This window comes from Pteronotus mesoamericanus, unplaced genomic scaffold (assembly GCF_021234165.1).
Source record: "Pteronotus mesoamericanus isolate MK-2021 breed Mesoamerican mustached bat unplaced genomic scaffold, CSHL_Meso_final contig_20, whole genome shotgun sequence".
Classification (NCBI taxonomy): Eukaryota; Metazoa; Chordata; class Mammalia; order Chiroptera; family Mormoopidae; genus Pteronotus; species Pteronotus mesoamericanus.
Window position 1 is genome coordinate 11,634,894 of NW_026555085.1, and position 254,991 is coordinate 11,889,884.

The 254,991-nt window shown below is 46.7% G+C and overlaps 8 protein-coding genes across 13 annotated transcripts; 4 read left to right on the top strand and 4 right to left on the bottom strand.

The window, feature by feature from the left end:
• Positions 1–1,460: 1,460 nt before the first annotated feature.
• MED20 (mediator complex subunit 20) lies at positions 1,461–44,594 on the bottom strand. Of its 2 annotated transcripts, none has more exons than XM_054569358.1 (4): positions 44,489–44,594; positions 41,406–41,560; positions 36,737–36,990; positions 1,461–1,509 (listed from the first exon to the last, which is right to left on the bottom strand). In XM_054569358.1, the coding sequence occupies exons 1-4, from the start codon at positions 44,500–44,502 to the stop codon at positions 1,480–1,482; spliced, it is 453 nt and encodes a 150-aa protein (XP_054425333.1). In that variant the 5' UTR covers positions 44,503–44,594; the 3' UTR covers positions 1,461–1,479. The 2 variants fall into 2 exon arrangements, with proteins under 2 accessions (XP_054425333.1, XP_054425332.1); XM_054569357.1 differs by lacking the exon at positions 1,461–1,509 and adding an exon at positions 33,122–35,069.
• An 8-nt stretch (positions 44,595–44,602) lies between these two features.
• BYSL (bystin like) lies at positions 44,603–54,086 on the top strand. The gene is made up of 7 exons (XM_054569351.1): positions 44,603–45,226; positions 48,296–48,458; positions 50,633–50,771; positions 51,098–51,231; positions 51,818–51,978; positions 52,148–52,250; positions 52,675–54,086. Exons 1-7 carry the CDS (start codon positions 44,962–44,964, stop codon positions 53,018–53,020), a joined length of 1,311 nt encoding a protein of 436 aa, XP_054425326.1. The 5' UTR covers positions 44,603–44,961; the 3' UTR covers positions 53,021–54,086.
• Positions 54,087–54,220: 134 nt separating this feature from the next.
• On the bottom strand, positions 54,221–139,184 carry CCND3 (cyclin D3). Of its 4 annotated transcripts, XM_054569354.1 has the most exons (6): positions 139,002–139,184; positions 95,884–95,984; positions 60,074–60,289; positions 57,081–57,240; positions 56,427–56,563; positions 54,221–55,928 (listed from the first exon to the last, which is right to left on the bottom strand). In XM_054569354.1, the coding sequence occupies exons 3-6, from the start codon at positions 60,242–60,244 to the stop codon at positions 55,761–55,763; spliced, it is 636 nt and encodes a 211-aa protein (XP_054425329.1). In that variant the 5' UTR covers positions 60,245–60,289; positions 95,884–95,984; positions 139,002–139,184; the 3' UTR covers positions 54,221–55,760. The 4 variants fall into 4 exon arrangements, with proteins under 4 accessions (XP_054425329.1, XP_054425330.1, XP_054425327.1 ...); XM_054569355.1 differs by lacking the exon at positions 60,074–60,289; XM_054569352.1 differs by lacking the exons at positions 95,884–95,984; positions 139,002–139,184 and adding an exon at positions 61,187–61,592.
• Positions 139,185–140,265: 1,081 nt separating this feature from the next.
• On the top strand, positions 140,266–160,462 carry TAF8 (TATA-box binding protein associated factor 8). Of its 2 annotated transcripts, none has more exons than XM_054569360.1 (9): positions 140,266–140,322; positions 141,095–141,251; positions 144,766–144,864; positions 145,190–145,252; positions 146,306–146,430; positions 149,491–149,638; positions 151,024–151,166; positions 158,000–158,136; positions 158,436–160,462. In XM_054569360.1, the coding sequence occupies exons 1-9, from the start codon at positions 140,278–140,280 to the stop codon at positions 158,446–158,448; spliced, it is 930 nt and encodes a 309-aa protein (XP_054425335.1). In that variant the 5' UTR covers positions 140,266–140,277; the 3' UTR covers positions 158,449–160,462. The 2 variants fall into 2 exon arrangements, with proteins under 2 accessions (XP_054425335.1, XP_054425334.1); XM_054569359.1 differs by having other exon boundaries at positions 158,732–160,462.
• Positions 160,463–178,036: 17,574 nt separating this feature from the next.
• On the bottom strand, positions 178,037–207,408 carry CUNH6orf132 (chromosome unknown C6orf132 homolog). Its single transcript, XM_054568756.1, has 5 exons — positions 207,235–207,408; positions 196,535–196,641; positions 184,124–184,199; positions 178,865–182,033; positions 178,037–178,393 (listed from the first exon to the last, which is right to left on the bottom strand). Exons 1-5 carry the CDS (start codon positions 207,377–207,379, stop codon positions 178,276–178,278), a joined length of 3,615 nt encoding a protein of 1,204 aa, XP_054424731.1. The 5' UTR covers positions 207,380–207,408; the 3' UTR covers positions 178,037–178,275.
• Positions 207,409–215,722: 8,314 nt separating this feature from the next.
• Positions 215,723–223,001, top strand: CIMIP3 (ciliary microtubule inner protein 3). The gene is made up of 3 exons (XM_054570214.1): positions 215,723–215,780; positions 216,749–216,850; positions 222,628–223,001. The coding sequence occupies exons 1-3, from the start codon at positions 215,723–215,725 to the stop codon at positions 222,999–223,001; spliced, it is 534 nt and encodes a 177-aa protein (XP_054426189.1).
• Positions 223,002–232,688: 9,687 nt separating this feature from the next.
• On the top strand, positions 232,689–238,488 carry GUCA1A (guanylate cyclase activator 1A). Its single transcript, XM_054568757.1, has 4 exons — positions 232,689–232,889; positions 237,438–237,587; positions 237,982–238,075; positions 238,325–238,488. The coding sequence occupies exons 1-4, from the start codon at positions 232,689–232,691 to the stop codon at positions 238,486–238,488; spliced, it is 609 nt and encodes a 202-aa protein (XP_054424732.1).
• Positions 238,489–241,550: 3,062 nt separating this feature from the next.
• Positions 241,551–250,704, bottom strand: GUCA1B (guanylate cyclase activator 1B). The gene is given in 4 exon segments (XM_054568758.1): positions 241,551–241,678; positions 242,304–242,400; positions 243,820–243,966; positions 250,498–250,704. Coding segments are annotated over 4 exon segments (579 nt in total).
• Positions 250,705–254,991: the final 4,287 nt, after the last annotated feature.

The window sequence follows — 254,991 nt, forward strand, 5'->3', positions numbered from 1 at the left end:
AAAGGTTTAACTCTTGGGGTACATCAGAAAAAGACTAATCTTTGGTACAGAAACTGGAGTACATATGAAAATTATAGCTAACATTTACCAAGCACTTAATATTTTCCAGGCATTATTCAAATTTTTTTATATGGATTAATTAATCTTCAACATGGCATGAGATAAGCATTTTATTGTTCCTGCCTTATACTCAAGGAATTGAGGCACAGAGAAATTAACCCGTGCAACTGTCAAGTTAACAGTGGCTAGTCAAAAACAGTTTGACTCCTAAGCCCAAATTCTTAAATAGAAGGCAAAGAAGAAGGTTGCACAAATATGTATAATACATTTTTATGAGGTCTGTCCAGAAAAAGTCCAGCCATTGTTAATATAACAAGAATGGTTTGGGTGACATCGATGTAACCTGGCAGCCAAGGAGTGAACTGGAATTCACATGTGTGAACAATGATGACTTCACTGTACTAGTTAGTGGAGGCAGTAGACACCATTGAGTGAGCACGTGTACTGTGTGGCAATTGCTTTTAAAATGACAGAGCGAGTAGAGCAATAAATATGCATCAAATTTTGCATTAAGCTTGAACATTCCTATGTGGAAACTATTCAGATGATTCAGAAGGCCAGAGCTATGGGCTACTGGTGACTAGCGGCTTCATTATGACAATGTGTCCGCTCATGCATCATATCTCATGCAGAGTTTTTTTTGGGAAAACATCAAATAACCCAGGTGACCCAGCCCCTATACAGCCCAGATTAGGCACCCTGAGACTTCCGGCTTTTCCCAAAACTAAAACCACCTTTGAAAGGGAAGAGATTTCAGATCATCAATGAGATTCAGGAAAATACAACAGGGCAGCTGATGGCAACTGGGAGAATTGTGTGAGGTCCCAAAGTGCCTACTTTGAAGGGAACTGAGGCATCATAGTCTTATGTACAATGTTTCTTGTATCTTGTATCTTCTTCAATAAACGTCTCAATTTTTCATAGTACGTGGCCAGACACCTTCTGGACAGACCTTGTATACTCTCTGTGAGGGGGCTAAGATGCAGGTAGAGAGAGGGCTTTGGTTATGCATGTTTAAACTATTGACAAGGAGAGTGTATGGACTTGTGTAATTAAACAACTTTTATAATATCATAAATTTAGTCACATCTTTTGTGGGCTTTCTGTGGAATTCCATTTGTTTCTACCTAACACACAAATAGGGCTATGACCCCTCTTAAATGAATTCTCACTTAACTCTCACAATACTGAAAAATTCTCAACAATGAGAAGGAAGAAAGTGGTAAAAGTTCAGAATGGAGATAAGATAAAAATAGAGACTGATCACTCACACTAATAGTATCCCAACCTTGGACACCTATTACAGATTGACCATACATATGCTATTATAAATAGTTTTCATTAATATATTTTTATTATAATTTTATTCCTTACCCATTAAACAAGTTTTTTTCCATCTTCATCCATATTATTCCACAGTCATGGATTAGGTTTCCTCTTCTCTATTACCTATGGAGAAAAACAATCTGTAAGGTTGGAAAGAGAAAAGCAATTTCATGAATTTTATTTATAAATTCAAAAAAAGGATCAGTATATTACAATAGAATTTGATGAACTCCATCCAAGTACTCAAAATTAATGCAGAAGAGTGAGAAAAGGCTGTGATCTTTTTTCAGCTAAGGGCAATCAAAGATTCAATCACTTATGAATAGGCGAATCCATAAATGGAAGTAACGGTTTATGTCCTGAAAACCACACTTCTGCATTTGCTTTAGGTTTTAAAAATTATACGCTGTCTTTACATATAACCCCAAACTATCAGAAAAACAAAAACCAATTCATATTAACATTCTTGTGTATCAAAAGCTAAAATTATTTGTGCATAAGTGAAATATATAATAATGAAAGATGCCATGAGGTGACCCCTTTGTGTTAGGTGGGTTAGTGCCTTTTAGGGAAGCAGCTTGCTTTTTTAAAAGCAGCATACATTCTATACACAAGGACATTAGTTTAGTCAAAGATATCTAGAGCATATGATTTGGAAAGATTACATATATAATCATTTTTTTGGTTCCTGACACTTTGTTGAGAAAGCAGGACTCAAAAAGCTTCAAATTAGTACACTGTCAGCCTATTTTGTCATCCTGTAACAAATACAAGAATTCCTCTTAGAAGGAACTTTCTTTGTCAAAATAGATTCCCTCAATATGGGTCACCCGACCTCTCACATCCAGTCCCTTGAGGTGAATGAATCCCTGCAAGAATGGCTGTCAAGACCCAAGAATGGGTGTCAAAAGAGAGAAATTGCTCTGCCTTAGACAAGGGAAAGAAATTGTTATTTTATCACTGAAAGGAACAGAGAAAAGAATGATGAGGAGAGTGAAAGGAAGAAATGAGTCAGTATAATGGAGCAAAGCTGGGATTAGATGGGGTGAAGTTTTCAGGCCAAGAGAGGCCCAAAAACATTTTGACAATGGGGATGCTTTACTAGGGAAGTTGCATTAATGCACTGTAAGGCTCACCCCACCTTTATTTTGTCTCCTTCCTTCAGTTAAGTGCACCAAACCCACAAACGTCCTGTATGAATTAGGGTCTTTTTAAAAATCAGAGGAAGAACCCAGTTTCACACTTGAGTGCACCACAGTGCACATCAGAGGTGCAAGGTAAGAAAATGGGGGTCTAGGAGGCAGAAGCAACTGCTAGAAGATAAAACTCTGGAAATACACAAATATTTTTAGAAAGAGCTTACCATTTCCACACCTTCCAGGGTGCAGATCTGAGGTAACCATATCCAGGAGGCTAAGCCAACATTATGTGGATGGGGTTTTTATATCCACAAAATTTCCCTCTTTCCTATCCAAATAATCCTACTTGCAATATATGAATGCCAAAAAATTAGAAGTTAACTTAATCACATGTAAATCCAAGTTATTTTATGTTATTTCTTAATCCTCACTTGAGGATATATTCATTGATTTCAGAGAGTGAGGGAGAGAAAGAGGAAAACATTGATGTGCAAGATAAACATCATTGGTTGCCTCCCATAGGTGCCCTGACCAGGTATCACCTGCAACCTTCTGGAGTGTGGGACAACACTCCAACCAAGTGAGCCACCCGGCCAGGGCTAAATCCAAATTACTTTAATTTAATGCTTGGATCTCTCCAAAAAGCGGACCACAATAATCGTTCTATTCTAAACAGCTCCTAGGATATTTAATCACATGGAGTTCAGGCAGGCTTAAAAGCCCTATGAAATGGCTATTAATTTAAAGAATAAAGACTTCAATAATTATGATGGTGGTCTTCAAAAATGGGAAACTATAATAAATCAGCTTACTATTAATAAGACTCCACACATTCAAATATTTTCCAGCTAGACCCCACTTTATCATTTAAACTACTGCAATATACTTTTGAATGGGAGAAGGGAAATTACAGAATACATAGAAACAAACAAAATGTAGATAATATCCTTGGGGTGTCCAATCTTTTGGCATCTCTGGCCCGCACTGGAAGAAGAGTTCTCTTGGGCCACTCATTAAATACATCGTGACACATAATCACAAAAGAATCTCATAATGTTTTAAGTAAATTTACGATTTTGTTTTGGGATGCATTCACAACCATCCTGGTCTGCACGTAGCCCACGGCCGCAGGTTGGACACCCCTGCAATAGTCTTTGAAATAAGACCCCCAACAAGCATATTCAAGTTAATATATTAATGAAACTTGCGGATCTCTCTGGCTTTCTGGTATCACGCAAGGCAAGATGGAGATACTAACAGAGACCAATTATCATCATGGTATTCACTTTCTTGCACAGACCTTATGCAAGTTACTTAACTTCCTTAAGTCTGTTTTCTCATCTACAACATACCACTGGTGTAAGGATTAAATGAGAATGCTGGTAAAATGCTGGTATACTGCCTGGCACATAGCTGATGATCCTTTATCTTTTTAACTTTAGTAACACTTGAAGTAATTAATAATGCAAAAGAAACATAACATTTTACATTTCAGTGCAGGCATTGAGAGCATAAACAAGACTCAAGATCTGCTGACTTTACTGTTCTAAGATTCTAAATTATTAGTTTGCCATGAATTTTACCCATTAACAGCTCTGAATAATAATTTCAAATTCAGGACCTCTGCACAGACATATTTATGGTTCTCTGTGAAACACTAAGGGTGCTAAGCTTGCATTTACACCCTCTGACCATGGTTAACAATAATCTAGTGGTAAAATCTAAGTTCACTTGCCAAATAAATTATTTCCTCCCTTCCTTTTCTTCCTCTCTCTCTTCTCTCCCTCCCTCTCTCTTTCTTTTAAACCTCATCTGAGGATATGCTTATTTATTTCTAGAGAGAATAGAAGGGAGGGAGAGGGAGAGAAGAAACATTGATGTGAAAGAGAAACACCAATCGGTTGTCTCTCGTATGCACCCCAACCAGAGATGAAACCCACAACCTACTTATGTGCCCTGACCAGGGATTGAACCCACAGCCTTTGGATGCATGTGACGACACTCAACCAAGTGAGCCACCTTGGATTGATTTCTTATAAACTGTTACTTTTGTTTTTTGCCCCACCATTAAGCATGGGTTTATGAAGCTGTTACATAGTATACATGAAATGACAACCTGGATTGTGGGCTTCCTGAGGACAAAGATTGTTTCTCATTCCTTTTTGTGTCCCATTGTTTTTATATTGTTGTTTGATGAACCACTGATAGAGGACCCCTTCTTTTAAGTTTAAATTTATCATGACTAGGCAGGAATTTTGTACCAAGGGAGAAATCTGGTCTGTAAGACAGACACGACCCACTTTTTCTTTCTGTAAGAGAAAACTGAGGCCCAGCAAAGTTAAGGGATTTGTTGGAGGTCCCCGTACTGTTTCAGGTAGAAGCCAACCTAAACTCAGTGTTTCCTCAATCCTGATCCATTTCACAAAGAAATTCAATTTGTTCATGTGTGTTTCTAGGGACAAACTCTTTTGATGCTCAAAGAAAAACCAATAGTATTAGAGGGCCTTTGCAGTTTTTTTCCTCAAAACATATACCAGGATGGGTGGGTAGGAGTGGGCAAAGCAGAATACTTCAGACCAGTTCCTGAATGGAGTGCTTCTGCTGACCGTGGAAGTCACCAGCACCTGTCAGCTGGTCAGCTTTCCTGGACATCGGAAATGGGACCCAGGCATTCACATTTAATAGGTGTCCTAGGAGATCCTTATAATGAAGAAAATTGGGTAAATAAAAATCTAACCTGTGAGTAAGCATAAGGCCTATAGAAAGTAAATCAACTCTGAAAAGAACTAAAATAGTTATTTTATTGGGTTATATTCTCACTGTATACAGACAGGTTTTTTTCTTTCAATGAAAAGGCTTTTTAATGAGTACAACTGTTGTTGTTTTTAAAAAATACCCTAAACTACTCTGTTTATTTCTGGTGAAACAATGCCAGTCAGTAGAAATGGTCTGTGCTTTTATTTTTCCAGACTGGAATGGAATGGCTTTCCTGAAAAATCCCCACATGCGCACGTGCTGGTACACACCCTGCCCCCCCCCACCCCCGCCACATTTCTCTTAAGGCAAAGAGTTTGCTTTCCTAGCTGCGGTGCGCATCGCTTCTTTGTTTTGCTTTAATCATCTGGCATTCATATATGGTTGTTAATATGTTCTCGTTTTTTTATTAAAACAAGCAGCTTTAAAAACAAATAAATACATAAATTTAAGTTCATTGCAAAGTTTACTTCTTAGGTCATATGCTTTTCTAACATTTATAATGTCTTTTAAATTGAAAACTTCACAGGGCATTACCACTGTAGATTGTAATTTTTACCATCTTTTCACAGATACATTTTTGTATCAGAACAAAGCTCTCCCACTGTCTTGGCCTTCTTAAATAACAATTGGGATCAATACACTGATGTGTAAGAGATCCAGAGTCCCGAGTGAAAGAGAGCCAAGGCCCACATTAGAAACTTTCTTCCCACCCTGGCTGGTGTGGCTCAGTGGATTGAGAGCTGGCCTGCAAACCAAAGAGTCACCAGTTCAATTTCCAGTCAGGGCACATGCCTGGGTTGCAGGCCAGGTCCCCAGTAAGGAGCGTGCAAAAGGCAACCACACATTGATGTTTCTCTCCCTCTCTTTCCCCCTCCCTTCCTCTCTCTGTAAAAATAAATAAATATTTACAAAGGAAAAAAAATTTCTTCCCTAAATGTTTATGCAGTGGTTAGGTCAAAAAGGCTTTAGGAATCCACCTGCCTTGTTGATTGACTTTCATGTCTAATAAGAGATTAAATGGGACTGTTAATTTATAAGGAGCATAAGAACATGGGAGAGTAAAAAAGCCTTAGATTAATCAGAAGTCTTGGGTTTAAGCAGTGTGACCTTGAGCAACTCACTAATGTCTGGATCTCTACATCTTTACCTATAAATGGATAAAACATCAACTCTTACTCCCTTTCAAGGGTGCTGTGAAAATGAAGTAAGAAAATGTGTGCATAAGTGCATTGTAAACTGACAAGAGCTGCACATGGGTTAGCTATTCTTTTCTTGCTATCAAAGAGAGAAAAGACTTGAGATCATTATTCTGGTGAGAAGAGGCATGGATATTTGAACATTCCAGGAGGTTGAGGGGCATGCTGGGATAAAAGAGCCTGATCATTCAGGTACAGCTTGGGAATCCTAAAATGTTTTTTGTATCTGGGTCCTTATTTTAGCTAAATAACATCCTGGCCTTAACTAACCACTTAATAAGGATTAAAAGGCATAAGATCTTAGCCAGATTGGGAATTCTTCTCACAAAAAAAATAAAATGACCTAAAAGCAATAGCATAATATACTTTCATTCTCCCCAATCATCCAAGATAAATATATGCAAACAAAAGCAATACCAAATCGCATTTAGTTTGTAGAGCCACAGTGTTAGCCACAAAATGACTTTCCATACAGCGTACACCAGAGTTGCTATTTCATCACTGTGCTTAAATCTAATCCTGCTTTTTTATACTCCCCACATATAATTTTATTAATTGGTAGAGTTCAGTCTGCCAGCATATTTTCAAACCATTTTTAAAACATTAATTCTATCATTACCAAGCACAATTCTAAATACTGTACAACGATTTTGTCAGCAGTGTGGCAATTTTTCTTGGAAGAGGGCATTTATAAACATTTATTTTACTCCTACTAGATACCATGCTGTGTCAGTTAATTCTCACAATGAAGTGTCAGTGGCACTTTACGAATGAAGAATGGATACTCAAGTTGGTTATTAAATGAATAGCACAGGATCACACAGCAAGAAAACAGCAGAGTCTAGACCCAAAATAATTGCTTTGAGTTAGCACAATTCCAGTAATCAGTGACAAAAAACATGATGTTTAGTTAAGTTTTGCGCCATGGTAAAACTTGGCAGTTAGCAATATCCTGAGACACTTTACCTGCCTTATTTGAAAAGTTACTGAGCTGTAAATTTAGAGTCCCCCTAAAGAAATAGTTTCTAACTTTAAAATTTAAACATAAAGACATACTACATCTGGTTGTTTTCAGAGAAAACACTGCAAAGGAAACATTAACTCACTAGAGTTAATAACTGTTTTATAAATAACTCCTAAAGATCATATTTAAAGAAATGTCAAAATTACTTGCCTTACAAACCTGAAAATATTTTAAATAAGAATTTTAAAATATATTAGCAAACTGCCTCCTATAACCACAGCTCTTTTAAAAATTAAAGTTAACTCTAACCTACATATCACTATTCACTATACTACAAGTGATATTATTGGTTTTCCCTGAAAATTCCATTAAAAAACTAGTATTTAGAAGGGCTCTGAAATGGATCAAAGCTATAATAAGAACTCAATAAATTGATGGACTATATTATCTGTGCGAAGCAATGAGATCTAAAAGCCTGGAGAACTTTCCAACAAAATGGTCCCAGCAGAAACAATATAGAACTTGATGGCTACACTGTTATCTGGTTAGAGTATTCAAATATGCAAAATAAATGCAGATCTTAACAATATCCTAGTTAGGTATAGTAATTAAAAGAGCAGGTTTAGAAGCCAGATTGGCTGAATTAGAATCCCAGTGGGACCAAATTCCTAGCTCCATGCCTCAATTTCCTCAACTAACTCATACAGTTGTTAGGGAGTTAGTACGTATAACTTGCTCAGAAGAATAAATGGCAAACAACCAGTGCTGGCAAGGACGCGGAGAAAGGGGTACCCTTTTGCACTGTTGGTGGGGATGCAGACTGCTACAGTCCCTACGGAAAGCAAGTATGGCGATACCTCAAAAAAGTAAAACTGGATCTACCTTTTGACCGAGTGATCCCACTTCTGGGACTATATCCGAAGGAACCCAAAACACTACTTCCAAAGAACATAAGCACCCCTATGTTTGTTGCAGCATTATTTACAATTGCCTAGATATGCAAGTAGCCCAAGTGTTCACCAACAGATGAGTGGATAAAACAACTTACAGGATATTTACACGGTGGAATTCTACTCAGCCATAAAAAAAAAATTTTACCCTTTGCAACAGTTTGGATGGCCCTGGAGAACGTTATGCTCAGTGAAATAAGCCAGTCAGAGAAAGGCAAATACCACGATTCCACTCATATGTGGAATCTAATGAACAAATTGAACTAACAAGCGAAACAAAGACAGACTCATAGATGGAGAACAGATGACGGCTAGTGGGTGGAGGGAGGTTAGGAGGTGGTGGGACTGAGCAAAAAGGAAAAAGAACTCATGGACATGGACCACAGTGTGGTGACTGCTGGGAGAAGGGGAGTATAAGAGGACTAAATGGTAATGGAAAAGAAAGTAAAGAAAAAAAAAGGAGAAATGGCATGAATTAAATGCTCAATAAATGTTACTTACTATTTTCCTAGTACTACCCTCCGTAAAAAATAACATACATGTTGCCCAGGATGTGGAGAAAAGGGAGCCCTTAAACCACTGTTGACGGGAATGTAAGTTGGTACAGCCACTATGGAAAATGGTATGGAGGCTCCTCAAAAAATTAAAAATAGAACTACAATACAATCCAGCAATTCCATTTCTGAAAATATATCCAAAGGAAACAAAAACACTAGCTCAAAAGACATATGAACCCCCATGTTCACTGCAGCATTATTTAAAATATCCCAGATATGGAAACAACCTATGTGTCCCCTTCCTAAATGAATTAATGAAGAAAATGTGAGATAAACACACGTGCGCGCGCACACACAAACACACACACACAAACACACACACACACACACTCTCTCTCTCTCTCTCCCTCTCTCTCTCCTCAGCCATGAAAAAAATAAAATCAAATCTTGCCATTTGTGACAGTAAGAATGAACTTAAGGGCATTATGTTAGGTGAAACAGGTAAGAGAAAGACAAATACTGGGTGATTTCACGTGTATATGGAATCTAAAAAAAATAAAACAAACCCAAACCAAAACAAAAGAAAAACATACACAAGCTCACAGATACAGAGAACAGCAGATTGGTGGTGGCCAGAGGTGGGGGTGAGGGTGAAAGGTGAAATGGGTGAAGAGGGTCAAAAGGTACAAATTTTTGGTTATAAAATAAATAAGTCCTGGGGATCTAATGTACAGCATGGTAACTTTTGTAAACAATAATGTACTGCATATTTGAAAGTTGCTAGGAGAGGAACTCTTAGAAGGTCTCATCATAATAAAAAAGGTTTTTTTACATATGTATGGTGGCAGACATTAACTAGGTTTATTGTGGTGATCATTTCATAATATATACAAACACTGAATCATTATGTTGTATACCTGAAACAAATATTATGTTATATGGCAATTATGCCTCAATAAATAAATAAAATATACATGTAAAAAGACTGAAGGCATTTAATCATTGAGCTATTTTGCTTTCAAGTTTAGAATTTACAACATAAGTTAGGATGCAAAACCCTAACTTTCTTGGTAACAGCCAGGACAGTGGTTAACCTGAGACGGGGCATGAGAGCGGATCACGCGGAGAGCTTTCACACTTGTAGACTTGTTTCCCTAGCTTTTATTTTAATACTAGTCTTTAAAATGTATGTTTGTTTTTAAATGTATTTCACACATATCATACTTCACAATAAAAAATAAAAATTAGAAAAAATTAAAAATACATTTGCAAAGTATAATGAGAAATCATGTGCCGTTTAAGCTTAGATGAGAGAGAGAGGAAAAAACATAAAGCTCTATCATTCTAAGTGTTCTAAGGTTATTTCAGATTATGTCTGCAACAGCTCAGCTTAGTCATAAAAAAATTTCCATTGGATTCCATTCAACCCCAATACACATTACTTTTCTTTGTTGGTCAGTTGTTATAAGGGGTGTCATTGGTTCACTGGGAGGCTCTCTTTATGGTCATGAAATCTGAAGGTTATAAGGACTCTCAGAGGGCTTCTCTTCCAATATGTTTGCTTGCAGATAAGGGAACAGTAGACCCCTTAGTTTCCAAGCAGCAGGTTTTCCCTGCTCTGCTCCCAGCTGTTATTACCAGCCACCCATGGGACACACAGAAAGGGGCCAAGCCTATTCTTTTAATTGCCTCGTAACAGTGACTAAAGAGAAGGTGGATTTATACCAACCTCAGGAATGTGTCAAAGAGCTAATATTACCCGAAAAGATGTTAGCACCTACAGAGGAACCCAGTGCCTCAGTCAAAGATGGTACTCCACAAATCTAAGTGGTTTTATTTACCAGTATCAAATAGGGTTTCTACACCATCGATTTTACATATAAATGAAAAACACCAAAGAATTCTCGGTCAGCGTAGAATTTAGTGGTGTTCTGGGGCAAACTGTACGAAGTACAAACTATAGGAGGGAAGGAGAAATAAGACAAAAGGTTTATGTAGCATAGGGTAAAATTCAGGAAGGCGTCTTAGAAGGGAAAAATTGAGAATTTAAAAATCGGTAAAGCAAGCAGTCCATGATTTCTCCAAAGAAACCTGTTGACATTTTTACAACACCTGCCTCCTTTTTCCACAGTATTTAAAAATTTTAACAGCCATACTAATTTGTTTTACCTGTTATAATTATATTCAGGAGAGAGTTTCTGCCCTCCCCCACAGAGAACTTTTGGAACCTACTGAGAAGGGAGCAGTAGGAGGAAAAAAGAAACCTTTTAAATGCTGGATACAAATTCTTCAAGAAAGAAACATCTTTAAATAGTAAGACACTTTTTGTCAAGTTTTAAAGTTCACCAAGGTAAAGCGACATCTCCAAATAGTAACAGGAAGGAAAACATTTAAAAATTCCATGACCGAAACCTAAAACCTACACTAAATTAACAGGATATTTGGGTGACACGAGCAATGGATAAAGGGTTCCTATTTCCAGTTACTTTAATGGGAACTAGAACCATACTGGACAAGGAAAAGAACAGTGGAGAAGAGACTCGGTTCAGTTCTAAATACATGAGTGAGCCCAGGTAAGCCACTTCTCAGCTGAAACATCCACATCTGCAAAAGGAGCATTAAGTGACTAATAACCTAAGTTTCTGTTATCTTATCTATAAACTTCCCAAAGTCATTCAGATCTCATTCTCTTATGGCAAGCTATAGGTTAGGCATTAATCTATGAGGAAAGCAAAATCCAAATGAATTTATGTCTTGTACAATTCTGCCACCGTAGCAAAATTTTGCAATTGCTATAAGCCAGCAATTTTTAACTTTTTTCATCACATGGCACACATAAACTAATTTCTAAAATTCTGTGGCACACCAAAAATATATTCTTTGCCAACCTGACAAAAAATAGGTATAATTTTGATTCATTCACACCAGACAACTATTGTTATATTGGCTGTCGTCATTTTTTTAATTTAACAATCTATGGGAAACGAGGTCCATGTCCCTGACTAAACAGTCAGCTATTTCATATTTTAAAAATTCTTGTGGCACACCAGTGTGCTACGGCAGATCGGGTGAAAATTCCTGCTATAAGCAATCCATCTATTAAGTCTTGTGTTGAAACAAAGAATTAAAGAAATAAGCTTGAATTTTCCATGAAACACTGAGCACCTGCTTTTACCTTTGCTCTCCATAACGCCACTAAATGGCATTAAAAACATAAAATACACACGGACAAGGAACAGGAAACAACTATGACAAAGTTTTTGGAAGCTGAAAAGCAGATGGGTAAGCTATTTGACTTAGCAGAGCAAAGAAAGCAAAACTTGAGCATGTTAAGGGCCCAAAGCAAACTGAGTTGTGCTGAGATAAACCGGAAAAGTTCAGAGTGCCTCAGAAAGTGGAGACTGCAGGCTGGCCTGAAAAAAAGAGAACAGGGTGAAAGTTCCACCCCAAGATTCCCACCTTAACTCCAAGTATCCACTGGTCAGCAGAAAGGAAGTTTGCTCTCTGGAAACTAAAGAGGCTCTGGACTTGGGCATAACTAGGGGCAGCCCTACCAGTATAAAAAGATGAGGATTAATGGAAACCTCAAACATAAATATCCCCAGCTCTTTCTCCACTCAGCTTCCCAAATGCTGCAGCCAGGTGTGTAAGCCAATTACTGGGGCATTCTCTGGGGAAGAACCTGGCCAAGAGCAAAACACCTACAAATACTGACTGCCAGAGGTACTTTCCACCCCAACCCCCAAAAGTTGGGTCCATGGCTAGTTACCTTATAATGAAGACCACCAGTTTACTTTCAGAAGCCCCCATTGTGGCAAATTCAGCTTTCAGTTTTTCCATGGTTCACTGTGGAATATGAGTAAGATAGCCAAGGCTATACATTTAAGGAAATTCCCTAAATGAAAGACCAAAGCAAATGATTAAGTAAAGGTATTTCAAGGAAACGGAGATGGTGCAGGAGGCTGAAGAAATTTTTTAAAATTATAACGCACATACTCAGAGGAAAGCTATTTCATCCACAAAACAAAAATAGGAAACGAAACAGGAAAGAAGATATATAAAATTTATTAGAAGAGTCTGAAGATGAAAGTTCAAGACACCTCCTAAAAAGGAGAACAAAACAAAAAGGTGAGAACTAGAAAAGTCAGGAAAATTAAAAGACCCATCAGTTCATAAGTTCCAAATACAAATAATAAGAGTTCCAGAGAGAAAGAATAGGAAAACTGGGGAAGAAGAGGGAATTTGGTTTGAATTTAAGAATTCAAGAAAATCCCAGAAATAAAAAAATCTGTTTCCAAACTGAAGCCCTTAGTGTGCCTGGCACCAGAGATAAAACAAGGCCCACAGTGAGTCTGATCATCATCAGGGACAAAGATAAGGTCCTAAAAGTAACTAAGAAGGGGGAAAAAAAATCAAGACTCAGAATACCATCAGACTCTCGTTAGCAATAACAGAAGCAAGAAGGCAATAGAGCAATGCTTGCAATCTCAGAAAAAATATTGTCCAATCTAAAATTCTATACGCAAGAAAACTATAAATCAAGCATAAGAGAAAATGAAGACATATTCATACATGCAGATTCACAAACAAATTTCTATCCCATGCACCTTTTTCTTTGGAACTTTATGGAGGACTTGCTTAATTAAAGTGTAAACAATAAAGGAGGAAGCTATGAGGTCCAAGAAACATGGGATCCCAACATAGAGAGGTGAAGGTATGTACCTAGAATATACAGGAAGGTAGATAGATCCCTGGACAATATCTGTGCAGGTCCAGAAAACAACCTGTACAGATTTTTTAAAATAGCAATCTAAGCCCACTGTTTAGCAAAATGTCATTAACTATCAAAAGAAACAGCTCAAAGGGTAGAAAATGGAGGTACCTGGGAAGGCAGAATGCTGGGGAGGGGAAGAGCAGGCAGTATACTTTTTATGCTATACATAGCTAGGCTTAGCATTGATAAATACTAAATTTTAAAGACCCGTGAAAGGCTTAAAACGAAGTTTAAAATCACATCTAAAAATAAGATTTGTCAAGCAAGATTTCTGAGGAAATAAGAGCATAATGAGAGAAAAATAAATTTTCAAGGCAGAGCAACATCAAGGCATTTAGAAAACTGTATCTTAGGATAAAGTGTAACTTTAAAAAAATTAAGAGCAGGAAAAAATGTTTTGCTGATAGATACTCTATCATAACCACAAAAAATAACAACCACAACACCAACAAAAAGAGAAAAATGAAAAAAAATTTTACATATATTATTGGGAAAAGTTCATGGTTTATGATTATGTTGGTCATGTCACCAATTAAATTTTCTTCTTCACTCAGTCAAGCAGATACTAATCGAAAGTCAACAGAACAAACTGATTGCATCACATTTTAGTCAGAAATGAAAACACTTCAAAAACTGTATTGCTTCCTCAGGAAAGGAAAGCACAAGTACTATGAATCTATTGAAACAAGGAAAAAAGCCTTTTCAGTCAGTTACTCATCCTTTCCTGAAGACTGAGCAAATAGTAGTGGGATTCATGTACAAATCTGGAACAACTGCTGCCCTGCTTTCTCTTAGACCCCAAGAAGTGGTATCTCAATTAGGAAATACGATTTTCTCTATCCTCAAATACTTCACATCTCTGTTTTCTATGGCCCTTTCACAGAAAAACTGGGAGTATAATATGGTACTTGTTTATCATATTTAATACTATCTCTTAAGAGTCAATGAGTGTTAAGTCTGTAGTTTTGAGTGATGGGTTCTCCATGATCTAGGCAAGCAGAGGTGTTTCCTGCAATTTACTCAGTTTTCTGACATCTAGAACACTATAAACAGGGGGAAACAACTGGATCATTATAATCTACTATTGATTTTTGTCCAGGGGTGATTTTTAAAAATTTAATGTGCTAAGCACCTTCTGACCAAATCTATTCTGATAAACATTTGCTCTCAATTTTCAACATAAATAAAGACTATCAGACTAGATTAGCCAGGTGGTTTAACTGTAGCATACTTTATAGCTTTCAAGTTGAATGCTTAAAAATTATGTTTTTTCATTGTTTTTTGGAATCAGGAAGAAAATACTTTAAGCTTCTACATAATGTATGATCTTCCCTTTTGAAGTTTGAGAAAATACATTAATATCTTACAAAATATAATGCATTACCAAAAGTTCCTCCAGCTTTAAAAAAACAGCTATGTTTATTGTTTCATTCTTACTTCACAGAAAGGAAACAGCTAACTAGAATATGGAGAAATGCTCAAACTCACTAGTCAGAAAATATACATTAAGATGAGACATCATTAAATGGCAAAAGTTAGAAATGTGCACAATACCAGGTGTTGGGATGGTGGGGAATACAATGCGAATGGGATGGAAACTTACTCAACAGTCTGACAATACTTATTATGGCACAATGCCACCCTTGAGTCTGTATCACAAAGAAATTCTCAAACATGTCCATAACAGACACATACAAGACTGTTTATTGGAAGCACTGTTTATGGTAGCCTAGGCATCCGTCACTATGGGAATGGATGCACACCATGGAATACTATTCTGTAGTTAGGACCAATTAGCTAAATGTACATCCAGAAACATGCATAGCTCTTAAATCAGTAATGAGTGAAAAAAAGTAAAAACTGAGCTAGATCTATAGCATTTTTACAGAGAGAATTCTACAACCAAATTCTATAATAGTGTGATATAATGAGGGATTTGGGGATTAAAGGTACATATACAAAATAAACCACTAAGTATTTTATAAAGGTACATATAGAATCAAGGACATATATAGCAAACATATTAGAGAGGGTACTTGTGGGGTGGGAGAGGAAACTGGGCACAGGAAGGAGGCTGAACAGAGGGCCTTTATACACTGATGCCAGACTGTGCCCAAATCACAGAGTATGAAGTCCAAATTCAGAATATTTTCATTCATGCATATATTAATTTATTCAATAAAAGTTTATTGAACACTTCAAGTGCCAAGTACTGTGCTTAAATATAAATTTTCCTGTTATTTCTGCTGAAGGTTTTTTTTAAAGAACCCTCAAAAATGTTTTATGTTTTAAGATACGTTTTAATTGGAAGTAGAAGGGGAAGGTAATTTAGATGAGAATATAGTAAATACTATAGTTTAAGAAATTCATCATTCTTAAAACAGAGGAATTTAATTTTTATAGCATAAAAATTTATACTTTTTCACCAAACATAAATATACCTTGAAGTTCTTTAAATGACAGACTTAAATGAAAAGTCAAAATACAAAAAGAACTCTAAAGCCCTACAAAATTACACTGTCATATCTCAGTTCACAGGTAAAACATCTTTTCTTGTGGCTCTCAAGGGTATAATCATTTCTTTTTGGAGAAATTTTTTCTACTGTATTTGTTCCACGTAATTTTCCCACAAAAGCAATTTCAACTGCTCAGGAACGATTCTTGCCAGATTTCTGTTTTCTAAAAGATTTCACAAGCCAACTGCTGGCTGCCAATGTAGGTGTTGTAGCTAATATGCTCATTACACAACACTGCTAACAAAAACTGACTAACACATTTGGTGAGAAGTGATATATCTATCCCACATCCCGCGGGCACAGAAAATGATGCTTTCCCCCCAAATTACCTGTTCCCCTCTTTTTTACAAACCCCAAATGTTAATATACTTACATGATAATACTGGTAAACAAAACGACTAGCAACTTTCAGAACATCATGTGTCTAGAGCTCTAATATTATAACTCTTCAGTATTTTCACACTTTTTTTAATCCTCACCCAAGGATATGTTTACTGATTTGAGAACGAGAGGAGAGAGAGAGAGAGAGAGAGACAGAGACAGAGACATCAATGTGACAGAAACACCAATCAGTTGCTTCTTGCACTCCCCCAAAAGAAGACCCGGCCAGCAACCCAGGCATGTGCTTTGATTGGCAATCGAACCTGCAACCCTTTGGTTCGTGGGACAATGCTCAACCCACTGAGCCACACAGTCAGGGCAGACTAGGTACTATTATCATCTCCACTTTATAGATCATTTTAAAGTCAAATGCAGGCTCTTTTTATTACTTTTAAAACCTCCACCAAATGGCTTCAGCCTCCACTCTTACTCTCTCTTTCTGCCATTCCAGACATTTCTGACTCAAAAATATGACTGATGTTTCTCATATGAATGGATCAGTTCTTTTCTCTGGCCAACCTTTTCCCTCTTCTCCCTTACTATCACAGAAGTTTCCATCATGAAATTGTTTTCAGTTAACTGCTTCCTCACACACTTATGAAAAGTAAACAATACAGAAGTATATAGAGTATAAAAAGGGGCTACCTCCTCCCCCAAAAGGGAACACTTCAATAATAGTCCTTAGTATTTTTCAAAATTAGGAATATCCTACAAATATCATTCTGTAACGTGACTTTTTAACTAACTTTACAATGGACATCCTTCAGCATCAGCATATAGAGACCCACTGCATTTTCAACAGCTTAGTGGCATTCTACTGTGTGGACCCATCATACATTACTTAACCAGCCCCTAACCGAGGAACTTCATTTTTTGCTATAACAAACAATGCTACAAAGAAAAACTTTGTAATATAGTTTTTATGTAATTGTATGACTATATCTACAGGACAATTTCCAGAAGTGGAATTGCTGGGTCACAGGGAATGCACGTTTTAAATTCCAATAGACATTGCTAAATTTACCTCCAAGGAAACTTACATGCCTACCAATGGTGTGGGGACGTTCCAACTTCCCCACATCCTCATTACTACTAGCTATCAACTTGTTTAATCTTTCAATCTCAGAGGCAAAAAGTAGTAATTATATGTTTTATTTTATATTATTTAAACTATTAGGATTACTGAGTTTATAGCTTAAATAGATTTTGAATTTATTATTGGTTATAGGCTAAGCTGAACTGCCTTTGGAGATAAAAAATTTCAAGCAGCACATTAACAATATAACTGGAGACTGGTAATATGTAACCAATTTGGGATTTTAGCATGGAGTAGACAATGAGGCCAAGCACAAGTAAGTTTAATCTCTTCATTAAAGTACACATACCTTTCAAGTGAAATGCACTGTTAATCAGTTTTTCAAGCAAGCCATACATTTTAGAAATGTTTCTTTTAAAAGAGTATATTCAGGCCCTGGCTGGTGTGGCTCAATGGACTGAGTGTTGGCCTACAAACCGAGAGGTTGCTGGTTCGATTCCTGCTCAGGGCACAGGCCTGAGTTGCGGGCCAGGTCCCCAGTGGAGGGTGCGTGAAAGGCAGCCAATCAATGTGTCTCTCTCACATCAATGTTTCTCTCCCTGTCTTTTTCCCTTCCTTCCCTTCTCTCTAAAATAAATAAATAAAATATTTTAAAAAATAAAAATAAAATAGTATATTCACTTCCACAGTCATGTATTCACTTTCTCACCTTTATTTACTCATAATACCTCTTTGTGTGATCAGTCCACTTCAATGACATTTTACTTTTATATATGCTGCTTAAAAATCTGACCTTTAGCCTCTTTTAGATGATATAGCACAGGAGTGTAATTAATTAGTATCCAGACATGACCTTCCAAAATAATTAGGACAATTGATAGAGGTTGTTGCATTAAAACACAGAAAAAAGGAGAATAAAAGAAGTAAATGCGAGCAAAACATACAGCCCCACATACTCTATGAATGCTTACATGAATGAAATGTCCTCTGTTCATGAATGCCATCAAAGGCTAGATGTCTATGATTATAATGCTACTAGCAACGATAGCTGAACAGAGCTATTCACGTATTTTCTCACCTGATTTTCTTTGTGGCTATATCCAGGCAACAATTTTTGTCAGGGGGACTCTAACTCTAACGGGGACTTTGACCTTATTATTCTGATAAATTAGTGTCCATAACTGCAAAACTAAGTACCACAAATTATCTAGCATACTAGAAAGGTTTTGGCTAAAAACTAATAAATCAGCAAACCCCTCTCTATCATTCCTTTAGTTCTCAATTAAACTTATATTGCTCACTGAACAAACTGATCCTTAGGACTTTATTTCAAAGTCAAAAGCTCTTGCTACTTTAATATACCCACACAGTCTATCCAAGTGAGCACATAATAGATACTACACATCACCTTTCCCATGTCAGAGAATGAAAGAGATAGACCAGGGGACAGGAAAGAGCAAAAGACCAATGTGACAAAGTGCTAAAGCCAAGCTATAAATTATCTTTCAGTTACTCACAGCAGCATTTTGAAAAAGCTGACGCAAAGTAGTGCCTATCCTTCCTTTGGAGGGATACGAGTGTCTACAAAAGCATCTTCCTAACTTGCTAGCAATAGTGCTGCCCTCCCACCCCTCACATAACTTGCCCAGCAAGAGATGGACTGCTGGGTTCTAAAGACAATGACAAGAAGCTCTGTATTCTGACAATGGGAGGCAGCAGTGAAAACCAGCTTTCTGGGCTCTGAACTATGCCAGACGGCCCAGCTAATCCTTCCCAAATCCCACAGTGATGGGGTGGGGGTGGGGACAGAACAGAAAACAGCCCAAAGTTGAATCAAGGACAGTTGCTCTGGATTACAGGAGGTCATAACATTCCTATTTAAATAGAGGGGGGAGGGGTGAAGGGGCAGGGGCAGGGCATATACAAAAGCTTGCATCTTTATAAAAACACAAAAATAAATTTTAGCCTTGATCCTTCTGATGTGCTAACCAACACCTGCCCCCAATCATTTGCCAGCCCAAGCTGCATGGAAGGCACAGAGTAGCAGGCATTTTCACACAGTGAGTCTGGAAGAGATGCTACTACAGCGTAAATTACTAATTAGCTCAATAGAAGACAAAGAGAGAAAATACCTGTCACAGAATGCTGTTTACAACATGACATATAATAAAAACAACCCGGAACATTTCGGAAGAGCGCCTCACTTTTCAGACTTCTATTAGCATGCAAATGGCAAAGGAATAGTATTATAGTCTTTAAAAAAACTGCCCATGCCTCACAGACAATAATGCATGACTGGGAAGAATGCTTTCCAAATAATTTGTAATTTTCTCATCCTTATGAAAGCAGAGTGTTTTTAATTATTACAATCAGGTTTAATAAGAAGCTACATTTCATCGGTTTCATGATCACTTAAAATGGGGGAAAGGAAAAGAAGCTTACAAGTGCTGTATTTTACATTTGTCAGAATACAAATAATAGTGCTTTCACTGAAATCAGACAGGCCTCATTCTGCAGGTCATGCCTTTATCAAAAGGACAGGCTACCCTTTTAATAATAAAGATTGAGGATGAACTGGAAGGTAGCAGTGGCAATGGGGGTCAGTTAAATCTCCTTAAATGACAAAAACTGAAAAGACTCATAAAATTTAGGTTTTTGGGGGGAGGTAATAGAATGTTAACAATATTTCTATTCATTCCCTTACTATAAAGCAAAACTATTTGTATGAATTGCAACCAACATTCTTATACATTTTGCACTTCGATCTTTTCCAACTCCTTGAAGCTACAAAAGGATCTTCAAATTATGTCTTACAGCCCTTGTGGCTCCTGTTTTCACATAATAATCACCCAAACGTCAATACCTAGCATATCCTAACGACCCACTCATGTGTAACCACACCAAGTGCTAAGGAGGTCCCAGTAGGGGGATACACCATGACACAGTTTTTGTTGATGTGGTAGGGGCCTACAATCTCATCGTTCACAGGTAAAATAATGTTTTTCAGAATGGACTGAAGGAAACAAACACCAACACCACAAAATCTGCTGATTCCTTTGCTTCACATGCTTGACTAAAGTCAAATACATACCAACTTGCTATACACTCAAGACATTTTTGCCTTCTCTTTTAAGACTTAAGGTCTTCAGATCCTTTTTTTTTTCCCCCTTCAAATGTATTTGTTTAAAAATACTCAAGTGAGGGATGGGTGGAGGAGGGCAAAGGGGGGAAAACTGGGACAACTAGAATAGAATAACAATGAAAAAAGTGATTAATAAAAAACCTCAAGTGAGATAAAATGATAAAGCAAATAGGGCAAAATGAAAACAACTGGTGAATTTAAATAAGGGTATATAGAAGTTCCTTGTACCATTTTTGCAACTTTTCTATAAGTTTGAAACATTGTAAAAAAAAATCAAAAGTCACTCCCAAAATATCAAATATTAACAACAGATATTCTCTCATAGGGTTGTTGAATTTCAATCAATTGACATACTTATTTTGGACACTTAGTAAACACTAGTTATTAGTTATCCTTCTAAAAGAATGGATCAACTGTACCAAATGAACCACTTTGGTGGGGGACGTTGATCATGCAGGACGCGATGCATGTGTGGGAGCAGAGGGTAAATGGCAGATCTCTATACATTCCCCTCAATTTTGCTGTGAACCTAAAACTGCTCTAAAAAAATAACGTCTTGCCCTGACTGGTGTGGTTCAGTGGGCTGGGCATCACACTGAATGGTAGCAGGTTCCTTGGTCAGAGCACATGCCTGGGTTGTAGGCCAGGTGCCTGGTTGGGGGCATGAGAGAGGCAACCAACGGGTTGTTTCTCTCCCCCTCTTTCTCCCTTCCTTCCCTTCTCTGTAAAATTAAATAAATTTTTTAAAAAGTCCTAATTTTTACAAAATGAGTACATCAATTTACTTAACCAAATTAAAGCATGCATAAATGTACTTAGTATATTATTTACATAGGCAAACAAAGAGAAGATAATAAGTATTGAGCAAGAGTCTGAAAAGAGACTGCTTACGGACAGTGCACTAAGAGTTCCATTTTTCCTCAATGGCAACAATTTTTCAACTACAAACCTGTAGGGTATAAAAGAAGTCCAGGGCCTTTTCTAGCTAAAAAGGTGGACAGGTAACCATTAATCTGCATTTATTAAACATTTTTTTTATTATTTTGGGGTTGTTTTCTTTTATAAATACAATTTTATAATTAAAAAAATAGGAGCATGTAAGAACCTTGACGTAATCTTTGCATTAGACATAACGCTTAAGGTGTTTGTCCCAGGTTCTCTATCCAGAAAGGACCTGAGAACAGTTAATAACAGAACCACAGGGATAATTGAAGTATTGACAAATAAGACCCATTACAGGATTAAAATAAACCAGTGCTGTTTAATCTGGAGAAGAGCATAATAAAGGATGACTTCACAAGTCAAGCAGCTATAATATCAGACAGAGCACAATGAATCAGAGCACAGGCTTTGCCGCCAAGGTTCGAATCCTATCTCCCATCACTTGATAGATGTTTCCCTTATTTAAAAATAAATAAATCAATAAATAACTTAGTTACTACTTGACCAAAAAACCCAAGTATTATTTGTCATAAAAGATTATCATCTATCTTTTAGTACAAATAAAATGTCTGAGTATAACCTTGGGCAAATCACTTAATCTCAAGGAGCCTCTATTTCTTCACATGTAAAATGGGAAGAGGAATAGTGCCGACCTCAGGATTCAAGTGAGGAGTAAATGAATTATAATCTGCAAACAGTTTACAACTTTGTCTGGCACAAATGCACCATACATGATAGCTACCCTTATTAAGTTTATAAAGAACTAGCATCTTCTTAATATTATATAGTAAGCAAATATTTTTACTCAAAAATTGAGAATGGAGTAAAGCAATAAATACAAATATAGCATTAAGTTTGTTCTGGTTAGACAGAAGGCAGGCTCTCCTTATAGAGAAAATAATTAAATGCTAGAAAAGATTATCTACAAAGGTTGCTACATTACCTCTGAAGATTTACGAAAACAGGATAAATTTTTATCTACCCAGGATGATTTAAGTGGGATATTGACTGAAGCTGCAGGATAAACTAGAGAGGTCCTTTCAAGGTTTCGTCCCATCCAAAAAATCTACAATTAACCAGAAAAACATTTAATTATGCACAGCGTACTTAATCAAATCTGAAAACATAAACTTGAAAGTTTTTTGCTTAGCAAATAATATAAACAAAAGAAAGTTAAATTGAGTAGAATTCTACCTGGTGAACAAAGGAAAATAACACTTAAATTTATCACTGGAGTCATTACTGATAAATAGTATTAGTTGAACCAAAAGATTATCCGTTTTCAGTTTTAGGAATATGACCTGAGTCATAACTATTCACAGAGAATTGATCACGTAGCACACTATGGCAGCATATAGAAACAAAAGACAAGACTGAAACAGACTCTTTCCCTTGGTTAATCTTACAGCTTGTATTTTCTTCTTTATCAGTATCAGCAAGTCTAAAATAACTTATGTAAGAACATCAGCTGTAAAACAATTACATTATTAAAATGGCAATACCATACACAGAATACAACCTAGTAGTATTCTAGTAGTAAATCCAGCCCAAACACATCTGTAAAGAATATGCACACACATCTCACAGAAACACATAACTCATACCAAAGTTACTCTTCAACTTGAAAGCTAATATCTCAGCCTAACCCTCTTACAGCTCAGAAGCAATAGTCATTTTTTTAAATCCTGTTAAACTGCTAAATCAATCTAATAACCTTGAACACCTACTTAACAGAATCTAGAATCCATGAATACAGTTTGCAGCTGCATTCAGAATTAAGATTCCAAATTATTTATATGTATTAATAACCAATGTTTCTGATATCCACAAATCAAAATTCAATCTTTGCTAACTGTTACAAATACCTTCAACCTAATCTTTGCTTTTATACAAACACCCACAAAACGGGTGGCAATCCAAAATTTACACCACTTTGAAAAGAAGTACCTTTGTGTATCTGAGTGTACACTAATGAAATAACCTCAAATAAGAGTATCAAGAACAGTTTGCATTTTTCTCCCTAAGTAAATTATATGCTATTCTTTGGCACCATCAAATGCAAAGTACAATCGTTCATATTCTTAACTAAATGTAAAAGCTTCAGAATAAAAAAATCATCAAAACAAATAGGAAGAATAACTTAAATTTAGTGCCAAATTTCTAATCTTCCCTTTAATTTCCAAAAGTGTCTTACAAATCAAAAGCTTCTAGAAAATTAATATTAATATGGCCTTCTTTATTCACACCTACAAAACAGGAGAGAAAGTGGAGCTGTCCAAGGCTGTGGCTTGCATTACCTTATAGGCGCTTTTCCCATGATCAAAATTATTCATAAATTCATTATTTAACCTAAATGAGAAATTCTACTCCAAAAACCTCCACTATTCTACAAATCTCCCTTTCTTTATTCCATTTTGCTAAGTGGGCGAGTTACCTACTCCAGTAAGAAATGTCCCGCACAAAGATAAAGGCAGCTTAGGAACTCAAAGCCCTCACAGCCTTGATTTAAATCTAAATCTCTTCCCCAGCAAACTTCCCTGGTTGGTTATTTGCTTTTCTCTGAAATGATTTCCCAGTGTTCTCCAGCCACCAAACACCACTAGGCAGAAATCTGGTTGATTATCAAAACAAAAAGATCTTCAGATTTATCTCAGTAACAGCAGGCTCCTCCTTGAAAATGAAATGCTGTGGATAAAGCACTCTGCCTGCCCAGTACTTGTCAGGTACAAAATGCTACAACACAGCACTCTCACACTACACAGGCACAGCCACCCTGTAAAAAAAAAATACACCCCATTTTCCTAGGATCACAACCCTAGTGAAATGAACAGGTTTTCAGCACTGAGTTGATGCTTTATCATTCAGACAAGAACAAAGTCAAATCAAAATGGGCCTCACATTTTCAAAGTGGACATAAAAGTCAAATTAAAAGCATGAAAGGTAGAAGCACAGTCAAGATTCATTGAAGAGAGAAGGAGGTTTCTGGAATTTCCTACTTTCAGGGACAAAAGGACTCACAGTTTCAACACAGTTCTCAACAAAGAATTCCTTTCCTGCACCCTCCCACCTTACTTCTTAGTTTTTACCCCTATCTCTAGGTCTCTTTTCACTCACCATGGTTCCTCCTCTTCTGCACCAAAGGCTCCCTACACTTGATCCTTCACCACAGCATCTGTGCCCTGACCCATACAGACCTTCTGGAGGATCTCCCCACAGCATGCACATCTGATCCCCACTCCCGTACAGTTTGCCCCAGCTCTGCATCCGTCAGGACTCCCCTGACTTCCCTTAACCCTGCCCTCTTCCCTTACTCCCCATCTCATCCTTTAAATCCTGGGGCCCATCTCTGCCTTGCTCCTTTCATTCTCCGCTGTTAGTCCTGTCTCTTCACCTCCCTGTTTTTACATTGGATCTTGCTGAACCTCGTCAATTAACACAATTCCCCAGTTGCCCTGTCCCACCTTGCCATCACTTCTTACACCCTTACTCTCTTTTCTTTTCAGCTTTTCTGGTTCCCAAATTGTCCTATAAATGCCCTATCTCATCTCCATGTCCTTCCACTCTTCCTTCCACCATACTCTTATTCCTAACTCCACCTGGTACTAGTCCAGTGTTTCATTCACCCTCTCACTTTCAAAAATTTACACCCATTGCCCACCTCTAACCCATACCTTTCTCAGAACCTCGCAGTTCCCACCCCACCGCCGGTCCTAGTTCTTCAGCTCATCTCGCTCTGCACTAGTTCACACCCTTGTCACGTCTAGCTCTTAATCACTCTCTCCCCTCTGCTCCTAACTATTACCCCAGCTCTGCCCCTCCTAGCCGCCCACTTCAACTCTTACCTCAGTACCCCTCACCCTACCACCATCCCCTGCAAAGCTTCCCCCTTCAAACCCTTGCTCTTACACCTAACCCCAGGATCCCTCTTTCAAGCCTTGGTCTTCCTAACCTCATTCCTTGCCCGGCTTCCTTAACACCCACCCTGGTTTTTGCCTCCTTCCTACCTCCTCGGCTGGTTTCTTCTCCTGCCTTCTAACCCTTTCTCCCCTTAATCCTCATCTCGTTCTTCGCCCGTTCCCCGCAACAGCCCCCCAAGCCCTCCTTCTCCTCTTCTCCTCAAGGCTTCTACCCTAAACCCTGCGGTCGCCCACCCCGCCAAAATCAAGCGCCGGCGCGCCTGGACTGCCGGCTCTCGCCTCCCGCCGGCCCCCACCCCGGGCACCCCCAGCCCGCCGGCGCCTCGGTCCCGCCCCCTGCCGCTGCTCCTCCCGCCCGCGAGGCGCGCGCCGCCTTTGTCGCCCCTCACCCGGTGTGTAAGGATTTTGCTTCTTTAAGGGGGAGGGCCGGGGTGCCGGAGGTCCCTGTCCCCGCCTCCGAGGCTTAGAATGGGCTCCCTTGCCGCCGTGTCCTCCCTGATCCCCGTCCCCCCACCCCCTGGAGCTGCCCCCGTCGCTGCTCCCCCTCCTCCTCCGCCCCCTCCACCAACCCCCCCTCTATTTACCGCCATCATCAGCACGCGCGAGCTGTCACCAGGGCGCGAGACAACCGAGCTCGGCCCCGCCCCCTACCCGACCATTGGCCCGCGTGTCGGGGCCCCGCCCCGGGCCCCGCCCCCGGGCCCCGCATTGCGCCAACGGCGCAGCGCTGGGCCCCGACCCCGGCAACGTTATCCGCTCCCAGGGTTCGCGCCGCGGGCGCAAAGTTTAGGGTCAGCCAGAAACACTAGGCCAACTTGAGCCTGGCGTAAGGAGCGGCGGCGTAGAAGGGCGTTGTGAATCACGGGTCGAAGTTTGGTTGAAGAACAGGAGGGTAAATAAGGAGGTTTCCAGACAAAGAGATTCTTAAGGTACCGAGTCTTCTGTCTGTCCCTCCTTCTTAAAGGGCCAGAGACTCTCCCGAGCCCATCTCCGTTCCCTCCTCCCCCGCCCCTTTAGCTGCAGAACAGAAAAGGAATTTTCCCCGCACTCTTTTTGGAGCTCAACAGCTCTAACCACGGCCAAGGGGTAAAAGCCTTTCTCATTATCCCGTCTATGTTTTTATTTTGTTCTGGTAAAAGACTTAGTTTTAACTGTGTCGTTCTTTCCAAAGCAGCAGCCTCCCAGCAGTGGGGTTTCCTGAGGCAGCGTTTGCAAAAGTTACTATTGGCTCCCAGACGAGTGAGCACGTGCCCGACTTTTGCCACTGAAGACCCAGGAGAGATTCAGCTGTTTTATGGAAACCCTCCCCCTACCCCCGGCCCCGCTGCAAGGAAGAGGTTTGACCGTAAACTGAAGACGTTCTGCAGATCGTGGGGATGGAGAGACATCACAGGGAAACAGAACGGCGACTATTTCTACAAGTCTTCTCTGTCTCAGAAGAGATCTCATTCCTGAGCAGCCTCTTGGGTGCACTGTCCTGAGAGAACTTGTGGGGCGGGGGTGTGAGGTGGGGTTACGTTACCCAAAAAAAGATAAACACTGTTACATCACCCAACACATGGCTAAAGCAGGTAAAGGCTTAGAATTAAATATAAGGACAAGTTAAAAATAAACATATGCGTTATCAGTTACATTGGCTCAAGGCTACACACTTGTAAATATGAAATAGAGAAGCACAAAAGCCAAAGAACAATAAAACAAGGGGGGAACAGCATGTGCAAGTATAAACTACAATGCCTGGAGTCAAGGGCAATTAGGCATGAAAACATTTCCAAAGGTAATTAACAAGAGATTTGATGGAAGAAGAGGACCTGGTGATTGATTTGGTGAGGACCTGTCATGTGATTGGAGTTCAGAGTTAGAGCTAAAATTCTGCATCCCCTTTGATGTCTATCACCTTTAACATTGTTCTCTTTGTCTTACATTGTAACTCCTTAATTACCTATTTTCTCCCCTTAGTCCCCAAACTGCCCGAGAAAATTCTTGCAGAATAAAGGTTGTACAATATCTTATTCTATGTTAATTCCCTGACAAAGATTCGGACACATAATTAGGTTCAGTGAAGAAATTTTGGAGACACTTAAAACTTTTGAAGGAAGGGGTGCTCTCAGAACAGCAATCCACGGGGGGGAAAGAGTCTCAGTGCTGTGAGCATGTATTAGATCAGTGGTTCTCCAAGTGTGGCCTGTGGAGCTTTTGGGTTCCCTGAGAACCTTTCAGGAGGGTCCGAGATCAAAACTACTTTCATAGTAAGATTTTATTAGCCCTTGTCTCTGTGATGACATTTGCACTGATGATACAAAAGTAATTACAGCTAAAATTGTTCCTGCTTTAGCACAAAGCAAGGCAATGGCAGTAGCAGTCAGTTATTTATTCTTCACTGCCACCCATCACAGGAAAAAATACCTGTTCTACTTAAGGAAGCCCTTGAGGAAGCACTAAAAATTATTTGTTTTATTTAAGTACACATGTTTTCAGAATACTATTCTTCAGATGTATGCATAAAGCACTTTTGTTCCTTAAGTACAAAGTGTTCTTAACGAAAAGAACTTGTGCAAGTCCTCTGAATTTTGAGCTGAATTAGCAACTTTCGTCGTGGAATACCACTTTTACTTGAAAGAACAGATAAATAAACAAGTGATTCAGGTCTCTGACAGATATTTTCTCAAAAATAAAGAGAGCCTTAAGCGTTTGTTAGCAATGATCAAAATCAAGCTCTTAAGAAAAACTTCATTTTTGAAAACTTGTATCCACCACTGTAAGCTTAACAGCTTCCCAAGACTTTCCTTGGGAATAAGGTTGGTGGTGATATCAACAAATACAATTTTTTGATACTGTATGATAAAATGTATGTCAACATTCAAAAGATCTGTAGTATTTTCCAAATGACCAATACATGATGCTACAAAAATCATGCCTTGGTAAAAGATCCCTTCAAAGTGCAAAGTAAAACGCTGAATGTTAATAATAATAGAATATAAAGTTCACTGAGTTTGAGATTCCACATTGCAACTAACCTTTAGTGGAATTGTGATATAGTATCACAGACTATCCACAATTATCAGAAAAGATTATTAATACACTCCTCCCCTTTTCCAATTACACATCTATGTGAGGTTGGACTTTCCTCACATTCTTTAGCCAAAACAACAGATTGAATGCAGCAACAGATATGAGAATTCACTCTCTTCTATTACGCCAGACACTCAAGGGATTTGCAAAAAATATAAAACGAGATCACTCTTCTCACTAAATTTTTTAAAGTAGTTACTTTTCATTAGACATTTTATTTATGTTAACATGTAATAGGTTTATTTTTACCTTTAAATGAATGAAATACTTTCGCTTTTTCACTATAAATTTTTATGAAGGTAAATGTCAATAGATAAAACCTGCATAAATAAAAGCTCTTTGGGGTACTTAATAATTTTTAAGAGCACCAAGGAGTCTTGAGACCAAAACATCTGAGAATTGAGTATTAGGTGAAAGCAGAAAGATTAAAAAGAAGGCTATTTTCAATAATTCAAATATGATACTATGCAGGATAGCTAACAAAAGGTTTTACTGTAGCTTCAGAGTTAAGAACTTAGATGGTTCATCAATGAGGAATGGAAGATAGAATCAGGAACACTGAACTTTCTTTAAAGACACAACTGGTTACAACTGCAATCATAATACACATGGGATTAACAACAAAAACAGTTCAGAGACAGCCATTAACAAAGGCTTGAGAGCTGAGGGGAAACAGGAATGGATGTGCTCCACATAAAAGATATAGTCACTTTCTACCCCGCTTCTTTTTGTTTAAAGCCCATACCCTTTAGGTTATAGGAGAACAAGTAAAATTTCATCCCTACGAATAAGAGACAGTCCATACAACTGTGTTCACTAATCTGGTTACAAAAAAAACCCCTGTACCACAGCTATGTTCTCTGGACCCTCTCTACATTGCTTGTTCTCTGTTAAAACAACATTTTTTGCACTGGAGAATTTTAACCTGCTAACAGTAATGACCCCATAACCTCCCATCTTAAACATCCTAACCAAACACCAATATCATTAGTACCACTTAAAAGATGCAAAAACAGCCCTGGCTGGGGTGGTTTAGTGGACTGAGTGCAGGCCTACTACGGGAAAGGTCACTGGTTCCACTCCCAGTCAGGGTACCTGCCTGGGTTGTGAGCCAGGTCACCGGTTGGCGGCATGTGAGAGGCAACTGATCGATGTATCTCTCATACATTGATGTTTCTCTCCTTCTCTTTCTCCCTCTCATCCCCTCTCTCTAAAAATAAATAAATAAAATCTTTTTTTTTTTAAAGATACAGGAGCAGAACAGAGACAGCATCTCCTTACCTACAAAGCACTCTTCACATCTATCCTCCCTTGGGCCCCTACAGAAGCCAATGAAATAACCATCATTATTCCCACTTTACAGATGAGACCCAGAAAGGCCAACTTGAATGAAGTTGAAGGACAAGTTAGAGACGGTACTATGGCTAGCACCTGCCATCTGTCTCTTCACACGTGTTCTCTTCCCCTTTAGGCTGCCTCAGAACAACTGTCACCTCTAATCCCCGGCTTTGCCTTTCCTACACGACAAAAGATTTCTAACCTTAAAACAGGTCTATGCCGTCCAATGGGGCATGAATGTGTTGGGAAACAAATCAGGAGGATAAAAGAGAATTAGGAGTCTTTGCCTAATAGTTTCAAGAATTTTTTTAGCTTGCTAATTTAATCACAGAGAGTAGGAAATATTTCCTATCTCATCAATCACCTCCTTATGAAAATATACTCATCATGCCAAATTCTGCCACACCAGGATAATTTTCAGATCTCATGGAGTATGTCATCATAGAAGAGTAACTTCTGGGGCCACCAGAAAGCCATGAAGATTGCTTTGTATATATTTACTCTGACTCATTTCTAAAGGATTCTGTGTATGTGTATGAAGAGACAAGAGAAGGGGGAACCTACAGGAAAAACAAGAGCAAGAATGCAGTCCAGCTTCCCAGAAACTGAATGAAAGGTCTGAAGGACTAAAAAATGAAGGGGGGAATTACCTGGAGAGAACCCCAGATAAGGTGTCCAAAAAGGATGGCAAGGTCTTGTTCATGACAAGCCAGCTGGACATATTTCATGCCTGCTTTATTTTTGTCTACCTGCCATTTCCCTTCAGAGACTCATTGTTTGGATCACAAATCTTTTGCTACAACTCCAGTGGACCCTATAAATCCTATTCCCAAGAAGCTGGGCATATACACAAAACTGTGTCCAGCTGCAGGGTATTTTAAGCCTCTTGAGTCTCCCCTCGGGGGTTGATAACCTGTGGTAATGTTAGAACCCCTACATTAGAGTCATAGTTCCTGCATACTCCAGCACCAACAACAAATCCCCTCATTAAGCACAAGACTCTCATCACAATCTGGGAGGGGAAGGGCAGGTATGCTTTGTTTTGATTTTTGTCTCAAGAGTTAATGAGAAAAGGCATGAAATACACAGGGAAGAGATTGCCCTGGATGAGGTCAAGTTCAGGCTGCAAGACCTCCAGAAGGGATCATACAAAGATATGAGTACTGATGGTCAAACTAAAGAGTCCCCTCTAATTCAAGAGACTGAATTTGGGATGCTCTACACAATGACAGAAACTCACCTTGGGAAAAGTCAACCTCCCCAAGAAACAACTGCTCAAAAGTCAAAGACGCCAACCCCTACGAGAGGACCCAACTTGTAATACAATCGATTTCAGCCATTCCACATGGCAACTGTAACCGGTGTCTGCAGCCCAAGTTGCCCAGACAGCAGCAGAAATGGAGAGGGGGGCTGTGGCAAGGGAAAGGCAGTACTGGGAGTTAGAGGTGTGGGCTTGGTGACAGAAAGGCCACACAAACCAGTCCTGCGTGGCTCTAGACCTTCTGTGAATGTCCTCAAAACATTTCACCTATGTTGTACTTCCCATGTTGTACTTTAAAAGCCTCAACTTTCAAAATCTGGAAGATAAGTTTAAATTTCTAACTACTCCTCTTACCTGCCAGGGTTTAAAGATAAAAATTTCACTACCTCATCCTAAAGCCTCAGGAATGAATACTGGGCACACTGGGTTGAGGCAGACCCACTGGTGGGGAGGAATGGTAAGTTTCTAGGTGGATCAGTGACATCAATAGACGGTCAGGGAAGTGTGACTGCTTCGTCCTCAAGATCTGAGGAAAGCAAGCAGGAGGCAGCACAGGAACAGGGGCACAGTCAATCAGAACAGCACAGGAGGGGCAGAGCAGGAACCATCGATGGATACAAGAAATGGACTAGACACAGAGTAGAACACAGTGTTTTCCCAAGTCCCAGTATTTACCTTCTGCCTCCACAGATTTTGCCATTTCCAGGTATTACCTGTACTACAACTTCACAGTGCTCTTTAAATGGACTCTTTTTCAAAAACCCTCATCCTAAGGAATAAAGAGCTAATTATATTTTTCTTTGCTATGTATTAGAATAAGACATAAGTGCCGATGTAACAATGTTTTTTTCACATTCCATTTTAAATCACCTGGCGGCACACAGAGGTCCAGGTGCCAGACTTGAATGTATGCTGGTAGCTAGGAGGCCTGGGTATGAAGTCTGGTTCTGATTCCAGCCTCGTTTCTAGGCATGACCTCTCTGAAAGCCACTGCTTCCCCATCTCACAGTGACAGGCAACTAGGTGAGCCCTACAGCTGCCCTGTGTAGCTCTGACAGTCAAGGTAGGCAGATTTCTATGTGGCTCTCGCAACGGTACCCACACCAAGATGGCTTGTTAGCAGGGTCCTAGAAATTTCCCAGTGTCTGCTCTTTTGGGGGTAGCTACAGATAGGGAAAGGGATAACACATTTGGAAGCAAAGGAAGCTGGGTAGAAGATAGCCTACGGAAGAAGGAAGAACATGACATTTGAACCCCGAAAATACGGCACCTCCATTTAGCAACCAAGTTTAAGTTTTTTTCTTTTATAAAATGAGCATAATCATGTCCTTTTACCTTAAATTTATACATTTGCTCAACTTTCATTCAACCTGAACTTACAAAAATGTATACACTGACAATCCTGAGACTACTCTTGAAAGCCTCACTTAGACTTGCACACAGAAGCTGGATGACATTTGAGCCCTTCTCGCTAGTAACCAGTTCCGTTTTGGCAATTTTGCAAGTGGAGGCTTATTTGTTAAAATGCATTGCACTACCTGCCTTTTTTTAGTGATAAACTTTCTTTAACTGACACAATGCACATAGACAAAAGTACCTAAAGTGGCAGTTCTTAAATCGTCATCTGGTGTTCACTGGACTTAAAGTTGGTCAAATGTATGCTCAAAAAAGGGAAAAGGCAAAGTACAGTTAGGGGACAAAGTACAGTATATTATCTCTTAGGTTTTAGGAACAGAATCACTCCTTATAATGCACAAGTCTAGAATCAAATTTACCACATTCAATTTCCATATATCATCAGGAACACGTTATGTTCAAAATGCTGTTTCATCTCATAAGACTGAAGGCGGCATACAGAAAAATACAAATAGATAAATCTGGGTAAGAGCAAATATAAATCAGAAGGCCAAAAACGTAGGTCTGTGCATTTTATTGTGTGTTAATGATATCTAAAACATATTTCATTTCCAATATAGCATAAACAAGAAAACAAGGGGAAAGTGAGAACAAAAACAATGCAGATGACAGGTCCTGCAGTTATAAAGTTGAATTGAGCTCCTTGCCAGCCAAAGCTAAACAGGAAACAAGACCACTATCTGACTCTTGTTGTAGGGCCTTCATGTCTGAAAACAATTTCTCTTTAGGTGCCTTCGGTGAGGGACAGCATCCTTGAGGACAGCACAGCAGTAAGTACACTAACACGTTTCCTAAGGCCGTCCCCAACTGTGTATCTCAATATTAGCCTGACTAAACATTTCTGTAACAGGAGTGGGGTGGGCAGGCAGTATCAGTCAAATGAGAAGCTTGGCGGCTCAAATGAGACGAGAAGAAAGAGCTCAGAAAACCGTGAAGTGCAATGCAAGTATCAGGTTAATTATTCTAACACTAAGCTCTGGGTTCATGAGAACTGGAAAGGGCTGGATGCTGAGACTTAGGCAAGGGGTTTGGAACTAACTTCCTGATAGGACTAATCCAAATCAAAAGGGACTCTGGCATCAGCCCTGTCTCAATCCAATTCATAAAGAAAGAGCTTAGTTACAGGGGGTACTAACTGCAAAATAACAGCCAAGAGCATTCCTGGGCACACCCACCGAGCTCCATGTAACAGAGGCCACTAACTAGATCCTTTATCATTTATCCTTTAGTCACAGAGCCCCCTGAGTTTTGACTGGGCACATGACTACCCAAAACAGCGGCTCTATGTCCCAGTGTCCCTTTCAACAAAGTGTGGCCATAGTGGTTGGAGCAACTCCAGGTCGTACCCTTTAAAAAAGAAACTACTTTGTTCTCTCTTTCCCCAGTGGAATGTGGACATGCAGCTGATGAGTCTGCTTTGACCTTGCAGGCAAGGACAACAACCTAAGGGTGGCTGAACAACAAGATAAAAAGAAACCAAGTTCCTGATGACCTTGTAGAGTTAAATCTACCCTGGACCATCTGACTACCTCTGTACGAGAAAATGAAATTTCTACTAGGTTCCCTTTGTTACAGCAGCTTAGCCTGTGGCTTAACATAATTCACAACAGAATTAAAAGTAGTCAGAGACTTCAAAGGACTCAGGCAAAACCTAGAAAAGTCAACTCACAATTCATTTCTGCCAACAGGTCAGAACATGACAACCATAAAACAACTTGGCCTCCTATTCCTTCTTCAGGAGAGGCACAGCCAACATCCTTTGAGTAGCAGAAAAAGCCTTTATTACAGCACAGCCCCGACACAGAATGCAGCCTGTCCACTGTGGCCTAGGTCAAATCCACAATAGTTGGAAAGAGACTACTTTCCCCACCAACACTAGGCAGGGACACCCCTGTCCTACCTTGTCCCCTACAGCAGGAAAGCTCCAAGATTCTCCATTCTTCATAGTTACCATTCTTGAGGACAGGCCAAGTCCAGTAAGGTGTGCCGTGAAACAGGGGGACTGTGTGTGAGGATCAGGGGCGAACGATCCAGAGCCCCAGAACAAAAGCCACAGCTGGGGACTAGAGGGAGAGAGAAACCTCCATGTCTCCCATGGGTTTCTGGGGCTCGGGGACCTGAGGGTGCAGCACCTGCTCCTCCTCTGGAGTCCTCTGGTGACAGAGCTTACTAACGAATCCCAGCCACCGGCACCTGCTGCTGCTTGCGAATCTTGTTGAAGAGTTCCATGTACTGGACCATGGTATCTGCTGGGCCGTAGACCGTGTCATGTCTGTTGCCAAACACTGTGGGAGCCCCTGGTGTGTGGCTGCCTAGAAAACTCTGTAGGAACTCGAGCAGCAGGCTCCAGCAGTCACTAGCTACCACACAGGGGCCATACTCCACCTGGGGAGCAAAGGAACAAAGAATGAGCGTAAATATAGGCAAGGACGAGGGCTTCTGCTTCCTTTGCACCTCTTACCCCTGCTCCCATCTTCCCCAACTCCGAGCCAAAGACACACACCTTCTAGCGCAGTGCTGCTACACAGGAAATATTCAACCCGAACACCGGGGGATTTGACACACCACCCTCATCCCCTTTAAGCTATCTTTGACGTTCTCATCTTGGAGTTATCAACCCTCAGCCCTGCCCAGAAGACCCAAAGGCAAATCTGGGCTCCCTTGGCTTTTCTCAGAACCGTATAGTCCCTACTATGCTGAAAGATTCAAGGAAAGCTCAGGAAAATTTTAAGAAAATGAAGAGCAAGAGAAAGTGTGTATGTATAGTTGGGGGATCAGTAGGGTGCAAAGCTGACAAATATGCTCATAAGTCTCTCCAAGACCAAACATTACTCCCCAGGGACACCCAGCCTGGGCTCCAACCCTAAGAATTTCCTGACCAATGTAGCAGGGGCCAAAGGATACACATCTTCAGCTTTTTCATTCCACTCTCTTAATTTGTCACTGGAGAGAGAGCAGGGGGAAATCACTGGTAACCAGAAGGAGAAACAGTAAAGAAAGAGCTGGGGTGTGTTTGACTGCGAAGTTGGAGATGGGGAGGGCGAACAGGGGGTTTCTAGGGGGTAACCAATGCAAGGTGTGTCCCAGGCTGAAAAGAGGAAATCTTGGCCCCTGAGGACCCTGGAGGTCGAGAGCAATAATTACCACTAACGCCTTTTTTTTTTTTTTTTGCACTGGAGATGCTTTCTAGGGATGCTTAGCTATCCCCACGTCTCTACACTTGAAGTCCCTCCTTCATGCTAGTCCTGGAGGAGGCATCACAATCCCCCAAGTCAGCAGCGCTCTCACTGGCCTGGACTGCCAGAGCAGCCTATGCCTCTTTCGTGGCATTTCTTAGAGACTAACTTCAAAAACAGATGTGTCTCAGCCTTGCTCTTTTACTAAATCATAAATTTGCAAAAGCCAGGCCCCATAGTTTATTTTTTTGTGCCTCAGACAGTGCTGGGCACATGGTAGATTGTAGACTCTCACTGGTCCCAAAGCCGGCTACTGTCACACTCTCTCTTTGCCATTTTCAGTATATACCGAAAACATAAAGTCGTAACACACGCCCTCAAAGATGAAGTCATTGCACACACCCTTTTCCACCATGAAAGAAAGTGGACAGCATGGCAAAAGAGAAAGGTACTTTGCTACACAACTTTTGAGACTCATCTTAAAGCACACTAAGGAGAGGTATGTGGGCCTACCTCCCAAAAGTTCACTGTACCAAAAGTTTTCCTGGTCTGCTCCAGTCCTCCTTGTGAAACGTGACCGGTCCCTCCACATCATAATTCACCTGCCTCCCTTGACTACCCCTTCCCTTCTCCAGCAAGCTAGCCTTCCAAAGCTTTCTAGCTACCAGCTTCCAATTCCCATCCTGGGCTGGAGAGTCCCAAATGATTAAAAAGGTTAAAAGGTGCAGGGAGAGGGAGCACAGATGCTATGCTCTTGAGACAGGGATCAGGTAGGCACAAATGCCTGTTTGCATGCAGAGGGACGTGGAAATCTGCAGAGCCCTTCGCTGAGGAGCCCCTTCTGCACATCGTGCTCCTGTTTCATCAAGGTCTTACCTCCACGGAGATGCCTCGGGCACTGGGCCCCATCGTGACCGTGCCCACCTTCACTAGGAAATCACAGTACTGGTAACGGGTGCCCCGGGTCTCGATCTTGCTGGCCTTGGCGCTCTGGAAGAAGCCCTTGAGCTTCACCATGAGCACATCAAAGTTGGTGTCGGCAATAAGACAAGGGCCATTCTCAAAGAGGGCGAAGCAGCTCAAAGGGTATTCTGAATTGTGCATCACGTACATCAGCTTCCCGGTCTGACCTGCGGGGACAGAGATCCTACTCAGATCAAGACCTCCGTCAGCAAACCCTGCAATAGAGGCAAATGCAGGGAGCAAGGCCAGATGGCACTCAGCAGTCCTGGGGCAGGGGAAAGCGGGGATCCCCTTACCAACAGCCTTTCCTGGGGAACAATAGGTGAGGCAGCATGTGGTAAAACCCACCTGCTCTACAGAAGAAGGTGAGGGGCACACAGGGAACTTCACTACTATTGGTAACAGTTGAATTCTTAAGTTGAGCGATGGGCTCACAAATGGGTATGCCTAATGATGATGATTAGTAACTCACAGGGACTTTATGTGTAGTTTTTTTTAATAGAATCTTACATTACATAACAAGTAAAATCAAATAAAAGTAACAGCATTTCAGTATGCCAAATGAAGCAGACACTCTTTTCTGTCCACTCCTACCTTCCCTCGCCACTGCCTCTTTGAAATATAAGAAGTAGCCTCAGAGACGCAGCACAGGGGAGTACCTGAGCGTGAGGCTGGGAAGGTAGGCCAGAGCTAAGCTGCACTGTCTTGCCTTCCACGCCTCAAGAAATCTGGACTTCATTCTAAAGGCAATGGTGAAGCCTTGGACAGTTGTAAGACTTCAGACGCCTTGGGAAGCTAGCACTGCACTGTAGCAGAAAGAACTCAGCCTCTAGAATCAAAAGACCTAGTTTCAATGGCTGGTATGGCTCAGTGGATTAAGCACCATCCTGCAAACCAAAAGGTTACAGGTTCAATTCCCAGTCACAGCACACGCCTGGGTTGCGGGCCAGGTCCCCAGTTGGGGGCCTGTGAAAGGCAACCAATAAATGTATCTCTCACACATTGACGTTACTCTCCCTCTCTTTCTCCCTCTTTTCCCTTCTCTCTAAAAGTAAAAATAAATAAAATCAAAGCAAAAAATTTTGCCCTGGTTGGTGTGGCTCAGTGGATTGAGTGCTGACCTGTGAACCAAAGGGTTGCTGGTTCGATTCTCAGTCAGGGCACATCCCTGGGTTGCGGGCCTGCTCCCCAGCAAGAGGGTGCACGAGAAGCAACCACACATTGATGTTTCTCTCCTTGTTTCTCCCTCCCTTCCCCTCTCTAAAAATAAATAAATAAAATCTAAAAAACAAAAAACAACAACAAAAAGATGTAGTTTCACATCCCAGCTCACCTCTTCCAGTCTCTAAGAAATGAGTTTTCTTATTGATTACTACAGATTTTCTACAAGAAGAAAAGGAAGCTTTATATTATATGTATTTGGTACAGTGGGAAATGGAAGAAGGCAAAAATGTAACGCAAGATTCCTCTCTCATATATTACAGGAGCTACTGGATAGACTTCCACAATCTCAAATATTTATTAGGTATTTAAACTATTCCCAATACTGTGTTAGGGCTTAAGAAGCACACAGGAAGAGGACTTAGTCCTGGCCTCAAGAAGCTGACAATCTCACTAGAGATAGATGAAAAACTTTTAAAAAGACAACAAACAAAAGTGCTTACCTAGGGTAGACCAGAAGTCTTTTTGGAAGGAAGAAAAGATTTCAGGGTAGGAAGAGATCAAAATAGGCAAGAGTCAGCAGGAAAAACTTCTATGGAAAAAAGAGGACCCGGATGGGGATATAAAGAGAGGGGAGGATTCAGCCACACAGAGAAGGAAAGAAGACGTAGGTAGCGATAAGAGTGCCGCAATGGGAAAGAGAGAAGGGGGCTGGGAGAGCAGGGGCACTGCGACCTGTACACACACCTCCACTCCGCTGCCACTTGCTGAACACAACAGGTTCTGCACACACCTCCCTGCACATCCCTCCTAACAGTGCTGCCAGTTCACGCCTTTCACCTCCCAGTAAATCCACTTCAAACACTTGAACTCTCGAAAAGACGTCCAAAGCTGATCTGTCATTCTGTTCTTGTGCAAACTCACTGTAATTACATACTCAACTCATATAGGTCTGCAGGTATTCTTCCTGTCTTGAAAATATTTCAAAAGTCAACTAAGGTTTTTTTTCTTTAATCAGGAAAAAGGTACTCCCAGTTGTTTAGAGACAATGCTATTTTTAAAATCACAATAAAAGTACTTTCTTATCTGTACAAACATGTGAAGCAAGCAGAACTACTGTTACTGTCCCACTTTTACTGATGAGGAAAATGAAGCTTATGGGTCCCAGACCAGCAGCAGTGCACCGCATGGGAGGGAGCTTTTTTGGAAATGCAAATTACCCACCCCAAACCCAGACCCACTGAGTCAGCATGTCTGGGAGAGGGGCCCAGCGACCTGTGTTAACAAGCCCTCCGGGTAATGCTAATGCTGGTCAGTGTGAGAACTAAGGATCTAAAGGCACGGAACCAGCAAGCAGCAGAGCTGAACTTCAGGCCTTCGGACCTGAAGCTTACTGTTCCTTCCGTTCTACTCCACTGCCTGTCGAAAATGTATGGTCTCCCCAACTGGACTGCAGCTCCTAGAAAATAAAAGTCTGCTCAGGAGGAAAACGGAGTCCACATCAGGTGATTTCATACAAGCAGTGTATCTATATACAAATGTTTGGTTTTTCAATGCTTTCATAAACATTATATCTTTTGATTCTTACATCCTTCCTACTAAAGGCAAAACAATGGTTTGCAGTTACACTGTAATTTTAGAGATGATGAAACTCAGTAACAGCTCTTAGCTACCATTTATTAAAGGTTTATTACACGACAACCTCAGTTCTAGTGCTTTGCATGTATTAATTTATTTAATTAGCACAACACTAGCAGGTAAGTACTACAATTATCTTCATTTCACAGATGAGAGAACTGTATTGAGAAGGGTTCAAAAACAGAACCCTCACCAGATAGTTTCATCACAGGGGATTTAATACAGGAAACAAAATACAGCAGATAAACAAACTAAAAAATCAAACAGAATAATGAGGTCATCCAAAGGATTGACCCAGCATTAGCAGCCTAGGGGGCCTCTACCATCCTCAAGGCTGGAAGGAGGTAGAGAGGATGTGCTGTAAGCAGAGCCAGGCACAACGGCCGCCCTGCAGGAGCTAGAACCAAGATATAGCCGGAGACTCTGCCCAAGGCAGAGGGAGAGAGAAACTGTGGTCTCCCTTTCTGCTGTCCTCTAATTTTCCCTGATGCCTCTTACTGGCCAAAGGTAACCCAAAGCGGGGCCTGGCAAATGTAGTTTGCAGGGGAAGTTCAGGGAATGGATCTATGGGGAAACAGTAAAGTGACCAGCACAGAAACAGTTGCAGGTTATGGTGCTTACCTAAGTGTTGCGGTTAATGTGTGGCAAAGCCAGGACTCAGTTATCTGGTTCCGTATCAGGATTATTTTCATTTATTTATTTATTTGTTTGTTTGTTTAGTTATTTATTTGAGAGGGGGAAAGAAAGGAAAGAGACAGAAACATTAACTGGTTGCCTCTCACACGTGCCCCAACTCTGGCGGCTGAACCCACAATCTATGCCTGTGCCCTGACTGGGAATCGAACCGTGACCTTTTGGCTTATGAGACGATGCCCAACCAACTTGAGCCACACTAGTCAGAGCCATATCTAGATTCTAAATCACTGTGTTATGTAACTGTCCAAGGTAAAGTTATTGCAGAACCCAGGTTCCTTAACTCACATTCAAACATCTTCTTTACCTCCTTCCCATCACCACCATGACCACCCAGTCATCTCACCTCTTAATACATTTAGAACAAAAGTTGATTCACTGGTCAAAGTTATGCTAATGAAGTAGCCACGGACACTGTCTAGGTATGGGAAACAGGGAAGCGTTTCTGCAAAAAGTTCTAAAAACTCTAGCCTACACAAAGACTTGAGGTTAATGCAATCTTTCCCAAACTTTAGAGTGCATAAAGAACGTCTGGGGAGCTTGTGAAAATATAGATCACAAGGCTCACAACACTAGTCGGTCAGTAAGCAGAGAGCCAGGAAACTGCACCTTTAACAGGTAACCCAAATGAGAGCCCTGCAGGGCAGCTCAGTTGGTTAGAATGTTGTCCTGATACGCCAAGTTCGCAGGTTTGATCTCCGGTCAGGGCACATACAAGCAGAAACCAATAAATGCAAAAATAAATGAAACAACAAATGGGGAGGTGGTGGTGGTGGTGGAGGTGGTGATGGAGGTGGTGGTGTATGTGTCTCACAAATCAATTAAAAAAACAAAACAAGTAACCGGGATAATTTTGATGTCATTAGTAACCAAGCCTCTGAGAAACACTGCTTTAGAAGTGCAAAGTGCAAAAAGACTAAAACATAGTCCCAGTCTAAGAGATGAAGAACCAAGAATGAAAGAATTCAGAAACACATCTAACACACATTCAAGAGTACCACCCTTAGAAGAGCAGAAAGATTTCAATGAACAGGAATGTCTATGACCTCCAAGCCAGGCTGCAGCCATCCCGCAGACCCATCTCACTAACCTTGGCTGCCAAGGGTAGAGGCAGCCGTGTGGTAGGTCTCACAGTCCACACAAAATGTTCCTTGCTTCTCTGCCCCGAGCATCTCCAATTTCCGGGTGAGGATCTCCACAGTCTGCTGAACACTCTTGCCCTCAGCCACAGGCATCTGCGACACACTAGAAGGGAAAGAACCAAATCATCAGTATCCAGACACATGTGGACTCACTGAGGCACTTAATCATGCACAGAATCACAGCTCATCAGGACCTTAGAGACCATCTACCACGACCCCCATATTTTAAGATATTTATTTATTTATTTATTTATTTATTTATTTATGGGGAGGCGGGGAGACGGGGAGGGAGGGAGGGAAACATAGACCTGATAGAGAAACATCTATCAGTTGCCTCTCACACACCCCCAGTTGGGGACCTGGCCTGCAACGCAAGCATGTGCCCTGATCAGGAATCTAACCGGTGACCTTTAGGGTCATAGGCTGGCGCTCAATCCACTGACCCACACCAGCCAAGTCACAATCCCCTTATTTTAAAGATGAGGAAACAGAGGCCCCCCCAGCCCCTAAGAACTAGAGCACAGATTCCAGGACTCTTAGAGCAATGCAGTGAACTTCCTATCATACCAGAATTTCCCGAGCATGGTTTATGTGCCAACATTCAAGAAAAGCAGACTGAGCAGTTGATAACACTGCACATTTGATAACAGTGAGTCATGTAATAAGGATTTCCTTTACAATTATTTCAGTTCTGACTATATCAAGAAGAAAACCTCAATTTGGGGTTAGTATGTTTTCCCCAACTCTCCAACACAGCAATTTTCAACTAGTATGCCTCAACAAGCACATTGGTATGCCACAAGAATTTTTAAAACATGCAATACCAGACTATTTAGTCAGGGGCACTGACCTATTTTCCCTTAGACCGTCAAGTAAAAAAATGAAAACAGCCAACGCAACAATAACGGTTGGTGTGAATGAATAAAAATACCTATTTTTTTTGGTCAGATTGGCAAGAAGTAAATCTTTTGGTGCGCCACAGAATTTTAGTCATTAGTTTATGTGTGCCATGAGATGGAGAAGGTTGAAAATTGCTGCTCTAACACTTTCAACGTGTGTTGTCCAGTATAGTAGCCAAAAGCCACATGTGGCCATTTACATTTAAACTAATAAAAGTAATTAAATTAAAATTTCAACGCCTCACCTGCACTACCCACAATCTGAAGGCTCAATTGCCATATGTGGCTGGGGGGGAGTGTAATAGTGCTGATATAGAACATTTTCATCAATGCAGAAAGTTGTATTCAACAGCCCTAGGATCTAAGAGAAAGTCTCAAGTTTGTACTCTTTGGGAGAGGCAAGACTGTAATCAAAACAATGAAACAAAACATGTTACTTCCAAGATTTCTTTCTATGGTGAATGAAATTGGCTTTGCCTTTAGAGTGGGAATTCTCACTCACCAAGCCCCAACTATGTGTCAGAATGTGGCCAAAAGCCTTTAGATAAATTAACAATGTATTTTGAACCCTCACAACAGCCCTAGAAGATGTGCTATTATTTACTCCCTTGTTATAAATGAGAAAACTGAAGAACAGAGGGGCTGACTAACTTGCACAAGGTCACACGGCTTGGTGTGGTATGGTCAAGATGCAAAGTCAGGCAAACTAGCCCCATGTCTGTGCCTTAACTACTGTACTAGACCGCTTCCCTAGGGAGGTAGCTATAATACCTTCAAGAAAAAGAAATGGATTTAAAAGAAAACATTAATAAATAACAGTACAGTTGTTACTTATATAAAAATCAGAAAGCCAGTTATATGTGACTGAATTTTGGGAGACACTGCATTACTTCATAAACAATCAGCCAAATGAAGCGATAATGGTAGAGTCTTACTGTTGTTAAAAATTGTCACTACTCTCCATGAGAAAAAGCACTGATAAGGAATGATCATGATGTGCCTTTTTTTGAAATATAAGAGCATACTAAAATGCTGCGACTGGGGTAAGAAGTCCTAGGAGTGTGAAAAAGTTGGTAAGTTTTAAGAGATGGAGAGCCCTTCCCTTCTGCCTGCCTTCTCTATTGGGAAAAAAATAGGGGCTTCCAGGGTTCCAAGCCTCTGTGCTGCAAATTTGCTATCCCATTTCTCACACATCTCTCACACATCTCCCTTACACTAGAGAACTTAGAGGCAGCCCATGATATCAAATACAAGAAACAAAAGTGCAATCACTGACAAACCTGCAAGAACCTGAGCTGCCAGGAGGAGTTTCCACAGGCCCTTGTGTGAGAAGCCTATATTCACTGACTTCAGATAGCCTGGCCTCCTCCAATCCCCTAGTTGGAAATGCTCACGCTTACCGATATTTTTTTTTTTAAATAAAATAAAAAAGCCCTGAAACCTAGCATTGTGTAACTAATGTCTCCAAGAGCATTAGATCCATACCTTTCCCTGCCACCTTGACTTACAATATGTTAGAGATAAAAAGTCCATAGAAACTGGACGGATAGTATAGAAAACATAATAGAAAACAGATCCTTAAGAAATGATGTGCCTAGAACCTCGATCTCCTAATTCCTAATAGTTTCCTCCCCCGCCCCCCGCCCCCGTATATCCAAGATTTTAAAATGGCCACAGCAGAACGAGACAGAGGGTGGTCTAAATACATTTAGAGGCTGTAGGGAGAGGCAGGCGAGAACCTAAAAAAGATACTGTCTCCTTCTTGCCTATCCCCAAAACCTTCTAGCCCGGCCTACTAATGGGCTCTAGTCCGCACATCCTATTTCTGACCCTTAAAGTTCCACCCCCGGCCTCACCTGCAGGAAGATATACCAAGAAAATGGGAAGGAGGTACCTATCATTGATGTATTCTAGGATAAAACGCAGGACGAAGAGGGCGCACCTCCGAGGAACCAGGCCCAGAGAGTTACAGCCCTCAAGGTGTCCCCTCACCCACACCATCCGAGGACTTTCATGCTAAACTCCTGAGGGACTGCAGACCCTGTTCCCGACCCTTCTCGCGGGTACACTCCAGGCTCCGAGGGCCCTTTAGGGTCCCAAGTCCCTCCCCACAAAATCCCTTGCAATCCTACCAAGTCACTCCCATGATGTCGGACAAGGAGTGCTGCAGGACCAAACAGCTGAAAAGCCAAGCTCTCCGACTGCGAACCTAAAGTGAAGTCCTCCACCAAGCGTCGGTGGAGGTGCTGCGGAAATTACGTAAAAACAGAGCGCCCAGTCGACGCGCCGCAAGGAACAGAGGCATGTCTAGGCGCCACCTCGGTGACACCTCTACTGGTATCAGCCGGCTTGCAACACCCTGGGCGGAAATCCACAATCCTTAAAGAAGCCAACGTTAAATGCAGTAAGTTTATTTGGGAGTCTAGCTGCAGGACAGTGAGCTCTCAGAATGTAGGGCGTAGCTGATGGCACTCCTGGCCTCCGAACGGTAGGCGGCGCTGTGAGCTCTGTGTGGTCTCTTGGGAGCTGGGAGTTCACAGCACAAGCGCACTTAAGAGTTCTCCGTGCCCACGTGGGAACTTTCCCGGCAACTTTTTCGAGAAAAATGCCCAAATTCAAGGTGGCTCGCGGAGCGAAGGGTCAGGAAAAACACGCGCCCCTTGCCGAGCAGATTCTGGCTGGCGACGCGGTGCGGGCAGGGGTCCGTGAAAAGCGGCGGGGTCGCGGAACCGAGGAAGATGAAGAGTATGTAGGGCCCCGGTTGACCCGACGGATTTTGCAGCAAGCTCGGCAGCAGCAGGAGGAGCTCGAGGCCGAGCATGGGACTAGGGGCAGGCCCGCGGCGCCACGGGAGCGCATCACGCGGCTGGGTGAGTGTTGGGGAATACCTTGGGATAAAGAGAGGGTGGGAGGCATAGTACTTCTTTACAAAGGTACTGGAATGGGAGACCCAGCCCTGGAGCGGATTTGGGATAGCGAGCGCCCTCCACTCCCACTTCTAGCTTTAAGCCCTGCCTTCTAGGTACCCCTGAAATTAGTCCAACAGGAAGAGATACTCACACCACCAAGTTTTAGTATTTACTCATTCGTTCTATAAGTACTTACGGGCTTCTGCTCGTAGTTCTTACTGTGCTATGAGTTCAGAAGGTTTGGATAAAGAAGTAAGCACGGTAGATATATTCCTGACCTCAGGATTTTACAGTCTAGTTCAGGAGAGAGTAGACAATAGACAATGCGAACAGTACGTTCCACGATAAAGTATAGGTAGTTTTGAGAACAATAGTATTGATCTTGGGGGTCAGCCTCCCCAAATTGCATGACCTTTGTGCTGAGACCTGAAAAAACGAGTGTGGAGTGCCCTGAGCAGAAATAACAATATTGTGTAGGGGCCAGAGAGGGAAAGGAAGTAAGTAAAAAAAAATGATCAACATTTCCTCATTAGGGTGGGAATGTTGACCTCCCTACTTCCCTTGATCCATATGTCAGCTCTCCTTCCTTTGTCCTAGCAGGGTAAAACATTGATCTCCTGACTAAATATCTTTACTTGGCTTCTCAGACATCACATTCCTGTTACTATTTTTTCACCTCTCAGTATCCTTTGCTGGCTCCCCTTTGATCCCCAGCCTCTTACTGAAGTGCCACAGAGTTCAGTCCTTGGACCTCTTCACTCACTTCTCTGGTGCTGTCATCAGTTCCATGGTTTAAATACCACCTGTTTGGTGACTGCTCCCAACTTCATATTCTAGCCTTGATTTCTTCCACGAAACCTAGATTCTTCAGTTGCCTCTTTGGCATCTCCAGTTTGAAGTCTAATAGACATTTCAAATTTAACATGTCCAAAATGACCAACTCACCAAACCTGCCCCTCCATCGTCCTCATTTCAGTTAATTGCATGATATCTTTCCATTTGCTTCAGACTAAAACCTTGGACTTCTTTCTCATTCCACATCTGATCTTTTGGGAGATCTTGTTGACTTTACCTTCAGACTATATCCAGAATCATACCACGTCTCACCACCTTGGAACGCCATCCTCTGCAGCCCACCACGATCTCTCTCACCTGGGTTATGGCCGTAGCCTCCTCGTTAATGTGCCATATTCCCCACAGTCCACTCTCAACAGCTAGAGGATTACAGTGGTTTGCAAAGTTCTGTATGATCTGCTTTCATTGCCAGTCCCAACTTCTACTTTCCCCTTTTCACTCCACCCGTATAAGCTTACACATGGCAAGTTAGAATCTTTGCTCTGGTTGCTCCTTGTGTCCTCATGCACCTGTAGGCATACTCCCGCATTTCTTCACCTCAGAGAGGCCTGACTGCTTCACCAAAAATTGCAACACCCCCACTCCTGTCTCCACAGTCCCAACTTTTCTGCTCTGCCCTATTGCTTTTGTCATAGCACTTGTCTTCTAACATATTATGTGTTCCATTGCTTGTTTTTCCCCACTAAAACAAAAGCTCTATAAGGGCAAAAGGTTTTGATTTCTCTTGTTCACTAATATATCTCTAGCACCCAGACCTGTGTCTCATATATAGTAGGCACTTACTGTTTGCCGAGTGAGTGGATTAATGAATGATGGTGAGGTGTGTAGAAGCCAAATCTGCAAAAGACTCGGAGGCTGTTCCCAGAATTTAAAGCTATCATAAGGACAACGGAAAACTATTGGAGAATATGGAGACCAGTTAGGGGATTGTTGAATTAATCCAGGCAAGAGAAGATGCAGATCTTAGGGTTAGCGCTGTGAAGGATTTGAAAGATATTCTATGAGGTAGAATTGAATAGAACTTGGTATTTAATTGGATGTTGGGGTTGAGGGCAGGGGGTGACACAGGCTTGCCTCCCAGCTTCTGGCTTAGCATTGGGTAGATCGTTGTGACGTGTGCTTAGATGTAGAACACAGTGAGTAGTGTAAGACCTAGGTGGAAAAAAGTGAATTTGGTTGATGATATGTGACATTTGAAGTGCCTGTGGGTCGTGCAAGAGCGGCTGTACAGGTGGCAGCAGGAGTTACAGTCTGGAATGAAGGGACATCTATCTGCAAGTACAGATTTGGAGGTTATTAGCATGTGGAAACAAAACACTTGCACCACCCCCTGCCCCTTTTAGCTTTTATCACACACTGCCTCTGTTGATGACCTGTTCACATGCAGCATTTTATCTCCTTGATTGGAGTATTGCATCACTTACCAGATGCCCAACCAGCTGTTAGCCGTCTGTTAATCAGTTATTCAAATGGCTGGTCTATTGAAATCTGAACTGCACTTCCTGGCCTCAAGGCCTTCCACAATCTGGCTTCACTTTACCCATCCAGCCTTATTTCTTGCTACAGCCTAAAAGACACTCTCGTAACCAGGCCCTTTTGCCAGTGTTGTAACTCAGGTTTGGAATATGTTCCACCAGCTCCTGTGCTCCCTGTTCAGAGCCTACCCAGCCTCTGCACTTACCTTCTAAGTGCCTATGGTATATACTCTCTTTACCATTCATTTGGCATATAATCAAGCCCAACCACATATGTAGGATACAGATGAAGAATGCACAGTCTAGATCCAGACGACCTGTCACAGGCAAATTACCTAACTTCTTTCTGTGCTTTAGTATTCCTATCTGAAACTGGGTATAATAATAGGACCTACTTGGGGTTGTGATGGTTATATACAATGTTTAGAACAGTTCCTGCTAGAAGACTGAGTATAGTGTGTTAACTGATATATTGGCATTGCTATCTCATTGGCATATTTTATTGGTATATATATATATTTTCCTTCTCAAGATCGTAAGCCCCCGGTGCAAGAAGGTAGTGTGTGCACCACTCTCACTGCATGTATCTGTATCTGTTACAAGCACACATGAGGCCTATACTGTCCATGGTGGTTAAATTGACCTCTAAATCCCTCACCCACCGTTTACCTCTCTCATCCATTTCATCTCCCCTCTCTAGGTCCAGGAGTGCCGCAAGATGGATCAGATGACGAGGATGAAGAGTGGCCCACCCTGGAGAAGGCTGCCACAGTGACCGGGGTGGGCCACCATGCAGAGGTGGTCGTGGATCCTGAGGATGAGCGTGCCATTGAGATGTTCATGAATAAAAACCCTCCTGCCAGGTAGGGCTGGCATGGCCTGGAATTTGGGGTAGTGGGTCCTGGTAGCAACTTCCCCCAGGGAAGCATATGCCCGAGCGGAGTTTTGGTTTCCTACCTTTGGGAAGGGCCTGAGCATTGCTAGTTGTGGAGAACCACCTTAAGAAAATTGACCCGTCCTCAAAGGACCATTCTGAGTGAGAATGACACAGACACAAAATACCTCCTCCCACTCTGTCCACTGTTCTACAGCTGCTCGGATTACCTGGGGAAACAGCTCCCCAACCTTTTTATGTTTCTAGGGCGATGTATCCCATTGCATTTGCTCTTGGCATGCTCAGTTTTCCTAGCGGTAACCTTAATCTCCTTAGCCAAATCTCTTTCCTACCCTAAGCTTCATTTTATTCAGGACTTTTCAGCCTTAGCACTGTTGGCATTTTGGGCTGGATAAATCTTTTTTGTGGAGGCTGTCCTGGGCAATGTAGGATGTTTAGCAGCATCCCTGACTTCTACCCACTAGGCACCAGTAGTGGCCTTCCCCCAAGTTACGAGAACCGAAAATGTCTCAGGCATTGACAAATGTCTCTTAGGGGGCAAATTCACCCCCAGGTAGAATCACTAATTTATTTCCATCTATAAGAAATGCTGGCTGTAAAACTTGCAGGCATTTAAGCTCCTGTGGTCAAACGTGGATTTTGGCCCAGGGCAGGGGAGTCTGGGATAAGGGCTCTCAAGTAGTTCATTCTGACCCTGTGATATTAACATGACATGTTCTTGTTTCTTTAGGCTATTTTGGGTTAATGCATCTCTCATTGCTAATAATACAGTGAAAAGATGGGGAGCCTGAATGATAAGGTCTGTGGTAGTTTATTTGAGAGCACAGAATGAAGAAATGAGTTCCTTTCCCAGATTGATGCCCGGCAACTGAAATAGACGGCACGGAGTGTGTACTTAGACTTGTGTGCTTGTCCCGCCAGAGAGCCTCTCAGTGTCTTAAACTCCTTTCCAACACTCATCTGACAAGCTTTGCGGAATGGTTTTCCAGCTTGCAGTGAAGAGAAGAATAAAGCTACAGAAACAGGGACTCCTGACAGTCTTAAGAAGTGACCACTGGCATCTTCAGAAAGCGGGTCTAGACCCATGTGAACTCTTCAGTCAGAGGCTGTTTAGTTGGGAGGCATGTTGTAGTGTCCTCTAAAGCACCGGAACACCTGGGGTTTGACCCTTGTCCCCGACTTGAGAGCTGTGAGACCTTGGGTGCATTATTCACCTGAGTATGTGTTCCCATGTCAAATAAGGGGAACAACACCTCACATAGGTGTTGCATGGACTGTGTAAGATAACATTTGGGAAGTCCTGTACTCAGTGCCTGGCCTTGAGGAGACCCCCAGAAAACAGGAGCTGTTTTAAATATACTCAATTCTGAAGAAGCCATTCTTATACCAAAAGCTTAGTGTAATGAGAGTTCTGGCTTATCACAATAAAAGTTATGTTTGATATACTCTTTAATGAGGCTGAGAAAAATATTGTTAATCTTAGAACTACTTCCATTAAAGTAAAGTGATGGAAAGTTTGTGCTCTGGTCTTTTTCTAAATGAACCCAGCTACTTGAAATCTTAGTGTATAACTAAGATAAAACTGGCATTCTTGAGAGGTCAGACCAGGGTTTTGTGATTGGGAAGACCTCAGCATATTGCCAGTATATGAGGGGTGTGTCTGCAATAGGCAACACTCATGACATATTTATGTACATACAATAATTCATTTAATCCTGACATTAACTTTATGAGGTAGGTACAGTTATTATTACCGTGTTTTACAGATGAGGAAACTGAGGCATAGAGAGGCAAAATAGCATGCCCAAGGTCATACAGAGTATGGGAAAGGTTATGGCCCATGCAGGGTATGGGTTATATAGGAGTGCGAAAGCCAGGATTTAAACCCAGGCAGACTGACTTCAGAGTCCAGGTTCTTAACCTCCGCACGACTGTCCGTTTCATCCTAAGTTGAATGACTTTCAGGTCATTTGCGCCCTGCGGCGATCCTGTGTTGGGTGGACAGGCCCAGAGGGGAACTGAGGTCACATATCCTAGCAAGATGACAGGTTCATTGAAGCTCACAAGGGACCGTGTGTGGACTGTGACCACAGCATTTCCACCCACTTCCCTCCCTTTCCCTCTGTACCCCCTTAACTTCAGGCGCACCCTGGCTGACATCATCATGGAGAAGCTAACTGAGAAGCAGACGGAAGTCGAGACAGTCATGTCCGAGGTGACAGGCTTTCCTGTGCCCCAGCTGGACCCCCGGGTCCTGGAGGTCTACAGAGGAGTCCGGGAGGTAAGAGCCCGAATCCTCTCACAGGGGCAGTGGTTCCTTAAGATTTTGGATGCTCGCGTGTCATACACAGAAGACCTGGTGGCTGAAACAGCATTAAGTCATAGTGTCTGAGTTCAGAGTCCTGCTCTATCACTTAGTGACTTGGGGGCCGTGGGTAAGTTTCTCGACTCTGGTCTCAGTTTCCCTGTCTGGAAAATGAGGATGATAGTAGCATCCTCTTACACGGTGGTTGTGAGGATTGAGTGGGTGAACGTGTGACAAGCGCCCGGCAAGCAGTATACAAGTGTATGTTAACAGCAGAGGTGGTTTTGTTCGCTCATCCCCAGGTGTTATCTAAGTACCGCAGTGGGAAGCTGCCCAAGGCATTTAAGATCATCCCTGCACTCTCCAACTGGGAGCAGATCCTCTACGTCACGGAGCCCGAGGCCTGGACTGCTGCTGCCATGTACCAAGCCACAAGGTAGAGTAGATGGGGGTTCGAGTGGCCTTATGTCTCTAGGTAAGGGTTGGGGTGTGGAAAGGTCAGGTTTCTGTCCCCTTTGCCATTTCACTTTAACTTGGCCCCAGAGCTGTCTTTTGCGCTTATTTATATCATCATTTTCCAGCTTTTTCTGTTTCATGTTTTGTGGCCAAGTCCCTGTGGAGACTCTCCTGTGATGAGTTTCTAGGGAAGAGGCTTATAACTACAGGGCTACAACCTTGGTTTGTCAGACTGACCTCAGAAACCTGTGGCTCCCCAGGTGCGCTCAGGTCCCTCGAAGGGTAGAGAAGACCCATCATGGGGAGAGGAGGGTGAACAGCTGCGTAATCATCAGTTCGGGAGTGCTCTAGCTCTCTGTGTCCATTCACCTGTTTGGATATCTCTTGTAACCCCTCCTGTTTCCTCTAATCTGACATGGATATCGCATGCCCACGACTAACACACTCCCACATACCCCTCAAATCTCTTGCGTACACCATTTACAGTGAGACTTAAAGGGCCAGTTCCAGACTATCAAGTGACCTGGGACCTCCCTGCTGCTGCACCCCCCCCCCCCCCCCCATAGGATTTTCGCCTCTAATCTGAAGGAACGCATGGCCCAGCGCTTCTACAACCTTGTCCTGCTCCCCCGGGTACGAGATGACATTGCTGAATACAAACGACTAAATTTCCATCTCTACATGGCACTCAAGAAGGCCCTGTTCAAGCCTGGGGCCTGGTTTAAAGGTGAGAACCCAGGAGGCAGCTAGGGAAGGGAGGGGCTGGAGCTCCTGCGGTGAAAGCATTAAGCTGGACTGGAAGGACCTCTGTCCCTGCAGTAGGCAGGGGTCCTTCCTGCTATACCTCCTTTTTCTCACCTTGGGCTCAAGGTGACTGCCCTTCTGACCCTCCCCAGGGATCCTGATTCCACTGTGTGAGTCGGGCACCTGTACCCTCCGGGAAGCCATCATCGTGGGTAGCATCATCGCCAAATGCTCCATCCCGGTGCTGCACTCCAGGTAGTGTTGGTGGGGAAGGAGGATGACTACTCAGTGGAATCACCAGAACTTACACTAGATTGTGAATTCCCCAAGAATAGGGCCTGAGTGTCTGACACATGGTAGGTGCTCAGTAAATGGTTGAGTGAACGAATAGAGAATATGGGAAGAAAATAGGCTAAGGGTAGAAATGTTGAGATAATTGGACATATTCTAGTCGAATACTGACGAGCAGTCTGAGTCGGAAGTAGAGATTTGTGATGAATTAGCACAGAGATAACTGGAGTGCAGGGAGGATGATCAATGAAGACTGCATAGGTGAGAAGGTGGCCCGAGCTGGCTCTCTTAGGAATCGTAGGGGCCAGCAAGGGAGAAGGGGGGAAAAGCAGAGAGGGAACAGAGCCTCTCCAACATTTCCCCACTACTAATCCCACCTTCCTGCCAGTGCGGCCATGCTGAAAATCGCCGAGATGGAATACAGCGGTGCCAACAGCATCTTCTTGCGACTGCTGCTGGATAAGAAGTATGCACTGCCCTACCGGGTGCTGGACGCGCTGGTCTTCCACTTCCTGAGGTTCCGGACGGAGAAGCGCGAACTGCCTGTGCTCTGGCACCAGTGTCTCCTGACTTTGGTCCAGCGCTATAAGGCAGACCTGGCCACAGAGCAGAAAGAGGCCCTCCTGGAACTGCTCCGGCTGCAGCCCCATCCACTGCTGTCCCCTGAGATCAGGCGTGAGCTTCACAGTGCAGTACCCCGAGATGTGGAAGATGTTCCCATCATCATGGACTGAGGAGACAGTCACTCATCCTGGTCTGAGGGGCGTGGGAGGACCACAGGATCCTTGTTTGGTGACTAAAGGTGACACAGTCTTTACAGCTGAAGACCCACATTTGGGTAGTGATGGCTCATGGGTATCTGTGATTCCCCAGTACCTGACAGGGAGGACTGAGGGTCTGGCTGGCCGCCTCGTCCAATCTAGGCCATTGTTCCTGCTCAGCTCTGGAACCTCTTTGAGTACTTTTCTTTCGGGCTGTTGTGTCACGTCACTGGGATGTGTATAAAAAACTAGTTATTTATTGACCTTCTGTGTTTTAATGTGATTAGTGGAGATTTCTGCTTTCCCTCTTTAATCTGGAGGGATTACTCTGTAGGTTCCTGTCTAGGAGTGAATTCTTACCCAGTTTAGGCAGGAACCCCTCCCCATCCTTATTCTGCCATCTTGTTTCTCCAGGTTGTACCCAGCGTTAGCCCCTAGGGGGCACAGTCTCTGCCTTTCCCCAATGCTTTAGGAGAATGCTAGCAACCAGGAGGTTGTTCAAAAGATGGTGTCTCAGCTGTGGATGGATGAGCTAGAGAAAGCCCCTAGAGGAAAGTGGAAATACAGAGGCCAGACAGGTCAGAGAATTATGCTGGTTGGGCCCAGATCTGGGCCGCCATCAGACAAGTTCACTTTCTAACTTGGCTGGTGAGCGTCAGACCAGAGGTTGGCAAACTAGGATCTTATGGCCTATGAACTAAGGCTGGTTTTTACATTTTGTAATGGGTGGAAATTTTTTAAAACTCTTTTGTGATAGGTGAGAATTACATGAAATTCAGATATCACTGTCCATAGTTTTACTGGCACACAGCCACTCCCATCTGTTTACGTGTTTTCTGTGGCTGCTAGCACGCTGCAGTAACAGTGCAATTCTGTAACCCTTCTTTGCCTTTGAAAAATGTGAATCTCTCCCAATCCAGTTAATGTATTTGGGGACCATATGGTCATAAGGCAAATAATCACATTTATTTATGTGTAGTTTTGTCCGTGAGAAACACCATGTGAAATCAGAAAACCACACCCAGCTGAACCAAACAAGATACACACAATGCATGCATCTCTGACATGTGGGTTGGGAGTCACACCCACATCTGGCGTTACAGCCCACCTTCCACTTCCTTCCGACCTCTGCTTCCACAAGCATACTTAAGGTGTTTTTTATAAAATAAGGCCTTTTTTCATTTTCACCAGTAGCTTTATTGATTTGGATATTTTGAGTATGTCAGCTATCTCCTATGTGGTATAATGTTGATTGTAATCAGTTAATCTCGATTTGATCACTATCAACTGCAACTGGTCTCCCTGACCTTGGAGCAGCATCCAGTGAGAAATCTCCAGCATGAAACTTTACAGGTCATTTCTGACACGTTCAATCAGACACAGCATCTTCTCCATAACCTGCACAAATATTTTTGCCTTCCAGTTGCATTTTTACCTTGAAATAATAAAGCATAATATGCTGAAAATGTTGCTTATTTTTTCCATCTTCAATATTAAAATGGCCACATAAAAATTCACCAATTTGGTAAGTTTTTTAAAAAATGCACACTGATACAACAGCTGTCACAAGTCTAATAAAATTGTTTAAAATGAAGTTGAGATGACTAAGCACTACTAGCCATCTTACAAAATAACATTTTGGCCAACCCAATATTTGTTTCTTCATTTAGTGTATAAAACCCTTTTTAAAAATCATCCTTGAGTGTTGTGCCTTGAGCCCATACATAAACTCCTGTAGGTTTTATTAATGCAGTTTTGCATAGTGTGTGGGTTTTTGGGAATGCATGTGTTCCATTAAAGTAGAACTGACCATATGCAGGGCAGGCAAGCCTGACGCTTACAAGCCCAAAATATTTACACTCTGCCCTATTACAGTGAAGGCTTGATGAGGCCATTGATTTCTGCCTGCTATATATCATGCAGTTTAGAAAAGGGCTTTACCCACACCACCATCCAATCCAAGAAGCCAAGGTGAATTTGAGTTGTATTCAATGAAATTAATAAATTAAAACTTCCTTCAGCACTGACACCCCCCCCTACCGCCCCAATCACATAGGAGAAGCTGGGTGGAAAGCAAAGCAAGGAGGAATTGGTTGATTCTTGAACCTCTGACAGAGGCCCAGGCTCCTCCCTCTAGGAGCAGCTGTGAGCATGGATTATGCAGGGCTCTCCAAAGTGTGTTGAGAAGACCTGTCTAGACTGTGTCCCCTCAATGTCAGAAATTTCTTCAGAAAGACCCCAATCCAAATGCATTAACTGAAGAAGGTGCAGCACCTTTATAAGGCACCAGGGCATTTTGGCAGTTGAGAACATGAAAGCCCCAGAGATCAAGGGGCCTCAAAAAGGATTGCTACTGCATATATTTTACCTACTTCAGTTTTGTCTCTGACCAGCCTGACCCACCCTTGGCCAGGGAAGGAGCTGAGCTGGGCAGAGCCAGGGAGAAGGAGGGGCCTGACTAGCCACCCAACGTGGCTGGCCGGGCTGCTTAGTGCACACTGCAGGAATAGGTAGGGCCTGCCCCCTCTATTTAGCGAACGGAAAATAGGAAGGAGCCCCCTCAGACATCAGTTGTGGCAGATACAGCGGCGTTCATTCCTGCAGGAAGGGAGGGGGGTGGAGGATACAGCGTCATTCATTCCTGCAGGCAGGGAGGGGATGGCAGTGTCCCCTCCTCTGCTGTCAGTGGCCACTAGAGGGGGCCTCTCCGGGGCTACAGATGGATGGCTGTGACGTCTGTGGGAGTGCTGGTCTGGCTGGGCCCCTGGCTGCTGGAGCCCCTGGGGGCTTTGGGTGCTGGGCTGGGGGAGGTCTGGGCGGCTTCCCTGAGGCTCTCCCTGAGTGCTGCTTCAATCTGCTCCTGACAGGCCCGCAGGCAGTCCTGGAAACAAAGGGGAACGCTGAGAAGGGACTGCTGGGTGAGGTAGAGGAAGGTCTCCCTGGAGCTAAAGGTCCACTCCCCACCCCCACCATAGTATCTGGTAGCAGGTGCTGGGGATGGACACCTCCCAGTACCCTGGGAAGTCTGGGGAGGTTAGGTCACAGCCCAGCCCCAGGAATCAGCCTTTAATTCTCAGAAACTGGCAAGAGGATGTGGCAAGAGAGTGTGAGAGCAGCCCTGCATCTGACACCAAACCCCCACCCCGACTCCTGCACATCATTTAGCAGAAAAGGCACCAGGAATGGTACCCTTCAACCCACCCAAGACTACTTGCTGTCCACACCAAGGCAGGAGATGGAAGGCCACAGAAGCCTGAAGGGCGGGGCCCGTGAAATCGGCAATGGGCACCAGGACTAACTGGACGCCTCCCTCTGCTGGAGGCTCAAGGAATAGCGGTGCCTCATGAAGTAACAGGCTGCCCCCCAGCCCAGCACTCACCACTTCAGTGCCTGTGATCCCTGCCAGCAGCTCCGTGAGCTCATCTCCGGATATGGAGCAGGCACCCAGGCCTTGCACTGCGGCCCCAATGCTGCCTGTGGCGATCATAGACGGTGGGTACATGGCAAAGGTATAATCTTGGAAAGAAGGAGAGAGGACCGTGAGACAAGGGGAACATCAAGACTGATGGCCAGGACTTACTTCCTATTCCTCAGAAAATGCCAGGCAGTATAAATAGAGCAGGGGCATACTGGAAAATGCCAGCAGCGAGCAGTGTAAGACAGGGGCCAGGGAGAAAGGTGGGAAAGGTCCTCTCCTAGAGTGGGTCAGGGGGAACAGCAGACTTGTCCGGGGTAGTCCTTAAGTGATCCTGGCCAGGAACCGGAGAGCGAGTCTCTTTCTGGTGTGGAAACAAAGCTAGGGTCAAGAGGCCTGGCTTCTCTCTAAGCCCTCAGAGTCCCCACCTGCATATGTCCTGGAGTCTCTTAAGATTCCATGTAGCTCTGTGTTTTCTGTATTGAAACTGGGGGCTCAGAGGAGATATGATTTTCACAAATTCTGAAAAGCATATAAAACCAGAATCTCCTAGTTACCTCTGACCCTTCAAAGTCTTGATTTTCCTGATTTGGCAAAAATGCACCTAGAGATAATTACCTGTGGCACAGAGAGCCAAAAAGGTCTGAGCATGCTTTTTGACCAAGGCCTGTCGGTCACTGGGCAGAGAGAGCCGGTGCAGAATCAGGGCCAGGAAATCATGGGCAATCACGGCAGCCAGGTCCCACTTGAGCTTCCCCAGGACCAGCACCTCCCAGTCCTGGAGGTTGGAAAAGAGGATGGAGTCAGTGGCTGAAGCAGGGAAGGTAATAAAGCAGAAGGAAGCCCATTCAAACTTGAAGGTCGACTCCTGTCCTGCTTCTGGGTTTAGGGACTGGCACTGTGGAATGGGAGTCCAGGGAAGAGAAAAGCTGGGCATTTGCTTTGAGCACCTATTCATCATTTACTAGGTGCCAGACTACATGCTGTCCATGAATTGTCTTTTAATCCTGTTTGGTTCTTTTGGGGGCCAATAATGTGAGCCTTCTAACTTCATCCAGGGCTCTGAGCATTTCTCCAAGCCAGGATTGAAAGAAAAGACTGCAGCAACAGATATACCTGCATCTCCATGAACCTGAGGCTCCAAGAATTTGTAAAAGGGAAAAATCACCACTAGCCTCTCCTCCAGCTCTGCATCCCAGCCAAGTCTTTGCTTCTTGAAGAAACGAGTGAGCATGAGCCACTGAACCAGCCCTGAGGTTCCTCAAAGGGGAGGTTGCCCAACCCAACCCACATCCCCTTGGTGGGACATTAGGGTTGGGTCCTGAGATATAGCACCCCAGTCCACCCCCTTTTGCTGGAACCCTTAGTGCCTAGTGCCATTTGAGTCTCAGATGTGGAGGCCAACCCAAACAGCATGGTTCTGGATGATTCCTGAGAGACCAAACTCTATCTCCACCTGCCCAAGCATGCATACCCCTGCTGGGTCCCAGAGAGAGACTGAAAGCCCCGCCCCAATCCACTCATCTGGGGTTCCCAGCACTGGCCCCATTTCTGTGTTGCACACATGAGGATTTCTTCATTGTTTTATCTCAGGAAGGAACTCATGGGTTTGACCCCTTGCTGAGGCAGAAATGGCAACCCCACCCAAACTCTCCCAGGCCCCCGCCTAGGTGTCATCCTCCCAAATCAGCCCCAAGCCTCTCACAGGGCCCCACAGAAAAGAGCCTGGCCTGGAGCCAAAAGAAGTTGAGCAGAAAAGCTAGCATTCTACTCCTGGTGCTTTTCTCGGTGGCCAAACTCCTAACTCAAAAGTGAACAGAAAGGTGACTGCCTGGAAGGCAACCTGGAGTGGGGCTCACCCTGTAGGGAGGCATAGGGTCCTGTGAGAGGGAAGGTGGCCACCCTTCCCTGTATCCAGGCCACCCCTGAGAATCTCAGCCCAAGTTTGGCAGCCCTAGAGGGGAACAGTTGCTGTGGCTGGCAGCTTCCGTCATATCGCCAGCCTTTAAGGCCACCTGGGCTAGCCAGCAGACCCAGATTCTCCTCATCCACTTCAGTGCTGCTGAGGCAGGACCCTTCCGTCCTCCTCTGGGCCTCAGCCTTCTCTGCCTCACAAGCATTTGGACTGAAGTTCTCTGAGGTCCCTTCTGACTCTGACCTTCTAGGAAGCCATCTGCACGCACCACCCCCAGCTCAGGCAGAGGGAGTCGGGGAAAGAGAACTTTTTGCTGTTCTGAAAAATTTCCCTCACACAAAGGCACACATACCATCCCAATCTTTTCACATAAAGAAGTCCCCTTTTACCTTCCAGCCCAAACCCCTCCAAAAACATGTTGCTTTCTGGCCCTGGAAACCATCTCCACCTTCAGACTTGCCAAAAACTACCAGATTCATCACAAAGAGCTGTGGGGCCTCCCAGATTCCCAACTCCGGCCTCTTACTCCCATCTCTGAGAGCTACTTGGCAGGAAGAGGAATCCTGTTCCTGGACAAGCAGCAGTCGGGGGCCCCAGTACCCTGGCTTCCCAGCCAGCCAATCACAGCCGCGTGCATGCTGCCCTCCTCCCAGGGAGATGGGGCCCAGAGACTCCTCTCAGGGTCAGGAAGACTTGGCAGTGTAGAGCAAGGGTGAGGAAGGTACCCACTCACCCGCCCTCTCCCCCAGGACCCCCAGGAGATGATCTGCACATCCCAACAAGCTCTTCCAGATCTAAGCAGCTCCCCCACCTCCTCTCCAGGCTTTGGGAAAAGAGAACCGGTGACTTTCCTGCCCTACCTCGGAAGAATCCACCCCAAGTTCCCAGCAAGAGGCCCTGGGAGCCACTTCCCAAACCACAGTAGTGACAGCAGCTCCCCACAGAATTATGAAAGACCTTGGTCAGAGTGGGCGGGCCAGGGGAGGGGGCATCATTATCACATCGGAAGCAGCTGCTAGCTCAGCTCCCCGTCTGTCCCTCAGCTCTGGCCTTTGGCTAAGGGAAAGGGAGAGATGATTCCACCAGGCCTGAAGCAGCTGCTCAAGTTCCTCAGAGTGAGGATTAGGAAGGAGCTGTCTCTTCTGGGATATAAGAGGAAGGAAATAAGGTGGGATGAATGAAACTCCTTGGCCTTCCTTAGAGCAATCAGGGCTGGGCTTTAATCTGCTCTGGGAGGCTTTTCAATCACAAAGTCCACACTGGGATAAAGACTCACCCAAAGCAGTCCCCCTCCCCCACATGAAAGCACATTCCACTCACCCACTCCAGTGGGGGTGTGCAGGCATGTCCTGCTGCTGCCAATAAATAACTCATGATGGTTGTGTAAACCCAGAGGCAAAGTATTAGTGAGTGTAGACATGCAGTTTGACTTGTTGCTATCTGGGGGAAAGACCAAGGAGTGGCACCCCCTGGAGGTCAGGAGAAGGGGAGTTAGTTCAGGCTGGTAGCTTAAGCCTGGGCTGGTGTGGGGGCTACTCTAACCATCACAGCACACTGCCCCATCTTTTATCCAAATATATAGCCTCTTTGGCCCTGAGCCCTCCCCAGGGGGCAAAAAGCCTCTGAGGTGCTTTCCTTTTCCTCGGTTAAGTGAGGAGGCCGGCTAGGTTGGGGGTGGGAGGAGTTATGCACGCACCCGCATCTGGCGGGGAGAGACAGCGTGGTCGGTGTAGATGCACAATTTTTCGATGGTCAGAGGAGTAGTCTCCCGCAACTTGGAGGCTAGCAGCATGCACACCGCCCCCAGGAGCTGCAACTGCGCCTTGGGGGTGGGGACACAGGACAGGTAGCGATCCAGGTAGTTCATGGCCAGGGGGAAGACTTCCTCCTCACAGCGCTGCTCCTCACACACCTGGGGGGAGGACACACAGTCACTTCTGGGCAGGAGCCTGGGAAGCACAGCAACACTAAAGGTGAAAGGAGGGGCGCTGAAGGGAAGTGGGACGGGGAGCAAAAAAAATGGGCAGGGGGAAAATATGCTTACAGTGACAAGGACTAAGACGGGGGATGCTCTTTCCCCAAGGTGACTACCCCTCCCCGCCAACTTCCTCAGCGTTGCTTCCTCCCCCCCTCCAATGTGGGGCGGGGGGCGGGGGCGGCGAGGGGTAAGCCAGAGGCTCCCTTACTTAAGGACTCAACACTGAGACTCCCCTTCCCCGTGGTGATGTCCAAGAGTCATCCAGGGTGTCCAAAGAGGGGGGACCTTACCCCCATTACCATCACCCACGCACACACCCAAGAGGAAGGGAGGAGACTCCTGCCTCTGCCTCCCGCACTTTTCATTTCCCTGACCGCCGGAACAGCGCGCGCGCCACCCCCACCGCCTATCCCCGCCAGAACCTCGCGACAGACACAGGAACCGGCTCGGGGCGGGGGCGGCCGAGCCCAGGGTTTTCCAGGCGCCCTCTCCTAAGGAGACGGGGCGGGGAAGGGAAGCAGGAGACGCCAGAGAAGCCGGAGGGGAGAAGGTGGACCCTGTCCCGCTTTCCTGGCCGGAAGAAAGAATTAGTTAGGGTGCCAAACCACTGGCAGTCAAGAGTCGGGGTTGGGGAAGGGAAAGAAAAAGGGACACCAAGGACGCGGCCGCTTAGGGTGCCCAGTGAAAGAAAGGTCAGGCCCAGGGGTCTGGGACACTGAAGCATCTCGCCGATTGTTGCTGAGACCAGGATATCCCAACAGGGCGGCCCTAGGAGGTCCGCAGCCCGGGACGCAGGGCCGGCGGGGGAAGGAAGACAAGTCCAGGCGGTACCTCCAGCATCCAGTACGCCAGCATCTTCCGCATGTGCGGCTTGATCTCCCTCTGCACGCACTGGAAGTAAGAGGCGCGGGGCACGTAGCGCTCCTCCAGGCGGAGCAAGCTCTGCAGGACTCGCTGGTCCCCCAACAGCCGCGGGTCCGGCCCGGCCCGGGGCGCGTGCCGGGTGCCCTCACAGCACAGCAGCTCCATACTTGGGCAGCGCACGGGAAGGGCCGGAGTGCGGGCTCGCGAGCCAGAACGCAGGCGGCGGGCCGGAAAGCGCGGGGTGCGGGTCGGGTGCTCGTGCTGGCACTGCGCGGTGGAACCCCGGCCCGCCTGCGCCAGCGCGCGCCGCTTCCCTGACAGGCGCCCTGCCCCTCGCGACGATGTAGCAACCGTGGAATGCTCTAACGTCACACGTTCCAAGGGGCGGGGCCGCTGCGCCCCAGACGGAAAGGGCTGGCGACCGCCCCACCCCCTCCGCCCCAGCGGCCGCATTGGTTGCCTGAGCGCGGGCCTGCCGGCTTCCGGTTGCCCCGCGCTCTTCTGACCACCCTGTGGAGAGAGCTTTCTTGGAAGTGGTCCTCTTCCCCACCAACAAGCCCTCCCACCTTACTTCTCTGACATTAGTCGCCCAGGAAAGAGCTTTTCTCCAAAAGTTATTCATTCATTGGTCAAACTCTACTTCACCGTTGCTTGCTCTAGGGAATATAAAAACTAGTAAGTTCTTTGCGAACAGTTTCTGAGCACTTGATGTGCAATAACTTATTAAATCTTCACAAAACCTCAGTGACTTAGGTATTATATTTATTTTGCAGATAAGAAAACTGAAGCATACTAACAATCATTAGTCCGCGGCAGCGGTAGGATTGGGAAGCCGGCGGTCTGGCTGCAGAATCTGGCCTACACCGTTAGTACCCCATTGCTACCCATCGCTGCTGTGATCGATCCCAAAGGCCGCACCACCTGCATCTCCTAAAAGATGGTGGTTAGAAACACAGACTCTTAGGCCTAAGTCTGACCTGCGGGATCAAAATCTGCATTTCAAGAAGACCCCCGCTGATTCCTGTGCACATTCAAGTGTGAGAAGGCCTGGTCGAAATCAGCACATTACAGAAACAACAGGGCCGAAAGGCCATGGATTCAAGGCCTCATCTTGTCATTAAGTCTGTGTGGCCTTGGACAAGCCCTGAAAGTCGGCCTTAGCTTCTGTTTGAGGAAAACGTGGGCGGAGAAACTGGATCCTCTCTGAAGGAGTTTCTTGCTCAGACTCTATAAAATCTTCCAACTGCCATTTCTTCTACCTCCAAAACTTTGGGTTACTTTGTAGTTTCCCCAAAGCTGGATTCCACACGACCAAGAGGCAGACCACAGGCCTCCATTAATGCTCCCAGTGGGAGGAGGCCTTGGTGAATTCCTGCCTTTGCAGAGGTCCTCCTGAGGGAAAGGACATTAAGGAAATGAGTTACTGGGGAAATAACATTGCCAAGAAGAGGCAAGTTCTATGTGAAACACTGTCTCAATGAATTGTTCTTACTTATATAATAAATTTTACTGTAGTTCTAGTATCTTGGAAATACGCTTTTGCATTGCAGAAAACTTTGAAAATATAGATTAAGCCACACAAAAAAAAGGAAAATAATTACTTGCAATTTGACCATCCAGAGATAACCCGTTAAAATGTCAATATTTATTTTTCTAAAAGTGTTGTTTTTTTTTAAATGAGATTATTGCAAACTGTTTTTGTAAGCTTTTTTCCCCACTTAAAAAAATTATACGGTTAGCACTTTTCCATGTCATTAAATATTCTACATTATTTTTTAATGGCTACATAGTATGCCACTAAAATAAGGCATTTTATCAAACATGTACTGTTGGAAATTTGTTTCTAGTTCTTCCTTGTAAGAAACAATAGACAATAGTGTGAAATATTTTTGTGTGCACTCATGATTATTTCTAGAAGTGAATTTTTAGAAGTACAATCTCTCAATCTAAAGTTATGAAATAGTCTAAGGGTTTTTTTGAGATTTTTCAAAATTTATTTTTCAGTTATAGCTGGCATACAGTATTATATTAGTTTCAAGAATACAGCCTAGTGGTTAGACATTTATATAACTACGGAGTGAACCCTTCCATCAGTCTGTATTACCCATCCGACACCATGCATAGTTATTACTATATTATTGACTATATTCCCTGTGCTGTACTTTATATCCATGTGGTGGTTTTTATGATTGGCCATTTGTACTTCTTAATCCCTTTCACCTTTTGCCCATCCTCCCCCCAAAACTCCCTCCCATAAATATCATTCTAATTTCCCTGCTGAGAGGCTGAACCAATCTAATGAATAAACATTAGGTATCTACATTAAAAAACAAAAACAAAAAACCTTTGCTAACTGGAAAACTGAAAAGTAGTTTATTAGTAATAAAATATATATGTATTTGTTTTAAATTCAAGAGCTCTTGTTGTACCAGCATGTGTGCCATGTACCTTATCTAATCTTGTAAATCCTTTATAATCTTCCAGAATACAAATATGAATTTTTAGTTAATTAATCATAACATTGCACTCCTTCATTAAAGAGCATAACATATTTTAAGATTATAGAGAATAGATATGAAGTTATAGGGAGATAAAGATGTTGAAGTGTAAGAGGTTTTTTTGGGTACAGGAGAACTAAAAAAATGTAGCTTTTGAAATAGGTACATAACCAGAAACCAGATCTGTCCTAAGGGAAGACAGATCTTTACTCTCAGAATTATTGAGTAGCACTGTTCAGGATATAAGGTTGTTTATCTTTGATAAGAAAGTATATCACCATTTTTAAAATGTTTTTTCCAGTTTTATTGAGGTATAATTGTCATATATATCAATTGTATTAGTTTAAGGTGTACAACATGATTTAATATATTACAAAATGATTACTGCAGTAAGTTTAGTTAACATCCATTACATCATTAGTTTTTTTCTTGTCATAAGAATTTTTAAGATCTCTTTTAGCATCTTTAAAATATACAATACAAAACTGTTAACATCATCCACATGTTGTATAATATATTCCCAGGACTTATTTATCTTATAACTGGAAGTTCATATCTTTTAACCGCCTTCACCCATTTCGCCTTCTTCCAATTCCTACCTCTGACAACTACCAATATGTTTTGTCTCTCTCAGTATGGATTTTCGGATTCCACATATAAGTGAGATACAGTAGCTGCCTTTCTCTGTCTGATTTATTTCACTTAGCATAATGCCTTCAAGGTCCATTCATGTTGTTGGAAATACCGAGATTTTCTTCGTATTTGTGGCTAAAATAATGTTCAATTGTACAGATAATCCAGATTTTCTTTATGAAGAAAGCTGGTGAGATGAAAAGTAGTCTTCTAGTAATAATATTTTGATAGTTCATTAGACATTTACATTTCTTGTGAAGATAATTACCTATTTATGCCCTTTGCCCATTCTTTTATAGGGATGTTTGTTATTCTTATTGATATGTGAGTGCTCATTACATTCTTAAAAACATTTTTAAAGATTTTTGTTTATTTATTTTTAGAGAGAGGGAAAGGGAAGGAGAAAGGCATGGAGAGACACATCAGTCAGGTTGCCTCTCACATGCCCCCAACAGGGGACAAATCCACAAGGGACAAATCCACAGCCCAAGCACGTGCCCTGACCTGGAATAGAACCGGCAACCCTCCACTTTGCAGGACAACGCTCAACCTACTAAGCCATGCCAGTGAGGGCACTCATTACATTTTAAGGATATCCTTTTTTTATTTTTCCCTTTGTCATATATCTTACAAATTTTTTTAGTTCACTTTTCTTTTACTTTTGGCTCATGGAAGTTTTGTTTGTTGTTTTTTTTTAATGATTTTAGCCCTGGTCGGTGTGGCTCAGTGGATTAAGTGTTGGCCTGTGAACTGAAAGGTCGCTGGTCTGATTCCCAGTCAGGGCCCATGCCGGGTTGCAGGCCAGGTCCCCAACTGGGGGCGTGCAAGAGGCAACTAATCTATGTACCTCTCATGCATTGATGTTTCTCTCCGTCTTTTTCTCCATCCTTCCCTTCTCTCTAAAAATAAATAAATAAAATCATAAAATAAAATATAATAATAAAATGATTTTAGAGAGAAAGAAACATTGCTTTGTTGTTCCACTTATTTATGCTTTCATTCATTCATTGGTTGCCTCTTGTATGTGCCCCACCTGGGTACCCAACCTGCAACCTTGATGCATCAGGGGTGACACTCTAACCAACTGAGCTACCTGGCCAGGGCTGGTAGAGTTATTTATTTTTTAACAAATAGAAAGTTTCTATTTTCATGTAGCCTTATTTACTAATATTTTCTTTAACGATTTCTGCCTTCGAATCATGCCTTCCCCACCCTAAAATTATATAATTACTAGAAGAAAATGTGGGAAATACTTATAGATGATTTTTTTAATACTATGGAGCTCATTGAAAATGCAGATTTCTGGGCTCTGCTTCAGGGCTTTTCATTCTTTCTTTTTTAAAAAATTGTATTTATTTATTTTTAGAGAGAGGGGAAGGGAGAGAGAAAGAGAGAGAGAGAAACATCCACTGGTTGTCTCTCGCACGCTCTCAAGGGCAGGACAGCGGTGGGTGAGGGGCAGACCTGCTCTGCACTCCAAGCATGTGCCTTGCCCAGGAAACAATGGAACCAGAACTGGGGTCCTTTTGGTTTTCAGCATGATACCCAACCCACTTAGCCACACCAGTCAGGGCAGGACTTTTTATTCTTCAAGTCTGTGATGAGACTCCCAAAAGCTGCACTGTCGAGTACATACAATAAAGGATTTTTTTTCTTAAAAGTTTTTATTTTTAATGTGTAAATTGTTATCTACATTTATTCAGTATATCATATTAAGAGATGCTCTATTTATTTTTCTCCAGTTATCATCCAATATATCCCATGGCACTGATTTAATAATCTGTTCTCTATTTCATTCATGTTCCTGTTATAAGTACCCCTTGGATCTGGTTCTTGCATCTTAGACAATGCCTTGTTTTGGTCACACACAGCCAAGCACTTTCACCGAGAACTAGCCCTCTGAATTCCTGCCATTTTTGCCTAAGAAATCGGCTGATCTTCATCCAATTATCAGGGATACTGGTGCTTAATAAAGACACCAAAAGCTCATTTAGTCTGGAATAACCACTGCCTTCCACTTCTAGAGAGAACTGATCTTCCACTGCAGCAAGAGGGCTAGCAGGGAAAACTCCAATTAGAAAATAATACAGGAAGAAGAGATAGTAACAGAATCTTCTCTGCAGATCTCTAAAAGCATGCCAGGACCTCTGCTGCCCTCCCCGTCTCCTCAATCCTCTCCTCCATCGCTGGACAGCCCATTTATCCTCTGCTCAGTTTATTCATCCTTCAAGGCCCTGCTGAGATCTCATCTCCTCCAGGAAGCCCAACTAGAGCAATCCAGCTACAGGAACCAACCCTCTGGCCTCCAAACTCCTACAGACCCCATTGCACATGCCCTACATTTGGCTGGTGGTTCTGTACCTGCTCTCTTTCCCTATGTGGAGCGTAAATTCCTGTTAAGGGGCCGACAATCCACATGTACTGACATCCAACTGTGTGCCAGGCCCTGGGCAGGGTATTTAGATAAGGCACCATCTCACCCCCTAAGAATTGTTTTTGAATGGGAAAACTAAGGTATGCTGGAATTACCATATTTTGCCATGTATAATGCACTTTTTGCCCCAATTTTTGAGGGAAATATAAGGATGCACATTACACATGGGTAGTACTAATTCAGTATCTATATAAATGTTTTTAATTTTTATTTATGTTTATGCATTAAAAGTGTAACTCTAGAAAGCAATAACAATACCCATATGCAAAATAATACTGTGGAATACGATCATCAGTTTTATTTCTAAATATAAATAAATAAATAAATGATTTTAAAAAATTAGAACGAAAGATTTCTTTCCTAAAAGTTTGGGCCAAAAACATAGGTCCATATTATACACCATAAAATACGGCAAATAACTTACTAAAGGTCTATTTAACTCCTTCCAAACTATACCCTTTTAAATCCTATACTGCTCTCCTTAGGGACAGGGATGATGTCCTATATACCTGTGTCTCTTCTGCAGGACCAAGCACTGTGCTGTGACGAGCAGTGATAATAACAACCCCTAGTGGAATGCTCACTGTGTTCCAATCACTGTATATACCTGGTATATATTAAACCACCTCATTTTCACATCAACCTTATGAGAAGTATACAATTATTTCCCCACCATTTTATGGAAAGGGAAACCCCAACCCAGGGTAGTAAATAATTTGCTCAAGGTCACACCACTAGAAAGTGGTGAAGGCAGGATTCAATCACGCCAGTCTGGCTTCAGAGTCCGTGCTTTTAACCACTTCATTCTACTGCCTCCTGTGTTGTTCCATGAGCGGGTATTGATTTGTTAGACGCTGATCTCTCAAGGAAGGAACACAGAGACTGTCCAGTCCTGGAATCCAGGATGTAAACCTGCTCCCTGGGGAAGGGAGCTCCTGGTGAGCAGGGAGTTTTGAGGGACACCTGTGCCTTGCCTCTGGCTAGCACTGCCATGCCCAGAGCCACGTGAGCCATCCTAGGGCTCCAGGACCAAGGTACCTGTCAGCTACAAGCCAGCTGCCCTTTGAGGGGGCAGGTGAGCTCAACTCAGGGCCAAGACACAGGAGTTACTGGAAGGTTAGCTGATCTTCCCTGGGAACTTCAGTTACTTCCACCTCATAGGAATAGAGACGCTCCCCTTGTTTTTCATAAAGAAAGAAAGAAAGAAAAAAAAAGACAAAGCAATGACCACAGCCAATATAGGGAGGAGTTTCTGCCCAGAAGCATTAAATTGGAAAAAGGTACTCAGTAAAGTGGCAAAATAGAGGAGGGGTGGGAATGGAATGTCACAGACCAAATGAAAAGCCTCAAGGAGGCTCGGTCCAGGTAGCTCAGGTGGTTGGGGCACTGTCCTGATGTGCCAAGTTTGTGGGTCCAATCCCCAGTCGGGGCTTGGACAAGAGTCGATCAGTAAATGCACGTATGGGTGGAACAGCAGATCGATGTCGTGCCTGTTTGTCTGCTGTCTGTCTCTCTCTCTCCCTAAAATCAATAAATAAAAATTTAAAAAAGAAAGAAAGAAAAGTCCCAAGGGAGAAGAATACAATGCTTTCTTCCTACTCTTCATCATTGAAATGTCCCCATCTGAGAACTGAGAGTATAAAGAGGATGACGGGTGAGGCCCATCACCCCATGGCCTACATTCTATGGCTCAGTTACCTTCAAACGGATTGAGAAGATAGGTAGAGGCCAGGCAGCCTTGGGGCTGGGGAGATGGTCCCCTAAACAGGGAGGTGGACAAAGCTCTAGATTTGTTCCATGGTTTGTGACTTTGAGGGAGTTACTAAAACCTCTGAGTCTGTGTCCTCTTTTGTCCCGTGAGGATAACAGTCTTTACTCCACAGAGAGGTTCTGAGGACTAAACAGACAGGAAAATACCTTGCCCATGCCTGGCACACAGTAAGCATTCAAAGATGGTAGTTGCTATTGCTATCGTTGTTACTCTTATTTCGTCCCTCAAGGAGAACACTTTCTGCTATGGACATGCACCCAGAACCCCTCAGAGAAAAGCGAAAGTGTGAGCAGCAGAAGCCCTTCTCCTGGGACAGCAGCTCTAGCAAACGTAGACGATCCAGCTCCTGATGTTAAGTGCATGCTCTGGGGGTAGCAAACACTGCAGGATCCAAGACCACACCACTCTGCCACTCCATGCCCCCTGGCTGTGTGACTCTGAACAAGTTACACCACCTCCCTGTGTCCCAGTTTCTTTTTCGGAAAATGGAAATAATAGTAGTAGCTCCCCTAAAGAGTGACTGGGAGGATGAAGTAGGCACATTTGTATAAAATGCACTGCACAGTGCCTGGCATACGGTGAGCCCTTTTAAAAAGAAGTTAATTGTGATTGTGGCACTTAAAAGCACAAATTTCTTGGCATATATGGACTATTTATGGTAACAAATGTAATATATATCATGGGTATGGAGGCAGCTGGAAAATAAAAAATGCCAGGGATTACTGCTGAGGTGGAGAAGATTTGGCAAATTCAGTGCTTCAGAAAGGGCGAAGAAGACAGCGTCCAGTCAATGAAACAATCTAGTATACTGAAAGTGGTCTGATGCACACTTACTGGATTTCCTCATTTTCTGAGAATTGGAGAAACCTATATGAACACTATTTCCCCCCAACTTTTACATGGAAACATTTCAGACCTACAGGAAAGCTTCAAGAAGAGTAGTGAACACAAATATACCCTTCATCTAAATTCATATCTCAGTCTGTGTCTCCTAAGAATGAGGCCGTCTCCCACAGAACCACAAAACAATTAGAAAATTTACTCTAACACAATCCATAAAAAATCTATATACAAAGCTCCTCAACTGTCCCAATAATATCTTTTTATAGCTTTTTCCTTCTCAACCCAAGATTCAGTCAAGGATCTTGTTTGCATTGTTACTCTAACTCCTTAATCTCCTTTAATCTAAAATATTGCAGGCCTTTTAAAAAAAAGTCCATGATAATATTGATATTTTTGAAAGCCAACTATTTCATACAGTGTTCTCCAATCTGTTTTTGTCTGGTTTTCTCCTGATTTAATGAGGATTAAATAATTTCAATAGAGATATTCCATAGGTGATGTGTCTAAATGTATAGTTTATAGTGGAAAAATCAAGAATTAAACCAAGCCAAACTTAATTTTATTTTATTTGTTCTTTAAGAATTCAGGAGATACTTTAGGGTTTATAGTATTCCAGGTTACTGTTTTAAGCATTTGCTATACTTGTACAGAATTTCAACTCAGTAATCTTCCAAAGTTTTTGCTGGTCCATTCCTCAGTAAAAACAGTTTGAGCATAGTCTTCCAATATATTTGGAATACTTAATTTCTGAACTATGTCCATCCCTACTACTCTAATAGATTATGTACATTATAGGACATACTAAGGAACATTAAAGAGTAAGACAAAATTACATGGATTAAGTTGAACATTTCACATTTTTCTTCCCACTTTACAAGGGAACGTCCATACCCAGAGTTACCATTATTTGTCTATCCAGCTCCCAAGACAGGCTTCACTATGCTTTTTAAAGATTTTATTTATTTTTAGAGAGTGGGGAGGGGAGGGAGAAAAAGAGGGAGACAAACATTGATGTGAGAGAGAAACATTGCAAGCACCCCAACCGGAGACGAGGCCTGCGACCCAGGCATGTGCCCTGACTGGGCATTGAACCGGTGACATTTTGCTTTGCAGGATGGCGCCCAACTAACTGACCATGCCGGCCAGGACAGGCCTCACTGTTGATCATGAAACTCTTTCCCCCTAAGCCTGGACGGGCCTTAGAAATCTTGACACAGATGTCCAGGCAGAGCAACCAAATCAGAGCTGGCGTGTGCACTGACCTGTTTCTGTTTCACTTAAGAGGCAACTCCACACGGACATCCAACAGGCCCCCCCTAAAACTCCACTTCTCCAAAACTGAGATCCTTCTCTCCCGCAACAAACCTGCTCCTCCCACAGGCTTCCCCATATCAGAAAACAGGAACTCCACTCTTCCACTTGCTCAGACCAAAACACTTGGTGTCATCCCGGACTCCTCTCTTTCAGATCCCACATCCACTTATCAGCAGAGTGTAGAGGCTCTACTTTGAAAATGTCTCAAGAATTCACCTTCTTTTCTTCCCTTCTGCTACCTCCCCAGTCCAAATTTAATTATCCCTTGTCTTTACTGGTCTCCCACATCCAACCCATTACCCATTGATTTCATGACCAAAATACATTTCTCTATGTCCATGGCTAACCCCTGGTTGAAGCTGAATTACTCCTCACCCAGATTACAGCAGAGGCCTCCTTGGGGATGTCCCCAATCCACCCTTGCCCCGCTCCAGTCCCGTCCCAACACAGCACTTCCCAGCGGCTCTCCATTTCACTCACAGTGAGTGCCGAAGTCCTCACGATGCCCACAGGCCCTGTATGATTTGCACCCTCCCATCCCCACTTCCTACTGCTCCCTCTCACTTGCTCCGCCCTGGCCACACTGGTCTCCTGGTTGATCCTGGAACATACCAACTGTACATGTCCCCTTCGCACCGGATGTTCCATCTGCCTGGAATGTTCTGCCCTGGATATCCACATGACCGCTCCTTCACTTCCTTCCAGTTGTAAAGCAAGTTTCAATCCTCAGACATTTTCTCCTGGCCATCCTGCTCCAACCCTGATTCTTCTTCCTTGGCCCTCTGATTGGTTTATCTTTCTGCTTACCACTAATCACTAACATACAATATGCTTTACTCGTATGTTCTGTTTACAGTTTGTCAGCTCTCTCACTATCCCAGCAGAAAACAGAATGGTGCCTGGTTCACAGTATGTGATCAAAAAGTCTTGTTTGAATGAATCAACGAAGCAAACTGGATGACAGAAAAACACCAGCATGAGACACACCATTAATGGCAACTGACTAGTGGCGAGGGAGCAGGTGGGGAGGGGTGTCTTCCAAAGCCAGGAGGTGCTGCTTGGCTCCAGCCTTTTGCTGCACCGTGGGAATGAGTGTTGCTCTAATTCCCTTTGTTTCCAAGGCACACGTAATGCTCTTGGGACTGGATCTGAGGGGTGGGGAACAGTTTGTAATCTCTACAGCATAAGTTGCTTGTGAAAAGAAACCTCAGGTACTGGCCTGAACCTGTCAAGTCTCCTCCTTTTCATAAAATCAGAATACAACCTATATATTTACACAATTGCTTTTTCTCCCTCTTTCTGGCTGCCTGCATTCTGAATAAATGAGGTTTTCCTGTCCTATTATTCTGTTTGAGATTCCTGCTCCACAGCTACGGGTGAGGTGAGCCCCCGAACCTCAGATGTGGATGGGTGACTTGCTACAGCTAAACTAACCTGGCAAAGAAAGCTCTGTCTCTGGGCCCTCAGCGGGGAAGCAAGGAAGCCAGCACTTGTCATTCTAGGCACAAGACAGCCCTGGCATCGGTTTAGCATCATGATTAAGTGAGCTCTGGAGTCAGGTTGATGCCTTGCTCTGCCATTTGCCAGCTGTGTGATCCTCAATAAGTTCCTTAACTTCTCTCCTAGGCTTCTCATCTGCAAAATGAGCACTTACCTCACAGAGCAGTTGCAAGGATCAATATGAGAAAAGCACCTACCACCACACCAGGCTCATTGTGAGTGCTCAATATAGGGAGCTCCCAGGCCTCAGCAGGCTTTAGGATGCTGGACACGAGTCAGAGATGAGAAGCCTCTATTTTAAGAACTTCCAGCCTGAAGTGGATGACTATGATGATCCTACATCATGGAGAAATCCTGAGATGTCATTAAGACAGTAGGCTTTCACTTGCAACACCCACCAGAGGTAGGCAGGGGGGTTATGTGTGACGGGAAGGGTGGGCTGCATTGGGAGTGGTAGGGGTTGGTGGTCCTGATCACCAGAATTCCACAAGAAAGCCTCTGATGAAGTGGGGCTCTAGGTGCTCCGAGAATAAGTGGGGCGTCAGAAGGCAGGAGCAGGAAGGGGGCACCCAGAGAAAGTTCAGGCAGGGAGTGGTGTGTCCCAACTGTGGGGGCAACTGCCCACGGTAACACACCAGAGACTTTTAGGTGGCAGTGATAAGAGATTACGCTTGCTAAGCACCTTCTCTTAGCCAGGCCCTGAGAGCTTTACCGATTTGCTGGACACGATGTAAGTGCTATTATTACCCTCCTATTACAGATGGAAACAGAGACACTGGGAAACTAAGCATTGCCCAATGCCAGGCACCTAGCAAGTGGCTGCCTCAGTTGGGTCTCCCCAGAAGCAGACTCTGAGACAAAAATTCAAGTGAAGTAAACTGACCTGGGAGGTGATTCCAGGAAGCACCCAAGAGTGGGGAAATGAGACGGAAAGGAAGGAAGCCAGCAAAGAGTACATTGTTGAGAAAGTTACCGCTGCGGGCAAATGGAGCTCAGTCCTGTTCCGGAGCTCTAGGAGGCCATGAAGAGTGCAAGTCTCTGCCTCGGAGTAACTGCACCCCCAGGCGCAGGGAGCAGGGGCACCTGTCCACCGTTCCGATGGCCAGGGACTGAGGGCTGCTGGGGAGGGAGGAAGGGGCCTGCAGTTAATCACCCAGAACTTCCAGCTTTCCTGCGGGAGAGCACAATGGACTCTGGTAGCCAGGACAAGGCATCAGGCAGAGTCAAAGTGCTGGCACTTGGCTGGTGCGCTGTGGAAGGGTGAGCACCACGGGCACCCGGCGGGGGGCCAGCTGCAGGTGCTACACTGGCAGAGCTGGGATTTGAACCCGGTCAGGAGCCAGCACCCGAGTTCTAAGCCCAAATAAATATTTTAAACAGTTTTATGCTCATTTTTAAGTTAAGTTGCGTGTGTGTGCCCCAGAACAACAAACTTTGGACTTTATCAGGTTTTCTTTCAAAATAAATTTATTGAACGAAAAACTGAACTTTAAAAACATTAAGTAAACAACAGCAGAGGAGGCACATGGATGTGGCAGTTGTGAGGGTGATGTGTAAATGACAATTGGGAATTCATGGAAGAGGAATGAAAGAACAGAACTTTGAAGACCTCAACATGAATCCCAATCTGGCTCTGTCCCAATTACATACATAAATCGGGCCAGCACTTCAGCTTGGGGAGCCTGTTTCCCCATCTAGAAAAAGAGGACAACAAGAGCCCAAACTGCTCAGAGACCACCCTCTGAGCATCTCCTCTGAGACCAGATGAGATAATGCACAAGGTAAAAAGCACAAAGTAAATCACGGAGTGCTCAGCAAACCTAAGGCATCACTTGGAGGAACCCCAGGGAGAGCCAGGAGGGTAGGCTCCTACTCTGCCTCTCTCTTTGTGTGACCCAAAGAGCTCCCACCATCACCACCTCAACTCCTGCCTTGCAAACAACCCGGACTTGTTGCAGTATCAGATGGTTTTGTGAGTCCTGACACTACCTTGTCTCAGAGGTTGAATCTAAATTACTCCAAACCAAATCCTAACCATTTCACAGCTCGTTTAGGAATGGGCACTTGCCATATTCTGGCGAGTAAGATGTGAGGTCGGTCTGCTAAGGGGCTTCAAAAAATGGAGGGCAAGAGAAAAGCAGATTCATTTCTGCCTTATGTGAGAATGGAGTTAAGATATGCTAATGTTTATTGTATGCCTACTATGTACCAAGCACTATTCTAAAAGTTAGACTAAAAATATCCAATTCATTTAATCCATACAGTATTAAACTTTTGAGGTAATCCATACAATATTAAACATGTGACAGACAGCAATTTACCCACCATCATGCAGCTACAGGATGAGGAATCAGGTTTGGCTGCAGAACCCACACTCTCAGCCTCTGTGCAGCGATGCCTGCAGCCGCTGCAGCCGTGCTGCACTGATGTGAAAAGGAGCTGACGCCTGAGAATGGCACCGTAAGGTCAGAACCGATTTCTCTCCCTGATGAATGTTGTTGATCTGCTGCTGAATTAACCGACCCTGGAACCACCTACCTCTGGACTCTTTGTAATGTATGAGAGAGTACATTTTCCTTACTGTTTAAGCTACTTTCACTCCCCAATAAGAGTTCCTTTCTCTACTCTCACCCACATAATGGAAAAGTCTTCAGTAGCAAACAGGCAGAGAGTTCTGCCAGACATTTAAGAAAGAAGTAATTTCAATGTTAAGCAAACTCTTTCAGAGAACATAAAAAGAGGGTTCACTTCTCAGCTCACTTTTAGTGTAACTTCGATTCCAAACCCAACAAGAGCAGTCTGAGAAAAGAAAATTACCCTTATGAACATGAATGCAAAACCTTAGCAAGGTATTAGCAAACTGATTCCAGCAATATATAAAAAGGGTTATATGTTAAGGTTATGTTGACTTTATATTAAAAACCGCATTGTCAGTTTATTAATTTGGAAAAAATCAATATAATTCATCACATCAGGAGATTCAAGGGAAGAAAATCATGATTCCATCAACGGATGCCAAAATATATTTTTGATAAAATTCAAAAGCTATTCACAATAAGAAAAAACTTAGCAAAGTAGGGATGGGTAGGAACTTCCTTAGTCTTATACACGGCACCTACTAAAAACCTACAGCAAACATCTTCTTTAGTAGCTGATACATAGACAGATACATAGGCATAACTTCCAGGGCTGCGAAAGACCAAGAGGATCCTCCTCCATCGTCAACCTGACTAGTCCATGAGCGAGGCCACCTATTCCCAATGTTTTCAAGGTATACCGTCATCTTACCACCTCTTTTAATTTATACATTTTTATGAATAGCACTGTCTTTCTGCTGAGTCCTCAGATTTTAAGCTCTGGTGCCATCTTGGATTTCTTCCTTTCTCTGGTTTCATATACCCAATCAGTTATCTGGCCCAACAAAACCACTGGCTGAAGCTCACTTAGATCTTATTCTTTCATTTCTCCAGCAGGCTGTTAGCTCATTTCTCAAAATTTGCCACAAAGTAAACCCTTTACAGCAGAGAAGAAAGTATCCCTCTGAGGAATCTAGTAGCATAATCTAAAATTGCCCTCTGTAAACCTGAAATTTATTTGAAGTCTAATATTCTGCCTTAGAAACGTATACACATTTAGGATTCTGGTCCACAATATAGCCATAATTGTCATAAAGACAAGACTATATTTACTTTAAATTACTTATGGTTAAGGAAAATTAAACTTCATGAAAGCCATATGTAACATGAGACTGGCAGGAGTTTCAACCCTCTTTTGAAAGTCTGGGCCTGAAGAAGAAAAAAAAAGAGAGAAAGAGGCTGGGCCTACAAGACTATTGCAAAAGCCTGACTGAGAGCCTCGCAGTCTTCACAGCGCTTCCAGATAGATCCAGATCAATGGCGCAGGGCCATCAGATTAATCTCTCACAGACACCCCTTTCATCTCCAGTCCAAGGACCTACTTATCAGGTCAAACTTAAAGTCAGCCTGGCTGGCTTTTAAAGTTCTCCTTCAAGAGGCCCCGGCTATCTTATCCAATTTTATCTCAGCTGGAGCTCTCCAGCCCACCCCACGGCCTTATCACCCACCACTGGCATCCTGGTCCTTGCTCAAAATCCAGCTCCTTCCTTCGAGCCCTAGCTCCTCGCCCAACAGGGTTGTGTTAATAGCATTGGTGATCAGGGACATTTAAAGCCAGATGAAGGATCAACTGGCCCAGAGAAGGGGGCTGACTCGCCCAAGGGCACACAACCAGTTAATGATTGTTTTAAACCAGTCTCATTGTTTCCTGTCAATAAATCCTATTTTCCCCCAAAAGATTGGAAACTCCTGGGGATAGGTACCACACCTTCTTATTCCCAAATGTGGTCAAGCTGCTGCAGAAGGTACTCTGCATAAAGACGTGCTTTGGTCCCAGACTCAGACTCCCTGCTCCTGCAATTCTCAGGCTTGGAAGGTCTTTCCTCCACCTTTTGTTAGCCATTCACACTTACAAAATCCAGTTTAAGATCCTCTAATTGTAGGTTATTTCATTTTTCCCTTTTAAATTGTCATTGGTGTTATTAAACAGTGAGCAAAATACAACATATTTAGAAAAGACTCATACTTCCCCCAAACCCACAAATACCTGCCATTAACTCATTTTTTTTTTTTTTTTTTTTTTACATTCCCTCCAGGAGAGTTTGTATCACTCATTCTCTCATTCATTCATTCATTCCACAGATCCTTACTGAGACTCCATCAAATACCAAGATACTCCTGGGGCCATGGACAATACAATGATAAGTAAGACTCTTTTTCTTTTAAAGAGAAAAAAATCTCCTGGGGGAAATAAAATGTACTTTGCTTTCCTTCTCAATAATTTACCTTTACTTGATTCTTTAATTAACTCAAGTATGTGGGTTTTTGGGCTTTGACTCATCATGTGGCCAGAAAGTTCCCTGAAATCAGGAATTGAATCTTGTAGTTTTTGGTATCTAAGTAAACTCAGAGTATGTTCCAGTTAGTACCCGTTGTCTTGGTATAATTATTAATGCTGCACCCTTCACTCTCAAAAGTGTCCATTTGGAATGACAAGTGCTGGTGAGGAGGTAGAGAAAACGGAGCCCTTATACACTGCTGGTGGGAATGTAAAATGGCGCAGCCACTTTGGGAAGGTCTGGCAGTTCCTCAGAACGTTAAACATAGCTGCCACATAACCTAGCAATTCTACTCTTAGATGCGCACACACACACACACACACACACACACACACACGACATATACCCAGGAAAGATAAAGACACATCCACCCAAAAACCTTGTATTCAAATGCAAGAGCATTATCATCATTCATACTAGCCAAAAAGTGGAAACAACCCAAATGTCTGTCAACATATGAACAAATATAATGAATATAATGTAGTATATCCATATAATGGAATATCATTTAGTCGCTCATAAAAAGGAACGAAGTGCGGATGCGTGCTACAGCATTTATAAAAAGGAATGAAGTAATGAAGCATGCTACAACATGAATGAACCCTCAGAGCAGTATGGTAAGTGAAAGAAGCCAACCAAAAGACCACATATCATGATTCCATTTATATAAATTGTTTAGAATAGGCAAATCTATAGAGACAGAAAATAGATTAGTGGTTGCCTGGGGCTGGGGTGGGGCTGGCAATGGGGAGTGACTGCTAATGGGTACTGAGTTTCTTTTGGGGGTGATGAAAATGTTCTAACATTAGATTATGGTGATGACTGCACAACTCTAAATATACTAAAAGCCACTGAACTATGTACTTTATATAGGAGACTTCTATGGCATGAAAATTATATCTCAATAAAACTTTTTAAAAATCATTCCAGTCTGGATAATAAATTGTATGGTCATTCTCTACCCAGGGAGGCCTAACATGAGCGACTGAGAGCATAGGGGCTTTTGAGTTATACCTGGGGCTGAATCCCACCTCTTCCACTCATCTGTGTGACCTGGGGCAAGTTATCTGATTCCTCACCTTGAAAATAGGGTAATAGTGCCTACCTCAGAGGCCTTTTTGTAATGTAAGACAATGTATGAAAAGTGCTGGTAGCTCCCAATCCCATGTTCAAAACACTCAGCTTTTAGTAGATACCTACACTGGCAAAAGTCTGGTAGAGAACGGATGGATGGAGCCTGCCTGACACCACTCAAGACTCAGAGAGCAGATTATAACCATTCCAGTAAACCAGATGTTCCCCTTAGGAAGGAACTCAAGAAGCAGCGGCGGACCAAATTCAATGCTGCTGCCCATTCCATTTGGTCATTCAGTCCCTCACTAGTGTTCTCAGCTCTACAGTGTGCAAAACCCACTGAGGTTCCCGGAGAATAAGGGGGAAGAAGTCAGGATTCTCACTTTCAAGAGTCTGCCCTCAGCAGTGGGAGGCTGGGCATGTGCAGAAGGAAAAAGACAGCTCCCACAAAGACCATGTATACAAGCCCAGGATGACCAGAAGCAACCCTGGTCTGAGCGTCTCTGAGCAGATAACCCAGACTAGGTCAACTGCATGCTCGCCCTGAGATACGGCCTCCATCGCCTACCACCAGACACAAGGCGAGTCAGGTCATCCCAGTGATGCATTAATCAAAACAGTCATCCCCAGCTCCAGCCCTGGATTCTCTTCCCTTGACCAGCCTCTAGAACTGCAGACGTCTTCCAGGGCTTAAGCCAAGGCCCATGTTTTCTCACACACACTTGAGAGACCTTATTCCATGTCTTCAGCCTCGGCTTTCACATTTCTCCAGTTCTAACCTCCATCCCGAGATCCCAGCTCATACCCCCGCATGGATGTCACGCAGCTGCCTCCAGGCCGAGGTGCTTACAGCCTGCCCTTCCTCTTTTGTATGAGGTGTCACTTACCCACAATCCACTGGGTCAGCCAAGCTAAAACTGCTGGCGTTATTCCTTTTCAGCTCCTCCTGCTCCAGATGCTCACATTAATCACTAAGCAGATCCCGTCACCTCTGCCTCCAAAATGCCTCCGGAACCTGGCCCCTCCACTGAACGCTCAGGTGTCCCCATCTAACAATGGCATAATACCCTTTCTTCTCACTGATTTCCCACCTCCATTCACCCTCTTCAACCCATTTTCCCCACTACTGCCCAAGCTCTCCTTCAAAAAAACCTCAGGAATGCGCATGCGCTTCCTTTGCTTCTTAAAACCTTAAAATCCTGATGTCTTCAGGATACAATCCAGACCATTCGTCTGAAATAAACATGCAATGTCTGTCATTTAAAAAATAAAAAAGGCTGCCATGATCTACCCCACATTCTCCCTGAAGCCTTATCTCCCCTCCCCCAACACACACACCTTCACACCTCTTTCCAGGTCTGCTGAATGGGCCAACGCTGATGCGCGTTTGCTCAGTTCACACACTTCTTTCTGCCTAAATCCTCCACCCCACCTCTCTTGAAATTTTGTTCCATGTCCTTCAAGGCCAGCTCAAACACTACCTCTGCAAAGATGCGTGCCTCAATTCCTGCTGCTGAAGTTTAAAGGAAAGTGTGGGGTGAGATACAGCGGTTGCCCACAGGAGCCACCCTGACTGATGACCAGCAAGGGGAAATGGGCCTTTGCCAAGTCACCATATCTCAGGGTATCGTCCTCAGTTTGGCTGGAGAAGCATGGTTTTTGAGGCTTCCTGGAGAGTAGACACAATCTAATTGTCTCCAACAAAGGCAACAGAAAGAAAGAGACAAAAGAGAAAAACAGAGGCACCAAGTGAACCCGAATGCCAAGCCAGTGAATCATCCCATGCCCTCCTTGGCATGGGAAGCCAAACTCCAACCAAGGAATAAGAGCCTGCTTGCCCTCAGCCAAGGCAACCTCTGTGTCCCACAAAAGACAGGGTAATGGCTAACAGCATGAGTCAGGGTCGCAGAACCTGGGCTTAACACCCAGCTCTGCCACTTACTCTGACTGTGACTTTGGACGACTCACCTAGACTGCTGGTTTCCTCATCTGTCAAGCGGAGCTAATGAGCGGAGCTTTGTGCGGGCTACTCCCTCTGTTTGAACCACTTTCCCCCTAGATACCCACTTAGCTCCTTTCCCCTCTTCCCTGTCTTTGCTCAATTTTCACCTTTGCAGAGAGGCTCTTCCTAGATAAAATGGGAATGCCTCCTCCACCTTGAGCCCTCCCCATCCTCCTTACCATATCCCGAGTGCCTGGACCACAGGGAATTGTTCAATAAATATGGTATAATGAATAAAACATACCTACCCCACAGAGTTGGGAGGATGTTAAGTGGCTAGAAGCTTGGCTCACACCAAGATCCATAAATGCTAAATTTTATTAGGAGAGCCTCCTACATGCCAGAAACCCAGTGATGCCCAAGAGGAGTTGGCGGCTCTGAGTCTTGTTGCAAAGAGAGATGGAAGCCTTGAGGGAAAGGCACCTGCTCCAACCCGTGTCCGAGTGTGCCTGTGTGCGCGCACATGTGTGGTCTTCTCCCAGGAAAGACTGAGTTATGCTGCAGTGAGGCAGGAAAACCTGGCATATTTGGTGTGTGGTTCAGCACTGCCACCAGGGAGGATCAGGGTGTTAGACAGGATGGTGGCAGGAACAGGGGCTGGACAGGAAGGCAGGACACACTATAAAAGGCCTTGTGGCTGCAATAGAATTTGTGTTGTGCCCTAAAGGCAACTGAGAGCTATTAAAGGGTTTTAATTTGGACCAGAACATAAGTATATAAGCATCTGGAGTTCAGGGAGGAGTAAATTGAGAAAGCAGTTAAGAAGTTCTTGCAATAACCTAGTGAGAAATTCCAAGAGCAGCTTAGGACAATAGAAGAAATGCAGGAAACAGAATCACTGGAACTGGGTGGCCATTTGGATTGTGGTGGAGGGAGGGATAGTCCAGGATGACTCTGGCTGCTGCAATTTGGTGAAAGGTGTTTCTAATTTGTCTGATTAGGAAGAACAGATTTAGGGAAAAACGTCTCTATCTCACATGTTGCTTTTAAATTGTCCACAGACATTCAGGTGAAGTCCCACACCAGCTGGACATAATATATGAGTACTATTTATCCAGTTCTTACTGTGTACTTGGAATGCCTAGTGTCTATTGTCATATCCTCACAACAACCATTTATGGTAGGCATTACTATCTCATGGCACAGCTAAAGAAACTGACTGAAAAAAATAATGTAAGACCCTAGCCCACAAGAGCACCATCCCGACACACCAAGGTTGCGGGTTTGATCCCCGGTCAGGGTACATACTAGAAACAACCAATGAATGCATAAATAAGTGGAACGAGAAAGTGATGTTTCTCTCTCCCCCTTCCTTTCTCTATGTCTCTTAAAAGCAATACATTTTTTAAAATAATGTAAAATAAGTTCTAAGGGGCCCAGCTGGGATGTAAACTCTAGTCACATCTGAGGACACTCTTCCCTCTCCGCCACCTCAGCCTTGATGCCTTAAGTCTGGACATCAAGAGTATAGAGGCTCCTCTGTGGGAATGTGGGGAGTGGACTGCACAGAACACCCACAATTAAGGGGCAGGTGGAGAAAGGGCCTCGGAAGGAAACAGCAGGCAGAGGGGTCACGAGAGAACGGAAAGCTACGCAAAGCTGGATGTCAGATCAGCACGCTGCCAAGCGTCGGCAGGACGCGGACCACTCCCTCAGCCCAAGTCGGATCAAGCTAGCAAACCCAAGCACCCTCCCACCCCGACTGACGCATTCTTTCTTTAGATATGTTAATAGAGGGCAAGGGTTAAGGCTGAGCCTGAGCTCCCGGGAGCTTGTGTCTCTTTAAATCAGTTTGCATAGCTTTGCTCTGACCTGTGATGTATCGATTTTATAGTTTACACCAGGGCAAACCAGACAATCTTAATGCCGATTTCAGGGGATGGTTTTTCCAGGCAGACCTTCTGCAGTGTGGGATGTAGCAAAATACATTAGGCCTTTATATTCAGACCTAGATTAAAATATGGGTTCTGCTGTGTGACCTTGGCCAAAACCTTAGGTTCTTAACCTTTTAAATGGGGTGGTCATGAGGATGAAAGAAATGTACCTAAGACTTCCAGTTAATAGCATGTGCTGCTATTATTACATTGTCTCCGTTTACCACATGGCTTCATTCCTGCACACTTGGTTAGCTTTTGAGAACTCTGATACCCCTGTTCACTCCCAGTCCTGGATGTCAGAATCTCCAGAAGTGGGACTGAGGTTCTGTATGTTTATCCCCAGGTGATTTTGAAACACATCCAGAGCTGAGAACCACAACCCCTTCTAGTCAAGAATTGCTTTCTTCTTCCCCTATAGTCTGTAGATCTTCAAGCTGAATTCATCACTCTATCAGTGAAGTCTCTTAGTAGGCAGCTCTCTCTATCCTATGATTGGGAATTCTCAGAGGGCCACCCCCTCCTAAAATGATGCGGTTATTCACAAATCAACAATCTATTGAGTAATGCCTCTTCATCCATCACAATAATCTCATTTTCAAAAGGAAACCCAGAGCTTTCTAATTTATTAATTTATTCACTCATTTGCAGTTGCCCCCTTAAGCTCTCTACAACATGAATAATTGAGAATTCAAGCAAATTCTGGGGTGAAATTAGAACAAATGAGAAGAGAAGTTTAGCACGAGTTCACCCAAGTCTCCTCCAGGTATTAATAACTGTTCCATAATTAATAATAACAAGAATAAGAAGGTCCTGTCTAGGTAGTTGAGTTGGTTAGAGTGTCATCTCCACACACCAGGGTTGTGGATTTGATCCCCAGTTCAGGGCACATACAAAAATCAACCAATGAATGGGTAAATAAGAGGAGCAACAAATTGATGTTTCTCTTTCTTTCTCTCTCTCTCTCTCCCTCCCTCCCTCAAATCAATTTTAAGAAAAAAGAATAACAAGTTTCATAACAATTACTTTGTGCCAGGCATTGTACCAAATGCTTTACATTAATTATTTTAATCCTCTAATTTAGCGATTTTTCAACTTGTGTGCCACAGAATTTTTAAAACATGAAATGCGTGACTATTGGGTCAGGGGCACTGGCCTCTTCCTTAGACTGTCAAATGAAAAAACGACAAGAGGCAACACAACAATAGTTGTCTGGAGTGAACGAATCAAAATTATACCAATTTTTTTGTCAGATCAGCAAAAAATATAAGAAAATATAAATTTTCTTTTTCTTTTTTCTTTTTGGTGTGCTGAAGAATTTTGGTAGTTTGTGTGCCATGAGATGGAAAAGGTTGAAAAAGTCACTGCTCTGATTTACTGTTATTCCTACTTTGCAGAGAAGGAAACTGAGGCGCCCAGAGGTGAAGTAACTTGCCCAAGTCCACACACCTAGCAAAAGGTAGGGGAAGAATTTGAACCCAGGTATTTTGGGCCCAAGATTAGGATTTTACTACTTAAGGACAATCTAAGGAGAGGGGCTAGCAAGCCCCTGGAGGCCCAGAATCAGAGGCCACCGAAGAAGGCCTGATGCTGTCCCCAGGCCTCGGGAGGAGGAGGGGCAAGTCCTAGAGAAACTGGACTGGGGGTCATGGCCAACCACAGGCCAATGGCTTCCTGGACTGCCTAGCAGAGGAATGAGAGATATGAAAGGGAAATTCCTCCAGGAAAAGAAAACATTCTTGAGGTTTTGGTTTTTTTTTTTCCTTTTGCCTCATCTCTGATTCCAGGCTCAGGGTTTCTTTGCTGAGTCATGGAGGACATTTTGAAAGGGGTGGGGTGGTGCAGGAGTGTCACCTCCACAGTCCCAGGGCAACTGAGCCACCACAACTGGACACTCTGGGGTCTCCTGGGCAGCCCAGCCTGGGAGGGTGATGCCGGACAGCGCCTGTTCCAAAACCAGTTCACCAAGAGGAAGCAGAGTCTACTGCTCATCTTCCTTCTTTTTCCCTGAGTCTCTTTAATGACTAAACAAGAACATTAATGGATGCTTGGATGACTGCACTAGCGAATATGTAAGTGACTCCACAAACACTGACTGATCCCCTACTGCAGGCTCTGGAATCAGACACGTCTGGATTTGATTCCAGCTCTGCCACTTGTGACCCTAGGCAGGTGACAGAGCCTCAGTTTCTTCACCTATAAAATGGGGATATTTGTTTCAGCCTACAAGCTTGGGGTGAGGGCCAAATGGGGTAAGAGGGGTGAAGCTCTTGGCATACAGTGCGCATTCCATAACTGGCACCCCTGTGAGCCAGGCACTGAGACAGGCTGGAAGTCAAAGAGCAATAATCTCAGACTGAAATAGAGGTGTAATGAATCAACATGACAAATGGTAGTAAAAGAGAGGCCAGTTTCCAAGGCTAAGGACCCAGAGAGGAAAAAGACCAACTGCCAAGCTGGGGCGGGGCACACCAGCAAGATCTGCTCAAGCCTGCGGTCCAGGGCTTCTCAATCACCTGAGCAGGATCACCCAGGGCTTTGTGAAAATACAGATTCCCATTCAGCAGTCCTGGATGGAGCCCGAGATTCTGCACTTCTAACCACCTCCCACAGCATTTTCAAGACCTTGGGTCACACCTGGAGTCCACAGCCAGGCGGGTTTTAGGGATCTCATTCACAGACTTCTCTGTTACGCTTTGTATCCACTTTAGGGCCAAATGCTCAAAGTGACTTTCAGAACCTGCTAACTAGGCAGCTACCTGAGCCCCTTCCCATCTACACCTGGTGATTCTAATGAATGATTCTAATACCGCTAAGGTTCACATCCTTGAAAGTGGTTATTTGCTTCCTCCAGCCTTCCCCTTTCCAGCCCAAGTCATTCAAATGCTTCAAATGTTTTCATATCTGGTATTTTGTAATGAATTCCGTTTAAAAGGTCATAGATTTATGAGAAAGGAGTTGATTATGAATCTTTTATTAACGTAAACCTTCTTCGTTCCATCTCAAGTTGTAGGAGAGGGGAAGCAGTACTGGAAAAGATGAGAAATTTTTGCTGATTTCACACAAAATACTGATATCAGAGAAGATAACATTTAGCTGACAGCAAACCAGATAAGAGGTGTTACCTATTTAAAGGTTATTTTAGATGAATACCAGAAAATATGAAATGCCCTAAAAGCTATAAACTCCTATATGAAAGAAGTTTTGATGGAGGTTTTCCCAAATTTGACAACTATCCTAATATTTATGTGCATTTATGAATAATGACCTATGAAGCTCAAACAATCCTTTCTACACTACAAATAATTTAAAAACTTACAATCAACCATGCTAGAGCAATATAATGGGTTATCTTTTTTTATTTTATATGTGGAAATCATTTTAAGTGATTACAAAATCATTGTCATACGGAAATGTAACCAAAGAGGAAGCAGCCCAACTGTAGGAAATAGGTGTTCTAGAAGAGTGTCAAGCAGTTAACACAGATATTATGTTATTTTTCTGGATTTTATGATGGTTCGGCTTTAACATTTTTTTCTATGTTGTGATTTTATTTCAAAATCTAAATAAACATTTACTTTCGTATCTTTTATATTTGCAAGCTTGTATTGTTTTTCTTAAAGAGGGCTTCAAAAATTGCATAAGCAATTGACCCAACAAAATCTGAAACTGCCCTGGGTGTAACAGGAAGCACAGGCTTTGGGGGCAGACCTGGGCTTATGTCTCATATCTATCACTTGCTAGCTGTGTGCTGTGTGGCCTTTGACAAATTACTTAACTTCCCTGAACCACAGTTTTCTCCTTTATCTATAATGGGATGGTAATACCTACCTTGCGAGCTTGTCTGATGATTAAATAAGATACTGCATGTAAAGTGGCTATTATGTGGCCATCTCAATGACCTTGTGATAAAGAGACAATTGAGGTTCGTTTGAGGCCACACAGCTGAGAACATGTACTTTACAAAGTATCAGGATTTCAAGTTTATATTAACAGTCCTCCTTCCTCTCTATCTCCTACCCCTTTCAAGGCAGAAAGTAAAAAGCAATCCTGTAGTATCCTTGAGCCCAAGTGGACCTAACCCATCCCTCACTCTATTTTTTTAGTCTTAACCCAAGGATATGTTTATTGATTCAAGAGAGAGAGAGATCAATATCAAGGAGAGACATTAATCAGTTGCCTCCCATACGCGCCCACCCAGGGATTGAATGCACCACCTAGCTATGTGTCCTGACCGGGAATCAAACCCGCAACCTTTTGGTGTTTGGGATGATGCTCTAACCAACTGAGCCACCTGGCCAAGGACCATCCCTCACTCTTCACCAGAGAGAGGGAGCAGAGGTGTTTGCATCATCAGCACAACCCACCTCCACATGAAAGTGAAATGAATACCCCAATGGCAGGTCCTGTCAGAAATAATGAATCAGATGAAATTAAGAAATACTTGGCCTTTTATTAAAATCATAAATTTGGTTACCAAATTTGTGTTCTCTTTTTTCCACCAACTCAACGCCAAGATTCTTCTCTTCTTCCCACAAATTTGTGCCAGTTTCTTTATAACTATCTCATTTCCTTTTCACAGTGGCCTCATACAACAAGTAGTTGTAACCCCATTTTGCAGAAAAAACAAAACAGGCTCAGAAAGGTGAAGCATCTTGCCTGACATGAATCCCAGCCACAATGCCTTCCTGCCAATCACCCCTCGTGTATGCTTCTGTGCAGTGGAATTGGAATTTAGGTGCGGGAGAAGGGAGTGGACAATCAGAGGATCCTTGTGGTTCCCTATCTCCCTTGAACCCCAGCATTGCCCAGCCCCGCCAAACCACTCCTGTTTCTCCTGAATCTGCCCTTCTGATCCATGCTTTTGCTCCCAATGATCCCTGCAGAGTAAAACTAAAGAGCAGTTTGCTTCTTGAAGAGCCACCAGGTAGGCGTCAGAGGACCCTGGTTCTAACCTGTGTTGGCCACCATCTCACCCTTAGGCAAGTTGGTTGATCTCTCTGGACCTCATTTGCCACACTTTAAAAATAAGGTAGGAACCCTGGCTGGTGTGGCTCAGGGGACTGAGTGCTGGCCTATGAATCAAAGGGTCGCTGGTTCGATTTCCAGTCAGGGCACATGCCTGGGTTGCGGGCCAGGTCCCCAGTAGGGGGTGCATGAGAGGCAACCACACACTGACGTTTCTCTCCCTCTCTTTCTCCCTCCCTTCCCCTGTGTCTGAAAATAAATTTTAAAATATATATGTATTTTTTAAAAATTTTAAAAAATAAGGTAGGAAAGAGATGCTTCCGGGATTGTCCGCAGTTTCAACATTCTCTAAGTGAGGCCATCAGGTGTACGCAGAATGCAGATCATTAAATGTGTTCTTGCTGGTTTTCTGAAGATTTCTCACTGCCCCAAAGCTACAGCATCCCCTGTTCATAGTGCATGATGAAGGCTGTAAAGAATACATAGCGATTAAATGTGACCATGATGTTTAGAGAGACACGGATCTGAATCCTGGCTCTATACAAGTTGGGCAAGCAAATCTTTATCTTCTTGACATCTCTTTTTCCTCCTCCATAAAATGGTGGTTTCATAATGGTCTCCATCCCATAAAGCTCTGTGATGATAAAAGAGATTAAGCCTGGGAGGTGCTCAGTACCACACTGAGGCTCAGTGAATTAAGGCCACTTCGGTCATCGCCACACATGATACTCTCCGGTCTCCTCCTCTGCTTTTCACCTGGGACACAGAACCTGAGAGGGATGAAGAAGTCCCTTATCCCTCAAAGGAAGACTGAGGTGGAGAAGGGAAGAAGGGACAAGGGACATGCGATGGACAGATGGAGGGACCTCGGATGGCTGCACATGGCTGATCTGGGGAAGAGAATGGGCTCACTCTCTGCCCAGGCCCACCCAGACATGTCTACACAAGGTCAAGGAGACGTCAATAAGATGGTGCTAGAGAATACTGAAACATCCAAAGTGGGAATCAGCTATTTCTGAAATGCATCCCAAACTTGCTATCTCTGCAGGCACCGCTAAATCCTGGGCTAAAGCAGAGTCTGCTCCTTCCTTCTCTCCACACTGGCAACCCTCCTAATCAGAATTTCATTCTCCATCCGAGCAGTCAGCTTGAAGCCTGCAATCCTTCTAGCCTCTGCCAGCTCAGCCCATCTGTTCCAAATCCTTTAAAACAAACAAACAAACTAATAAACCAAACAACTTTCTTACCATTTCTCTCTCTTTAAAAAGAAATCTTGGCATTTATTTATAATAGTGAAAACTGGAAACAACCTAAATGTCCAACAACAAAAGCTTCATTCAATACCTTGTAACCCTGAAATAGAGTGCTATACTATAGTAGAATAATATACTGTGATAGAATATTGTACTATCATATACGGAATACTATATTAGATATTACGATTGAATATTACAAGCAACCATGGATGTAAAATAGAGTGGTGGTTACCAGGATAGGTCCTGCAGTTGGACTGACCTGGTAACCACATACCAGCCATGTGACCGTGACAAGTCCCTCTCTGCTTTAGCTGTACATTGGAAAAATGGCAATAATACCAAAGAGTTCTGACTCTGCAGTCAGACTTCTTGACTGGTTTAAATCCTGGTTTTGTCACTTTCTAATAGCTGTACAATCTTGGACAGTTCAAGTAAGCCATCTGTTCCTCAGTTTCCTTGTCTATAAATTAGGATCTTCCGACAGGAATTTTGGGGTGAGAATTAAATGAGATAACACATTAAATCCTTATAGAACAGTACTCAACACAACCAAGGTGACATTATCATTCCCCTACCCCTACCCCGCCTCTAACCCTCCAAGTGATTTCTAAGTGTAAATGCACATCCAAGTCACTCAGCACACTACATTGAAAAGGAACACCTCAGCTACTCCAGATGTACAAGAACAACCTGCATCCAGCTCAGGTGGGCCCTTGACAGGGGCGTCTGTCATCAGCAAGATCTGGTTAAGCAGGCACTAACCCTCATGCCTCTAACAGGAGCAGCTGGGGCTTGCTGGGGGCTCGGTTCACTCTGCTGGAAAACAACAGCCTGATTTCAGGGTATGGTGAGCCACGTGACAATGTGCTCTGCCCTTGAACTTAACTGGAAACTCACCGGCTTTCTGCAGAGGGTTCCTGATGGAGGGTCCCAAGTGCCCTTGTTACCATTCAACAACAGCCCAACTTAGCTGGGGTCACAGAGAGGCAGCCACCTGTTGAACCACAGTACGGTTCAGTTCCCATCTTAGTTCTTCCTGGCACTACTCTCAACCCATAAAAGGGGGCTACGGGGTGGGAGGCCAATCTGCTATCTCTCTTGAGCCTAACTGTCAATTCCCCCAGGTTCTTGGCTTCCAACAGAATTAGGCTCACTCCATAGGGCACATTATACTTTTCAAAGAATTTATACACACAGGATCCCATTTGAAAATGACGATTACTATTAACATGGGTCTAATGTTAACTATTTTAGAAAATGCTTTGTCCTCCACTAACTTCATCTTCACAAGGACACTGGGAGCTGAACTAGAGAAACTCAAGCGAGGGGAAGGAAAGGACAATGGAGGTACGGGGTGTTGCCTGGGGAAATGACTCCAAGGCTTCATGGTGGCATGACCTCAGCAAGGACACCTCATGCCAGGCCTACCTCCTTGGCTTCTTAGCCTGTCAGCATGTCCAGAGGGACCTCCACCCTTGGGATGGACTCAAGGTAACCAGGGCCCCAAGACAGGGAGCATCTCACAGAGCCAAGTATAAACCAACAGTGGGAGACACATCTCCTGAGTGGACAGGACGGAGGTATCTGAGCCCCTGGGCAGCACATTCACGGCCAGCAGGCCCTTCGCCAGGGGCAACCAGAGGGGAACCAGAGGGGATTTGATGGGTAAGTGACTGGATCTAAGGGAGGCAGCCTGCTGGGGGCACAGGCCAGGAGAGGTGAATCTTTCTGCAACACGGAAAATTGTCAGGCCAAACCAGACCACCTCTTCATTCCGTGACCTTTTGCCTTTTTGAATAAGTATCCAGGGCTATTGGACCCTTCTTTGTAGTTAATGTTAGTTTCCCAGTCCAGGGACAATTAGGTCTTGCTCTGGAAGCCAGTTTGTCTCCTTATTTTTTTTTTTTTTTTTATTTTAAGATTTTATTTATTTTTAAAGAGGAGAAGGGAGGGAGAAAGAGAGGGAAAGAAACATCAGTGTGTGAGAGATACATCGATCTGTTGCCTTTTACAGGCCCCCCAGCTGGGGACCTGTCCGGCACCCCAGGCATGTGCCCTGACAGGGAATCGAACCAGGGACCTTTCATTTAGCAGGCTGGCACTCAATCCACTGAGCCACACCAGCCAGGGTGCCATTCTCTCTCTTTAGGATAACTCCATCCATTCTGTTTGGGTCTCATTGCCTTCCTCTCATAGTCTGAGTCTTCTTCCTAGCTCTGGGGGGAGGTGAAGAAAGTAGGAAGAGATGCATCTTCCTACTGTTGATGGTAATTATTGTTGTTATTATTATTATTATTTTATATATGAGGAAATTAAGAGTCTGAGAAGTTGTGATAACAAAACTGTCTGTATAGGAAAGATAACAGACAATCAGTTACTTGAGGTAGAGACCCTGCTGGGCTGACCTCAGTAAGACCTCCTGGCCCACAGCACAGAGCCATCCCTATCAGCTGCCTTCAGCATAGACTTGCTAATTTGAATGCAGAACATGTGAGGCGCAGGGCCACAGGGCAGCTGTCCCTAAAACAGACTGACTCACTGCCAGGAGGGTATCTCCAAAGAACTGTACAATTATTGTAGTGACAGAGCTGTATAGATCCAGTCACATCGGTAACCAATCCCTCATCTAAAAGCTCTCGTGCGCAGAGTGAGTAACTCCTTAGATGAGGAGATCCAGCCTGGGCCCTGAAATGAGAGTTTCAGGGTCAGAGGGAATTCAGAAGTACCTAAATCAGCCTAACCAAATTATTCACTTTCCCCACAACCCTAGTTCCCATAAACTTACATCTCAGAGATCAATAAAATCCTCCCCCTCTAAATCTAGAAACCATAAAGTTAAGGCTATTGCCAAGTAAGGTTATTAGGGAAAAAAACTACAGTCTATATGTAACATATTTCATAAAATAAAGAATACCTGAACACCAATCCTTAGAGAGGGCTCAGAATAAAGGACATTACCCTTAGTCAAGAGAATTTAATTATTGAAAAAAAACCCAGTACATCATCTGATGAGAACTAGTCTAGAACCACAGTCCTGTACCAGCCCCACAATGATCCATGCAGTACTTGGCACTTCTTCAGTGATGCTAGCTCACACTATTTGAGACAACCCAATTTACTTTTAAAAACCTTTACTAAGATTTTTAAAAATGCACAATCTATAAATATATTGGAAAAAATTAAACTGTTAGGGATAATGCTTCAGTAACCTATGTCTATCCAGTCCACTCCATTATATATTCTGCATCACCTTCCACTAAGGCCAGGTCCTTGGGAGTAACGAGGATAATAACTGATACACTGAGCACCTGCGGTGAGCTGAGCACTGTTCTAAGTGGTTCATGTGCATTCATTCCATTACCCCGTAAAACAACCTTATGGGGTAAGTAGAATTATTATTCCTGTTAACAGATTTTTAAAAAGCACAGAGTAATCTGCCCAAGTGGCCAAGTTCAGACTGAAACCCCAGCAGCCTGGCTCCAGAGTCCATACTCTTAAGCATCACATTTGTTTGTGGTAAGGCTACCTCACATACCCGGTCGGAAGGCAAATGGGTACACTTTCCATTTCCCTCTTTCTCCCGTAGCCCTTGTCCCAGTTCATCCTCTCCTTCCCTTTCTTCTGGGCTTCTGCACTGAACCCAACCCAAATTCCTGCCTCTCCATCCAATGTGCTCCCTCCAGCCCTGCACACATTTAAGTTGTTAACATAAAATTATTCTCATTATAAAAGTAGTTATGCTTAATTAAAGAAAATTTGGCAAATACAGAGAAGAAAGGAAAAAGCCCCAACCTATTCATAGTCCTACCAACCACTGAAACCTCTATGACACATTTTGATAATGTTCCTTCCATCTCTTTTTTTAAATACATAAGCTGTTTTTTAAAAAGTGAAATAAAAAAATTTTTTACTTTATTATATCTAAAATTTTAGTGAAAATTATTTCATTAGCATTTTTTATTAAATATATTTACATTGTAAATGTAAAGTTAAGCTCTGATCACATCAGTTATTGCTCAAAAATGTTCAATATCTACCCCCATTCCTGTTATATAAATTTCAAATTCCTTAGTTTGACATTTAAGGTTCTCTTTAATCTGTTGTAGTGTGTTTTTTCTCCTGTTTTTCCATACCCTAGTCCCTGTCTCAACATGTATTCTCACCAAATGGGATCTCCATTGCTTGAATATTTACTGTACTTTTTCCACACCCCCTGGGCCTTTGCTGACTCACATGTTCTAGATTTGAGAGGACACACCCAATTTTGAACTCTTATTTCACACACAAACCTATGTCCGTCCCCCCACAACCCCACCCAAAGATCTGCCACCATTTTCTCAGGGCAAAAGTCCTGAAGTCATCTTTGAATTCTCTCTTTCTCCCACATCCCACATCTAATCTATCAGTGACTCTGCCTTGGAATATTTATTGTGAACTTTTCAGCATCTGCCTGATGACCTCTCAAATCCAAGACTCCTCTATTTCTCTAATATAATAGCCTATTTCTGGACCCCCTTGCTCCACTCTGCCCTCCATGTTGACTGTTTCCAATGCAGCAGCCAAAGGTCCTTTAAAAACGTAAATGAATCTCTGGCTGGGTAGCTCCATTGGTTAGAGCATTGTCCAACACACAAAGTTACAGGTTTGATCCCCAGCCAAGGTACATAAAAGAATCAACCAATGAATGCATAAATAAGTGGAACAGCAAAAATATCTGTCTCTCCCCCTCCTCTCCTCTCTAAAATAAATAAAATAAACAAAACAAATAGATAAATGTATGTGATCTCTCCTTAAAACAAAAACAAAAAAGTCAATTATAGCAAACCATTTCCAATGGCTTTCCAACACATTTAGAATAAAAGCCAAAATGTTAGGCCCTATCTCTTTGACCTCATTTATTACCACTCCTACCTTCTTTTACTCCCCTCCAACCACTCTTGTCTCTTAGTGGTATGTCAACCTCAAGAATCAGTTCAGGTTATAACACCTTTTTACCTACTGTTCCCTGGGCCTGAAAGCTCTTCTTCTACAGCTCTGCTGTCCAATATGATGGCTACAGGTGTCTACCGAGCACTTGAAGTATGGTTAGTCTGAATTCAGATGTGTTTCTGAATGTAAAATACACACTGGATCTCAAAGACTTAGTTACAAAAGATGTAGAATATCCCATTAATAATTTTTATATTGATTATATAATGAAATTATATTGTAGATGTATTAGGTAAAGTTAAATGTTATTAAAATTAATGTCATCTGTTTCTTTTTATTTCTTAAATGAGGCTGCTAGAATATTTTAAACTACCTTTGTGGTCTGAATTGCATTTTCAGATCAGACAGAAAATGTTTGGAAAAATCCAAAAGCAAACCATTAACAGTGATCATTTCTGTGGAATCTGTCTGGGGCAAGGGGGTACTGGGAAACTTTTATTTCTATACTTGGTATATTTCTGCATGGTTTATTTATTTAACAATGAGCATGTGCTACTTTCAGAATCACACACACACCAAACCCTTGACCAGTAATTCTATTTCCAGAAATCTATCCTTTAAAAAATTGTTAATAAACAGTCTTAATGGGCCTATATCTATTCCAGACATTGAATCAATAATTAATGATCTTCCAAAACAGAAAGCACCAGGCCCAGATGGTTTCACTGGTGAATTCTACCAAACATTTAAGGAAAAAATTATACCTATTCTTTATGATCTCTTTTAGAAGATAAAAGCACGAGTACTTCCCAACTTATTCTATGAGGCCAGCATTACCCTAATACCACAACCAGACAAAAACATTATAGGAAAAGTACAGACCAAATCTCTCATGACTATAGATACAAAAATCCTCAACAATATATTAGCAAATTGAATCCAACAATGTATAAAAATTATACACCATGACCAAGTGAGACTTATTCCAGATATGCAGGGCTGGTTCAACTTTCAAAAATCAATTACTGTAATCCATCACATCAATAGGCTAAAGACGAAAATCACATGATAATATCAGTAGATACAGAAAAAGCATTTGACAAAACGCAACACCCACTCATGATAAAATCTTCCTCTAAACTAGGAATAAAGGGGAATGTCCTCAACTTGATAAAGAACATCTACCAAAAACCTGCAGCTAATATCATCATACTTAATGGTAAGAAACTCGAGGTTTTCCCGCTAATGTCAGGAACAAGGCAAGGATGTCCCCTCTCGTCACTGTTTTCAACATTGTACTGAAAGTCCTAGCTAATGTGCAACAAGATAAGAAGAGGAATAAAAGGTATATAGATTGGAAAGGAAGAAACAAACTGTATTTGTTCACAGATAACGTAATTGTTTATATAGAAAATCTAAAAGGATCAACCAATAAAGTTCTGGAACTAATAAATGATTATAGCAAGGTTATAGGATACATGGTCAATGTTCGAAAACCAATTGCTTTCCTAGATGCAAGCAAGTGGAACAAGCGGAATTTGAAATTACCATTTACGTTAGCACCAATCCCAAATGAAACATTTACATATCTAACAAAATATGTACAAGATGTAAATGAGGAAAACTACAAAACTCTTATGAAAGATATCTTTTTAAAAAACCTAAATAAACAGAGAAATATTCCATGTTCATGGATAGGAAGACTCAACATTGTCAAGATGTGAGTTCTTCCCAGCTTTATCTAGAGATTCAACACAATCCCAATAAAAATCCTAGTAACTTATTGTGTGGATATCAACAAACTGATTCTCAAGTTTATATGGAGAGTCAAATGACCCAGAATAATTACCTCAATGTTGAAGAAGAAGAACAATGTCAGAGCCTGACACTACTCAACTTCAAGGCAGTATTTGTGAAAAGAATAGAAACATACTTCAATGGAACAGAACAGAGAGCCCAGAAATATTTCCAAATAAATATAAACATCTGATCTTTGAAAAAGGAGCAAAGACAATACAATGAAGCAAAGGTACCCTTTTCAATAAGTGATGCTGGAACAACTGGACATTCACTTGCAAAAAAAAAGAATCTAGGCACATACCTACACCCTTGACAAAAACTAACTCAAAACAGACCATAGACTTTAAATGTAAAATGCAGAACTATAAAACTCTTAGAAGATAGCATAGGAGAAAACCTAAATGACCTTGGGTATGGTAATGACTTTGTATATCACACCAAAGACATGATCCATGAAATATAAGTGATAAACTGGACTACCTTAAAAACTTCCACTCTGCAAAGGACAATGTCAAAAGAGAGAGAAGTTAAGCTACAAATTGGGATAAAATATTTTCAAAGGATGCATCTGAGAAAGAACTACTGTCCAAAATATACAAAAAACTCTTAAAGCTCAACAATATAAAAATTACCAATCTGATCTGAAAATGGGCCAAAGTCCTGAAGATGTACATCATCAAAGAAGATACTCAGACGGCACATAAGCATATGAAAAGACGCTCAATATCATATGGCATTAGAGAATTGCAAATTGAAAATAAAAAATGAGCCCTGACTGATATGGCTCAGTTGGTTGGAGCACTGTCCTGTACACCCAAAGGTTGTGGGTTTGATTTCCCATCAGGGCACATACCTAGGTTGCAGGTTCAATCCCTGGTTGGGCATGAATGGAAGACCACCAATTGATGTTTCTCTCTCGCATTGATGTTTTTCTTTCTTTCTCTTCCTCTCTCTCTAAAATCAATAAACAATAGTTTAAAAAAAAAATAAAACAATGAGATACCACTTGTGCAGGAAAAACCTCATTCCTTTTCCTGTATGTCTTTCTCCTTTACTTTCACACTATTATACTCACAACACTTCTGATACCAGATCTGGGTTATTTTCCGCCGACACTAAGCAATTCTGCAGCACCAGCTGGGTGTCCTATAATTTAACTCAATTCTAACACTATCTACCTTGTGTCAGATCACACAAGTTAAGGGCTCAGTCCCATGTGACTGTCCCCAACTTTAGGGTATCTACAACTTATGCCTGATTTGGCTACAAATCAGAGATTCCCATGAACTCTTCTCCTTGGTTTTGATTAATTCGCTAGAGTAGCTCATAGGACTCAGGGAAACACATCTACCAGTTTATTAAACGACATGATACAGGACACAGATGAACAGCCAGATGAAGAGATACATAAGGATCTCTAGTGTAGGAGCTTCTGTTTCCATAGAGTTGGGGGTGCATCACCCTCTTGGTACATGGATGTGTTCACTGGCCTGGAAGCTCACCAAACCCCACACTACTGGGATTTTTAGAAGGCTTCCTCATGTAGGCATGATCAATTATGAACTCCATTTCCAGCCCCTCTCCTCTCTCTACAGAATGGAGAGACAGGACTGCAAATTCCAAGCTTCTAAACATGATCTTTCCGGTGACCACCCAGAAATAACTCAGAACCCCACTCAGAGTCACCTCATTAAAATAAAAGACACTCCTATCACCCAGGAAACTCCCAAGGGATTTAAGAACCCTGTGTAAGGAACTTGGGTCAAAGACCAAATACAGAACAAAGATGCTACCATTGTTCTTATCACTTAAGAAATTACAAGTGTTTCAGAAGTCTGTGCCAGGCATTGGGAACAGAGACCAATATATATTTTTACTTTCATTTCGTATCATTACACACCTATTAGAAGGCCAATATTCAGAACACTGGCAACACCAAACGCTGGCGAGGATGTGGAGCAACAGGAAATTTCAATCATTGCTGGTAGGAATGCAAAATAGTATGGCTGCTTGGAAGACAGTTTGGCAGTTTCTTACAAAATTAAACATATTCTCACCATACAGTCCAGCAATCATGCTCCTTGGTATTTACCCATAAGTTGAAAACTTATAGCCATACAAAAACCTGCACATGAATGTTTATAGCAGCTCTATTCATAATTCTCAAATCTTGGAAGCAACAAAGATGTCCTTCAGTAAGTAAGTGGATAAATTAACAACTGTGGTACATCCAAATAATGGTATTATTCAGCATTAAAAAAATAAAAAAGCTATCAAGCCATAAAAAGACATGGAGGAAACTTAAATGTATATTACTAATTGAAAGAAGCCAGGACTTCCAGCCAAGATGGACGCATAGAGATACACCTTGCCTCCTCACACAACCAAAAGGACAACAAATTTAAAAACAAAAAATAACCAGAGCTGCCAAAAAACTGAACTGTGTGGAAGTCCGACAACCAAGGAGCTAAAGAAATATTCATCCAGACTGGTAGGTGGGGCGGAGACGGGCAGCCAGGCAGAGAGGCTGCGCAGCAAGGCGGTGGCTGGCAGATCGGCCCATCCCACATTTGTGTGTGGATAAACTGAAGGAATATATGGGGAGAGAGACAGACCATGCAGTCCAGGGTTCCAGTATGGGAAGAGAAAGCCTCAAAACCTCTGGAGGTAAAAACCTGTAGGGGTTGCGGTGGCAGGAGAAACTCCCAGCCTCACAGGAGAGTCGTTGGAGAGACCCACAGGGTCCTAGAATGTACACACACCACCCACCCGGGAATCAGCACCAGAAGGGCCCAATTTGCTTGTGGGTAGCAGGGGAAGTGACTGAAGGCCGGAGGAGAGCTAAGCAAGTGGCATTGTTCCCTCTCAGACTCCTCCCCCACACAGCATCACAACTCAGCAACTTGGGTTGCCCTGCCCTGGTGAATACCTAAAGCTCCACCCCTTCTAAAGATTTCCAAGGCTCGCTGAGATAAGGAAATATAGCCCAAATGAAAGAACAGATCAAAGCTCCACAAATAGAACTAAGCAATGAGGAGATAGCCAACCTATCAGATGCGTAGTTCAAAACACTGGTAATCTGGATGCTCACTGAATTGGTTGAGTATGGATGCAAAAGGGAGGAAAAAATGAAGGCTATGCAAAGGGAAAGAAAGAAAAATATACAGGGAATCAACAGTAAAGGGAAGGAAACTGGGGCTCAAATCAACAATTTGGAGCAGAAGGAAGGGATAAACATTCAACCAGAATAGAATGAAGAAATAAGAATTTAAAAAAGTGAGAGGCTTAGGAACCTCTGGGACAATTTTAAAGGACCCAACATCCACGTCATCGGGGTGCCAGAAGGAGAAGAGGAAGATCAAGAAATTGAAAACTTATTTGAAAAAATAATGAAGGAGCACTTCCCCAATTGGCCAAGGAAATAGACTTCCAGGAGATCCAGGAAGTTCAGAGAGTCCCAAAGAAGTTGGACCCAAGGAAGCACATGCCAAGGGACATCACAATTAAGTTACTCAAGGTTAAAGATAAGGAATCTTAAAAGCAGCAAGAGAAAAGGAGAAAGTTACCTACAAAAGAATGTCCATAAGACAATAAGCTGATTTCTCAAAAGAAACCAAGAAGGCAAGAAGGGGCTGAAAAGAAGTATTTAAAGTCATGAAAGACAAGGACCTACACCCAAGATTACTCTCTCCAGCAAAGCTAGCATTTAGAACAGAAGGGCAGATAAAGTGCTTCCCAGATAAGGTCAAGGTAAAGAAGTTCATCATCACCAAGCCCTTACTATATGAAATTTTAAAGGGATTTATCTAAGAAAAAGAAGATCAAAAACTAAACAGTAAAACAGAAGGGAGGGGGAGGTGGAAGAATGGGGGAAAAGGTACAGGGAATAAGCAGCATAAATAGTAGGTATAAAATAGGCAGGGGAAGGTTAAGAATTGTACAGGAAATGGAGAAGCCAAAGAACCTGTATATACAACCCATGGACATGAACTATGCAGGGTGGGGCATGCTGGGGGGTGGGGCGGTGTAGGATGGAGGGGAAAAAAGGGAAGGAAACAAATGGGACAACTATAATGGCGTAATCAATAAAATATCTATTAAAAAAAAAAAGAAGCCAATCCAAAAACGCTACATACTCTATGAGTCCAATTACAAACCATACTGGAAAATATAAAACTATAGAGACAGTAAAGAGAAGAGAGGTTTCCAGGGCCTAGGGGAAGGGAAGGATGACTAGGTGGAGTACAGAGGATTTTGGAGGCAGTGCAAATACTCTATAAAACTATAATGGTAGATACATGTCATCAGCATTTGTCAAAACCCATAGAATGCACAACACCAAGAATGAACCCTAATATAAACTATGAACTTTGGGTGATAATGACGTGATGGTGTGGGCTCATCAATGATAGCAAATACACCACTCTGAGGCAGGATGTCAACAGTGGGACTGAAAGTAGGGGACATGTGGGTGTGTGGAGGGCAGGGCATTTATGAGAACTCTACTTTCCACTCAGAACCTAAAAAATAAAGTTTATTAATTTAAAAAAATTACTTTTACATAGGAATATACCGATGGTTATTCATAACAGCAAAAATGTATAAACAACCTTACGGTCTAAAACAAAGGAAATGGTTATATGAATTACATCCCACAACCACTCAGTTATAGTCAAAATAGCAAGACAAGTGCTGGGAAGTTGAAAGAGCAGGTATATAAAATTGTATAAAGGGAATGATAAAATTACATATTGCAAAAAGACTAGGACGACATACTGAAATGTTAGCACTGAGTTGTCTTTGGGTTTTAAATTTTGTTTTTATAAATGTGTATTCTTTTGACTGTAAAACTCAAGACAGAAAACTTAAAAAATACAGAAATGTAGAGCAAACAGAAATCACCCATAATCTCAGTACCTAGGAATAACAGAGGTCTTCTTGAATTGTGAGACTGGGTTCTTTCCCTTTCTTTGTGTGTTTTAATATTTGTAGAAACACACAATATACTTTTATAACATCCTCTTCAGGTATCAGTTCTAAGGCCACAGCCTCTCCACAGAATCAACCCAAACCTCCAAGTTGAATGGAGCTTTCATCCTTGTTTATACTCTGATATGTATCTGTTTTAGCTTGAGATACAGTTTATTTTGTATGCTTATTAACTGTGCGCTTTTATTTCCCTCAGTCTTTGCAGGCAGGGACAAGTCTTACTCATTTTCATATCCTGCCCCTCCCCCTCTGGCTCCTAGCTCTATGTCTAGGAATTTATTGATTAAATGTCCCTGCCCTATCCCCCTGCCATGTCCCTGCCAGTATCCTCATCTGCCCCCTCCCCACAGCCAACAGGATGGGTGCTCAGAGAGGATCTGTCTTCTTTTAGGGGAGGTCGAGGGCCTAAATCTCCAGCTTCCTGGCTGGAATGCTCCTCTATCTCTCCCTCCCACATACCAGGACACAAAGGGCGAGGCGTATTCCCCAGAAAGGGCCCCAGTCATAATGCACCTTTGTATAAAGCAGCAAATTGTACTTTCAGAGGAAACCATTTATCAGATTAACTAGTTGGCACTGACATGCAGAATCTGACCCTGGGACAGAGATACAAGAAAACCAAGGTGGGATAGTGAGGGGCTGGCAGATTGGAGATCTGGGCGGTGGGGAAAAGTATGGGTGTTCTGGGGTAGAAAAGTCAGATTGGGGCAAAACAGGCAAGGGGCAGGGATTGGGCTGGGGCAGCCAGCACTTCAACTACGTTTCGCCTACCTTTCCAAACAGCTTAGAACCAAAGCGTGAGCTGAAAACCAGGGGCGGTGTGATTATGTGGCCAGACCCCAGGAACAGCAAGCCCAATGGTACTCAGGAGGGATTACACCTCTCAGGGCCCTTCTCGTCTGTCAATTTAGGACTCCAAGAGACCATTTCTTCTCTGTCCCTAATGATAACAGTATCTGCAATTATACAGCATGTACATTGTGCCAGTCATTGGCCTATGCTTTTTATTATAGTAACTTGCTTAACCTACAAACCAGAAGAGGGAGATATAATTATCTCTATATTACAGATGAGAAAACTGGCACAAAAAGATTAAGTAACTTGCCCAAGCCCCCCCTGCTAGGAGCAGCTGCTAAACTGTGAGCCCATCAGAATCTGTGCTCACCCATGCTCTGCTAGCTTCTTTAAGTGCTAAGAACTTCCCTTCCAGTTCCAGTCCCTGGAGGCTTTTGCTTAGTCCTGTAACTTTTCCTTTCTGGTTCTACAGGAGGGAGCAGACATGCTAGAAAGTTTCTAGCAAAGGTGATTTTTACCTACCTGCGGGGGTAGTTCAGAGGTGACCAATAAATAAGCTCTCTAAAAAAAGGAGATCCTGCCCTAGCCAGGTGACTCAGTTGGTTGGAACTGTCCCATACACCAAAAGGTGACAGGTTGGATTCCCAGTCTGGGCGCATGCCTAGATTGTGGGTTCCGTGCCCCATCAGGGCACATAGGAGAGGCAACCGATGGATGATTTTTTCTTGCATTGATGTTTCTCTTTCTCTCTCTCTCTCTCCCTCCCTTCCCTGCCTTCTAAAATCAATAAGCATGTCCTCAGGTGAAAATAAAAATATATATGTTTTAATATATATATAAAGGAAGATGCTCCCATCCCTGATTGTGTAGAATTCAAACCTCCCTCCACACTCTCCCTTCTCCTTCTCTATCAGCCCACTCAAGTGCTAGTTTATTAAGTCTTACAAATAACCTCTAAGTTAGTTCTGGAGCTTAGAGGATTCATACACTTAAAAAAAAATAATTGTTTGTATACCTACTATGTGCCTACTATGTGTACTTGTACTGCTCTAGGTACCAAAATAATTTTTTCTTGGCTTGAAAGTATTATTACAATGAACAAGACAACAGAAAAAAGGTTGAGGGTCTCATCAAACAGGGGTTGAATACATGGGACTACTGAAGAGATTCTCCTCTGCTCCATGGCCCAGGCCTTTACAAGCAGAGCAGCAAAAGGAACATGTCAGAAGTAGCTAATGTCACGCCTCTGAGGCAGCTGTGGCCCAGACTGGTTAGAAGCCCAAAGAATCCTTTGCTCTTCCTGGTACACAGAAAAACTACAATTCCCAGCACCCCTTGCTGTTAGGCAAAGGAGGGGACATATTCCACTGGGTCTGGCCAGTGGAATAAGGGCAGCAAGGATGTGGCCTCTTCAGGTCTGGACCTGAAATGCAGAGCAGTTCTTACACTCTCAGTTATGAGACACTAGGATGCAGAGGAAGCTAATGGAGCACTTTCAGGATGCAGACACTACATGAGATCCCCGAGTCACTGCTTGGAAGTTATGAAGAGAAAAAAATCCGTTTAATTTTATGTACCCCAGTCTGTTGTGCTGGGAGAATGGTGGACAATGGTATGGGTATGTTTGGTAGAAATGGGGAAACGGGCTTCCCCTGGTCTGGGAAGCTTTCCATGACTTGATCACCTACCTCCCCACAGGGTTTATTTCTTCTCTAGGGTCTCCTGATGCACCTTGGAATTTCTACAATGGCATTTCTAGCATATATTTTAAGGTCAGTCTTCTATTAAACGGTGAGCTCCTTAAGGGTAGGGCTTAACCTAAATCCATCACTTAGGTGCTCAAAAAGCTGAAATGATTTGGTGAGAAGGAAGGATGAAGAATTTAACTTTGGACAGAATGCTTTATATTGATGGTAAGATTTTCAAGTGGTCCTACTCAACTACATTTTACATAAGGGCTTCAAACTCTGGTGAGAGGTCAGGGATGGTGTGGCAATGTCAGAGAAATGTCAACATCCAGAAGAGATCTTCAAGATTAAGATTATGGTAACCATGACACTGACCAAGCCCTTTTTATCATTATTTTATATCAATCTCAGACCAACAGTAGGAACGAGTTATTAGCTTCAAAAATGAAGAAGTTGAGGCTTAGAGAGGTTAAGAAATTTGCCTATGATCATACGGTGATAAACTAAGGATCTAGAATTCAGGGTAAAAACAACAGCAATGCAATAATCATAAAAATAATAAGTTACTATTTATTGAACACTTAGTATGTTCCAGATAACTCAGTACTTTAAATATATTTACATCTTGCAGCCACCCTATGAAACAGTATTTGCAAAAGCAAATGCATGGCTTTATCAACCAACTCAGCCCTTAACCACTGTGTCTTTAAACAAGCTTTGGGGGACACTCATTGCTAAATGGCTAGAATAATAATAATTAGCAAAATAATTTACAGTTTGCAAAGTGATTACCTTATCTCATTTGATTCTCACAGCATGGTGCAGGGCAGAGTGCAGGGCACCTATTCTTGCACCCACTTGAAAAATGAGGAACCTAAGACTCCAGGACACAATCAAGACTAGCATACAGGTTTTCTGACTTCTAATCTAGGCTGCATTAAGAACGTAAGTAGAAAAGAAATAATACAGAGAAAGGCTAAAAGTTAAATGATGGAAAAAATGCTAAATAAAAACTAACTGAAAGGAAGCTGACACCAAATATTAACATGAGACAAATAGGCACTATGGCAAAAAGCATTATAAGAGATAGTCATTCTATAATGATTTGAAAATTGGCTATAATAATAATTTATTTTATTTTGGGGGGAGGGATAGTTATTCCTTTTTTTTAATTTTACTTTTCAATTACAGTTGACATTGTTATTTTGTATTAGTTTCAGGTGTACAGCACAGTGGTTAGATAATCTTATACTTTACAAAGTTTCCCCTCCAATATTTCCAGTACCCAGCTGGCATCATACAAAGTTATTACAACATTATTGACTATACTCCTAATGGTCTACTTTACGTCCTCGTAACTATTTTGTAATTACCAATTTGTACTCTTAATCCCGTCACCTTTTCAGCCAGTGCCCCACCTACTCTCCCTTCTGGCAACTGCCAGTCTGTTCTGTGTATCTATGAATCTGTTTCAATTCTGTTGTTCATTTATTTTGTTCTTTAGATTCCACACATAAGTGAGATCATATGGTATTTGTCTTTCTCTGACTGACTTATTTCACTTAGCATAATAACCCCTAGGTCCACCCGTACTACAAATGCCTAGATTTCATTTTTTATGGGTGAGTAATATTCCATTGTACATACATACCATAGCTTTTTTATCTGCTTGTGTTTTGATGGGCACTTAGGTTGCTGCCATAGCTTGGCTATTGTAAATAACGCTAAAATGAAAATGGGTGCATGTAATTTTTCAAATTAGTATTTTAGGTTTTTTTGGATATATACCCAGCAGTGGAATTGCTGGGTCATAAGGCAGTCCATTTTTAATTTTTTGAGGAAACTCTATACTGTTTTCCACAGTGGCTGTGCCCATCTGCATTCCTACCATCGGTGCATGAGGGTTCCATTTTCTTCACATTCTGGACAACACTTATTGTTTTTTGGTTTACTGATGAAAGCCATTCTCACAGGTATGAGATAGTATCCCATTGTTGTTTTAATTTTCATTTCTTTGATGATAAGTGATGTTGAGCATCTTTTCATATGTTTATTGGCCATCTGTATGTCCCCATGGAGAAGAGTCTATTCAGGTCCTCTGCCCATTTTTAATTGGATTGTTTGACGGGTTTTTTGGTGTTGAATTGTACGCTTTCTGTATAACTTGTACATTGATCCCTTATCATTTTTATCATTCGTGAATATGTTCTCCCATTCAGTAGGCTGTCTTTTTGTTTTTTTGATGGTTTCCTTTGCTGTGCAAAGACTTTATAGTTTGATGTAGTGCCAATCAGAAACAATTACAGTAATAATTTGTTTGCAATAATAACAAATTATTATTTACAATAATGTACTATTGTCTACAATAATAATATAGTAATTCTAAATCTTCATATCCCAAAAAATAAAGATTCTAAAACATAATGTTTTAGAATCATATAGTTAAACTTGAAAAAACTATAAGAAGAAATTGATAAATCCCCCATTGGGGTAGGAGAACTTAATACATCTTTTTAGTAACAGGTAGATTGAACAGACAAAAATCAGAAAGGATTTATAAGATCTGAACAATTCCATTACCAAGCTTGAGATCTACTATCTATTTATTTATATATTTACATATCTATATACTTATATATCAAGTTTATTAAATAAATGACTTTATGTATGTATCTATATTGGAGAATACACATTCTTTTTAAGCATACAAGTTTACTACACATTAGGTCATAAAACAAATCTCAAAACATTTCAAAAAATTATTATTAAAAAGACTATATTAACTGACCAAAATGCAATTAAGTTAGAAATCATCAAAAAGCAACAAAGAATCACCCCACACATATGGAAATTTCAAAACAAACTTCCAAATAACACATATTTCAAAGAAAAAAATCTTAATGTAAAATTTTTTAAGAACTAGAAATGAATGATAATGAAAATAAAATATAGTAAAAATTATTGAATGTCTAAATTAAGACCCGGCCTTTCCACTTCCAAACAAGAGAGTGATAAAATCACAAATGTACAACTAACTACAGTTCTGTACACTGCTGGCCACATTTAATGTGATTCTGAGGAAGCAGGACCTGACTTTATATATAAGTCCCTTTTTCCTGCAAAACTGAATGAAAAAATAAGGTCAGCATTTTTTAAACCAATGGCCACATAGTAAAACTGAACATCATTGTCCAATCATTTAAAAAGTAAAGTCACTAGGATAGTATAAAAGTGATAACCAGTGCCTTTCAACTTTTTGATGATAAAGACATTTTCTCTGAGATTGAGAATTACTGTCTATTATCACCATGTATAATGCACACTTCTTTGCCCAAATTTTTGAGGGAAAAATAGGATGCTCATTATACATGGGTAGTGCCTGAAATACCTTGTACCTGTTCTTGTGTTTTGTAATTATTTGTTACACAAAATTTCTTGTACCATAATATGTTTAAAAATAAATGCTAAAATTCCTTTATAATACAAAAAAGTATCTAAATATAAATGAATAAAAAATTGAATTAAAAAACTAAAAGGAAAGATTTTATTCCCCTGAAAAGTGCCAAAAACATAGGCATGCACTATTACGCACAGCAAAATACGGTATCTCCATTCTCAATTTCTGTTATCCAAGAGAAATGAAAACTTATGTCAATGAAAGGCTTGGATAAGAATGTTCATAGGTGCTTAATTCATAATAGCCAAACACTGAAAACAGTCCAAACAACCATAAACAGAGAGTGGATAAACAAAAAGTTTATATCCATCCACATAATGGAGTAAGCATTATAAAGGAAGAAATGAGCCCTGGCTGGTGTGGCTCAGTGGCCTGAGCGTTGGCCTCCAAACGGAAAGGAAAGGTCACGGGTTGGGTTCCTGGTGGAGGCGCCTGCCTGGGTGGCAGGCCGGGTCCTCGTGACGGGGTGTGTAAGAGGTAACCAGTCGCTGTTCCTCTCACACATCTCCCCCTCTTTCTCCCTCAAGCCCCTCTCTCTAAAATAAATAAATAAAATCTTTTAAAAGGAAGAAATGAACTAACATACACAATACATGCTGATGAAAGAGCTGCACACAGAAGGGAATACTGAATGAGTCCATTTCGATGAACTTCTAGCCTGTTACAGTCCTAATGCTGACAAACTCCGGTGGTATTTTGAATTAGGGAGACTAATCCAAAATGGGCCCCATGGATCTTTCTAGGATGATGGAAATATCTTATAATTTTATTTGGATGATGGTAATGTGATTGCTTACATTTGTCAAAACTCTTCAAACTCTAGACTTGATATGTGCATTTTATGACATGTATATTCAGTAAAGGAAAAAAACCTTAAAGGATGCAACTTAAACAACACTTGTAGGGAAATCTATAGCCTTAAGTGCATATATGAGAAAAGAAAAAAGGATTCAAAACTGATAAATCAAGCCCTGGCCAAGTAGCTCCGTTGGTTAGAGCATTGTCCCCCTGTGCCAAGGTTGCAGTTTTGATCCCTGGTCAGGGCACATACAAGAGGCAACCAAAAAATGCATAAATAAGTGGAATAACAAATTGATGTTTCTCTCTCTCTCTAATCAATAAATAAAAATTTTTTTAAAGCTGATAAATCAAGGATAGATGTTAGGAAGTTAAAAGAGACAGAGCAGCAGAATAAACTCTGAGAAAGTAGAAAGATGAAAACAATAAAATAAGAGCAAAAATTACTCAACTAAAAAATACACACTAGAGAAAATCAATAAAGTCAAAAGCTGTACGTTAAAAAGACCAATAAAATGGACAAAACTTAGGTAATATTGATCAAGACAAAGAAAAAGATGCAAATAAACAATGTTAGAGAGTTTTAAAGTGATACATTTAAAGCTACAGCAGAGTTTTAAAAATGAGAAAACTGCCTGACCAGTGTGGCTCAGTTGGTTGGGTATCATTCCACAAAGAAAAAGGTCACTGGTTCGATTCCCAGTCAGGGCAAATGTCTGAGTTGTGAGTTCGGTCCCTGGTTGGGGCACTTATAAGAGGCAACCAACTGATGTTTCTCTTCCTTTCTCTATCTCTCTCTTCCCCTCTCTCTTAAAAAATAAATAAATAAAACCGAGAAAACTACAAATAACTTTATGCTAATAAACTTGAAGAAGACAATCTGGACAATATTATATGACCTACCAAAACTAACTTAAGAAGAGAGAGAAAAACTTATATAGTCCTATATACAGAATAACTACATATTTTATTATATGAACAATGACATCTTTGAAAGTGAAAAGAGGCATTATTAGTAAGTATGCCAGAGAATAGACATAACCTGGCCACAGTCCAGGCAAACCAGGGTGTATCAGGTCACTTTACACATAACCAGAAACAAAATTTAAATAGGTAATTTAAAATCTTTCTACAAAGATGATAACAGATTTTATAGGAATGATCTGCCAAACATTCAAGAAATCATCACTTCCAATTTTAAGCCACATTTTCTTATGAGATTAAGAAAGGAAAAACATTCTGAACTTATTAGTAAGGTTAGTAAAGTTCTAATTCCAAACTAATTAAACATAGTATGAGAAAAAAATTACAGGTTAATATCACTTATGAACATAGATGCTGATGCCTTGTTCAAAATATAAGCCTATCAAACTCAGTACCACATAAAAAAGATAATATATCATGTCCCAATTGAATCTATCCTAGAAATACAAAAAAAGTTTAACATAAAAAATGTAATTTATAGCATTCACAGGTGAAAAAAGGAAACCTGTAAGGTCATTTCAATAGATGTAGAAAAAACATTTGATAAAATTTAACAATAAACTGGAAATAAAAATAAACTTCCTTAACTTATTAAATAGAATGTACCAAAAATCTATAGCAATTATTATTGTTAGTGGAAAACCTCAGGACCAAGTCAAGGGTGGCTGTTATTCCTGCTTCTAGTTGACATTATATTGGAGGTCTTAGCAAAATTGGAAAGCAAAAGTATATAATTGAAAAGAATAACAATAAATTAAAGGTATAAAATTGGAAACAACAATATCATTATAAATAGATGATATCTTTGTCTAGATAATACCCCTTCAAATCTAGAAATGATTAAAATTAACTCAGAGAATGATAAAATAAACAAAATCCAGAATATCTCAGCAGGGTTTAATAGAGGGATGACCTAGAAAGAGCAACACACGAAGCTTCCATGGAATCAGTGATAATATATTTCTTAAGTTCTGAGATAGGTATATATATGGGTTTAGCTTTATTATATTGCTTCATAGTTTAAATATATATACATACATACATATTCATATATGTGCATTTGTATTCTTTTTAATCATATAATTCAGAATACAATTAAAATTTAAAATAAAACATTTTTACTTTCTATATTACCCAATTATTAGTTGTTTCCTTCTTTTACAATGAAAATGTAAAAATGTCTGTATTGGGGAGAATAAAAGATTAAAAACAGAAAAAAGCAAAAGCCAATGAAGGGAGCCTGGAATTTCACGAAGCAGCTGATGGACGGGCTGGTACATGGCAGTGAGGGTGGTTAATAAGGCCAACTCCAATTAAAGTCGGGACAAGGGCTTAGTCAAGTATCAAGAAGAGGCTGCAAGATTTGGAGGGAAGACCCATAGCAGTGACCTTTAAGAGGGCAGTTTTTATAGGCTGGCAGGAGGCGGGGCCCAAAAGGAGGGGGTTAAATCATGAATGAATAAATAGCAAAAAACTGGAAACCACCCAAAGACCTAACAATCGGGGCCTGGTTAAACAACCATAGTACCATTCATAGAAGAAATGATGCTGTGTCCATACAGAGGCGGGCTTACAAAATTAGGTGACGTAAAAAATTTCAGGACACAAAATAGCATTTGTGCCGATTACAATCATGAAAGGACATGCGTGTGCAGTGAGAAGCAGATAGGATTGGACAAGATCGAGTCATGTTTGTGGATGCTGGTTTAGGGTTATGCAATTTTATTTTCCATTTCTGGAATGCTGGCAATTGTCAAACAAAAACATGTAATGTTTCTTTAAAAGAAAAAGAATGGGTGCTGAAGTAATGGAGGCAGCAAGTGAAGAAATCTGAAGGTGACAGGAAGGACTGAGATGGCAAAGCAGCTGGAGGAGTGCACAGGGCCTGGGGCAGCAGTTGGTGGGCAGAGTCGGGGGCTGCTGGGGAACAGGTAGAGGAGAAAGGGAGGACGGCTATTTCCTTTATTGCCTCTATGTCCTTTTTTTTTTTTTAATTAAAAAACTAACAATCCTCTTTTTCACAAATTGAAACAGTGCAGGAGTGTGTGTGTGGCGGTGGGGGGAGGGGTGGTGGCGTGGCGGGGATAGAACCCTCAGCCCACCTTCTACTCCCTGCTAGGAGTTGAGTGTAGCTTTCCAGAGCTAGACACTTTTCTTCCATCTGCATTTCACTGGTATTTTATGTTATGTTATTTTATTTTATTTTATCTTATTTTCATTGGCCTTTTTTTCCATGCACAAGTATTTAATCAATAATAAGAGAAGGACAGCAGTGGAACTTAAATGGGATAGGACTTATCAATAAAAAATAAACATTTTTAGTGCAAATAGTGCAGAAAAATTTCTCAAAGTCAAGATCATAGCAATCATTCTGACCTGTAAAAAAATCAGTCTCAGTTCTGTATAGTATATCTATGAATTCAGCTGCTGTGATGAAATGCCAATTTGTAAATTTAATTATAAATGTATGTGGTTATGTGTCCCATTCCTCTTCTCATTGGCTTTTAATTACAGAGAGAGATAGGATTGTTAAAACACAGGCTTAGAGAATGTAAATAGTGAAATCTCCCATCCTCCAGATATAACATCTGTTGGTAGTCTACAAAAGGTCCTTCCAGACATTTTTTGTCTGTGTACATGTAAACATATATATACATTATACATGAGATATATCTTCATTGACAACTTCATGATTGATTGTTTTTCCAAAGGCAAGACGATATTCCATCTATAGTTCATCAGTTTCACTCTACAATATGTTATGGTAGATCATTCCCAAGTCACTACATAGAATTACCTTTATGCTCTTGAATAGCTAATATTCCCTAGCATATAACTGAAAAGTGAGTTTCAGAGATCACAGCGGGGGCATCCTTCTTTTCCTACAATTGGCAGAGGAGATACAGAAACGAAAGATTCAAGCCCACGGGAGGCATCGATGCAGCAGGACTGGCTGTGGGAGTGGGGAGCAAGCAGACAGAGGCTTTCTTTCTGCCTGTTCTTAAGCCACAGTCCTATCCAGCTCTAGTTAAATCACACAGGGCTGCAAGGGGGAAGGGTTGTGATTTGAGCCTGAGTGATAAGGCCACCGCGGGGGGCCCCAACTTCCTTGAGTGACCTGTTCTTCTCTGGTGGTGGCTGGCAGAACCCACTTATCAGAAATCTTAAGAGGAGCCCCAAGAACAGTGGTTCTCTAGGTGTGGTCCCAGTGCTAGCGGGAGCAACATCGACTAGGAAACAAATTAGAAATGCAAATTCTCGGGCCCTACTTCACTACCACTGCAGCATCTCTGTCATGGGGCCCAGCAGTCCCTGAGTAACACGCCCTTCAGGGGAGGCAGATGCATGCTCACCTTCGAGAACTTTTGTTCTAAAATGTGGATTTGAGTCTGACTGCTCCCCACTTTCTTAGGAGAAAGGGAGGAGTCAGTCCTGAACGGGGTAGGTTGGTCAACTTCATAATTGGTCTTTATTACCTTCCAGGCTGCAGGCAAAGTCAGCGACCCTCCCTTCTGGTGACACCAGTCCCCTCTCTACAAAAAAAGCACCGCAGAAAGGGAGGGTGGCTGTGCAAGCCCACTGCTTTCCACTTTCCCTCAAGTGTGTCCCCTCCTTGTTTAAAGCATCCCCTCTCCTGGGCGCTGCCATTTGCTGGATGGAGGGCAGAGGGGGCAGAGGGTGCAGAGAAGCCTTTGAAGCTTTTGAAGCTTTTGAATGTTGGGGAGGAAATGGGATGTGGCTTCAGTGTGGCCAGGTTGGTGGAGGGAGTTGGAGGAAGAGGAGAAAGGCAGGGAGAGGAAGAATGTCCTCATTTCACCCAGCTGCTTCTGCCTGCACCTGTTCCGCTGAGGCCTGAGGAACACCAACTAATGACACGCAGCCCATCTAGAGGGGCCCCTTCCCACACTGCAGTGGGGCCCAGTTAACTGACAGGAAAACTGTGAATGGGTTCAGGTGGCAGAGATGAGGGGCTGGGGAAAACAGCTGGGCTCCTCTGGGGGGTGGAGCAACTGTCTTGTCACCCCCAGGCTCTCAGAGTTTAGGGCAAGGGGTGGGAGGGTTGGGCGGGTCAGGACCAGATCAGAGACCCGACTTCCCTCAGATTCTGAATGGGAACCCACTGAAGAGAGAAGCTTGAGTAGAAGCAGTGCAACCTGAATACTGCAGAGGTTCCCGGTTGTTCAGCCCTACAACATTCCACAACGTTCTTTAGTTATGCTATAAGCAGTCACCATCATTTAAAAAAAACAAACAACAAAACTTTATTTTTTTGGAGCAGTTTTAGGTTCACAGAAAACCTGAGCTGTAAAAGTTGACAGGAAATTTTTTAAGTTTCTTCTTGATTTGCCTTCCACGGAAGTTCATCCACACAGTCGACTGGTCAATCAGTCCATCGATCATTTTATGAGCATCTGATGAGGGCTTTGAACAGCAATTTTCAAACTTAAAAGAATAACTGGGAAATTTCTTAAAGAGGTAGGCTCTGGGTCTCTTCACCAGAGATTCTGATTCAGGAGGCCTGGATCACACTGGACACATTCTGCAGGAGACGCTGATACATTTGACACCTATGACCCTACTCTGAGCTCAGGCAGGGTGTAATGTACAAGGGGCATGAGGCTCTGGTGGAACAGGAGAAGGCCATGAACATCAAGACCCAAATCTCATCCCCACCCACCCTGAGAATTGAGGAGGCAGAGAGTATGGATCAGTGTCAGCTGGGGCATGGGGTACTCAAAGGCCCTGAACATCTCAGAGGGGGAGGCCAAGGCCTAGAACATTCACCAGCTCTTAGATCCCTTCTACAGCAACTAACAGAGTCAGAGCGAGGAGGAAATAAGCCAGGAAACTGTCAGAGAACCGTCTTGTTAGAGGCCTTTGGCAAGTTCACCTTCACCTCCCTCCATTCCCAGACTGGCAGAGGGAGGAGATTGCCGAGAAGAAAGCCCTGAGTCTGAGAGAAAGCAGGGTCCCCTTGAGGGCAATTAGTGTGGCTGGAGCAGAGGGGCCACATAGGAAGAAATGCAGGGTTAGGCTGGAAAGATGAAGTAGGGGTGCTGTGGGTTGAGTTGTGTCCCCCAAGACGGTATGTTGACGTTCCAACCCCCAGTACTTCAGAAGTGACCTTATTTGGAAACAGGGTTGTTGCAGATATAATTAAGATGAGGTCATATTGGAGTAGGGTGGACCCTTAAATCTGATATGACTGGTGTCCCTATAAGAAGGGACACAGAGGGAAGACAGCCATCTGAAGACAGAGGCAGATTGGAGTGATCCAGCTGCAAGCCAAGGAATACTTGGGGTTACCCGGGGATGGAAGAAATAGGAAGGATCCTTCCCTACAGGCCTCAGAGGCACACGGCCTACTGACACTTGATTCTGGACTTCTGGCCTCCAGAACTGTGAGGGAACACACTTCTGTTGTTTGAAGCCACCCAGCTTGTGGTCCTTTGTTATGGCTGCCCTAGGAAATAAATATAGGCGGCCTTCGTATGCTTTGTGATGATCAAAGCAGAGCCACCAAGACATCTTGAACAGAGAAATCATACTTTTTTGTTTTTAATTTTTATTTATTGATTTTTAGAGAGAAAGAGACAGGTGTGGGGGGCAGGGAGGGAGAGATAGAGAGACTGATTTGTTGTTTCGCTTATTAAGGTTGCAGGGATCAAACCTACAACCTTAGCATACCCTGATGACACTCTAGCCGACTGAGATACCTGGCCAGGGTGGGAAATTATTCTTTTATTTTTAAGGGTGAGAATCCGTATCAAAATCTTTTCCCTATCTTAACTCATATTTTAAAAAGACTTAAAAGTCCTTGGCCCACCCATCAAAATGTTGATATTATGAAAGATAGAAAAATTAATGAAATACTTTAGGTTCAAAGAAACTTACAGAGACATGACAATGGTATATAACCCAAAAGAAAAAGATCTGGGACCTTTTCTCTTTTGGGCTATTAAAGCATATCATTGGAACTATTGTAACATTTGAAAAAGGTCTGTAGATTAGATACTAGCATTGTATCAATGTTAATTTACTGGTTTTATTGTTCTACTGGGGTCACGTAAGAGGCAACCTTCTTTTAAGGATGCACGTAGCTCAGTTGGTTAGAACATGGTCCCTATATGCCAAGATTGTGGGGTTCAATCCCTGGTCAGGGCCCATGCAAGAATCAACCAAAGAACGCAAAAATAAGTGGAGCAACAAATTGACATATCTCTCTCCCTCCTCCCTTCCTCTTTCTCTAAAAATCAATCGATCAATAAAAAATATTTTAAAAGAATGCACGCTAATAGTATTTAGGCGTAAAGAACATTATGTCTGCAATTTGCTTTCAAACAATATGTGTGTATAGACATACACACACATTAGAGAGACAGACAGATACACAGAATGATAAAGCAAATGTGAGAAAATGTTAACATTTGGCGAAGACTATACGAAGACTTTCTGTATACTTCTTGTAACTTTTCTCTATCTGAAATTACCAACATAAAAAGAGGGAAAGGATCTGCCGACTAGCCCATGGTCCTCCTGCTGGATGTTCTCTAACCCTCAAAATCATATAGAGCTCAGATCTGGACACCGAACTCAAGAGGTGAGGGAGGGAGTTCTGAGAACTTCTGATTTCTACATGTTGGTATCCTACCGATGGCCTGGACGGCTGTTGGCTATTAAAATGTAGTTAATGTGGAGTTATCTGTTACAATTTATTTGCAGAAAACCCTTTCTCTTCTCATATACAGTATGACCTGGAACTGGAAGGTGCCCTACATATTTAATCCAGGATTCTACCATGTTCATTACATCTTATTTAATAGCCAGAGACAGATGAATCCACACTCATCTTAAGAATTTGGGAGAATGGTGCCTCACCCTCTCTCAAGCCCATTCATTCTATTACTGGTCAGTTCTGATCATTAGAAAATTCCTCGACCTACTGAGCTGGAACCTACCTTTCTGGAATCTCTACCCATCGAAGCTCGCCCTACCTTCCGGATGGTGTGACAGCACCCCTCCCCCCATGATCTTCGACAGTCTCCCCTGAACAAGTTCAGGTCTGTCAGTGTTCCTCTTGAATGTCAATGCAACACTACAAGTCTAGCCGGATGATCAGAAACCAGAGGACACGACCTCTCCAACGCTGGGCATTCTATTAACACAGCCTCAGATGGAATTAGGCGTTTTGGCAACTGCATTACACATTGACTCATAGTGAATTTAGACCCAACTTAAACCACAGTGTTCTCTTGAGAACCATGCCTAACTGCTGTTGGTGTTAGCAGTTAACACCATCCAACGTCACGTTACACATTTGTTTGCTCAGTGTCAGTCTCTACCCACTACAGTGCAAGCTTCGCGAAGGCAGGGGCTTTGTCTTGTTCTGAATCCCCAGCACCTAGAGCAAGTCCAGGCCCATAGCAGACATTCAGTAAAAATATGATGAGTAAATGAATGACTGTTAAGCCCTATCTCCCTTATCCTGTACTTGTACAATTTATTTATAATTCACACCCAGTCAACTAACAAAAGGGATTTGAGGTGACTGCTTTGCACAGGACTTTCCGTTAACATCAGAGCAAACTTTGTTTTTGTTGGAATTTATATCATTAAATTTACATCATTAGTTACGGCTTGTTAAGATCTAATTCCTGGCTCTCTCAATCAACATATGGGATATCCCTGCCAGCGTCAAGCCGTTCATTCACGACTGACTCTCTGCTGCAGCCACGCTGGTCCTCCTGCTTTTCCTCAAACACTCCGGGAGGGTTCTAGTCCCAGGATCTTTGCTTTGGCTGTTCTCTCTGCTAGTGCACACCCTTCCACCCCGCAGATAGCTACACTGCCAATTCCTTACCTTTGAGTCACTGTTCAAATGCTTCCTTCTCAGCTGACAGTAGTCATCTTATTTAAAATGGTAAAATGTCCCCTCTCCAGGACGACCCCCCTTATTGGCTCTATAGTTTTGTTTTGTCCATAGTCCTTATCATCTTTTAATAAGCTTTATAAATTTGCTTACTTATTGTGTGTACTGTTTGCCATCTGTCCTACCAGCCCTGTCCCTTGCTACTATAAAGGAAGGCTTTTTTGCCTGTTTTGCTCACCAATGTGTCCCAAGTACACAAAACAAGCTTGGCACATAATAGATACTCAATAAATATTTGCTGAATGAATGAATGGACATCATTCCTGTTTTGAACTCAGGGGCGTATGTGACACCAAGATGAGCAAGACACAAAGTTGCCAACAGATCACATGCCACCCATGTTATCTCCCAAGTCACTGGTAAAATATGCAAGGGCACAGACCTCTCTCCCTCCGGAATGGCATCGATCTATTAGTCAACTCCCTCACTACACAGTCTTTCAGTCAGTAAAACAAAACAAAATGCCAGAAACCCTATTTCAAAAATATTTTAATGGCATTGGAAAATGCTCATTTTATACACGAGATCAGTGGGGGATTCAAAACTGTAGTATAGCACATGATCCCAATTCTAGGAAAACAGCTGTCTAACGAGAAACAACACTGGAAAGAAATCTACTAAAATGTTAAAAGCGGTTATTTCTGAGTAGTGGGATCAAGGTTCATTTCCATTTTCTTCTCTGTATTTTCAAAGTTTCTACAATAGGCACGTATCTGTCTTATAGTACAAAGAATTCCAATACATGGGTACTTGTCGTTGTTATTATCTGAACCACGCGGCCACACATGTCCTCACCAAGGCAGGGAGAACCCAGGTGACACCTTCTTGAGACTGATCCTGCCCTCAGAAAGCTTCCAGTCTACGTAATACCAGTAGCAAATCTGCTCATGCAAAGATACATTCATTTTAATCCTAAAACAAGCTATGAGGAAGTACCAGCTCATTTTACAGATGAAGAAACCGAGGCTCAAAAAGGTTAAAGTAACTTTCTCAAGGCATTTATCAGAGCCTGGTTGCAGATCTGAGTCCGGATTTTGAATTCAGGCCGTCAGCTCTAGGATGGATCTCTTAAGCACTCCATCATGCCATATAAACCCAATCTAGCACTTCCCAAGGAGCGATGATACTGAATGAGTGGAGCGGAGGGCGGTGCTGGTGAGGGGTGGGAGCTGACATGGTTGACGTACATTACCGCATTCAGTTCCTGCAGCCACCCTGAGGAAGAGGGCATCATTTTCATCTCCCTGATTACATACACAAGGAAAATGAGACCCCGTTAGGGATCTGAACCTCCGCTGTGATACTTCAAGCTTCCTAAACCTTGGCCCTTCCATGTCCTCCTCTACACGGGGATGAAAATAACCCCTACCTCACTGATAGCCGGGAAGTCCTTAGTAAGAAAATAGATTCAAAACACTCATCGCAGTGCCTAGCATATATTAAATCCTTCATAAAATTTAGCCACTGCTACTCTCATTTTTGATTCCAGAGTTCACAATCTTTCAATGGCAACACGTTGACTTGCTAGGGTAGCAAAGGAGAGGAATTAAGTCTGCGTGATGCCATCAGGAGCAGTCTGATGAACGAATGGAGTCACAGAGGCGGTGCTATCCAGAGGGGCTTCGATGAAGCTGCGTTTCACCAGGCAGAGAAGGACAGGGGCACACCCTAGAAGCACAAGGGGCATAGTTTGTTCCTGTCCCTCACCCGGGCCCTCCCCTGCACTGCACCCTGCTCTCTCTGCCTCTGCTCCTCGCTGCAGCCTTCCGGGAGCTGCCTGGGGTCCCTTGCCTCAGCTGTTTCCTTAATCAGGGCCCCACAGCCTCTGCAGCAGGGAGTGGGAGCCCCCAGCCCTGGGTTGGCCCCTGATAAACAGCTGGAGCCCTTGGACGCAGAATCTGTCATCTCCAAAGGAAACACAGAAACAAACCACTGGAGTCAGGGGGAGGGCTGATAGCAAGTTACACTGCTACAGGAGGCGCCTCTGCTCTGTCCTCCAGCCTCCGCATCTGGACCCCCTGCTTGTTCTTCAAGACCCAATGCAACAATGGCTCCTCTCCAGAAAGCCTCCCTTGACTGTCCCCATAGCCCCTCACCACTTGCAAGCTTCCCTTGTACACAGTACAGAATTCATTCCTCCATTTATTACATTAAGTAGAAACTGCTAAGGTGTTGGGACCCCAACCAGACTGGGAGCTCCAGAAGGCAGGCATCGGTCTCAGGCATCTAGCACAAAGCTTAGGAAATGTCTGTGGGAATCCGCAAGTGACGGAGTAACACAGCGTGGACTGTGACACAGGTGTTCAAAAATCTATATATTGACAGGAAAAACCGTTTGTTAAAATGTTATGTAGGGAGATGTCAATGGATTTTTAATTTTTCAAAATAATAGCTAGCATTTTATATTTTAGCTGTAAGATACGCATTTGAGAGACCATTTTCATTTCACTTGAGCAATCTGTGAATAATGCCTTTTACTGTTAGTTTCATATACCTGAAACGAAATAAAAGGTATCTCCTACTACATTCAAAAACACTTTAGCTAGATAGTAACTGTTAAGGTTTCAAAGTCATTTTAATTAATCAATGAAGTATTTCAGTCATGCTCTAAAATGTACAAATTAGATACTCCTGTATTTTCAGGCAATCTGTTTGCAAACAGCTGTTGAAAATTGCACTCTATAAATGCATCATGCATTAATAGTATGGATTTGTTTTGTATAACATCAGAAATTTAGGTAAAATACATAGCATAAAAAATTACGTAAAAAAGGGAACTAACTACAACATCAGGCATGCAAAATGACCCTAACTTCATAAAAATAAAATGACTGCATATGGATAGTGTTCTATGATCTTACTGTAAAAGAATAAAACATACCCTGGCTGGTGTGGCTCAATTGGTTGGTCATTGTCCTACAAAACAAAAAGGTCGCTGGTTCGATTCCCAGTTCATAGCACATCCCCCTGAGTTGCAGGCCTGGTCCCCGGCTGGGGCAAGTGCGAGAGGCAACCGATTGATGTATCTCTCTCACATTGATGTTTCCCTCCCTCTCTTTCCCTATACCTTCCCCTCTCTCTAAATTAAATAAATAAAATCTTTAAAAAAAAGAATAAAACTGTGAGTGTATATGCACAGAAAAAAAAGGTTCAGAAGGATACATACCAGCCCTTAACACTGGTTTTATCTAGAGGGTGGGACTTGCATCTTTATTTTCTTCCTGTCTGTAAATGTGTTTTTACAATGATAAAGTTTGTTTTACTTTTATGATTACAATTTTTGTACTATTCAATTTAATAAATTTAATTTAAAAATTAAATATAAAAATTAATAATTATTTAAATAGTTGTTTGAATAGTTGCATGGAAATTATTTTAAAAATAAAAGATTAAAGACTAAGAGGCACACAAAATATAAACAAAGGCTGTCTTTGGGTGGTAAGAACCATATGATTTTTCTAGTTTTTTCTTATTTTTATGTCTTGCTTAAACTTCCTATACTGAGCAAGTACACATTTTATAATTTTTTTTTAAATCTTAAAAAAAAAAAAAAAGGTTGAATGAATGCACAACTTTTTTTCCAAACCCTGATCTGCGCCCCTATCTGACCCAATGTGCAGGAGATTTTTGCCTGTACTTTGTCCTCCTTGGGTTCGCTATATGAATTGGGTCCTCAGAAGGACCCTGTCCACAGACGTGCCTGGTTCAGGCCTCCATCCACAGTGCCCTTCCCAGATCTGGACATCTGTGTGGTGGCGAGGCGCCGGAGCAAGAGTCCCTGGCTCTGGTCAGGACGTCATAGCACCTGCCCTGCCCTCGCCTCTGCCTCCCACCCCTCCCGATTCTACCAGTTCACCTCTGGGAAGCTCCCCCTCGCCCCCAGCCTGCCCTACTCTCCCTTGCCTTGGAACACCCACAGCACAGAAAGCCTGTACCCCAAGGCTCACACTTGCTACCTTCTGTTCTCACTGTTTCCCCACACTCAATTGGTGGAACCAACATTTACTGAGAGTATATGTGCAGGGATGTACTGTTGGAGCACTGTTGAGAAATAAGGACTGGAGCTAAAAGGTGTCAGGCACAGAACAGTCATTATTCCCATGGGCTAAATGAATGAGAGTGGAAGGCAGCTAAGACAAGTCTAGGAAGGACAATAAGGTCCACCCATGCATACTATACTATCCAGGACACGCTTCCCCAAAAGGCAGGATATGCGGCAGGAAACAGCCAAGTGGATCTAAACTTGAAGAATGGCCAAGTCTGGATAGGCAGGATGGATGGGAAGAGGATAAAGGGCATCCCAGAAAGCAGGGGGAGTGTGAGTAAAGTGATGGAGGCAGGAACACCCCAGGATGCAGCAAGTGCCCCTTTTGGCAGGAAGGAAGTCATACAGGTTGATGGTGGCTCAAAGCATGAAGAGGTGAGTTGAGGCCAGATGCTAGGAGAACCAGAGCACCATGACAAGTCACATTTGATTTCACAGGCCCTGGGAAGCCTCTGATGGTCTTTGAGCAGCAGTGCTAGAGAAATGCACAGTAATGCAGGCGGGCTCCCCTGGAGGTCCAGGGTGGGCATCCAGCCTCAGGGACAGGGAAGAGATGCAAAGGGGGAATCGCAAACTTTGCTCCCATGTGCAGAATGCGCCCTTAAAGATGGAAAGTCACTCGCCACTGAGTGCTGGCCATGAGCAAGTCACTATTCTACCAACTTAAATCCTGAAACAGTCCTGCCAGATGACATGGCATGATCCCACAAATTAACTTGCCCAAGGTCATCTAACTAGTAAGCAGTCTGAGCAATGTGAACCCAAACACCAAGGCACCCTGTCCCCATCTCACTTTCTTCTGTAATTTCTTTTAAATTCGCCAGCATCTGGCACTACGTTGGTTTGGTACACTCTAAAATGAGTGAATGAAGAAATGAACGAGCAAGTGCCTGGATCCCAGGCTGGCAAAGAAAGCCTCTCAGCACACATAAAAAGGGTGGAGGTGGAGAAAGCTCGTAAGGGTAAATGGAAAATAAAACAAACAATCGTTTTTGTTACCACTTCCTCTGGGTTGGGTCACAGTTTTTAACGGTGTGCAGCAGGCACATACCGTCTGGCACACGCGCATCCACACCAAGAGCTATTTATTTACTTCCTTTGTGAGGGGTAAATAAAGATCAAGTCAAAACAGGCCCCCCCAAACCGCCAGGGGGTCTTCCCCAGGTGTCGATGCGGCACTTGGCCTAGAGAAATCACAGGTGGCCGCCTACTTGTGTCACCCACCTCCCTTTATGCACGTGTACATCTGGTTCAGCAGGGCGACCTCCTGTGCAGTGGGGAAGGAGGAAAGGGGGGAGGGTGGCAGGGCAAGGCTTCCTCACCCCTCCTCCAACGTGGGCCAGAGCAGCAAAATTCACCCAGCCACCAAAAGAATCAACAAGCCGTAAGGCCTGGGCACTGGCCCAAGAGCTGGCAAAGGGTGCACCCAATTAAACAGCTGGAGCCCCTGCCGCGCTAGGCAGTCAAGCCTTAGAGTGCTGAATATTTTTGGAAAGACTAGGGCAGAGGGCATCCTCTGGGAAGCAGGTAAACACCAACCCACGTGGCGGTACAGTGGATCCTCATTAACTGTGGACTAGCTTGGGGAACTGCAAGGCCAAGAGGGGCCCGGGGAGAAGGCTGAGAAGCCAAAGGCCCGCAGAGGAAGTGTCCCCACACAGATTTCCACTTTCCACACCAGCCCCTTTCCTGGAGCAAAGAGGTGCCGTTGGTGGACTGGGGTCATGGGGAGTGGGAGAAAGGGATTCCACCAGGCTGGAGCATGGAGGGAGAGCCAGGTTGGGAGGGGAAGTGAGATAGGGCATCTACACTAGGTTCTGATGAGAAGTCACAGAACCCACGAACTGAGAAGAAGCAGATTCCACGCCTGGTAAGTGACAGAGAAGTGAAACCGCAGCTCCAAATCCTGCCCCACCCACTCCCCACTGGCACCTCCACTCTGCCGCTCCCCCATTGTGCCTTGCCACCCCAAGAGGGCAGGCAGCCCGCTCAAGGTGCAGGCCTGCCACCTGCTTTAAAGGGCTCCCTTTCGGCCTCCTGAGCTCTGAGCCACAAGGCTGGCTCCCTCAGAGCTGCGATGGCCTGGTCTGACCTTCATGGAGAGCAGGCAAAACCGAGGGCTTACAAGCTCCATGAGGCAAGGGACTGTGTCTGTCCTGTTCTTTTCTTTCACCCACACTAAACACAGTCCTTGGCATATCTATGATAGGCATTCAAAAAACAGACACACTGGCTAAATGGGTGGATGGATGGATGGAGGGATGGAATGATGAATGAACGAACGAACGAACGAACGAACGAACACTGGATCCAAAAGACTGCCAAAAGATTCCCATCTCCAGAAAGAACATTTCCCTCATTTTTGACAAAGCTCAACTGCCTGCCTCCACTCTGCTCACTTTCCGAGCAGAGTTACTGAGAGTGGCGCTAAGAGCTCTGGAACTCTCCATCTGTCATTCAGTCTCTCAGTGTCTCCATCTCGTGATGCTACAGATAATTACATTTGATCCTCTCAACCACCTCACTGAGGCGTGACATTCTCTCCCCGACATGAGAACAGCAGGCCTCCCAAAGGGGCAAGTATGGTGCTCTTCAGTGAACCTCACCCTGATACTCCAGTGCTCCTGGAACAGGGCCCCGTAAGAAACCCCAGGGGGCTTCTGGTCATGGTGAGGGAGAGTCAAACCCTCTGCCTCTGAGCAGAGATAGGGCAGTCCAGGGGAGAGGGCATTAGCCAATGGGCTGGCAGCCCCCCTGCCCAGGACCTCCCCCAGAGAGAAGTTCATTTAAGATCACTTCTCTTCTTGGAGGTTCCACATACAAAAGCCACCCTCACCCATGTAATACAGCCCTCATGGTCCCTTCCCATCTAGATTCTGTGGCAAAGATTGCTAATTGGCCCCCCCCCCCAGAATCCATTTCCCTTCGTACTAGAAGTCCCAGTATATGATCCCCAAACTCTTGCAGCTAAGTGTGACAAGGGACCAACTTTTGGCTAAAGGAATAAGTAACTGGGCAATTTTTAGGCCACGTCCTGAAAAGGAAGGGCAGCGCCTCCACCCTCCCTCTTCTCCTTTCCCACTGGCAGGGTCATGGACTCAGGACATGCGGGCTGTGCTGTTTCCAAAGTCTGAGGGCAAAGGGGAGCAGCCTCACGGGAGGAACGCGGGTGCACACTGTCAAGGGGGCAGACCGCCCGGCCTGCCTTGTGTGCGAAGTTTCTATTTTGTTTAAGTCCCTGATTTTTGGGTCTCTGTTACTGCAGTCCAACCTTCCCCCGTTGCCTATCACAGTCCATTCTTTGGTGCCACAATGCCAATGGGTAAAGGGTGTATGATGGGCCCTGGTCCTGCCTCCTCCTTGTCCTCAGCCCTTCAGCCCCCTCCCTGCCACCTAACACCAGAAGATCTGCTTTCCCAAGTGTTAGGAGGGCCTTCCAGGTAGATAAGACAACTCCTGAACCCCACCCCTGCTAATGCAAAACTGAGGCAGAAGGTGAATGTCTCCCTCCCTCACAACAACACAATTGATTCTCCCCTCAAACTGACCATTTCTCCACTATGTACCTCCTTTGTGAGGAAAGGTTCTTCCATGCTCAGGACAATGCATCTTGTTGGGCCAACCCCACCCTATGAGGAAGGCAGTGAGGAGGGGCAGTAAGTGCATGGGTTTCAGGTTGGAGCCCAACTGTCTTCTTTACCATTTACCAGCGTGAAACCCTGGACAAAACTCTTAGCCTCTCCAAGCCGCAGCTTCGTCCTTCATAAAATGAGGATAGTAATTGTTTACAGGTTTGTGGAGAGAATTCAAGATTATACACTTGTAAATTGCCCCTAGCGGGGTGCCTGGAACATAGCAGGGGCTCACTATACCGTGGCTGTTATTACTGTGGGAATATGGAGGACACAGCTGGAGGAGAGCCCTGAGTGAGCTTCCCCAGTGGAGGGTGGCTGGAGAGCGGGGATGGAAGGGAGACTGGGGGAGAAGAGGAAGAGAGAGGAAGAGCTGGAGGTGATACCAGGGAGAGAAGAGAAGAGGGCTCAGCAATGCCCACATTGGGCAAGAGGGTGGAGGGCACAGCTGTGGTGTCTATCAGCTGCCTCCAGCTCATACAATTCCTGTGCCATCTCACGTTGTCCCCACCCGGCACTTCTGTCTGGGTTGGCCACCCTCACCACCGCTACCATTGTTGCTGCGCTGTCAGCTGCTGCTTCTTTCCTCATCTTCCTTCCTGCCCCCGATAGGGCAGAAGATGGGGACGGGAAGCAGCTGCCTTGCCCAGCAACCTCCCTACCCCTACCGGGGGTGGTGGTTAAGAGCCGAGGCTCTGCAGACAGACAAGCTAGGTTCCACCCCCCACTTAGCCCTTAAGAGCTGGTGACCTCAGGAAGTTATGTGGTTTGTCTAATCCTTCAATTTCCTCATCCACACAATAGGGATAATAGGGCTACTAAGAGGAAAGAATGAGATCATGCATGGTGAGCACCTAGCACAGGCTCTGGCAAGTGTTCGATAAATGTTAGCTATCATCAGGGCTGGCTTCATGGGCACGCAACCTGTGTAGTCAGTCACACAGAACCTAGTGCCCAGAAGGGCCCCACATTTGGTTTAATGCTCTGTTGTCACCACCCTGAAATTCTTTGTAACTTTTTAAATCGATTTTGAGAAAGAGAGAGATCAATTTTGTTGTTTCATTTCTTTACACATTCATCGGTTGATTCTTGTATGTGCCCTGAATGGGGATCAAACCCACGACCTTGGTGCCTAGGGACGGCGCTCTAACCAACTGAGCTACCCGGCCAGGGCCACTCTGAAATTGTTTGGTTTGTTTTTTTTTAATTCTCACCTGAGGATGTTCTTTTTCCCATTGCTTTTAGAGAGAGGAAGGGAGACAGAGAAACATCGATACAAAAGAGAAGCATTGACTGGTTGCCTCCCATACGTACCCGCACCAGAGATCAAACCTGCAACCCATGTATGTGCCCCAATTGGGAATCAAACATGCAACCATTCGGTTATAGGACAACACTCCAACCAACTTAGCCACATGGGCCAGAACAGAAATTCTTAATAATGTTTGAACAAAGGGCTCTGCAAAATTATGCAATTGGCCCTGGCTATTATTAGCATGCATTTATTGAGTCTGCTGGTGGGGTGCAGGTGAGGGCTATGTCACAGGGGAGGTGCCCAGCCATCTGCTGGAGGTGTGGGACAGTAGAGGGCCTTGGGGACTTCAGGGGAGTCATTTACCTACAGTAATGCGGGACCCTGCAAGGTTGCCAGGAGTTAGGGACTGAGAGGGTAGTGAGACCCCTCCCTACACACCCCCTCACTGAACAGTGGAGAGGTGGGGGGGTGCCTTCCCAGCAGACAGCCAGGCCTCCCAGACAGTGGGCAGCCTCGAGAGCCCACCCCTACCTTCCTCTTTCAACCATCCTCCTACCCTGACTTACAACAGAGCAAACACCCACCCACCTGCCCCCCTGAATTTAATCCTCTGTATGTCCAGGACACAGGCGATGGACAAGCTCAGGAATGCAGGAGTTTTGTCCAAAGTCCCTACAGCTTTGGGACACAGAAGTAGCATGTGGTGGGAACCAGCACTGCACTGAAGCCCCACAGTGCATAGGTCTAGCTGAGTCTCACTGCTCAGGTTGGAACTAGAATAGGGGTGACATAGAAGAAGGGGTGTTAATTACCACTGGCGACCCAAGAGCTTGGCCCAGCCCCAGCAGATGGAAAATATCTGCTCCTTCTATCTCCTTGATTTTAAATCCCAGGTTAGCATATCTTGAGAGGAGTCTGGTGTGTTTTGAGCAGTGACTTGAACCCTCAGGAGACATGGAGCCTTGCAGGGGTTTCTTAGAGCTCAGGGGTATCCCTAGGCATCATGAAGAGGAACGACTTCCACAAGCTGCCAAGCAGCCACCTTGGGAAGCATATTTGTACCTGCTGTGTATCTCCCCTCCTGGACTGCAAGTGCCCAGAGGACCCACCTGCCATGCAGGCTGACCAGATGTTTACAGACCTGGCCATCAGGACCACGCACACCCTCCTCCCCATCCACCCAGCACAGCCCCAGGTCCTGCCTCAGTTTCCCCAGACTCGCCATCACAGCCCAACCCTCTGCTGTTCCCCGGCCTTCCTGGAATAACGCACGCACGTGAGTCTGAGGGTGGCCCGGTCTGGCAGGTGGAGCCTGGCCCTGGATGAGGCCCCTCTCCATCCGCCTCCGGCCACCTGTCCTGAGTACTCTCTCCCTTCCAGACAGCTGGAGAGCGGCCCCAGAGCCTCTGATTAAGGGAGGGGGGCTGGGTGTGGGAAGGTTCTAAGGGAAGCTAAGCCAAGGCCGTGGGGAGGCCCTTCTAGCTGATGGGGATGCTGAGTGTGCACATACGGGGGTGGTGGGGGGAAGGCACTGGGAAAAAGTGGGAATGGGGGTGGGATCAGAGAATGGAATGTGGAGCTCATTCTCCTGGGGGCACAGCTGTTTCTTTTGATCTCCCCTGTCAGCTGCTGCATATTCCTTATCTTGGAGCTCAATCCAGACTCCACCTCCTTCTCTGTTGCTGAGCTGGGGAAGGCAGATATTGGATTCAGTCCTGCTTCCTGCTCTCACCACCTTAGTTTGCCACTGCTCCTGACTGCTAGAAGGGACGAGCTGAAAGCAGGCCCCCAAAAGAAATGCCTGCTTCACACTTTAGACCCACTCTGTGCCCATCCATGGGTAACTAGGTTTTGAAAGTGAGTCACCTAACATCAAGACCCACCCCAACTGCCATGACAACCTGAGTTGGTCACCCCAGAGTTGCCTGCATTTTTCAGTTTTATTGGTGCCACAGGCCTTAAAGGGCCAGCAGACAGTGCTGGCTTGATTGGGAACCTGGAGCAGAGGCGGCTATCCCCTCCCAGGCCACACCAGGCTCTCTCCTCAAGGTGGTCACACTGTTCACTTACCACCTACTCTCTCCAGTAAGATGATTGAAAAGGATAAGACTGATTTTCTATATACTTATGGAAACACAACTCATGACTTGTTTTGCATTTTTCATGTTATTACAGAACCAGACCCTTTAGAAAAAGGGAAAAAAGTAAAAAAAAAAAAAAAATTCACCCATAGTTTCACTGCCCCTAAAACAACCGCCGCTACATATTTTGGTGTATTTTCTTCTAGTCTGTTCTCTAATTGCTTGTGTGTGTGTATGTAACATACATAGTTGTAAATACATGGCATGTATAATTTTGTGTTCTGAACTTTTCCCTTAGCATTACTTACTATATAAGTAATTTCTGTGACCGCATATTTTTGCAGTTGACATTTTTTAATAGCTAATATTTTATTTGACATAGTTAATCCTTGAATAACATGGGTCCATTTATATGCAGATATTTCTCAATGAGCATTGTAATGTATTTTATCTTCCTTATGATTTCCTTAATAACATTTTCTTTTCTCTAGCGTACTTTTTTGGTAAGAATACGGTATATAATATATATAATGTAAAAATGTGGGTCAGCTGACTGTTTATGTTATTGGTAAGGCTTCTGGTCAACAGCAGGCTATTAGTAGTTTAAGTTTTGGAGGAGTCAAAAGTTACACATGGATTTTTGACTGTGTGAGGGGTCGGAGCCCCAAACCCCCACGCTGTTCAAGGGTCAACTGTACTATACTTTGCTTGACCATGCTCTATTGTGAGGTATTTCAGTTGTTCCAAATTTTTGTCACTGTACATAATACTCTGGTGAAAATCACCCAAGTTTTTTCTACACTCAGAATAGTTTAAGTCAGGATTGAGCCTGGAAAGTAGAATGACCAAGGCAGAGCATCAGGATGTTTAGAAGCATTTGATTTCTGCCCCTATAGATGAAGTGCTTTCTGAAGGGAGAATGGACCCATGACAAGGCCACCAGCAGGGCAAGGACACACCCATTTAAATCCACTATAGTGTAGGGACACCCCTCACCATTAGATAGCTTTTCGTGTGCCTAAGTCAGGGTCCCCACCTTTTGTAGGCTATTCTTTTCTCACTGCTGAGCACCAGATTCCCTTCCCAATAACAATGCTGTTTGCTTGCAGGGGTCTCCCTCTTCTGTAGTGCAAACCCAGGAGCCAGCCTGTCTGACCTGTGTTGGGGAAACTGGACAGACCCGCCCATCCATTCCTACCAGGTCTGGCCAGGCAGAGGTAACCGGTCAACTGCTGTCATCTCCTCATTGCCCTGTGGGTCCCTCCGCCCAGCCCTCAGGCACTTTGTCAGTATCTGCCCATTTCCAAATCTGGTTTTGCAGCCTTTCTGGTGAGTCTATGAGTTCCCAACCTTCTTCCAATAAATTCCCTTTGCCTCATATCAGATGATCTTTCTGTTGCTTGAGAATACAAACGGATACCTCTCCAATTTAGTGTTTTTCAAATTTCAAGTCAGGACACTTTACTGGGTCATGAGGCTCATCATGACCACCATTGTAAAAAATGAATCAAAATAAAAAAGAAAATATCAAAAGTATATCATATGGAGTAAGGGAAGCACTGTTTAGTGAAACTTGTTTGTTTTATATACATGTGTGTTTGTATGTGTATAAATGGGTTAAAATAAAAACACTCCTAGGTTTGAAAAACATAGCCCTAATTGAACTTGACTTACTTGGGAATAAGGAGCAGAAGATAATCAGTGATTTCTCTGAGACATTTTTCATATTTTTCCCCAAATCTTTAGTACCTACAAAAATGTAATTCCTTGCCAAGAAACCAGTATATTTCAAGGTCCACCCACTATTTTCTTCTCCCTCATAGCTTGACATCTCCTCCTACCCTTTACTTAATGATAACAGACATCTTTTTCTCCTGGTCTTTCAGCGGCTGTTAATGGCACCAATATTCTACCAGCTACCCAGGCTGAAATATTCTGGGGTCTTAATTCTTGATTACCATCATTCATTCATTCATTTACTGAGCATCTACTGTCGCCTAGTTGGAGAGAAGGCACGCAAGCAGTTAGCTGCAGCACATGGCCACATACTTCATCTCAGAAGAATGCATGGTGCCTAACAGGGAGGGAAGAGCAATTTCACAGAGCAGATGATTCTTCATGCCTTCCTACAAAATAATTACTAAGTTCTGTTGCTTCTACCTTTGAAATATTTTGCCAAATCACCCCTTATTTCCATTTCTACTGGGTCACCCTAGTTTTAATCCTTTTTATAGTTTTTGTAGACTCTCTTGCTAATACTGTGTTTCTACTAATGCCCTAGAAATCATCTTAAAACAGTTCTGATCATGTTACTTCCTTTCTCAAAAGCCTTCAATGGCTCCCCAGTATCTACTAAAGTCAGTCCCAACTCCCCAACCCAAAATTGTTGATCCAGCCTCTTCACCATCACCCAGAAATTTCTTTTCAGCTCTATGTCCCAGTAGGCCAGCTGTTCTCTAGTACAGTCAGCAAGGTTCTTCCTTTGCAAATATATATCTGTCTTCATATACATCAACTAAAACAACACGCTGCGACAGACTGCAGCAGAAGCAGATCTGATAATCCAGCTGTCTTCTATTAAATCAGGCATTAGGGAGATTTCCAAAAATGTAAAACAAAGCCACACCTCTAAATTTTTTTTTTTTTTTTTTGCTTTGGAACATAGCGTTTCATTTTATGAAAAATATGATGCTACGTTAACATGAAATGAGTTTCTTATTGTTACTCTAAAGGAATTAACAAATATTTTAAAAATTTTAATAGAAATTAATTGCAACAGCTACAACCTTCAAGGCAAAAGCTCTTTGGGCTCCTCAATAATTTTTAAGGATATAAAGTATTTCTGAGACCAAAAAGCTTGATGACTGCTGCTTCAGATTGAGACATCAGTTTAAGCAGACAAAAGGTCTCTGAAACGCACCAGCCCTCTCCGTTCTGACCTTTACTCATGTCTTACCTCCCTGCTCCAGTGCGTTGCTGCACTTTGTATGTATGTATGTATGTATGTATGTATGTATTTGCCTCATCCAAGGATATATTTTTTTTTTAATTGGTTCTGGGGAAGGGGGAGAGAAAGAGAGACATTGATGTGAGAGAGAGACATCGACTGGTTGCCTCTCATTCGCACCACAACTGGGGACGGGGCCTGGCAGCTGAGGTATGTGCCCTCACTGGGGATCGAACCCGCAACCTTTTTGTGTATGGGACAATGCTCCAACCAATGGTTTTTAAACCATTAAAAAAACAAGAGGTGGTCACATTAAGAACAATTATTATTATAGAAATAATAATTATAGAAAAATCCACTATTTTAGAATCAATAATAAAGAAGAAGTCAGCTTAATAAATGTCATAGAAACAAGAATTAAAAATTATTATTTCTATATTATGGCTTTCCGAAAAAAACTCTAGATATTCAGAAAAGTAAAAACACACAAAAGCAACCACCATTTAAAGCTCAATTTCTCATCTAGTCGACGCCTCTTTTAAATGGCACCTCTGAGAAGAAATTCCCGGTTAATCCGTTCAAAAGCAACTGCTCTTCCCTCCTGACTCCCACAGCACTGTCACCCAAACCCTTCTTGTGGCTCAGGGAGCCCATAAGAACCCACAGCAGAGTGCATTCTGAATTCCTAAATGTGCACATTTAACTCTGACAAATTCAATGATATCTACTGGAGAAGACAACAACCAACCCCAGAAACCTATGTGTTGTCCGTACTATGTGGTCCCTTACCCCAGGGTCAACGTAACGCTCCACCAAAGACTTGACCATCTGTTCCAATAAAACCTGGCTATGTTGGAGATGCTTAGAGATGGGAGAAAATGCACAAACTATGTATACTGTTTTATGAGCAGCTTAAGGAGACTTTATTAGTAACTTTGATGTGTTTTGTTTTTACAAGTACTTTGAACCCAACACTGCATACAATAACATAGCTCTACTTTAAAAGAAGACCAGATGATCCTCTGAAACCTACAGATATTGTTGGAGGGAAAGACCAGGTGGGCGCACCCCTAAGTCCCAGACCCATGTAGTTCTGTTCTCTGGACAGTGTGTCACATCCACCCTGGGCAAAGGCTACTGCTCGTTTTCTGAAGGTCAAGGTTGCAGTTCCAGCATTAGGACCCAGCTTAGCCACCAACTCCAGAGATGTGCCCTTTAGCCACTGCCCTGGTACCACGCCTCTGCCTAAGCCTGAGTCTAGGGGAGAGAGAGGAAAGGAAAATTAGCGTTGGAGGGGGAGCTGGAAGAAGAGCTCGTTTCCAGCGTCACTGCAACTGGGGCGGCTGTGGTTGGGCTGATTCATCCAGGGCTCCTCAGAGGGGTTAGGGCCCCATCCCCGCCTAGCAAAGTTCATGTCACCACCACCCACTCCTGCTTCCTGGGTCCTGTGCGACACCTGATCTGACAGCTGGGGCAGGGCCGGGGCGTCCTTGCTCCTTCCCTTCCATCCTGCTTAGCTGAGTGAATAACCGTGAGGCTCGGGCCAGGGGCACCGAGGGACCGGGAGGCTCTGGGCTTGCCTGGAGGGCTCCATCCACACCATCTCACCTCCACACCGGCACACACATCACACCCAAATACGCGGTCACACACAGAGGCAGCTCAGAGGCCTACCAGCCTGCTCCTCCTATCCTGACGTGTTCAGAACGATGTCTCAACAGGGAACTCGTAGTCTCACAACTCCCCTCCCCGTGGGTGGGCACAGACATGCACAAAGACACACACTGACACAATGTCCACGAAAAGGCAGGCCAGAGTTCCTTCAGCCACCAGGCTCTCAGCACTGACTACGCTGTTTGATCTGGGGCAAGTTCCTTAACCTTTGGACCACAACTCTTAGCCTGTAAAATAAGGAAACCTCTTAGGATGCTTATGAGGACTAAGTGAGAAATGGGTTAACAGATATCATATTTATTATAAACTTTTTACAGATGGCATATAGTACATATAGGCACTTACAACAGTCCCTGCATGTGGAAGTATTGCGCAAAGATATGCTATTATTATCCCCAACATTTTCGCTGCCATGAGCCCAGGAAGAAATGAGGATTCAGAGAAATCCACGAAGTCGATTCCTGAAAGGAATACCAAAAATGCCTCCCAGAAGCTGTGTCAGAGGGAAGGCAGGGAAGGAGGGGCAGAAGCAAGACTTTCTGAGGACCACCCAGAAGACGCCAAGCTCACATCTCGTGGCTGGAAAGAGAGTTTTTAGTTAGAACTCAAGGGGTTGGGCCCAGGCAGGAAAAGACTCCATTTCCTTAGAGATCAAGAGACCGGAGAGTAAAACTTAAGTCAATTCCAAGAATAGATGGAGGCTGCCCTGAGGACCAGCAGGCACCAGCTGACTGGAAGGAAGAAAGAGCAGGCCTGGGAGAATCTGCCTATGCTCAGCCACCCAGTACATGCAAGAGTCTGTAACTCCAAGGTCCTCTCCCAGTGTGATGAAAATAGATTCCACATCTGAACAGTCTCCAAGTTTGTGGCTGTAACAGATACTGCCTAGAGAAGGGAAAGGAGCTGGAAGGAAAGGGAAAATCAGCCTGACTCTCAGGGGCCCTGTGTTGGGAGGGAATAGCGCTCCTCCCCTTCATAATCCAAAGACAGCCTGCGATATCTACTTGCCAGAGAGAAGAGTAAACCCTCCCCTGGGTCTTATTCAGAGTCGATTCTGACCAGAGCACCCAGGAAAGTCAGCTTAGTAAGCTGGAGCTTAGGAAGGACTGTGAAGAACAGACAGACGCCTCCATGGGGACAGACAGCCTGGGGGCCCTCTGTGTCCTCTCCTCTCCTCCTCCACAGCCTCCAACACTTCCAGCTGGAGCCCACGTTGGAGCGCAAGGTCTGCTCTGTCTGAGGCCCTGTTTCGGCTTCCTTTCCCAGAACTTGGGGCCCCCGGGGAGGGGCAGAGGATGGGCCTGGAGGGGAGAAAACAGAGAACTGCGGGGAGGGTAAGCTGGAGCAGACAACGCTGGGGCCAGAACTGGGAGTTTCTGGGACAGCCCCAATGTCAAGTATTCTGTCCAACTGTCTGACCACAGGCCAGAACTTGTGGGCTGATTTTTATTTTAGAAAAAAGGCTGAAATGAGGTCAGAGGTGGGATGGGAAGGAAGGAAAACAGAGCTGCCTCTTTGTTTCCGGCAGCCCCCATGTCCAGCCCTGGGAGCTCGGTCTTGGAGGTGATAGGGACGACGGTGTGATGACGACAGAGGCTATCACTTATAAGGGCTTATGACCTGCTTGGCACTTGGCAGGGCTTTGTGAGCTCTCTCAGGAGCCGAGAGCAGAGGGTGGGATCTGAAGCCTCAGTCCTTTACTCCGGGTAACCATTCTGTGCCTCAGCTTCCTTGTCTATAAAGGTATAATAATAGTGCCTACCTCAGAGACCTGTGACGAGGACACAAAAAGCTCACGCTTGTCATGAAGTATGCAGACAGTGAACGTTAGCCATTGTTGGAATATTACTCAGCCATAAAAAAAAGAGTGAAATCTTGCCATGTGCAAAAACATGGATGGGCCTAGATAGTATTATGCTAAGTGAAATAAGGCAGACAGAGAAACACAAATACCATGTAATTTTATTTACATGTGGAATTTAAAAAACAAAATAAACAAACAAAACAGAAACAAGCTCATAGATACAGAGAAAAAACGGATGGTTTCCAGATGGGAAGGGGATGTGGGGTGGTTGAAAAAAGGGAAGGGATTAAGATGTACAAATTGCCAGATATAAAAAACGTCACGGAGATGTAAAGAGTGGGGCACAGGGAATACAGCCAATAATATTGTGGTAACTATGTGTGGTGCCAGGTGGGTACTAGGCGTATCGGGGTGATCAGTATAACTTATTCGTAAGTTATATAAATGTCTAATCTCTATGTTGTACACCTGCAACTAATATAATATTGTATGTTAACTGTGGTTGGAAAAATAAAGAAATAACAACAATAATAATAATTAACTATTGTTAATCCTCGCAATGACTCAGTGAGGTAGGGGCTATATTATACCCACTTTACAGATGAGGAACTCAGGGAAGGAGCCAAGCTAGGACTCAAACCAGGGCGGCTTCTCTGCTGAGCATAGCCTCTCAACCATTTCACGAGCGAAATGGCTTAGCGGTTATGTGCACAAATTTTACGGCCCAATGGCTGAGTCAGACTTCCAGCTCAGCTACTGACCAGTTTCATGAATACAAGCAAGCTGCTTAACCATCGATGCCTTGGTTTGTTCATCATAAAATGGGTGTCCTGTGTCACGAGATCATTGAGGAGAGTACATGAGTTACTAAGTGCTTGCAACACTTCGAGTTATGGCCTCTTTCTCTGGGCCTGCCCGCCATGGTGTCCTCCGGCCACAGGGCTTGTAACTATACTCTCTGCCCCCGTCCACACTGCGTCCTGTCTGCTGTGTCCCTGGGGGCCCCAGAGACTCTGTGCCTTCCTAGGGGTCTGAGGTGGCAGCAAGGGGCTCTGAGGCAACAAACAGGGCAACCCCTCTTTTCTCCCTCCTTCCTAAAGACACTGCCTCAGCCCCCTCCCCCCACCCCAGGAGTGGCTGTCCAGGAAGAATTTCTACCAGGGTGGGAGAACTGGTCAGGCCACTGAGGGCAAATAGTTTCAGAGAGATGTGGCTTTTGAGGTCCCTTAAAGGAGATGACATGGGTGTCATGCCTTTGAAGGGTCTGAAAACCCACGCCACATCAGGTACCCTGCCCTGCCCATGAGGGCTGCTGGCCTTGCCCACTGCACCGGACACATGGGTTTTTCTATTTCAAGGGCAAAGGAAGGTCAGGGAGGGGAAAGAGAGAAGCGTGGGAGGGAGGGAATCCTGGGTTGGGGAAGGGAGCCTGCCCCAGGGGCAGAGGCCTGCCTGGTCTAGCCTGAGCCCTGAGGAGACTTAAGAGGCATTTTATGGGGGTTGTACTGGGTCAAAAGTCGCTCTCTGAGCCCTGGTATGTAGATAGCTGGAGATAGGGTAGGGGAGAGGCCTCCACAACCAGATGGCGGCTGAAGGACCAGGTGGCGCTCTTCGCCCCATCCAGCCGCCTCTGGAGCAGCACACTGGACAACAGCCCCACCTGGTGGACAGATGGGGACCACCAAGGGCCAGTGACAGTGGAGGAGGGGACAGTGAAGGGGAAAGCAGGTAGTCACACGGGGGACTATTGAGAGGTGGAAGCGGTTTTAGAGTCTTCTCCGCAGCAGAAGCCCCTCCAAAGCATGTGCTCTAGACTCCCCAAGACGAGGAATCGACTTCCTCAGAAGGGAATCAGGCAATTATTTGTTAGAAAGTTCTTACGTTTTTTAGAAACCTGCCTCCACCAGTCCCCAACACCCAGGGACTTCCAAAGGCAACAGTTCAAATATTTGAACACAGCTATAACATCCCTCCTAAATCTTCTTCCCATTTGATTCAGCTTCCCAGAGTTTGGCCTCAATCTGTCACCCACTACCACTTCTTTTCTCACTTGGTCGTTCTTTTTTTAATATGCTAACTTCCCAGGAATCCCTTCCAATTCTATACCCAAGCCATCCCCTCCCCACAATAGCAGCATTGTTTTCAATGCATCTTTGGGTTCCAACCTCCCTATCGTTCAGGGTCTGATGTGCTGGGGAGGTTGATGCTCCATTTGGGGGTTAATTTAGACATCAACAGCACAGGCTTTGAAATAGACCAGTGTTCAAATCTGACCTCTGCCACTGACTAGCTGTGTGACCCTCGGGCAGGTTTCTTAGCCTTTCTGAACCTGTTTCCCCATCTGTAAATTGGGGATGGGGTTTTCACTACCTGAAGCTGTGGTGAATATTAAATGAGATAAGGCAGGCAAAACATTTAGGACAGCTCCTGGCAACACCACTCAGCTCCCACGTGGTCATTAGAACCACGTTCCTCTGAGGAATGCGGGGCTACAGGAGGTGCTTTGGGAAGAGTGAGGTGAAAGGTCAGAGAGAAGGAGAAAAGGAGACTGTAGTTAGTTGGCCTTTCCAAAGCAGCATGAATACCAGATGAAGTCCCAAAGATGGGTACCTTGTTCCAATACCATTTCCAGAAGTGTCTCTGGCCACACCCTCCTGTTGTAATGGGGCAGGCCTCAACAGCTCTTTAAAACTCAGAGGGTTTAAAAGTTAAATGTCTTTGAGGGCAGGAGAAACACACCAAAATAAACACATCTACCCGCTGGGCTTTGAAAGGGAAACTTGGCAGGGGCCCCAGAACTTTCCCCGCCCCAGCCCTCCCTAAACTTCCTCTTGCGGTTTCTCGAGAGTACAACCTGTTCTCTCCCCCCAGCCAGAAGTGTGCCTGGGGCAGGGGCCTGGGGAATGTGAAGGTTCCACAGAACCCACCTACCCACCTACGATGAGGGAAGAAGGGGGTGGTGTGGCAGAGGAACGGCCTGGAAGCCGGCATAGTTCTGAATGCTCACATCCTGCTTACCTGGTACCTCAGTGTGGCCACCCTCTATCCTAGAGTCCCAGCATCAACATCCACCCCTCCAACACACCCCTCTTGCAGAGACAGACAGATGGTGAGGGTGGGTTGACTGCAAGTGGAGAAGACAGCCTCAGTGGTCCCCAGATCTGCGCAAAGGGCTCTTGTGAGAAACCCAGAGTTTCTGAAAAGTAATGCAAAAATGGTTGGAATCCATGGAAACTCTGCCCTGTGGCCTGGTTTCTATAGTGGGCTCTGTCCCAGCCAGCCTGGAGGTACAGGGTCAGACCCATAGATACTGTTTTGGGATGCAGCAGCTGTGGGAAAGGGGTAAGCATCTCACGATTGCTTCACTGCTTCACTCCTTGTGACCGTGTTCCTTACTCAGCTACAAGGGCTGTTCCTCCTGGAATCTAGAATATGAGGGTCTCTGCTATTCTTTTTTTTTTAAATTTTTAAAAATGTTTATTAATATTAGAGAGAAAGGAAGGGAGAGAGAGAAACATCAATGTGCGAGAGAAACAGTGATCAGTTGCCCTCCATACATGCCCCAACTGGCGCTCAAACCTACAATCTATGTTTGTGCCCTGACAGGCAATTGAACCCCCAGCGGAGTATGGGACGACATTCCAACCAAATGAGCCACACTGGCCGGGGCAGTCTCTGCTAGTCTTAAGGATTCCCAACAAAAGAGATGTCTTAGTTTCCCATCTCCTAGATTCTGGCACATTACATCAATGTTGTGTTCTTTCTTGCATCAATTATTGGTCTGTTCCTCTTGATAGGTGAGGCTTAGGAAACACACATACACATACGTGCGTGCTCGCGCAGAGCCATTAAGAGAGGACAGCAGCTCTGTGTAGTCACCCCAACTCTACCTGTATTAGCACACAGCTCAGCTAACAGATTACTCTCCTCTGTATCTCCCAAGATACAGAACCATGGAGTCCCTTTTGGAAACTTCTAAGCCCCTGGCTCAAGCGCATACTCTATGTAGTCAGGCAAGGAGATAGGTTTGCCTAGTGGTTAAATACAGGACCTTCCAAGTCAAGTCACTGGGTTTATTACTACTTTTTTAAAGATTTTCTTCTTTCTTTCCTTCCTTCCTTCCTTCCTTCCTTCCTTCCTTCCTTTCTGAGAGAGGGAAAGGGAAGGAGAAAGAGAGGGAAACATCAATTCACAAGAGAAACATGGAGCAGTTGCTTCCCACACACACCCAGCCAGGGACCTGTGCCCTGACTGGGAATCAAACCAGCAACCCTTTCAGTTCGCAGGCTGGTGCTTAACCCACCGTGCCACATCAGCTAGGGTTCAAGTGACCTGGGTTTAAATCCCAGCTCTGCCATTTATTTCTGGTGTCCTCTTTAGGAAAATCCTCTCCTTTTTGTCTGAGTTTCCTCATTTATAAAATGGAGGTACTCCTAGCACTTTACCTCATTGGACTGTTCGGAGGATTAAATGAGACACTACACCTAAAACATTTAGAAGAGTACCTGACAGAACTACTTAAGCATGAGCTAGTATTCTCAACACTTGAGGGAAGGAAATAGGAAAGAGAAGGTGTTTGGGACCATGGAGGTCATTCATGGTCTCAAGGACTGGGCATCTGGTTGGAATTCTCAGAGATGCTTCTGATTGTAAATTCCATGGGGTAGAAGCTCTGATTTGTTTACCATTATGCCCCCAACTTCTAGCCCATACAGACAGAATATGGCCACAGCAGACAGCTGATGAATGAATTCATAAATTGTTACATCAATCATCTCCCAAAAGAGCCTGAGACTTGAAAGAGCAGAAGAATCGATAGAAATGCAATGAGAGCTGGTCCTCTTCACTCACATCTGGTCTGGAAGAGAATTATGGTGGGGGGACACAGAGCAAGGATTTGTTCAAGGAAATAGTCCTGGAGTCCAGGGTTCAGGAGTGGATACTCCAAGATTGGGCAGACTGTCACATCGCCCCCAGGGGAACCCTCCTAGCTATGCCGAGCTGAGAATTTTTGGGTTTTTGGAGACCAGCCCTTTCTCTGAATTCATCCTGTTCATTATCACCTCTTCTTCATGCTTATATAGGGGGTTAAATCCGGGTTAGAGTTAGGGCAATAGAGTCAGGGTTCAGCACAATCTATGGAATGAATAAATGTCCCCGAAGACTACCCATAACTTCTCTGTCTGGTGATTATTCATCATTCAGAACCCAACTCAAATGCCCTCTTCTCTCTGGCCTTCCCAGCCACCCCAGCTTAATGCCTTATCTCTCTTGTTCATGACCCACACTAGCTGTACATGAATATCATTCCACTCTCGGATCCAATACAGTCCCAGACACAAGTAGGTGCTCAATCAATGTTTGGAAACGAACACACTAATGCTCCCTTAGTAACAGCAAACCAATTTCTTCAGTTATTCCTCTTGTTGACACAGAAGAGACTAAGGCCATCACTTGTGTACTCATCAGACACCAGAGGGATGAACACTGAGGGGCTCCTCCTTCCAGTCCTGTTCTCTGGCTTCCTCCCTGGGCCCTGGCTGGCAGGAGAACCGAAGGCTCCCTGCCCATACTGGTTCTGCGCTCCTACTCGCCTCTTTACCTCTATTTCTGATCTATGTAACAACAACAGCCCACTGGGCTTCGACACCAGATTGGAAGTGGGCTGTGCGGCCACAGAGAGCACTCAGGGCTTTGGTGGGGATTCTCTGCGCTTTAACTATGTGGAGAACAGCTCTCTCAGAAAGTGAGCCCAGCTCTGATGGACAACCAGGTGATGAGAGAGCGGTGACCTCCTCAACCCTCCCACTTCCCACCCCTGACTCTTAGCAGCACCAGCGAAGGGAGATACTGATTCCCCATTATGTTGGCTTCTCCAGCCTTCAAACCTACCTCTTAGGCGGGTGAGCCCCCCGGAGCACGTAAAGTCGCCGCAGGCACTCTTTCCCGCAGCCTCTGGCTTCTGTCTTGGGAAGGGGAGGGTCGCAACCTCAAGCCACGGAGAGGGGCGTGCACCACTCTCCTAGGAGCCCAAACAGAATCAGTCTCCACCCCCGCAGGCGCGGCGTGTTTACAAAGTCCTCAGCGAGCCGGGGAACGCGAGTTTAAAACTGGGCAGGAAGTGGGGAAGAGGGGGCGGGTGAGACAAAGGGGGCTGAATGCTCCGCTCAGCTAAGGTTAGGGCCTGCAGACCTCGCCCCCGTGCCCCAGGTGACGAGTTGGAGGGGCCCATCGCGTTTACGGGCAGAAGCGGCGCAGGTCTCCAAACATAATGCCTTCAGGGCATTCGCCACTCAACCACGCGCTACCCAGGGGATAAACGCAGTAGGCGAATGTACATCTATCACCGTGACACACCCATTTTATTAGCTTGTTTTTTTCCCCCATCAATCCCACCCCAGTTTCACAAAAGAGGAACTGAGGCACGGTGCGGCTAGGTCATATGCCCGTAGTCCCACCACTAGCCAGTATTAGAATTCAAACCTAGCGTCTGCGTCCTGCCAGGCATCCGCAAAAGGAGAAGAATAAGGCGCGGTGCGGTCCTCATCCGTAGAACCCCCATCCCGAGGGTCTGGCGAGCAAATGAACAGAAAACCCACAGGCACCGCAGGCCCTGGGAATGAGGCTGGCAAGGGACAAAAACCTCCCTCGGCCTGCATCTCCCAACTGGCACCGCAAATACCTGCGGATTGAGGGCAGAACGGTGCAAAGAGGACCTGGGCTAGGTTCTAATCGCAAGTGAGTCATTGATAGGCTGTAGAATCGCAACACAACATAAGATTTCCCAGCTCAGGAGAATCATCTTAAGAACTAACAGTACATATTCTCAGGCCCCTCCGGCAGACCGTGAGTCACTGGCACTGGGCGGAGCCCAGCCAGGTGTTGCTAACAGTCAAGTTTGGGGCATTTCAAGGGGTGTGCTTTTTATGAGAAACGATTTCAGGTTGAAAGAAGTGTGAAACCGAGGGCACCGTTCCCGGGCCAATTTCGAGGCTCACGGGGGCGCCGTCACCCGTCGCTCGCTGGAGGTCACGTGAACCAAGTTATCAGGAGCAGTTCCCACTCCGTGGAGCTTTAAAAAACCCGTAGCGGCGCGCACCACCCATCCGCTCCTGGTGACTACAAATCCCATCCTGCCCTGCGCTCGCGCACATTACGCCAGAGCAAGATGGCAGACACGATGGCCACTGCCGGGGCTGGCAGCTCCGGAACGGTAAGAGGGGAGGCGGGGGTCGAAGGTGAGAAAGTCTGGGCGTTATAACTTCTTCTTAGCCTGGACAACAAGCTTATACCCATACATCCAGCCCCATTATGAGCTCCGAATAGAGGAGGGTCTTTCAGGCCGTACATACTCCCCCCTCTTTGGGACTTGGCGGCGGCCTTCTGAGTTGGTGAGCCTGCGTGTTGATTGGCTCGTCCCGGGGTTGGGAACCCGGAACATCTCCTGGTTGGTCCGAAGAGACCGTTTTCGCCTTCTTATTGGCTAGCCAAAGTTGGGAGGGATTTCTGTTTCAAAATATTTAGCTTTCCTACTTTTCCGTGCTGATATCGTTTGCCCTTCTCTCCTCAGTGTCATGTGTTGTTTTAATTTTCCTTGTTAGTGAAATGGTGTGAAGATGGGAGGAACAAGAGAGATCTTCTTTTTTTCCTGATAGACATAAATTCAATCCCATCATGCGTGTTTCTTCAGCTGTCTATCTTGATAATCTGCTAAAATAGAAAGTACGAAACACACACTTGTGTTATTAGAATTTTAAGTTTTAGGGAAGCAGAAAGGCTGTCTCCATGTTTAGAGTCGCTTGGGTGCTCAGTTTATTATTTATTTGGCCAAGATCTGTAAGTCTTGGGCTATCATATTTTATTAAGTACTGATAAATAAGTATTTAGCAAAAGAACGTTTGCTTGCCATTGATGGTGAGTGAACTAAGTGATTACATCCTTGTCCAGTGGATGAAAATCTCTCTTTCTGGGCTGCTGATTCACAGAGATCAGGAAGTAAACAGTCCACTAACCCTGCTGATAACTACTATCTGGCCCGGAGGCGAACCCTGCAAGTGGTTGTGAGCTCCTTGCTGACAGAAGCAGGGTTTGAGAGTGCTGAGAAAGCATCTGTGGAAACATTGACAGAGATGCTACAGAGCTGTAAGTACCAGGAAACAATAGGCCTTCTTTAAGTCATCTTTAAGTCTTCAACATCTGTGCTGTGTCCTGCATTGTAGTAGTGTTAGAGAGGATTTAAGAAAAAGAACAAAGTGATTTACAGGCTTTAGAATCAGATAGACTTGGGTGTAAGGCATCACTCTGCCACTTAATAGCTTGGGCAAATTGTTAGATGTCCTGACTCTTAATTTCGTGATTTGCGAAATGGAATAATAATCTGCACCTCATGCAATTGTGAGTATGAGTAAGATGTATAAGCACGTAAATCATTCAATGCTGGAAACATTGTAAGCTCTTAATGATTTGTTGGTGCTGTTATTGCTGTTTGTGTTCAATACTCAAAAAACTTAGTTTTGTTGAACAGTTAGGATTCTTATGAAACAGATGCCACCGCTTGATGTAATCAAATGATGTATTATATACAAAGATACAAAGACTAAGGGTGAATAGTAAAGATACAAAGATTAAGGGTGAATAATTGTATAGAATGTAAAAAAAAAAAACTTTTAAAAGGAAATGTTTGGAGATTTAGGACCCTGGAAAATGGTCTCATATCAGCTTTTCTGCATATACAATGTATTTCCCTGTGTGGGCCTTTTTAGGGGTAGGATAGGACAAGTGATGGAGGTATTTAAGGTGTTTTGAAGGGGTCAACACCTATGAATGGAAGTGAGGGAAAAATTTAGACAGAGGGAGTTGAACTGCAATGCAGGCCAGACAAAAAATTGGCTACCTCAGTGGGGAGCACTATGGTGATAATTGCCTATCAGGTATTCCATATCAGGGAAAAGGCTCTGCCTTTGTACTTTGGTCTTGATCACTCACTAGATGTGGGCTGCCCCAGGAAGGGCAAGGTCTGGGGTGAGGTGGCTTTCCGAAGTTCGGAACTTTTATAAACCAAATGTTTTCCTAAAGCAGTAATCTCAGACTTTTTGGTCTCCGAACCCCTGTGGACTCTTAAATATTGAGGACCCTATGTAGTTGTGTATACATAGGATGGAAAAAAAAAATATCTCCACATTAGAAAGTAAACCAGAAAATTTTAAAACATAAGAATGAACGAGCATGAGGTCCATTGTCCATCAGAACCACGATGTCATCGCAGATCATAAAGCCTCTGGAAAAATACATGAGAGAATGAGTGAAAAAGTCTCAGAATGTCTTCATTGTAATATTAAAACAGTTTTGACCTGTGGACTTTGGAAAGTTTTTCAGGGTTGCCCAGAGATTCCCAGACCACACTTTGAAAACTTTTGTCCTAAGGGAATGGACTAATACTTCCCATGAGATTTTCCCTTCAGTAAACAGATGCTGCCCACTGTTTTCACCTGTGGAGGCTAGTATTAGTGACTTGGTCAGGGTAGCATGGTGGGTTGGTGACAGGTTTTCAATTAGACACCCTTCCCTGTCAAGTATGATTTGCTTTTATCTTCGGAACCATTAGGCCTCTAGAGCAGAGGTTCCACACTTTTTTGGATCCCTTTTACATCTGATGAATTCTGTGGGCGCATCCCCAGAAAAGGGCTTTGTGTGTGTGTGTGTAAAATTGAGCACAATTTCAGTTTTCATGGAACCTCGCAACCACTTCTAAGGCCTATGCATGGAGTCCAGCTTCATACCTCCCTTTTTCCTCTGAAGGACTTTAGCATGACTCTTTTCATTTTTCAAAAAGAAATTTTTAATACTTTATTTATTTTTAGAGAGAGGGGAAGTGAGGGAGATAGAGAGGGGAATATCAGCGTGCGAGAGAAACACCTGTCGGTTGCCTCTTGCCCACCACCCATCCAGGGACCCAGCCCACGATCAATGACCTTTTGGTTTGCTGGGTGATGTCCAACCCACTGAGCCACATCTGTCAGGGGTAGCATGACTTTTTTTTAAAGGTTTATTTTATTCTCCTTCGAAAGAGGAGGGGAGGGAGAGAGAGAGAAACAGAAACATCATTTGGTTGCCTTCTACAACTGGGGATCAAACCTAGACACGTGCCCTGACCAGGAATGAAACCTACAACCCTTCGGTTATAGGACAACGCTCCAACCAACTGAGCCACTCCAGCCAGGGCAGGGCTAGCATGACTCTTAAACAGAGGTTCATTTTTAGGCAGACAACACAGACAATAAGATTTTTTTTTTTTTTTTTTTTTTTGGTGGCAAGATACATATAACATAAAATTTACCATTTTAACCATTTTTAAGTATACAATTCAGTGACATTAAATGTATTCACAGTGTTATACAACCATTGACACTATCCATTTCCAGAACTTTTTCATTATTCCAAACCGAAATTGTATACCCATAAACGGTAACTCCATAGTCCCGTCTCCCCACTGTCCCTGGTAACCTCTAATCTACTTTTTGTCTCTATGAATTTTTTTTTTCTCTTATATAAGTAGAATCTGAAAACATTTTACTTTCTGTGTCTGGCTTATTTCACTTACCATAATGTTTTCGAGGTCCATCCATGTAGTAGCATGTCTTACACTTCATTCCTTTCCTATAGATAAATGATATTCTGTTGTATGGATACAAGGTCTGTCCAGAAGGTACCCAGCCATGTAATATGGAAAATAGAGGTATTTATTCAAGAAGATACAAGATACAATAAACATTATTCATAAGACAATGATGCCTTAGTCCCCTTCAAAGTAGGCACCTTCGGACCTCACACAGGTTTCCCAGTTGCCATCAACTGCCCCATTGTATTTTCCTGAATCTCATCAGTGGGCTGAAACCTCTTCCCTTTCAAAGGTGATTTTAGTTTTGGGAAAAGCCTAAAGTCTCAGGGTGTCAACTCTGGCCTGTATGGGGGCTGAGTTACCTGGGTGATTTGATGTTTGGCCAAAAATTCTGCAGGAGACGTGATGCATGAGGAGGTGTGTTGTTGTGATGAAGGTACCAATCACCAGTTGCCCATAGTGGTTCTTGTGCTTTAGTCCCAGAAGGGCAGTTGATACTGGTGGAAGGAAAAGATAGTTGATGTGGCCTTCTGAATCATCTGATAGTTTCTGTGGAGGAATATTCAAGCTTAATGCAGAACTTAATGCAGATTCATTGCTGTACTCACTCAGTCATTTTGAATGCAATGACCACACAGTACATGTGCTCACTCAATGGCATCTATTGCCCCCACTGACTAGTATGATGAAGTCATTCACGCATGTGCATTCCAATCCACTTTCCTTGGCTGCCAGGTTAAATCGATGCTGCACAAACCATTTGCATTATGTTAACAATGACTGGACTTTTTCTGGATAGGCCTCGTAGACCACATTTTGTTCATCCATTCATTTTTCGATGGGCACTGGGTCTTTCCCCCTTCAGGCTATTATGAATAATGCTGCTATGAACATTGGTGTACAACTATCTCTTTGAGTCCCTACTTTCAGTTTGTTTGGGTATATATACAGGAGTTGAATTGCTGGCTCATATGGTAATTCTGTGCTTAACTTCTTGGGAACTGAAAATAAGACTTTATGCCTTTGATCCTTTCTTAGACATTTCAGAAATTGGAAGGAGTGCCAAGTCTTACTGTGAGCATACAGCTAGGACCCAGCCCACGCTGTCGGATATCGTGGTCACACTTGTTGAGATGGGTGAGTACACAAGTTTCCAATTCTTCAGTGCCGCTGAGTTGGAGTTATGGGAGAGAGAGGAGTCCCCAGGAGTCAGTCACATCTGCTGAATGTTTGTGAAATCCCTCATGGTCCTTCTGGTCTGCTTTTAGCTTGAGAGGGTTATCAGAGGCTTCCATTTAATAGTCCTCCTAACTCCCTGTTGGGGAATTCTGCTGAAGCTTCTTCTCGGTGGCAGCAAAACTCTTGAGTTGGGAGTTTAAGCTGTTTCAACATGGTATTACTCTCTTTCCCATGTTCAATATCCAGTGATATGGGCAGTGACTTTTGTTTTCTTATTTCTTAGGTTTTAATGTGGACACTCTCCCTGCTTATGCAAAACGGTCTCAGAGGATGGTCATCACTGCCCGTAAGTGACTTTGAACTGAGGTTCTCAGTAATGCTCAATATGCTTGTGGAATGAACTGACTGAACAGGGCAGGGATCGGTTTGTTCAGCTACTTACTTATTGCAGGCTTCCTTCCATTATTTGAGGCTACGTATAATATAATCTTTGTTTGGGCAAATAGGGCTGGGATATGAAATTCAATCACCAGAAAAGAAAAATGTCTCTGAGATGTCACTGTAGTTCTTGTGCTTTAGCCCCAGAAGGGCAGTTGATGCTACTTAAAAAATGCTAAAGCTCTTGTACTTCCTTAGGTCAGGAGTCAGTAAACTATATCTGTAGGCCTAATAGGACCCACCACCTGTTTTTGTAAATAAAGTTTTATTGGAACACAGCCATGTTTACTTGTCTTTGGTTGCTTTGTGTTGTGATGGCAGCATTGAGCAGCGGTGACAGACTGTATGGCTTGCAAAACCTAAAATACTTACCCTCTGTCGCTTTATACAAAAAGTTTGATGACCTGTACCTTAGATGGAAACTGAGTGGTGTAAACGGAGTTGGGACTAGTGAGTGTGGGCTTACAGGAGAATGTGGGGAGAATTCACTAGATTTTTTTGTCATCGCTTTTTTCAAGCTGGCATCTTTTGAAGAACTTCCCTCTCAAGTAGCAGTGGAAGGTGCCATTTCCAATCCCCTGTTGTTGTCATGAGCCCGCAATTACTTGTCCTGGCATATTGTATGTCTTTGGTATCTGGGTTCCATGAGAAGAGAGTTAGCAGCCTCTCTAACTCCTTAGTTCCTCAGCATCCTCATCACGCTCTTCTGTGAAGTGCATGTGGTCACAGCCACCCACTCACCTACTTCAGAGGCATGCAGGCAGATTGTTGTTGATGGGAGTGTTACCCAAGGTCACTCAGCAGGGCTGGGCATGTGGTGGTGACCTCAGGGCCTTAGGTCCTTAAAGGCCTTTTAAGAAGGAAATACGAAGTACCTGTTGTTCAGAAAATTGAGATCCAGCATTTACTTTGAGAAAAGCAGGGTTTGGGTGGAGGAGTAACAGGTGTGACTCTGTTGCAGCTCCAGTGACCAATCAGCCAGTGACCCCGAAGGCGCTCACTGCAGGACAGAACCGACCCCACCCACCGCACATCCCCAGCCATTTTCCTGAGTTCCCTGACCCCCACACCTACATCAAAACTCCGGTGAGTGACAAGGACATGGTGGGGGCTGGGACTAACGCAAAGCAGCAGTGAATTCTCACTGACCGTTGGACCAAAAGCTTGTTGGTAAAAGGTGGGCTCATAACTCAGAATGTCTCTTCTTATTGAGAAACAGTTTGGCAAAAAAGAATTATGTTCTCTAGTTGGTTGACGAAAATATAGTTAACAAGAAACTGAAGTCTGTGCAGTTTTGCCTGTCCTACCAAAACACAAAAGGTCCTATCCACATTAGAGACTGGAAGGATATTCCACAAAATGTTCATAGTAATTCTCAGTGGGCCATAGGTAACTGTTGTTTTCTGTGTGCTTTTCTGGGTTTTCCAGATTTTTTGTAGAAAAAGAGTTATTTTTGAAATTGAGGAAAAGATTGTTTAAAACATACTTGGTGGTAACATGAAATGAAACTTATTGTAACTCTTGAGTTCCGGGTCTGAATGAGGACAAATTGAGTTGTCTTCCATGGTTCAGATGTGTCCTCATTTGCCAGATTAGCAATTTCGCCCTCCTTTGGGAACGGTGCGGTATGCAGAGGAGTCCCCAGAGGCTCTTCCACACACCTCATTTTTCGCTGCCTCCACACAAGGTACCGGTGCAAATACAGCATCCTGTGGGCATTGCAGACAAGTCCTCCCAGGCATTTCTCCACACCTCAGGATACTGGTGGAAGGAATAGATAGTCACCCACCATTGCAATACAACTGTTGCCCTTGACCAGTAGTCTCTGTATTAGTGTCCCAGAGCTGCTGTAACAAAGTACCACAAACTAGGTGCCTTAGAACAACAGAAATTTATTGTCTTACAGTTCTGGAGGGTACATGTCCAAAATCAAGGTGTTGCCTCCTCTGAACCTGTAGGAGAACCATTCCTTGTCTTTCCTCACTTCTGGTGGTTTATAGGCACTTCCTTGGCTTATAGATGCAGCATTCCAGTCCTGTGTCTTTACATGGTGTTCTGTCTGTGTCTCTGTCTTCATGTGGCCATTTTCTTACAAAGGTGTCACTCATGTTGGAGCAGAGTCCCACCCTGCTCTTGTATGACCTCTTCTTGACCGATCACATCTGCAATGACCATTTCCAAATTAAATCATATTCTGAGACACTGGGGTTTAGGACTTCAACATACTTTTTTAGGAGACACAATTCAGACGAGATCGGGTACATTAGGGTGGTGTAGCCATATATGTGGGGACACAACCCATAACAGTCCCTAACTCTTCTATAGTGTATTTCTGTCAGTAAAAATATTAAGTACATACTCTAGTACACGTTCATGCTTATTTACATGAATATTATAATGTATCACTGTACTAAAATAATGGACATTAAAAGATAATCTGATCATTATTAAAGATTCAGGAGACCTGTGTTTGCTCCTTTATAGGGGCAGCCATGTGATGATCTCTGCTTTTTAGTTTTTGAAATCTTGGTGGAATAATATGTTAGAGGCCTGATTCTAAAATCAGTTTATTTTAATACTTTAACAGCTTTCATAGTTGAAAAAGGTACATTACAAAGATATGTAGCATTATCGATGCCCCTTAATACATCACAAAACTAATTTTTTCATTTTCATTTACCAGTCATTTGAAAAATTTTCTGTTCAATTTCCAACTTTTTGAATCTCAGTTTTCTTAAAAATGATGGTAAGATCTCGCATTTTTTATGTCTGTAATAAGTATATTCAAAATCCACTCATTCTGGGACAGTTTTAAACCTATGAGAAAATACTGTTTCAATGTTTAAGTGTACATATGGGAACTGTACATATGTGACGCTGTTGAATTAACATTGACAACAGTGGAAATGTTTTTAAGTGCCCCCTTTAAAAATGCTGTCTCCAGCTCTGGCTGGGTGGCTCAGTTGGTTAGAGCATTGTCCCATACACAAATCCTTGTGGGTTCAATCCCCAGTCGGGGTACATAACGGGGTTACAGGTTCAATCTCTAGTTAGGGTAGGTACACGAGGCAACCTATTGATGTTTCTCTCTCCCTCTACCTTCCTCGCTCTCACTCTCTCCCTCTCTCTCTCATTCATTCTCTCCCCCTCCCCCCTCCATCCCTTCTTCCCTTCCACTCTCTTGCAAATCAGTAAATCCTTGGGTAAGGATTTTTTTTTTCCAATCCTATCTCCACATCACAAAGGGGAGTTACTCTTTTGGTCATTGTTACAATGTCATATATACCAATGTTTTGGCCAGCTTCTTGTTCTGACTAGATTACAATCATTTTTCACTGCACCATGTGATTGTCAAAGAGCTCAGAATTAGGGGCAAGAGGAGTATGAGGCCTTTCATTTTCTTGCACTTTCACTTATATCAGTTTCATCAGTTTGTATTTCTTTGAAGGAGTTTTTTGGGACATATCCATTTTGCGAAAGTTGGCTTAAGAAAACAACATGCATCCTGGCTGGCTTGGCTCAGTGGGTTGAGCACTGGCCTGCAAACCAAAAGGTCATGGGTTCAGTTCCCAGTCAGGGCACATGCCTGGGTTGCAGGCCAGGTCCCGGCTAAGAATGTACAAGAGGCAACCAATTGATTGATGTTTCTCTTGCACATTGATAGTTCTCTCCCTCTCTTTCTTCCTCCCTGTGCCTCTCTCTAAAAAATAAATAAAATCTTTAAAAAAAAGAAAAGAAGATGGACAATGTGCAGATCCATTTAAGCATCCACTCGTGTACTACAAGATGTCACATCCCACTGATGGAACCGATGGTCCCTATCGGGGCTTCCATGAGAGATTCCCACTCTTCCTTCAGCATGCCTCTCTTACACCTGAGACACCTGTTCATGGGAGCTGATTGAAGACCCGGGGTCAATGTATAGTATATATTTGTACATTTCTTAATTTTTCAGATGAAAAATAAATTTAATGGTACTTCTATCAATTTCTTTTTGCCCTTTCATCATCCTTTGGGGATCTCTGCTCTAAATGATGGTAGTGGGTCATTTAGAGGGTGGAAGGACATAGAAATAGCAAGGCAGGTTCTCGAGGAGAGCAGAATGATCCATTGGTATTACTTTAGTGTCTTTCCTATTCTTTTTAGACATACCGCGAGCCTGTGTCCGACTATCAGGTCCTGCGGGAGAAGGCTGCATCCCAGAGACGTGACGTGGAGCGGGCACTCACCCGTTTTATGGCCAAGACAGGCGAGACCCAGAGTCTTTTCAAAGATGACGTCAGCACGTTTCCATGTGAGAGTCTGTCCCCTCTGTGGACCCTGTCTTGTCATTTGAAATAATCAGAGCATCTTCCTTTACTCTCAGCATGGTAGGGAGAAACAAATAAGCTTTGCTCTTATCTTGGGTGCATCTCATTCTTCAGATTTCTGGCTCCTTTTCCCAGGTCTTATGGGCCTTGTCCCTAACTGATCCCTCTGAACAGTAATGGCCTCCGTTGGGATTGGCCACTTCAGATACGTTGAGTTTAGGTTACCTCAAAGGTGACTGATCCCTGGGTGTCGGAGAGACTCATACAGTAGAGGTGGCAGCCCTGGAGGTAGAAGGGACCGTGGCATCAGGGGGCTGGGCAGTTAGAGAACACCTGCCGGGCTTTGCCCTCCACGGTGTCCTCGCACAGGTACCTTCTCATTTCTCATCTCGGCCCTACCATTTTGCCGTGTGACCAAGTCATCTCACCTTCACAGGCCTAAGGTTTTTCAAAGGTGAACAAGGGAGATGGGTTAGAGGGATTCATTCAGTCAACAAGTGTTCACTGGGTGCCAGACCCTGAAATAATAGCAGCTAAGTTTTTCAGTGCCAGATGCTGTGCTAATCAGTGTCCCTAAATCATCTCATTAAATCCTCCCAGGAGCCTTTGAGTCAGGAGCTGTTATTACCGCCACTGCAGGAAGCCAGTGCTTAAAAGAGGAGAAAGGAAGTAACTTGCCCAAGGCCACACAGCTAGTAGCTTTCAAACTTTGACTCCTGATAGTCACTTTCTACCATGCATAGAGACTTTCTTCTGTTTATTTATTTATTCATTTTGGCAACGATTGCTCCTTCTCATCCTCGGTGCTTTTCAGAAAATTGAGAATGCTCATTTACCTGAAGTGCCCTCCAGCTCAGTGGATATACTTAGATGCTGAGAGTTCTCTAGTCCAATATTTAGACTTGAATCCTTCAGACTGGTGGGATCAATATCTCTGCTCTAGAAATGAGGTTGAGAGGGGTTAACTGGCCTTGGATATAAGATCACTAAGCAGATGCTTTACTAGGATTCTATCCCAGTTCTGTGTGATTTTAGACGTCCTTAGGAAAAGGGAGCTCTAAAGTTATATTGCTCAAGTTCAAATCCCACTCTGCCACTCTCAGTGTGCTAGATGAAGTCACTAAACCTCTTTGTGTCTCAGGATTCTCATCTGTAAGATGGGGTTGGTAATTGTGCTTAGCTATTGAAGTGGAGGGGACGGTTAAAGATAGTATGTGTAAAGCCTGTAAGACACCGCCTGGCCCACAGAAGTGCTCGGAGTGTGTCAGGCGTTATCATCACCTGGTGCCGCTCTGATCCTTTGTAAGGCCCTAGGCCAGCTGCAAGGGCTCCATGGCAGTGGAATTGTGCCTCTCTTCCAATCCCACAGTGATTGCTGCCAGGCCTTTCTCCATCCCCTACCTGACAGCTCTTCTCCCATCTGAACTGGAGATGCAGCAAATGGAAGAGACGGACTCCTCGGAGCAGGATGAGCAGACTGACACGGAGAACCTCCCTCTTCATATTAGCACGGTAGGTCCTGACTTTTGCCTGCTTCAGGGTAACCCCCAAACCAGCCCACACTGCCCTCAGCCTGACACCCTGGGAATTGGACATGACCTACTCCAGGCCTCTGCCTTTATGTTAGGGACTTGTGTGTGGGCTCATGATGATCCAAGTGTGACATGGTCTGTAGCTTGAGAGGCAGTTCCGTGTCCTGGGGAATTCATTCATTCAGTCAACAAATGTTGAATGAGCGCCTGCCAGAGCCAGGCACAGTTCCAGGTGTTGCAGAATTGGTAGGAGAGAAAACTGACAAAATTTCCTGCCTGATGGAGTTAAGGTATGGAATAATAAATTAGGAGAGGGGAGGTAGCTATGGGCATGGGGGAATGCGGTGCTAGGGTGATTGTGAAAGTGACATGTGAGTACAGACCTGACAGACCAAAGCTTACACGTATCTGCAAGTGGAGCATTCCTGACAGAGGGAACAGCAGATGCAAAGGCCCTGAGGGGGGAGCTGTTGTGTTGAACAGCAAGGCCATTAGTGGCCAGAGTGGCATGAACAAGCTGCAGAACAGTAGGGAATGAGGTCAGAAAGCTAATGGGGGAGTCAGATCTTACAGGCTCTGATAAACATGGGCTTCTTCTCAGTCAGCGGGGAGCCATGGGAACGATCGAGCAGAGGAAGGCCAAGAGCTGATGTAGGTTTGTCATTAGCGTCAGTCGTGTTGAGAGCAGACTAAAAGGTAAGTGTAGAAGCAGAGAAACTAGTTAGGAGGCTCTTGCAGTAAACTGAGAGATGGTGGTAAAAGCCTAGATAATGACGTATGGTCAGATAAATTATTGGTCAGGTTTTAGATAATTTTCAGTGTGGAGCCAACAGTTGGAGTGGATGTGAGATGTGAGAGGAGAGAGTCAAAGATAAAGGCAAGGATTTTTGCTTGAATAGCTGGAAAGATGGAGCTGCCTTCAACCATGACAGGGAAAACTGTTGGGTGGAACAGGTATGGGGGTTGCGGGGAAAGCCACGAGTTCAAGTTTACAGGAGGTAAGTATTAAAGATGCTTAGTCAACATCTAGGTGGTGATGTCACCTAGAGAGATGATGTATGAGTTGGAGTTTGAGGAGCTGTTAAGGCTATCGTTGGAAACTTGAGAGTCATCAGCAAATGAATAGTGTGTAAAAAAACCATGAGACTAGATGATCTCCTAGGGAATGAATGAACATATAAAAGAGGTACAAGGACTGAGCCCTGGGGCTCTCTACTGTTCAGACAAGGAGGTGGCAGAGGCACGGCCAGAAAGGTGGGAGAGCCCGCAGGCTGCGGTGTCCTGGAGGCCAAGGGAAGGAAGTATTTCAGAGAGAAAAGAGTAATCGCATGAAAAGCTTTAGTTAGTGTCAGTAATATGAGGACTGAGAATTTGTCCATTAGATTTGGTGATGTGACTGTAAATCGTGACCTCAACAAGAACAGGCTCAGCAAGAATGGGAGCGAGGGCTTGCAGGGAAGTCAGGGAGAGTGGGAGAAGAGAGATGGGCATCGGTGAGTATAGATTTGCACTGTCCATTACAGTAGCCATATGTGACTGTTTAAATATAAATTCATTTAAATAAAACTAAAAATACAGTTTCTTAGTTACACTAGCCACATTTTAATAGCCACATATAGGTAGTGGCTACCATATTGGCCAGTGCAGAGAGGAACATTTAAATCATCGCAGAAACTTCCATTGGACAGCACGTAATAGACAGTTATTTCAAGGAATTTTCAAGTTGGGGAAGGAGAGAAATGATATAACTAAAGGGAAAATTAAGGAGTTAAGAAGAGGTGGTTTTTGTTTGTTAGGATACAGGAAAAACATGTTTGTAGGCTGATGGGGATGATCTGGTAGAGAGGGAAAATTGATGCAGGAGGGAAAAACATTTTGGAATGATGTTCTTTGGTTGGTGACAGCATGCAATCTAATGCCCAAACGGAGGGGTTAACCATGTCCCGGGCATTTCATACCCAGGATAGGACGTAGAGCCATGCTCACCGGAGCTTGTGGGTGTTGTTTTCTGTTTATCAAGGTGTTGTACTTGGCAAGAGAAAGCAGAACCCGCTCTCATCCCTGCGTCGTGGGAGAAGGTAGAGGAAATCACAGAACCACTGAGAGCTCTGATGCCTGCAGGGGTGTCCAGGCTTTTGGCATCTCTGGGCCACACTGGAAGAAGGAGGGCAGTCTTGGGCCACACATTAAATACATTGCTTCTCGTAATCATAAAAAATTTCATAGCATTTTAAATTTATGATTTTTGTGTCAGGCCGCATTCACATCCGTCCTGGGATGCGTGCGGCCCACGAGCCGCAAGTTGGACACCCCTGCTTAAGGCTTGTAGAACCCTGAAAGTCAGGTCACTGTGTTCATCCATTCTTACGATTGGCCTTGGCTCTTAAGCAAAAAAATACCTTTGTGGTTGAAGTTGGACTAAAAGTTCTGTGTTTTCCAAGGTGCGATGCACAAATGGCAGCCAGCAGCTGCAGTTGGAGGCGGAGAGGGCCAGCGCTGTGTGTTACCGTGTTGCTCATCCTTGCCCGAACACACATTTCTTTACTGTTGGATGATTATTTTCAGAAGTAGGGCTGGGAGCCCATGGCTTTACATAAAGCAGAGGGACTGACTTGTTATTCTGCCCTTCTGTTTTGGAGTCAGTTAATTTGGTCTGAGATAGGGTGACTGTGTGATGGACTAAGAGGAGGTTCACCTTATGGGAAAGAGGAATCTTCTAAGCAAACATCACTGTCCCTTTATAAGTACAAAGTAGTTAAAGGGTTTGCAGATGTATTATCTAACACATCAGGTAATGACATAGGGGAGGTCATGGCAGTGAGTGAGTCGAGGCTGAAAGGACGCCAGGAGCTGCCTGTGCCCTCCTGGATCCTGAGAGGCCAAGCCACACGGCAAAGAGGAGAAAGACCTGACCCTTGGAGTCAGACTGACCTGGCTCAGGTCCAGACCATGCTACTTTCCAGATACATGACTGTGGTTGCATTACCCAACATCTGAGCCTGTTTCCTCACAAGTACAGGTAGGAGCAGCAATGCCTACCTCAAGAGGAAGCAGGAGCCTGAGCTAGAAGGAGCTCATATATCAAGTGCCTGGCACATGGCAGCTCATGGCCCCCATTGCTCCCTCCCGTGCTCTTTTGGGCTATAAAAAAATAAATGAAAAGACTTTTGAGAAAAGGATTCTAGCTGCAAATTTATGTACAATCAATTGAACTTGTTACTTTGTTGGACTGGCAAATATATGTTTAAATCTATAAAAAGAAGTATGGTAATAATTCTTTCTCTCATCCTTGTTGCCCATTACCCACTTTCCCGCTTACAAAGCAACCAGTCACCAGTCTCTTGTGTGTCCTTCTAGAGACGTGGGTTTTTTTATTGTTTGAAACACAAGCAGCAAGTCACAGATGGTTTTCCCTTGCTGTTTGCCCTCATCGCTATGTGGTGGCAATCATTCCATATCTGTATATAAGGAGTAGCTTCATCCCTGCTCGCAGCCTCATCATGTGCTACTGTATGGATGGAATAATTAAATTTAACCAGTCCCCTGTGGACATTTAGGTTGTTTGTGATCTTTAGCATTTGCACTCATTGTTACAGTTAATTAAATAACTGGTAATTTAGATTATTCTTTTATCTGTTAATGGCAGCATATCTCTCAAGGACTGTTAACATGGTTTTTACTTAACCTGGTCTGGTTTATCAATCTACTTGAACATAAAGGGACTATTCATTTTAAATTGGTGTGTAATAGAATTATTTTTCTCTTCCGTTTGAACTAGCTGTCTTCTGCAGATATCTCAGTGTTGAAACTTTTGCTCTTTTATGAACATTGTACCAGTCATTTATTTATTTGGTACCTGGTGATATGTGCCAGGTACTATTCTAGATGCTTGGGACCCAATAGTGAACAGAACAAAGAAAACATCTACCTCTTAGGAGTCTATGTGTTGGCATTGGGGGAATGACAGTAAACAGAGTACATAAATAAATTATTATGTAGTATATTAAAGATTAAAGTGCTTTTGGGGGCAGAAAGAGAAGACCTAGGGTGAAGGGTAGAGGTTCAGTTGTAAATAAGGTGCTCAGGGTAGACATCACTGAGAAGGTGACATTTGAGTAGAGACTTGGAGAAGGTGAGGGAGTAAGCTATGTGGTTATCTGCAGAAGAATGTTCTAGAAAGGGGGCAGCCCGTGCAAAGGCCCTGAGGAACAGCATGGAGGTGAGTGTGTGTGTGGGTGCGGAAGGCAGAGAGGGAGAGGGCGGGGTCAGATCAGGTAGGACCTTCTAAGCAGTTTTAAGAACTGTCTTTCAACTGGGTGAGATGGGAGTTGTGGGAAGGTGTGGAGCGGAGGAGGGACATACCTGAGTGAACTTCTTCCGGGATCACTGGCTGCCGTGAGGGAAGGGACTGTAGCTGGGCAGGTAGAGGAGAGACTGTAGAGGAGGATACGTTAGGGAGCAGCTGCTGTAGTCCAGATGGGCAGTGGTGGTGGGTCCTACCTACCAGGATGGTCACATAGAGGTGTTGAAAGTGGTCAGATTCTGCCTGTATTTTGAAGGAAAGGCCAAGAGGTTTTTCCTAACAGATTGGATTTGGGGTATCAGAGAAAGAGAAGAAGCAAGAATGACTGGAGGTCTTGGCTTAAACATCCGGGAAGGTAGAGTTGCCATCGTCAGTGGCCAGGAGGACTGTGGGAAGGGCTGTTTACGCACAGGGGAAGGTCCAGAGTTCAATTTTAGGCACAGTAAGTTTGAAGTGCCTACCTGACGCTCAAGTGGAGATGTTGAGTGGCTGTGGCTGCGTGAGCGTGGAGGTCGGGAGACAAGGGAGGCAGGGAGAGGTCCGCGTGGGTGGGAGTCCTCAGAGTGGAAGCAGCACTGAAGCTGTGGACTGGATACAGACGCCCAGGGGTGGGGCTCGCTAGCACGCACGCATTGCCTGAGTCCGGCCTTTCCGGACAGACCCCTCTGCTCCCACTGTTTTTACAAGTCATGGTTGATTTAGTACTTCTTTTATTTATTCTTACCTCTCAAGGCTACCTGTCCCTGAGGGAGGCAAGGAGTGGCATTTCCAGAAGTTCTGCTTGAGAGAAGGAGAGCTGTTATCCCATGACTGGGACCCACATCCTGACCTTGTGAGACAGAGGGAGCCAAATGGAGGGAGCCTCAGTGCCCTCCAGCAGAGGCCACAAGGCTGGCTTTTCAGCACCCCTGTGGCACCTCAGTCCTTATTTCAGGAAACACTTAAGGCACAGTTGAAGTGAATTTCTAGTAACTCTAAAGAAAGGGCATTGGTTGACCTTTGAGAAATGATAAGAGGCGGGCAGAGGATGCTTCTAAATGAAGCCATAAGGAATTTTAGAAAGGTTAGCAGCCAGATGTGCAAGGCAGGTTTGGAGGCTGTCAGACCTTGTGTCTGGTGTGAGCTAGGTTGATCTTGGGCCCTTGCTTTCCGGAGAGCCTCCAGAAGGTCCATCTGGCTCTAAGTCACCTGTGGTCCCACCAGATCAGGTGTTGAAGAGAAAAGGCACAGGGATCTTGCATGGATCTGGGTCTTTGGGGAGGACACAATTGATGGGACAGAGCGAGAGCGTGCAGTGGAACCTAGAAGTGATCCAGTCCCTTCAGGGTCACTGAACCTGACACTGTGGCCCGACTGCTAGGCCAGCGGTGTCTGTGGGAGAACCTGCTGTTCATTTTCTGTCGTCTGATCGCAGTGTCCTCTGCCCTGCTGTCTCTTGGCAACAGAATCTCCAGTTGAGGTCAGGTCCTCTTTCGCCTCAAGTTACAGAACAGAAATCTCAAGTGACAGAACCCTTGGCATGTCACCAGGGGGCGCAGCCCAACCAGAGTCTCTGGTCACATTCAGTCACTTAGGAATGAACTCCTAGGTCAAGTTCAAGTGATTTTGCCCCCCACTTCCCCTGCAGCTTCTGCTCATTTTACAGAACTTAGAAATTAGAAGCGATTCTAAATAATAAAAGAAGAATCAATCATCCATGTACCCAGAACTAGTTTTTAAAATTTCAACGTATGACTTTTTTTGTGTTTTCATGCAATAGTGATTTTTAAAAATTTTTAATTGTGGTCATATTGAATATATGTAAGCTTACAAACTTTTCTACAACATTACTTTCTTCAAAAACCAACCTGGGAAAGCCCTGATCCCCAGGACGCAGATGGGGGTTCTCGGTGCTGTTCCCGCATTGGCGCGGGCGCTCTGCTCTGCCTTGGTGGGACTCTCAGGGCTCCAGAAGTTTCTGGCGTCTACTGCAATATGATCATTGGTACCATGTTGCAAGTACCAGATATTTGAGAAAACAGGGATGGGGGCGTCACCTCTTATGCTGCACCTTAGCTTTGGTTCAGGAGAGGCCCTTTGCATGTGATTTATTCTGACCCTGTGTCTGTAAGTGTGGAGGCTCGCTTCTCTTTTTCTTCTATCCCTCCCCCCCCAGGTTGGGCTTCCTTCTTAAGCCCTTACAGTTTAGCCCCTGACCCCTTGCTACCAACCACTACCCTCCCCCACCCCCGCCAGTCTCTATTCTTTCTGACTCATGTCCCTGCCTTGTCAGGCATTCAAGGTTTTGTGTTCTGTGCTCCACTGTGTCAGAGCTGTTGGTCTCACCTTCCTCTGATAGCTAGCTGCTGCCTGGAACTCATTTCGCCTGAGGCAGAGATAAGCACTTTGGAAAGAAGGTGGGCCCTGAGCTTCCAGTTCCTCCATGAAAGGACGCTAATAGTTCTTATTATGGGCAAGATCTCTTCCCTTGTGCTGTTAGTGTTTTGCTTTATTTCGTCTTTTGCTCAAAGGATGATTCTGGAGCCGAGAAGGAGAACACCTCTGTCCTGCAGCAGAACCCCTCCTTGGGGAGCCGCAATGGGGAGGAGAACGTCATCGATAACCCCTACCTGCGCCCTGTGAAGAAACCCAAGATCCGCAGGAAGAAGTAAGTTGGAAGTAGGGGTGCAGAGAGGCTTCCCTGGCCAACCAAGGTGGTCTTCTCTGCTTTTTGGCAGAAAATAGGGGCTTACCAGTGGGTCTGAACCTTGGGGAAAGCTACTCTGCTGAGAGGATTTTTTTACCTTTTCTCCCCTTACTCGTCTCCATTATGTACCTCTCGTTGCATAGATGTTGAGCTTCCTGCAGCCCTGGGACCAACCCTCACAGCCCTGGAGTTGTTGCCCCCTAGGAGGAGAGCAGGTGGGGCCCCGCCAGACAGGCTCCATGGATTCCTCTTCTTTCTAGGTCTCTCTCGTGAGTTGAGAAGGAAACCTGCCTTGTACAGAGACACGGACACCACTCTCCTAGGGGAGTTAAAGTCACTCCCGGGAAGCAGAGAGGATGGCCTCCCCATGGTCCAGCCAAGGGTGCTTGGGCGTGACTGGGCATGATTTTAACAGCAAACTCTCTGTTAAGATTTCCTATTTTCACTGGATGTTTGGGTTGAGGAACATAGGGTGGTAATAAAATGAAGCTTTCTTAACCAACCAGGCTGTACGGTGGGGTGTAGGAGCAGCGAATGACTTCATTTCTTATCACAGGACCTCATTCCTTTGAAACCTGAAAGACCAGCGAAGGCAACAGGAAAGAAGGGGTTCTGTGCCTCCTTGGCATATCGCCAGAAAGACTTTGCCTAGTTTCTAATTAAGGCTATTGGGACCCCTTGTATTGACTCACAAACAACTTGTAGCACCAATTTATCATCCTAGAACCTCCTTTTTGTTATTTTCCTCACCTGGGCTCCAAGCGCCCTGTTGAGCTGACTGAAGGTGACGTTGACTTCCCTCATTTTGGAAACAGGAGGCCCACACCATCATTCCTTGCTCCAGGGCTGGCGGGAATGAGGAGGTGGGAACAGAAACATAACATGGAGGAGAATGATGCATAACGGTGCACCGAGTCTCTCATCAGCATTTGATGAACACTCCCTGAAACATTTATCATTTATTGTACCTCTTGGAATGTGTGCTTGGGAACTACCAAGTCCTGCCCCATCCCGGAAGAGTTTTCTCCGACAAGAGCCTCTATCAGTGATATATTGTGCTGTGCCTTGATAGAGGAATCACCAAGTTTAAACAACAGGAAAGGGATTTGATGGGGGGCAGGGGGTAGGCATGAGATCTTGAGGGCTGAGATGGCTTTGCATTCTGAGGGCTGAGAAACCCGGCCCGGTCTGCCAGAAGGTCGGAAGGTCGGCACAGACGGAAAGCCGTGCCCCTGCGCCATGGCAGAAGTGCGCTGGGAGGAGCCAGCAGCCAGGCCAGGTGTTCTTCCAGAAGCAGGTCTGAACCGGTTCGACCTCTTTGCTTCCTGGGAGAGATTTCGTCTTTCACATACTCTACAGATCAAAAAACAAGTGCTTAAGGAAGATGCTGTGCAAGCTGATCCTTTTGACTGGTCTCCAAAGGAAGAGGTTTAACAACCGAGTCTTAGGAATAAACATGCCAGTGACCCTGGGAAGTTAACAGGATAAACGAGGAGTTCCCTGGGCTAGCACCCTAACGTCCACGTTGAGTTTTCCTATACTTGGCTTCCACAGTCATCTCGTAATCTTCCATGTTCTTGGTGAACTTGAAAACTCAGAAAACTTGGTGACTTCGACAGCAGGCTCGATGTCCCTCTGGCCTCAGTTCTCTAGGGCACTGCATCCCGTCACCCTGGAGGAACGAGCTGCTTGTCAGTAACTGAAGAGGGGATCCCGGTGAGAAAAGTGGATTCCCCAGCTCTGGACCAAAGTTTTTCGGGTTTGTGGTGGCCTGAAACCCTTCCCGTTGAAAGCAGTCAGGTGGGCCTGTGCCGACCCTGGGAGTGTGTGGTCGGCTCTTGGCGGTTCTTGGTCTGTTGAGTTTGACTCCAGTCCCAGGTCTGAGTCACAGCAGAGGCACGAGGAAACCTTCCCGGCTTGCTGTCTTCACAGCTCTGGGAGCGGTCATCCCTGTCAGTATTTCTGCAGTTCCTCCTGCTGTTACCATTCAGAACGAACACTCGCTGAGTGCCCCACACTAAGGGCAAGGGCAAGATTTGGAAAAGAGTTGCCAGGTCCGCTGTGGGGGTTTCAGAGGCTGTGCTGCTGGGATTCTGTGCTGGATGAGATGCCGGGAGACGGTCAGACAACCTGGAATGTTGCCCGGACTATTGTGTTGTAAAAACTGTGCCTACTCCTCAATGTATATTTACACATTTCTATTTTTTATAATTTGGGGGGAATTCTTGGAGGGAAAAAGTAGTAAACACAATAAGTTTAAGAATGTGTTTTGTAAGCTCTTAATAAAAGGTCATGAGAAAAACTTTGTAAATGAAACAGAATTTTATAAACTTTGAACTTAATTTGTATTCAGAAGTCATAGCAATGAGTAAGGCTCTAAAGAGGCAGGTGAAGCTTAGCCCTTTTGTTAACTAGGTGCCCCTGCTAACTATCTAAAATTTTATTTTTGAAATTTTCAAATCCAAAATTAGAGAGGAAAGTATGTACTTTCCCCATATTTCCACCACCCAGCCTCAGCACTTGTCAACATCCTTTCAATTCCATTCTATCTATTTCTCCCACTTCTTTATTTTTTTCTTTCTGAAGTATTTTTTAAACCACATCCAAGACCCATGTCATTTAATCTGTAAATATATCATTATGCATCCGTGGTAGACTTTTTCTGGTGGACATTTTTAAATTTTGAAGTAATAGAATCACAGGGTGCTACAGAAGAAAATGTTCTGGGTGGTCATATGTACCTTTCACCCAGTTCCCCTAGTGGTAGCATCTTATGTAAATATAATACTAAACCCAGGAAATAGGCATTGGTACAATCCACACAGCTTATTCAGATTTCACCATTTCCCCTGTGTGTGTGTGTAATTCTATGCATTTTTGTCATGTGTAGATTCAGGTACCCACCACCACAATCAAGATACAGAACATGTCTATTACCACGGCTCCCTCAGGAGTTAACTGAGAAACCAGTGACAAAGTGGTCTGGGGTTTTGGGAGAAACAAGTGTAAAAGCAGCTTTGTTTTTATGGAATCCAAAAGTCCCCTTACCTAGAGGTCGTGTGGCTCAGGAAAGCAAGGCTTGGTGACGTTTGTATTTACAATTTACCAGCTGTGAGATACGTGGCAGATCACTAAACTTCCAAACCACTTTCTCTAAAATGAGGTAATTATGATACCTCATCAGGAGGATTTAATGAGAATGTCTGCAACTGTGCTTTATAAATCAATTATTCCACTGCCAGACCAGTGTTTTCTGTTGCTCTTCTATTTTTTCTATTTATTGAATTTATTGAGGTGACATTGGTTTAGGAAATTATGCAGGTTTCAGGCGCACAATCCCACAACACATCACCTGTACACTGCACTGTGTTTGCCACCCCGAGCCAAGTTTTCCATCCCTCTCTCCCCTGTACGCTCCTCCACCTACCTCATACCCCGTCCCTGGCAATCACTGCACTGTTTTCTGTGTCCATAAGTTTTTTTCTCATTTTTTTCTTTTGCTCATTCCCCCCACCCCTACACAAACACCTAGCCCCCCCAACCCCACCCCTTGATTCTGTTGCTTTTAAAATTATGTATAAACTAATACTAATTGAAAACTGTTGCCAGTCATGGTTCCGAGTGTCTTACACTTAGCGTCTTAGTCTCATGTAATCCTCACAATTACCTCAAAAGTAGATGTTCTTACTGTCCCCATCTGTAGCTGAGGACACAGAGCTCGCTCAGCGGCTGCATAGCCGCACTGCAGTGCAGCCCCAGGTGTCTGCTCCAGGGTTCCCGCTGCTTACCTTTCACCCTTGCCCTGTGACCGTGCATGCTTCTGTTCCTCAAATACACCAAGCGCTTCTGTGTCAAGGTGACCCTACCGCACACCCATGCCCTCCTCGGCTTGCAGGTGCGAGAAGGAAACCAGACAGAAACAGAACCACTTGTGGAGAGGGATGGCATCGCTGCTAATTACTGTGCTCATCCATTCCTTCATGAAGTAGGTCAGGGGACACGTTTTTGTGAAGACTTCTGATCAGTTTATGAGTAATGGATCTGTAACAGATTATTAAGGAGACCAGGATTTCCTTAGTGCATAGAGAGTGAGGATCTGGTCAGGGAAAATGCCAGTGGACTCTCTCACTGTTGGGACCTCTGGCAGAGTTGAGCTGGAACAACTTTTGATCCAAACTGAGGTGGTGTTTCTATTGAATTGAATGGTGGGGTCCAATATGAGTTAGGCTGTTCTAACAAAAAGTCTTCAAAACATAGTGGCCTAAGACAGAAATGTATGCTTTCTGTGGAAGTCTGGGTAGGTGGTCCAGGCTGGATTGGTGGCCTCAAGGGGTCCCCTCCTGTCTCATGGCTCCTCAAATCACCTTGGGTAACGCCTATGTCCCTTTTCTGGGTCCGCATCCCAGCCGGGGGAGAGAGAAAGGCAGTGTGGATAAAGGAGACCTGAAGACCCAGAAAACCTCTTAGCCACATGGCCCCACCAAGCTGCAAGGCAAGGAAGGGTGGGATTTAACTGGAAGGCTCTGGGTCTAGGTAAAAATTGGGAGCCTTGTCTCCACAGAAAGAAGGAAAGAATGGGTTTTGAGGACAACTGGCAACCTTTGTCACAAATGAGATTTAGAGCGTGTGCCCAGAAATGCCAGGCAGGATAGGAGAAAACCCTTTGCTAATGCTGAAGCCACCTAACTTGGCACCCTTGACTCTCCTAGCCGGTCCCAGTGGCCAAAAGTCAGGGGCTCCTCTAGGAGGGACCCCTCAGTGAAGTCCTTTCACCTGTGCCCTGTGGCCATGCTGGCTGCCCCTTCTATGAAGTTCTCTGGCTGCCATGACATTGCCCTCCTTTCCTTGTTATTCTACTTCTTGGCTCCCTTTTCCTTGCTGGCTCGTCCCCGCCCAGCTACCCAGCTGTGGTTGGTCCCAAACACTCCTCTGCCAGCCCAGCGACATGGCTCGTCTGCTCCTCTGCCTCCGGCTGCTCCCCGCTCAGGAGTTCTCAGCATCCATCTGTCGCTGCTGCCCACTGAGCCACCTGGTTATACTTTTCATGCAGCATGGTCGGTGGATTTGATTCACGCTTCCCCCATTCCCCAGCTTCCCCACTGTGGGCAGAAGTTGGAAACTGAGGCCCATAGCCATGGCCCCGGAGTACTCGTGGGCCGGGACTGCAGGCTCCACAGCCTGTCTCACCCAGGCTCTGTGCTGAACACTGGAATCTTGACTCTGCATCTGTATCTTGGTCACCAGATTCTGCCACCTCTCCCTTCCTTGCTGGTCTGATGCTGCCGCAGCCTCCCTGCTTGTCCCCTGCCAGGCCCATCTTTCTACAAACCCCTGACTTTGTCATTTCCCTTTCTGCGCTAGGACTTGCATGCTGATCTTCCACATTGCTCTTCACTCCCAAGTCTAAACTGTCCAATCTGGCTTTTGGGGTTCTCTGCCAATTCACTGTTTCTTTTGGATAACTCATATTTCTTCCATTTATTCAACAAATATATATATCTAGTGGCTTCTGTGAATGCCAGGTACTATGCCAGGCTCTAAGGATATCACAGTGAACAGGACAGGGCGTGGCCCCTGCCCCCAAGAGGTTCATTCTAGTGGGAAGACTCACAAAGAAAACAAAACCAAAAGTACTGCGGAATAGGGGGAAGTGCTAAGAAGAAGGTAAGGGGTCTTTATGGCTGAGGGGAATTCTCATCACTGCTGCACCTGTGCCTTCCTCTGCTCTTCACCTAAAATCTTGCCCTCCTCCCACCCCCATATCCTCTCCAGATTACAGTGATCCTTCCCTTCCTCATTCACTCCTTCAGAAAACATTTATTGAGCTACTTTGTGCAGACGCTGAGCCAGATGTTGGGATACAACACAGAGTATAATAAAGTCACTAACTTCTCTGACTTAATGGTCCAGATGGAAAAGAGACCGCACAGACAACAGATAACGTGGTGAATGGGGGCCCTGAAAGAGAAGTGATAGTGTGCTTTGGGTAATTGAGAAAGATTTAATAAGCAGATTACCTCCAAAGAAGTAGGCAAGGTGTAGGGGACCCCAAGGGGTAGTGTAGTACCTGGGTGAGTGACAGGGAGAGGAGGGAGCAGTTACCAGAACCTGGAGAGAGGCCTATGTGAGAGTCCTGCCAGGAACTGAGGCCTTGGGTCCTTGAGGGGCCAAACAGCACACAGCAACCCTGCAGGGAGGAAGCCAACCCGGGAATTAACACCATGGCCTCACTCCCCTGCCTCCCACCTCTGGTATCCTGCCTGTTCTCTGCTGGAAGCCAGAGGGCACAGGCCTGCAGTACCTGGCCAGCCTCCCAGGGCAGTGTGCGGGGCGGAGAAGGCGGAAGTGTGTGGATCTCAAGGGGCAGATGCAAGAAGGAGCTAAATGCCAAAGGGGTTGCTATTTTAGAAAGGGTAGGGAGGGAAAGCTGTCTTTGAGCAGGAAACACAAGCACTTCCCTTGGGCGTGGCCTTGTAGTCAGGGAGATAAACAAACACAGGAACCCGTTTAACACCACTTACCAAAGGCAGAGGAACAACTTCAATAGAGGGTTGGACTTGAAGACTTAAGAGCAGAAGTCTGTGTTGAGATAGGAACAGGGAGGGGTTAGCAAGAGAAGCTTCTGGAAGAGGTGAGTAAGGGACAGGAGTGGGCCAATGTGGCCTGAGGGAAGGCTGGAGGGTTGGTGATCCAGCCTGAGAGGACTCGGGTGCCCAGAGGCCAGCCTTCCTCAAGGTCCCACCTGCCCCAGCATAGCTCCTGTGCCCCTTCTGTAATGTTTTCTCTTTTGACGCTAGTTTGGTGTCCACTGTAACCAGCCTTTTCCCTTGTAAACTTGGCCAAGGTCCCCTCCATGGCACTGACCCTCGGATCATCCCCTGGCTAGGCAGGTCTGGTTTGGGAGCAAGCCTGGTGCCTCCACCGAAAGAAGGTACAAGAGGAATGACCCAAGGCTTCTCAGTTGTTTGCCATCATGAAAGAGCCCTAGGGCCTCAAATTCTGTTTCTTTTGAACTTGCTTATGCATTTATATGTATGAATTTTCTTTAAGTACTGATAGTGGGCTTATCATTCTTCTGTTTTACTCCGGCTCATACTGAAACACGGTTTTTAATTCTCTGGACATCAAGTAGTGCAAGTGGGGGCAGCTGGCCTCAGGGTAGAGATTTCCTGCAGATTCTCTCACTCCTGGAAACAAATTCAAGGTCTTTTTCTACCTCGGAGCCAGTGGCTCACCCTCATCTCCATTTTATTACGAGCTTTTTTCCTTCCCTTCTTTACTAAAAAGTTATTTGATTTTGAATAGATAATATATGTACACAGTATAAAATTTAAAAGCCAAAAAGAGCCCTGGCTGGTGTGGTTCAGTGGATTGGGTGCTGGCCTGTGAACCAGAGGGTTGCTGGTTCGATTCCTGGTCAGGGCACATGCCTAGTTTGTGGGCAGGGTCGCCAGTGGGAGGCGCATAAGAGAGAACCACACATTGATGTTCCTCTCTCTTTCTCCCTGGCTTCCCCTATCTTTCTAAAAATAAATAAATAAAATCTTTAGAAAAAAGAGAGAGAGAGAAAGATATGTGATAACTCCCTCCTCCTGTTTCCCAGACTCCCAATTCTCGCCCCCAGAAGCTACCAATATGTTGGTATCAGCATTTTTTTTTTGGTATTCTTGAAATAGTCTCTGCATTAAATGTCAAAGCTAGCATATACTTTCTCCTCTTTGTACACAGTGGTAGATACTGTATAAACTGTTTGTATTTTTTTCCCTCTTTTCAGTGTAACTTTTGGCAATGGTTCCATGTCAATAACAAAAACCTTCTCAGTTCTGTTTCATGGATGCACAGCGTTCGTTTGTCTGGTCCCTATCACTTCCTGAACCAGTTCCCACTTGATGCAATGGGCAGCTTTGTGCACATGTCATTTTGCTATATGTGGCACTAATTGTGGACAGGTGTCGCCCAGTTCTTCTTACAAGATGGATCAGTTCACAGTCTCACCTCAGTGCCTGTTTCCTTCCACTTTTGCCACCTCAGTGTCTCAAAACTTGTTGACCGTTGCCAATCTGACAGGTAGCAAATGGTAACTTGCTGTGGTTTTTGTCTGAGTGGCGTTGAGTGTGTCTCTTCCTATTCATTTTATTGTGACAAGCAAGTATGTGTATCAGCCAAATTGGGGACATAATTGCCGTTGGGTGTGATGACCCCTGCAGAGGGCCACCCCAGGCGCTCTGCCATCACAGAACAAGGAGCACAAACTCCTTCCAGGCTGAGACTTCAGGAGGAGCATCCCAGAGCTGGTGACGTTTGAACTGGCCCTTGAGGTTGACCACACCAGGTAAAGGAACGAAAGACATTCCAGGCAGAGAGAAGAGGCCACAGCAAACGAGGGGAGCACGGGCTAAGCGTGGGAACACAGGTTGAAGGTGGACCTTAAGGGCCGATGAGTTTGCATTTTGATCCTATCATGATCAAGGTGCAGATAAGAAGCCAAGAGGTATTTGGGAAGAAATTTCTTTCCTGAGCGCTTGCTACAGGCCCGGGTCTGTGCTAAGTATGCACTTCCTATAGCTTGTCTGTTAATCCTCAGTGGCCTAATGAGATGGTACATTTATCCCCATTTACACATGTATCATCTCATTCATTAAAACCACTAGTATTTTTACTGCTTGATAGAGAGGAAACAGGGACTGAGCGGTTAGTAATTTGTGTGAGGTCCCCAAACTGCTAAATGGCTGAATGACCGGGCTCTGAGCACCCCCACCCATGCACCGCTGGCCCCTGTTACCTGAGGGCGCAGGTCTGGCTCAGTTCTGGGTGGGTGGGGCCTAAAGGGGACAGAGCCTTCATGGGTTGCCAAGGCTGTTTTAAGACACCAGTCCCCCTCCCAACAGGCAACCTGTGACACCAGTTTCTGAGGTGTCTTCCAGAGACCTGTGTGCACATCAAGCACAGGCAGACAACATGATTTTTCCTTTTTCTTTTTTTTTTAACACAAATAGTAGCATATTGCATACAGTTTTCTGCATCTGTTTTTCCCACTTAATATCTCCAGGAGTTCATTCCATATTGGTTCATAAAGAGCTTCCTTATTTGTGTTTATGGCTACAGAGCGTTCCTTCATGTGTCTTATTCTAATTTATTAACATTTCTCTATTTAGAGAAATTGAGAATATTTCCAACAAACCATGCTGCAATGACATGATGCCACTTTGCTGGTATATCTGACAGGCCCTCTGAAATCCTTTGTCCTTCCTGTTAGAGGCCCTCACTGCAGAGCCCAGTCACAGCAGGTCTCCTGGCCTTGCCTGGAGTTGTCCTCTTTTTCACAGAATGCTCTGGAAAATCTGGGATCTGGTCAGGGAGCATGTCCCCAGCTTGCACGAGGGAGACCTTCATCCTTCCCAAGCTCTAGGAAGCACCCAGGAACCCTGTCCCACAGCCTCCCCATGCATCTGGGCTGGGTTAGACCCTCCTCCCCACACCCCCAGCTCTGCTCTCCCTTCCCTCCCGGAATCTCTTCCCCTCAAATAATTTTATATGATTTTTTTTTTTTTTTAAAAACAGTAGTTGAAATTTATATAGCATTTACTATGTGTCAGTACTATTCTAAATATTTTATTTCTATTAACTCATCATAAATGGACACAGTACAAAATTCAAAAAGTGCAGAAGGATAAACAGTAATACCAAAGTCTTCCTCCTCATGCTGTGTCCTCGCCACCCCACTGCCCACCCTGGAAAAGACCACTCCTCCTGGGCTCCTGCGTGTCCCTGCAGAGCTACCCAGGAGTGAACACATGAGCGCACCGGCGCGTGTTCTTTGGTCGTCCTTACACAGGCGGTGGCATACAAACACCATGTCCTGCACCCTCGTTTTCTGTTGGTTGATTTTCTCAGGTTTGCTTTCCACTCCCCTAAGATTCTTGTGCCCCTTCCCACCTCTAAATGCTGAGCGCTGTGATGGCGGAGAGGGAGTGTGCTGGCCTTTGGAGCCCGGCAGCTCTGCAGGGTCCCCTGTCCTGCACTTGACTGGCTGCAAGTAACTGAGGTGGTCAGAGTCTCACCTTCCTCATCTAGAAAGTGAGCTAACACCTCAAAGGGGCTTCTGAGAGATGTGACACTAGAGAGGACAGGTGTGACACCCACGGATGGCATTGACGTTGTTCCCAGGTGAGTTGCCTCCCTCCCCGAGAGATGCGGTCACCTGATATGGGCAGGGGCTGGTTAGGGACCAAGCACACATCCTGACAGTGGAAGTGACACACAGGGACAGCAGTGTTCGGAGCACCGGAGTCTGCCCCTTTGCTGCTTCCTAGAAGCCTGAGGGGGAAGTGAGGCTGGGGGAGGAGGGTGGCTGTGCCCTTGGCCTTGTTTCGATGTTGACTCTGAGGAGCTTGCAGCTCTGGCCTCCTTGGAAAATTTATGTGGGTGTCTTTCCTACCCCACAAAAGCCCTGCCCAGAAATGGCCTGGGTCCCCTCTCTGCAGAGGTTTCTGCCTCCCAGAAGACAGGCCTCAGCTCTGGGGACTGCAGGAGCTGTTACTGCCTCCCTCTCTCACCCCCCACAGGCTCTGACAGAACCTCAGGAGCCCGCAGCCTGTCAGAGGAGTGTCCGTCCAGCTGTCCAGCCCCAGTCTGTTCTCACTGCCATCGTGTTCCCTCCACATCCTGGCCTCTTCCATCCAACCATATCCAGAAATAAAGCCCATTGTAACGTGCAGCCTGGAGGGAAGTGAGAGGCAACAAACCCCATCTCTTCAGGAGGTTAAGGCCAACAAAGGGCACAGAGCCAGCGGCTGGGTACCATCCGCTACCTGGCCTGCCTTGCAGGGCAGCAGGGGAGCCCTGGGCCCCAGAGCAGCAGCCTGGCCAACCCCAGCTTTCACGTCAGGTACCTTGACAGTGGAGTTATTTTTGCCGAAACATTTTGAGGAAAGGGTTTTATAATTGAATAAATGTAAATATATTAGGAAATGAAGTGAGAGATGTCCATGAAAAGTAAGCCCATTTGAGGCCCTGGCAGGGTAGCTCAGTTGGTTGGAGCATCATCCTGATGTGGGGCGCCAAGGTTGTGGGTTTGATCCTCAGTCAGGGCACATACAGGGATCAACCAATGGCTGCATCAATAAGTGGAACAACAAACTAATGTTTCTCTCTCTCTCCCCCTTCTTCCCTCTCTCTAAAAATCAATAAAAATTTTTTAAAAATACAAAAAAGAAAAGTAAGGCCATTTTGCAAATTGGAAAGTAAGAAAATTTTGCTCTTTAGTGGCAGCCTCAGGCTTCTCTCCTAAAGCCTGAGGAGGTAGGACAGCTTGCATGCTGTCTGGAAATCTCGATAGAAGAGTATAGAAGGACAAGTGTACGGAATGGTTCTGCCATTGCCCCTGTGATCATGAGCTAGTTCCTTTTTTATTCCACAGCAGACTAGAGACAGCTTATAACAAAAACAATAAATTATAAAAGCATATATAATTAAAAAGCAGAACTGATGGAAAATGGGCATTAAATGAATCACTTTGCGGGTGAGGAGGAAGAAGGCCAGGGATAAACAAGTAAGTGCATTGTACATCACATGGTGATAAGTGCTAAGGGAAAAAATAAAGCAAAGTAATGAGATCTGGGAGGAGGAGGAGTATTGCCCTTTTATGGAGTAGCTAGAAAGGCCCAGCCTCTCCAAGAGGGTACCTTTTGGATTGAGACCTGGTAGCTGGAAAAGAGCACTCAGAGGTGCAGGTACGGCAAGGGCCCTGAGGCAGGAGCGCGTTTGATGTGTTAAGAAGTACAGTGTGGCCAGCATGGAGTGGTAAGGGACAGGGTGGCGGGAGTAGGTCAGAGATGAAGGACGAGTGGATCACGTGGGGTCTTGTGCCTTGTGATCTTTCCTTGAACGACTCGGGCCTGCTGAGCTGGCCGTTGCGAGCTTTTGAAGGGGGAGAGGGTGAGTCTCCAGGCTGTCAGGTTTCTCTCTTCTCACTACTCATGTAACTCTTGGTGCTCCAGTTTCCTCACCCGTTAAACTGGGAAAATACTCGCTCTCCAAGGATTATGAACTAGGAGCTTTGCTTTCCAAACCCTCTGTCCTCCACCCCCATGCCCCAGTATGTCTGACTACCTTCACCAAAGCCTACTCCTGAGTAGTCATTGCACTGGGACAGTGCCAGGCCAACAGTGTCCCAGGTAGTCACCTGCTCTATTTGAGACCAGGCTTTAGCCTAGATTTCAGGGTATCTCAACCTGACATTTTGGGTTAGATTTGTATGTGTGTGGCTGCCTTGTGCATTGTAGGACATTTAGTAATATCCCTGACCTCGATTTCCTAAATACCCTTAGGGTCCCCCCAGGTCTGATAGCCAAAAGCCTCCAGACGTTGCCAAATATCCACTAGGGGGCAAAGTGGTCCCCGATAACAACCCCTGAACTAAAATTAAGCAGCAAGGCTCCATGTTCAAGCACCAGTAATGGGCTGGTAGGAAAGAATGGAGGGCAGCAGAGATTTCCCCCCTCAAATTAGAATATAGCTTAAGCTGTTTCCTTTGTTTAATTTCTCTAAGATTAGGCCACAGGAATGTTCTGCAAGAGTGTTATATAATACGTACTTCAGAGCTCTGGAGTCTGACCACTCGCATAGGAATCCTGGCTCTGCCGCTTGCAGCTCTGTGACCTTGGGCAAGTCACTAGCCCTTCTGTTCCTCTGTTCCTCATCCACAATGTGAGGATAACAAAAATGCCCACCTCCTGGGGCTGTTGGGAGGATTGTATGAAATAATATGTGTAAATGCTTAGATCAATGCCTGGGCCATGACAACTTGTTGCAGGGCAGGTTCCCCGGGAGACTGAGATCTGTGTGCAGGACATTTATTGGGGGGTGCCTTCAGGGTGCACAGCCGTAAGGGAGGGGAAACCAAGGAAGGGGTGGGACTGAGGGGGGACCTGCTGGGCGGCTGCACTTGCAACAGAGGCCATGGGCAGCCCTGGAGCCATGACGACCCTTCAGAGTCAAGCTGAGAGTGAGGAAAGGACCTGAGGATACGGATGCCCCCAAGGAGTGGGCGTGACCTTGGGTGGGGGGGGCTCTAAGGTGGAAAGGGCTTTGGGTGGGGAGACGCAGCAGAGAGCGCAGTCAAGGCCGCAGTGCATTATCCATGGCATGAGTGCTTATTGGCAGTATTATGAGGCTGGGTTTGAATTGAAGCGAAAGTGCTTTTTAAGCACTTTAGACACGCAAAGAATTACTCCCAGCCTAATAGTGCCCCATGTGCCCGTCCCAGTGCCCTGCCGACGCCAAGACCGTTCTCTCTCCTTACTGCCCAGCCTGGACGGAGGGCGGGCAGGCAGGATCCGAGAGGCACTGTCACACCAGACACGCTACCCTTGTGGCAGAGGGCAGGGCGGCCCATGCAGTTGACTACCGTGCTTCAGGGAGGTCACTTGGCCTGTCAGGGCTTTAGTTTTTTCATTGGTGAACCGTGAGTGGTGCTGCCTACCGGAGGGGGTTGGGTAGGGTGGGAATAAACGAGATACCGCACAGCAGTAGGTCTCAAAGTGCGGTCCCTCGGCCATCAGGACTGGCAGCCCCACCTGGGGACCTGTTAGAAATGTGAATTCTTGGGCCCCCACCAAAACCCACTGAATCAGGAGCTCTGGGACCAATTCCCTGAAGTCTGTTTTGTTGTTATTGTTTTAAGATTTTGTATTTATGCATTTTCAGAGAGAGGGGAAGGGAGAGAAAAAGAGAGGGAGAGAAACATCAGTCAGTTGCCTCTTGCACGCCCCCAGCCAGGGACATGACCCGCAACCCAGGCATGTGCCCTGACCGGGAATCAAACTGGCGACCCTTCAGCTCCCAGGCTGGCATTCAATCCACTGGGCCACACCACCCAGGGCTGGAATCTGTATTTTGACAAGTCCTCCAGTGCTTCTGATGCATGTGTGATTTTGAGAATTACTAGTGTACCCGACAGCACTTACCTCTGTGCTTGGATCATAGAGCAGCATCGACCTCAGCTGAATCTGAATCTGAATCTAAATCTGAACCCGAACCTGAGCTCTACCTGCTGAGCTGGAGGTCAGGCACCTGTGAGCAGAACGCCATCTGCTGGTTACAGCCCTGCCCTGCAGGCGCACATAAGGCTCACACAGGGACATAGGGGCCCATGAGCAAGGACAGAGCTCTGGCCAGGAGCACGTTATACAGATGTCCTCTCCTCACTTCCCTACACTCTCTCCCTGGAGACACCAGGTTAAAAGATTGTCAATGGCAGCTTTAAATGGCCAAGAGAGGTCACCAAAAGACAACAGCAGTGTTTGTGTTCGTGTCAGTAACAATTGGTACCTTTTACCAAGCATTTGTGTGTCAGACACTTTGTAGGAAAAACAAGCAAGCAAGTGGCAGTCCTCCTTTCTCTGCCGCTCTCATCATGAGCTCCCACGGGGTCCCATGTAGCCACCTGCTGTGTTTGTCCACTCAGCTCTCCTGGGTGGGAGGACGTTGTATTTTCCTGCTTTATATCCCAGGTGTGTATATGTGTGTGTGTGTCCTGCATCGAAGCCTCTTTCCTGGCTCCTTTGCTTGTACTGAGTAGCACCCCCTAGCCGTGTTGAAATGAATTGATGGAGTTTTGGGCTCTCCTTAGGTATTTGGAACAAATGCTGGACAATTTTGAGCCAAAAGGCAGGGAGATCACAGATAGGAAGGTCAGGGAGAGGAGAAAAGCACAAGCCTCCTCACTCTCTTCAAGTGGCTCAGAAAACAAAGTAGGTAAAAGTGAAAAGAAGTGGCAGGAGCCATGCCTCTGCAAGGAGGAAAGGTGGGGCCGAAGGCTCAGTCTGGGGAAGACAGGGTTGAAGAAACGCCATTGTTAAGAATGAGACAGGAGCGTCCCACAGGGAGGGTGCCAGCAGCGTCCCAGCTCTGAGAGCGGCACCAGGGGTAATGATCCTGTGCTGAGGTAGAAGCTGAGAGACCCCTCCCGGGCATGCAGCTAGCCGACTCATGAGAACGAGATCTAGAACCACAGGCCTTCCTCTTGAGGAGGCCTCTCCAGGTTGGGAGGGACAGTGAGCTGGGAGGTCGTTCCAAGTGGCTTCTGCCACCTGGACCCCAGAGCCGTGGTTCCTTCTCACTTTCTGGTCCACATTTGGCAGCAACTTCCTCCTTGGTCCCTGTAGCACAGGTGAGACAGGCTGGAGCACCAAATGTTACCAAAGACTAAAGGAGGTCAAAAGGGCAGTGTACACAAAGCAAAGATATTTTGGATGGTTGGTGCTGGTGGCTGGCTTGCTCACAGGGCACAAAGGCCCTCATATGAGGGCTGCCTGAGACCTCGCGCCCTAAGCTCTTTGTAAGGACCGGAGCGGCCTCCCCTGGTCCTGCCACTTCCCAGCCCTCCCATCTCCACCAGGCAGGAGCCACTCCAAGGCTCCTGACGCCTTTATGAGAAACATGCAAGTCCTATCCCTAAAGTCATAACTTTGTGTCTTCTGAGAATCTCAGCATTAGGTCAGGTCACATACTTCTAGAAATCAGAGCTATGTGATCCCTAGTCCATGGGAGAAACAGCCTTTGCCCTCAAGAAACTTAAATAGTGCTCCACGGTATTTGATTAAATACTAACATGCATTCATTCAACAAACATACATTCAGTACCTTCTGGTGCTAGGAACAGCACTAGATGGTGGGGATACTGTGATAAATACAACAGGCAGTCGCTGGGTCGTGGCGCTTACAAGATGGGGGAGGGAAACGGCGAGCAAGTACCCCAATGGGAAGGGGACCGGGTGGCTGTGAAAGCCTTCGGTGGCCTAGGTGGTGAGGAATGTCTGAGTTGAGCCTGAAGGACAGGGAGGAGCCCGCCAGGGGAAGTGGGTGCAGAGGTGTGAAGGAGAGGGTGTCTCTGAGTAGGGCAGGGCTGGGGGCTTCCAGCAGGATTTTTGGTCTAAGTTGGGCCTTGAGGAAGCAGAAGGAGCAGTAGTGATGTGGGAATGAGACTTTGGGAGTAGCGGGGTCTCCAAATTGTGTGAGAAGGAACTGGGGGGAGAACAATGCCTTTGGAGAGGCTGAATTTGAGTGGCTGGCCAGGCATCCACGTGGAAACGTCCGGGAGGCACTTCCAAGTTAGATAAGTGCCGCTCGGGCACAAGTGAGGAGGGGGTGAAACCCAGTCTTCTGAATAAACTACAGAGAAGGGAGACTGGAGACCGAGGACAGGTGCCGGCACACCTGGGTGGAGGAAGGGAGCCAGCCGGGAAGACACGGAGGATCAGAGGTGCTCTATGGGGACTCAGAGGACAATTCTCCAGGAGGGGAAGGGGGGTGGCTCTGAGAACTGGGCAGTGAGCACCGATAGCCCACGGGAACGGGGAGCATTCAGAATGCATTGTCTCTGTCTTTGCTCCTCTCTTAGAAATGCACCTCCTCTCACCTTACTGACCAAAAATACCCGCGGAGGCCCCAACAGCAGGTGTGCAGCAGCTGGCCTTTCCTGGGGTTTCAGAGGGAGGAGGCACAGGTTCTCAGCCTGGCATTAGTGGCCACCCATCCCGGACAGCTAATGATGTGACGCCAGCCCTGCCTTTGAGCTGCAGAGATGAAAGCAGCCACAGGCAGCCGGGAGTGGGCCAGCGGTGGGGTGAGCGGGCAGGGCCAAGCCTGCCTGCCAGCTTCCCACAGAAGGGAGCTCAGAGCTTGCCAGGAGTGAGAGGAGGCCTCTCCGCTTCAATAAGTGGGGCTCAGAGGAAGCTGTACTCCACTCAGAGGACAGGCCCTTCATACATTGTGGACAGCAGGCCCCTGGCATCCAGCACCGCCTGCCCAGGGCCGGCCCCTGCTTTGGGCCGGGCCGGTCCTCACCAGACAGGTCCTCACCAGACAGGCGAGGTTCTGGCCCCTGGAGCCTGGGCCACACCCAGGGAGCAGTGAGGAGGCTCCAGAAACTGAGGTGTGGCCTGACTCAGGAACACCCGCACCTACCACTCCCATTAGCCTTTTCTATTGGCTTGACCCGCCTCTTTCAAGCCGTAGCCTCCCCATCTCTACTTTGACAGAAAGATGTAAACTTTGTGGGGAGGGGTGATGGGGAGAGGAGTGAGTGGGTGAGAACAGACACAGCTACGAGGGAGGCAGCCGTGAGGAAGCACGCAGAGTCTGGAGTCAGGTGGCTATTCTGACAATTCACTTCCCTTCTTGGAGCCTTGAATTTTCTCATCAACAAGATGGAATGAGGGGTTGGAGGACTGTTGTGAATAAACGAGAGAAAAATGAACTTTCCAAGTTGGCGAGGTTAAGTGTTTGTGGCTACCACAATCACCACTGCCTCCACTCCCAACGTGAGGGCCACGGAGCCCGGCTTGGGGAGCATCTGCGGAGCACCTGAAATAATGTATAAAAAGGCACGTGATGGCATCTTTCTGGGGTGAGGATCGATAGCTCTTAAAGAGGTCTGGGACCCAACAAAGTTGAAGACCCATCCCTGACACTTTTGATATGAGTTAGCTGAGACCCAAGCTCATACAGCTTGCCAGAGGCAGAGCCAGATGTGGGGCCCTGATCATCCACCCTCCATGCTCCCTGCTGCCTTTCCAGGTCAGGTGAGGGGAAGGAAGATTTAGGAGAGATCGGGGAGGGAGAGCAGCCAGAGGCGGAGCCCCAAGTCCTGTTGGGTGTAGGGCTCCTGCCCCCTCTCTGTTAACTGGATAAGGACACCAGGGCGGAGGGAGGGGAGCTGCGGGACAGGCGGATGAGGGAGCCCCAGGATGGGGGAGGCCTGGAAACCCTTCCTGGAAGCACAGCTGCTGAATCAGGGAGTCATCCTCCCAGCCTCTCTTTCCCAGCAAACCCCCTTCCCCGTAAAGGACCCAGAGGAGGGACTAGAACCTGCTCTCTGACAACATCTTGAGATGACTTTTCTGGTTCCCCATTTCCGCTTTTGGAAAAGTTGAAGATACCATGTCAAAACTTTATGGAAAACTGTGAAAGGCCATACACAAGTGAAAAGCAGTCATCACCCAAAGATGCAGTTTATTGAGCAACTCCTGAGTGCCAGACACATGCCAGATGCTTTGCCTAACTCGGCATAAATGTCACCCCTTCAAGAGGCCTTCCCTGACTACCTGTTTGAAGCAAATCCTCTTCTCTCCCTCCCCCTTCAGTTACCCTCGCATTCAGTGCTTCTTTCCTGCCTCCCACTTCCTGTAACTTTCGATGTTTCTGTGTGCTCTTTTCACCCTCTCCTCCACTGGGCTATAATCTCGCCGTGGGCAGGAGTCCTGTCCGTGCACTGACTGCTGTCTATCATGCTAAGCATAGTGCCTGCCATCTAGCAGCCACTCAAATACTTGTTCCACGAATTCATGACCATCTCCAATCTTCACAACAGCCTTATGAGGTAGTTATTATTATCATGCCTAGTGTGCAGAAGAAACTGAGGTTCCGAGAGTCAAAGACACTTGCTTAAGGACACAGTTTGTTATCACCAGACCTCAGCTCTGCCCTTTTCCCTTGATGGATTTGGAGAACAAAAGAACTTAAGTTCAGGCCCCATAAAATGGCTCACCAGTCACCATGCCCTGCTCAGCCGCCCCCAGCTGAGCTCTCTCAACCTCTCGCGCCCCAGGAGCTCCGAGGCATCAATCCTGTGCAAACCGGCTTTTTTCTTTACCAAGCCAAGTGAGAGCCAGTCCTTCCCCACCCACCCCAGAGCAACCTACAGCTGGGAACACACGCCCCACCCCTCCTCAACACAGTGGATAAATTAGTGAACTCTTTTATAAAACATTGTACAGGGAAAATACATACATATATATATAGAACTAGTGACAGCATTGGGGCAGGGTTCGCTTCTTGAACACAAGTAACCAGGTCCTGCCCCATCAAGGTGCCTGCCCAGCCCTGCACTCTCTTTCCCTGAAGTGGCTCACTTGCTGTCCCCATGAACTGGGACCTTGGCAGGTCACCACAAATCATAAAGGCCCATGGCCCACCAAGGCCTGAAGGCAGGGACGACAGACGGAGGAATATTATTTCCTGGTATGTTTGGTGACTGTATATCATCTGAATCAGGATTTTTTTGAAAGTGGAGAGGGGTCTCATTCTCTGGGAAACAGGCATAAACCAGGCCTGCCCAGGCAAGGGACGAACGGTCACCCTGCTGATTGGTCCCCTGCTCTGAACTGGCCCTGCCCTACCACTCCTGACTTTCCAAAACATGGCCTGTTGGCAGCGGAGATCTCGCAGACAGTATTTCCCATCTCTGCCACCTCTCACTCTCCATGGCCTTGCAGCACCTGGGCTACACACTTTAAGGCTTTTGGTGTTGAGCCCCAGGCCTCCTGACTCCTTGAGCCTGATCCCAAAGTCACAGCTGCCTGGGGCTAAGTGGAGAGTACGCCTTAATCCTCAGTTTCCTACTCCAAACTTGCCAAGCCTTTTCTCTCTGGGCCTCCCTGTAGTGAAGTCCAGGCCAGCGAGATGAGCCATCCGTTCCCCATCCCTGCCCTTGGCCGATCAATGAAAAGCACTCTCTGGTACATTCTCCACATGTTCTGTAGGCACATTCCTGGTCCCACCTTCTATGCTAGGAACTCCAGGGTTCACCTCTTGGGGTGGCAACAGGTAGATGCTAGAGAGGTCAGCCTATAGTGCCCTTCACCCTCATGTGGACAGCCCTCCGTGAGGGCCCGACAGGCGACCAGAGCCACCCCAGGATGGGTTCCCATTCAAATTTAATGCCCCACCCCTTGCTTTTAGAACCTGTTCAGTAGGCTGTGCTTGTAAAACTGCTTTAAATAAGCCTTGCTAGAGCAAACAGTACCAGATAGCAGAAAATCAGGCTCCAGGCTCTCCAAGGTGCCTCCTCTCTTCCCTCTTTGCCCCTCCCACCCCCATCCGCAGACAGTCCGCAGCACACCGGGAAACAGAGGTCCGTCCACTCTTGATCTTCCTGGAGCCACCGCTTCTCGTTCGTTGTCCATCTCCCTGCCTTCGGGGAACAAAGGCTCCTCTGTGTCTGAGTCAGGCTGCCTATCTCCTGCTGCGTCCCTCCACCCCCACGAAAACAAGGGTCCCAATCTGAGCCTTTGGAGTAGAGCTGCCCGAACCCTGGGCTCAGGACGGGGCATTCCGGTGGGCTCCTGAGTAGGCATAGGAGATGGGGTGGCGGGTCCCAGGCCTCACGGTGAACGTGTTGATGGGGCTTCTATAGTGGGGGGTGCTGCGGGGAGACCTGGTGGGGAGCAGAGAGAAGTGGGGTGAATCTTTGCAGCTGGGTCACTAACCCCGACCCCAGGTGGGACTCCAACCCGCCAGTATTGATTCACCAGACCCAGGACTCCCCTCCTGTTCAGGTCCTGGCGGCCACAGAGCACCACATCATGCCCTCCTACCCAGAACCCTTCATTCCTGGCCTGGCTCTGGCTCCTTCTGTGTTGCTGGGAAATCCCAGCACCCAGGGACCACTCAGATCTCCCTCCACCCCACACTTAGCCTGAAGCCCTGGGACTCCAGTGGGTGGGAGAAAGGAGGGAGAAGAGGAAGCAAGAGGATGGGAAAAGCAAGAAAAAGGGAAGTCAAGGGAGATGAGGGAGATCAAATGTGCCTTGGACTGATGGCCTGGTCCAAGGACGGTCTCCACCTCACCTGACTGCCGGCGCCGCGCCCTCTCCATCACCCTCCGTTGCCCCTGCCCCCAGCTCACCTTCCGGTAGCGGTAGCAGAGGGGAGAACGCGGTCACCAATGGGACCTTTGCCCGGAGCTTTGAACTTGGCCTCCACGCGAGCCGAACCCTCCAGCGACATCCTCCGCGCTCCCAGGCCGCCGGGGCGAGCTCGGCCCGCAGAGTTGACGCGCCGCACCTCCGGGCCTCCGGGCGCCCCGGGCTGCGTCCCACAGCAGTTGGGGGAGCTCAGGCTGCGGCCGCTGCCCCCGCGGGACAGCCCGGGGCTGCGGTGGGGCTCGCCGACATACAGGCGCTTCTTGATGAGCGAGCGGCTCCCCCTCGAGAAGCGCTCCAGGCCTCCGGCCCCCGAGTAGCGCTCACCCCCCAGAAAACGCGCCGAGGCTGCGGGGCCCACGTCCAGGGGCTTCCCCAAGTTTGAAAATTTGTTCCCGGGAGGGGAGCCCCCGCGGCCCAGATACTGGAGGGCCGGGGCTGGGGGCTCAGGGTCATTGCTGAACTCTGGCGGTGGTGGGATGACCTCAAAGCTAAACTTCTCCTCCTGACCCTTGAAGGAAGGAGAAGAAGGCGAGGAGAAGGACTTGGGCAACAGGTGGCCCTGGGGGACGCTGGAGGACGCTGGTCTTTCCCAGGCCGCGCGGGCCGGGGGCTCCGCCTTGGTCCACTTGTGTCCTCGGCTTGGCTCCGTGCCCTCTGGGTCTCTGTCCCACTGGGCCTTCCATGAATGGGGAATGGTGGGCTGTACTGAGGAGGCCAGCTGGGGGTCCTTCTCAGCCTCCGTGGGTACCCTGGGGACCACAGTGAAGGAGTTGGGCCGGCCGTCCTTGAGGAAGATGCTGTCAGAGCTTGCCTGGGGCGGGTCGCTGTGGCCACGGAGACTCCCTGGCAGGGAGGACCGACTCAGGCCAGCCCCTCGAGACCGCCCCTTCTGGGCCCTCTGCCTGGCTGCAAGGAGCAGGGCCATCGGGGAGCCCCGCTCCACCACCTCGCCGGTCACCGGGTGTCTGAGGAGTTCGTCAGCAAGCTGGGCTGAAGCTAGGGGTTTAGCTGGCAGCCCCTGGGGCTCCTTCGCATCCACAGGCTCCCCTGACCTGGCAGCCTCTCCTCTGGCCATGGTGGGCATCACCACGGCAACCTCTTGGCTGGCGCTGTTCTCTACGTGAGGCCTATAGAAAGATGTCGCTTCTCTGCCAGGGGCTATCTTGGGTGGGAGGGCTGGAGATGAGAGGGCTCCCTGTGTGGGAAGCTTACTGGCCTCTGAGGGGCGCCCTTCTGCCTCTGGCTGGGAAGGCACCGCAAATTCTTGAGGTTCTGGTTTTTTCCACTGCTCAGCTGGGGCTAGGTTCTTCTCCGCTGTCTGCTGGAATGATGTGGTGGGCAGAGTTGTTGCTGCGGACGGTACGGCGGGCCCAGGCCCAGCCTTGGGTGGTGTGGCTGGCCCAGGTGTAGCTGGTCCGGATGCGGCTGGTCCAGGTGTGGCCTTGGGTGGCATGGCTGGCCCACTCGTGACTGTAGCAGGTGTGGAGTTGGGTGGTGTAGCTGGTCCAGACGTGGCCTTGGACTGGTGTGGTGTCGTTGGCAGAGGGGTGGTGGAAAATGGTGGTATATTCTTGGCCACAGGTTTGGAGAATTGGCCATTATCAGCTCTGTTTTCAAAGATTCTTCCCCCTTCTAGCCGAGGTTTAGGGGGCAGAGACCCTTTGCCGGGCTTGGATTCCTTCTCTGCTAAGGAAAGCCGGGCTTCCAGCTCATTCCGGATCTGCTGGACCCTGGGAGTCGGAGAGTCCTGGGGAATGTAGTCCACAGGGGGCAGGGGCAGGCTGGCAGTAGCCTCTCTCTCTGGACTGCGACTCTTCTCAGGATCACTCGGGGGGGCCCCCTTCTCTGGCAGGCTGGGGGGAGCCTCCTTCTTCGGCAGGCTGGGGCTCTTCTTGCCCTCCTTTCCCTGAGAGGCCGCCATTGGGCCTGGCCGGTGACTGTTATGCTGGTCCTCTCTCCTGGACCCAAAGAGGTAGGCTGCCAGCTCGCTCCGAAGCTTTGCCATCTGGGTGGGGTCCCGCCAGTCCACAGGCTCTGAAGAGGCTGTGTCCTCTGGGCTGGGGGGGTTGGGTTTGGGTTTGGGAGCAGGGGAGCTAGATTTGGGGCTTTTCATAAACCTAGCAGGTGGAGGAGCCATCTTCTCATCAGAAGGCAAAGGAGGGGCAGCTGGGGGAAGGGAGGTTGTTGGGGGAGGGAGCAGGGATGCTGAGGGAAGAGGGGGTGCTGGGGGAGGCAGCGGGGGTGCTGGCGGAGGGAGTGGGGGTGCTGGGGGAGGGGGCGGGGCTGTGGGAATGGGCAGGGGAGAGGCTGGGGATAGAGTTTCAGCTTGTTCATTTGTTGGGGTCTGGGACTGGCTCAGCCTCGGGCTGGCAGGTGCCGCAGTACTGCGCTCCCCGGGGCCATCTGGTTCAGGGGCCCTATCTGGGTAGACCTGGGATGCGGGGCGGATGTGGAAGTTGGGAGGCAGAGGGAGTCGACCGGGGGCCTTCTTGGTGGTCCCTTCCTCCTCTGGAGGAGACCCTTGTGCTTCCTGAGCCGGGATGGATGAAGTCCTGACTGGGGTTGGGGGAGGCACCTTGAACGAACGGGGAAAGGTGAGGTGGGGCTCTGATTTAGGTCCCAGAGGGCTCCCCTTTGGCTCAGCAGGGCTCCTGGGGGGGCTGGTTCTGGGGGCCTCTGGCTGCTTGCCATTTAGTGCTACATCTGATTTCCATTTGGTGACACCGGCAGGGGGAAAGAGGTGAGTGCTCTTCATATGAGGAGACACTGGAGCTGGGGGTGCTGGGGCTGGCATAGGGGGTGGGGGTGGGGCTAGAAAGGCCAAGGGCGGGGCAGGGGGAATGAAATCAGGAGGGGTGGGTGTGGATGGAGGGGACAGGGCCCCCAGGACTGGGGGTGGAGGTGGGGCCATGCTGGGTGGGGGCGGGGGTTCCAGCCGCAGGGCAGGTGGTAGGGAAGCCCTGGAAGGTGGTGGTGATGGTGGGGATGCCCCTCGAGGTTGCGAGGTGTCTGGGGGTGGCCCTGGGGGTGGCCCTGGGGCCGGGCCTGGGGGAGGCGGGGGGATGAGCAGGTCCTGGCCATAGTGCCCAGGCCGTAGGTCACCCACAGAGCTGTATAGCCGGAGGTTGCCATTGACTAGTGAGCTGGCACCTGGAAGGAGGGAGAGATAAAGATGAGGAGGTATGAGGCCGACCAGACGTGGCAATCTCTGTGTGCCCGGGGCTCGGCAGGGTGGGCGACCGCGACACAGACCGGCCAGGGTCATGCCTTTTCTCTTGAACACCAAGTGAGGGAGCAGCAATGTCTCCAATCTCCTGAGCTGTCCTGGGAGTGGCCCTCTTCTTTCTAGGGAAGGACACTTGCCTGTCCCTGGCCCAGACTCCAGAGACTACTGAATATCCTCCATTTGCTCCTGAGAGTCAAGTTCTACCACCCTTCTCTGCCCTGCTCACACTCTGGTATATCATCCCTTTACCAAATCTATTCAGTTACTCACTTACCATCTGTTTCTTACAGGGGCTTTGACTGGTATAAAGCCAGAAAGATCAGGGTTCAAATCCCAGCCCTACCACTTACCAAATGTGTGACCTTGGACACACTGATTAATCTTGCTGAGCCTCAGTTTTATCATCTCTAAAATACGCATAATATCAGTGCTCACCTCATAAAGCTACTGTGAGGATTAAATAAGAGAATTCATGTAAATCCACGTAAAGGGCATATCACGGTGGTAGGCCCATAGTAGGCATTTCATGAATGGTAACCACTTTGATCACTACGACCTGTGCTCGACGCTTCAGACTGGGTAAGACAGACAGGGAATGAAAGAGAGAGGAAGTCCTGGATCACAGGCAGGGTCCTGGAGACCAACTTAGTAAGGAAGTTTAGGTGAAAGTTGGGGAGAGAGTACTTTTCTGTTTTCTAAAGACCCTGAATCTACCAAGAGGTCAGCTTTCCACCTCACAAAGAATTTCTGGAACAGATACTGGACTGTGGGAGGGAATGGGGGTGTGTAGGAAGGTGACTGGGACAACCTGGCACTAGAGAGATGCTGAGCAATCTGGGCCAGTGGCTCACACCCGTCCTTCGGGAACCCAGGCCCAGCTTCTCCCTAGCGTCTGCGGACAGCCAGGGTACCCTGGTTGCTTCTGTCTTAAGGCACCCCTCCCTCCCATCCCCTCCTCCCAGTTTCTAGCACAGAGCTGACCAGACCTGGGGGATGTGCCATTCTGAAGGGCTCCCCCAGCTGTCTGACTTCATAACAAAGAACAGAGGAGAGTGGGCAGGGGAAAATTGACACTCATCGACATCCTAACCTAACACCCCAAGTGATAGGAGCTAGGATAGAGCAGTAAAAAAAAAAAAAAAAAGGTAGTCAAAATAGTAGCCCTAGCTCTACTGGACATTATGCTTTAATGGGACAGAGACTGACCATGAACACAATACATTAGTAAATTATGACCACGTTAGAGGATGGGTAACATGAGGAAAAAACCCAGGAGGGCCAGGAGGGGTGCTGGACGTGCAGTCTGAATAGGGTGATCAGAGGAGACCTCCCTGAGAAGGTGGCCTTTGAGCAAAGAGGGAAGGAGTGAGGGCGAGAGCTGTTCCTATGTCCAGGGGTAGAGCAGTCTAGGCAGAGGGACGTACCGTGCAAACACCCTGGGGTGCAGACATGCCTGGGTGCTGAGGGCACAGCAAGGAGAGCAGGCTGGCAGAGTGTGAGCCAGGGAAGGAAGCAGGCCAGGAGGCCAGGTGAGGCCAGATTCTGGCAGTCCTGGCAAGTACCTTTTTTTTTGAGTGTCACGGAAAGTCACTGGCAGATTTTGAGTAAGAGGTGTGACAAGAAGTGATTTACATCCCAGCCAGCACTTCATAACCCCATAGCTGGAATTGTCTTTCCCATTGCGCATGTGAACATACGGATGTGCCAGGGGTTAAGTGGTTTCCCAAGGGAGCAAAGCTAACGTGTGGGGGACCTGGGATTCAAAGCCAGCTCTTTCCGACTCCAGGGTTCTTTCTCCCACTCCATGCTGCCCTTGCTCCCGCCCTGGCCTTCACCCTGCACCGCCCTTCCGCCTCTGGAAGGAGGCCTTACCCAACCCTGGCTCTCCTCAGATCCCACCCATGGCAGCCATAGCCAAGAAACCTGGTTTATCCCCAGTTGGGGAGGTGGGGCAGACACTTGGGCTTAAAGATGAAAGAAAGATGAACAAGCCTCAAACCCAGGGTCCTCTTACCTGTCACTTCTTTGTCTGCAAAGTCTTCTGGGACAGAGGGGGTAGGCACAGCCAGTCCATGGTTCTCCTGGGCATTCTGCAGGAGAGCAGAGAGATCAGGGGACAAGCAAAGGCGGGACCGGTGATTCTCACATCGCTGCTGTGTGAGGCCATTTTACTGCTGTGAAGGTGATGGGTGCACAACCTTGCGAGCATACTTAAGGACAAAGGGGCTCATTTAAAAAGGTGAATGTTGCCCTGGCTGGTGTGGCTCAGTGGCCTGAGCACCAACATGCGAACCAAAGGGTCCCAGTTTGATTCTCAGGCAGGGCACATGCCTGGGTTGTGGGCCAGATCCCTGGTAGGGGGTACACCAGAGGTAACCACACATTGGTGTTTCTCCCCCTCTCTTTCTCCCTCTCTTCCCCTCTGTCTAGAAATGAATAAATAAAACCTTTCTTTTAAAAATGTGAATGTTACAACACAGTCAAGTTTTGTTATTCATGGCAATTATGATCTGTGAAGTTGCCTCAAGGGAACTGCAAGGTTAGGTTCCTGCAAACCTTAGTCACAGAATTTTCGTTAATGGATCAATACAGAACCTTGTTTTATGTGTGTTTCTGTTTGAAGACACCTTATTTAATATGTATTGTTGACCTGTTGACATAGAGCTCGTGGCCGACAGCACTCCAACTCATGCCTGAATGAAGCATATTTTCTCCCCAAGGCTCATCACAGGCTCCCTGCTTTTGGGAGCCTTAGACAGCACTTCAGCGCTATGCTTGAGCGCCATTGGAAACCGTGAAATCACTAGCAAAAAGCACAGAAATACAAAAAGTATGGCATTAAACAGAAAAGGACACTTGTTTACAGCATGAGGGCTGAAACGAGAAGCAAAATGTCATCTTATTGGACTTCAGTTGGGAAGGCATGCTCCGGGTGAATGAAATTTTTACCCCTCTACCTCTACACATGTCCAAAGCATCTTGAGCATTGATTTGGGGGCAGCAAATAAATTTCAGTGAGTAGGTGATTTTCCAAATATAAATTTACAAATAATGAGAATCAACTGTTATGAATTATACCTCAATTTAAACAAAATAAAATTGAATAAACAAAAAATCTGCCATGACACTGGTGGATGACCACAAGTTAAAAGTCAACCTCCACAGCCTGGTCCCCAGCTCACCCTTAGTTTTTATTAGGGAGTTACAGAAAAATAAATAAGTAAAAAGGGCCAAAATGGAGCATTTACAGCACAGCAATGCACTTCTGGTCTCTAAGCTTAACAAGTGTAATGTGTTTATGTAGCTGTCAGTTTGTACATATTAATTTGCATTCCACTTCTTTTCTCCAAACACACATTTCCATATGTCAACAAAGTCCTCACACTTGCCCTTTGAAGACTGTAGAGCATTTTAGTGCAGCGTTCAAGGTCCTCAACCACCTGGCCTCATACTTCCTGGACAACTTTTATTTCCCACTCACCTGTTATCTCCATCCCGCACGCTTGACCGACGCCCTCCCAGCACCCTGCCAACCCACTCACACAGTTCACATTCATGCCTGATGCTGCGGTTGGTCAGGCTGCGACCCTCTTCCCACCCTCCATTTCTAACAATAGTATCCCTTGCGCTGTGCTCTAAACATGATTCCGGTTGCACCAGGCTGTGCACTCATGGGCTGATGGCGCTAACCCTCTGAGCTTCATGGCTTAATATACAAGAAGAGGGATTCAAGGCAGATAGATAGTTTAGAAATATCCACAAGGTCCTGGGTTGCCAAAGGTAATCTCAAAATTACTCTTTGGTCTTTTGGAGGTGACAAACATCTTCCTATCCTTAAAGAACTCTGCAGCTGGAACGGCCTTAAGTCATCATCAAGTCTCTTTTTCTGCTTGTACTTGATGCGCATGACCACCACATACCTACTCTTGACATCTGTCAAAACAGTGATTATGACCCAGGGGCAGGTAGAGGGAGCAGCCACTCCATGCACACACACACACACACACACACACACACACCACTGGTGTCTAATAACACACATTAAGTATGTACGCTCAGATTTTGATGAGCTGGAGGACTGGCCTTCCAAAGCCAGGTTGAGATCTCTGATTACTCTTTTGCACATAACTGGAAAGTAGAAAGGCTTGGGACTCAGCATCAAAATTCATGCTTTGAAGTTTGCCTACAACGTGATGTCTGAGGAGCAGTGGTGAGGCAGGATAGGGACAATGGTGTTAATCTCTCATTTCTGCACCTACTGTGTGCCAGCACTATACTGAGCGCTTCACCCTTGTTATCTCAAGTCCCTTAACAGGTCAGGGCGCAAGCCTAGGCCTCCCAGTTCATCCTTTCTACAAATCACTGAGAGCAATTTTATTCACTTATAAAATGGAGATCATACTTCCTACTCTGCAGGGTCATTATGAGAATCAAATGAGATAATATTCCTGGCCCAGGAAGTCAGTGCTAGTTGAGGGATTATGTCATCCGGTCCTCTCCCCAACAAACGTCAAAACATTGAACAAGGAAAGCTAAGCTTCCTGGAACCCTGGAAGCACCTTCTGGGTCACCCAGAGTGCTTAAGTATAATTATATGTGGAGGGGGGAGACAGACGGATTTCATGGGCCAGAGAAGTAATACTGCTCACCCAAGCTTTGATCCTAAAGAACTATGGAGATGCACTAGACTCCCAAGGCCACAGGATGGAAGTCTGTCTCCTGAAGCAGCCCGGAGCAGCAGCCCAGGCAGAGCTCAGGCTATTTCAGGTCCCCACACACAACAGGTCCCAGGACACACTCACTACCTCACCGCAGTGCGTGAGGCGCTGTGGCACTCCACTGTCTACCACCCTTGGGGCTGGTCCCAAAGTCCAGCCTCATTCTTTTAGGAGCTCCCAGGACTGAACTGAACACAGCCCCACATCTCCCAACCCCAGCCGGCCCCACTCTGTCCCACTTGTGCCCACACAGACTCTGGTGGCTCATTTAGCTGTCCCTACTCCCACGTTGTGTATTCAGAGAAGGCAAATACCTAGTCATTTTTAAATTAATCCTAGAAAAACAGACCCGGAAGGTGAGCGCCCCTCACTCTCCACAGGACACAGGCAGCTGGCATCGAGTGGACTGGCCTGGATGGTAACATGTTTAGTGTGCAAACGCACAGGCATGGGCGGCGTCCACCTCCATGGGCGCGCAACCTCCTGACCTGCGTCTCTTAGCCTCAGAAAATCGAGGGAAAGAAGAGGGCTTGGAGGTGACACCAAATGCAGTGCAAATGCATAAATCCCTGGACTGGAACCTGGGATGGGAGGGGTATGGCATGAAGGACATTAACGGGACGATTGGCAGTAATTGAATATATATTAAGGCATATTAGACAATAGTATTGTATCGACATTAAATTCCTGGGTTTGATCATTGTACAGAGAAACCGCTGTTCTTAGGTAACGCGCCCTGAAGTAGAAGTAAAGGGGCATGGTGTTTCAACTTACTCCAGTGGTTCGGGAGGAACAGCTTACATATCAAGAGAAAGAGGGAATGAATGAAGCCAATGTGGCAAAATGCGGTAAACCTGGGTGAAGGCTCTAGGAAGTTTCTGAGCCCTTTCTGCAACTTTTCTGCACATTAGGATTGGTCAGAGGGAAAAATTACTTAATATCATTGAACTGTACATTTAAAAATGGTTAAAACAGCCCTGGCTGGTATGGCTCAGTGGATTGCACACTGGCCTGTGAACCGAAAGGTTGCTGGTTTGATTCCCAGTCAGGTACATGCCTGGATTGTTGGCCAGGTCCCCCATTGCGGCGTGTGCAAGAGGCAACAGATCAATGTATCTTTCACACATTGATGCTTCTCTCCTTCCCTTCCCCTCTCTCTAAAAGTAAGTAAATAAAATCTTTAAAAAATAAGTTAAATAAAAACCCAATTCATCTTTAAAAATTGGTTAAAACAATAAGTTTTATGTTATGTGTGTCTTATAATTTAAAAAACATAAGCAAAACAATGACAAGAATATCGAAAGGGAGAGTGTTGCGGGAGAGAGCTTATCCATCCACTGGTCATCAGCGCGTCACGTGCCCCCTTTATCCCACCCCCCAATACTCCCAATCTTAACAGTAATAACAGCTGCTACTTTCCTAGCACTCACTGTACCAGGTACACTTTCTGCATTTTCCATTTCTTAACTCATTTACTTTTTACAACGACCCAATGAGATAGGTACTATTATTGTCACCTCTGTTTTTACAGATAAGAAACTAAGGCACACAGAGGTGAAGTGTCTTTCAGGCACCTGGTTGTCACCCGTGCACCCAGCTTGTCATAAAGCTCTCCTTGGCAACAAAGAATCATCTGACACTCGACCCACAGGTAGGCTGGGCTGGGGCAGCCCGACTTAATTTCTCTCTCCTGTATGTTACCCTGTGTGCTGACACTGATTAGGTGCCTACTATGTGCTAGCCACCTTTCCGAGTATGTCCCATGTAGCAACCCATTTTGTCTTCACGGTAACCTTGAGAGTCACTTTATTGTTTTTATTTTATAGATGAGGAAACTGAGGCACAGAGAGGCTAAATACACTGCCCAAGGGCACACAGCTGGTGAGGGGCAGGGCCCCTCAGAGCCTGCTGCCTGCGCCACTGTGGCACTGGCCCCACACTCTTCCTCTAGCACAAATTGGGCCTCTGGTGGGCAACTGCAGATTTTGCTACCCCAACCCAGCCCAGCCTACTTGTGGGCAACAGCTGATTCTTTGTACATGCCTGGCACAGACTGGCAATTCAACAAATGTTTGTTGAGTGAATAAATTCCTGGATGAATGAATGAGGGGTAGAAAGAACATAGAGTGGAGAGGCAGACAATCTGTGTTTGAGGGCCAGCTCCACCGCCCATTAACTTGAAGCAAAGCCGGGTCTCTCTCTGGGCTGCCTTGCCTCTGCTGTGCACACTCTCTTAGGGTCCCTTCTGCCACGGTGTTCTGTAAGTCTAGGCCCATGAGGTGTCCTGTCTGTGACTTAGCTCACCTATGCCATGTAGGTGGTGACCTGGCCACTCAGGGCCACCCCTTGATGACAGGGTGTTGGGACAGACTCTGCCATTGTTTCCAGATAGTTCTCTGCCTCCAGAGAAGGGAAGGGGCAGGCGAGGAAAAGGAGGACACCTGGAAGGAGGAGTTCCTGAAGCTGCTCTTCCAGAAGCCACACGCTGAGGCCACATGGGCTGGGCTGGGCCTGAGGTCAACGCGGCCTCAAACGTGGGACTCCAACTGCCTCCGACTGCCGCAGTCAGGCGGGGAGCTGGCTGTGCCCCACCCTTGGTGCGCTTGCCCTGGGAAAATGATAGACCCAGTGCTGCCTGCAGGGGTGGGCGTGCGCTTCAGACACACTCAGGGGAGAGAGTGGCAGCCCCACATGGAGAGAGAGGTGCACCAGCCTGTGAGCGAGGAAACAAGCTGCCAACATGCAAATGAGCATCTGAGTGTCTCTGTGAGGCCCACCAGCAGGTGCCTCCCTCCACGGGCCAGTGGGCGGCCAGCCATGGCCATGGCCACTCCCTGCCCAGCCGCCTCTGAGCAGCCCTTGCTCAGGGCCAGGGGCAGAGTCCAGCCCCAGCCGTGCGGGAGGGGCGCTCCACATGAAGCCGAGCCTCAGCCCTTCCTCTCCCCTACACCAGGACAGCACCCAGAAGCGAAGGTCGCCTCACTCACCTCACAGAGGGGCACAAGCCAGCTCCCCACCTAGCTCAGTCAAGCAGCCCTTTAAAAGCCATCGCAGCCTAGTATATTGAAATTACCCAGCGATGATTGGTTGCGGGGAAGTTGGGGACAAGGGTGCTGTTCCAAGAATTTTTATTTTCTTCCTTATACTTATCTCTATTGCTATGTTCTTAACAACGAACTTCTGTTTCCTTCATAATTAAAAAATACCCAATAAAATAGTAATTTAAAAATAATTCTTGAGATCAAGTGGGAAGAACATGAACTTTGGAGCCAGGCTGGCAGTCTTAATGGCACCCCAGTGTCCCAGAGCAACCACAGGCAGTACCTGACACGTAGTCAATAATCAATAAGTGTGCCCTCCCTTGCCTGCTGAGACTCAGTTTTTCTCATCTGTAAAATGGGGATAACCCTACTCTCCTTGTACGCTGCAGCACACGTAAAGAGAGGCTGCAGAGTTAGTCCTCAAGAAAGGGCAGAACCTGGGCTCTCCTCCCCCAGGTCCTAACAGAGTTCCGTGGGGCAGCAGTGGCCAGAGTCCTCAGACCCTCTGCTTCGGGCACAGCCCCTGGGGTGTGTCCGTCTGGCAGATCTGGAGAGACGGGTGCTTCCCATGTCAAGGTCAGGTCCCAGGGAATCCCCTGCTGCCCTTTTGAGTATAAACATCTCAGAGTTGGAGAAAAGCAGGAAGGGAGGATGAGGTTAGTCACACTGTTAAAGGGGGTTGAGGTTGAGGTTAGTCACACCCTTAAAGGGGGTGGAGCCCCCTGCTGTTCCACCAAGGCTCAGGGGGGCAGAGTTCACCCTAGAATGGCCCCAGCCCTGTCCCCTTGGCCTCCTTATACCTGGGACACATATCCTCATGCCTGGGATTCCTCAAGACACAGCCAAACCCCAAGGTGGGTCACCAGGGCTGGACTAATGGGCAACACTTGATTGACCTTGGGCACGGGCCAACTCTGAGTCTTAGCTACACGTCGTGGAATGCAAACCTCCTCACCAGATCCCTCCTGGAGCCTGGTTGGGGCACCTCAGGGTGGGGTGCAGAGCTGCAGGGGGTGAGGGAGATGACCCCGAGCCAGATTAGAGCCGGGCATGGCTGGGAGCGCCACTGTAGGCTGGGGGAGCAGGGGGATGGGACCCTCGGGTGAAAGCCACAAGGAAATCCCCCAGGCACCAACATCCCCAGCTGGGTGAAGCCTGGCCAGGTGTTTTCCTGGTTTTGAGGGGCAGAGAGCGGGTAGGGGGCCTGTGTTCCCCATAGAGCAGCTCCTCTGAGACTGGCAGCCAGTGCGCATTTTATGAGAGTTCAGTTGCTTCCCTGCCCCAGCCTCCACCCTCCGCCATAGCTCATTCCCACTCCTGAGGGCCTGAGAGTTCCACCAATGAGAATGTCTTCCTCTGGACCTGCCTGCCTTCTCAGAACTGCTCTTAGACCCGGGCTACCAGGGCCCTGCCTGGACTCTGTGCTACGGAGGGCTCTGCTCTGGTTCCCTACAGGGCAAAGGATCTGTGGGGTCAAGGGGACACGCCTACAGAACCTACATCACCGCCCTTCTTAAGGCACCGAGGCCCCAGAATTCCCTGCTTACGTGGCCCTGCACCCACTTGAGTTTCTTCCCCGGTCAGTGCTCTTGAGGGCGGCCCGCCCTGGCGGGTGCACATCCCTGAGCCCAAGGGGTGGCTGTGGTGGGTAAGGATGAGGGCGTGGGTGGAACTTGGGAGGTTCTTGGCCGAGGCCCTCACTGTGAGGAAAGAAGCCAGGTGGGGAGAAGAGGGGTGAGCTGTGGTGGGGGTGGGCGCGCCATCTGTACACTGCCTGCAGGTCTTGGACATGAACATGTGGAGTCCATGTTCATGACATGTTTCCCACATGAACACACAGAGCTCCCTCACCCAGAACCCTTCCAGCCAACATCAGCCACACAAATCGGTCAAAAGCCAATAAAGACTATCATCCTGCCCAGCTCCTACACCATCCCCAAAGGGAGCCTGGGCCTCGAGCTCAGAGGTGAGCTCCTGCAGCAGGCATGGAGTAGAAAGGAGAAATCCAGCTGACGCAGGTCGCCTCTTTGCGCTTCCAGGCGGGGGTCCAGAGCAGGTGGGGGCCTGCCCTGAGCCCAGCCTCACACCTCCCCGGGCACAGCCAGGCCTGCCTGACTCAGAGGGTGGGGCGACCCAGTGAGCTCTCACTGCCCGGGGCACTGCTGGGGACCTGTCTGGCCAGTTTCCCCAAACTTGCCACATCGGCATTTAATTTTTAATTCCTCACATGTATCACCCTGGGGATGGTTTCATTCAGACCAGGCGAGGGCAAGAGGGAACCCCGGAGAGAAGTATAACCCTCCCACAGCCAGCTGTTTATCAGCTCAGCTCGGGAAAGCTAAGGACAGGCTCTGGCTTGAGGACTGGGCCTGGCTTCCCCTTGGAGGCAGAAACAAATGGGGAGAAAGGATTCTTCCCCCCCGCAGCCCAGGTCCATACAGTGGGACCAGACGGAGAGGAAATACGGGCTCTGGTCCCACTGCTGCCTCTATTGAGCTGTGCGACGACAGGGCAGGACCCTCCGTTCCTGGGCTCCGGTTTTCCCATCTGGATCAGCACTGAGGTCCTCCCCAGCTCTGAAGCTTGCTGATTGTGACCGAGTTCCTCATAGCTCTCTGAGCAGGACGTAGGGCGGCCCTTGGTAGCTGGAATGCTGCCCTTGACAGAGGTGGAAGCAGAGCTCGAGGAGTGACCCTTGTGTTGAAGGGCCCGGCTTCAGGGGGCCTCCAGAGAGCTGACCACGCCTCCTAACAGTGGCCTGGGGAGTTACTTTAGCAGAGAAAGTCACAGCAGGGGAGACCCTCCCTTGGGTGAGGGGCAAGGACTTGTGCCAGTTACTCTGGGACCAATCAGGTCCAGACCCAATTGCCGAGGGATCGCGAGGTCCTTTTAATGACTGGCCTATGGCCACTGGATGTCTGAGAAAGTATGTCTTAGTCCTCTGAATTCACCACCTCAGACAGAGTGAGGAAGCTCCAGGGAGGGGGCAGAAGCACCTGCTGTTGTCCTCACCCCCCATCTAGCCCTCTCTTCCCTTTGCAGGCCTGTGTGGGAAACCGACAGTGAGGCTGCATTCGGAAGACGACCTAGGTCCAGACAGAGCTCAGAAAGAGCTCGCGGGTCCTGTGCCTGGCTTCTCGGAGCTGCTGCCTCCCCTGCCCCAGTGCAGCAGGGCCCAGGAGGTGCCCTCCCAGCATGGGAAGGGAGGACAGGGAAGCGTGAGGCCAGGCTGGTTTGGGACAGTGCCACTCCCCACCCACCCTGACTTGGACGGACTGGGGGACGGGTGTGGGAGGGTGTGTCTGTGTGTGAACCACACCCACAGGAGCTCTGTCTTCTCGCTGCTCCTCACTCTCCCCACCTCCTGCCCCAGCTGGAAGAGAGCAAAGGACAGGGCCTAGCGCCTAAGGGACAGGAGTCAGAGTCCCCTCAACCCAGGAACAGGCGATAAAGATTTGGGGGTTGATCTGTATCTCGTGACCTAAATCAGGAGCACAGAGATGTCCCAGGGATTGGAGCCATCAGGCCAAAGGCTCCGAATCGAAAGTTGCCTCATAGACGGGCTTCCAGGGGCCTAAGAGCCCTCTGCTAAAATTATAAGCAAAATCATGCACATGTGTCCCAGAGCTCCATCACTGTCTCAGAGGGGTCTGTGACCTGAAAGGGACAAGGGACCTGGCGCCCAGCAGGCCCCAGCAGCCGGCCAGGGGTTCTGAGAGGCAGACAAGGAGATGCAAGCGGTTCTGCAAGCTGGTTGTGGGAGGGAGATAAAAGCTTCTAGATAGTGGGTGGAGGGGAGAGTAGAAGGGCTTGAAAAGAGCTTGGGTCCTGGAGCCTGGCTGCAGTGGTTCAAATCCCAGCTCTGCCACTTAGGAACTGTGTGACCTTAAATGAGTTACTGCCACATTCTGTGCTTCACTTTCTCCATCTGTAAAATGGGAATAGTGTCTGTCACAGAGGCCGCTCCACCTGCCTTTCCCCATTCAGCTGGCACGGAAGGCATGGGGCGAACTTCCCCATCGGGGTCCAGTTCCCATCTCTGTAAAATGAGGCTGGTGTGGATGTGCTGAGACCCTTTGAGTTGGCAGTTCTCCATGAGTTCATTCTCTCACCCCCGGGCGAGGGAGGGGTGTGAGTGTGCTGGGGAGAGGTCCCCCTGTCCTGGGACTGGCTCTGAGGCTTGCCTGGAAGGACCACTCCCAGGAACTCCAGCCTGGCCAGCCAGCCAAGCCCCCTCCGGTTACTCCGGACAGAGTCAGGCCCTGGTTACCCCAAACCAGATCTAACCAGAGTGTCCAAACCAGAGCTGAGGAAAGAAGGCTGGGACTTGCCCTGGTCACCAAAGGGAACCAAGTAGGTGGGGCATACAGGATACCAGCCAATCAAAATAAACTCAGCTGTGCTGCATTAACCCTTTGGTTGCTGGTTCAGATCTGAGAGAGAACCCAGGACAGCAAGAGCCAATCAGGGGGCAACAGCCATTTATTTCCGTATTTAACAACTAGAACAGGTATGGGTGTAAGCCCTGGGCTCAGACCTCTGATTCTGCGTGTGTTTGCAGGGGGTACATGAGAGGAGAGAATGCAATACCTCCAGCAAAAGAAAAATCTCAAAATCATTTGCTTTGCGTTTTATGACCCCCGTAACAGTTTTATGCACCTCTGGAAACAAAGGTAGGGGCTGACTCATTTGCTTTATACCTCTTTGTTGGTGGTGTACTTTCTGTGTTTGTCTATAATGTCTATGAATTGTTTTTATAAGCAGAAAATAAATTATTCAAAGTTGTATTTCCAGAGATCTGTGTGGATATAGCAAGGAAGATGTAAGACTCATTCTCTCCCATCTAGAATCTCAGAGTCTAGTTGGAGAGGTTGGACAAGCCAGAAAACAACAACAACAACAAAAATGGTGACAGAGAGAGGCGGCTGTGCTAGGCAGTGCTGGGCAGAACCAGCCGGTACACCAGCCAAGGTGTGGGGTACCTGAGGCCTAACAGGCTCCTGAGAACGGAGACTGGGATTTGGTGGCTCATCAGTCTAGGTGGTACAAATCCTCATTGACATCAGTAACAATGTTGTCACCACCAGGACCCATCTGACAGACAGCAGTGAACCTAGAATTTATGGGGCTGACTGCTTAGGCTCTAGTCCAATGCAGTGGCCACTGGCCACAGGTGGCTACGGAGCACGTGAAATGTCACTAGTCAGAAATGGGATGTGTATGCTCTAAGTGCAGGACACCAGATTTTAAAGACGTTGTATGAGCCCTAAGAATCCTGAAACACCAATTCAAAAGAATCTATGCACCCCTATGTTCATAGCAGCGTTATTTACAATAGCTAAGTGCTAGAAACAGCCTAAGTGTCCATCAGTAAATGAGTGGATCCAAAAACTGTGGTGCACTTATATAATGGAATACTACACAGCAGAAAGAAAAAAGGAACTCCTACCCTTTGCCACAGCATGGATAGAACTAGACAGCATTATGCTAAGTGAAATAAGCCAGGCGGCAAAAGTGAACACCTATGATCTCACCTGTAAGTGGAACCTAATCAACAAAACAAACAAATGAGCAAATAGAACCAGAGGCATTGAAACAAGGAACATACTGACAGGGACCAGAGGGGAGGGGGGAGGGGGATAAGAGAGGAAGGGAGAGGAAGAGCCTAGTTAAACAAGTATAAATGCCCCATGGACATGGACAACAGTCTGGGAGCAGGGAGTGGGGGCAGGGCAGGGGAGAGTAACGGGGGAAAATTGGGACAGCAATAATAAAACAACAACTAAAAAAAAGACAGTGTATGAGAAAAGAATGTCAAACATCTCATCAGTATTTTTCACATTGATTAAATGTTGAAAGGAAAATCTTTTGAATATATTGGGTTAAGTAAAATATGTTATTAAAATTAATTTTACCTATTTCTTTTAAGGTAAAAAATTTCAAATTACTTACGAGGCACACATGATATTTCTATTGGGCAGTGCTGGTCTAGGCTGCCCCAGAAAACCCAGGCAATCTCATCACAGCAAGCAGAACCAGTCACAGAGCAGCCTCCCTTGTCAAAGAGCAGAAGCCCAACCACAGGCTCTAGAAGGGAGTTTTTGGTTTTTTGCAGTTTCAGACCTATAAGCAAATCTGTCCCAAATGCCCTTCTCACAAGGGTGACTGCTCTTTGTCCTTTGAGACAATTCAAGTGTCACCTCTTCCAGGAAGTCCTCCTAGACCCCTACTGCTGGATCAACTGCCCCATCTGTTTATTTACTCGTGAACTGCCTGGGGAGCAGCTATCTTGGCTCAGTCACCTTCTCATCCCAGCATCTAACGCAGGGCCTGGTACGGAGCAAACAGCCATCAATGACCGTGAATATAAATCCCATTTAGCTAGAGGTACCCACCACTACATTGCCTTTGCACACAAGTTCCCCATAACCTCTCCCTGGGTTTTGACTAGTGGAGATGACACCCTTAATCCCAGCCTTTCTGCCGTGAGTCTCAGCCATGCCTCCTCCTAGTAGCCACCCTGGGTTGGCATCAGGAAGGAAAGAAATGAACAGAGAGTGAGGCTGATGTCCACTAGCCCAGGGCAGGTGGGGCTCCCTCCTCCATGGTGGCCGAGGTAGCCTGTCCAGAGCAGACCCTTAGGCCCCAGAGCAGAACCGTACTCACCAGTGGAAGGAAGGTCAGTAGGGGCCGAACTCTTGGCCGAGCTTTCAGCGTGGCTGTTCCTGACTCGCTGACCACATCAAACCGATTGTCTCCATAATAAATCCCATCTAGAGGAGACAAGTGAGGGCAGACGGTGAGCGGGAGATCAAACGCATGTTGGCTACTGAGTTTAATCTGCCCTGCAGTTCCAGTGAAGAAAGCCAGGTCCTGCAGTTGTCTGTTTGACCCGGACCCTACAGATGGGGCGTGTGCTAATGGGGCAGGATTGGGAGAGAATTCAAGGGGCGGTTTCTTGGGGTTTCTGCAGCATTCCTGGGGCTCTCAGCTCCCAGCGGCCATCTGTCTCCTGATTGTACCCTCTACCGGTCTTAAGCCCTCACTCCCACAAGTCTCTCCCTTTGGGGCCCTGGGAGCTTGGCCAAGCCCCCAGCCAAAGCTTATCTCAGAGAGAGGGAGGAGAACAAGCTGGCTTTTCTCTCAAGTGTTTGAATTTCTAATCTGGAACAAGCAGAGAAGATGAAGCCACCTGCTGCCCCCACTGGCCCAGCACCCACCTTCTGGGCTCCTCCAACCCCCAACCCATCAGAGGTTGTGTGCATGGCTGCGTTTGATGCACCCTTGAGGCCAGAGCAGAAAGAGAAGGAGAGAAGGGTCCACGTGACCCAGTACAAATCCAAGCTCTGCCACTGACAGGCTGTGTCCCTTAACCTCTCTGGCCTCAGTTTTCCCATGTGTACAACTGGAGTGATGATAGTGCCAACCTCATAGGACTGTCGTGAGGAATAAGGGTGGCCAGCACATCCTAAGTGCTCAACAGATGCGGTCCCTTGCCGGGCAGGCGGGTGATAGAAGGATCTTTCTCTCCCTCCAGTTACTGGGCCTGTTCTCCAAGCCGTGTCTCCAGCAGTGGGGAGGGTGTGAGGAGCTAGCCACACTTTCTCAACTAATCTTCCTATGACCTTTAACACACATCGATAAGAATTTCACGTCGTACCTCAGGTTCACACTGTCACTTCCTAGAGGCAAGGATCACCAGTGAGCCTCTTACTATGTCACTCACAAGCAAGGGGGCTTACATACACTGAACGGGCCATGAGGGAGTTTCTCCTTCTTTATAGCCAGAGGAGAAAGAGAAGAAAGGTCAAAATCCCAATTAATCAGAATCTTACTGAACCATTAAAGGAATGGTGATTACTTTTCCCCTTGCACGTGACTTTAGGAGAAAAGGGCAAGAAAGCCAAATAGTTTACTCAAAAGAGACTGGGCTTGTCAGGGAGGTCCTGAGAGCAGAATACATCTGTCCCCGATTCCTACCGGTACAGCCAGGGCTTTCCATAGGCCAACCTGAGCTTCGAATGTGACATGGAAGCTCCTGGGAATGCCGTCTGTCTGCCGCCCTACCAGGCAGAGAGAGGGGCAGGCGTACATTTAAGACTCCCCATCTCTCCAAAGGGGCCAAAACGGCCCATTTTCTGTGTGCTCCACACATGTCAGGACACTCCAGTTCCCAGAGACAGATTCCCCAGTGCTGGCTGCCAATCTCCACACCTGAGGCTGGTGACCAGAGCTAGCGGGTGGCGGGGGGTGGGGGAAGCGAGGAGGAGATTGTAGATTTGGCCAAACCAAAACCAACACACTTAGAAATAACTGGAGACACCCGGCAGCTGCTCTGAAAGCCCACCGGATTCTCTCTGGCTCCCAAGAGTCTGGGTGTTGGCGCCAGGATCTCTGGGGACATTATCTAGATAGTGCTGTGTGGGTCTCAGATCTGATAAGGCTGCGGGCCCTTAGCAGTAGTGGGGGTGGGGAGGGGACTGACACAGGGACCCCGTGAGAGGCACACTCCCCTAGGCTGACCCTGTCTCTAATCTCTGCACAGCGTTGGGGTCTGCAGCTGAATAATCATGATATTAACCGCTCCCGTTATTGTATCTCTAGGAACTTTAAAAACAAGCAACTCGGCCAAGGCGATCACTGTGACAGTAGAAATAATATAATAATAGGTAAAACTTATGGAACAATTTTAACAGGCCAGGCATCTTATACATTATTAATTCCTTTAATTCTCAAACCAGCCCCGTGCAGTTTGCATGATCATTATCCCTGTTTTACAGATGAGGAAACTGGGATGCAGGGAGGTCTAATACCCTGCCCAAAGCCTCAGAGCATGTGGAGATGCTGGAGTCTCTCCCAAAGTGGGGGTTTCCTCATCCCACCACTTACAGGATGTAGCTGGGAGGGTAGGCGGTCCAGGAGAAGGGAAGGGAGGCTCAGCTTGGCCACAGAGGGGAGCTGGGGAGGAGTGGGAGGCGAAGCAGCTTGCCCAGGCCCAGGCAGGGATCAGGGCGCAGCCAGGTCTGACCCACACACAGGCGGGCCCTCTAAACACCTCACAGATTCCATGACTCAGCCTTGACTACCAGCACTGTTGCCTCGGTCGGTGTGTGGCTGTTTTCAGCAGGGGAATCCTTTCTAAGAACACAGCTGCTCTCTGGGAACGTCACCGAAGGGGAGGGGCTGCGGTGGGGGGAGGGGTCCCCACTGGGACACCTCTTGAAAGTCCAGTTTCATTTCCCAGTTCTAAGGTGTGGCTGAGAGTCAGGGGAGGAAAGGGTATAAGGGCAGCGGAGTCGGAGTGGTGTGATGTGAGAAAGCCTTGGCGGGCCATGGCTGCCTTCGAAGAGGGCAGCGGACCGTGAGCCAAGGACCACAGGCGGCCTCTGGAAAAGGCTGGCAACGACGAGAAAACAGATTCTGCCCCACTACCTCCAGGAAGGAACAAACTCTTGCTGACACTTTGAGTTCAGCTCAGTGAGACCTGTGTCAGACTTCTGACCTACAGAACTGTGAGATAATAAATGTATGTTGGTCCTGCAGGGTTCAAGGTCAGGGCTGGGGTATTCTGAGCCTCAAAGTCAAGGTCCAAAGCTAAACAGAAAGACAATAGAGTCCAACCCTGGAGATTTTCCCATGGAAGTAAACAAACTCCATTGGGATCACAGTGTCAGGGACACTAGAATAGGCCTTGAGAGCAGCCCCCTCCTCAACTGAGGAGGTGAAGGATGGCCAGGCCGCCTCTTGAGGAAGGAAGGGATCGTGAGGAGGGGAAGGAGGGCCAGCAAGGAGGCTGGGAAGCTTGCCCTCTGAGGACCCAATGAGGCTGCGCAATCAGAAAAGAGGGGCCTTGCCCACCCTGGAACTTGGAAACGCCTTCTGTGTCTGCCTTTTACTTGCCCCTTTCCCACTGGAAGAGCCCTTGGGGGTCTCGGAGGTTTTGAGCTTGCCTCACGGAGCAGAGAGGCAGCTGAGGAACATCCAGTGGGACTCAGAAGGCAGGAAAGAGAGCCACTGGGACTCAGAAGCTTCCAGAGAAAGGGGGCAGGCACCTTCAAGAGACCCCTGGAGCAAGTCCAGCAGCCAGGAGCCTTGGGAGACCCAGGAAGCAGCATCTGAGCAGAACCTGGGCCCCAGCGGGGCCGCAGCCCTATCTGGATAAAAACTCAAGCTTCTGTCTGGCAGATTCACCTAAAAATGACACAGTGATAAAATAGGAGAAAATCCAGGCCTGCCGCCATTTACCCAAACCTGATCATTAAAAGAATCCCAATTTTCCCGCACATGAAATCCTCTTTCTGACAGGTTTGTGCACAAGGTTCCTCACATGTGGTTACATTTCTCCCTCATAGAGTGACAGGAAATGAAGGCGGCTTTGTTTTTATTTGCACTCCCTCAAGGACTTGAGTTCACAGCAATACCACCTAATATCCAAACACCTGGTTCAGAAATAATTCTTGGTGCCACACCTGTTTCAGCAGGAAGACTTCACCTCAGATCTCAGCCTGGGGACGGCAGCTCCCTTCCTCCCAGGCGTCCTTGAGGACGCTCTGACTCTGCCATTGGCCTGAGAGGTGTTTACATTGTGCCCGAGGCTGCAGGGGCTCAGAGAAGGCCACAGCCCCTCAGCTGGGCGGGGAGGCAGGATGCGAGGTCGAGGCCACGGGTATGGGTCGCACGGGTACAGAGCTCACCTAAACTTGGGTTCCAGTCCCTGCTCCATCACTTACAAACTGTGGGGCCGTGGGAGTGGTGCTAGATCTCTCTGAGGCTGTTTCCTCCTCTGTGTCAACGTGAGCAATGATCCCTACTGGGTGGGCTGGTGTGAGGCTGAGTGGGAGCAAGTGTGCAACAGGTTGGCACAAGGCCTAGTAGATAATTTGTGCTCATTAACGGGTAGGGCTGCTTATCAACATCAAGGGTTTGGGCTGAGCTTGAATGAGGCCATGTCACTGGCAAATTATGGGTGAACACCTGTACCTGGGAGGCACGTAGCCCTTCCTTCTCTTGTCAGGGGGAACTCTGAGTCTGGACACTAGAGGCCACCCTCCTTGTAGGTGAGGACAGGAGGAGGCCCAGAGTGGGCGGGGCTGGCCCAAGGTCACAGGGAAGCAAGGGTGCCAGGGCCCATACAGGGCCCCGACTTGTAGAGCCGGGCTGCTGGCACAAATAATCAGGGCGTCACCCACAGGCACATGGCTCACTGCCCCTCCTCAGATGGGCCAACCTGGTCCCCTCCGTCTGGGGCTGCATATGTGTGTGTGAGCATGTGTATGTAAATGAGTGTTAAGTGGAGGGGGAAATGGCCAGCTTTGGGGAAGCTGAGAGCTGGGCACAAGCCCTTTTCTCTCCCTTCTCCCCCAGAGGTGGAGCCTCCTGCCAGGTATTGGGGCCTTTCTCTTCCCACAGAGTTCAGGGTTGAAACCTGGGAAAATGCTCCCAGCCCCAAAGTTTCCCCCCGGGTCTCCATGGAGGCTGAGGTCCGGATGGTTATTTAGCTCTTTACGGAAATCCTAGACAGGTCCGAACTAGAAAAATATTAATGATCAAAATGCAAATGTCTGACATTTATTAAGCTTGTATTACGAGTTAGGCTCTATTCCAAGTATCCTACACAAACCTTTATTATTACCTTTATTATCCCCACTTTGCAGATGGGAAACTGAGGCTCCGAGAGGTTAAGCGCCCTGCCCAAGGTCCCATGGGTGGTGAGTAAAAGAGGCTAGGATTCAGGCCCAGGCATCTAACTCTAGAATCTGGTTCCCTCTGGTATTGGCCAGCACAGGAGGGAACTAATGCAGGGACCCAGCAGCTTTTCCCTGGGTCTCCTGTTTTTCCTGAGTGAGACTAGAAAGTTGGCGAGGCCTGGAGGAAACAAATGAACCCAGGAGTCAGGACGCCAGCTCCTCCACGCCACGCCTGCTGGCCACGGGCACCTTCTCAGGCTGTTTCCCCACCTGTCAAGTGGGGATACTTACTCCTATTTTGCAGGAAGCGGCCAAAATCGGGGGAGGGAAAGAAGCTAGCAGGGACAGGACAAAGGCTGGGGCGATGATGTACAATCCCAAATTGCTGGGATCCCCCAAACGACCCCAGGAGCACTGGCCACCAGTCTAATCGGATTCCAGGGGCTTAGGAAGGATGGGACTTTAGCTGTGGGAGTTTGCTGCTTTGACCCAGTGTAACCCAAACCCCAAAACAGACCTCCACCTCTAGCCCACTGAGATGGAGCATCAAATCCTTGGCTACTAGGGGATCCCCAGATTTTAGGGAAGCAGTTGGGGGGCATACAAGTATGACCCACAATGGCATTAATGAGGCCCTTTATTGCTAATTAACAGATCCATACGACAGGAACCTGAAAAGGCCAGTCTGTCCCAGCAAGCCCCAGCAGGCCTGACCCTAGCACCAGAGAGAGTTCTTTGTCCAAGGGCAGAAAAGACACTGAAGGCAGGACTGGGGTGGGGTAGGGAGCCACAGAGCAGAGGAGGGGGGAACAGAGAGGCATGAGCCTTGGGGGCAGGGACTGGAGGGGGAAGAGCGCAGCAAAGAGGCCCTTTGCTTCCCGGCTAGGAGGGAGGCGCCACTCAAAGCAGGGTCTGCGGTCCTGCCGAAGGCCTCCACCCGGGAGCCAGCGGAAAGCGCAGTCCCCCTCCGTCTTAGCAAGGTCCCAGGGTGCACTCGACTGTTTGAGCTGCCCTGACCTGAAATGGCTGAGTCCTTTCACCCATCTGAGCCTTCCGTTTCCTCAGTTGAGACAACACATATAATTTTCAGTAGAGTGCCTGGTTCAAGAAATAACTGATAATGATATTATTGTTGTGAATTTGTTGGCTGGGAGAGAAGGGCACCCTGTAGCCAGTCTGCAGTGGTCAAGGAAGGGTCTGTCTTTCTGAATTGAACTATGGAGACAAGAGGAGCTTATATAATGGGGCAGCAGAAAGGGTGTGTATGTGTGTTCTAACTACCAGCAAACCACAGCACACCTCCAGGGGACGGGAATAAACAACAATCTCCTTCACACCCTGCGCTGCACAGGTTGGCTCTCTGCAAGAGGGTGCCAGCCCAGCCCCGGGGAGAAATAGTGGGTTGGCCAAAAAGTTCATTTAGTGTTTTTCCGCACGATGGCTCTAATAGTGCTTGGTTGTCTTTAACTTCATTTGAAACAATTTTGTTAGATTGTATTGTGACAGCTGTCATATCAGTGTGCATTTAAAAAAAACTTATCAAAATTGGTGAATTTTTATGCAGCCATTTAATAGTAAAGATGGAAGAAAATACACAAGGTTCTCAGTGTATTACGTGTTATTGTTTCAAGAAAGGTAAAAATGCAATTGAAATGCAAAAAAAGATATGTGCAGTGTATAGAGGTTCCGTGACTGATTGAACGTGTCAAAAGTGGTTTGCCAAGTTTTTGGTACTACTGACATTTTGGCCAAATAATTCTTCGCTGTGGTGCTGTCTTATGCATCAGAAGATGTTTAGCAACAGCCCTGACCTCTGCCCACTAGAAGCCAATAGAAAGAGATAGCCAACACACTCAAAATGTCTAAATCAATAATTATTGGTGAAAATGAAAAATATTTTTTTATTTTACAGAAAAAAACCATACAGGCTTTTTGGCCAACCCCCAAAATGCTCAGTTCCTGGGGTCCACAGCTTCCCACTCTTCAGCCTGGCCTGAGACACAGGTGCAGGGCGAGCAGAACCAGCAGCCCCTGGAGAGCACTGGGGCTCTCCTAATTAGGGGCTGGTCGCAGTTCCTACACATTTATTTGGAACTTGCAGGAAGTCTTAAGAGGAAAGAGAATGGCCCAACTTCCAACCTGGCAGATTATGGACCTGGCTCAAAGCTGGGGAGGGAAACGCCAGGGTTCTCAAATCTTCCTGTACAGAAGAATCACCTAGGAGTCAGTCAAAATCCAGACCCTGGGCCCCAGCCCAGTGATTATGACTTCAGGTGCTTGAGGTGGGACTCCAGAAATCTGCATTTTAAATAAGCGTCCTAAGTCATTGTGACAAAGGTGATTTACAATTGGAGGGGGGAAAAAGAGCGCCCCAGCAAGCCAGATATCCCATTAGTGGGCTGGGGTGGCAGTAGCATGGCTCAATTAATCCAAAAGACAAGGGCCTGGTCCAGAGCACTGGGTCTCAGGCTGCTCCAGCTCAACCCTCATCTTAGGATTTGCAAAGATCCGCAGAACCCGTGCCCTGGCTGGTGAGGCTGCGTGGATTCAGGCCTGGCCTGCGAACCAAAGGATTTGCAAAGTTCCAACTCTCTGCTTTCTTGTGCATTTGAAAAAGAATTGTGCAGCCGAAGAGGCTTCCACGGGCTGGGGGAAGGCAGGCAGTTTAATTAGGATAGCAGTTACAGTGAGTGAAGCCCTCACGTGAAGTAAGTTTCTGGAATAAATGTTAAGGACATTCTTTAAAGAAAAATTTATCTGTCACCACCTTCCCATGACCGCATTTTACCTGCTGCACCCAGACTACCTTTGTGCAAACAGATTTTCACAACAAGGCTGTAGCCACAGAGCAAGCGGCTACTCCTTACTTCCCTTACACACACACAGATTGATTTCCCCCTTCCATCCTACCACTTGTTCTCCAAGGGCTGGATACCACCAGCATTGAAGAGAATGTCACAGACTCAGGGACCCGATAAGATCTTAGGATAGCTGTTCATGCCTCAGTTCCCTCTGGTCTGCAGAAATGTTAGGAAGAGAAACTGAAGCAGGCAAAGGCAGGGAGTGCTCAGGGTTGGGAAAGAACCGGCAAAAATAAAGGGCCAGTTAGTTAATACTTGCAGTTTTGTGGGCCATCTAATCTCTACTGCAGCTACTTAACTCTGCCATTGTAGCAGGAAATTGGCCGTAAACAATATGGAAATGATGGGCAAGGCTGGTTGCGTTCTAATAAAACTTTATTTACAAAAACAGGCCATGGGCTAGATTTGAGCTGGGTCCATAATCTGCCAATCCTTGCTTTAGGGCATTTCTTTTTAATGCTCTTCAAAGAACTGCCACATACACACCTCAAGCCGCCGTCTGTAGGCAGACTGGACACCATCCCCATTTAACGGAAGAAAAAATTGAGGTCCAGAGAGTAGCTAGTTCCATTATTGACAGAGACAGGACCCCAAGGCAGGTCTGGTATCTCCATCACATCACAGAATCCCCAACACTGGTCCCTCTCATCGCCAACTCCAAGTACTTGTCCTGCTCGGCAGGGTGGAAGACCTCTGCCACACCCACCAGCACCAGGGGAGAGGGGCAGGGGAAGACACCCCAGAAACACTGCAGAGCCATCCTGCCAGCTGCGCGTTGTTTCCCAGCCTTCCATGTGCAGAGTGCAGCCAGGCTGAGTCAGCTGGGGACCCGGCCCAACCGGGGAATGGGAGGAGCAGCCCCAGGTTCCAGCTCTGCCCAGGCTGGTGAAGGCGGCGCAGCTGGCTGAAGATGACGGCACCGTGCCCCTATTTCTCTCACTGGGGGAATGACCCCCACCAGCAGCCAGCCCAGTGCAGGCAAAAATGTAGAGAAGTGTGTGTGTGTGGTGGGGTGGGGGGCTTGTGGGGCAGGGGGAGTGGTTCTCAGGCAGATGGCCTCTCAAGTCAAATTCACCCTTGAATCACCTTCCAAAAAGTCAATTCAGCAAGCTGGCTAGGAGTGTGGTCCCTGAAGCCCGACCGCCTGTGTTCAAATATTGGCTCTGCCTCCCGGGAGAGATGTTGGGGTAATGGAAATGTTCTAAAACTGAATTGTGGTCAAGGTTACATGACTCTGTATGTCTACTAAAATCATTAAATTGTACATTTAAGGAAATCTGGGCTTGGCCGTTTAAAGCCGTGTGATCTGGGACATGTGGCTCAGTCTCCTCATCTGTCAAACAGGAATAATAGTTCCTGCAACATAGGCTAGATGAGGATTCAACAAGTCAACAATGTGAGGACTTTAGAATGGTACCTTGCACCTAAGGAGATCAATAAATGTTTGCTACACAGGTGAGGGGAGGCGTTTGGGCCTCAGAGAGTTATACTTGGCCGCACACATGTATTTGCATGTTTCTAAACTGAGCCTCCAAACCACCAGCCCCTCCTAGCCTTTGCTCCTGCTGTTTGTTCTGCAAAATGCTCTCTGCCCTTCCCTTTCAGTTCAAATACTAGTTGCAATCAGAGGTCATCTTTCCTCTCTACTCCTTCTGCACCTAATCTTTTATGGCAAAGGCTTAGGAAGGGCTAAATGGCATATGGTTAACTGTTTACCTACTGGTTTGGGATGCATGGGCCAGGGAGGGGCGATATCTTTTTGCCTTACTCCTGTCCCGGTGGCTAGTGTCCCTACGGTGACAGCCTAGGTGCCGAACTGAGTTCAGTAGCAGGGGCTGAGACTGTACCATCCTCTGTGGTTCTGGGCAAAATGGCCATAAAGGTCAGTGAAGGTAATGGGGGGACAGTGAAGCTTAAGGTGAGCTAAAGCACCGATGGGGAACCCTCCTTGGGTCCAGAGCCTTGGATCATAGGCAAGCCCTACCTGCCTGGTTTCCTTTCACTTACAGAGGGCACAAAAGGCAGAAAGGGGCAGCAGTAAGGCGACCCACAGCCAGAGCCCCAGGGCTGGGGCGGCAGGGTGCTTTCAGATGCCTGCAGAGAGATACCTGCTCAGGGGGCAGGTTCACAGTCAGGAGGGGCTTTCCTGGCCTCACTGTTCCATCCCTGGCTTCCAGATCTGAGCACGCAGATAACCCAGGCCCCAAAAAGTGAGCTGGTGTCTTGCACAGGCTGGTACTCTGCTAGCAGTGGCTCCTGTTGACTTTTCCAGGGCCTCCCTTGTGCAGGGCCAAGTGTGTAGGTGCCCAGATAGCAGCCCCTCTCTTTGCCTACCTATAACCCTGGGAGAAGGGGTGGGGAATTACAGTAGGGAACAGAGAAGACAGGGTCAGGGTTGAAAGAACCACCCCTAGCCCTCAGTTGTGAGTGGCACTTTAGACTCCACTGTATTGCCGCAGCAGGAGGGGCCCCTGCAAGCCCCAGAAAGCCTTCAGGAGACACAACCCTAACGTCCAGCCAGGAGGGAAAATAAACACCTGGGAAGAGGGACTAGGATCCAACGCGGACCGCAAAGGTTTCCGCTCTCCCACGGGGAGAGTCCCCTCCGCGCACCCCTGTCCCCTCACGGCCCGTTCCCGGAGACACCCCGCGGCGCCGCCTCCCCTTCTCGGCAGCTGCTTGCAGGCGGGTTCGCAGGCTCCGACGCGTCCCTTCTCCTCCGCCCCGCGCCCTGCCGAGAGCCCGGAGCCGTAGCGCGGAGCGCTGCCGGCCGCCTCCCAGCGCGGGGGCCGCCACCCTCTTCCCCGGGTGCACTTACCGAAGTCCCTGGTCCCCTCCTCCGGGGCCTCTTGGGTGAAAATCCAGGGAGGATTGGTCGCGTAGAGAGAGGTGGTGTTTGGGTTGGCATGCTTCTTGCCGAAGATTTTGCTGAAGGTGCCCTGCACTGTCTGGCTCTTTTTCATGCTGCCGCAGGCCGCGCGGGCACCGGGGGAGGACCGTCCCCCGGCCTCCTGCCCTGCCCTGCCCTGCCTTGCCCTGCACTGAGCCCCGCACCGTCTCCTCAGGGCACCCTACCAGACCATGCTCCCCGCAGTCCTCCCCGCCCGCGCGACGGGCGACAGGTGGTGCGGGCCCCGCCGCTCGCCAGGAAATGCGAGCTACCTGGACAGGTAAGAGGCTGCGGCTGGGACGGCCCCGCCCCGCGGCCGCCCAACTCCCCCGGCCGCATTCCTGCCCGCCTCCGTCTACAACAGGCCATTGTTGGCACGGCCCAGTGGGCTGGGGACCTCGCCCAGCCCGCGCCCGGCCTGGAAGGAGAGCCGCCCCCTCCCCAGGTCCCCTCCTGGCCCTCTTCCTCCACCCGCGCCTCCCTGGGGAAGGGAGGAAGCGGGCCAGTCCCTTGCTTCTAAGGAGGGTCATGACCAGGTCAGAATGGGCACTTGGGGAACGGCTGTGCCCAACAGCGGGGAGACGGCTGGCTAAAGCGAGCTGAAGGGTCCCGCAAGCCCTCGAAAATGTGGGCCACCAGCCTTCAGTGGCTACAAGGAAATGCCCCTAAGGGAGAACTCTGAGCCCCGGGGCAGGGGCGGCGGGAAGGAATAAACCAGCTTCCCAGTCTGATGACAAAGGCGGAAAATACCTCCATTGACAGACCTCCAAAGAGAACGTAGGATGATTAATATTGGCGTTTTCTTTGTATGTCAAAATTTCTTTTTTCTGTAAAGTTAAGTGAATATAACTTTTAAAAACTCACGATGGGTCCATCCCACGTAGGGTTGGGTTCACTTTTCTGGGAAATGAGCTGTGAACCTTTCATGGGCACAGGATACCCATCCTAGCTAAGGCGGGGAGTGGCTGTCCGCTGCGGAAGGTCCGGTGAGGACCCCCGGGGATGCTGTGACAGCCGCCCGGCGCGCAGGGAGAGTCTGGCCCCGGGGTTAGGTTTTGATGCTTCCTGGGCAGCAGGAGCGGAGGGCGGGGGCTGGTGATCTGTCGGAGCCGGCGCTGCTCCTGCAGCCCCCGGGTCAGCGCCCTGGCCGCCGTTCCCCTTCTCTTTCCCCCAGGCGGCTGAAACTAACTGTGTCTCCCTTTGTCCCAAAGGTATTCCCTCCTCAGCTTTTCATTCTGGGAAAATATGAAAGACCCGTAAAATGACCACCTGTATTCCTTCCTCCTGGGTCTACCCATTGTTAACATGCTGCCGCATTTGCATCTGTCTCCAAGCACGCTTATTATTTTATTTTCCTTTTGCTGAAGGTTAAAAGTCGTGGATATCATGGCACATCTCCCACCCCAACCAATATTTCAGTTTCCATTGCCTAAGAATAAGGACATTCTTCTAAGTGACCACAATACACTCATCACACTCAAATTTAACATTGACACACTATTATCATCTCCCAAAAGGTTTTATTTTTTTTAATCCACAGTCTAAACAAGATTCACACATTGCATTGCTTGTCATGTCCCTTTAATCGCTTAATTTAGCACAGCCCTATGCCTTTACTTTCATGACAGTGACATTTTTGAAAAGTCCCCTTGACTGGCTCCAGCTTTAATGGACAGGATGAGTCAGACCCTCAGAGGCTGTGGCTGTGAGGTGTTCCCGACATCCTTTGGGTTGGAGGCACACCTGTGGTCAACCCTGTCCCCCCCCCCCCACCACCATGACCCTCCTGGGACCGATTCCCGACCTTTCAAGGAGCACCTGCGGAGGTTCTCCCAGCTGCCCGAGGCCGTGCCAAGGGCTTGGGGTACGTGGGGATACGAGAGAATTAGAGAAGTCTTATTTCTACCAGAGAGGGTGTTGGGGTCTCATCATGGAGATAAGGTTTTACATGATTCGAGGTGGCAGGCCACGAAGACTAAGCACAGAATAGTGGTTGCTGTCACTAGTACACACAGTGTGAATTCAGAGGAGAGGAGGTCAACGGGGGCTGGAGAAGTTCAGGAGGGCTTCTTGGAAGAACTGAGACTTGAGCTGGCCCGTGAAGGATGACAAGGATGTTAACAGGAAGGGAAGGAGCTCATTCAGGGCACACATACCCATGCCATCCATCCCTCCACTCTCCTGTCTCCGCATCATGGTTCCTCCCGCTGCCTCCCCAAGAAGGACACGAGAGAACCCCAGCTGCCCCCTCATGCCCCAGGCATCCTCACAGCCCACCCGGGTGCTCTAGACACTCAGGCACAAGATAAGGGTTTCTTTCTTGGAAACCTCTGAGGTATGAAGTCCCTCCCACCTGGAGTAGCTGCTGGATTATTACACCCAGAACCAGCCCCAGCAGAGCCCTCAGTGAGTGGCTCCATTCATACGCATCTTTCACTATATAACTGATATTCTTGAGAACTGCTGTGGAAGATCCAGAGACATCAAAGTGATGGTTCCCAAGTTCAGTTGCTTTAGTCTATTTGGAGAGATTAGAGTGGGGGCGTAAACGAAGAGGAGGAGACTAACAGTGGGTTAGAGACTCAGGAGGCGCAGTCCGACTGGGCCCCTGGCCGGGGAGGAGAGGGGAGGGCGGGCAGCAGGAGTGAAGGCCCCGCAGGAGCTCAGGGCTGGGGAGCTGAGGCGTGGGGAGTAGGAGGGAGGTCCCAGCCAGGATGGTCAGCAGGGGAAGGCTTAAAAAGGTCAGCCGGAAAGATCACAAACAACTCAAATTGTTCACCTGGAGGTGACTGATGAGATAAATTATGGCATAGCCACACATTGAAATAACAATGCAACTCTAAAAATGAATGAGTCAGCTGACCGTGTCCAGTTATCTTCAAGATAAACTGATAAACTGTTGACAAAACGGTGTGTGTAGTATGCTACCATTTGGGGCAGGATAAGAATGATCTTATTTGTTTTTATTGGCACAGAGACATTTTGGAAAGATCCATAAGAAATGAATAGAAGTGTTTACTGGGGGGTGAAGGGGGGAACTGGGCAAATCAGGGGATAGACATGAGAGGGAGAATTTTCACTGAATGCTTTTTTTATATTTTTAAATTTCCAACCATATAAATGTATTTCCTATTTAAAAATTAAAGTGCCCTGACTGGTGGCTCGGTTGGTTGGAGCATCGCCCCACACACCAAAAAAGGTTACAGATTTGATCCCGGGTTGGGGCACCTATGGGAGGCAACCAATTGATGTTTCTCTCTCACATCAATGTTTCTCTCTCTATCTCCCGCCCCCTCCCACCGCCCCTTCCTCTTTCTCTCAAATCAATAAACACATCCTTGGGTGAGGATTTTAAAAAACTAAAGAAAAATAACTAGGGAGAAGAGTTTGGTTTAGAAATGTGGTCCATAAACCAGTAGCATTTGCACCACCTGGGATCTTACTAGAAAGGTAGACACTCTGGCCCCATCCCAGACATTGGGCAACCTCTTTGGGCCTCAGTTTGTTCATCTGTAAAACAGGCTATTAATTTAAGGTCATTATGAGTTTCAGTGAGCTGGTGTGTTAAGGTAGCCGGCAGAGGATCTTTGTTTTAACAAGATCCCCACGTGATTCAGGAGCCTGTTAAAGTCTGAGAAGCTGTGGCTTCTGGGAGCAGGCGAGGGTGACCGGTAACAGCTATGTTTGAAGGGTGTTCGCCTAAGGTCTGGATGAAGCCTCGATGGGAAGGAGAAAGTGTAGGCTGAGAGGCTAAGGGGAAGGGGCTTAATTCATCGGTCATTTGGGTGATCAGGTGATTAGTTGATACAAGCAGGAGGGGATGGGGACGGGCTTGGGTGCTGGAGACAGAAACAGAGCAGAGTTTTTAGTTTGCAGGACATTTCTTAGGAAGAAAGGAAGGTAAGCAGTTTGCACGTAGAAGGAGGAGAAGTGAAACAAAACAAAACAAAAAAACCCCCCTCTGAGCCAGTTCCCTCAGCTGTGGCGTGGGAGGGGTACAGCACCCATCCCGGTTGTTGTGAAGATGAAATAAGATAATGGATGAGAAGTGCCCGGGACAGGGGCGCTCCCTGAGGGTTTTTCATTTCTCCACACTGGCGTGCTCCTTGCCTTTTGGGACAGGAAGAAAAGGGGAAACCTGGGTGACATATGAGCACGAGAAGGGCTTGAGCCTGCAGTCTGGCTGCCAAGGCCCTCCCTGCCCTTACACACCCCTTTTACCCCAGTTTCATTCCCATGCTGGGGGGACTCAGGGGACTCTCTGGACAGCCTGGGTTCAGAGGTGAGCAGTGCCCCCCCACCCCCAGCTGAGGCTTGGCCCTGTCAGCCAGGTTCCCTGGGGCAGGGCTGGGGCTTATTTCTCTGTCCAGCTCAGCAGCCTGTACAACATGTTGCTGCGCGGCCCTCACTCTATCTAATAACAACACCTTACACCTGCTCCCCCCAGGAAAGAAACAGCCAAATAATAGGCTCCCCTCGAAACAGCCCAAAGCCCAATCCTGTAATTAAACCTCTGCCCGGCAATTACTTAGTAACTTCCAAGAGCCCATGTTACTGGCCAATTCTGGAATGTGGGGTGGGATTGGGGCCAGGGAGTGGCAGTCTTCACAGAAACTCGGGCCTCTGTCAAGTTTGTGGTCTTTTCTCAAACAAAGCCCAGTGCTCCTGGCTGGGTGAGCGACTCTGAGTCGGGGAAGCGCCTGCTGAGGAGTCCCGAGAGTCACTGTCATCATCGCCCCAGGCCTCTGCAGCTAGCTCTCCTTGGGCCAAAGTCATCCCACCTCCCAAATGAGCTGCAGTCATCTTGTCCATTGTCTTGTTCCAGGACGCAGACGCCTGATGCCAGACCGGCTCCGGAGACCACTTCCTTTGGCCTGCAGGACGGGTGGGCTGCAATCCCCCTGCCTGGGCGTTCCTCTGAGCCGAGGAAACCTGGCTGGTGTGGACTCCTGCATCCTGACAGGGGGCTCGGGGAAGCTGTTACCTGGTGCCTGAGAGTGTGAGCCTCAGTTTGTTCATCTGCAAAACCGGGGCTATTAGTGGAAGGTTGTTATGAGATTCAGTGAGATGGTGGGTTAAAGGACCTGTAAGAGAGTCTGACTCATAGTAGGAACTCAGCACCTGAGTGTCCCTGTCCCCCTTCTCTACTCTGACTTTGGGCACAGAGATGCTAAGCAGAGAATGCGAAGACAGAACAGAGGCCATGAGAGGCTGCAAAAGTGCAGAGCCAGTTCAACAAAGAGCCTCAAGAAAGCAAATTCTACCAGGGCCCAGGAGACAGGGTGGGGCAGGTGTCTGCAAGGTCACCTTGACGGCCAGGCAAAAACATCCCATTATAGGACACATTCTACAATCTAAGATAATGTGTGTGTGTGTGTGTGTGTGTGTGTGTGTGTGTGTGTGTGTGTGTTTAAAAGTAATGTTATGCACAAACACCAATATTCTATGTAGATTTCAGCTATAAACATTTAAAGTGCACCTGTGCATGGGTAGGCAATGGGAGGAAACAGACAGTGGAAGAGGTTCAGTTGGAATGCCAGGGCACCTTTGTGGGGAGTTTTAGTTTTTAGTAATATGCTCTGTTGGGAGATCATTTGTTTTAACTTAAACTCTACAAATAATAAAGAACATAGTTGAACTTGGAGCACATTTTCTTGTTTTTAAAGAGCACTGGAGGAGGGACCTAGAAATGTGGATTTTAGTGCCCTTCTGCCACTCACCTCCTGGGAGACGATGGAGCCTTCCAGAGCCTCAGTCTCTCCACCTGCCAAGTGGGACAGTGGGCTCCAACACCAGGCTGCTTTCACATCTGGTTATAACGCTAGTGGACTGGCCGAACAGCAAATGCCTGGCACCTCCTGTGTGGGGAGGCTGCTTCTGGTTCTGAGGAAAGAGGTAAGAAATGAAATGATGCAATAGCATTTCCTCGGCACATCCATCTCCTCTGAACCAGGCCCTGCACTGGGGCTGTGGGAGCTTTTAAACTCAAGATCAGTCCTTATCCTCTAGTACAGCAGCACCCCACACAGTTCTCATGTATTTTGGAGACCAACGCTTGAACTGGGACTTTGAGCTCTGGGAGTGTTTCTATGCAACTCGTCCTAGGTCCACTTATTTCTCTCTCTCTCCCTGAGACCTGGGAAGAAAAGCAGCCACATTTACCATTCATTGAGCATCTTTCTGTGTCAGACACGGGGAGGGGGGGGGATTACACACATTAACTCACTACTGTCACGTCAGCCCCGCAAGGGAGGGCGCAATGCACCCATTTTATGGATGGAGAAAAGACGACTCCAAATGACATTTACTCTTGTTCTACAACCAATCAATTCTGCTCTTGGGAATATGGCTTCACCCAGGTTCATAGTGGGACATGGATGTAATGTCATTGCCGTGCTGTTTGTGGGGATGAGGAATTGGAGGCAACTGGGGGTCCATCCCTGGAAGATTAGAGGCATAAAATGTGGTGAATGCACTTAGTGAACTTACACAGTAATTGGAAGCAAGGGACTATATGCTTGTGTAGCAACACAGGTGAATCTTAAAAGAGTAGGGAGCAATCAAAGTAAACAGAATGAGATCTAAAACACACTTGCCACTTATGTAAATAAAAAAGACCTGCATACAAAACAACAGTATGTATACTTTGCAAGAACACATATGAACAAGAAGATACTCATTAAGCTCGTGAGAATGGTTGCCTCTGGCTAGGGCGGGTGGGGAGTGTGGTTGGAAACTGGAGATAAAGGGGAGAAATTAATACAATGAGAGAGGAGGCCCTCATGCCCCATCAATAGAGGCCTCCTGTACTTGAGGTCCAACAAAGGAAAAATAAGAATCAGAATAAGTAAAGGTCAGAGAGGTTAAGTAATTTGTCCAAATCACACAGCAGGTAACGTGGGGTGGAGAGAATGTTCAAGTAACCAGGCGTACTTAGAGTAAGGCAGTAGCAGGGCACTTAAAACCATCTGCCCGCGACCTCCACAGCAGAAGGAGAGGTGGAGGCTCTGTGTGTGGCCGGGTGTCGGGGTGGTCAGTGGATCGTCCTGTGAGCCAGGCCAGCCCTGAGCCTCGCTAGCTCTCGGCATCCCTCCCAAACACCCGCTGGGCACTGTGGGTACAGATTACATTTCTTACCTTCCAGGAACTTTGATAATAAATAACATTAGGTCATGTGAGGGCTGTGGCAGGGGAGTCAGAGAAAGAGGGGCCTCCGGAAGGCAGGACTGAATCAATGTCCTTTGAGCTCTAGAAATAATAACAACACGACTCTTAGCACTCATCTTGTAGCAAACACTGCTCTGAACTCCTATCATCCTCACGACAAGCATTCCAGGTAACTTCTTTTATCAGCCTCGTTTTGCAGATTAGGTATTTAGGCCCCGGGAGGTTAATGATTTGTGAAAGTCACACAGAAGAGGAGAGCTGGGGTTTGAATCCAGGCAGAGTGGGCTCAGAGGCCATGAACTTACCCTTCTGTGATTTACACATGAAGAAAGACAGATAAGGCTTGACTAGCCAGGCCTCCCTGAAGGAGGTCTCCCAAGCCACTGCCCCTTGTTGTGGTTCCTACAGCAAGGGTGACAAGGCCTGGGATGGGGACACCCCTGGCAGGGCCCAGTCCCATGGTCAGTCAAGGGGGGCCCCTGCCTGAAGCCCTCAGGAAGTAATTCAATTCCCCCTCCTTCAAATGTCCAAGATGGAAGGACCCAACATCCTCAGTGTACACATAAGGAAACTGAGGCTCAGAGATGGGATGGGACTTATCTCAGGTCACCCAGGACTCTTGCCCAGCCCAGCACTTCAGCCCCTCGTGGGCTGAGAGGAGTGTAACGTCTGCTAAGTCATGGTGCCCTAGTCCCCCAAACGTCCCCACCCCAGCCTCCTGGGCTCCTTCCTCACAGTTCTGGGACCCAAGCCACCTTCCCCAAAGCCAGAGCTGCTGGCCGCTGCTCCCAGAATGCCATGCTCCCACCTCCCCTCCCTTTCCCAAGCAAGATATTATCGTCCAGAGCCTTGGGCATCCCATATCAGAGGAGCCAGCAGGGCAAGCCCTGCTTGCTGCTCCTCCTCCGTCCTCCTCCCTGCCAGCCTCCCCTCCTTGTCCCTCCCAGCCTCCTCAGAAATTAGGGGTCATTACCATCAGGGTGTGAGATCTGAGCACAGTGCACAAGTCATTAACACCCCAACTTCCAACCTGCCTGTGGGCCCCAAAGTCCACCCCATAACCAATAGTCAGGGCTGACACAGTGCCAGGAAGGAAACAAGTGCTGGGCCCAGCCCAAGCCAGTGTGACAGAGGGCAGGAAGTCACCAGCTTGCTGTTTCCCTCCCCTTAGCCCACCCCTCAATCCCAAGAAGAAGCCTAGGTCCCTCTACGTGTGGGATATTTGACACATTCCTGGGAGGTGCCCACCATGTCTGATGTTGGGCGATGGTACCCCAAGGAGGAGGGGGGTCTGGTTTTTGATGATGGTGAGAGGAGAGCCCACTCGGCAATCCCCCATCATTCCGATTACCCACCCTCACATGATAACAGCTAATATTTACTGCGCGCGTATCCTGTGCCAGGCACTGTCCTAAGTGCTTGTCCAGCTCTATTAGATAAGGACCTTTAGTCCACTCATTTTACGCATGAACAAACAGAAGTACAGAGAGGTCAATTACTTGCCCGAGTTTACGCACTGAGCAAAATATTAGATCCAGGATTCAAGCTCAAAGAATCTGACTCCTGGGTCTGTAGTCCCATCCTCTGTTCATTTACTGACCATCTACCCCTCTTCTCACCCATGGCCAACCTACCCGGCCACCTCTACCCATCTATCCATCCATCCCTGCATCTCCTAATCCCCTATTTGAAGTGGTCCAGGAGAGGGAATAGCATATGCTAAAGCTCAGAGGAGAGAGAGCCGTGCATGTTTAAGAAATTAGCTACTGCATGGAGAAAAGAGATGAGGCTAAAAAGGTGAGCAGGGCTCAAATCAGGAGTGACCACCCATCTGCCATCTATCCATCTACCCACACTCTACCTGTGCACTCTACTCTCCCACTCGCATATGTCCACCCACCCACCCATCATCTCTGTAATTTGGAGGGCAGGTAGAAAGAGAGAGAAAGAAAGAGAAGGGTGAGTTGTCTGGGTACATTCCCTCCCTGCCAGGGGCCTCTTAGGACATGCTGGGCTCCTGGACTAAGGACTTCTGGAGCTACCTAGATAGCTAGGATGATTTCCTCTTCTCACTACTTACCCCACTTCCCACAACCTGTCAGGGGAAGAGGAAATCGCAGAGTGAGTCAGTATCAAGGTTAAAAGAAAGACTCTTCCAGGCCTTGAAACTTCAGCTCCCAGCCCTACCCCCGTGTCTCCTTAGGAAAACAGATGGAATTGTGTTCTCAAACAGGCATCACAATAACGCTACCCACAAAAATTCTCCCCACCTTAGCACTCCCAGTAGCCTCCCAAGAGACCCTGGGAGCCCTGGAGCCCCCGGCCACCAGCAGTGCCATCTTACCACCAAGGAAGGCCCTGGTCAAGGATGAGCCAGGTGGGATGACATCACAGAGCTAGATCAGGGCAGCCCAAGGTCACAAGAAGTTTGATTGGCAGGAAGGAGTACGAAGGCCCCAGCCTGGCCCACCTGGGCAGCTAGGAGCCGGGGGCTCTTAATGAAAGGCTTGGGGGGCCACTATCACTGCCCAACTCTTGTTCCCTGAGGCTGGTGGGAAGCAGAAAGTGGGCCACTGTTCAACTCCTCTGGTTCTTCTGCCCCGTCACTTCCCCAAAACACTCCTGGGACTCCTGGTTTGCATTACCCTTTGTCGTGGCTAAATCTTAGAGTGCACGAGAGGCCTAGATACTTTACATGAAATATCTCATTAAACCCTCATAAGATAGATTCTAGTTATTCCCACTTCCCAGGTGGGAAAACTGAGGTGCAGATATTTATAATATCAAAACATCAGGTACCTAGTGGGTGGTGGAGCTGGAATTTGAACTCCAGGCCCCCAGGCCACACTGCCTCATGAGGACGCTGAGGCCCCATCTGCCCCCTCCCCATCTAAGCCTTTCCGAGCCCCTCTGCCCTCAGCACAGATGGACACACTCAAAAATGTTCAGAAGAGTGTGCTCAAAACCAGGCTGATGATAATCACCATTTACATTGTGCTTGCACAGTTCCCACACGCACAGCACCTCCACAGTAAGCTGATGAAGTCGATAACAGCCTTATTATCCCCGTTTTGCAGATGAAGCAACTGAAGCTCAAAGAGGTTCAGCCACTTGGCCAAGGTTGCCTGACCTGTAAGGGCAGAGTCGGCCTCAAGCTCAGGCCTTCAGCCTCCAAGACCCAGGCACATTCCACAGACCCAGGGGCCCCGGACACCTAACCAGAGGCCTCACCCAATGCAATTTGCATTTCAGCAGGGAGGAGGCCCTCTACCAGAGGGAGGTGCTGATGGTGGAATGTCAGCCACGGGTCAGGCTGGTGGACGTGCCAGGGGGCCTGGACAGAGTGTCGTCCCAGGGGACCTGTAGTAATGTCACATAGGAGGTCTCCTGGCCCTACCTGGGAAACTCCACTCTTGAGTCACCCTCTTCCCCATTCTAAGCTCTGGTATAAGGGACAAACACAGGCGTGTGTCTATCTAAAAGGCCCTGCTGGGTTCTGCCCATGGTAGTGCAGGGTATGGAGGGAGAGTTCTACTTGGATTCCTTCTTTTGGCTTTAGCTCGAACCCCAACTGAAAAACAGGAAGGGAAGGGGCTGGTGGGACCCTCTGCCTTAAGATCCATTGTTCCCTGTGGGATGGGAAGCTTAAGCCAGGGCTGCAGGAAACAGGTAGGGGAGAGGGGGTCTTCCTCAAACCTCTAACGCAGAATTGGGTCTCTCAGTTCTCGGCACTCCTGCCATTGTTTGCTGATCTCTGTGCACCTTGGTAGGTTTAGCAGCATCCCTGGCCTCAGCCCACTAGGTGCCAGCAGCACCCTCCACTTGTGACGACCAAAAATGTCTCTAGGATTGCCAAACGGCCCCTGGGGGAAAAATCCGCGCCAGCGGAGAACCAGTTTTCTAAAGTCATACCCCACCTCCCGTACCCCTCCCCCCGCCCCACAAGCACTTGACAGGGAGGACCTCACTGGGGAGGAGACGGCTAAATGAAACCAGATGTTAACCTAGAAAGTATGCAGCCCAGGCCGCACCCTCCTTCCAAAGTTGCCGTGCTGGGCCCTGGGAGGGGATGGGGTGTTCTCAGCCCTCAGAGGTTAGTCACTTGGAGCCTCCCCAGGCCCCTGGAAGGGGCAGGGCAAGCCTGAGGCTCCCTGGGCTTCCCTCCCTTCCTCCTCATCTTCCTTGCCCAATGTTGTCTCTTCCTCCTTTCTTTCTTCCTCTTCTTCTTCCTCATTCTGGAGACTGTCCTTCTGTCCCAGTTTCTGTGAGGGCCTCGTCCCTGGATGTGCTTGGGGCCCCGGGGCCCCCCACCAGGGTCCTGACTGTTGCAGCAGCAGCAGCTGGGACCTTGCCGACTGGTGGGCCCAGGGCAGTGGGCCCAGGCCGGGGCCTGAGCCGGCGCAGAGAGGGAGCAGAGTGTTCACTTGTGGTTCCCGTGCTAACTAGTCACTAGTCGTGGGACTTCTGCAAACTTCTCACACACCATCCCACTGCTGTGTGAACTCGGGCACCCCTGATCCTTAGCTTCTGCACTTGAAAACTGGGAGCGACATCTCAAATGGCTCTCAGCAGCTTTTGCCGAACTGAGGGGTTAGTGCCTGGCACCTGATAGGTGCTCAACTCTGTGAGTAAAGAGTGTCGCCTTTCCTTCCTTCTGTGGGGTCTCTGGAAAGACCCCCAACCATTCTGAAGCATCTGCCTCTGTTACCCCGGACACCAGCCTCCCAAGCCCGAGGTGCAGCTTTCAGGGGCCAAGGCTGAAGGCTGGGGTGGGGAGCAGGTGCAGGCGGGGGGTAGGGCTTCTGCTGTTCCCTTGTCTCTGTAGCCCCAGGCTGAGCTCTTCTGCCGTGTCCAGAGGACAAGAACCCCACACCCTCAGAGTCATGCTTAACAGGAAGAAACCTGAGACCCTTCTGTGGCCCAGGAAGGGGAAGATTCTACTGGGCCAGGCTGTCAGCCTCAACACTGTGGATAAAGAGATTGTCCCGGACTCCATAGCAGTGGTTCTCTCTGCCCTCAGGCGGCATTAACAATGATGAAGGACATTTTTGTCTGCCACAACTGGAAGGTGGGTAGAATGACTAAAGACCAGGGATGCTGTTTACCAGCCTGCAACCACAGGACAGCCCCCTCCACAAAGAATTATCCAGCCGAGCCCTGGCCGGTGTGACTCAGCTGGCTGGAGCATTGTCCCATAAGCGAAGGGTTGAGATCTTGATCGCTGGTCTCGGTGCACATGAAAGGCAACCAATTGATGTTTCTCTCTTTCATTGACGTTTCTCTCTCTCTCCCTTCCTATCTCCCCTCCTTTCTCTCTAAAAGCAATGAAAAAAATGTCTTTGGGTGAGGATTAAAAAAAAAATTAAAAATAAGAGAATTATCCAGCCCAAAATGTCAATGGTGTGAAGGATGAGAAGCCCTGCTCTACAGGGCTTCCTGCATGTATTTGTGTCCGTATGTGTGACGTCTTTGTTACTTGTACACCCAGAGCCTGGCATACGAAAGGGAGAGTTCTGAATGAATGAATGAATGAACCAACCATTGTCATATCCTCATCTCTGCTAAGAGATGGTAATTTGCAATATAGACCTCACACTTCTAAGGGCACCTTCCTGTCTGTGCAGGGTCCAAGAACCCAGAACCAAAATCCAACATTTAAAACGCCAGTGTTCTAGTCAAACTGGACAATCTGGCTACCTGGCTCCCTAGCGAGGCTGGGGGTTGAGGAGGGCAGCCTTGGCAGCTCACCTGCCGCCCAGCACACCTGGCAGCAGCTCAGCGAGTGGATGGAACGAGGGCAGAAATGACTTGGTAGGCCCTGTGTACAGCGCAGTGGACACAGGATGCATCGTGGAGTATAGGGTGTGGACCTTGGGGTTAGCCGAGCCTGGGTTCAAATGCCAGCCTGGCTTTTTACCAACCACATGACCCTGAACATGTAACTAACCTCCTTCCTTCATTTCCTCAACTAAAAATGAGATTAATAATAGTACCTTCCTTAAAGGATTAATGTGAGGTAGGCAGGGCCTACCAAGTCATTTCTGCCCTCGTTCCATCCACTCGCTGAGCTGCTGCCAGGTGTGCTGGGCGGCAGGTGAGCTGCCAAGGCTGCCCTCCTCAACCCCCAGCCTCGCCAGGGGGCCAGGTAGCCAGATTGTCCAGTTTGACTAGAACACTGGCGTTTTAAATGTTGGATTTTGGTTCTGGGTTCTTGGATCCTCACACTTCCTTTGGCACTGCACCCATAACCATTGGTGGGAAAGATCTTTGATGGCCGCCATCACAGCTCATTTCTGGTGCTTGACCGTCTGCTTGTAATGCTGAATCCCGAGGCCAACCTGGAAGAGTCTGGAAGGCTGCTGAACTCTTGCTCCAGCCCCTCTTCCAGCCTGGTTGTGTGCCAGCATTGTTGGGTTAAGGTCCAGAGACACAGAGGTGACTAGGATGTGACACTGACCACTGGGAGTGGTTTGAAGGTTTGTTGGAACACTAGCAGGAGCCCAGAGGGCCCCGGTTTGGGAATAGAACGAAGCAAGCACAGCATTCAGGTGCCAAATGCAAGGAAACACTCACTGTGCTCTTGAAGGACTCTGAGAGTGAGCACCTCCTTAAAATTGACACACTTGCCTCACCCTAGTCCCAGCCCAGGAAAGATCACATCCCGAGAGGAGCACCTGAAGCGCAGAGGACGGGGAGAGGGGGAGGGGCTGCAGTGTCAGAGGCTCGGAAGGATGAGAATTTTGAAATGCAAAGCTGGGGCGCATAGAACACACTCCTGAGTCGGAATATATAGGAGTAAAGACTGCCTTGAGGAAAGCCCTGGGCATGTTTGAATTGTGCAAATGGTTTGTAAATTAAGTGCAAAGGAGTGTACATTATGGCTGGAGTACCAGGGATTTCTTTTGTAAAATGGCGGGGGCTCAGCATCCAGTAATTCTGCAACTACGTGTTCCCTCCCAGTTCCCCGGGGTCTGCGTCCCGTCCCCACCGACGGGAACCTGGTCCCCCTGAGAGGGGTAGCTTGGGAGGCAGGACAGAGACAGCCTGGCACACAGGCATCCCATCCTGTGTGTTGTGCTGTCGTGGCTCTAAAGATCCCTAGTGAAATGGGCACCCGGTAGCTGGGAGATAGTGTGGGGCTTCAAAAGTCAGAGGACAGTCAAGGAGGGGCATGACAGAGAGAGAAATGTCAGGACAATGGGATAAATATGACAACAGGCATCTCCTAGAGGCGCTGACCTCCACACCTGGGCACCCAGCGTGGTGGTCACAGAGAGCGGCATTGTTGTAGCAGAGACTTAACAATGAGAGATGTTCTAAAATAGAACAGGCTGGCTGGTTAAAAGGGGAGCACCCCTTGTTAGAATTCAGTTCACGTGAACCAATGTTTATTGTGTGCTCATAAATACTTTGGTCTTGAATAAATGTAGGAATGGGACCTTGGAGGCTGTTATGTCAAGGATAAGGGTGAGAGGGAAAGACGGAATTTCCCTGATGAAAGGGAGGGAGGGCACCAGCTGGGGAGACCGCCTGAGCCCAGCTGGAGGCCTGGGAGGGCGAATGGCCGGGGTGACAGGTACGGACACAGCAGACGGTAAGGCTGGGACGCAGGATGCGGGGGACCCCATCCTTAAATGTCTTGCCTTCCAGGCTGGGGGCCTTGGGCTTTCTTTTCTAGGTAGCAGAGACCAAAAGAGATTTTGAGGAGGAGAGCCACACCATGTGGCCATTAACGCAGACAGATGAATTCGATGTGCGTGCGAAGCACAGGCTGAAAAGAAAGGCAAATAGGAGGCAGGAAGATGAGTAGAAAACTGGGGTGACTCTGCAGAGAGAGGAGGGGTGCTTGACTGGAGCGGTGGCAGAGGGCAGGGAGAGGCGGGCCAGAGGAGACGTGGGGGACACTGACAGAGGGGTGAGCGGGAGGAGCAGGAGGGGTGTTTGAGGATGACCCCCGGCCCCCAGCCTCTGCTGCATTCGGGGAGGCCTCTGAGAAGCAGGCGGAGGTCTGCATTGCAGGGGGCGGGTCAGCAAACCCTGAAGGTTCTGCCTGGAGGTGCCTGGCTCCACAGCCAGCAGAGCTGCGCTCCCGGGTGGCTCTGTGGGCTCTGATCAGTGGCCCCTTACCTCTGCTCCTGCCCCTGGCCCCTGCAGTTGAAGTACCAGTGTCCGATGCCCCAGCTCTCCCCTTCTTTTCTTCCTCCCAGGACGCACAGAAACCCTCAGTACTCAGCTATGGGCCAAAGACACCATCAGGGAAAAAGATGAAGGCTCCTCTGTCCCGGTCATGGAAGCAGGACCGTGAGCAGACCCTGGCTGCAGCGTATGTACCGGTGGTGGTGGACCCCAGGGGCCAGAACTCAAACAAGCTCAGGTTCAATTTCTACACGTCCCAGTACTCCAACTCCCTGAGCCCCTTCTACACCTTGCAGAAGCCTACTTGTGGCTACCTGTACCACCGGGACACTGACCACACCCGCAAGCGCTTAGACGTGCCTCCTGCTAACAAGATGTTGTGGCGTTCCTAGTCCTGTGCCGGCCAGAAGCCCCCCCGGCCCCCTTTATGGCAGTGGACCGTCCCCGGGCGAGGACCTCTGTGCCATGCCCGCTATCAACACTGGTAAAGGGAGTTCTCTCTCCCTGACGGCGATTAAAGTTCGTTCTTCCTTTCCCCGGCATCGGAACGGGTGACTGTGATGGGCAAGCCGAGGCCGAGGCCGTGGGGTGTTTTACAGCGAGGTTACGTCCAGAGGGGGCTGAAGACTTGGAAGGACTTGATTCTTAGTCCCCTCACCCCGAGAGGAGCCCCTGCTCCCCTTCAGAGCCTAGGCTGGCCGTGTCCTCCCCCTGGTCCAGGCTGGGCAGCCCCTCCAGAGACAGGAAAGAGATGCATCAGCTGACCGCAGCCCCAGCTCCTTACGAGGCCCCCTCACCCCACGCTGGAGCAGCCCCTGGAGAATGGGGAAGTGACATAGGGAGTGAGCGCAGTCTCTTCTCCAGGCCTAGTTTTATTTTAAAAAAACGCTACTTTTGACTTGCCGTGTATTGATAGGGTCCAGATTTCCCATCTCAAGTGTCTCCTCTGGTCCAGAAGCGCTGCCTCCAAGGTTAGCTAGGCTCATGGGCCATAGTTCACAGAAAAAGGGGATGAAGGCAGAGGGTGCTTGATCCATCGCAGTGGCCTGAGGGAGTCCCAGGTCACTGCCAACCAGGGGGAACTGTGGGGACCTGGAACCAGCTCTGACCTCCCATGAGAGCCCTTACTATCAGCGGGCGTCATGTTGGTCCTTTGAAATTGGCTGGGGGAGCATTTACATCATCAAAATCAGCAAACACCTGCAAACGGGGGATTTCTTTTTCCAGAGAGTCAGTTAAGTATTTACCAGCACTGAGTGACTCTAGCTGGTTTCGTGTCCAGGGGTCACGTCTCACTCTAGGCGAGCCGTGGCGCACACCTCTAGGGCACGTGAGGTTGGGGCTGGTGTGGGAGAACAGGGCAGGGTGTCTCGGGGCTCCGGCAGGGCGCCTGGGCAGTGGCCCGGCCTCCCCGACGCCTTTGTCCGAGAAGAAGACAGTAAGGGAGACTCGAGGCCTTCCTGAAGATGGCCCGGCCGGCCAGGAATCCAGGGGTTTTGCTTGTTGTAGGCTGTCTTTGAAGTTAGAGGCTTTCCTCAGGAGTCTGTTGATCCAGGCTGGAAACAGGCCATTTGGCATCTGTACCAGGTCTTTCCTGCCTGGTTGTGGGTTTTTGAGGAGCTAGCCTGGGAAGGAGCTGGAGCGGAGGTGTCTCGCTCTTCCCTTAACTCCCCAATTTTCAGAGCAGCCCTTCTCCCTTCCAGAGTTGTGCCCAGAGGCCAGGGCCCCTCCGGTTCAAATCTCTAGAATAACCTTCCACCAGGGTCAGAGGGGTTAGATGCTTCGAGATGCCTGTTCTGCTGCCTGGCAGAGGGTGTCTGGGGAGGCAATTGCTCCTTCCACAAACTCCCTACCCAGTCCTCTTATATTTCTGCCCCGGGTCCTGTGCTCCAGCCTCCAGGGCATCTTCTGCCCTCGAAACCAGAGGGCACCCGAGTTCGGGGCTCATGCTGCCTGTCACTGCTCAGCCAAAAGCAGAGACAGGGATTGGATTATAATTGCTTTCGTTAATATCAGAGGCCAGCAATCTGAGAAGGTGGCAGATAAAAACCCTAACATCCACCTTCCCTTGAGCTTTCAGACTTACATTTACATAGGGGAAATGTGGGAATTTGGAGGGAGAAATTCCCAGGGGGAACACAGATGTGCTGTTGCTTCTTGGCAGTGAGGGGAGGGTGAGCTGAGAGGGGAGGGGAGTCTAGCAGCCTCTTCCCAAGCTCCTGCCTTTAGTTCCAGGGTTATCTCTCCGTTTGCATAAGCATTCCTCTCTTCCTTGGCACCTGTGATTTATGGCAGGGAAGCTGTGTGTTCTCCCATTAGGGAGGAGAGGTATGAACTATTTGCTCTCAAGGCCTTGGTTAGGCGAGATAAGGTCTTGCAATTCACCAGCTGGCTGTAAATTGCTTAAACTGTTTGGCCTTATTTAATTTTCTTGTCTCAGTTTCCCCTTTCTACTTGCCCCGGAATTTTCCTAACTTCTTACTCTTCTGACTCAACACCCACCTCCTGAGCTTCCTGAGACAGGAATAGGCTTTGGGGCTGTGCCAGCCTCCGCGTCCCTGATCCTTGAAAGCATTTAAGTCTCAACTTTCCGCACTTGGATCAGTTACCACTTGTCCATCTGCCTCCTGTTTTCTATAATTTTATTACAACCTCTAATCTGCTGTGTTCCTTCTCTTTGCTTCTGTGGATGTGTAGCTTTTTAAAAAATGCATTCATTGCCATTGTAGTGGGATTTTGAAAAGGAGCAGAGACAAATACAAGTTTTCCGTCTATACATAACCGAAAGTCTTCATTCTCCATCCCATCAGTCACCCATGGACACCTGCTGAACGCCAGGTGCTGGCTGGGTCCTCGGGCTGCAAAGGTAAACAAGACCCATCTCTGCCAGCCCACACCGGACAGCCCAGGGGCCGCTGGAGGCAAGGCCAGCGCCTCTACTCCCTTAACCAACACCTCCTCCTGTCTGCTGAAGAATGGCCTCCCCCTTGAGGTTCACCTTGGTAGAGCAGCCTCCAAGGGAGGTTTCAGGAACATTTTAAAGAAGCCGGCCCAGGTCCCACAGCTTCTGGTGGGTCTGGGTGGGATGGTCCCAGGAGGCAGAGGGACTGGTGCTCAGGGCCCTGTTGTGTTCCTGTTGGGGAGGTGAGGGGCCGGTGGGCAGCCTTGGCGGGGGATGTCAGGCCTGGGTTTGCGGCCCCCTCGGTCTCTTCCCAGCCTGGTTTCCACCTCTGGCATCTGCTCACCTGTCCCTCTCTTTGGCGCCATTCTGCCAGGTGGATCCTCTTACTCTGGTAGGGCATCTGTCCCAGGAAGGATTCCTGTAGACAAATCAGCCCAGGGAAGCCACAAGACCTGCCTTCGTGTCCACTCCGGCGCCCTCACCTCTTCCTGGAGGCTGTGGTATGGATCCCAGTTCTCCCTGGCGTGGATCCATGTCTTTGGGGAGAAACTGGAAAGTGGCACTGAGAGGGGCCACTGAGGAGGGAGAAGCTGGGCTCTAGAATTGAGCCGTGGGATTCTATTCCCACCCGGGTCTGTAGTCGGGTGGGGCCCTGCCGCCCGAGGTAGCCAGCTCCTGGCCATGGAACCGTGCAGGCAGCAGGGCCGCCGGAAAGGCCCTGGGGTGAGGGGCCATCGGGGCCTCCTGCTCCATCCACACCTTCCTTGGAGATTTAAAGGCAGGCCGAAAGCACGCTGATGGGGTGGGAAGACTCTTTGTACCTACCACCACTCACATTTTTTTCTTTCCTTTTCTCCTTTCTATTGAATTTATTGAGGTAACACTGGTTAACAAAATTATACAAGTTTCAGGTGCACGATTCTATAACACATCATCTCTACACTGTATTTTGTGCTCACCACCCCAAGCCAATTCTCTGTCTATCACCTTTTATAAAAATTTTTGTCAGCTTCAGAATGTGATTTGTCTGGCCCTATCCAGGTAGTTCAGTTGGTTGGAGCATTGTCTTATACACCAAAACGTTGCAGGTTCGATCCCTGGTTGAGGCGCTTACGGGAGGCAACCGATCAATGTTTCTCTCTCACATTGATCTCTCTCTCTCTCTCCCCTCCGCTCTTGTCCTCTCTCTCTCCCTCTTTGAAATCAATAAACAGATCCTTGGGTGAAGATTAGAAAAAGAAGAAGAAGAATGTTATTTGTCAGCTCCTGATTCCCGCAGAGCTGTGTGAACAAGCTTAGTGTGGCGCCTTGAATACAGTAGATGTTTCATAATAGTTCCTTCCTGTTGTAGCTTTCTTTAATCACACATGCATTTCTTCACTTAACATTTTTTTCAGCTCCAGCCCCTGTCAGTCAACTGTTACTCTCAAAAAGGTCATTGAGGAGAGGTTAATGAGCGGACTATTTACAGAGAAGTGGTACGGTTATGTGCCCAGAGAGAGTGACAACTATTCTTCTTACTCCTTAGCCTGGGGGGAAGGAGAGGAGGTTTTGTTCCAGGAACCCAGAGGGAGCTATCTGGCAGGAGCTGTGGCTAAAGGTAGCAGGAAAGACCAGCCTTTTCTTTTTCTACCCTCCAGTCCCCTTCCAGTCCTTCTCAACGGATGCACCCAGCCTGAAGCCAGAGGGCAGGGGGACCTGGTGACTTGGTCCTTGGGAGTCAGCCTCCTGGGCTCAGGGCCTACGGAGAAAGGTGGAAATGAATGGGGCCAGGGGCAAACAGAATAACCAGCACAGGACCATGTGGAATCCATGGTACCAGGTGCTGGAGGATTCAAGAGATGAGTTAGACCATGGTCTCTACCCTGAGGAGCTTGCTGGATTCCTGAGGGCAGGCTGGCAATAACAGCTGCTTATAATTCCAGAAGGAAATGAGTGTTATACCTATGTTATGGTAAAGTGTGGATGTTGTCGTAGACCCCAGGGTGACCGCCTCCCACTGATTTCCACCTCCTGTCATCCCTTCCCTACCTTTGTACAATCCCCTCCCTCTGAGTGTGGGCAAGACCTGTGACTAGCTTCTAATCCACAGAACATGGCAAAGGTGATGAGGTGTCTCTCCCTTGATTAGGTAATATTATATAAGATTCCATTTTATCAGATTAGAGAGAGAGTCTCCTCTCTGGCTTGATGAAATGTTAAGGAGCCCATGTAACAAGAAACTGTAGGCAGCTTCTAGAAACTTCAGGCAGCATCTAGGAACTGAGAGTGGCCTCCAGACAATATCTAGCGAAAAAACCCAGAGCCCTCAATCATAGAACTGCAGGAGAGGAATTCTTCCAATAACCCAAATGAGGTGGAAATGGGTTCTTCCCCAGTCTAGTTCCCAGATGAAAGCACAACCCAGACAGCTCTCGCAGTACAGCCTCTCGAGAAGCTGCACAGAGGACCAGCTAAGCCATGGCTGACTCCTGGTCCACAGAAGCCGAGATAACAAATGTGCAGAGTTTTAAGCTGCTGACTGTGTGGTAACTTGTGATGCAGCATAGAAAACTAATACAACATCGAAGCAAAATGTGAGTGTGCTGAGGCAGGCCAGGTGAGTCCTGCAGATTTGGAGGCTTCACAGAGGGGGTGGCGTTTGCACCTGAACATGAAGAGTGAGGAGGCTGTGAATAGGACACAGGAAGATGAGCTGATTGACTCCTTCATTTCTGAACCCTGGGCCCAAGAAGACTCTGCAAAGACACAGATTCGAGCCTGGGCCCCACGCAAGTTCACTGGAGGAGTCCCCCTGCCCTTCCTCCCAAAACATGCCCTGGAGGGCGTGACCACAGCTGGCCTATCCCAGTGCCTCAAGGTCCCTCAATCGATCCCTTTGAGTGAAGGAGAGCTAAATAGATCTGTTTGATTTATTTTTCAAAAACAACTATTCTCTGATTATGTGAGCAACATATGTGCATTATGAAACATTTAAAAAAATACAGAAAAAAATTTAATAAGCAACGATTTAAAAAAAACAACCCAGTAATTCCATGACCTAGAAATGAGCACTGTTGATATTTTTTGGGCATTTCTTTCTCGCCATAGGTACCTAACAAGTCACAGGGCAACAGTGTTAATGTCACCTCGCCTCAGTCTTCCTCTCTGGTCTTCTAAGAAATGTTCTGAGCTCTGTGCTCTTTGTATTAACTTGCTCAGGATAATGGGCAAGAAGAGTTGTAGAATTAACAAGGAGACCAAGTAGTGGTCTTTATGATGGAAAGGAAGAAAACTGCTTGAGCGGGGTCAGATCTGAGAAGCAGACTTAGCCCAGAGCCCCTGTCCCCATGCCCCATTCCCACCTGTGGTAATTCCTGGCAGCTGCCACCCGAGGCAGGACAGAGAAGCAGCCCTCCCAGTCTCCTCTGGTTCACGGGGAGCTCTTTGGATCATTTCGTCTGAAGCATCTTGGTCAGGAAGGGAGAAGATCCCCCTCTAGGTGCCCAGAGTCTTGCTAGGTGGTTCATATGTGCCCGGAGCTGTTATAAGGGGCAGTCGCCCGAGGAAGGGCTGCTGGGGCTGAGCAGTGCTAGGGGCACAGATCCCCACCTCATCGGACTCCTTTCTTTGCCCAGGCGGGGGCAAAGCCTGTGGATGCAAGTCGTTCCTGATGGTTGGAAGGCGGTAACCGTCCTTCCTTGACAGAGCTGGGCCATATCTCTGAGCTGACTTCGAGGACTCTGGTCCTCCCTTCTGCCCAGTTCTCATGGACTCCTCCTGGGATCAACAGCCTGACATTCTTCACACAAAATTGCATAAGAACCACCATCTTCTGGATGCCTCCATTCTCAAATTGCCTCTGAGGGTTCTAATAAAGAGGGGATTCTTTTTCAAAAATAACCAGAACTATGGTGAGAGACATTGGTTATTGCCATGGGTTCAGTGGTTCAGCAATGATTGTTGACATTTCTGGTTTTCTTGGCCTTTCCCTCCCTTGTAACCTCATGATTCCAAGATGGCTGCTACATTCTAGGCATCACATTCACATTCAAAGCCAAAAGCAGGAGAAGGGCAGCACCAGCATCATCTTGTATCACTTTTTATCAGGAAAGCAAAGTTTCCCCAGAAAACACAGCAGAACTTCACTTAAATTTCTTTTGGCCGGAACTGCATCATGTGGCCACTTGGCTGCAAGAGAGACTAAGACAACAATTCTCTTTTCCAGCTTTTGTTTCGTTTTGTTTTTTGTTTTGGAGAGGCAGGGCAAGGGGGCAGGGAGTTGGGAATGGGATTGGATATAGAAAGGTTTTAACGGAGACCTCTACCTCCTCTAGAGCCTGGCCACAGCTAGTTGATGACTGATGTGAGACAGGTGGATGTCTGTCCCCACCCACCGTCCCATGGTTAATGGGACTAAAGAGACAAGAGACATGGTTGGCTGTCATCTAGGGACACTGCTACACCCAAGATGCCGTGTAACTGCACCTAGATTCTAAAGTTCACAGCATTCCTTGGGCCAGTGTGGCTCAGTTGGTGGGGCATCGTTCCGAAAACGAGAAGGTTGCTGGTTTGATTCCCGGTTAGGACTCATGCCTGGGTTGCAGGCTCGGTTCCTGGTCAGGGTGCACGCAGAAGGCAGCTGACCGATGTTTCTTGCACCAATGTCTCTCTCCCTCTCCTTCTTCCTCCCTTTCCCTCTCTCTAAACTAAAAAATAAAAATAAAATTCAAAGTCAACAGCATGCCAGCCACTGTAACAGATATGAAATAATAAAGTGATATCTAATATGGGGCACTTACTCTTTGTCAAACTCTGTTCTAAATGCTTTTCATGTGTTAATTCACTTAGTCCTCTTAACAGCCCTATGAGGTGGGCACCATTATCTCTATTTTAGGAATGAAACTAAGGCTCAGGGAAGTTAAAGGCCACCCAGCAAACAGTGTGAACAAGAAATAAATTTGAGATGATTTAAGCCACTGAGATATTAGAGTGGTTTGTTCTAGAGCGTAACTTGGCTAATTCTGAGATAGGTATGTATGTACTCTGATATCTAATATATGTTATATATAATACAGATTGTATAACATTTATATAAATTATACATGAATATATTTACATATATTATATATTTATATTATACAATTTGTGTAAATATAAGAACATTCACATATATACACACATATATGAAAATCTTCCCAGCTTCACTTTGCAGTCTGGAGAAAAAAAATCCTTTCCTTGTCTCTGGCCGGGCAGTTCAGCTGGTTAGAGCGTCATCCTGATGTACCAAGGTTGCAGGTTTGATCTCTGGTCGGGGCACATACAAGAATCAACCAATGAATGCACAAGTAGAACAACAAATTGATGTTTTCCTCTTTCTCTCTCCTTTCCTCTCTTTCTTTAATATCAATAAAAATTAAAAAAATTTTAAAAAGAAAAGAATCCTTTCCTTGTAGCCTTGTACTATGGGAGGGACCAGGCACACAGTTGGGGTTCCTGAGAGGCAAGCCTGGTGCTGCTGGAAAAACTCACGACATTTTGTGCAGCATTAAAATTTTTTAAAGATTTTACTTATTTATTTCTAGAGAGAGGGGAAGGGAGGGAGAAACAGAGGGAGAGAAACATCAATGTGTGGTTGCCTCTTGCATGCCCCTACTGGGGATCTGGCCTGCAACCCAGGCACATGCCCTGCCCGGGAATTGAACCGGTGACCCCTTGGTTTGCAGGCCAGCACTCAATCCACTGAGCCACACCAACCAGGACCATTTTGTGCAGTATTTAAAACTGCAGTCTTTGTATCAGTCAGGAGAGGGTAGATTAGCTGCGATAATAAACCACCCCAAAAGACGCCCCTTCTCAAGTATAAAAGACACTTTTGTGCTAGTGCATCAGTGCGCAACCAGAATATGTACCCAAGTGCCTGCGGAGAAAGCAGAAATGTGGGTGGTGGTTCCCTCTGGCCAAGGTAGGGGACAGGCATGGTCCACAGGTAAAGGAGGGAGGGAAATCAGGGGAGGGGGCAGGGCAGAGTGAGTGCTGGCTCCGTACTTTCTCAATAGCATCCAGCTTAAACACACCTGGGTGTTGGCTCCATAAATGAACCAACATTAAATTCTATAGTCAGAGAACATTCCACCAGGGGTCAGAGAAAGCGGTTGCTGCAGAGATGGGTCCCTAGGCTTGGCCTGGGAGCTTTCAGGGACCAGCAGGTAGCAGCTCACCCATGCACATGTGTGCCAGCCCTCTCACTCACACACACACATGCACGCATACACCCCAGGTCGCTAGGCACTCGCTCAAATGCCCTATTCCCATGCCCCTGGGAGGCAATGGTGTCAGGCTCCGAGTCAGATGCTAGGCTGAATCCACAGCCTCCAAGGATGGGAAAGAGGCAACCTCCAAGAATATGAGAGTGTGGTCAGAACAGGGCCAGTGAGTGTGTGTATGCATGGCTCCATACGCTTGTGCCGGTTACTGCAGGAGGGGTTCCCCGTGGCTGCTTAGGACCTGTTGGGATCCCACACACCCTGCATCACCCAAATGCTCTCTTACATTAGCCACCTGCGCTGGGATTGGAAGCCCTCAGCTGCGATGGCCCAGGGCAGTGCGCAGACTGATAACTGTACGCAGCAGCCCTGTCAAGAGCCCACAGCTGGCCCAGCTCTGGAAGTGGAACCAGCTCTATTGCATTTGTACCTCCATTCTGTGTCGGAGGGAGGAACCCACTCAAAACAGGACGAGGAGGGAGTGGCACTCATAGGATAAGAACAGCTGCCACCCGCTCTGTCCTGGTAAGAAGGGATAAGGAAACTGCAAACTAGGTAAAACAATCCTCTCACCATCAGCTCAAGGCTGTAATCCTGGGCCTCTGCTCCTCTAAGGTTTGCTCTATTTTCACTGCCCTTCCGCAGGGAGCAGCATTGGCTGCAAGGACTTAGTGGGGACTGGTCACACCGGCTCTCTGGCATCCCCTGCATTTGGGCGTAGGCTTGCTCGGCCCCGCTGCCTTCGCACTTCTACTTGCCGCCTCCTGACATTTCCCTGCGCTGATCCATCAGGTCCTTCCTTGCCCAGATCAGGAGAACACAGGCCTGAGCCAGGAGGGCCCAGTTCTAAAAAGCCAAGCCACCCTTGTGCGGGGAACAGCGGAGCACAAGACTTGTCCATCTTGGGCGTCAGCCTCCTGCAGGCCTGGACGATGGGCAACGTGATGGAGGGTAAGTCGGTGGAAGAGCTGAGCAGCACTGAGTGCCACCAGTGGTACAAGAAGTTCATGACCGAGTGCCCGTCCGGCCAGCTCACCCTCTATGAGTTCCGCCAGTTCTTTGGCCTCAAGAACCTGAGCCCGTCGACCAGCCAGTATGTGGAGCAGATGTTTGAGACCTTTGACTTCAACAAAGTGAGCAGGGGCCTGGATGGGGGCACTGGAGGGATGCGCGGGGAGTCCCAACCAGCAAAGCAGGGGAGCAAATGTGAGAGCAGCAGCGTCCGCTGGAAGAGTGACTTCATTTATACAGTCCTTTGTTTATCTGGGAGGTTGAATGTCCACATTAGGGATTCAACTGATCTCACATTCATTGAGCACCTGCTCTGAGCCAGGCACTGGGGGTCCGGAGTGACTCGGACCGTCCCCTCCCTGGCTCTGGAGGGGAAGACAGAGAGGCTCGCAGCTAGTGTATCGCAGGCCGAACCGAGTGGCTCCCTCTGCCTCTCCCACACACACATTCTGACTTACTCCAGAACAAGCACGAACACCTACAAAACAGTCATCGAGCACCTAACAAGTGCTTGTTTCTGCATGTGGTGCTTTTGCACAGGCCTTAGATGCTCACAAGAATGCAGAAGGAAGGGTGGAGAGCAGAGAGCAGGGTGAGGAGGCCCATGTTACTTGGGTCACGCGTGATGCTCTGAGGATGCCAGCCCTGGGGACAGGCAGGTTGTCTGGTCCCTGGGGAATCCAGGCTACTTCAACACCCAGTGACCTCAGTTTACCTTTTCTAAAGTGGGTCGAACATCTGCACAGAGGTCAAATTGTGTGTCCCCAAGTAATCGCCTGGAAGTGCTGGGTGAGGACTTCAGATAAGCTAGAGGAACCCTGGAAAAGGAGTGAGACACCATGAGTTTGGGCCCCTAGTTGTCATCAGCTGGGTGACCCTGAGCCCATTCTCTGCCCTCCAGCCTCAGCTTATTCACCTGTATCTGTTGGGAATATCGGCTAGGATGTTTGTTGGTTTTCAATAGCAAATCTTCCATGTGTTTGGAGCAACTCAGTCAAGATGCAGTGGTGGAAGAACCCAGCCCCACAAACTCGCCTCCCCACCCTGGCTGCTCCCACCCGGCTGGCGCTCCCTGGGAAGGGGAGATGTGCTCATGCACTGCCATGTGCCCCCGCAGCCAGTAGAGGCTGCCCAGAGCTTCCCCCACCCCCTCACTGCCCAGAGGGCCAAAGACCGTGGTAGGCAGGGCTTCTGGGGAAAGCTGGGGCTCAGAGGCTATTTAAAACTCGCTAATATTTGGAGTAAGGGGCCAAAGCAGATTATGGGCTTTAAGTCCCAGCCTCAAGGGCAGCATCGTGGTGCCCAAGGGCTTTCCTGAAGGGGGCGCCAGGAAGCAGAATACCAGGGCGCAGGGTATGGAGACGGGGGCTGGTGGGGTGGTGGCGTCAGGATGCTGGACTCCCAAATGCTCTGAAGGCACCAGTGCTTCCTGAGCAGGAGGGGGAAGAGCCTCAATACCTTACACTCTAATGCACCAAAAAGCTCAGCTTCTCACCTACTAAGGAAACCCTTTGGGTCAAGACATGTCTCCAAAGGGCCCTCTAAAATCATATGCATGACACCAGGGAGGGGCAACCTGTCAACGTGTATTTACCTAACTGGAGCCATTCTTATGCCATTTTTCAATTTTAGCCACATGTAAGCTCCACCAGTACTGTCCCAAACCTGACTTCCTTGATCATGCCACACACCCCTGCCCTAAGAGGGTGCTGCCTGGGACCCTCTTCCTCCAGAATTCTGCTGGGCTCACGCCTTCCCCAGCTACAAGACTCTGCTCAAAAGTCTCCTTCCCGCTGACAGCTGCCCTGACCTCTTTGTTTAAATCCTATTTACCTGGCACTAGCCTTTACCCTGCATTCCCGAGCCCCGCCCCCCAGAACTTCCCAGAGCAGGTCTTATCTTCTAATACATGATGCTGAATAACACTTAAACACTCTTGTTTATCACCCGTCCCCCCTGCTGGAATGTGAGCTCCATGAGGCCGGGGACTGTTGTCTGTCTTGTTCATCGCTGTATCCTCAGCACCCAAAACAGTGCCTGCAACACAGTAGGTGCTTAATTGAGATGTGTTATATGAGTGAATGAATAGGTGAGAAATCATGAGTTTATGGGTTAATTTTGCATTTCATAACAACATTAATTTAAACACATATTTATTTAAATGAAGAGCATCTTTGCAACATCTAAAGTGCCTCCCGGACACCAGGGGTCTACGTCACCCTTGGGGCACCATTGCTACCACCCGTGGCCAGGAGTACCGAGCAGCTTAGCAGCTTGGCTAGGAAATTCGATGCGGAGGGGAGTTAAAGCTGGTGCGCAAATGATGGCCCATGGGCTTATTTTTATAATTGAACACACCACACCCATGTGTTTCCATTTAGTCAAAACTGAAATATTTGCCATCTGACCTTTTACAGAAAATGTCTGCCAGCCCCTGCGTTAGAAGAGGGTTGCATCTGAGGGTGCTGTGCTGGGTGGGCAGAGTTCGGGGGCGTAGCAGTAGGAGTGGGAGTGTGACCTGGAGGACAAGCAGGCGCTTCGCTTGTTTCCGAGGTTCGCGTGGGCGTGGCTGTACCGGGCAGTCACACAGGCGAGCCTGGGTCGATGCGCACTCTCCCCCCTGCACCTGAGCACCACGCAGGACTTAGGAGACCTAGTTTCGAGGCAAGGATTTTTGTTCGCCAGCTGTGCCCTAACCTCTCTTCAGCCTCCTCAGCTGAAAATGGGGACAAAAATACCCAACTCCTGGGAATGGCTGTGAGATTTAATGAGTAAAACGAATAAAACAGTCAGCACAGGAAACATTAAAAAGAAGTTAGTACTGTTGCAGTTATTTTACTGAATCTAATCCATACCACAGTCTTGAAAAGTACGTATTGTCGTTCCCATCTTAGATCTGAGGAAACTGGGTCTCAAAGAGCCCATGTGACTTGTCCAGGGTTACCTCTCTCCTAAGACAACGTTTAGGTCTTTCTGGAACAAAAGCCTGTATTTTCCATTGTCCCTGTTAAGCCATTAAAAAAAAAAAAAGAAATAGAAATAATACAGCACATTGTAAAATTTCCAACAATATAGGAAGACAGGAAATGAAAGGCAAGAGCATCCTCACCCCAAGGCCCCTGTCCAGAGGAAAACTCTTAGCTGTTTGCAGGCTTCTCTGAGCCTTGCTGCATGGGGCCTCGCTCCAATTCCACAGCAGCCCTGGGAGCCAGGTTGGACAGGACCGAGTGAGCTAAGGCCTGTGTGAAAGCCCTTGAACATGGGAAAGCAAACAGATGTCCACTATGATCACGATACTCACTCTGGGGCTCACAGTGGTTAAGGCCCCACCTAAGGCCAAAGGCCAGCGCCAAACCGGGAGTTCTCAGAGGCCATTCTGCCCAACATCGGCGATCCCCCTCATAGCAGTGCTCTAACTTCTGCTTGCACACGTTCAGCGACAGAGAGCTCATCACCGAATGAGGCTGGCCCTTCCACCACGGGCGACTCTGCCTGGTAAAGAGTTCATCACACTGACCCCAAATCTGCTTCCCAGTAACTTCCTGGTCCCAGAGTCATATTTGTGAGTAAGTGGAGGGATAGGGGCTGGACTTCACATTCATGTGCTCTGGTCCAGTGCTCCTTTCCTTACAGGGACCAGCCTGTCTGTAAGACACAGGCTGCCCTCTCCCGGCCTCATTCGGTTTCGGGGGGGGAGGTGGGCAGAGACCCGCTTAGCAGGCCTGGCAGGGCCGGGCAGTTGGTCAGCTGGTGAACATTCGGGACACTCTGGATAAATGTCCTGCAGGAATGTCTTGTGCCACTCTGTCTTTTGGCCAACCCCTCGAAGACTCAATGAGGTTGTTACCTTCCTCAGAAAACCACACTAAGCCCCTCGCCTGCCTTTGCCCTAGTAGAGTGGGCATTCCTATCTTGCAATTCTATAATGGCCTGTCCGGATGTGTTGTTGCTGAATACACATCATGACAACATAGTGATCTCTTTATAATAACAGTAAAAAAATAGCTAATATTTATTGAGTGCTTACTATATGTCAGGCAGTGTTGAGTGCTTTACATACATAAACTCATGTAATTCCACAACAATCCCATAGATGTAGGTGTCATTATAATTATTACGGATGAAAAAATCAAGGGCCGGAGACATAGTGTGTCCCCTGTCCCAGATCCCATGGCTTTGAGGGGGCGAAGCCAGGAGTCAAACCTGTGTCCTCAACACTGCCCTTCAGGATGCAGTTCCTATCTTACTGAGCTCTGTCTGATTCCTTGGTCTGTCACAGCACGTAGTGGGTGCCAGTGAAGTTCGAAGAATAAAGGAAAGAATGAGAAAGGTGCTCGTTGCCTCCACACTTACCTCCTGCCCTCCCCTCAGCTCAGAGAAGCTCACCCAATCCACACTCTCACTCCTGGGAATTCGTTTCTCTTCTCCCACATGCAAGCAACTAGAAAGGCTCAAGTTTGAGAAGCATAGGGAAGCAGCCAGCGACAGCTACAACCCAAATGTGTGTGAAGAAAAAACATCAGCCATCCACAGCCCACCGTGAGGCGGGGGCAGGGGGGTGGTTAGTTTATTGGATTGGATCGCAGCCTCTGGGGCAGGCAGGGTGGGCTCTGCAGGGCAGGGCACGGGGCAGGGTGGGAGTGGACTCAAGGTGGCCTTGTCTTGCCCAGGACGGCTACATCGATTTCATGGAGTATGTGGCAGCGCTCAGCCTGGTCCTCAAGGGGAAGGTGGAACAGAAGCTGCGCTGGTACTTCAAGCTCTACGATGTCGACGGCAATGGATGCATTGACCGCGATGAGCTGCTCACCATCATCCGGGTAACTCCAGGTGCAGAGGGCTGGGCCTGGGGCAGGGCAGCAGCTGGAGGACCTGGAGCTGAGAGCGGGGTGGGGTTGGGGGGGCTGGGTTTACACCAGGCAAAGCTGTATTCTCAAGGATGGAACTGAGGGTCTCGGTGGCAGCCCTGTCCCTCACCAGCTGTGTGACCTGAGCTACTTTTCTCCCCACTGCTGGGCCTTAGTTTCCTCGTGTGCACCAAGAGACTGTATGTATAAGCTCTTATGTCCCAGCTCTGCCCCTACTGCCCACTCTGCTGCTTGGCACCCTGGCCTCCACCCCCCACTGTTGTTGGCAGCCAGGGGAGCTCTCACTGCCTCCCCCCACCCACTGAGACGGAGTCAGGCTGGTCCTCTCGCTTCTCCTGCCCTCCAGGCCATCCGCGCCATTAACCCCTGCAGCGACCCCACCATGAGTGCGGAGGACTTCACCGATACAGTGTTCTCCAAGATCGATGTCAATGGGGATGGTGAGGAGGCCGGAGTGGGGGTCACCTGGGGAGGGGGGTCACCAGGGTGTGGGGTGCCAGTCCCAGACCTGGATTTTAGAGATTCCCGGACCGTTCTTTGGTCTCGGGCTCCTTTGCCGCCCCACTCAGCGCCACTTCCCCCAGCACTGGCCTTGGCCCTGTCTCAAGACGCCGGCTCTGGGCCCTGGCACGATGCTGCTAAGGAGACGGGAACTCCTTCTTCCCCGTGACTCCCTTTCTCTCCATCAGGGGAACTGTCCCTGGAGGAGTTCATGGAGGGCGTCCAGAAGGACCAGATGCTCCTGGACACGCTGACACGAAGCCTGGACCTTACCAGCATTGTGCGCAGGCTCCAGAACTGCGAGCAAGACCCGGAGGGGGCTGGTGGTGGGGCGGCTGAGGCAGCCGGCTAAGCCCACCACCCAGATGCTTCTGCGTTGGGGAGGGGTGTGTGGGGGTGCTGGTTTTTATACTAAATAGAGTCTCCTGAACTCAAAGGCTCAGCTCGCTTCTTTGGGCTGCATGGTGGTTGCTCAGGAGCAGTGGTGGGTCCAGAGGTGGGGACGGTGAAGGATGGTTTCTGAACCTCAGTGTGGCTCCGCTGGTGGTGACAGCTTCTTGCCCGAGGCGCTCCTCAAGGCCCCTGCCCTCGGGCTCTTCTGCGACCTCCCGGCACGTCCCCCAGCTTTCCCCATCTTTCCAGTCCCATCCTCTTCTAGACGTGGACGCTCCGAGGCAAGCTGAGCTTCCCCGGGACTCTGATGGGGCCCTACGGGTCCCATGGCTGCAGCCTCCATGCTGGTGCTGCGAGGAACCCGGGGCCACCGAGCCTACTTTTGTCGTTTGCACTGATTTGTCTCTCTCATTCAACAAGTATTTACTGAACACCTACTATGTACTAATGGTAGATGTTAGATGTGCAAAGAAAAGAACGTTTCTCATCTTCAAGGAACTCACAAGCTAAGCATCATTGTAATAAAACATGCTAAGGGAAGCGATGAGCAGGTTCCTGTAGGAGCACAGGGAACTGTGAGTGAAGGTGACTCAGGGACAGCCTCACAGAGGTGACGCTGGACTTGGACCATGTGGAGGAGATGATGTGTGGAGGAGGTTGGAGGTGCCTTCTGTGCGATGTGTGGGTGTCGCACGGGGGCTGTGTGAGGTTGGGAGGAGTTTTCTTCGGTGTAAATCAGGGGTATCTTAGGATTTACATTTTACCAATAAGGGATCATCATACTGATTTTTAGGGAGCACCTCCAAGATCCTCAGTAATAGCAGGAAAAAAACCCCAACAAACTTCTTCAAGAAGTTACAGTACTACCAAGGAGGTGAGGATGGAAATGTTTTAACGATAGTACAGATGGGAATCATGACTAATGACCAGCCATGGTGTGCGCACACATTCACGCACTCTGAGGAGGTATGCTCGAGTCGGATGTTGGCCAAAAAGTGAAAGAAGGTGAGGCGATATCGTAGACAGTCCTCGCTTATCTGGAGGAAATCCATATTTATTCAGAAGTGACTGCACAACACCTCCTACTTCCTCTGCTGGCTACTTGTTGGCATGTGGTACCTGCCCCATGGGTCCCTGTAGGTCTGGCAGTCACTGCAGATGACCTGACCATCCCTGGTCTCACCTTGCTGCAGCAACATCTGACATCTGTTACAGGTGGTCTTCATCCTCCTTCTTTGCAACCCCCGCCCCCCCTTAGGAATACCTGCCCAAGAAGCTGGGGAAAGACAGGCTGGAGCAGTTGTGCCCATTTTTTCAAGCTGCTCTTTCTTCTGGGCTTTGAGTTTTCATTTTGGCTGGGTGTGGGGAGCGCAGGGAGTTGATAAAAATCCAGGGTGGGAGGGAGAAAAAGAGGGCGAAGAACCTGGTTGCAGAGAGCCCACCGGGGGATGAGAGGGCACCTTTTGCTCCCACCCCTCCTGTCCACCGCTCAGACCTCCCCGACGGGGAGGCCAGCCGGGGCCTGCGCACAGGCGTGGAGGGATGATGAAGGTCAATGCCGGTGCTGCCTGAAACGTGGAGGTGACACTTCTGCTCCTTCGCTGGTGGCTGCCTCTTGGGAAATCCTGAAGGTCAGAGTTGGCAGGATATCTGGAGGGAATAGGGACATTTCCCCAGTGTCATTCACAAACCACCTTCATGATTTGGGGCATATCTATGTCCTACCTGGATCATTATTTTTTTAAATTGGCCACTTTTTACCTAAAATTTATTTCCAAAGGAACTTTTACATGAATATCATACCTACGAAATCACAGGTTCAACAGATTTGTTTTATGTTGCATACACCAGCATAAAAACATATCTATTAAAGGTAAAGCAAGCGTTTTTCCAGGTCCCAGGGGTAACAAGGACCCAGGGCCCTGTGCCCTCAGAGGTGCCTCTGGCTCCAGCGGTGGGAGGGTCCATGTGGCTCAGCCCCTCTTCAACAGGCAGCTCCCTTTTAACCTAGTTTCTATATTGTGGTTGCACACAGAGTTTGCATAACAAAAGCAGTTCCACATCTAAAAAAAAAATCATCTGGAAACTGCTGGTCTAGCCCAGTCTTGCTTACTGTGCAACCAGGTGACCGAGGGCAGGAAGGGAGGGGGCGGCCTTGGCTCTCAGAGCCGTTGGAGGCAAAGCCTGACCTAGAACCCCGGTCATCAGGCCCCCAATTCTCCCGAGACAGAGGGCAGGTTTCTCCTTTCGTTAAGGAGACACATCAGCCTGTGGCTGGGAATTGCGGAAGGGCCACGCTGGGGAGGGCCCTGGAGAGGCAGGGGCCGGAGGAGGGCTGAGGGGTGGAGCGAGGGCTGGGGCAGCAGCACCAGCGCGGTCCTGAAGCTGTCAGTCCCTTTGAGAACAGCTGACCCCTTCAAGGGCAGGAGCCTGCCTTGCTGCGGTTTCCCCTGTTGACACTCCAGGCGGGGACACTTGGGGAGGAGGAGGCAAGCGCCCTCCCATGAGCATCTCCTGCAGGATCCTGGGGGGATGTAATTATATCCCCCGACCCTCACCAGCTGCTACCTTTTCTTCAGGCCCAAAGTCTTCCAGCCCCTGCCTTCTACCAGCCTGCTTCCCACAGTACGGGTGTTCTCACCGTTAATTTGGTCTATGGGACCCCGTCCCTCAGTTTGTCCCTGCTTCCAGCTAAGAGCCATGCAGGAATTTGTGGGGGCCCACAACTGCCCAGCCCAGGCATGGGCGTCCCAGGAACAGCTGAAGGGGGTGCGAAGACCACTCCCTTCACCACCCCAGCAAAACCTCTCAATTGACTGCGCCCTGCTGGTGGCTTCAGACCAACAGCCCCTCCTGCATGGCCCCCCATCCCCTCGCCCGCAGCCCTCTCCGTCTGTGGGGCTGCCAGGATGAGTGGGCATAAGGGGCCCGAGCCAGGGGCCCTCCCACTACTCTGGAAACCTGTGAGCCTGGTCTTGGAGGGGTCTGTGGACTCCTACAGGGCCCCCAGGGCCGAGACTCTCAGAACATGGCGCTCCTCCGCCTCTGCTGGGAGATCCAGCCGCCGGGATTCACATCCATCTGCAGCATCCTCATCACCCACTTGTCATGACGGGCACCTCCAATGAACTCGCTCAGAGACAGCTGGTCTGAGCAAGGGGTGGGAGGGACGGTCTTGTGGAAGAATGAAGAAATGGGGCCGGGGCAAGAGGAGAGGCCTTTCCCCCAAGATGAGCCTACAACTCTTATGTGAAGGGACCTGCAGACTCAGGGCCTCGGCTTAGGGCCCGTGGATTCTCCAGGAATCTCCTGGAACCTCAAGGGCTTCTTCAAGGGACTTTCTTTGCAAATGAATTGAAATTTTTCTTTTGCTCATGGTACCGCTGAAATGTTCTCGAGGGCTCTTCTGGGTGTGCTCCCAACCTACTCCCTCCCTGCGCAGCCTTGGGGCTTTAATTACCCTATTTAGTCCTCTCAGCTGTTGTTATCCCCATTTCCAGATGAGGAAGCTAAGGCCAGGCAAGAGGCTGATGCATCATCCTGTCTGTCTGCCTCCAAAGCTCCTACCGGCTCGCTCATGTGCATGGCCTCCGCCAGCAACTGCAGTAGGAGTTTCAGCCACTCTTCCAAACGTAATGTCCTGTGCTGGCAACACACTTTGTTGTTTCACAGAGGAACACACCGGTTGTTGAGAGGTGGGGGGGCTTTGCCCAAGGTCACGTGGCCAGGAAGTGGGGCTGCTGTGGAGGGGTCCACCATCTCTGCCCCTGTTACCGCCTCTGCTCTCATCCACCAGAAGGAAGATCCTGTCCGTGACCTGCTCCCCGGCCGCCACCCGCACCCGGCAGGCTTTCTTCAGCTTGCAAATCACCTGCGGAGACAACCCCAGGGGCACTGAGGGGCCCCTGCAAAGTGCGCCCCTCCTCCAACCCTTGTTCCTCAGCAGCACTTCCCCAGCGCTGCCCCCAGACCGTGCATCTGAGGGCTACAGGACCCAGGTCCAAATCAAAACTGATGTGTCTCAGGGTCCCGCTGGCCTAGTTGCAACTGAGGAGTCCCTGACCTCACAGGCCACCCCATGCCGACGCCAGCCAAAGCCAAAACCCAAAACTGGCAAAGAGGGATGTATGTGTTCGGTGTGGCACTGTGATGGTCTCAATGCCACTTTACAGAGGGAAATGGAGACTCCAAGAGGAAAAGAGAATATAGTATATTTATGGATGTGTGTCTATGTATATGAATTAGGATGATGGGAGATATAGGTGTTTAAACTGGAAGGGAAAGAACAAGTTTCTCCTTTGCACTGTTTCCCCCCTACAGTGAGGCAGTGTTTGTGAAGTGAGATGGAGGAGAGACAGACCAATGAGAGAATTGCCCCTAGTTCTTGGGCTGGATGCCGTCTGGGAACAGGTGTGTCTGGCCGATCCCCAGGGCCTCACCGCCCAGCACAGCGCCTGGCACAAAGCAGCCCCCCTGACGGTGTCTGGGAGCCATAGGGGCCACAGCCAGCTCCAGCGCCTCCCGGGTGGACGCATGTGAGCACCCGCAGAGCCTCCGTGAGGCAACTTCCTTATCTGTGAAACGGGCTGGCGAGGCCCACCAGCGGCTCTGGGGAGTAACAGGCTAGCACTGTCCGCACGTCAGAGCCTGCGCTCCAGTAGACAGTCTTCTTTTCCTTGCTGGTCACACCCTCCCCATGGTAGTTAACCACCTCTATTAGTTTTTTCAAGAACCAACTTTTGGTTTTGTTGACTTTTCTTTTGTCCATTTTCCCCTATGTCATTAATTCCTGTTCTTTACAGTATTTTCCCTTTCTCCTATTTTCTTTGGTTTTAATTTACTCTCCTTTTTTCTAATTTCTTGAGGTGGCTTCTTAGCTCATTGATTTTCAGCCTCTCATTTTCTAATATATACATTTTAAGGCTATACATGTTTCTGAAAGCTCAGCTTTTGCTGCGTTCCACAAGTTTTGTTATTTTTGCATCATTATTCAGTTCACAATACTCTGTGTGCGTGCATGCGTGCGTGCGTGCGTGTGTGTGTGTTTTTGATGATTCATGGAGTATTTAGAAGTGTCTTGTCTAATTTCCGAACACATGGGGATTTTTCCATTATTTTTTTTTTTGTAATTGATTTCCAGCTTAATTCCACTGCGGTCAGAAAGCTCACTTGAATGATTTCAGTGCCTCTTCCTGAACCCCAGCCCCCGAGCACCCGCTTCCGTGGGCCAGCCTCAGAGCCCAGGGGTGCGCACGTGCCTGGGTGCCTGGCCCCACGGACAGACACTGACCTCTACAATGTCCAGCAGCTCCAGGCGGTCAATGCAGCCATTGCGGTCCTTGTCATAGATCTTGAAGGTCCACTTCCGCTTGTGCTCCAGGGTGCCCCTCAACACCAGGTTCAGGGCTGCCACGTACTCCAGGAAGTCGATGGTGTCCTGCATCGGGAGTGGGAGCCGTGAGGCCCTCCTGGTCCACACCCCACCTCCAGAGCCCGGGTGTGCACTCCATTTGTCGCCCTCCATCCCCAAAACTCAGGGCTCTGCCCTTTCCTTGCAATGCTTTCTGCACCTTTGCTCACGCTGTTCTCCACTCTGGCACCCTTTCCCAGTCTCCCTGATCACCCAATTCCACCGGTTTTTCAAGGTTCAACTCAATGGTCCCCTCCCCCAGGAAGCCTTCCTTCTTAGACCACTTCAGTCATAGTGGTCTCTCACTCTTCTAACATTCACAGCCTATTCTATACACCTACCACCTATTCTGTGCAGTTTGGGTCTTACTCTGGCGCTGTCACCTAAACTGCTCCGTGAGTATGTCTCATTCGCTAGCTACATCATCGACTCCGGAGAAAAAAGGGGGGTTACATTGCTTTTGTTTCTCTTCCATGCCTAGCACAGTGCCACTTCTGCACTGTGGGTCTCATAAATATTTATGAATCAATGAATACATAATCAACCTAACCTGAATTTGAGACCAAGGCACTTTTGAAAGATTAGGAAGCTGTGCTCACATTGAAAGTTTCTTTTGCCCTTTCGTTCACTCGGAGCCCAAGGGGAGGTGGACGGGCAGTGCAGCCGTGCTCACCTGCAGGCCCAGGTGGATGTCACACTGAACGACCGGCCTGCTCCCCAACCCCAACCCAGGAAGGGGCGGGGAGACGGAGCTCAGGCGGTAACAGAGGAAAGAGGGGGGACACAGGCCACTTCTGAGGTGACTCTAACCAGAGAATTAAACTTTCTTTCCTTCCGCGGAAATGTAACAGCAACAATTATTCCAAAAGCAGTAAACAAGGAGTACAGGGAGAACGTGCTTTGACTCCAGAGGAGTCTGACGTGAGAGGCAAGGGTGGTGGCTGCCATGGGTGGGTCGGGCCAGGGTCTCAGGCTGAGCTTCGCAGGGTGAAGCTTGTGCCTTATGTCCTCACCTATTTCAGGGTGGGGACCTCAGCTCTCCCAATCAAAAACCTGACTCATCAGCTCCCCAGGAGTGCCTGTTACTCCAATGACTTTGTAATCAGAGATGACCTCGCTGGCCCACAGAACACCTCTGTCTCATCGGGTTAGGCCACTTGGAGCCCCAGCCCCAGATAAGGGGTGCCAGGGTGAGCAAGGTGTGAGCAACAGGAGAACGCAGCAGAAAATGAGAGAGCAAAAACGCCTAAGGAAAACCCGAGGAGGAGCGAAAACGAGCCTACCCCAACCCCTGAAGTGTTTTATTCTGTGCCTTTTATATAATTCCTTCTGTTCCTTCGCCACATCCCCCCACCGTGTATTTGCGTAACTGAGATCAGACTGTAGCTATAGATTCATTCCCTGGATTTTTATTTTAAAATATCCCATGTCTTTAAACTTATTTAAAATCATACCTTTCATTATTATTTTTTTTTGAGGTGTACTGGGCAGTTCCTCTTTCTGAACATGGTTTTAATATTTTACATAACACAATGAAAATCCTTGTGAATATATATTTTTCTTACATCTCTGGTAATTTTGGGGGACAGATTCTTAGCAGTGGTTGTTTGTTCCTTTTCCCCTCCGTTAGTCTTTGGTGCATTGTTTGTATAGGTGTATAGTTTTATGAAATTTTATCACATGCATAGATATGCATAATTCTCACACAAACTCTCTTGTCACCTCTTAATAGTCTCACATCCTTCTCCCAACAGAGTGACCTGGCGGCCACTGACCTGTTCCCCATCATTACCATAGTTTCACTTTAAGAATGGTATAGAATTAGAATCATACAGCATGTAACCCTTCAACGTTGGCTTTTATTTATTTATTTTTTTTAACGCAGCGCAATGCCCTGGAGGTCATCTAAGTTGCTCTGGGCCACAACAGTTCCTTCCCTTTTTATTGCTGAGTAGGATTCCACTGCATGTGTTGTCCTTGATCTGTTTTCTACTCATTGAAGGTTATTTGGCTTGTTTCCAATTTCCCCCCCAAATTTATAGAAATGTAATTGCAAAATAGCCTTGGAAAGAACATAGTGTAAGTTTAAGGTGTACAATGTAATGATTGGTTGTTCTTTACAAGGCTATTTTCATTAGTAATTGTGATTTATTAAGCTTACTAAAAATTGACCTTATAATCAGTTGAATAGGAAAATGAATGCAAATGTCTGACAGGGACCATTTATTTTACATGCCTCATCTCCCTCTCGCCTGTTACCCTCATTTGCTGGGTGAGGAACCTGAGACTCAGAAATCAAATAAGTTGCCTAAGGCAGAGCCTTTCAAGGTACATGCCTTTTCCGTTTATCGAGTAGGGAGAACTTTCTTACTCCATTCTAGCTCTAGTACTGTCTAAAAAATGAGCCTGGTGCCTAGCAGAGAAAAACAAAAAACCAAAACTACCAGTAAATCCTTCCTCTCTAGATCTCTGGGTTCTTCTGCATCCCTTCTCCAGAACCTTTTCACAATATCATCTCTCAACATGATAGGTTTTCCACAACGACCCTGTGGGGCTCAGAACAAGTCACCCCACGGTGTGCTTCTGTGGCATGCGGATTGTTTAGAGCTAAAGGCAGCTTTTAATTGCTGAGTGGTATCCACTGCATGTGGGCTTAAAAGCAACTTCTGCCCCTCCCTTAACTACCTGGAAGAACTTGAATTAGGGGCTTTGTCCATAATAGATTATCAGAGAAAATCTCTTTTTAACTATCTATATGGCAGGACAAATTTCAATCTACTAAATGTCTACTCTTCGTATCATCCTGCAATGATCTTTGAAGTCCCCAAGGCATCTTAGCTCATCCCCAGCTCAGAACGCCTTACATTCCCATGTTTCCTTTCTGTCTCCGAACCTCTTGTGCATATGGGGTCTCTGGCTCTCTCATGGGCAGGGTTTCCATGTGTACGTATGTACTAAATTTGCTTTTTTTCTCTTGCTACTCTGTCTCATATCTATTTGATTATTAGACCAGCTGAAAGGAACTTGAGGGCAGAAGAAATTCCTTCCTCCCTTGCTCCACAAGAGGCGTATTCTCGAGTAGCCCCTCCAGACAAGTGATCCCACCTGTAAGGTTACTGCAAACCCCAAGACGGCTTCCCGGAAGCTTCCAGCTGGGACTAACCGCATCCGCTGTGTGCCGGCTCTCGTCAGCCTTTACCACCCACGGAAGGCCATGATGATGGAAACAACTCTGTCTAGTCAAGAAGCAGGAGCAGAAGGGACAGGCGTGTGTTCTGCTCTGGGGTTATCTGCTCGTTTCTTCCTGAACTGGCCGCACTTGTGCACCAGCCCTGACCCCGAGCTTGTTGCATAAGGATCCTGGATGACTTTGCGCTTCATTCCTTTTCTTCCACTCTGGTGCATGAGGGCACCTGGCAGGGAAGAGGAAAGAGTCACAGCGGGAGGAGCAGCAGAGAGAGGTGCCCCTCCCTCCTCGTCTCCACCAAACTCCTGTTTCTGTCGCCCCGGATTTTGACATGTGAGCTAGATCTATGAACTCCTTTGACTTTATTTGCCCCATAAATAACAGGCCAATTGCCCAGAAATGAGACTTGCTGATACAAAGATTGTGCCAAGGCAGGAAGTGGAGCTGGGCATGGCCTTGGAGACTAAGTGGGAAAGTAAAGGAAGAAGGCTTAGTTCCTGACAGAGGAATTTCACACACCTTCCAGGAAAGCTCCTCCTTGCAGTGGAAAGCAACTAATAAATCGAGATAGGATGGTGGAGTCAGAAAATCAGCAATGGATGCCAAACCTAGCAAGTGAAATTTTGATGAGCAACAGGATACTTCATCTCAAAGAACCCCTATAGGATGCTTATTGATTGCAGAGGAAAAATAGTAACTCACACTGGAGAAACGCAGCAGACACCAAGTAAGCAAGTGATGAACAACCTCAGTAACAGGACAGATCAATGTCTCATGCCCCCTGACATAATGCACTGAGAAGGACAAATGTCACCTCTGTGGCATTTCTGCCAGAACTGTAAAACCTGAAACTAATCATGAGGCAATACTGCACAAACTCAGACAATTGGCCTGTAATCTTCAAAAATGTCAGGATCAAATAAGACAAAGAAAGCTGAGATTAGAGGCCAAATTAGCCCTGGCCGGGCAGCTTAGTTGGTTAGAGCGTTGTTCCAATATGCCAAGGTTATGGCTTCAACCCCGGTCAGGGCACATACAACAACAAATGAGTGCATAAATAAGCAAACCAACAAATTGATGTGTTCCTGTTTCTTCCTCTTTCCTTTCCCTTCTTCTCTTAAAAAAAATCGATAGAAAATATTTCTGGAAAAAGTTTCCAAATTAAAAGGAAAGGACACAGGACAAGTAAATGCAATGAGTGATCAGACATCAAAAAAAAAAAAAAAAAAAGCATCAATGTTAGATTTCCTGATTTTGACCATTGCATTTGGTTATTTAAAAGAATGGCCTTGTTCTTAGGAGAAACTCACTGAAATACTTAGAGATGAAAGGGTGTGACAACTCCAACTTTCTCTTAAAAACACACACACGTATTTACATATAGAGAGAAAATGACATAGCAAATGAAGCAAAATGTAGACAGTTGGCTAAACTATTGATGGGAATTACTTGTACTATTCTTGCAACTTGCATAAATTTGAAATCCAATCAAAATAAAAGTTGTAAAGAAAGGAAAAAGCAATTGATGAATATATATGCTAACCTGTAAGACAAGATGAAGTATAAGGGGTCCAGCTATGTTATGCCCAGGGCTAACTAATCTCTTTTGGTTCTTTTTAAAAAATTGTCTTCATTGATTTGAGAGAGAGAGGGAGAGAGAGGAACACTGATTTGCGTCCCACCCTTCCATGCACTCAGTGGCTGATTCCTGCACGCGCCCTGGCCAGGGGACCTGCGACCTTGGTGCCTCGGGACAACGCTCCCACCGAGCTACATGGCCAGGGCTCTTTCGGTTCTTGAATTGTTATATTGAATTTTTAGATAAATATGGGGAAGACTGATATATTTATGAGAGTAAGTTTTGTGATATATGACCTGCTTTTTAAAAAATCATTTTTTCTCTTTTAAAAAACAAACTGCCTCCTAGGCAGGTGCATTTGCCTGGGAGCCTGAACGCTTGAGTATATGATCTTGGACAAATGAATTCACTTCCTTTTGCTCCAGTTCTCTCATCGCTTAATTTGAGGTAACAAACTCTGCTCCCTCCCAGGACTTCTGCTGACTCAGACTGAGGCGAGGAGGAGTTTTGCAAAGTCTGCTCTTTCTGTGCCCTAAGAGGGATTTTACAGGGTTCACCTCCAAGGAGGTTTCTGTTGTGCTGAAGATGCTGACCCTGCCCTGCCAGCCGCCGACAGGTGCTGAGACGTACACTAGCTGGTACCAGGGACCGTGTCAGACATGAACAGCCACCCCTGTGATTCAGCTAGAAAGTGAAGTTCTCCACGCACAGAGAAGAGGCGCACTGAGACTTTGTTCAGATAACTTTCTAGGTCCACCTCCCACATCAGTTTTGAAAGCTGAAATAAGCATTGGAGGCAGCCCTCAAGGACTGCAGAGGTGCTGGACTGGATGACCTGAAATAATGGACTTTCGATTTTTTAAGTCCTTACCAGAGGACATTTTTTTTTTCATTGCTTTTAAAGAGAGAGGAAGGGGGAAAGAGAGAGAGAGAGACAGAGAGAGACAGACAGACTGACAGACACATCGATTGATTGCCTTCTTGTACATGCCCTGGCCAGGGATCGAATCTGAAACCTGGGTATGTGCCCTGACTGGGAATCAAACCAGAGGCCTTTTGGTCTATGGGACAATGCTCCAACCAACTGAGCCACACTTGCCAGGACAGGAGTTTCAATTTTTAAATTCAATGTCCGGTGTGCATTTATAAAACGTATCTTCTTAGCTGCTGGTGTCAATGGAAGGCTTAAGGAAACCCTGTGGTTGAATGGTATCATGGAACCTTCCATGCCTTGAAGATCTGAAAGGGAGTTTTGCAATAATCCATCCATCCCAGTCCATGAAGGAGCCTTCTCTGGCATTCCGGGGGGGGAAGACCTGACCAACCTCAATTCGAAGGATCCCAACGAGGGGGAGCTCACGGTCTATGCCAAGGGGGCTCATCACATATGGGCAGCTCTTTTGCTCATCGTTAGAGTGACAGCGGCTCTGGTGGGGGGTGAAAAACCAGGTCCCCAGCCTGCAAAGCATTGGCCCAAAATACAGAGAGGACTGGACTGAGTGCCCTTCTGCCCAGCCTACCTTCCATACTCAGGGAGTGAAGAGAGGGAGAGTCAGATGAAAGCAGAGAGACGCAGGGGAGGGAGGAGACGATGGGAAGGCACAGATCACGGGGGAGAGAGGAGGGGAGTTTTGGAGAAAGAGTGAGACAGAAAAGGCGAGAGGGGAATGGAGAGAACAGAAGAGCACGGGGACTGAGAAATGGGAGCCCCCACAAGGACGCTCCTTCCACTCAAGGGAGAGAAATGTGTCGAGTGGACGGGCCACCAGTCCTCCCTTTCGGGGTGATTTACCCCATTCTTGTCAAAGGCTCAAAACATGCACTCTCCATACTGGGTGGCCTCCTCATTGCCTGTGACCTTGAAGAAGTGCTTGGACTCGTGCGTGAAGAGCGCGCCGCTGGGGCACTCCACCACGAACTTCTTGAACCACTCCTGGAGCTCCGCCACATCCATCTCGCCGGCAGCCTCTGTCTCCTCCCAGCTGAACTGCTGCCCCATCCTGGCCCCCAGGAACGCCAGGGAGCAAGGGTCTGTGTCTCCCCCTGGGCCTCTGCTGACTGGTTCCTTAGGTCAGGGTGCTCTTCCTTTCCTTTGCTCAGCCAGCCTCTTCATCATCTCTTGGGCAGCTAAACATGATGGGCAGTGTAGGGGGCAGGTGACAAGGTGGGAAGGACCAGGCCAGCTAAGCACCCTAAGATCATTAGAAGGTTCCCCTGGAAGGTCTGACCTCCAGCCTGCTAAGCTCTCCCAGCCTCACCCCTCCTCTTCATTGTGTCAGCCACTCAACTAAGCCACCCAGAAGATTCTGAAGAGGGGGACAGGGAGGAAATTGAAGGGAGGGTACAGTGAAGACTAGTTGGAAAGATAGGCTGAGACCCTCCCATGTCATACACACTCCCTGTGCCTTTAGTTGGACACCATACTGCTCCGGAGAGGATCATGTTGGAGACACAGGAGACTCTGACATCTATAGAGGGAGCAAGGCCAACTCCTAACCCATAAAATAAAAGTTCCCAGAGATCTGGGCTCAGCTCCTCTACGTGGTCTAGCGTGAAGCAGGAGACCTATGTGAAGGGTTCCAGGTGAGCAGCTCTGTGCCCAGGCTAACTCAGTCCGCAGCACAATCTCTTTACCTCCATTACAGAGCACACCCTTGAGTCTCGGAAGTTTCCCATTTTCCAATTTAAAGTACAAATGCTTCCCTCCAACACCCTTCACCCAAGACCTGGAGGCTTCTCCTACTCTTTCTCCATGTGAGAAGGATCTGGGATCATGGCTTAAAATATCTCAGAAGTCTTTTACTTTTATATTAAAAGTTCATGCAAGTTTGTTTTCGAATGAATTATGTGTTCATGCTTGTTCTAATGTAATATAAAAATGACACCAGAAAACCCGGAGTACTGATTTTTCTAGATTTCAGAGGCAGAGCCATTCTGGTGAGTGTCATCCTCTGCGGGGCGGCCCTGCCTGTGTCCCGTCGGGTGTCCAGGCTGGAACTGTTGGTACGGAGGCCTGACCCTTCCCACGGCTCCCTGCCCTGACCTCTCAGCGTTGTTCTAACTTCCTCACCGTTCCTGAAGTAGGAACCCCCCTTCCTCTGTCTGTCTCCCACATCCCACAGTCCCCAGGGTCTGGAGGATAAGACTAGTCTCCTCCTTCCTCTTAACCATTGCCTCCACATTTTCTCTTTTCTCCCTCAAAAACGCCAGTCCCTTCAAAGCCGTGTCCAACCCTACCCCTCCGTGTACTCATCCTGGTTGGCATTACTGACCAGTAACTTCACCATGTGCCTCAAAGCTTCATATTGGAGACATCCCCACCTACGTGGAGACCTGACCCATCCTGCACTTTGGCCTCAAAGGTCCTTGATCTCTCAGTTCCAAAGAGCTTTCCTTCCATCCCGTGTTGGCCTCCCATTCACCTGTGGTCACCTGCAGCTGCAGCACCTGGGAGCTTGTTAGAAATGCAAATTCTCAGGCCCCACCTCTCCTACTGAATCAGACTTTTGAGTGGGCCCAGCAATGTGTGTTTTCCCAAGCCCTACAGGTCCTTCCAGCGCACACAGTTGGAAAGCCATGCCCTGGGCCTTGCTGCCAGGCATTCCTGTACTTCCTCTGAAACATTCGAGCATCATCACCTCTCCTTCCTGCTCACCTGTTCTAACACCTGTACTCCAATTAGTCACCAGCCTTACTGAGACTTGCAACCTGTTGATCTCATTTTTTAAAAAAAACATCTGTCACCTCACTTACATCTCCACTGTCCTCATCCTTAGCCACGGCCCAGCACCCTTGCCATTTCCTTGCCATGACCCTGACCTTTGCACCCCTCTCTCTCTACCTGTAACTACTCACTTGGAAAAACTTGACCGTGGCTAAAGCTAACCACTAACGACGTGCTAACACCTCACTTGCACCCAGCAGCCTGAACACAGCTGGGGAAAAATCATAGAATCGCGCTGGCTGCACACATGTCAAATACCTGCTTCTTCTTCTTGGCCGACTTCACGCTCCCCTCCCTGAGATGGCTATTCCACAACAACTCCCACGCTCAAACCTTCCACTCGCTCCCGCGTTCAGCTGATGACCTTGTCGCAGCTTCATTTTCAGAGAAATAGCTACATCACACAACCACCTCATCTTCCCACTGGACACACTTCTCTGCGTCTGTACCGCGTGCTCTGCCTCTTCCTGCTTCCGCGGAAGCAGCGTCCCTTCCTCACTTCTCGCCTGTCAGGTCCTCCGCTTGTTTTCTAGGGCTCAGCTCTCTGCCCAGCCAAGCACTTCCTCCCCACAATGATTCCTTTCTTTTCTGCATCCTCAGTTTTTCCTTCGCTAATGGATCATTCCCATCTGAAGACATGCTTAATATCACCTTTATTAAAACAAAATAAAACAATAAAAATCCTCTCTTGACCCCACATTCAGGGTCCCATTAGCACTTGCAGGGGCCTACACTCTTTACTTTCATAGGTCATAAGATAAATGGGGAAAAATAAATATTACATAAATAAATATTTAAAATATTTTATCACTCATTGGTACAAGGATGAATATAATCCAGTCCAGTTCATACTGGATTAAATTTATTCTTCCAGTTTTGAAAGACATTAAAATACTTTTAAAAAATTAAAAATATTGTGCGCTCTTAGGCACCCTGGATCCCTAGGTCCTTTGGCCCTGCTCACATTCCCCTCCACCTACTCTCCTCATTTTGGCTTCTCTTACAGCAAAACCCTTTGTGGCAGATACAGTTTCCAAAAATGGCATAGCAATAGATCTGGTCTCATATGTTCCTCCCATCAATGTGGGAGTCTATTTCTCCTTTTCTTCAACCTGCATGGGACTTTGTGGCTACCTTATTGAGGAGGATGGGCAGAAGTGACAGAATGTAACTTCCAAGGCTAGGTCATCAAAGGTGATAGGGTTTCTGCGGGGCTCTCTCAGGATTTGCCCTTGGAACTCAGACGCCATGTTGTGAGGAAGCCCAGGCGCAGATAGGGGTTCTAGAAGACTGCCGGCCTCAACCACCGGACATGTGGGTGGGTGAGTGACTCCAGCCCCAAACCTTCCAGCCACTCCAGCTGATGCCAAATGGAGCAGACAATGTCCCCGCAGAGCCCTGACCAAACTGCAGATTAGTGTGCGAAGTAAACATTGTCTCCATTTTAAGCCACAAAATCTTGGGTATTTTTTTAAGGTAGCAATAAATAACTGAACATTCTCACACCTATTTTGTGTCCTCATCTTTCCTTTTTGTCTCTCTTCAACTTATCCAACTGGATGCTCACTCCATGAAAAAGGCTTACATAGTAGTCATCCATGACCTACTTTTCCTCCTCAACTTGCCAGCAGTCATCAGGGTTCACCAAGTGAATTCCTTCTCCAAATACTCTAGTTTTCAAGGACCCATACTCCTCTGAATTTCACTCTAACCTCAATGATTGCTCATCTCCTTTGCTAGTACCTCCTCCGTTTTTACCAAATCTCTACATGCTTGGGACTTCCCAGGCTTGTCCATGGTACCCTTCTCTCGTCTACCTACACTGTCCCTAGATGAATTTATTTATCTCCCAACATTACATAATATTTGTAGGCTGATAGCTTCCAAAGTTACATCTTCAACCTGGACCTCTCTCCAGAATTCCAGATGCACAAACCCAGCTGCCTACTGGACATTTATAATCAGATCACAAACTTAGCAAGGCCAAAAGCCAAAGCCGAACTACTGATTTCCTTCCCAAATCCGCTCTTAACCCTCTTCCACCTCAGTAATGGCATCACCATTTATCCAGTTGCTTAGGCCAAAAAATAGGAGTTATCCTTGATTCCTCTTAGATCTCATTTCAATCTATTATATTAGTAGGTCAATCTATCAGCTCCACTTCCAAACTATATTCTGAATTCAACCACTTCTCATCACCTCCACTACTGCAACCCTAGTCCAGGCTATACCCTTTCACCTGGTCCACCTCAAAAGGTCCTAACGGGTCTTCCTGCCCCCTATTGTCAACCCCTTCCTTACAGTCCATACCCAGTAGCCAGAGTAGTGCATTCTAAGGCACAAGTCAGGTCCTATCACTCTTCTGCTCCAAACTCTCCTACAACTTCACATTTACGCTCAGAAATCCACGCTTCTTCCCACAGCTGTGATGCAATACGTGATCCAGCCCTTCCCTGCTCTTTTTAAAAAAAATCCTCATCTGAGGTCATGCTTATTGATTTTTAGAGAGAGTAGAAGGCGGGGGAGAGAGAGAGAGAGAGAGAGAGAGGAACATTGATGTGA

Coding starts and splice junctions, on each gene's coding strand:
- CUNH6orf132 (XM_054568756.1), bottom strand. CDS start 207,379: ATGAAAAAGAGCCAGACAGTGCAGGGCACCTTCAGCAAAATCTTCGGC. Junction 182,034..184,123: donor TGCAGACAAAGAAGTGACAG/GTAAGAGGACCC, acceptor CCCTCCTTCCAG/GTGCCAGCTCACTAGTCAAT. Junction 178,394..178,864: donor TCTGCTACCGCTACCGGAAG/GTGAGCTGGGGG, acceptor GCTCCCCACCAG/GTCTCCCCGCAGCACCCCCC.
- CIMIP3 (XM_054570214.1), top strand. CDS start 215,723: ATGTCTGATGTTGGGCGATGGTACCCCAAGGAGGAGGGGGGTCTGGTT. Junction 215,781..216,748: donor GGGTCTGGTTTTTGATGATG/GTGAGAGGAGAG, acceptor TCCCCACCTTAG/CACTCCCAGTAGCCTCCCAA. Junction 216,851..222,627: donor CCTGGTCAAGGATGAGCCAG/GTGGGATGACAT, acceptor TGGCCCCTGCAG/TTGAAGTACCAGTGTCCGAT.
- CCND3 (XM_054569352.1), bottom strand. CDS start 61,384: ATGGAGCTGCTGTGCTGTGAGGGCACCCGGCACGCGCCCCGGGCCGGG. Junction 60,290..61,186: donor TGGCGTACTGGATGCTGGAG/GTACCGCCTGGA, acceptor TCCTCCCCCCAG/GTGTGTGAGGAGCAGCGCTG. Junction 55,929..56,426: donor GGATCACAGGCACTGAAGTG/GTGAGTGCTGGG, acceptor CTTTGTTTCCAG/GACTGCCTGCGGGCCTGTCA.
- TAF8 (XM_054569359.1), top strand. CDS start 140,278: ATGGCAGACACGATGGCCACTGCCGGGGCTGGCAGCTCCGGAACG. Junction 145,253..146,305: donor GAGGATGGTCATCACTGCCC/GTAAGTGACTTT, acceptor ACTCTGTTGCAG/CTCCAGTGACCAATCAGCCA. Junction 149,639..151,023: donor TGACGTCAGCACGTTTCCAT/GTGAGAGTCTGT, acceptor CCAATCCCACAG/TGATTGCTGCCAGGCCTTTC.
- MED20 (XM_054569357.1), bottom strand. Junction 36,991..41,405: donor CTCTACCCTTGGCAGCCAAG/GTTAGTGAGATG, acceptor CTGTCCCCGCAG/GTCAGACCGGGAAGCTGATG. Junction 35,070..36,736: donor CCCGAGGCATCTCCGTGGAG/GTAAGACCTTGA, acceptor TTTGCTCCCCAG/GTGGAGTATGGCCCCTGTGT.
- BYSL (XM_054569351.1), top strand. CDS start 44,962: ATGCCCAAATTCAAGGTGGCTCGCGGAGCGAAGGGTCAGGAAAAACAC. Junction 51,979..52,147: donor GCCTGGGGCCTGGTTTAAAG/GTGAGAACCCAG, acceptor GACCCTCCCCAG/GGATCCTGATTCCACTGTGT. Junction 52,251..52,674: donor ATCCCGGTGCTGCACTCCAG/GTAGTGTTGGTG, acceptor CCTTCCTGCCAG/TGCGGCCATGCTGAAAATCG.
- GUCA1A (XM_054568757.1), top strand. CDS start 232,689: ATGGGCAACGTGATGGAGGGTAAGTCGGTGGAAGAGCTGAGCAGCACT. Junction 237,588..237,981: donor AGCTGCTCACCATCATCCGG/GTAACTCCAGGT, acceptor CCTGCCCTCCAG/GCCATCCGCGCCATTAACCC. Junction 238,076..238,324: donor GATCGATGTCAATGGGGATG/GTGAGGAGGCCG, acceptor TCTCTCCATCAG/GGGAACTGTCCCTGGAGGAG.